Genomic DNA, 246,577 nt, shown 5'->3' with positions numbered 1-246,577 from the left:
AGCATCTATGGGCTAATACTGTCAAATGTTCAAAGATGGCTAATCATCCAACATTATCTGCTGAATGGAGCGTATGAAACATCTCACCGACATCTGACACCAATTTTTCATGGGAAGAAGTGATGGGTGGGTGGGAATCAGTTGTTGTTGTTTTTTTTTAAAAAAACTATTGGGAACAAACTTTCCAGAAGCAAGAATTATTCTGATCCAACACAGGCACATAAGCAGACTTCCGTAACAGTTGCTGACACAGATATGCTACCAAACGTACAACTGGATGGATTTCTCCATCCACACTGTCATGCATATCCAACATCTACGTTGAGACATCATTGGATGTGAATTAGGAATCTGCGCCCAGAATTATCAGGTGTTGAGCATAGCTAAAGCCAGGGCTGTTTTTCAGCTGGAACTTGTCAGAATTCAGTTCTGGCACCTCTCAGGTTGGCGCCATTGCCATTGTAAGAGAACAAGGGAGGCGTTCATGGTGAGTTCCAGCACCTCTTTTTCTAGAAAAGAAGCACTGGCTAAAGCCAATATGTTTAGGGATGGGTATCTCTCTTTGTGGTTGTGTTTGTTTGGCCAAATCCTGTATTTCCATTTTAACACCCATTCAAATTCAGTGTGATTTTTTTTTTTAAACTGGTTCAGTGGGATGTTCATAAATATTCCCTTCTGGTGTTGTAGGACAACAAAGCACAGCTGCCTCTTGTGCACCTTAGAAGAGGGCTTGGGAAACCTTGGGCCCTCCAGATGTTGCCAGACTCTGGCTCCCATCAGCCCCAGACATCCCATCAACCCAACGTCAGGGCTGACTGACTCCTGACAACATCAAGAGGACCACAGGTTCTCCATTTCTGCCTTTGGCTGTGCACACATTACCAGCTTAGAACGCTGCCAGTCATACTTTTCCTCAATGTAGATTGAAGCTGGTTTGGGGGAGAATGCCTCAAAACACAGTATGTTGTTAGAAATGACAAGGTAGATAAGGATCATGTGTACACTGCTTCCCCAACCAGCAGTGGGAGCACACTGAGTGCAGAGTAAAAGCAGGAGTGTGTACACAGCCTTAGAGCAAGCAATTCTGAAGATGGATTGTCAGTCTGCTTTACAGAACAGCTTCAGTGTACTTTATTTCAAATAGGACACCTGGGGGGACAAGCCCAGCTGCCTGAACGCTGTCCTTTGTGTGGACCGTAAGAGCTCAGCCAATAACTAGTCTAGCTTCTTTTACAGTGAAGCAAAAGCTAATTGTGTATTATACAATATGTGTGGCATAACTCTGCAGTAGCTTCTGTGTTTACATTGTTCTGAACTGTTCCCGTTTACCTGCCGACAAAAAAAGAAAGATCAAATGCGCTGTATACTCTGCAAAATGTATTGATTACCAATTTGTTAAGAGTTCAGTGATTCCTTCTTCCCCCAGCTCATAATTTTGAAATTGTGCCAGTGTTCCTGTAAGTTTTCACGTTTGTGTTTGTGTGTATGTATGTGTTCAGGGGTGTGGGGTGTGTACTACGTTGTACAATATATGAGAATTAGCAACTTCAGCCTCAATGGAAAGGGTAGTTGTGTTATCTTCCTTAACGCTACAAATGTTCCAGCTTGTGAAATCTTGAAGTTTCATGTGTGCTTGAGGATTAATGTATTTGGGCTGAGATCCAGAGAGCTCTTTAATAGAAAGACTTCTTTAAAAACCATTGAGTGTATGGACCTCTTGAAGCTCGCTAGATCTCACTCCTAGGCTTCAGTTGCTTTCCTTCTTAGTACGCAAGTTTTAATTGTAAAGATTTAAGAAAAATGAATGTTTGCTTTAAAAAAAAAACAATGTCAAATATACAACCACAAATATTACAATGGAATGAATTTGCAAGGATTGATTTGCAGGTTTCATGATAATTAAATCTGAAATTCAGCATAATCTGTGTTTCGCTGCCAGGTTTCAAACCTGGGAAGGAGAGAGGGAGGGCAGGTTTTGTGACACTGAAACCAAAGTCAGATACCAAAAATTCTAGTTTTATTCCTGAAACTTGGGATATAATATTTTAAAACAAACATAAATACATGCCTACACTATGCTAGGTTTGTTCTGCAATGTTCTGAATATTATAGCTATTATAGATAGGGGGGATTTGCCAAATTTCAAATTGAATGGAAAAAATTACTTCCACTCTAATTTATATGGCCAATTCACACAACCTCTTTAAATAATTCAGATGGTGCATTTGTCACAAACAATGAAGGGAATCACCAAACAAAAAAGGAAGCAGTTTTCATTCTGACACATATCAAACACTGGTGTTCTGTCCTCATCATTGGACCCATGCCCCTCCTTTAGTGGGTGATAACCAACCAAGTCATATACAAAGTAGACCTATTTAAAATCAATAGACAACTTCACTGATTTCAGTGGGTTTACTCTAACACTGGGTATCCCACAGTATGCACTAACTTCTTTTTACCTAATTCAAGTACTCTAGCAACATTTTAGTGCCAACTGCCCCCCACCCAACGTTATCAAGTCTGGAATGGGTGGGAGTGGAAGTCAGTTGGCCAGCCATTTCACTGAAGTTCTGAGCAGAAGTGAAAAATGAGTTTGGTGTTTCTTTCACAGGGAGAAAAATTGATTCAGGCTATAATCCTAAATTCACTTACTCAACACAGTGGGACTTGCTTCTCTATAAACATCTACTTCTAAGTAGACATGACTAGGATAAGATTACAATCCTGTGCATATTCACATGGGAGAAGACTCTGAGATTTACTTCTAAGTGTAGGCTTGTAGTGCACCTTCTATTTTTTGAAAACCCACTTCTCGAATTAGGGGTAAATATAGTCCTGCTACCAAAATTAAACTGAAGATAATGTCATTCTTATTTGCAAATCCTTATCATCATCATCATCTTCATTTATTGCCCACACTTCACCCTAAGGTCCCAGAGTGGGTTACAACAATTAGAATACAACATTAAAAACAAATAAAAACACCTTACAATCACAGAAACAAGATGAGTCCTATTGTGAAAGCGTTCATTGAGGCCAATTCAAATTTCGGTAGGTGGCAGCAGTTGTCACAAGGTAAGTACTTTGTGTGGGGCTGCGCACGAGTGCCAGGTAATCTTCTCCCCAGCTATTAGAAACATATGAAAATAAAGGGATGCCCTGGCATGGAATAAACCACCACCACAATGGCTGACCACAACTGTAAGCTGCAGATTGAAGCCCCATTCCCGCACCTAGTCAGGTACCCTTGCTTTCAGTGACCTTAAGGAAGTCTTAGTTCATGCAGGGTGGTGGCCTGGTCCTTAAATGGGTCTGCTTCATAAGCAGGAAATTATGTGGCGCTGCCATGCTTTTGATGATAGAATCATAGAATTGTAGAGTTGGAAGGGACCACAAGGGTCATCTAGTGCAACCCTCTGCCCAATGTGGGGTTTGAACCCACAACCTTGAGATCAAGAGTCTCACACTCTACTGACTGAGCTACCGTTTCCAAAGCAGGACTTATCTATGGTTGGATTCCAACTCTCACCAGTCTCAGCCAGCATAGCTGATGCTTGAAAATGATGGGACTATTACAGGCAGAAATACCTGCTAAATCACCATGCATTGCCATTAAGAACATTGGTCCTGCCCAAGTTAAAGACATGTTGTAAGTACAAGAACTTTGGGAGTAAGTCCTATTGAGATTTGCTTCCAGCTAAATGTATTAGGCCAAGTGCTGCATTGAAAGTGCCAGTTGCACATCTTGTGACTGGATTATTGCATTCAATGGGATGCAGCTGCAATGAACTGTAGCTGGGTTGGGGTTATAATGATTGGCACCATCATCAGTTTATTGCAGTCAACAGACCAGAAATAAACTATACATTGCACCGCACAGTACTAATTATTGTCAACAAGAAAATCCAAATGGAATTTTTTCCCCTGACAGGACAGCATTAATCCCTTAACCTCTTACTTTCCTTCTTTCTCCAAGAAAACACATGCTCAAAGCATCAGGGTGACTGGATTTTATTTGGATGAGAATTGTGGATGTGTTAAGTTGGCTCAAATTGCAAATGTGTACCAAAGGTTCACACGGCTGCACCTGATTTTCTCATTCTTTCAGAATCTGGGTGCTTTAGTAAACGTTGCATTTCTTAAAAACAAAAACAAAAAAACGCGCCTACAGTTCTGTATAGCAAATGTGGATTTTTATTAAAAGAATGTGTATTTAATGTAAAGACAACGGCGACAACTGAGTTTATTTGTATTCAGTGAAATGTTAATAAAGCCCTGGTACCCATCAGATGGTTTTGGGTGGTTTCTTCAGTTCTTAAACACAGCAAAGTCCATATTAATATATGATACACTTCACTTTACCCTATTTAGACATTATTGCAGGAGAAACAGCCTGTTCCACAGTCGAAAAGCCACTGGGATGTTTCTCTTAATGTTAACTTGATGTTTTTACTTCATCTGCAATTTCCACCTGTTCAATCTAACCCTCCCTTCTGGAGCAATATGTTTGCGCCATATTCTACATGGCAGCCCCTCAGATATTGGAAGGCACCTCTCATGTGTGTCCCTAATCTTCTCTGTGCCAGGCCAAATGTTTTAATGAGTCCTCTTACTGACTGAGATCTTCCAGCTCTGTTTGAACGGTAAGTCTGCACCAGGTGATCTGCTCTGTATTTGTATTGTTTTCTTTCTTTTTTACTACCCAGACGGCTGCTCCAGAATTCCAAGAATCCCTGAAAACTGAGGTTTTTGAAAGGTTCTGTCCACCATTTTGATTCAAAATGGCGTCCAATTGTTCCTGTCAAATTTGGTTATGGGGTGTCCAAATGCCTAGCAAACAGATAAACAAAACAAGTTTCGAAAATGCGGATAAAGATTTTGTATGCTGCATATATCTATCGTGCCTTTCGCTCTGGGTGTTTTAAGGTCCTTTACCTTTGAAAATATGAATGCACCAAAGTCTTTCATATACCTCTAGCAGACTGAACGCCATGGTTTCCTCATTTTTCTGTCCCCATACTTCCCAACTGACCCCCGCAATCATGAGGACTACAATTCGATGCACACACAAAATGTGCAAAAGTGATGCTAATTTGCACACACAGGCTGCATGCTCTGCAGAGAACTCACAGAGCCTGGTCTGTTGTACTTTCCACTTTTTAACCTAGGTTGCCATTTTTGTCCGAGCAAATGGAAAACGTAGCAAGCATTTAGCACGAAGACTATCTGAAAGCAAGAGGAAAACCACTTCAGCAGAACTGGAGCACAAGAACAATTGTATGCTCTCCTTCGCAATGCACATCTACAGAAACACACATACACACACACAGAGAGAGCGCTTTATAGGTCATGGCACAAAATGTAATTGAATTGTTTCCATCGCTTGCTTTTGTCGAAGTGATGGGTCTCACTCCCTGTTTGTGCTCTCAAGTTCATGGTTTCAGGCCGCGCTTTAAGAACGGCTCTGTTATGAATTACGAGATGTGGCAATTTGCTGGTGGCATTGATTCAAGCAATCTCAATGCAAATTAGCTCTGGTGGCAAAAGGTGAAGGCGAACTAATAAAGCGGCCTGGCTGCCCACTTCTTATCAACGGAGGCTGGTGGTGCTGCATACAGATGAGGCTGCCGAACGTCGATAACAATGTTCTGCTGTGACTAAATTAATTAAAACCTGGTTTTATAGCTTTCTCCCGGGATTAGGGAGGAAATTGATCATTGTTCAAATTCATAAATTCCCAAACAGCTCAGCGAAATAATATTTAAGCATTTAATCTTCTGGCCATGGTGCTCTGGCATTTCTTAGCCATGTACAAAATCGGGCGCTGCAAGGTGGTGCAGAAGTGTGGCTTCCTGCGGCCATCTTCAAAACTCTTGAGGGGCTGCCTTGCAGGAGATGGAACTGGCTCCAGGGAGCAACAGTGGGGGGCAGTGTGGTGGGACAGAGCTGTCTTCCTGTCACCGCCATTGCTGCAATTATTATCGCTGTTGTTGGTTTCCTAATCATGCTCTGTCATGAACTGTCAGGACAAAGCGTGTTCTCCCTAATAGAGAGCACGTGTTGCGGTGAGGTCTAGCAGGCCACCCCACTGCTGCTGGGCAGATCTGTTTGGATGGCCACAGGCAGTCATTGGGCAGTTGAGTTTCAGGGGAGATTTTCATGTTGCCAATTTGGGGGTGGGACCCAAAGGTTTTTAATACAGGTCAGCTTTGGACTTTCTCTTTTGCTGCGTGCACTGGATCACCAGCCCACCCTCCCTGAAATGAGGGTTATTTCGCTTGACCTTGCTATGCCTGTCATGGGGTTGCCTGCTTTTGGGGCAGGGGCCTGGTAGGAATTTTGTCCATTTGGCTGATTGGCTTGTGCCATTTGGTTTTTGCCTACCACGTAGCAAATCGTCACAACTTGTACGGTTTGCAGTTAGGCATTGGTTAAAAAATTGGTTTGTGGAGGGGTAAGTGCCTACCCCTCCAATGCTGGTGCTGCAAGGGAATTCCGTTAAAAGAATCCGGGGGCCTACCATGCCTTCGTCCAAATCCCTGGCATCGGGTTTGGGCCACATAAGCCCCTGGGAGCATGCGGGGAGAGGTGAGGGTCTGTTGCCCAGCTTCATTGATCCCCAATATTGTTTTCCCTGACTGGCTTCCGCTGGAACCTGGAAGTCAGTTCTGTCCCTGGGGCATGGACAGATAGTCATAACCTAAGCAACCACTCACGTTTGTGTATTTAAATAAAGCTGTGGCCAAAATTCTGCCAAAAACCTTAAACAAAAATTTCTGTGTGAAGTGTGAGTTAATTTGGAGTGGCTTGGGGACCTTGACACGCAATGGGGATGAAAAAGAGGATCTTGAATGTGTGATATATTTCAGCCTATAGAAGCTACTGAATTGCATCTAAAATGGATTTGGGGTCAAATTTTGCGTCTCTGCTGTTGAAGAGTGGGGAGAATTGCTTTCCACTAAACCCATGATGCAGTGTCAATGCAAGATAATATGAACACATATGAATGTTGTGCTCCTACAGTGATGCCCTGGTGGCAGGGCACAAAAACCGCCCAGCTCTGCTTTGGTGTGTTGTGGCTCACACGTTTGTTTCAAGCAATTTTGATTAAGGAATATAAAACCATTTCCATTGATGAAAGAGTTCTTCAGAATGCACTGGGGATGGTGCCAGTTTGTGTAACTGTTTCTGTGTTTCATACTGGCGGTGGCAGCAGAACCTCCCAGCGTTAAAGAGTTCTCATTTCAAAAGGTGGGAGAGAGATGGCAGTCAGTTGCTTTTTCCTCCTAATATGGCACAGTTCAGCTCAGCATTTGCCCTGCATGATGAGGCACGCTTGGCAACATCTGTGATAGCCTAGCAGAGTTGAAACAAAGGAGGAAAATGTGAAGGATCATGCCAGTCAGAACACCATGGACCAAAAATCTTAGAAATAAATCATGAAACAAGGGAATAGTCTGAACTGGACCCTGAATGAAACAAGTTCACCCAAGTCCTTTCCAGAGCAACTCTGTTTTGTGCAATTTTCATCCAGACATGTCAAAAATGCTTTGCTTGCCAGAAAACAACATGAAGGCAACTATTGAGGTTTGCTTATACTGAAGAGGGAAATGGCAAAGTTATTCTAATCATGCAGTATGTGGGCATTTGTAGCCAAGTGTACACCTGCGCTCTCAGCCTATGATCTGCATAGCATTTTGATAAATTGGTGTGCTCAGCTCATACAGAAACAGAGGCGTATTGGGGTCCACAGTCTACAATTCTCCATGCCCTGCTTTGCTGCCTAACCAGATCATACCTACATCAGCCAATTTTTTGAGCTGAAAGAGAGAGAGAGCATAATATTTTTTTAAATAAAAATTGCAATCAAAATAGAGAGAAATGTCACAGGAGATGACAAGGAAGGCAGGCAACATTGCCAATTCCCACTTCTCACTATGGGGCTCAAGAATGTGAGAAGTTAATAGTCAAGACAGCTTAGGAAGAACTGTCAGCCACAACTGCCTAAGAGCCTTCCATGTGGGGATCCTAACAAGGACGAGGCAACTCCAGCGGTGAAGAGAGAGAGGCAAGAGAGGAAAAGTGAAGGCAAGGCTTGAGGTGTTTTTAATTGAGCACACAAACTGAAGAAGGGTCGGAGAAGAGAGCAGTGCGTGAGTTCAGAAATACAATAGCAGGCCAAATTCATTCCAGCTGGTGTTATTTTTCTGGAAAAAGAGGTGCCAGAACTCATCATGAACACCTCCCTTGTTCTCTTAGAATGGCAATGGCGCCCACCTGAGAGGTGCCGGAACTGAGTTCCAGTGAGTTCCAGCTGAAAAAAAGCCCTTTCATACTAGGATTGCCCCAGCTATTGTAAGCTGTCCTCAATCTATGGCAGGCATAGCCCACAATATGCCCTTGAGATGTTGTTAGACATATAATACCTTGGACCAGGCTGGTTGGTGCTGATAGGAGTTGTAGTTCAGCAATAACTGGAGAACATTACATTGGCTACCCTAATACAGTCATACCTCATGCTATGTCCGCTTCATGTTACGTTCTTTCAGGTTACGTCTCGTGGTGACCCGGAAGTACCAGAAAGGGTTACTTCCGGGTTTCACCACTCGCGCATGCGCAGAAGCGGCGAATCACAACCTGCGCATGCGCAGACACACCGCTGCGGATTTCACTCTTTTCATGTTGCAAATGGGCCTCCGAAACAGATCCCGTTCACAACCAGAGGTACCACTGTATAGGATATAAACAGGTAATTTATTAGTTCCGCTTATACCCTCCACTTCCTTAGGCTGAAGCAGCTTACATGGGACTCCCAGTTATCTACCACACAGGGATTCATCAGACATTTCCACCTCATGATGCAGGAAAATAGGAAACTTCCTTATACCCATTGGGTCCATCCAGCTCAGTATGATCTACACGGATTGGCAGCAGAATTTCAGACAGGGCTTTCCCCCTGAACTACCTGGAGATGCCAGGAATTGAACCTAGGACCTTGGTAGAGCATTCAAAACTGATGCTTCCCCATTGCCCTTCCCCGGGTACTTTGGCATCAACTGCTCCCAGATAATTCTGTGAGCCCAGTAAGTAAGAGTACCACCATGCTGTATTCTGGCTTACATGCTCGTTGAAGTTCTTTCTAAATTAACTCACTACTATTTGATTGTCGCAATCTGTGAAGCAGTGTGTGTGGGTCTCTGGGTGCAATTAAAGGCAATTAACATAATTACATGGGGCTGAGTTACTTGTGATGCTCCAGATGCTCTCAGGGCTTGATGCTTCCTGATGCTATTAGCTGCAGACTGCTTCTTTACAGGGGCAAAAAGGGGCAAAAAGAGGGAGCTCCTACTGCACTCCAACCTCAGCTTGATAAGTCTTCAAGTTCCCTTAAAGAGGCAGTTGCAATCTCTCTCCGTCTTCTTCCAAAGGTCTTGAAGGTCTTTTTGAATAGTTTCTCAGCCAGGCAAAAAAGAGGGAAATGATGAAATTGACTAATAAAAAATAGGCTGGTTGGTGTAAGAAATGAAATTGACTTCTAAAGGATGAAGCTGACTTATCCATCATTAGTCAAAATAATGTAGTTGATAGAGATTTGGCCTTCAGCTGCTGTGCCCATTCAACTTGGCTATAGTAGTCACTGATGAGCTTCGGGCCTTTTCTGCATTAGTGCTCATGAGGGCAGTTATACACTGTCCTGCTTTCAATGCCATTTGTGCTTTCAGATGTTTTGGTTTAGACATACTGCTTTGTTTCCACTCAGTGAATGTCCCAGAACTTCCAACTGAAACCCTGCAACATGACAGATGGTACATTTTATTTTTCAATCCGCTTTTACTGCACCGGAGTACAAAAGCGCCTCTCCAGACCAGCAATAATGCAGTGACATTGGGGAAATCATAGTACAAAAACTAATAAAGCAGAATGACATGTGGACTATTTGGTATAAATCCATCACTAATGCAGCACCCAGGGGACGCGGGTGGCGCTGTGGGTTAAACCACAGAGCCTAGGACTTGCCGATCAGAAGGTCGGTTTGAATCCCCGCGATGGGGTGAGCTCCCGTTGTTCGGTCCCTGCTCCTGCCAACCTAGCAGTTGGAAAGCACGTCAAAGTGCAAGAGAAATAGGTACCGCTCAGGCGGGAAGGTAAACGGCATTTCTGTGTGCTGCTCTGGTTCGCCAGAAGCGGCTTAGTCATGCTGGCCACATGACCCGGAAGCTGTACGCTGGCTCCCTCGGCCAATAAAGCGAGATGAGCACTGCAACCCCAGAGTTGGTCATGACTGGACCTAATGGTCAGGGGTCCCTTTACCTTTAATGCAGCACCCAGCAAAAGATCACTCTCCTCTCCTCCCCTGACTAAGTTTCTCCAGAAGGATAACACGGTTGATGGTATTGAAAGCCACTGAGAGGTTGAGGAGAATTAACCAGGGCACATTTCCCCTGTCTCTGTCCCAACGGAAGCCATCACACAGGATAACCAAAGCAGCTTCTGTGCCAAAATCGCAATTGAAATGCATGTAGAAAATCTTATATTATGGATGTGACCCCAAATTTAAAAATTCTAGGAAGATAGAGCAATGGAAATCGAAGTAATGACTGACTATATTTTATGCATGGACTCTCTAATTTTACTCTTGGAACCCTATATGAAAGTGTAAATTAATACCGTGAGTAGACACACAGCTCCTTTACTTGGGTCTTGTGGCAAAGTGGTGGTGGTGGGTTCTTGTGAAATCCCATGAGATCTCACAGAGCTCTTGTGAGATCTCATGGAGTGCACGAAATCTCCTGAGATCTTGCTGGAAGCCACCACTGCTCCGCCTCTACTCAGCCAGTGGCAGAGGCAACAGGCTGGGCAGGTGTCCTTAGGGGCACCACCTCTTGGCATTCCTCCACCTGAGGGGGCTGCCTCATGGGCGGGCCAGCTCTGCTTGTAGGCCACCCCCTGCCTGATGCAGGAACCACAGGTCTTATTTGGGCTGTAGATGACAGGGACTGAACCTGGGGCCTTCTGCATGAACTTTATGAATGAAGAGTCTACAAAGCCATGTAATAATTCAAAAACCACTGCCAGGTTCTAGGATTGGCAACTTCTCCCACCCCACCTGACCCAGCCTTGCTCTTGTGCCTTTAAAGGTAAAAGGTAAAGGACCCTTGGATGGTTAAGTTCAGTCAAAGGCGATTATGGGGTTGTGGCGCTCATCTTGCTTTCAGGCCAAGGGAGCTGGCATTTGTCCACAGACAGCTTTCCAAGTCATGTGGCCAGCATGACTAAACTGCTTCTGGCGCAATGGAACACTGTGACAGAAACCAGAGCGCACGGAAACGGCGTTTACCTTCCCTCCGCAGCGGTATCTATCTACTTGCACTGGTGTGCTTTCAAATGGCTAAGTTGTGTCTTTACAGTGGTACCTTGGGTTAAGAGCTTAATTCGTTCTGGAGGTCTGTTCTTAACCTGAAACTGTTCTTAACCTGAAGCACCACTTTAGCTAATGGGGCCTCCAGCTGCGGCCGCGCCACCAGAGCACAATTTCTGTTCTCATCCTGAAGCAAATTTCTTAACCCGAGGTAATATTTCTGCGTTAGCGGAGTCTGTAACCTGAAGCGTATATAACCTGAAGGGTATGTAACCTGAGGTACCACTGTATTAGCTATCTGACACACAAAAATGTAGCAGTTGACTTCCTCTTTCACCTTCCTTATCTCTATGCCAGGAAAATCTGTACCTGTTGAAGTTCTGATATGTCGGTCTGCAGCTTTCTTTCTTTCTTTCTTTCTTTCTTTCTTTCTTTCTTTCTTTCTTTCTTTCTTTCTTTCTTTCTTTCTTTCTCTGTGCTTCCTTCTCTTGTCTGCTCAGCAAAAGAAAAAGAAAAAAGCAATCAGTGGGCTTATTTTGAATATTGCAATAATAATATAAAAAATGTACATGCCAAACATCCCTATAAGATGATTACGGCTTTTGCTGTTAAAACCCTTCTAAAGCTTTTCCATGTTTCATTGCACTGCATTAATCTAGGTGCTATGAAGGTGGCGGCTCCCCCGCTAATGAGTTTTCCCCCGTCTTTTCTAAATGGCAAGAGGTAAGCATATACCTTTGCAGATAGTGAAGCCTGAAAGGGCTTGAATTGGTCGTGATGTTCTGGCGTTGTTTTCCTCCACTTCCCCAGCTGCTGCCAAATAATTTGCAGTTCAGGAAAGGCTAATGGAGCCATAAACAAAGCACAGATGCCACCGTGACTTTTTTTATTGCGCCGCATTATGGAAACGGTCCTCTGGATATTTCTGCTGCCGAGCCAGTGGGTGGGAGATGCCTGCCAGAAGTCATAGCAATAAGTTAGTGCATTTCCACCCAGAGACTTCTAAGTTGCTGGGCCCCATATGCACCAACATTCTCTACTAGCAGCTGGTGAGTTCTTTAACAGGCTATCAAATGACCATCTTTGAGTTGGGAGTTCAGATCAGATCAAAGATCAGATCAAAGATGTTGAGTTGTAGCCAAGCCTGCTGTTTCTCTGGTGCAGCAGATGTCCCTTTGCTCAGTAGAACTTCCCCTTCATCTCCCCTACAGCTCCACACCACCCCATGCACTCTCAAAGTCTGCTCCAGAGGTTTGGAGGGGGTGCTTCTGGACCATATTTGGGGGAGAGGAGAGGAAGGGGAAGCCTTGTGGCTTGACTGGAACTCTGCTTGTGTTGCATGAGATATCACCCCACTGTGCCTGTATTGCCTTTTCTACAACTCACCTACGAACAGGTTCATAATTTTCTAGAAGGTCAGTCAGGTGACTTCAAAATTAGATGGCTGCTGGCTGATGCAAACCAGTTTGCTAGAGTTTGGATTTGATATCCCGCTTTATCACTACCCGAAGGAGTCCCAAAGCGGCTAACATTCTCCTTTCCCTTCCTCCCCCACAACAAGCACTCTGTGAGGTGAGTGAGGCTGAGAGACTTCAGAGAAGTGTGACTAGCCCAAGGTCACCCAGCAGCTGCATGTGGAGGAGCGGAGACACGAACCCGATTCCCCAGATTACAAGTCTATCGCTCTTAACCACTACACACACCTTCAAGATAGCATTATATTCCCTTGTGGTGGTCAGAAAGTGACAGGCTTTGACCCCAGATGGTGTCAACTGCCTTTTAAAAAGTAAATGAGCATTTTGTGTTGGTGACCTGCCATTCTGAATATGCCTATGCTTAATTCACTCTTGGATTAGGTTGTTGCTACATGTTTTCTAGCCATTGGCCGCAAACAATAAAAATCTGATGGATAACACCGGCGGTTGGGGTGTTGTCAGCCACTCAGAGCACAATCCCATTTGCAAATTTATTCCTGGCATCTCCAAGCACAGCTGAGAAACATTCCCTGCCTGAAATCTGGGACAGTCACTGCCAATCAATGTTGACAATGCTAAGCTAGACGGACGCATTGTCTCACTCACCATAAGACAACATCTTAGGTCTTAAGCTTTTTTTAAAAAAAATAGTAATAATAATAACAACAATTTTTCAAGAGACAGGAAGAGGCAGGAGATCTGGGGAGCTGTACAAAAGACTTGGGGTTCACCCCATCTCCAATGGCTCTACCTGGTAGAATACTTTTGCCAGTGTTAATTCATTTTATGCTCTCATTCACAACAATAATGTAAGTAGGAGAGAGGTCCTAATCCTAACTCACCCCTCCTACAACCTGGGCAAATTAAGAACAATGGTGGGCCATTAAGGAATATGCTTCTAAAATTCCAAGTTCTTTTTGCTGTTGTGTAGAAGATTTTTTCAGAAAAGCTGCTGGCTGCTTCTGTCCAGTGTCAAATTGCATCTGTTTTTTGAGAAGCATGTGGATCAGTGGTACAGGGTATACAAAAGGTTCCAGGTTTAATTTCTGGCATGCCCAGGTAAGGCTTTCAATGCACCGTGTCTGAAATCCTAAAAGCCCCCCATCTTTACCTCAGAGCAAGACCCATTGAATTCAATATGATTTACCTCTGAGTAGGCAGGATTGGGATTACACTATCAGTTCGTGGCCCCTGGCAGATTGACCATGAGTCAACTGTGGCCCTCAACTGGAAAAGGTGAGTCATCTTGAGATATCTAGATAGTAAATGAGTAAGTAAATAAGGTCAATACCGACAAGGAAACAAGTAATGTGGAAGTATCCTATATTGCATTCATTCATTTCAGGATGTAATCCATGAGTTTCAATGCTTTTTTTTTATTAAACCAGTTGGACGATTCAGGAATATGTGGCATATTGATTATGGTGTCAGTTTCCTTAAAATCAATGGGACAAAGCTCATTGAGCTGCTTGCCTGAGGGAAGCTTGAAGCTACCTGCGTATGTTGACTTAAAACTATTACAATGGGTATTTGTGTTTGTTGCTTTTGATAGAAGAAGGCCTCCTGAATATCTAGTATGCTGGTGCTCCCTAGTGGTGGAGTTTGCTTTGAAGTATAGGATATTAATTTTTCTCAGGGTTATGCAACCAAATATATATTAGTAGGCAATTATGCATTTTTTAAAAATGGCATAAGTTTTGCATATTTGCAGATCTGATGCCTCACTATATAGCAACCAGAAGACCTTAGATTTCAATCCGTAGATAGCATTCTGTCTTCCCCCATGAGAAAAGTGTTGCCAGCCTCTTTTTTTTGCTAGTCCTGAACTTATATCCCTTACAACAGAAATTACCAGTCAAGCAGTTTTTCCTGATATGGAGGTAAACAATGAGGAATCCTTAAATTTCTGTGTGTCAGGGTGCTGTTAAAAATACAGAGCAAGTTTTTAAAACCTGGCAACCTTATAATTGAATGAAGAAAATATTATTTTTGTTTTCTCATTTAGACCTGCATGATACACAGAGATGGTGTTAAATTATTAAAGCCTTAGCTATACATAATGTATACATTGATGATTAAGGATGGGGGAACCTGTGACCCTTTAGATGTTGCTAGACTAGATTTCACATTGTCCCTGGCCATTGCCCATGCTGGGTGGAGCTGATGAGAGCTGGGAGTCTTTAGAGCTCAGTTAGAAGATGTCAGTGAAGAGGATGTATTTCGTAGAATCATAGAACCGTAGAGAGTCATGTAGTCCAGCCCCCTGCAATGCAGGAATCTCAACATGTGGGGAGGCCCTATCCAATCTGAAACCATATTGGACCCCGCTTAGCTTTGTTGCATGCAACACTGTTACTGTTCCGCTGCAGTTCACCTTCTGCAAAAAACCTACTTTGTTTATCTCTGTCTGCTGCGGCAAAATTATGTAATTTAATTATATAATGTATTTTAAAATTTGTTTCATACAATTTATATACGACTTGATTGTAAAAAAAACCAACAATACCAAAGCAGTTTACAAATATAATAAAGCAATAAAATTGGCTGTAAAAATAGTTTAAAACAGCTATTCCAAAAAAAATCAAACAATAGTTTAAATAAGTGATTGCACATGTAAACATTCTGTGTAAAGGTAAAGGGACCCCTGACCATTAGGTCCAGTCGCGGATGACTCTGGGGTTGCGGCACTCATCTCGCTTTACAGGCCGAGGGAGCCGGCATACAGCTGGTCATGTGGCCAGCATGACTAAGCCACTTCCGGCGAACCAGAGCAGCGCACAGAAACGCCGTTTACCTTCCTGCTGGAGTGGTACCTATTTATCTACTTGCACTTTGATGTGCTTTCAAACTGCTAGGTTGGCAAGGGACCGAGCAGGGGAGCTCACCACGTCGTGGAGATTCGATCAGCAAGCCCTAGGCTCTGTGGTTTAACCCACAACGCCACCCGCATCCCTCGTGTATCAGGGTAGGCTGGCCTAAATTAAAATGTTTTTAGCAGGTACTGACATAACTTACATACATTTTTTTTTGTTATATTATTCTGCGCCATAGAGGCAGATGGGGCTCGTCAATTTGGGAAGATGACCCATCTAGGAGAAGGGAAACTCTGGTCCTAAACCTCCGCTCCCTTGCAGGATATCTTTTGGAGAAGAAAAGACTAAGGATAAACACTACACAAATCTGGAGTGGAGTCCCTAAGGCGGTTGGATGGTGTCTTGTATGCCTCCTTCCAGCAACTCCTGCAGCCAAGGGGAGGTTGATTTGATGCCGCAAACGCAGCGGTTAGGCTTCACCCCCTGAGGTGCACTCCATTGTCTCTTGAGACGGATGCCAACAGCAACAATTCAACCCCATTCTTTACAATGCAAAGGAAATGCAATGCAAATGGCAGGGGGGCATAACCTATTATGTACAGTGCTTCCTCAGGTTACGAACTTAATTCGTTCTGGAGGTGTGTTCTTAACCTGAAACTGTTCTTAACCTGAGGTACCACTTTAGCTAATGGGGCCTCCCGCTGCTGCCGCACGATTTATGTTCTCATCCTGAAGCAAAGTTCTTAACCCGAGGTACTATTTCTGGGTTAGCAGAGTCTGTAACCTCAAGCATCTGTAACCCGAGGTACCACTGTACCATTTTCAGACTGAAAGCAACAGTGAATAATGATAATAGTTGCTAGATTGATGTACATTCTGCATGCGGGGCAAATGTGCAAACACTGGCAATTTCTTCTCCTGTTTTCATTTTTTTGTTGGAATTCTCCGACATCTCTAGTCTAAGTCTAGTTCTCAATCTGCTGCACCTCCTTGGCTCACAACCTCAAGCTCACTTTAGAGAGGGTAGTGGTGTGTTAACCTCCTGGATTAGCTGCAAAACGAAACAAAAGTTAGATGTCCTTCCTGATTTCAACAAAGCCAACTGCAGTTTCCATTCCCTTGTGGAATCATCAAAGCCTACAGAAATGGGCAAATCCATGAAGAGAGGAGCGCCATCAGTGCAGCTCTAAAGCTCTCAAACATTGCATTTTAAACACCAGTCAGTTCCAATCATATGTATTATTTCAATGCCTGTGATTTATATTTGGCTGAGCCAATATGGCTCGTAAGATTTTTATCTTGCAAGCCCAGGAAACGTTTGGCTGTAATGAAAGGCTTCGGTTATTCTGAATTGGTTTTTCTTCAGCATTATATTAAACTGACGGACTTAAGCGCAGGAAAATGCTAATATGTCTCTTTCATTTGGCAGCAGTAGATCTTTAAGCAAAGATTGGTTTCCTTTTTTGAGTGCAAAACCTTGGTTTTTGCTTGGTTACTATAGCAAGTTGTCATAGTAACAGTCACTATTAAAATCCTTTAAACTATTTATTAAAGCCAGGGGGAGGGGAGAGAGGAGGAGAACAGACTTCTAAGAAGTGCCATTTTCTCACTAAGTACAATGTACTTTATTTCCTTTTAGACAACCTCCCCAATTTTGGCCCAAATCTAGTGTGGCCATAAAAAAGGATCAAAGAAGATAGAGATGTGTGTGAAATCTGTGTCTGCTAATCTTCTGTATATTTTACTTGGGTGTCTTAAAGAGGTCTTAAAAAGGAAGCATCTGGAGTTAGCAGGAAGCCTTTTAACAGCAGCAAAAATAGTTATAGCTACTAAATAGAGAGTATTAACCCATTGCTTTAAGGTAGGAACACTCAAAGTGTGGTAAATATAGCTTCAGCGATCACCTTTGTGGTTCCCTTCCAACTCTACAATTCCATGATTCTATGATTCTAATTAGACCATGAACTGTCCTATGGAAGAAAAAACATCAGTGGAAAAAACATCAGAAAAACATCACCCCAAATTCTAGCAGGTATTCCATATAGAGGTCATGCTTGCAACAGAAATGGTTCCTTTAGAAACCATTGATTATGAGTAGACACATTATTGTAGCTCCTGATTACATATACAAATTGTGGGAGGCAGAAGCGGCAGCTTCTCAGGGTGATCAAGGAGATGCAATGTTCTGACATCTTGTGCACAACGTCGCCAGGAGCCAGGGGCTGGAGCTGAATGCCCTCTGAACACTGAGGGGGCCTGACCCCCTTGGCGGGGAAAAAAACCATTGCCCCCCAAGTGCTTCAGTCTCTAGGAGCCAGCACCTACAGTGGGAGGCAGCCATAGTTCAATACAGTGGTACCTCGGGTTACAGACACTTCAGGTTACAGACTCCGCTAACCCAGAAATAGTACCTCAGGTTAAGAACTTTGCTTCAGGATGAGAACAGAAATTGCATGGCGGCAGCAGTGGGAGGCCCCATTAGCTAAAGTGGTACCTCAGGTTAAGAACAGTTTCAGGTTAAGAACGGACCTCCAGAACGAATTACGTTCTTAACCCGAGGTACCACTGTATGATGCTAAATACAGTATGTGTAGGGACCCACAGGATGCTGCCTTAATATGCTTGATATGCCAGTACAATTCTGGGCTGCATCAATAGGAGTATAGCATCTAGATCAAGGGAAGTAATAGTGCCACTGTATTCTGCTCTGGTCAGACCTCACCTGGAGTACCGTGTCCAGTTCTGGGCACCACAGTTCAAGAAGGACACTGACAAACTGGAACGTGTCCAGAGGAGGGCAACCAAAATGGTCAAAGGCCTGGAAACGATGCCTTATGAGGAACGGCTAAGGGAGCTGGGCATGTTTAGCCTGGAGAAGAGGAGGTTAAGGGGTGATATGATAGCCATGTTCAAATATATAAAAGGATGTCACATAAGGAGGGAGAAAGGTTGTTTTCTGCTGCTCCAGAGAAGCGGACACGGAGCAATGGATCCAAACTACAAGAAAGAAGGTTCCACCTAAACATTAGGAAGAACTTCCTGACAGTAAGAGCTGTTCAACAGTGGAATTTGCTGCCAAGGAGTGTGGTGGAGTCTCCTTCTTTGGAGGTCTTTAAGCAGAGGCTTGACAACCATATGTCAGGAGTGCTCTGATGGTGTTTCCTGCTTGGCAGGGGGTTGGACTCGATGGCCCTTGTGGTCTCTTCCAACTCTATGATTCTATGATTCTATGATTCTATGACTCTGGACAGCTGTGATCAGTCAGGGCAGTGCAGATAATACAGAGATAATACAATGTTCTGAACTTTTAATGTCCCTCTGTTCACTCATAAGTACAAGAAGCAGCCCTTAGGCTCCAATCCTAAACACAATTTCTGAGTACAGTGTTCTGAGTAAACATCTATAGGACTGCATAGTTGCTTGTTTATTGTTAAGTTGTGGGTGAACATATCAGATGACATAGTAATTCTTCAAACAGCTCTTGTTTATTCACAGGCCAGAAAAGAACTGAACTGAAGGGTTCAGTCAGCCTGCTTATATAGAGCTCCAGTACAACGTAACTGTAACAATTTTCTAAAACTATCCAATCACTGAACGTCACTTTCGATCCCTTATTTGCATAACTATCTACAGTATCCCCCTGCTGGCCCAGGGTGAGAACTTCAGTACATAACATTTATATTCTGAAGATATCTGTAAATGTGACATGAAGGCGGGCAGCATTAACCCTGCCATGGGGGAATCCCTGCCAGACGACCACAGTGCCTGGAAACAATCAGTCAGATTGTGCATCTGCAGCAGTGACCAGAGGAGGAATGACCACTGGGAGGAGCGTGGAAAGAAAAAACGCCATGGTATGCCTGCAGCAGCACAATCAGATGCCTTCATCTGCCCCAGCTGCAAGAAAACATGTCTCTACAGCTGGAGCAAGTGCTGGAACCTTCCAACAGTTTGACTTCACCCCCAAAGGCACATTCCTCCATTGTCTCCCAAGACAGATGGATGTCAACCAGGCTTTGAATGACCAGGACTTATTTCCAAGTCCACCCTTAGGTAGATCCCAGGTGGGGATGGCAATCTTTTACAATTCTGATTAAAAACAAGGTCCTCCAAACTCTGCAGTAAATGAATTAAGGGTTCTAATGACAAAAAAGAGAGAGACTGGAGTCTTAGCAGCCCTGTAGAATTCAGCAAGCCTAAAAAATTCACTCAGTGGCTGTCCAGAATGTTTTTGACTTCCTGTGGTCGAAATGCAATTAAATTCATATTGAGAAAACATATGAACTCCTTTCTTCGGAGTGGCGAGTATGGAAATGTCACTCATACAAGATATTTTCATCTAGGGAAGGTTGATTTTTTTGGTTATCAATGTTTTATTGAGGATCGTTCACCATGGCAGACAGAAACATTGACAATGTAATATGACGTGTTCACCAGATCTTTACATAAGTTGATTCAATTCAAATGGCCTGAAAACATCCATTAACACAATCATGAATATGTCCATAATCTTGAAACCCTATTATTCCCTGGAATTAGCGATTGCAGTAATAAATAAGTAATCTACCTGAGTGTAGGGGACGCGGGTGGCACTGTGGGTAAAACCTCAGCGCCGAGGACTTGCCGATCGCATGGTCGGCGGCTTGAAGCCCCGCGGCAGGGTGCGCTCCCGTCGTTCGGTCCCAGCACCTGCCAACCTAGCAGTTCGAAAGCACCCCGGGTGCAAGTAGATAAATAGGGACCGCTTACTAGCGGGAAGGTAAACGGCGTTTCCGTGTGCAGCTTGTCACGCTGGCCACGTGACTTGGAAGTGTCTGCAGACAGCGCTGGCTCCTGGCCTTTAGAGTGAGATGAGCGCACAACCCTAGAGTCTGTCAAGACTGGCCCGTACCTTTACCTTTACCTGAGTGTACCTTTAAACAGCACATAATAAGCAGTGAGAAAAACAGATGAAAAGGGAAAGCGCAATGAAGCGATTCAAGAAAATATGCTTTATCATCCTCCATTTGGCCATGAGCCTTTCCTGAAGGCATTCTCTACCTAAATGCACCCCTTATTTCAAGAATGGGGTAGTGGCGCCCGCCCTGTGGAACGCCCTCCCACCAGATGTCAAAGAGAACAACAACTACCAAACTTTTAGAAGGCAGCCCTGTTTAGGTAAGCTTTTAATGTTTGATGTATTACAGTGGTACCTCAGGTTAAGTACTTAATTCGTTCTGGAGGTCCTTACTTAACCTGAAACTGTTCTTAACCTGAAGTACCACTTTAGCTAATGGGGCCTCCTGCTGCCACCGCGCCGCCGGAGCATGATTTCTGTTCTCATCCTGAAGCAAAGTTCTTAACCTGAAGCACTATTTCTGGGTTAGCGAAGTCTGTAACCTGAAGCGTATGTAACCTGAAGCGTATGTAACCTGAGGTACCACAGTACTGTATTTTAATATTTGGTTGGAAGCTGCCCAGAGTGGCTGGGGAAGCCCAGCCAGATGGGCAGGGTATAAATAATAATAATAATAATAATAATAATAATAATAATAATAATAATAATAATTATTATTATTATTATTATTATTATTATTATGATGGACCTTTGGCTCTGCAGATGCTGCTTAAAATATACTTGGAGTTGAGAGTGGATTCAACTCAGTACATAACACTGCTGAACTACCACTCCCATCAGCCTTAGCTTTAGGGGGCAGCTAGCACAGAACAGGACCAAGTAAACACTGAAACTATCCTCTGATGGTTAAATAAATGAAACAACATTGTATGATGGAATCTGATATCAGTCCTTACTGGCACATTTGAGAGAACATCACAAGGCGCAAAGGGGAAGTCCCACCCTGAGTCTGGCAGAGCACCAAAGAACATGGACTTCATGAACATTTTGATACTCAAGCAGGAAGTGATTGCCTTACTATGCATTAGAAATGAAAGAGGAAAGGCTGGGTATTTCCCCATCAGGGAGAGATTTTACTGCCTGGACTAATCCTTAAGCAATAGTAAACATTAAAGATACATGGGGAAGATTGAAGTGGCTCCCAGCCGTGCAACTCTACCTCTAAACCATCAGTTGGTTAATCAATAACAAATTTTAAGAGCCTTAGGAAATCGGGGGGAAGGGGAAACTTTTCCCATTCGATGTTTTGTTGAATGATCAATGTAACTTTCCAACCTTTGAGCTTGAACTGATGCTGGAAGTTTAGTTTCGCACAACTGCAGTCACCGGAAGCATGCAAATTTGTTGAATTAGCAGCACATGTCAAGAAAGTTAGAAAAGAAGGTTAGTGGAGAAGGAGGACAATGAACACGTTCTTGTTCTTGTGTTGTGTTGGTCGATTGACACAAGAGGCAGGAGTGATGCCAGTGTCGGCCTGTAGGAACTTCTGTAGCAAAAGCATCCTGCCTCCGTTGCCTGTTGAACCCCTTGACTGCTCCTTCAGAAGCACCTTGAAATATACTCAGAGTCAAGAGTGGATTTCATGCTCTTTATTCAGCTCATAGTGGTGAGGAGGGAATGAAAGTCCCCTCAAAGTATCTGCTTTATATACATTATTTACACAATGGGCTGCACGTGATTGGCTAATTCCGGAATTCTCCTGTAGGCCAATCAGGTTGTGGATTCACTTCTATCTGGAGCTGGATTGGATGGCTCCTGCCGACCAATCATACTGCTGCATTGTTCTAGGACCAATCAGACTGCTGCATTCTGAATCCTATTGTTCTAGGACCAATCAGACTGCTGCATTTTGGATCCTATTGTTCTAGGACCAATCAGACTGCTGCAGTTTGGATCCTATTCAACTCAGTACATAACACACCTATGCAGACCCTGGTAATGTAACAGACGTCAACCAGGCTTTGAATGGTCAGGACTTATTTCCAAGCCCTCCTTAGGTAGATCCCAGGTGGGGATGGCAAGTTCGAAAGCACGTCAAAGTGCAAGTAGATAAATAGGTACTGCTCCGGCAAGAAGGTAAACGGCATTTACATGCACTGCTCTGGTTTGCCAGAAGTGGCTCAGTCATGCTGGCCACATGACCCGGAAACTGTCTGTGGCTCCCTCAGCCTATAGAGTGAGATGAGCGCGCAACCCCAGAGTAGTCTGTGACTGGACTTAACGGTCAGGAGTCCCTTTACCTTTTAAGGAAAAGCAGAGACATCACCTTGTTGACAAAGATCTGTATAGTTAAAGCTATGGTTTTCCCAGTAGTGATGTATGGAAGTGAGAGCTGGACCACAAAGAAGGCTGATCTGCAGCTCTTCCCCTGTGCTCCAGAAGCGTGTGTTTGAAACGAACAATGACCATGCATCACCAGACAGCAAGCCTCCTATTGGTACTCCATGCTGCTTATATGATGACACCGACATGTGCTGATACTGCAACACTAACACAGCTGAATGAATTTGGATGCTACTGAGAGGTCACAGAACAGAGGGCTTATTCAAGTGCATGGCAGTTTGCCATGCTCTGACTGTCTATAACCTAGGGAGTGTGAGATTGACAGGCAGGCAGTGTGTGAAAAAGGAACTTTAATAAACACCAGGTGTCATCATGTCATTATAGAAATCCAAGGTGCGACTTCTCCCCACCTGCTGCCCAGTTACTATAGCAGATGGGCATTTGGCTGTGAGCTTGCCTAAATTGGCAAGCTAATTCTGTCTTCATATTCATGGCTTTTCACAGAAGATACTACATTTAAGCTTAGACTGGCAAGCATGTCTGCATCTGTTGCAAACATTCCTTTCCACCCAATTCATTTTTGTATGTTCTTTTCACTAATATAATTTGCAAGTACGCATTTTATGCACACATGACCTTAGTATATGCATTTTTGTGCATATTACTTGACACTGCAAAATTCAGAAAAGTGCACGTTTTGAAGGATGCCTATAGAATCATAGAATTCTAGAGCTGGAATCTATATTTTTGGTTCACAAATTGTTTGGGAAAGTGCTATTTAGGTAGATTCGCCTTGAATTGTGAACCACTCTAAATTTCTTTATCTATTCAAAATGTTAGACTTCTCGGAACCCACCCTTCAGCTTTGCTGAAAAGCAGCTTTATAAATTTCACCTGACAGCACCTCTTTCAGAACTGAAGAGCAGTGTTACACACAAACTCTGCATCCTATCTCCTAATGAAAGGAAAGAAGGCAGAATGACTTCTGAATCTGCTGAAGTCCTTGCATCTGCTGAAGTCCTTTCAGGCAAAGTTTCTTGAAAGTTTGAAGAAGAAATTGAAGAAAAAATGGAAGAAAAATAATGAGCTCTCAATATACATATATATTTTTAACTTTAGTGAATCTGTGGCTTAATTATTTAATGTGTGAGTCTCTGTGTGTGCCTATATCTATAGCAGCTGTTGTAACATTAAGCTCTCCAGATCTAGCTGAATTACACACAAACACACACACACAAGTGCGCAAGTGCACACACGCACACACACACAAAAACCCCCACACATATTGGCTTCCAGTAATGGATTTAGAAATGTTACAGGAAGTGGTTGTGGTTGCAAGAAACATGTTCCGGGAAAGTGTAGCATTCCAGGTGTTCTTTATTTAATGAACAAACAAACCTGGAACTATGCAAAATCTGCCCTGAGAAATTGCACCGACTCATCAAGGTTTTATTTATATGCAGTTTTGTTTTCCCTCAAAGTGCCGGCAAAGTCTGTTTGCTCCATAGCAAAATAACATTCTACTTACATAGCTTCTTAATGAAATTTTATATCCCACCCTTCTTCCCCCAAGGAGCCCAAGGCAGCAAACACAGTTGTGATAAAACATGTTCATTAGAAATAAAAGAAAAACATATATAGAACAATTTTATTTTATTTTTAAATTGAAAGCACATAAAAACATTTGATAACATTGCAAGGCAAAACTTGGGGTTGTGGGCAGTATCCAGCGAAACAGATCTACACAAAGGAACTTCTCCTCTCTCTCCTGATCCCATGCACCCCACTGTGTCACCCTAAATCTGTTCTGGGGTTTCCCCCAACCTTCTGGAGCAGATCTAGAGATGGCACTGGGGCATTTGGAGAAAGGAAGAGCAAGAGGAACTTTGTATTCTATCAAAAGTTATAGCCAAATAACCAGAAAAGGGGAGCACATCTTGCTTAGGTAGATAGGCAGTAGCTTTCCTTCATTTGAATGTAGCCAATGAGCATGAGCATTTAGAGAGCCAATCAGGTGTTATGAGCCATCAAACCTCGGAAATACACTTTCCCCAAAAGGTTGCCATAATTTTGGCCACTAGTGTATTTAGCATCATGAAATCATAGCAAGAAAGGTAAGGTACACATCTGGCAAGTAAATAAATTCCACTGGTTTACTTATTCATTTTTATTTTTATTTTTGTTATGGAAGCTACAGGCACTTATGCTACTGTTGTAAGTACAAGTTGCAACTCTGTCTACTCATGAGTCATGTTACAGCACGATGTCAATGAGACTTGCTCCCATAGTTAAGCAGGTTTAGGATTGGATCCCTGGGTTACATTTTAATTGAATGCAAACAAAACCTATGAGTTGCACCACCGCTGTATAAAGACTCCTGTTCTGATGGGCTAATGTCCACATTGCATTTAGGTTGACAGATGCCGCCAAAGGAATTCACGTTGCATGCAGAAGCCTTCTGTGAATTATTATTTTCACACAAATTGCACAGGTAAGTTTTTGCTGTATTTGTATGCAAGGTGACTCGTGGTTACTGTCAATAAACCTGCATAGCAGATCTCCAGTTTGGGTGTCTCTTCTTGAAGATCCAATTGCTATCCTCCTAGTAAAATAAGGAATGCACCAAAAATGTTTTATGGGGGTGTGGCAAACCCCTTCCGGTCTCAGAGCTGAAAAAAACTCTAGGGAATAAGATATGTTGTTAATCTGGTTCAGCTGCTAATGAGGTGTGATTTCTGCTTCCTGCAGGGAATGCTTTGTCACAGAGGAGAACTTTGAGAATTATTTTTTGATCCCAAGGACTGCAATTACGAGCTCTGTAGGAACTGATTTATAATGCTATTTGTTGAGTATGTGAAATAGGGGCTTAGTTAAAAGGAGTGAAGCAAGTATCTTGAATGATAGATTTGAAATTCGATGGCAGTCCTTTAGCGACTTTTGGAAGAACAGTGGTGTTATTCATGGCACTGTTAATGTTGTTCTTTGGGTTATGACCTTTTTATTTCCCTGTTCTGCTTCTGCACCTTTAAAAGAGTCCTGATTCATGAAAATTAAGCCAGTAAAACTGTTCTAGCATTGAGGCAGGACTGGAGCTTTGCTGTTTTTTCTGGTCGGTGAAGAAATAGGTAGCAATTCTAGCAGATATGGACAAAATGTTTTGAAATGTTGTAAACGGCGATAAAAATGGTTAGAAAATTCTGTCACATCGTGTGAAAGCTAAATATATAAAGGATCAGGGGGTTGTTTTGAAAATGAGGTGAATATTATCATAAATTGGGAAGTTTAATGATGAGAGGAACTGTTGCAATGTAATTGTTAAAATGTTTATAAGGTTCACAACTGTTTTGATACTTTGTGCGCTGCTTATGGGCTGTATTCAAGAGGAATTAGCATTGCAGAGATATTTCTTGAGGAGGCTAATTATTCTCGGATGTGAAAGAACATTGAAAGCTCTTTTATTATTCCTTTAAGAGTCAGTAAAAGATTCCTGGTTCCCAGAAAGTCATGTGCTTTAGATGTGATGGCTGAATGTTAGTATCAGGGGGAAAATGAAAAATGAGGGGCTGTATGGCTCCTTTATCAGCACGGGAAAGGTGAAGTCTGAGTGGAAATAATGTGTGCATGAGAAGGGTGGGGCAGAGCTTGCATACAGCTGCTGCCCCCATCCACACTTTGCTCATGAATATGCCTTTGCGGAACAATCCTAGGTGCGTCTACTCAGAAGTAAGTCCCATTGAGTTCAGACAAGATGGTCTAGGATTGCAGCCTGAGTTCTCCTCACTGCTTGTTCACAGTGGCAGGGGTGGAGCAAGGTGAGTGCAGTGGATGCAGACAGTCATTTCTGAGGGGGGTGACATTCGGCCCACCGCCTGCCTGCGACTCCCCATCTGTCTGGGGAAAGGGGGGGAGCTGCAGTCTTCCCTCCTTCCTCCTTCGTTTTGACAACCCCACACTCCTGGGCTGCTGGAGGAGGCATACAGGCATGTAGGGAGAGGACGCGAAGGAGGCAGGTGAGTAAACAAGCCGAGGGTGGAGGGAACTCTGGACCCAAACCCTGGAATCCCAAAAAAGTTCAACAACTTTTGCCAACCCCCCCCCCCAAAAGCAATGGGCAGATCACAGGCAGTCTTTTTATACTGTGAGTAGATCGCAGTCTCTTGGGAGTCCAACTAGATTTCATTGTAGGGGCGGGGGGTTGACAAGAAATTATCTGCACCGGGTACCACCTGACCTCGCTACGCCACTGCACAGTGGTACGTATTAAAGGCTTTAGGGTTCCATCCTGCTTTCACTGTACGCTTCCAGTGATTATCACAGTTTGATTCGGCTTTGGTCATTCACTGCAGGGCACCGCACGGTAGATTAGCTATTAAGCTGCCATATTATAGCGACGGATGTTGAGCTGTTCTAATGACAACTTCTTTTTCTGCATTGCAGACTTTGCTGACTTTTGCTAACTCCCTGCCTATAGCTATGGAGAAAAAAATGAATTTCATCCTTCCACTTCTCCTCCTCCTGCATGCCACAATTGACAGCAGCGTAGGATGCTACTGTGACCATTACCCATGGTCTCCCTGGTCTAGCTGCTCAAGGACCTGTAATTATGGCACTCAAAGTAGGCAAAGGTAGGAGAGAAGCAACACCTTTGACTTCACAAACTGATACCTTTTTATCTTTCAAGTTGTCTATTAGGAATACGCCTAGACGAAAATGTTTTCAGCAGGCATTGAGAAAGGATAGAGGGAAGGTGTTTGCCTGATGTCTGTAGACAGGGATGTGGCAATCACACAGGGTCCCCGGACGTTTCACCGTCTATTGATCCCTGTGCCACCACTTTATTTCTCGCTGCCACCACCCAGGCCCTACCTGGTACAATACTGAGTCCAGTCAGGGTTAAATTGGAACATAAACTTCTGTTTATTTATTGCAGTTTAACAAGCGTGTGATTTCATAAACGATATCGGTCAATTACAATCATGGGGTGCCTGTCCAAACCTATAACTTCCGCTACCTGCTCTCACTCACTAAACCACTCTCAGATATTTACTTGTCTTCCTAGCTCCTAACTGTTCCTGACTCAGCTTATTCCGCTACACTAACTCAACCTACCCACAGACTCTTCCCAATTCACTCCCACTCCAATCAACCACCCCACTCCCAACGATCTCCTCCCTTCACCCCTCCCAGAGCTGGTTTTATAGTCCATCTGACTCCGCCCCCTGGGTTCTGATTGGGTAAGCTGTTTAACTATTTCACCTCCAGCACTCTCATATGTTAATGTCACAAGGGAGTTCCAGACTAGACGACACTCGTGGTTGCTTCCAACTCAACGATTCAATGATTCAGTCTAAGAGTGGGTGTTGCCACACTGCAGGATCAATTTCTTGCAAATGCAGAATGAGTACAGGCAATGACCAATTGACGTGCTACTGGACACCTGTGCACCTGGAAGTGTAACTGGGGGGGGGCGTAATGGGGGCAGGGGAGTAACAGGGCATAATGGGGCATAACAGGGGGGAGTTGGCTTATGTGCCACCAATGGGAGCCGGGGTCATTGCCTGTATTATGTGGCACTTGTAACAAATCAAAGTGGTCAAGTGGGTGTATATGGCGGAAGATCTTGCAGGTAAACTGCCCCCAAGCTGTTAAGAGCTTTATCTACTAACAGTAACACATGTTGTTTCCCCTTTATCTGCCAATTCCCGCCGCTGCGAATCACTGCTAATCTTCTTCCCCAAAGTTTTGGAAAACCTGAACTGCTTCAAATAAACTTTTTTCTTTTAATTTTGTCAGACAAGGCAGGCATCTCAATCCTCCACCCCTTGTGGCAGAGCCAGTGCACCTTGCAGCATTCCAGGTCCATTCAGGCGTCCTTGAGACAAAAGGCTTCCTTGCAGCAACTAATTGCCCATTAATTCATCTTCATTTGTCCTCTTTGGCTGGCAGGTTCCAAGGTGGGAATTATTTTGCTTCCCTTGACAGGAACCCTTGACCACAAACATGTCCCCCCCCCCCCGTATTCTAGGCAAATCAGGATGGATGACTATTATATCAAAAACCTCTGTGGCCAACTCTGCACAACTCAGGAATCCAGGGCCTGCAACCAGCAGATGTGCCCTATCAATTGCCAGCTTGGAAACTTTGGTCCCTGGTCAGAATGTGACCCCTGTGTTAGAAAACAAGTAAGTGCAAAAATTGAAGGGAGGTGGGCACGAAAGGAAGTCAATGTCAGCGACCGTGCAGAGGAGGGCTGCACTGAGGAGGAATGGTGGGAACCTCCCCCTCCCCCTGATCAGGATTTTGAATAGATTTGGAACAGTGGTTTGCAGAGGGACATAGTTCAGAAGGCAGAAGCTGGGAAGTACTGGGTGAGGAACAGCTAGGAGGAGAAGAACTGGGAGAGAGACAGTTAACAGACTCACTGTCGTTGGAAAGCACCCAGCCCAGGCATAGGCAAGCTCAGCCCTCCAGATGCTTTGAGACTACAATTCCCATCATCACTGACCACTGGTTCTGTTAGCTAGGGATGATGGGAGTTGTAGTCCCAAAACATCTGGAGGGCTGAGTTTTGCCTGGTCCAGCCGCTCAGCCCAAGGTCAAGGAGAGCAGATAAGGTGGCAGCACAGGAAGCACAGTGGTTGCGAGATCAGGAAGCAAGACACAAAAGTGACCCGGGGGGGGGGGGACTAGGGAGGAAGTGGGTGAAACCCTTACTTGGAAGCACCTTCATTCCTTTGAAATGGATTCTTTGTTCTCTAGCTGTGATCATTAAAGTTCTAACTGGTAAGAGACTCCTTTCTCTTTGTTCTGCTTATCTACGACCAAATTGGGGATGGGGGGAGGAAACTGAGTCCCTGAAGCCTGACAGGCAATGAGAAATGCAAGTGAGCCTTTTGTATTACCCTATTTTTCACTCTATAAGATGCACCAGACCACAAGACGCACCTAGTTTTTGGAGAAGGAAAACAAGAAAAAAGATATTCTGAGTCTCAGAAGCCAGAACAGCAAGAGGGATCGCTGCGCAGTGAAAGCAGTAATCCCTCTTGCTGTTCTGGCTTCTGGGATAGCTGCGCAGCCTGCATTCGCTCCATAAGACGCACACACATTTCCCCTTACTTTTTAGGAGGGAAAAAGTGAGTCTTAAAGAGCAAAAAATACGGTATTTTGATTCATTCAAAGTACAGCTCATTATCCATTCTGAAAGCTCAGCATTTCCAAGGCTGGGAAAGATTCTCCTTCTGAAACCCTGCAGAGCCTCTGCCAGTCACTGTAAACAATAATGAGCTAGACTGACCTTTGATCTGACTCAATCTAAGGCTCCTTCCTATCTTCCCACTAACTATTCAACTCAAGACATGCACTGTTTCTTTAAATTTATCTGGAGAGGGGAGGCAAAATCTCACTGCCCTCTCCTCATACTCTGCTTTCACTAGTGGCACCAGTGTTACGGAATGTTCTCCCTGCTGAACTACAATAGACCCCCATCAGTATTGGCATGCCACTGGCTTATAAAGACACTGCTGTTATACAAGCAGTCCTCTGATCTCCTGGCCTAAAGCTCCTGTTGTAACTGTTAATTGCTGTGTTATTTTAATGGGCTTTTTAATTGCACATTTGTATTGGGGGTGTTTATTTTAATGTTTTGGTGGAATGGCTTTCTGTGTATTTTAATAATGTGTGTTTCTATTTTTTGGTCATGGGTTTTATACTCGTAAATGACTTAGAAGCCATTTTGGCAATTAAGCAGAATATAAATTACTTGACGGTGGTGGTGATGATGGTGATGTTCTTGTTCTGCCTTTCAGTTTCGTGTCAGATCCATTATCACACCTTCTCAGTTTAAGGGGCAACCCTGCAATGAGCCACTGGTAGATTCCAGGAGGTGCTACCCAACCAAACAATGCAACATAGAGGAAGTAAACTGCGAGAATAAATTCCAGTGTGAAAATGGTAACCCATATTTGTATCTTGATTCCTTCAATCTAGATGCACCATAAAAAAAAATTACAACCATTTTAGTAGTGAAGCAAGTTCCATGCGTGCAGTTGACTGTCTCCTTCCCCCATGCACCCCTGCACTCCTTTCCAATCTGCTGGGGGAACACACAGAGTGAATTTGGAGGGTGTGGGGAAAACGGAAGGAACAGAAGGAGGCGAAGTTCCATTGCATGAGCTGAAGCTGTTCCACTTGTGCAATAACTTTGTTGGATACAGCCCTATTTACTTATTTAAGCTCTGACACCATTTATTTAGGCTCTCTAACCAGTTCTCCATTCCAGATTAGCATCTGAATCTGGAGGGCCATGCACAGGTTCCCTATCCTTGACTTAGTGAAATAATACATTCTTGGTGTGGGTGTGGCTGTTCAATAATCTAAAACAATAGCTTCTAACTCTTAAAACTATGGTGTGAAAGGCAGGGCCCATGCCTATCTTGGCAGGCATCTTGATGGGCTGGATGGCCACTAATGTGGATGGCTTTGAAAGTGAACTAGATAAATTGGTGGCCAGTCACTGTGTGAGAACAGAGTACTGGACTAGATAGGTCTTTAGCCCCGATACAGCAGGTCTTTTCTTATGTTCCTGACAACAGGTCGGTGCATTGGCCGAAACTTGGAATGCAATGGCGAAAATGACTGTGGGGACAATTCAGATGAAAGGAACTGTCGCCGTGTGAAGGCTGTGTGCAACAGAAGGCACGAGAGCATTCCTAGCGTGCAGTTAATAGGCCATGGGTAAGGAAGCTATTCTTAGATGTCTTTTGCTTGTTCACATCTAGTAAATAAGTTAAAAAGAACACCTTACAAACAGAATATAAATATACAATCCAAGTATGCTTTCTGCATGCACTATTATCACTGTGGTTTCCTAAAAATTGTTGTAGACAGAAAAATATATTGATTACCATAACATGACTGATAATTTAACTTGTTTTAACTGATTTTAATATTGTATTTTTACATTGCTTTTCCTTGTATTTGTTGGGGGGATTTATTTGACTGGAGGGGGAATTACAAGGAGCAAATGACAGGCAGAGAAGGGATTAATCCCTCCCTCTTCTACAAATTGCATCCTCTTGCAATTGTTCTGCAATGACAGGATTTCCCAAATGTCTAGTTCAACTGCAGCAGACACTCTACCCCGCCCGCCCCCCCCCCCCGTATAATGAAGCCACTTGCCTTCACACTTTCCCCACCACAAGGTGGAGCAGAGCAAACTGAAAAATCTTGCTAATCCCATTTAAATTATTTTTAAAATACCTCAAAATTCCTACAGAAGTTTCACTTGATCAGAATAACCCACAATCTAAAACCCAGAAGACCCCCTGTTCCACTCACAGAGCAACAATTCCTAGAGTTCCCTGGGAAGAGGAGTTGATGTTTAAACAACTCCAAAAGCTGTGGCTAACTTTCATGCCAATGAATTGCGTTAACTCTGAGAAAGATGGAATGAGCTGATAGGAGGTGGTTTTAAAGCTGGTTTCTGACTAGCTGGACGTGGTCTAAACCAACAAGCCTCTTGGGCTTGTCGATCGGAAAGTTGCGGTTCAAATCCCTGCGGCGGGGTGAACTCTTGCTGCTCTGTCCCAGCTCCTAGCAGTTTGAAAGCATGCCTGTGCAAGTATATAAACAGGTACCGCTGCGGCAGGAAGGTAAATGGCGTTTCTGTGCACTCTGGCTTCCGTCATGATGTTCCGTTGTGCCAGAAGTGGTTTAGTCATACTGGCCACTCAGAAAGCTGTCTGTGGACAAACGCCAGCTCCCTGGGCCTGAAAGCGAGATGAGTGCCGCAACCTCATAGTTGCCTTTGACTGGACTTAACCATCCACGGGTCCTTTACCTTTACTTCTGCTTAGCTATGAAGGAGCAGGTTCTGCTTTTATAAACAGGCATTCTTAATACGTGGGAAAGGTGGGACTAGGGGTGGATGAACCTAATCAGTTTCAGTTTCTCTTGGTTTCTCATTTTTCCTTTTTTTTATAAGATATTTATTGAGATTTTTTAAAGTATTACAATAAAATGGAAAAAAAAATAACAAAAATACAAAATAAAAATAATTAAAAACACACAAATTTTCCATTGCTTATTTTCCTTTAGCTTGTTTCCCAGACCTCCTCATACCTCCCTTTTTTGTATTCCACTTCAAATTGTTGGTTCAGCAAATCCTTACCATTATGTTTTTACCTATTTATAACCCTTTTTTCATATTCTCTTAAAGCATTACAGCTGGAAACCACTTAATTTCTATCCAACATCATTCTAACGTTCATTAATTTTACAATATTTCTGTAAATAGTCTTTAAATTTCTTCCAATCTTCTTCCACCGACTCTTCTCCCTGGTCTCGGATTCTGCCAGTCATTTCTGCCAATCCCATATAGTCCATCACCTTCATCTGCCATTCTTCCAAAGTGGGTAGCTCTTGTGTCTTCCAATACTTTGCAATAAGTATTCTTGCTGCTGTTGTAGCGTACATAAAAAAAGTTCTGTCCTTCTTTAGCACCAATTGGCCGACAATGCCCAGAAGCAAGGCCTCTGGTTTCTTCAGGAAGGTATATTTAAATACCTTTTTCATTTCATTATAGATCATTTCCCAGAAAGCCTTAATTCTTGGGCACGTCCATCAAAGGTGAAAGAATGTACCTTCAGTTTCTTTACATTTCCAACATTTATTATCGGGCAAATGATATATTTTTGCAAGCTTGACTGGGGTCATGTACCACCTGTATATCATTTTCATAATATTCTCTCTTAAGGCATTACATGCCGTAAATTTCATACCTGTGGTCCACAACTGTTCCCAGTCAGCAAACATAATGTTATGTCCAACATCTTGTGCCCATTTAATCATAGCAGATTTCACCGTTTCATCCTGAGTATTCCATTTCAACAGCAAGTTATACATCCTTGACAAAATCTTAGTTTTGGGTTCTAACAGTTCTGTTTCTAATTTTGATTTTTCCACCTGGAAGCCAATTTTCTTATCCAAATTATATGCCTCCGTTATCTGATAATAATGAAGCCAATCTCGCACTTTGTTTTTTAGTTTCTCAAAACTCTGCAGTTTTAGTCTATCTCCCTCCTGTTCCAAAATTTCCCAATATTTCGGCCATTTGGCCTCCATATTGAGCTTTTTCTGGGCTTTTGCTTCCATTGGTGACAACCACCTTGGGATTTTATTTTCCAATAAATCCTTATATCTTATCCAAACATTGAACAAAGCTTTCCTGACAATATGGTTCTTAAATGCTTTATGTGCTTTAACCTTGTCGTACCACAAATATGCATGCCACCCGAAGACATTGTTAAAACCTTCTAAATCCAAAATGTCGACTTCCGGAGGCGGCGCAAAACCGTGATGGCGGACCTCTTCGAGCTCTGAAGAGGGGCACCGCAGAAAAGGGTTGCTCGCGACGGCGCAGCGGCAACCCATCAAGATAAACCACGGGCAGAGTGAGTCCGTGGCCGTGGGACCCGGCGGGCACCTGGAGCGACCCCGAAATCACAAAAGGAACCCCGTAAGGGGCTCCGGAGTGAAGGAGGGGGAGCGGTGCTGTGGGTTCATCGCTCTTTCTGCGGAGGCGAAGCCGCGCGGCTGTCACGGATGAGCGCTGACCTTTCTTCCAAGAAACATCGGGCTGAAACATCAAACCCGTGAGTAAGGACCTAAGATTCTACAAATCAAATCGGAAAATTTGGCTAAAAACGGGAGACGAGAAAGAGGAAGTCCGTCTTCCGACACTGCTTTCAAGATCAAAGCAGACGGTCTAAAGAGCGGAAAGCGCTGTGAACAGGGAAGCTTTGAAGCTTTAAATCGGGACTTTCGTGCACATTTGAATTTTACTTTTAAAGAATAAATACAGCATAAAATTGACCTGGAGCGGACACCCCAAGGGCAAGGGAAGACTCTAACCCCAAATTCCCGGGTGGCCGGGTAAAGTTGTTTAAACTGCGGAACTGTTGCAAGCTTCCAGATACTTTTGTAACTGGATAGTGTAATTTTGAGCTCACCTAGCTGAAGTGGATACAATTGCAGGCACCTTGCTGGAACTTTGTTATATGTTTAAAAGGGCTCTGCAGGACCTTTCTTTTAGCGTGCTGGAACTAATTTGCTTTTAAAATTGTTTTTAAAGTTGGAACAAAGAGACTTTAATTGCGGAAAGTTACCTTCTTCTTACTAAAACTTTGGTGGCACTCCCCCTAGAGGACATTGGGAATATAGAGGCCTGGGAAAGTTTCTCTGTTTACCTTCTCTCAATAGACTGTTTTTAATTCTGGACTTGCCTTTCCCATGGGATTACAACACTTGACCTTGAACGTTGACTGATGAGTGGCACAGGAAAGACAAGAGCAGCCAAAGCTAAGGAAGCTAAGGAGAAAGAGAAAGCAAAAAAGCAAGCACAGCTTTTGCAAACAACTTTAACTCAGGGACGTAGATTATCAGTTCCAGCTGTGCTTGCGACACAAAAAGTAGAAACCGAAAAGCCTGAAAAATCTGAAGAGGAAGATATGGCAGCAGGAGGAGCTGAGGCAGTACTGAAACAAGTTTTGGAACAATTGTCAGCAATAAATCAAAAAATTGATAACCAATCAACAAAAATTGACCAAGCAACATCCTCGATCCAGAAATTGACAGATCAGGTTTCCCAACATACCCAAGCAATTGAAAAATTGCAAGGAGCAACAGAAGAGAATCGTAAACTGGCAGGGGAAGCCGTTCAAATTGCAACATCAGCTAAAAAAGAAGTCGAGGAAGTTAAAGCGGAAGTCAAGCCTCTTCATAAACAGATAGGGGACCAACAAACCTATCTCTCGTTGGTGGAATTGAAAAATCGCGAGACCAACCTCAGACTAAGGGCAGTCCCAGAAATTGAACAAGAAGATTTGAAAGGACTTTTGACAACAGAGTTTACAAAGTTCTGGGACTTAAAAGAAGAAATTGATTTCAAAATTGTATCGGCTTTTCGGTTGGGAAGATTAGTAAGAAAAGATAGATCCAGAGACTGCTTAATAGCTTTGAGATCAAGGGAGGAGAGAGACAAAATACTAGGCCTACACTTCAAAAACTCAATTGTGATACAAGAGAAAAGGGTGGAAATTTACCGAGATATTCCTAAACAGTTATTGGACTTGAGAGCCACCTACTCAGATTTGGCTAAGTTGCTGAGACTCAACACAATTCCTTACAGGTGGGAGTTCCCACAAGGGCTATCATTCACTTACAAACAGAAGAAGGTTAAAATAAGATCATCAGAGGACTTACAAAAGTTCCAGCACGATCACGGAGAAGACCTCCAAAAAGAAGCAGCAGCTAATTGGCCTATACCCAACCCAGGTGGAGCAATACCTGCACCTTCGGAACCAGAGGAGAAAGAAGATACACCGCTCTAGGTGTAGCAGAATAGTTCAGGATGTCTCTGCGGCTACTCAGTTGGAATATAAATGGCGTAAATTCCCCGGAGAAAAGAAGGAGGTTATTTCACATATTGAAGAAAGAACAATTGGACATTATTTGCCTACAAGAAACCCATGTGACCAGGCTCCACAGGAAGGTTTTGGTAAATAAAAGATTAGGCCAAGAATTTATTTCGTCTGACAAAGTAAAGAAAAGAGGAGTGGTGATCTACGCTAAGGAGAGCCTGATACCCAAATTTCTATTTAAGGATGAACAAGGAAGAATTTTGGCAATTGAAATTCAAACCCAAGGAGAAAAAATATTGATATTAGGAATTTATGCCCCAAATGACGGGAAATCAGAATTTTTCAAGAAGCTGCATGAGACGTTGCTGGACTATCTGGATTATGCTAACATCATAATGATGGGAGATATGAATGGAGTGGTGTCTACACATATGGATAAGTCTTACAACCAAAACTTAACATCAGACGGCAGACTGCCCAAAACTTTTTTCGAACTGACTGACAATCTGGATTTGATCGACATATGGAGGACAAAGAACCCCCTAGGTAAAGAAGGAACTTTTTTCTCTGAGGCCCACCTGTCTTGGTCAAGGATCGACCAAATCTGGACCTCCAGGGGGCTGGCACCCAAGACTAAAAAGGTGGAAATCTGCCCAAAAACATGCTCCGACCACAACGCCTTGAAAATAGAACTTAGATTAACTCAACCCGGTTCCTTCAGATGGAGAATGAATGACACACTACTAAGAGATCAAGAGATTGTGAAAAAGGCCCAAAAAACATTAAAGGACTATTTTGAGATAAATCTGAATACTACAGTTGAAAAAAGAACGATCTGGGACGCAAGCAAAGCTTTTATGAGAGGGTTTCTGATACAACAGAATTCAATCAAGAAAAAACTCTGGAACGGAAAGAAGGACAAAATATTGGAGAAAATACACCAAGGAGAAAAAAAACTGAGAACCAAACCAAAGTCCAAGGAGGTGCTGAGAGAAATTAAATTCCACCAAGCAGAATACTCAAAATTGATTAATCAGGAGATTGAATGGAAAATAAAACAGATGAAGCAAAGATCTTTTGAATCAGCAAATAAATGTGGAAAGCTGCTAGCTTGGCAGCTGAAAAAAAGACAAAAGCTAAACACGATAACAAATCTAGAGATTGATGGAAGGATCGTACAGAAACCAGAAGAAATTAGGAGGTGCTTCCACAGATACTTCAAAGAACTGTATGCACAGGGGCCCCAGAAAGAATCAGAGATAGATCAATTTCTAAAGATAAATGGACTATCAAAAATAACTCAAGATAAAAGATCAATCTTGAACTCTACAATAACCTCACAGGAAATTGAAGGTGCCATTCAGAATATGCAACTAGGCAAATCTCCAGGCCCGGATGGACTTACCTCCAAATATTACAAGGTTCTGAAGGACTATTTGATACAACCTTTGTTGGAGGTATGTAACCAGATTATGGATGGGAAGAGGGCACCAGAAACGTGGAAAGAAGCCTTCATCACATTGATACCTAAGTCAGAATCTGAAAAGACTCAGCTTAAAAACTACCGTCCCATCTCACTCCTAAATGTGGATTACAAAATATTTGCAGACATTTTGGCAAATAGACTTAAAAAAGTCTTAAATGAAGTAATTCATAAAGACCAAGCTGGCTTTCTCCCTGGTAGACATTTATATGAGAACACTAGAAACATCATTGACATTTTAGAACTTTTGCAGACTAACAGGAACACAAGGGCGGTGTTAATCTTTATTGATGCGGAGAAAGCATTTGACAACATATCTTGGATGTTTATGAAGAAGAACTTGGAAGGGATGGGAGTGGGACGGGGGTTTGAGAATGGATTACATGCAATCTATTCAGAACAAAAAGCTAAATTAATAGTGAACAATGTGGTGACGGAGGAATTTAAAATTGAAAAAGGGACACGACAAGGGTGCCCTCTATCCCCTCTGTTATTTATTTCAGTCCTGGAGGTGCTATTGAATATGATCAGAGAGGACCGGTTGGTACAAGGGATAGAGGTCGGAGTGAAACAATATAAACTGAAAGCTTTTGCAGATGACCTAGTTTTGACACTGCAGGAGCCAGAATCCAGTACAAAAAGAGTTCTCGAACTTATATCTGAATTTGGTCGGGTGGCGGGATTTAGGTTGAATAAACAAAAAACTAAGGTTCTGACCAAAAATTTAACAATTACAGAAACAGAGGGGTTTCAGAGAGAAACAGAACTGAATGTGGTTAAAAAAGTGAAATACCTTGGGATCTATTTGTCCTCCAAGAATTTGAATTTATTTAAGGATAATTATGAGAAATGTTGGTTGGAAGTTAAAAAGGATTTAGAAATTTGGTCAAGATTGAAACTTTCCTTGTTGGGAAGAATTGCAGCTATAAAAATGAATGTGTTGCCGAAAATGTTATTTTTGTTTCAAACCTTACAGATCGTGGACAGAGTGGATTGCTTTGGAAAATGGCAGAAGGATATATCTAGATTTATCTGGCAGGGCAAAAAGCCCCGAATAAAGTTTAAAATATTAACAGATTCGAAAGAAAGAGGGGGGTATGCCCTGCCGGACTTGAGGTTGTATTATGAAGCTGCAGCCTTCTGCTGGCTGAAAGATTGGTTTTTGTTGGAAAACACCGATGTCCTAGATCTGGAAGGTTTTAATAATGCTTTTGGATGGCACGCATACCTATGGTACGACAAGGTTAAAGCACATAAATTGTTTAAAAGCCACATTGTCAGAAAAGCAATTTTTGCAGTCTGGATGAAATATAAAGACTTACTAGAGAGTAAAACTCCGAGGTGGCTATCACCAGTGGAGGCCAAGGCCCGAAAAAGACCCAATATGGAGGCCTATTGGCCGAAATATTGGGAATTGACTGAAAAAATTGGAGACAATTGGAAGTTGCAGAGCCAGGACAAACTAAAAAATAAGGTGCGAGATTGGCTACATTATGCTCAAATTCAAGAGGTTTTCAAAATGGACAAAAAAGTTGGTTTCCAGGTGGAAAAGTCGAAACTAGAGACAGAATTGTTAGAACCAAAGACAAAGCTGTTATCTAGAATGTATAACTTGCTGCTTATGTGGAATTTACAGGATGAGACAGTTAAATCTGCTATGATTAAATGGGCACAGGATGTTGGACACAACATTATGTTTGAAGACTGGGAAAGGTTATGGAACACCGGAATGAAATTCACGGCCAGTACGGCCTTGAAGGAAAACATTATGAAAATGATATACCGGTGGTACATGACCCCAGTCAAGTTAGCTAAGATACATCACCTGTCCGACAATAAATGTTGGAAGTGTAAGGAAGCAGAGGGGACTTTCTTTCACCTCTGGTGGACATGCCCAAAGGTTAAGGCTTTCTGGGAAATGATTTATAATGAGTTGAAAAAGGTATTTAGGTATACCTTTCCCAAGAAACCAGAGGCCTTCCTGTTGGGCATGGTAGACCAGAAAGTGTTAAAGAAGGACAGAACTTTGTTTATGTATGCTAGTACAGCAGCAAGAATACTCATCGCAAAGAACTGGAAGACACAAGATTTACCCACGCTGGAGGAATGGCAGATGCAGTTGATGGACTACATGGAGATAGCTGAACTGACCGGCAGAATCCGAGATTTGGATGTAGAAACAATTGAGGTGGACTGGAAAAAGTTTAAAGACTACTTGCAAAAGTATTACAAACTGTATGAATCTTAAGACGGTGCATGATTTGGAAATGATACGCTTTAGCAATTATGATTAAGTAAATAGTAAACTAAGTGATAAAAGAGAAAAGGAGATAATATGAAATTGAACATGTTACGTTTATTTTAAAGGTATAAAAATTGTGACATAATACATTGAATATAGATACATAACATGTAAAAGTTACAATAAGGTATGACATAAGGTAACAAATTGCTGACATTGTTAATATAAAGAACGCAGAATCGGAAGGGGTGGGGAAGTCCAAGTTGGGATTTTTGTTAAAAAAAAAAAAAATGGTTTCTTGTAAACTCCTTATTTGTTTGTAATGTATAAAATTTGGAAAGAAACGTAATAAAAAATATTATAAAAAAAAAAAAAATAAATCCAAAATGTCTGTGTTCTCAAGAAGCAGCCAGTCTTTCAACCAGCAGAATGCTGCTGATTCATAGTAAAGTTTAAAGTCTGGCAGGGCAAATCCACCCCTTTCCTTTGCATCAGTTAATATCTTGAATTTTATTCTGGGCTTCTTGCCCTGCCAGACAAATCTAGAGATATCTTTCTGCCACTTCTTGAAACAATCCATCTTGTCCACAATTTGCAGTGTTTGAAACAAAAACAACATTCTAGGCAATACATTCATCTTTATAGCTGCAATTCGACCCAACAAGGAAAGCTTCAAATTTGACCAAATTTCTAAGTCTTTTTTCACTTCCGTCCAACATTTTTCATAATTATCTTTAAATAAGTTCCCATTTTTTGCTGTCATGTTAATCCCCAAGTATTTCACTTTCTTGACCACAGTCAAACCTATCTCATTCTGAAACCTCTCTCTTTCAATCGGTGTTAATTTTTTCTCTAAAACCTTGGTTTTTGACTTGTTCAGTTTGAATCCTGCCACTTGACCAAATTCTTGAATTAGTTCTAAAACCCTTTTAGTACTAGATTCTGGCTCCTGTAACATCAATACTAAATCATCTGCAAATGCTCTCAATTTGTACTGTTTGGCTCCGACCTGTATACCTTTAACCAACCGGTCCCTTCTAATCATATTCAGCAGAACCTCCAGGACCGATATAAAAAGCAATGGGGAGATTGGGCACCCCTGTCGTGTCCCTTTTTCTATCTTAAATTCTTCCGTCACCACATTATTTACAATTAATTTAGCCTTTTGTTCAGAATATATTGCACCTATACCGTTTTCAAAACCTTGGCCTACCCCCATCCCCTGTAGGTTCTTTTTCATAAAACTCCAAGAGATATTGTCATAAGCTTTCTCCGTGTCCACAAATATCAGAACTGCTTTAGTGTTTATATTCACTTCTAGTTTTTCCAGGATATCAATTATGTTCCTCAAATTATCAGACAAATGTCTTCCCGGGAGAAAGCCCGCTTGGTCTTTATGAATCTCTTCCATCAATACTTTTTTCAATCTCTTGGCCAAAATGTCAGCAAAAATTTTGTAATCCACATTAAGTAACAATATAGGGCGGTAGTTCTTAAACTGAGTCTTTTCAGTCTCTATTTTCGGTATAAGTGTAATATACGCCTCTTTCCACGACTCTGGTGCCCTCTTCCCTTCCAGAATTTCATTGCAGACTTCCTTCAAAGGTTGTAGTAACCACTCTTTCAAAGATCTATAATATCTAGAAGTCAGCCCATCCGGTCCTGGAGATTTGCCCAATTGCATATTTTGAATGGCACCTTCTACTTCCTGTTCAGATATTTTATAGTTCAACATTAATTTACTTTCTTGGGAGATTTTTTGTAATCCATTTGTTTTCAAAAATCGGTCTATGTCCATTTCTTTCTGTGGCCCTTGTGAGTATAATTGTTTAAAATACCTGTGGAAACAATTTCTAATTTCAATTGGGTTATGTATGTTCTTTCCTTCCACTTCTAAATTTGTAATAGTATTTAATTTTTGTCTTTTTTTCATTTGCCAAGCCAACAATTTCCCACATTTATTAGCTGATTCAAATGTTTTTTGTCTCATTTGTTTAATTTTCCATTCTATTTCCTGATTCATCATTTCCATATATTGTACTTGATATAGTTTTATTTCTCTCAAAATCTCCTGTGACTTTGGTTTTGCCCTCAATTTCTTCTCACTTTCTTTTATTTTCTCCAAAATTTTATCTTTCTTCTCATTTTGACTTCTCTTCTTTATTGCATTCTGTTGTATCAAAAACCCTCTCATAACAGCTTTGCTTGCGTCCCAGATTACTCTTTTTTCTATATTAGTGTTCATATTTATTTCAAAATAATCTCTCAAAGTTTTTTGGGCCTTTTTATACACTTCTTCATCTCCAAATAAGGTGTCATTCATCCTCCATCTGAAGGAGCCAGTTGATATTTGCTTCATCTCCATCCTTACAGCATTATGGTTGGAGCAAGTTTTTGGGCAGATTTCCACTTTCTTTATCTTTGGTGCCATTCCTCTAGTTACCCATATTTGGTCAGTTCTAGTCCATGTCATCTTGGCTTCAGAAAAGAAGGTTCCCTCTCTTCCCAAGGGGTTCTTTGTTCTCCAAATGTCCACTAAGTCCATATTGTCTGTCATCTCAAAAAAAGTTTTTGGTAGTCTACCATCCTTGGTAACTACCTGTCTTTGTGCCTTGTCCATGTTTGTAGATACTACTCCATTCATGTCCCCCATCAAAATCAAATTGTAATCCAAATAGTCCAATAAGGTCTCATGCAACTTTTTAAAAAATTCAGATTTCCCCTCATTCGGTGCATAAATTCCTACAATCAGAAATTTCTCTCCTTGAATCTTCCTTGTTCATCTTTAAAAATTAATTTCAGTAATAGTCTCTCCTTTGCATATATCACAACTCCTCTTTTTTTAACTTTGTCAGATGAGATAAACTCCTGTCCCAATCTCTTATTGATAAGTAGTTTCCTGTGTAACCTTGTTACATGAGTTTCTTGTAGACAAATCAAGTCCAGTTGTTCCATTTTTGGTAAATGAAAAACACTTTTTCTCTTCCGAGGAGAGTTAAGACCGTTGCAATTCCAACTTAAAAGTTGCAGAGCCATGATGGGGTTACTTCGCTTTGCCTCCGACTGCACCAAGTGTCTGTTCTTGTTCTGTCAATAGTGTCTCTTTCTCTGGGCCGTGCAGTCCAAAAGATAGGTTTGCTATATCTAGTATTCCTTTTTCCAGTGCTCTTGGCTCTTCTCTGGATTCCACTTCTTTCTGTAGATCTTCTTCGTGGTCTTTCAGAAACCTGTCTTTGTCGTTTACTGATCTTATTTTTATCTTTCTTCCTTTATATTTAAAGGATAGGCCTTGGGGAAATTCCCACCTAAAGAGAATTCTATTTCTTCTCAACAGGGCAACTAGATCTCCGTAGTTAGGCCTTAAGTCCAAAAGATGTTTTGGAATATCCTTAAATATCTCCACGCTTGAGTCGTCAATTTCCAAGGTCCTTTGATAGTGCAGGTTCAAAATTTTGTCTCTCTCCTCTTTTGTTCGAAGAGTAATCAAGCAGTCCCTCACCTTGTTTCTCCTTTGTCCTCTTCCAAGTCTAAGTGCACTCACTATCTTAAATTCTTACTTCCCCAAGTCCTGTTGCCAAAAATCTGTAAATTCCTGTGTATGAAAGTCAGCCAGATTATCTTTCTCATGTTCTGGTACAGCCCTGATTCTTAAATTTCTTTGTTTCTCTTTCAATTCAATCATGGACAGTGTCAAACCGTGGTCCTCCAATTGCTTATATACTGGTGGTATCTTCTCTTGAGTAGCAGTTGCAATATCTTTTGCTTCTTCAGCTATCTTTCTGGTCGAAGCAGATTCCTGTAATAATTTTTCAATAGACTGTGTATTGGTATTCACCTTCTGTCCCAAATTATTAATGCTTGTAGTATTCAGATCAATTTTAACTGATGCTTCAGCTACTTGTTTATTTGTCTCACCTACCTGCTTAGCTAAGTTTTCCAAGGATTCATTAATTTTTCCAAGTGCATGTGCCAAAACGTCTTCGGACGACATAACTTTTGGTTTGACCTGTGGAGGAGCAGCCCCTGATGTTCCAGATGCTCCAGATGCTGAAGCCCTTTGCTGCTGCACAGTGTCTGTCCGATAGTGTCTGCCAGACCTAGTAGTCTTTTCCTGCGCCAGCTCTAACTTTCCTCTCCCATCTGCCATAACACTCGCATGAGAATCCAAGGCCAATCCCACGGTTGAAAGTTTGTTTCGAAAAGGAATTTTCCTATAACGCAGTTGTTATTGTAGCAGTGTCAAATCTCCTCTAGGGGGACACAGTAACAGCCAGAGCTTGCAACTTTTAAAAACAAATATAGTCCTTATGAGTCCCCCAATTCACTTAAAAACAACAGTTTCAGTCCACTTAAACAGTTACTTTAAAACCAGGAGAAGTTCAGAAACACTGTATCTCTTTTTGCAGAGCTAAGTCAAAAGTCCTCTGCTTACCGATAGGCTTTCCACTGAGCGGCTTTCCTTGTCTAGGGGCAGTCCATTCCCAGGTTTTAGGCAGCGGATTTTAGCTTCCTTTTCCTCTTGTTTTTGCAGGTAAATACACCTCAAACTTTTCCCCCTCCTCTCCTGCAATCTGGAGGGGAGACCGCTTTCCTGATGTTAAGATTTAAGTCTTTTTCCAAAACGTCTTTCCAAGTTTCCGCTTTACAGTCTCTTTGCTTTAATCTGTTTACAAGAAGGGAAGGCAGACTTCCTGTTTATACCTTCCTGCTTCGGTGTCGAATTGACTTATTCTTACTCCTTTTAAATCCAATTTAATCCTACTCACGGGTAGTTGCTTTCAAAGTCCAATTGTCCCAGGAAAAAGTCAGCGCTCTCCGATAACGGCTGTGCGGCTTCACTCCGCGGAAGAAGCAGTCGACTCTCAGCACCGCGCCACTCACCCCGTCCCGCTCTGGAGCCCTTAAAAGGGTCCCTTCACAGATTGGGGGGGGCGCAAATGGTGCCCGCCGAGTCCCCACGTTCACAGGCTTCCCCCACCTGTGATTTTTAAAGGGCCCCCGCTTTGCCGCAGCGGTAAGACCCGATCCCGCGGAGCTGGTCCCTCCGAGACTCAGAGGGAATCCGCCATTAATCGATGGCGCTGACCCGGAAGTCTGATGGCGCTGACTCATTTTTCCAATCTTATGCTTAGTTTGCCTCGTTCCCACTTCAGTCTGCGATTTATTTTTAAGTCTCCATGCAAAATTGTATGGATTTTTATATTCCGTTCTCCTAATACAATCATTTTTGTACGCAAGTTTACCTAATAGACACATTTTTGCAAGCAGTCTTCCTTGATATATTGCATTTTCTACATTATTTTCACTTATCTACACATCTTTGTGCACATTTCTCACATTTCCCCATGCTTCTCCTTCTTTAGTTGAAGAACTGCATTGCAAAATTTGCAAAAGCATGGATTTTGAAAGATAGTTTGTGTTTTTGTTCCTGTATTGGTTTGGGAGGTACACATTATGTAGATTCACATTAAAATGTGAACCAAACAATTCTCTCCCCCATCCTTAGCTAGGATAGACATGAACAGTGGACAATTTGAGAGGGATAAATTTATACTCTAGCCTAGCTACTCAAAGGTAAGTCCCATTGGCTTTCAGGCTATCCCTCCCAGTAAGTATGCATAGGCACACAGTGTTATTTAGTCAGTCAAGTCATTTATCCAACTTATCTGACTGACAAGTTGGCCCTTGCTGCTTTTTGTGACCAACCAAACTTTCTGAAATCTTCCCTTTCTCCAGATTTCATATTATGGCACAGGAGAACAGAGGAGAAGTCCTTGGCAATTCTTTCAATGGAGGCAAATGTACACTTGTGAAAAATAATGATACACGGAAGACATTTCGGGTTCCTGCAAACTTGGAGACTGTCAGCTTTCAGGTACTGATCACAAAATACAAAGCACCAGATCTTGCATACAGAAGCTCTACAATGATTATAAGGCAAATGATATCTTACTTTAGCAACAGAGGACTGGACGTTTTCCAGAAATCTATGTATCTTTAGGCAATATTCATCCTGTTCTATTGGGATTTGAGGCTTGCTAGGTAAGTGGAAGCAGATAGAGCAGGCAAATCAGGACCCTGGACAGTTCCCCACTCTTTGAGCTATGGTAGATGTTGTCGCAGCAAAGGATCTGATCATCTGAAGGCTTTTTGTGGTTCTACCCTCTCTGGGAGTCGTGTAATTTTCCCCCTGCAGTTTCGTGTTCCTGTGTGGCTGTGGAATTGCAGACACTACTGTGGAGTCATCCCCAGAGTCCAAAGATGAAGGGGAAACCATGTTTTTAGGCCAAAATGATGGAGAAAGTGCTGCTGAAGGCTCCCTACCCCCCAAGTGGGGTGACTTTTGGGACATCTGAACCTGAGTCCTCCTTGGTGACATGCTGATCTGGATGTAGGAGACATAATTTTTGAATAGAACTGTGCCTTATATTTATTGTGGGTGCATATCATTAAAAAGGGTGTCTCTGTTTTCCCTCTCCACAGACAGAGAATGAAGAGGACGATGTGGCATCTGATTTTTACAGTGATTTAATTCCTCTAGAGTCTTCTTCCTCTGGAAGCAGCTCTTCCTCTAGCTCAGGCAGACGATCTTCTGGAATCCCATTGCTCTTCTCCAGAAAGACTAAAGTGAAGGTCACATCTTCATCCTCCTTCAGAGAGGCTGTGCAAGCTTCATATAAAAAGGTACTCATGTTTTTGTTCTCTCTTTTTTTCAGTCTCTGTCCACCAGTGCTGACCAGTAGAAGTGGAAAAGGATATGGTTTATTTTCCAGGGAACACAAAACCTTTCCTCTACTGAAGTATCTGTATTGTGGGAAAGCAGAAAATTGTATCATAGGTCTGAAAGTGTTGATCAAAGCAGATTAGTTTAGAGCAGTCCATTCAGATCATTGAAAGGGAATACAGAGACATTATATTTCATATACAGCTTATATGTTTTTTCTTTTTAAATGTCTCCTGATGGGTGAAATTAGACTTTTTCTAAGCCCAATGAAACCACTACAATACAACTGAAATAAGAGTGATCTTTTCTTGTTTAGCAATGTCTGGTGGTGCAGGAAAGACAGATAATATTAGATACATTGCAATCAGGGCTGGGGGAGAAACACTATCATAAAGTTTAAGGCGTGTCTATTGAGAATGTTTCTGTACTGAGATTAAGGTTAGTAGACCTGATTGCATCTGATCAAAAACTTCTATTCATTTGTGTTTGAACAGAGACAATGCTTTTCCTGTTTCAATACAGCTGTTAGTTTCTGCAGCGATGCTGAGATGAATCTATTTTTATCAGGGAAGATCACCACGCTCATTTTGCATACATTTATGCAATTAACCACAGACTGAGCTTTTGCATTCCATTGCTATTTAATACCAACTTTTACACACACACCCTTTCAACAACCATGTGCATTAAATCTGACAACCAAAGATCACTGGAGCAAGTGACGCTTGCAACAAAATGGTGTGATGTATCCTCACTTCCTAGCAGTGGTGTTCCTGTTCAGGGTTCCTGCCACCCAGCCATACCCATCTCCAGGATAATATCAGTGTAAGGAACTCAGGAAGTTGTATTGCATTTCCCTGCCCACCTAATTTTCAGTTTTCTGTTTCCCATCTGACCATCAATGTTCTGTGGCTGCTGAAAATACTCAGCCCTCACTGGGCTGTAATTTTGGGTGTGTGTGTGTGTGTTACTGTTTGTTTTAGGTTTTGTGTACTTCTGCCAAAACTGAAGTCCCCCTGAGAATGCTAATATTCTTGTCTCCGTGACTCCATTTTTGTCAACACTCACCGCCTGAGGTTGCTATCGAAGGCTGTGATGCTGGTTTAGACTTTTGATCTGATCAAGCAAGGCAATTCTTTTCATGCCTTGACAAAAAAACGAAGGGAATTTACTTCCAAACCAATTATATTTATTCTGCACTAGGGAAAGGGGAGAATTTAGATCCGAGTTGCATTTAAAAGCAAACATCCACACTTTTCGAAACAATACAAACAGAGCCGTTTTTTGAAATTTGCACTTGTCTGAATTTTGCAATGCAGTTCCCCAGTCAAGGAATATGTACAAAACTGCATATACTAGGATAAAGTGTGCATATATTGGTGAAAAATAGCAGACTAATATGCATCATAGCAAGGGAGATTGTCCAGTAAAAATATGTATCTTTTTAGAATTTTACACTAAAATGCAGATGAGTTTTCAAGATTATATATATTTTTTAAATGGCAGACTGCTGTGGAAATGTGGAGAACTAGATAAGGATAGGAAAAAATGGCAGAAACCAAAACTGACAGATTCACCCATACCTATTCTGTACAGATATCACTGGTGCTAAATCTAGATGCCTTTTTGCTCTAATATATCTGGCAGCAGTTAAGATGAGACCTAGTGTGGTTCAGGGACTAAAGTGTTGAAGTCGATTTCAGGCAACCTGGTTTTAACTTGCCACTTGACCAGGAAGTTCACTAGATGACCTTGGGCAAATCATGACATCTCAACCTAGCCAACCTCTCAGGGTGGTCATGAGTATAAAATGGGAGGGAGGACCTTTTGCACTGTGGCTTGAATTCTTTAAAGGAAAAATGGCATATAAATGTAATGAGCAAATCTCTCTTTTTTTTCTGGAAAGCATATTCTGCATGGTGAGTTGGTTTTTTTATCATGGTGCAACATTTGTCCTTTCTTTCTAATGTATACTTGTAAATTCTAAATGAATTCATAATAGCCCGTGTTTCAGTAAAAGTGTGGGTGTTATGGGGTATAATATTTATTTTTTTAAATAATTTCTTGGTAAAAGGTAAAGGTAAAGGTAAAGGTACCCCTGCCCGTACGGGCCAGTCTTGACAGACTCTGGGGTTGTGCACCCATCTCACTCAAGAGGCCGGGGGCCAGCGCTGTCCGGAGACACTTCCGGGTCACGTGGCCAGCATGACAAAGCTGCATCTGGCGAGCCAGTGCAGCACACGGAAACGCCGTTTACCTTCACGCCAGAAAGCGGTCCCTATTTATCTACTTGCACCCGGGGGTGCTTTCGAACTGCTAGGTTGGCAGGCGCTGGGACCAAGCAGCGGGAGCGCACCCCGCCGCGGGGATTCGAACCGCCGACCTTTCGATCGGCAAGCCCTAGGTGCTGAGGCTTTTACCCACAGCGCCACCCGCGTCCCTATGTTCTTGGTAGCACTGGTTTAATAAGTAAAAAAATTCTTTTCCTAAGTGAAACAAATATGAACATAATTACTTTAGTGTCTGCAGTGTAGAGATAAGCTTTTCTCTTAAACCAGTTTATTTATTCATTTATATACTGTATAAAATATCACAGTAGAAACAGCGGCCAGGGATTGTAAATGGGAAAAGATTTTAGAAATAAATAAATTGTTGGTGCTGGAGGTAGTGATTTGTCCATTTACTGATAGCATGTAATATATAGAACATTCCAGACAGAATTGTTGCAATTTGCAATAAAAGGAACCAAAAACCAAGAAAGAACTAAAGTTAAGTTTCTTACCAACAAATTCATCACCATAAGATGTGGTGCAGGTGGCTGGTTTTTATTGGTCTTCAAAGGTGAAGAGACATAATCATGGAGGGATAGTACTTTTGGCTGCTATTAGCCATCACTCCCACTTATGGTGAACTCAGATGTTGAGTGCTGACACAAATTCATCCAGAATTGGGCAACTGATAAACTAGAGGTATTAGGGTGTCTGTTTGTGTGTTGGTATGTAGGTATTCACCTGTGATCTGCTCCACTGTATTCACATACCCTCCACCTCTTTGAAGCCCAAATCTGGGACACCATCTTACTGGATACAATCTTCCCCATTTTTTATCATGAGAGCATGGTGGCCATTTTGCTTGCTATGATCTTGCGCAATTTCATACCACAGTTCCCCCCAGGCAAAAAAAACTGCTTTTTTCAAGCATGGAACCCAAAAATGTGTATTTGGGGGCATCACATGAGATCATGGCCCTCCCAAAAGTGCTAAGTAGGGGGGAATTGCACTGTGAGATCGCAGCAAGCAAAATGGCTGCCATTCGCTTGTGATAAAAAATGGGATGTCCAGGTTTTTGGGGGGACACTTATGGGGTATGTATTCAGCCCTGAGAAACACTACAATTCAAGTGACAGCAGCACATGAAATGGTTTTCTCTGTGGTGGCTCCAAGGTGTTCTGGAATGCCCATCTATTTCCAGGTATATCTTGTGGCAATTGATATACTTTTTTTGGCCTTGGATCAAGGTGCTGTCCTAGGCATTTGGACGAGTAGCACTTTCCCCTTCTACTATTTTATGTTGCTGCACTCCTGTTTTGCTGCTCATGTGATCTTGTTGAGCTTTGTGCTTTTAATTCATGGTTTTAATGAATTTTATGTTGTTTTAAAACCATTGTCATTTTATGTAACGTGCCCTGGGAGCATTTGGTGAAGAATAGCCATAAAAATCAAATAAGTGTCTTATTAGCAACTGGAACAGACTCTAACTTTAATTCTTCCGTTTTAGAACTCCAACTTTATTAGAGTCCATAAGGTGATTGCTGTGTCGAACTTCACAGTGAAACAGTCAGACTTGCACCTCTCTGGAGTTTTCCTACAGGCCCTCAACAGCCTGCCTCTGGAGTACAACTATGCCCTTTACAGCCGGATATTTGATGACTTCGGGACTCATTACTATACTTCTGGTTCAATGGGGGGCACGTATGACCTCCTCTATCAATACAGTGCTGAAGAGCTGAGAAATTCAGGTATGTGGCAGTTAGCTAGGGAAGATAAGCCCACATCACCATTTTAACAGCAGTAAATGGCCCTGTTTGGGAGAGAATGGGAGAGGATATGCAACAGTTTCTTTTTAAAAAACCAAACTTTTCCAGAAGTCTCTTTAGTGATATAATGAAATAGGATATGCATGAGGGAATATTGTACCAAATGTTGGGAGCAGGGGACCTGAAAATAATAATAATAATAATAATAATAATAATAATAATAATAATAATAATTTTATTATTTATACCCCATCCATCTGGCTGGGTTTCCCCAGCTACTCTGGGTGGCTTCCAACACAATATTGAAATACAGTAATGTATCAAACATTAAAAGCTTCCCTAAACAGGGCTACCTTCAGATGTTGTCTGAAGGAATGTTTGTTTAGATTTCTCATGAAGAGGGCACAAAGAGGAATGTTTAGATCATGGACAGTGCAGTTCCTCTCTTATGCCTACTCTGACCAATGACGTCTTGAGTAACTGAATAAATTTGGTTATGTGCATGTTTGGTTTGTGTGACATTTCCTTGGTTCCATGCTCTCTTCCCCAACAACATCCCCCTATAACTCCCATTGTTCCTACCACAGACCTGTAAATCTTGCCCTTGCAGGAACACCATGGCAGCTAGGCTTCTGAACTCTGGCATGCTTCATCCTCTCACATCCAGTTCTGGCAATATAGAAATGAAAAATGTATAGACTTTTCCTTTGTTTGAAAAATCATACTTTAAAGTTTGCTGCACAAGACTCCTGTGGATTTGTCTGCCTAGATTAGAATTTGGCAAGCAATCCATTCTGGATGGGCTGCTGTACCTACAAATTTCATCCTCTCTGCCAATTTCATCCTCATCTAGAAAAAGGCAGGTGGGGGCATTTTTACATCATCCATTGTAGTTAATTGGGTGGATCCAATGTGGTTCTAAATGATTTGCTTTGGAAAGGCAGAGAGCACCATTGAAACAGATCCTACTGCTCCCCAAAGCTGCAAATACAGATGCAAGTTGAATCTTGTGGTCAAAGCATATCCCTAGAACTCATTAGGGGCTCAGCTAGATTGGTAAAGAAAAAGCGTTTTATATGCGTTTTATATGCATTATAACAATGTGACACCAACGCAATTTCTCATACAAAGTTTACACTGCATTTTCCTGAAACACTTATTTGATGTGTCTAGAACCAGCCTAGGTTTGTGTTATTTTGTATTATTTTAGATTGCTGGAATTCTGATTCCAAACCAGGCACATATTGTTATTTTTCTATAATAGCAGAATGCTGCCAGACATGAGACTTGGGAGCTGCTCCTTTCTGCTTACTCACTAAGATGCGTTGATCAGTTTCAGCCAGTTCTGATGAACAACATTTGCTCTCCACTTCGGAAAGAGACAGTGAGCTATTCCCACAGTGTTGTTTGCAAGGCAGAACAATAAGTAAAAATAACATGAATGCTGAGTTGCTTTGCGAATTTTAAAGTACTGGGGAAATGATTTATCTTCCCACTATAGGTTTAACAGAGCAAGAAGCAAATGAGTGTGTCCGGACAGAAACAACGAGGCGTGTCTTTTTCAGGAAGAAAAAGAAAGTGCGTACAGATTGCATCAACAACAGAATGAGTGAGAAGCATGAAGGTAGCTATAAAGGATAGTGGATTTCTAGCAATCCTATTGCCTCGAAGTGTGTCGTGGTGAATAATAAGAATAAGCAATAACCTCAATATCCTTTGTTTTTCCAATGGCAAATACTTGCAAGGAGTGCATCATGTTGATATCCAGGGATTCAGTTGTTTTCATTCTTTAAAAAATGACCTCCATTAAATTCTGCACTAGAATAGTCTAAATGTTCACGATTTCAAAGCACTGTGAGAGACTAATTGCTTTTGGGGAGGTTAACTGAAGCAGACATGGTCAAGGAATTTTGCCCTTTCTCTGCTGCTGTCCTTGGAAATCTCATTTTTTTCTGTAGCTGCTATTTTCATTAGGAGGAAATACCTCCCTTAAAGGTAAAGGTAAAGGGACCCCTGACCATTAGGTCCAGTCATGGCCGACTCTGGGGTTGTGGCGCTCATCTCGCTTAACTGGCCGAGGGAGCTGGCGTACTGCTTCCAGGTCATGTGGCCAGCATGACTAAGCTACTTCTGGCGAACCAGAGCAGCGCACGGAAACGCCATTTACCTTCCCACCGGTAAACATGCTTTCAAACTGCTAGGTTGGCAGGAGCAGGGACCAAGCAACGGGAGCTCACCCCATTGCCAGGATTCGAACCGCCGACCTGTGGTTTAACCCACAGCGCCACCCACGTCCCTAATACCTCCCTTAGCAGATGCTATTTGCATATTTATTTATTTATTTATTTAAAAAAGAGTGTCAAATGCATGTCGACTCTAGTTTGATCTTGACAGTTTCAGCTGACAAGTGGCTAATAAAGGAAGAAACATAAGTAAAGAAATGAAATGTATCATGGAAAGCTCCATCCTGCATCTTGCATACACTATGTAAATTAAATGAACTTACATCTGCCCTACCCAGTGACCTTCTTTGGTGTATAAGTCTCTATTCTTCTGGTGCACTGATGTAATACTGCAGTCTGCACTGCTCTTGTTCAGGACAAGCTTATTCCATTTCCCCTCCCACCCGGTTTTACTTCCCCTCCAACAGTCGGTCAGCATTCCACAGCCACTGACCTCACTGGACTATTTAGTAAGTTTTTTCTCTAATTAGATTTTTCTCTAATTCACTAAGGTGACATTCAGTGATGTTAGGTAACCCATTTTTCTCTGCTTGCACAGTTTGGGATTAAACTGTGTGGGCAAAGAAACAGCATTTCTGCAAGCAGCGACAATCAGCTTGCAAGTTGCAGGGCATGGCATTTGCCAACGTTCAGATGATAGTTGGTGCATGCAAAGCCCTGTGTTGTCACAAGTGCCAATAATCATGCCAGCACTTGCTATGTAGCTCAAGCACTGACCATCAGAGTTGCCTTCAAAACAAACTTCATTTTCAGCTAAGCTGACTCACGCTTGACATAATATATGATGACAGAAACAAGCAGGCAGACATGGCTTGGTCAAAATGGCTTCATGGACCAAACAGAGAGACCTAATAGACTTAATTATGCCCATGGGCTGCAGGTTTGTCATGGCCTGTATATCTTCATTCTTTCAGGTGGTTTTCTGCAAACCACCATCTGTCTTGATTTTGAATAGATGCTGTGAATTTGAGCATTGCTCTGGTAACCAAAAACCACTCCTTTCAAATCTGTTCCAGGTTCTTTTCTTCAGTCCTCTGAAAAGTCTATCTCATTAGTAAAAGGAGGGAGGTCTGAATACGCTGCAGCACTTGCCTGGGAAAAGAAAGGATCTTTCCCAGAGCATGCCGTGTACACAAATTGGCTGGAATCGACCAAAGACAATCCAATCGTTGTTGATTTTGAGGTAGGAAAGCAGGAGCAATGAAGCAATGTATCCTTTTAGCCCACAAAGAGATGAACATAGGACCTTGGTTCACATTGGGGAAAGCCTTTATTAATCTGGTTGTGGATATTCTGGTCACAAAATAAAGTTAAAGAGCTAGGTGAAGAGCTGTGTAACTCAGTGGTAGAACATCTGATTTGCGTTCAGAAGATTCCAGGTTCAACCCCTTGCATCTCAAGCTGGGACTGAAACCAGGCAGTGTAGACTAGGTTTCCTCAACCTTTTTGAACCTACTTTTAACCCAAGCGTGTTTTTGGGAGACCTGTTTCTTAATCTTAGGCCAGACATCTGCATGGAGGGTAGAGTTCCTCTTAGCACTTGCCTTGGATCCAGTACATCTGACGGAGCGTCTCCACCTCCATCGTACTACCCGGACACTGAGGTCCAGCGCCGAGAGCTTTCTGGCGGTTCCCTCACTGCAAGAAGCCATGTTACAGGGAACCAGGCAGAGGGCCTTCTCGGTGGTGGCGCCCGCCCTGTGGAATGCCCTCCCATCAGATGTCAAAGAGAAAAATAACTACCAAACTTTTAGAAGACATCTGTTTAGGGAAGCTTTTAATGTTTAATAGGTTATTGTATTTTAGTGTTTTGTTGGAAGCTGCCCAGAGTGGCTGGGGAAACCCAGCCAGATGGACTGGGTATAAATAATAAATTATTATTATTATTATTGGATCAGCCCACAACTCAATAGGAGGCACCTACCCACCAGATGAAGACCAGTGGTATAGACAATTGGTGGGTATCTACTGAAGTGGGTAGGACAATAGTCCAACTTGATTTAAGGCAGCTTCCTGTGTCCTTCTAACTTTGTAAAGCATCTAAGGAGAGATGCGATTCTTCAGGTGTTGTTGAACTCCAACCACATTACTATTCTCTTTGTAAACCACTCTGAGTCGTCCCCGCCTCCTTTTTTAAGAGTTTGGATTTGATATCCCGCTTTATCACTACCCAAAGGAGTCTCAAAGCGGCTAACATTCTCCTTTCCCTTCCTCCCCCACAACAAACACTTTGTGAGGTGAGTGGGGCTGAGAGACTTCAAAGAAGTGTGACTAGCCCAAGGTCACCCAGCAGCTGCATGTGGAGGAGCGGAGATGCAAACCCGGTTCTCCAGATTACGAGTCTATCGCTCTTAACCACTACACCACACTGGCTCTCTAGTGTTAGAATTTAAAGCACAATCAAGCACTGTATAAATTTTATGAACCAAACAAATAGCTCCCATCATCCTGAACACTGCCCATTTGGGCAAGTGGTGATGAGCGTTGGCTTCCAACAGCATCTTGAAGACCACATGTCCCTTGCTCCTGAGATAAAGATGCACTGCACTTGTTAGGACTTGATGTTACCACAAGGCTCTTTTCATTTAGCTGGCTCCCATTTTGGATCTGGTGAAGGACTTCCCGTGTGCGGCGACTAAACGGCGTAACCTCAGGAAGGCTCTTGCGGAATATGCGGAGCGATTTGACCCATGCCAATGCGCTCCTTGCCCCAACAATGGCAGGCCTGTGCTCTCTGGAACCGAATGCCTCTGTGTGTGCCAGGCTGGTACTTATGGCGACAACTGTGAGATGAAAGCACCTGATTACAAATCTGGTATATTCCTTCATAATTTTATTTGCATGCTGCTTTTCTGAAAAAGAATCATGCTCAAAGAAAAGGGATGCACCTCATAGGCAACCACCGCAAGAACAGTTTCATAATAACACAATAAAACAGCAATGTCACAGCAAATATAACAACATGCAACAACTCTCCCCACAACATTTCAGCTTCGCATGGTCCTGATACCATGGCAGAAATGCAGGGAAGTGCAGATACAACTATAACACCTAGAAGAATAATTTTTGTGTGACAGTGCTCGCCAGTACAGGGTACCATCACCTCTTCTTCGTCTTTTGCTGTCTATAGTAGCCATTTTGTGCTGGCACCCACGGCACTTTTAGGAAAACATAAGTACCGGTGTTGCATTTTTTAAAAAACCAGGCAGAGGGCCTTCTCAGTAGTGGCGCCCGCCCTGTGGAACTCCACCCCATCAGATGTCAAGGAAATAAACAACTATCTTACTTTTAGAAGACATCTGAAGGCAGCCCTGTTTAGGGAAGCTTTTAATGTTTGAAGTTTTATCGTGTTTTTAATATTCTGTTGGGAGCCGCCCAGAGTGCCTGGGGGAAACCCAGCCAGATGGGCAGGGTATAAATAATAAATTATTGTTATTGTTATTTATTATTGTTATCATCATTTATTATTATTATTATTAGCACTGGGTATAGGCATGTGCTGCTCTCACCTTGTGTAACATTTCAGTGAAGCTTGTGGTTATTCCAGGCTTGTTAGGGGTTTCTCTTCCCATCTGTTTCAGTCGCCGTGGATGGTCACTGGAACTGCTGGTCTCAATGGAGTCCTTGTAATGCTGCCCATAAGAGATATAGGACCCGCGAGTGTGACAATCCTTCACCGCTAAATGGAGGGAAAGCATGTGAAGGTGAAAGGGCCCAAGAGGAAGAATGCTACCTCTCCATATTTGCTGACAAGTAAGAGTGAACTAGAAGGGCTAATTGTGGGAAGGGCTGAAGCTCCATTGATTTTCATTTGTCAGGATTCTGCAGTTTCCCTATTTGCAGAATTTCTGGGGAAATGGAGCCAGGAGTGGAAATTGCCAATGCTCACTTAATTGTTCCATGTCTCGGATAGAAATAAATCTGGTGTGTATGATCGGGGTTTTTTTGCTACTTTCATTCCACAAACAATACATTATTTATTTCACACTCCTTTGCATTGAAATGAAAAGGTAGAATAATGTAATGACAATGTCAGTTACATAATCTACATAATTAAGTTAGGTAAGTCCACCACAGCAGGCAGCGAGGCAAACAATATAGTCTTTGGCAGAAGATGATGTATAGTGGAACGAAAACAGTGCTGCATGTGACAAATAAAGAGACAATGGAAAATGATGCCTTTTTACATCTCAGATTCGATCCCTGGTATCTCCAGACGGGGCTCCAGAACCCTGAAAAGCAATTGCTCCTCAGTGAAGACAGTATTCTTATGTCCACCCAAATCTCTGAGCAGTGAGAGGATTTTTTTGGCAGGAAGCACCTACCTTGTTTTTGGTTTCCTTAGAATGAAGGTTACTGGAGACTGGTGTGACAATTATTTAAATTAATATTTAAGAACCTGGAAGAGCCCTAGAGTCTTTCTGGTGGTTCTAGTAAGCAGTAAACAAATAAAGGTTGCATGAATTCAGTGGTTCTTTTCTTCTAGGGGGGCCTTGTGTCTCAACGATGGTGACGAGAAAAGGGAGAGGGATATTTTGGTTGAGCAGCCTGACTCTGGATGCCTCAAACCAGACCCTCCAGAACATGGGTTCATCAGGGTGAGTGTTGGAGCTTGTCTCTCTCTAAATGGGTAAACACCTTTATCTCAATGCCTACCTTACTCTTGATCCTGTCTTCAGCAAAGAGATGGCCTGAGAGGCCTCTGAAGGGCCCCTTGTTGCCTTAGTGGACCAGTTTGGGATTTCTCATCCATGTTGTGGGCAGAACCAGCAGTGTTCCATGAGCAGCTAAGAGCTGCCATTTTAATTTCCCACAATTCTTCAGAATTGGATAGAGAAAAAGCTTTTCTCCCTCTCTCATAACTCTAGACATCCAATGAATGTTGGGAGATTGAGGACAGATAAAAGGAAGTCCTTCTTCATGCAGTGCACAGTCAAATGGTGGACCTCGCTCCCACAGGAGGCCGTGGTGTCCACCATCTTGGATGGTGTTAGAAGAGGGTTAGACAAATTCATGGAGGATGAGGCTATCAATGGCTGCTAACCATGCTGTCTACCTCCAAGGTCAAAGGTATTGTGCTTCTGTGAACTAGTTGCTGGAAACCTCAGGAGGAGAGAGTGCTCTTGCGCTCTGGTTCTGCTTGTGAGCTTCCTGAGGGTATCTAGTTGGCCACTGTGAGAACAGGATGCTGGACAAGGTGGGCCCCTGACCTCATTCAGCAGACTCTTCATTACATCATTGCAACTGTCATTCTGCCTTTAAGATAGAATCATAGAACTGTAGAGTTGGAAGGGACGCAGAGGATCATCAGGAGGTGTCAGGAGTCCAAGTTCTCAGCTTGATAACACAGTAAGCATAGCTACCGTAATTTTCGCTCCATAACATGCAGTTTTTCCCTCCTAGAAAGTAAGGGGAAATGTCTGTGCATGTTATGGAGCGAATGCCTACGGATGGCAAGGAAATCTGCTGCAGTTGTGAGCAGTCCGTGGCTCGCTTTGAAACAGCAAAGCGGGTGTGAGCGGCTCCTGTCAGCGAGCTGAGCCAGGGAGGAGGGAGAGAAGCAGAGCGGGGTTGGCTGCTTTAAAACAACCCCATGCTCTTTGTCCCTGCCTGCAGTTTTTTGCTGTCTGATTTTGGATTAGCCACTGTAGGGGCTGTGTGTGTGTGTGTGCTTGAGCTATCGTTCTCCTCCTCCTGCTTCCTGTTCACTCTCCCAGTGCCCCTGCGCTCTCCTGCGACTTTAGGATTGATACTCTGTGGGTGTGTATGTGTGAGGGATCGTTCTCCTTCTCTTGCTTCCCACTCCCAGCGCCCCTGTGCTCTCCTGAGATTTTAGGATTGATACTCTGTGTGTCTGTCTCTGTGTGAGGGATTGTTCTCCTTCTCTTGCTTCCCGTTCACTCCCCCAGCGCCCCTGCGACTTCCAGCGCCCCAGCGACTTTAGGGCGACTTTTGCATGGATCCACATGGATCCTCAGGATTTTTGCATTGGGCTACCCCAAACTCACCGTCAGATCACATGTCTGTGGCCACAGCATGAACCACAAAAATCATACATCCACTGTTTCGTTTAGAATATGTTTTTCTTGTTTTCCTCCTCTAAAAACTACGTGTGTGTTATGGTCTGGTGCGTGTTATAGAGTGAAAAATACGGTAATTAAAAAGGATTTATTGCAAAAACAAACAGATCACTTTGGACGGCTCTAACCAAGCCTCCAGCACCATTACTCAAGATGACCCTTCTGAAGACTGCTTCTGGTGTGACCAGAAGCAACTGAACTTTCGCTTCTTGTGCCTTTTGTTTTGCTTCCTGTCTTGCAGCCCTCCCATTTGCCGAGTCCTTGGACTTAGTGTGTCAGCCTCTTCCCCATTCTCTGAGAGATTGTCTCTTAACTCTTTCCCACCTGTTTGTGCTTCCAGCAAACTTTGACAGCGTTCTAGCCTGATCTCCATTAATGTCTTATCAGCTTGCACGTCAAGGTCAGGAGGAGCTGGAGCATGCAGCTGCCGGCTCTCCTCTGTCTGAGTAACATCAAAGCAGCCTCTCTGTTCCTGGCTGTTTTCTGCAGTTAGCTGCAAACTTTTGCTTGGAGCTGGCTCATTCCTGACACTAGGTCACCCCCCCCCGCCATGCAGGATTATGCAGCTGTCCCATATGGGGATCAACCTTGGTATCAGCACCACACTATAACCAACTGGGCTGTCCAGGAGGAGATAAAACATTAATGTTTTTGAGATTAGATTATCAGACTAGGATTTGGGAGCTCCTCCTGGGAATTCCCACTCAGGCATGGAGCCCACTGGAACCATTGGCTTACTTTCAGCCTCACCTACTTTACAGGGTTGTTGAACAGATAAAGGAACAGTGGAGAACTTTTTGGATACACTAGCTTCCCTGGGAGTACTTGTGTAGAAGGATGGGATGGCATTTGCCCAAATAAATAGAAGAGCTAGTGATATCCTTAAGAAAGGTTCTGTGGAAGAGCTTTCGTGTTACCAATCCAAGTTGTGATTCCAAAACTTTTTAAAACTTGTTCAGCGAGTAAAACCAATTCTCCCTGTTGATTTCAGAATGAAAAGAACTATTATGCTGTTGGCGAACAAGCTGAAGTTGTCTGTTTGAGTGGATACAACCTTGTGGGGTATCAGTTCTTTCTCTGCCTACCAGATCAAACGTGGGCACAGAGGCCTGTCGACTGCCAGCGTAAGAGCCAGAAAAACCCTTGCCAGATAGAACGATTCCCCCCTCCTCCCATTGTGTGACCTTTTGTGGGTTCTCCCAACCCCTGCAAAGCCAATTTATGGGGAGGAGGAGAAGAGGGAAAGCCACATTGTGTTAGTGGGACTTATGGCTCTTGCTTCTGCTAGTGCAACTGTTTAGTTGAATCTGGAGCAAAGGGATAACTAAACATATGAGTGGATCTTTAACTGCACGTTTAACCTGCAGGCTTTTTATCACAAGATGCTTATTTTATTATTTTATTTTGCTACAGCATCCTCTTGTCTCAGACCATCAGCATCTCCTAGTGTATCCATTTCTCCATTTAAAAGTGACTACAGCATTGGAGAAACCATCCAACTTAGCTGCCCTGCAACCTACATCCTAATTGGCCACAGACAATACACTTGTGGGAAAGGCCCATCCTGGAAGCCTCCTGTTTGGAGCCTGCTCACCTGTGAGAAAGGTAAAGGGAAGCAAGTTGATTCTATGTGGTTCAGTGGCTAGCAATCTGCCAGACCGGGACTGGGGAGATGCAGGTTCAAATTCACATGTAGCTATGAAGCTCACTGGTTGATCTTGAGTCAGTCATTGCTTCTCAGTCTTTGCAGGGTTGTTGTAAAGATAAAAGTGCACGACTACATATGTCATGTTGTGCGGATACCTTATTATCGTCTTCCAAAGCAACTACTCTATTCTGAACTTAAAAATGGTAAGTGTAATTCTGGTGGTCAATAAAAGAGGCTCAAAAATTGTCGAAAATCAAGGAAAATAAAGGACTTTTGGACTTACAACTGGAAGGAATACTAAGTAACCAGTACTCCCCTAGAGGGGGCTCTGGGACATTACAGAATGGCTGTAAGTGGAAAAATACAGACGGCACTTGAGAAGATCTTTCGTAGCCTGGGAAAACTTCATGAACAAAGCATTGTTTTGGCTAAAAATGTTACAATATTGAATGAAAAAGCAAACAAACCCGCGGAAATTGGAAGGGACTTGACTCAGGTCTTTGTACCAGAACAAAAAGACTGTGCCCTTGAACTAAAAACTCTTGCAGCTGAACAAGAAAAGGAATTTGAGAAATTTGAAGAAGCTACACATGACAATTTAGAGGGAAAGGAAGGAGGAGCTATAATGCAGCAGAGGATTAAAGAAAGAAGTAAAAAACAAGATTTGGATTACAAGCATAACTATGGAGACCTGGCAGGCCAAAGGCCTGTAAAGATGGATTTAAAGGAAAAGACAAATCTAATTAAAGTGGAAGCAGGAGTTGCTGGGACATTTGGACTTAAAAGAAGTAAAAAACAAGATTTGGATTACAATTTTAAATATGGAGGCCTGGCAGGAAGAAGTATGGACCTTATGGGGACAGAGCTTCTCCGGGATTTGGCGTTTAACATAAAGGACTATCACAAAAACCGGCAGAGAGGAAAGGAGAGAGACTTAAGGGCCTCGGATGTGAGATCACCAGGCTGATACCAGATGGATTGATGGACATTGGTTGGAGATTGAAACCGGGAAAAGTGGGGAGTGGGGTTTTGGGTATCCAAAGGCGGTACAAATATATATATATATATATATATATATATATATATATATATATATATATATATATATATATATATTTCTTGTAAATAATCTGTTTTGCTATTCTAGATTAAAATGGGGAAATCGTGAAATGGAATTGGGGTCGACTTTAGAAAAAGATATTAAGAATAAGATTTGATGTATCAAGATTGAGATTTATGTTAAAATTGGCTAAACAAAAAGGACTTAAATATAATAAGGTAAAATTTGGGGATAGGAACTTGTTGAATTAAAAATTGAACTGGAATACAAGAAGGGGAGATGTGGGGAAGTCAAGGAAAAATGTTATTGAAAGGTATATGTTTGTTTTTTGGTTTTTTTCCTTTTTTGTGTGTGTTTTGTTTTTCTTTTTTTAATTTTTTTGAAAACTTCAATAAATATTTTATAAAAATAAAAGAGGCTCAAAGACTCTTTCAAGGCAAATCTTTTTTTAAAAAAGTAGTATAAATACTGACAACTGGAAAACAATGGCCTGTGAGCGCTCCACTTGGAGAACAGCCTTTACCAAAGGTGTCATGGACTTTGAAGATGCTCAAACTCAGGACGAAAGGGAGAAACACGCTAAGGGAAACCCTCACCATGATCAACTCCCACCAAGAAGCCTATCTCCCCACTTGGAAGGACATGTGGAGCCAGACTTGGCCTCCACAGTCACTTATGGGCTCACTGTTAAAACTATGGAAGACAATCCTACTTGGCTACGAGTGATCGAAGAAGAAGAAGAAGAATGAGCTCTCTAGGAGCAGGGAGGAATAAAAATGCAGCAAATAAATAAATGGACACCCACCAAAACCACTTTTTATGCACCTCTCTGATATAGTATGTCCTCCTTTCCGGTCCTGACTTGTGACTTTAGGCTTCATTGCCGCTGTGCTCTCTTGCTTCTAATATATCAGTTCTCTGTATGCATCTCTTCAAAGCCTTCTTCTCTCATTTCATCCCACATTCAAACTTAATCCTTTCAAGTCTCTACGTCTGTCAATGCTCAGTGCAGGCGAAGGACTGCAGCTCCGTGGCTGAGCATCTGCCTTGCCTGCACAAGGTCCCAGGTTCAATCCTTGGCATGTCCAGGGAGACACCTCTGCCTGAAACCCTGGAGAGCTGTTGCCAGTCAGTGCAGACAGTATTGAGCTAGATAGACCAAAGGTCTGGCTCAGCATAAAATAGCTTCATATGTTATGTTATCTGCAGTAGGATTTGTGTTTCCAAGCCCCATGAAAATCATGATTTGCTGGTTGTTGTTTTCCCCCCAGACGGTCACTCTCAAGCTCAAGGCAGTTGCAGGCCAGGCCAAAAGCAGGCTGGATCTCAGTGTGTGTGCCTGTCGCCAACAGAGGACTGTGGGTAAGGAAAGCTTCATCCCTCCCCCCCATGTAACATGTTGAAATATGCATAGCTCTAAACTTCTTTAGCTGGAGTGGGAAGTTTCAATGAGATTTCAAGGCTTGTGGGATTCCCCATACATATGTAAATAAAGAAACAGACAATAGCTATTAAGCAGCATGACAGAGGTGTTGATGCACACACATATTTCTTTTGTTCCACTGTCATCCTTGGTCAAATAAGTTTTTGAAACACTACCCTGCTGCGTCCCCACCCAAAAAGAAAACCCACTACAAAACCTGTTTGGCGAGAGATTACTGTACTCACAGAGAGCAATGATACTTCTTATGTACCTTTTTCAACACTCTGAAGAACAAACAAAGCATCATCTGCCTCCATGTCAGATTTATGTTAGTCTCATAAAGCTGTCTGATAAGCCTAGGGACATTCCAGACTTTAGATTCATTGTCTCCTTGAATCACTCCAATGTGCTGAGCAGGCTTCTGGTTATTTACAATCAACTGTTCTACAGTCCCCCTTTAAAGATGATGGAACCTAGGCTGCTCCTTCCTTCCATCCATCCATCCATCCATCAGAGACTATTTCATTCGGGCAAACAGGGCACTGCCCCACTAACCTCAACCTGCCCTCTTTTTTGCAACAAATTCAGAAGGTGACACTAGCTGTCAGGTTCCTCCTTTTTGTTGTGCAGTGGGAGGAATATGGGGACAAAACTAGAATTAGCTTCTCCTTTCACTCCTCCTACTGTCCACTAAATTCTTTCTCTTTGTGCTTTCGCAGACACTACTCTGAAGATGTTTGTGTCCTGGATGCAGCTTCTGAGCAAACCCTTACAAAGCCCAGCTGTCAGTATTTGGCAGAAAAATGCCTTGCAGAGGATTCGCTCCATTTCCTGCATGCTGGCCCTTGCCTCAGTGACACTGACTTGTGGTGGGCCAAGGAAAGGGCCAAAATGTCCGCAAACAGCATAAAGAAAGAACCTTGCGGCTACGACACATGCTATGATTGGGAGAGCTGCCTAGGTAAGCATGACTCCTCAGTCCTTCAGTGGCTCTGGGCTAATGCTCAGCACTGTGATTGCACTTGCAGCAATTACAGTTGCATCTTTAGTCAATTAATTTGATTAACTGATTAAAACAGAGGCGAGAACCTTTTTGGCTCCATGGGCCAAACCTGGGTTTTAGCAGGAGTTTCCATGGCATGGAATTCAGCCAAACTGAGCAGCGCTGGCATAGTTCAGATGGTAGATTATGAGACTCTTAATCTCATGTTCATGGGTTCGAGCTGGGCAAAAGATTGGACTCCTTTGGGCAGGGGCTGGACTCAATGACCTTCGTGGTCCCTTCCTGCTCTACAATTCTGTGATTCTATGATTTAACCCCCTGTCCATCAGCTAATGAGTGAGGGGTTAAATTCTGCCCATTTGGCTGCCCAGGAACAGAGGTGTATACAGTCAACCCACCCTCACGGCCGTCAGATGATGTCACCAGTGATGTCAGTTGATGGGTGGGTGGGTGTGGTTTGGAGAAATGGTTCCGTGGGCGAATGTGGACTGGCCCACAGACTTGGAGGTTCCCCACCCCAGATTATAGGTTACTATACCAACTAAGCTGCAGCAAGCACCCAACACGGCCAACTGCCAACGCCAGCAATGGCCAATAGAGGAAAAGAATGTTATCCGTCTTGGAAATCCCAGGGTGGTCCCAGGAGAGCTGTGATCCCCTTCCAGCTCCCAACACACAGTTGAAAGCTCCATCTTGTACAAATAGCAGCAGCTGGGAAGGGAAAGTACTGTTTGTTTTATGAAAACGACCTGGTATATTTCTGAGTGCGTGCCTGTGCTAAGAAGTGAAATCCTCGTGGGATTGTTTGTTCAAGCATTATTGTGCAACGAGGGAGAAACAACCATGGCTTTTCCCGTAAGGTTACGAAATGTTTCTTGGCTGGCCTGTTGCACTGAATGGTTCAGCCAAGAAAGGGAAGGACAATGGCTGTGTGGAGAGAGGTCAGAATGAGGCTGGCCTGTGAAAGAGAATCAACTCTTTTCTTTGAAGTATAATAAGCTAACACAAGTTAGTACATTGTTTCTCAGTGGGTGAGTTGAGCACATCTCCAGAAGACCAGGAAAAGAAGACAACTTTTTAAATTTTTGACCTGGCAGCTCCTAATGTCAGGAGCTGTGAACTTCCTAGGGAACCGTCGTAGCTCAGTGGTAGAGCATCTGTTTTGCATGCAGAAGGTCCCAGGTTCAATCCCAAGCACCTCAAAGTTGGGCTGGAAGAGACTCCAGCCAGAGGCTGTATTTCTGTCTTACTTCTATAATATTTCCAGCCTTTAACATGCCAGTGTGGTGTAGTGGTTAAGAGCGGTGGACTCGTAATCTGGTGAACTGGGTTCGATTCCCTGCTCCTCCACATGCAGCTGCTGGGTGACCTTGGGCTAGTCACACTTCTCTGAAGTCTCTCAGCCTCACTCACCTCACAGAGTGTTTGTTGTGGGGGAGGAAGAAGGGAAAGGAGAATGTTAGCTGCTTTGAGACTCCTTCGGGTAGTGATAAAGCAGGATATCAAATCCAAATTCTTCCTCTTCTTCTTCTCTGGGTACCATTTGAGTGAAACAAAAACCTGTTTCTCTCTTGCAGAGACACACAATACATGCTTCTGCCTGATCCCTAGCCAGTGCCCGCCAAGTGAGGAGCACCTCTTCTGCCTCAGCGTTCGGCACAGAAGGATGACAGCCAACCTCTGCACACTGGGGGCCATGAAATGCTCCAAAATGAACTTTGAAGTAGCGCATGAAGGACGCTGCTTGGACTAACAGCCTTCGGGAGTCACTGCTGGGTTCGCGGCTTGCGTGGCTGCATTTGTTCTGGGCCTCTACATGCAGCTTGGATTTCAAAGACAGAGCTTTCTGATTCAGGGCTATTTCTTCTCACAGCCCAAAATGCTCATGGGGGTTCAAGGCCACGCCAATCCTGCTTTCCATTAGCTGACTTTCTCTGGCCGTGCGTAGAGTGTCCTTCCTTTGAAGGAAGTCAGCTTCTCTACTTACAAGATGCACACAGTCCTAGTGTGGAGTGCCTTTCCTCTCACAAGAAGCCACTTTATGAAAATCCCATGACAGTGCCTCTCGACATGATTAGAATGCTAAAATATAGAAAATAAAGATAAAAATATTGAATAGTAAGAATTCAGTAAAATTAGGGACGGCGGGCAATGTCAACTTGAGGCATTTTGCTGTCAGAAGTGGTTCACAACTGATGCCTCCCTACTACAGTTTTATAAATTGTTACTTCACTCTTCAGACACTAGGTTTTGCCTTCTTGTCTTCTATCCCCTTCTTAGTGCCCCCGGGAAGATGCTGCTTCAACTGCTGCATGTCAGGGCCGGCCCTACCAGTTGACAAAGGTATCCCTCTATGAGTCTAGAAACAGCTGACATGAGCTGGCAATCTATTCAAGGGGACAGGACCCTCAGGCTCAGGGCGAAATGTGACCCTCCGGGCCTTTCTGTCTCTCCTCAGGCCACCCCACTCATTGGCTCTGCCTTGCACCTCCTTTGAGTGTTTTTGCCTCACTGGAAGATCAGTGGTCGGGTTGAGCACATATTCTGCATGCTGAATGTCCAGGTTTGACACTCATCATCTCCAATGGAATGAATCTCAGGACGTAGGCTTGGGAAAGGTCTTGGAGAGTCACCACCTACTGAAGTGAGCAAGACTGGGCTAGACAGCCCAATAGCACGACTTGCTCTAAGGCAGCTCCACAAATTCACAAGGTCGCCGCTGGCTTTCCCTCAGCTGCTTCCTTGTTCCTCAGATGCAGGGCTGGATTTAGGTTGGATGAGGCCCTAAGCTACTGAAGGTAATGGGGCCCTTTATATGTCCAGCTGTCCTTTGTCAACAACAAATTGTCACTGTTTTTTGTGTTGAATATATGCTATATGGTAATTTATGGACATAATAGCCATTTGCACATAACAAAATAGGAGCCTACACAAAATAAAACACTGCTGCTGTATGTAGGTTTTATTTTATTTGTTTTTATCTTATATTTTGAAAATGTACATCCAGTTGTTTTTTCTTTAATTTTTCAGGGGCCCCCAATAGAGTGCGGCCCTAAGCTATAGCTTGTTTAGCTTATACATAAATCCAGCACTGCTCAGATGCGAGGAACGTTGTATTTGTTTTCCTGCTTATAATACTTCTGTCCTATGTTCTAATATTCCTTTCACACAACAGAACCTGTTGCATGCTGTGGCTTTTTGACCGGCATGTCACACTAAATTTCACTCACACCAGTGGGCGTGGTGTGGCCCAACAATGGAAGCCTTTGGACAATGCCTCTACTCCCCTGCCCTTTCCACACGTGCCTGCTTCTCTCTTCACCCACGAAAAGGACAGGAAAGAACAGCCTGCCAGTATATACCATCCTGAATTCCATCATGTTTACTCCATCAATTTTCTAGGCTAATGAGGTTGCAAACAGATTATTTCCAGAACCAGTTAACAAGAAAATAAGCACTAAACTTCCATTAGATTCTCAGAAGTGACTCTTACATTGTGCGAAAGATCAAATGCAATATGGAAATTGACAGGGAATGTGGGGAAAGGGAATGAGCTGCCATGTGAATGCAGCCTTAGATGTAAATTTGACTTCAGAAGCCAACCAAGAATATAGGAGGCCACACTCCAGATATGTCTGGATAATGCAAGCTTTCTCCAGTTTCAGAGAACTTCCCTGGGAAGTCCAGAGCTTCAGAAAGTGGCAGTTTTAGGGCTATTATGTCATTCTGGTTTCAGACAATCCCCACTGGTGCATATTGTGATGGTTAGAATCCTGTCTAATGTAAGTGGCTTGGGGGCTATTTTGTAGTACAAGATGTATTTGCCTGTTGCCTCGCCATTCTGTGTTCAGCATTGATTGACCATAACCTCGAGTCCACTTGACATACATTTGGGGAATAAAGTTTCTGTTCTGTTAAAACTTAACTAATACAAATAAACGTCTCATCAGAAAGGTCAACCCAGTTTCTAGTTTTGATGGCCAGCTAAAAGAAAAGAAAATAATTCAATACTAATTGTGAGTAGACCGGGGGACTGAATCTGCAAATCTGCTCTTTCTCTTTGGCATATTGTGGCTTCCTATACATGGTTTTTGGCCAAGCGGGGTAAGTCTCTTTCTTTGACAGATGCTTGATTCATTGGTATATTGGGCTTTATGTGCATTAATTCAGGGAAATATGCAAATCTACGAATTGCCATGTTGGGTCACATGAAGATTATTGAGATCAGCAACCTCTTTTATAAACAAAAGACATCCAAATGCCTCTAGAACTGCTCCACAGTGTACATTTAAAGCACATTCAATGCTCTTGACTTCCCCCAAAGAATCATGGGAGTTGTAGTTTCGTCCTCACAGAGTTCCCAGCACCCTTGACAAACTACACTTCCCAGGATTCTTTGGGGGAAGTCATGTGCTTTAAACATACGTTGAATGAATATGCTTTAAATGTATATTGTGAATTAAAATGGCTTGAAAATGGCCTTCTGTCTGTTCCTTCTGGACACAGAGATTCCATTTAGTTAAGGTTTTGGTTGGCGTCTGTTTTGAGCAACAATGTGAGTGCCTCTCTAGGGGTGAAGTCACACTGCTGTGTTAGCAGACCAAAGTGACCTCTCCAGGACACAAGCATTGACGGTGTGTAGAGAGGTCCTGGGCTGCCCAGACGACAAGAGCTCCCTCTCAGCCTCAGTGATGTGGTCCAAAGGAAAGCAGAGCAATGCTTTTGGCACCTGCTTGGCTGCAGGAGTTGCTGGAAGGAGGGGTACAAGATACCATCCAACCATTTTAGGAAATCCACTCTGGATTTGCGTAGGGTTTACTTCTTAGGCTTTCCTTCTGAAAATATCCCACAAGGCAGCGGAGGTTTAGGATCAGCATTTTCCTAGATGGGTTACCTTCCCAGGTTGATGAGCCCCATTTGCCCCTCACTTCCCTCAACAGTATGTGCAGAAACCGCCTTCTTGACCATTGGACCCACTATTGGTCTCATCCACTCAATCCGCTAGAGCCTGTCTTTGCATGCAGGGGAAGTCCCTAACTCACTGAGGTTTAGAGGCTCATTGGCGACCCTCACTTGGTTTAGCTGGTCAATCAAAGTCATTCCTGGGATGTGGCCACTGTAACATGTTGACAGATTCTAGGAGCCACAGGGGAGAGCTGAGGGCAGTTTGGGGAGCAAAGGTGGACAAACTACCCCAAGAGGAGAAAAAACATGAACCCAAGAGAGATACTACCCTTCCCCTAACACCCCATACACCACACTCTCTCTATTTGCAAATGCAACTAGTGAGTACAAACAGAAATGGAGACATCAAGAAATATGGTGGAGGTGTCAGCATGCTCAGGGTTTACAACAACACAGCCCAATGAAGACCCTTAAAGGTAAAGGGACTCCTGACCGTTAGGTCCAGTCGCGAATGTCTCCGGGGTTGCGGCACTCATCTCGCTTTATTTGCTGAGGGAGCCTGCGTACAGCTTCCGAGTCATGGGGCCAGCATGTGGCCAGCATGACTAAGCCGCTTCTGGCGAACCAGAGCAGCACACGGAAATGCCGTTTACCTTCCCGCCATTTACCTTCCTTACCTATTTATCTACTTGCACTTTGTTGTGCTTTCAAACTGCTAGGTTGGCAGGAGCAGGGACCGAGCAACAGGAGCTCACCACGTTGCGGGGATTCGAACCGCTGACCTTCTGATTGGAAGCCCTAGGCTCTGTGGTTTAGACCACAGCGCCACCCGTGTCCTTACTGGTGTGTAAAAGATTATCCAGGACATACTACTGGTTCTTGGAAATAGGATAGTGTATTTATTGACTATACCTACAAGTAAAACAGTGAATTAAATTATTCTTACATTACTACTACTACTACTTATTTGCATATTCTTTGTAACTGGACGCTTTCAGGCGATGGAGAGAACCAGCTTGGTATTCCTTATCTTACTGAGCCTTGTAATTAGGAAAAGTTTTGGGTGCTACTGTGACCATTACCCATGGAGCTCCTGGTCCAGCTGTTCACAGACTTGTAATCATGGGACGCAAACCAGATCAAGGTTGGTATTAGCAATCACAAGATCTCCTCCCCACCTTTAGAACATCAGAGGGGGGAAAGATCTCACCTTCATTAATAACAAACTCATACTAAATTTCCAGAATTATGCTATAGAAATAATCATCATCATAGAATTGTAGACTTGGAAGGAATCCATATCTAGTAAAAAGGTAAAGGACCCCTGGATGGTTAAGTCCAGTCTAAGGCGACTTTAAGGTTGCAGCGCTCATCTCACTTTCAGGCCAAGGGAGCTGGCATTTGTCCACTGACAGCTTTCTGGGTCATGTGGCCAGCATGACTAAACTGCTTCAGGTACTATGGAACACCGTGATGGAAACCAGAGTGCATGGAAATGCCGTTTACCTCCCCACCACAGTGGTACCTATTTATCTACTTGCACTGGCGTGCTTTTGAGCTGCTAGGTTAGCAGGAGCTGGGACAGAGCAACGGGAGCTCACCCCGTCATGGGGATTCGAACTGCCGACCTTCTGATCGGCAAGCCCAAGAGGCTCAGTGGTTTAGGCCACAGCGCCACCTGCATCCCTTTACCTTTACCATATCTAGTCCAACCCCCTGCAATGCAGGAATCACAGCTAAAGAATCCCTGACAGATGGCCATCCAACCTCTGTTTAAAAACCTCCAGTGAAGGGGAGTCCACCACCTTCCAAGGTAGTCTGTACCGCTATTGAACAGCTCTTACTGTCATGAAGTTCTTAATAGCAAGAATTTGAATTTATATAGTCATCCATTCATAATTATTATTTGCTTTGTCTGACAAACCAGAAAGGAGAGGGTTAGGGAAGGAAGCAAAAGCTTCCCACATTAGTTTCTTCCATCAGTAATCAATGCTTTGGCAAGGGCCACATTCAAGAGGGTCCTGGACAAGGAATCCTCTGGGACCACCCCTCCCCAACAGAGCTTTCCAGGGGGCAGTGGAGGGATGGGTGTCATGAAGTAAAGAACCGTGGTGCAGCAATAAAACTTCTAGCACATTTGCAAAGCTAAGCAGGGTCTAGTGTGATTTCAAATTGGATGGGAGACCATGTGTTGAGTTTCCTGCATTGCTGGGGGTTGGACGAGATGACCCTCGCAGTTCCTTCCAGCTCTGCAATTCTACGATTCCATGACATATATAGAACTCTCCCATGGGAAGGGCATCCTGACAGGCCCAGGATTCCTGTTTCATGCCAAGGAGTCCTATGCTCATAAGTGGAGAATTGCATAGGGCCCTTTCTCATGCTCCCCATGTGACTGGAGGGGCTGGGTGGTCAAGATACTTGTTGCCAGCAAGAGAGGGCCCTGTCCATGCCTGGAATGAATATGAGAGGGCTGGGCTGTATGTAAACCCTCCCCTACTCCACTCCACCATTTCCCCGACATAAGAACCAGCACTAATTTGCAGCACCTTCATCTTGCAGGGAAAGCAGCTACGATGCCTACTATTATAAGAATTCTTGCGACAGATTGTGCACTTGGAGAGAGACGCGGGCCTGCAACCAGCAAGTCTGCCCCATCAACTGCCAGATCAGTGACTGGGGCTCCTGGTCAGGGTGTGACCCATGCGTTAAAAAGCAAGTAAGCAATTTGATTGCAGGGACACGTGAGGAAACGGGAACTCTGTAATCTACCTTTGTGCCTCAGGCGGCAGACACTGAGGTGCGGGCAGTGGCCAGAGCTGTGAGTACCATGTGGCCTGCCCTATAACCTCTATTCTAGCCCATAGCTGTCAACTTACAAGATTTGAAAATAAGGGACCAGCAGCCTCGAAAATAAGGGATCAGCAGCCAAAATAAGGGATTTTCTGGGCACAGGTATGTTCAACTTCTGAGCCCCTCCGAGCCAAAAGCAGAAAGCCCAGCCATCAGCCAAACGAAGCCTCAAGCGGTAGTTCTCACAGCGCAGCAACCCAGCAAAGGGGATGCAGCAAGGAAAACCACTGTCACCTCTCCGCTGGGAAGCGCTGAGCAAAGGCGGGTGCCCAGGCAACGCGGCTGATTTGATCAGCACAAGGCGTGCAAGCTCCACCCCCCCCCAGTCGTTCTTAGACTCCTTATTGGGTGAGCAATGCAGCCAAGCAACCCAGTTGGACCCTCCCTCCTCCCTGGCTGGCAGGGAGGGAGGGAGAGGAGCTGCTTCCTTTGAAACCCAGGAAATTTAAGAGACATCATCAATAAGGGACAGCAGCGGGACACAGTGCTGGGATAAGGGAGTTTCCCGCCAAATAAGGGATGGTTGACAGCTATGGTTGACAGGGATGGTGCCCTCAAATGCAGTGGAAGACACCAGTACTAAAGTAGGGTTCAAATGTCACTCCACTGGCTTCTGTTTCTGCCTCAGGAAAGACCCCCATCTTGCCCTTCGGCTCCGGCAGCAAAATGTCTTGAGCCGGCATTGGCTACACAGTTGTGACTTCCCCTTCCCGGCTCAGCTGAGATCCAACACGCTGAGCCAAGCCCGGAGGATCTTATACCGTACCACTCAACAATCCTGATTGAAGTGAGACGTCCCAGATTTACAGAAGCCAATCCTGGTTTCTGATTGGATCCCGAGGTGTCCCGTTTTTCCAGCGCTCTGCCACAAGTCAGCCCTGTATATATATGTGGTTGATCGTGAGTCAAATGGGCATAGGTGGGAAGATTCCACCCTTGTATTTCCATCTGTTTCAGTTTCGTGTCAGGTCTCTGGTACAGCCGTCTCAGTTTGGAGGTCAACCCTGTACTGAGCAGATGACAGATTTCCGGAGATGCTTCCCCACAAAGTTATGCAGGATAGAGGAAGTCAATTGTGGGAACAAGTTCCAGTGTGAAAATGGTATTTTCTGCATTTATACATCTCTCTGTGGGATACAATTGATGGTGTCTATCATCTATCTATCTATCTATCTATCTATCTATCTATCTATCTATCATCTATCTATCTATCTATCTCTATCTATCTATCTATCTATCTATCTATCTATCTATCTATCATCTATCTATCTATCTATCTATCTATCATCTATCATCTATCATCTATCTATATCTAGCTATCATCTATCATCTATCTATCTATCATCTATCTATCTATCTATCAATCATCTATCTATCTATCTATCATCTATTATCTATCTATCTATCATCTATCTATCATCTATCTATCTATCCATCTATCTATCATCTATCTATCTATCTATCTATCTATCATCTATCTATCTATCATCTATCTATCTATCTATCTATCTATCTACCATCTAATCTATCTATATCTATTTATCATATCTATATCTATCATCTATCATCTATCTATCTATCTATCTATCTATCTATCATCTATCTATCTATCATCTATCTATCTATCTATCTATCTATCATCTATCTAATCTATCTATATCTATCTATTTATCATCTATCTATCTATCTATCTATCTAATCTATCTATATCTATTTATCATATCTATATCTATCATCTATCTATCTATCTATCTAATCTATCTATATCTATCTATTTATCATATCTATATCTATCATCTATCTATCTATCTATATCTACCTATTTATCATATCTATATCTATCATCTATCATCTATCTATCTATCTATTTATCATATCTATCTCTATCTATTATCTATCTATCTATATCATCTATCTATCTATTTCTACCTCATGGATTCTGAACCTCAAGGCCCGAGGTCACCAACTTTTCTGGGTGAGAGGACGCATCTGGAAATAATAAACTGTTGTGCCCACCACAAAATAACCAACTCACAGAAGAAAAACTGATGGTGCTCAGAACTAACACCACTACCCCAAAAAGTATTATTTGTTTTTTTTTTATTTCATAAAATTTATATACTGCTGGATTGTAGAAAATACATCAAAGCGATTTACAAAAAAAGATTAAAAAATTATCCTAAAAGATTTGCAACCACAATTTAAAACATACAGAAAGCTAAAACTACAACAGGAAAGACTAAAACAAGTTTAAACTCGTACTGACTTTCTAAACATATTTAGTGCCCTCAAAACAAATAAAACAAACAAAAAGAGGAAGTCCCCCCTCCCAACAAGCAACCCTCTTCCAATTAAAAAAAACCCTTATTATATTTTTTAAAAAATATATGGTTGGCACAGGGATGTTATGATACTGTTTTACTTCAGGGCCTGTTAATTTCAAGTGTTCTTTTGCAGGTTCTTAAACCAGCACGTTTCTTCTTGTTGTTAGTATTTTATTATTTGTTAAATCTGTATACCGCCCTTCATTCGTGGATCTCAGGGTGGTTTACAACATAAAAATACAATATTTAAAAGCACAAAATACATAATAAAAATAAGAACGAAAAACAACCTCTCTCCCACATATGGTTATGATCTGTTGAAGTAGTCATTAAATACACTGCTGGGCTGTTCAATTAGTCCTAGCTAGCACAACTTGAGTCGTAACATGAGGGGGGCTTACTCGTACCTGAAAGTCGTCATGCCTGCTGTTCTGCTGTTCTTTCTCCGAAACAGGTCGCTGTGTTGCCAGACAACTGAGATGCAATGGAGACAATGACTGTGGAGACAATTCAGATGAAAGGCACTGTGGGAGGATAAAGAACACCTGCCGCCCATCAGTCAAGACCATACCCAGTGTGCAGCTCATGGGCCTGGGGTACAGTCATACCTCATGTTACGTCCGCTTCATGTTACGTTCTTTCAGGTTACGTCCCGTGGCGACCCGGAAGTACCGGAAAGGGTTACTTCCGGGTTTCGCCACTCGCGCATGTGCAGACGCGCAAAATGACGTCACACGCATGCGCTGAAGCGGCAAATCGCAACCCACATGTGCGCAGATGCGCTGCTGTGGGTTGCGCTCTTTTCATGTTGTGAACGGGCCTCCGGAACGGATCCCGTTCACAACCAGAGGTACCACTGTATATTGCTTTCACTTGGGCTTCATAGGGGCAATTTAGGTGAATGTGATGCCACAGGGGGAGGGGTGTTTGTACTAAATCATAGCACACGACCAGTGGGAGACTCGAACACTTTGAAGAAAAATCTGTGGTGTCTTCTTCCCAGATGTCGTCTTCCCGTTGTTTATTGTGAGGGCATTTTGGATGCCGTGATCTTGCACGATTTTGCACTGTCCCCCCCCCAAAGTATTTTCTCAGACACAGTGCCCCAAAATGTCTGTTTAGGCTTGCCACACAAGATTGCGGCCCTGAAAAGACAGCGCAAAATTGTGCAAGATCCCAGCAACCAAAATGGCTGCCATTCTCTTGCGCTAAAAAACGGAATGTCTCTGTTTTTCTGGGACACTTGTGGGATATGCTGTATATTTACATTAAAAAATTATGAATTAGGGTAATCAAACTTTAAGCAAGGGCCCCACCAGAGCATCCATGAAGGTGAGCGCACCCTGGAGTGCTGAGGTGTTTGTTTTTGTGGGACTTTTTTGGGTGACGTGTAACAAAATTGGTGATTTGGTGCAAATTAGGTGCAAGACAGCAACAAAGGCTTTCTATCATTTAAAGGTAATCTAATCTTTATTTGCTCAATTACAACTTTGCTTAATCTATCTTTCATTCTAGATACCATATTCTGGCAGGAGAGAGCCGAGGAGAAGTCCTGGATTTTTCTTTCTATGGCGGGAGCTGCGTCCTTCTGAAGAGTGAAGACAAAAGGAGCACATTTCGTGTCCCTGCAAACCTTGAGTCTGTCGACTTTCAGGTGGCTTGGCAAGGCCTTCTGTAGGACTAGCAACTAAGGTGGCCAGCGAGCCTTCAATCTCTTCGCCTCTGTGCTATACCAGCACTTGTATATAAAATTGTCCAAAATTCTGTAGACTTCTTGTTGTTGGCATCTGTCTGTCTTGTGAGACAGTACGCCTCCAGGGGTGAAGTCAAATTCTGTATGAACGGTATAAAATTCTGAACAGCACCAATTCATAATATTTTTTTTCTTTGAAATCCATGTTCATTTTCTTTTCTTTTGTAAACAATGGCTTTTTTTAAAGTAACTTATCACATAGTTTATATTTAAAGCAATTTGGCAAAGCAACACATTTCTTTCACTTGGCTGTACGCCAGAGGCTTTTATTTCCATTGTTCTTCTCCAACCCAAACATGAAGCTGTGGATCTCTCTTGACAGGTGAAGAATCGAGAAGATGACCTGAAAACAAATTACTATACAGATTTAACATCCTTGGTATGTTCTTCTAGCAATATGCAGTATTTCAGGGGACACGGGAAAGATAATTGGGGAATCCCGTATTTATGGGGGTCAACGTCAAACACAGAAACTACGGCATCGAGTTCCTTCCACGAAGCCATCAAATCATCCCACAAAATGGTGAGAATGTGTAGCCCTTTGTGTAGGCTGCTTCCTGTTTATTCATTGTCTGTCTGTTTGCTTTTTAAATAAAAGGTATACACTGCTCGATTGTTTTTAAAAAAAACAACTCTCAGCGTGGTTTATGAAAAGAGTAAAACAATAAAATTATTGGTAAAGACAGTTAAAAACAGGTATTTAAAACGGTCAAATAATAATTGAAATCAGTGATAAGATGAACACAGATTTAAACACATGCAAATATTTTACATATCTGCATAGGTTTGCCTAAACAAAAATGCTTTTAGGTGGCACCTAAAAGTGTAAAGTTGCCTGCTTGATGTGGCAGGGAGGGACTGCCACATGTAAAGGCTGATTTCTTGCAAGTGTGGAATGACTATTATGTGGCACCTATAACAGTTCCAGTTCTGCAGATCAAAGCAGTCCAGTGAGCATATATAGTGTATGACGATTTCACAGATAAATAGAAGCTCCATGCTAGACAGCCTTTGCCAACCTGGTGCCCTACAGAGGTTTTGGACTACAATTCTCATCATCCCCAGACAGCATGGCTGTTGGGGTCCAGCAAACATCTAGAGGGCCACCAGTTTCCCACCCTCGACCAAGTTGCTCATTGTATAGGCCAGAGAGGATAAATAGGGTTGTTGTTTTTAAGGCCAGGGCAGAGGGGTGGGGGAGAGACGACATAATAATTCTCATCATGATCAATCTTTTTCCATTTCCAAGAATTCCAACTTCATTAGGGTCCATAAGGTGATTGCTGTGTCGAATTTCACAGTGAAGCAGTCAGGCTTGCACCTCTCTGGAGTGTTTTTACAAGCCCTCAACAGCCTGCCTCTGGAATACAACTATGCACTTTACAGCCGGATATTTGATGACTTTGGGACTCATTACTACAAATCTGGCTCAATGGGAGGCAAATATGACCTTCTTTACCAGTACAGTGAAGAGCAGACAAAAAATTCAGGTATGCCTATCTACATCGTGAGACAATAATTGGTACTTTTTCAAGGAACAAAGAATGGAATGGGGAAACATGAGTCTGGGAACATTTCTCTACCCTGGGTTTGTGGAGTTTGCTTGGAATAAAGGCATTAAAGAATCAGACTTTAAGACTGCTTTAAGCTGGAAGTGAGATAGCAACTCTGCTTCCAGACTAGTGAAATCCAAATAACATTTTGTAGGAAGTGGTGAGGCTGTTTGCCCCAGCCTCAAACATGGGGTGAAATGGGATGGGGTGATTTTCATGGTTTATTGGAAAAGCGTAAAATACTGTTTTTCCTCTAACCACACTCCCATGTGGGAGGGAGAGAGAAAAATGGATATAAAGGAAATGCTTTTTTGGGGCAAGAAATGGGGTAGAGCTGTTTCTTCCAAACCCTCTTAGCTTTAGCAGGGAAGCTAAATTAGAAGAACGGGAAAGCTAAATTTCCTGCACAGCCATGAGATACTGGATCTTCCTCTTGAAAAAGGGAAAGAAAGAAAAACGTGACATTCTCATAGTGGTAGAATATTTCAAACGTGCCTTGTGGTTTGAGTGTGAGCTGCTGGCCGCAGCCTGACAACCACCACTTTCAAGGATCAGATGCCATTGTGCTTGATATCGTGGATGCTCAGTTCTCCTTTGTGAAATGTCATTTGCTATTTTTGCTGTTGAATGGTGTCTAGGCTTAACCCAGCAACAAATGCAACGCTGTGTGCGAACAGAAACAACAAGAACCTATTTTTTCTTCATTAAGGAAACAGATGTTCATTACGATTGCGTCAGAAATAAAATGACCGAGAGCTATGAAGGTAGCTATCCTACCCTAAAGGTAAAGGTAAAGGGACCCCTGACCATTAGGTCTAGTAGTGACCGACTCTGGGGTTGCAGCACCCATCTCGCTTTACTGGCCAAGGGAGCCGGCGTACAGCTTCCAGGTCATGTGGCCAGCATGACTAAGCCACTTCTGGCAAACCAGAGCAGCACACAGAAATGCCGTTTACCTTCCCGCCGGAGCGCTACCTATTTATCTACTTGCACTTTGACGTGCTTTTGAACTGCTAGGTTGGCAGGAGCAGGGACCGAGCAACGGGAGCTCACGGGATTCGAACCGCCGACCTTCTGATCAGCAAGTCCTAGGCTCTGTGGTTTAACCCACAGCGCCACACGCATCTAGGGCTCCCCATATACTGCATTCAAGATTCCCAAGACACTAGTCCAAGGGTAGTCAATGTGGTGCCCTCTAGGAGCTGTTGAAATTCAACCTTGGGCAGCATGACCAAATGGTCACAATTGTTGGGAAGTGTAGTCTGAAAGACACCACAATGGTTACCACTGGCCAAGTCTGACCAGTATCTAAACTTTTGCAGGCTGCCTCCCACACTTGGTTCTATAATATCGCCCCCAGTGCCCCTTTACCCTATGAAAAGCATTATTCAGAATAGTGGTTTGCATGACCCACTAAGGAAGAAAGTAATACAATAAAATTCAAAACACTAACAATTCACATCAAAGTTTTTGGACGAAAAAGTAATCCAAGTTCGAGTTCTGCATCCAGTGGGAGCTAGGACAGTTACTAGCCATTGGAACAAGTTGCTCAGACGAGACAGAAAGGGAGGGAGGGAGGGAGGGAGGGAGGGAGGGAGGGTGGAATAGGCATTGGTCCCCCTCCAATGGTTTGCGGAGTCAGCTGATCACTTTCTGGCTGTGGGGTCAGCTGACATCACTCAAGTCAGTACTGTAGCTGAGAGGCCACTCTTCCATTATGGATCCTCCTCTAACTGACTGGTTGAAAGCCCAGACCAAGAAGGGTATAGAAGTAAGGCACCTCCAGTTGGCACCCCCAGTTGGCAGCTGGAACTTCCAGTTCATGACCATCGCTCATCACCTTACTCTGTGCCTCTCTCTCTGTGTGTGTTGCATTTGCTGATTTCATATCCATCTTAGGTTCCATGCTGAAGTCATCTGAACGGTCTATTTCCTTGGTCAAGGGTGGAAGGGCACAGTATGCTGCAGCGCTAGGCTGGGAGAAAAAAGGGTCTTTCCCGGGACAAACTATCTTTACCAACTGGATGGAATCAACCAAGGAAAACCCAGTGGTGGTTGACTTTGAGGTAAGAGATAGAAAGCAAAATAAAGAGTAGATACAAGGAAAACAGGTCTTACTGTGATGGTAAGATGCTCACTTCTCCTAGACGAAAAAGAAGAAGTGAGGATTATTATTTTTTCCATTTGCATATGTGCTGATTTATGTAAAATTGTTCCTTGTCTGTGCAAGCCCTGATTCCTCCTGTTTCATTTAATCTATGCTGGGGCACCTGGCTGGTCTTCCTCTGAACAGGCAACAGGACTAGACACCTCTTCCAGTGACATGATCCTATAATTCAACTGCCCTTGTACAGAAAAAGCAGAAAACACAAGAGAAACATTTGTTTTTTCTTGGTTGTATAGAGAAGGGCCAAACAAGGCCTAGGGGATTTCACCATGACCACATTTGAGAAACTCTGCGTAATTCCTTCTTAGGTGACCCCCATTTTGGATTTGGTGAAGAACTTCCCATGTGCTGTGACCAAACGCAGGAATCTCAGGAAGGCTTTTTCAGAATATATGGAGAAATACGATCCATGCCGATGTGCCCCATGCCCCAACAATGGTCACCCTGTTTTATCTGGGACCGAATGCCTGTGTATCTGCAAAGCTGGAACTTACGGTGATAACTGTGAGATACGAGCCCCAGACTACCAGTCAGGTATTCAGCATGCATATGGTGACTTGTACCTTTTGAGCCTTGGCTACCCATCTGCTACATTTTGTACTGAGTGAAGTAATCACAGGGTCTCCAAAGGAAGCTCCAGGTACAACTCACTGCAGCAGTCTCACCTGGAATGTTGGTGCTAGTGATAAATGGTTGAGACACAAGCTGGTGAAAGTAAGAGTGAACATATCGGAATGGTTGGCCAGCAACATTTTTTGCTGCCCCATGTAGCTGCAGGACACAGCCTCTGGGGTGTTTCCTGGAGTCCTGTGAAAAGTGCTATTTTGGGGGCAAGGGGACTGTGACATTAACATATGAGAGAGTGCTGGAGGTGAAATAGTTAAACAGGTTACCCAATCAGAACTCAGGGGGGTGGAGTCAGAGGGACTATAAAACCAGCTCTGGGAGGGGCAAAGGGGGGAGTTCATTGGGAGTTGGGTGGTTGGTTGGAGTGGGAGTAAATTGGGATAGAGTTTGTGGGTAGGTTGAGTTAGTGTAGTGAAATAAGCTGAGTTAGGAATAGTTGGGGCTAGGAAGACAAGTAAATATCTGAGAGGTGGTTTAGTGAGTGAGAGCAGGTAGCGGAAGTTCTAGGTCTGGATAGGCACCCCATGATTGTTTTATTTGCAGCTGTATAGCTGAGTCCTTGGTGTGCCTGCATAGCCGGTTATATCTGACCTGCTAATGGGGCCATGGAGTAGAAAAGAAGAGCGACAATGGAAAGGCTGAGAATTATTATTTGTTAGGTTTTCTGATCCTGATTACACTTGGCTCAAGGCAAACATGTCGTCTGTCACTCTATAGATCTCAGCTTTGAAGTGCTCGCTTTGTTTATAGAGTTGCTTTATCAATCATTGTTCTAATGGGACCGTGATCTTTTAAAAAATCTGTTTTCGTACGCCATGTCGCCTTGAGAACACTTGTTGTTGGATGACTAATACACAGATTGGTTGAATGAATGAATCATGGAATTGGCTGTGGAACTGTTTTTGATGGTTTTAGAAAGGGATGAGATAACATTATTACAAAAGGTGTGCTGAGAGAGAGAGAGAGAGAGAGAGAGAGAGAGAGAACTCAGTTGCTGCATTCAGACATAGGAAGCTGCCTTATGCTAAGCCAGACCTAACTCAGCAATGTCTGGCAACAGTACTCCAGAGTTTCAGAATATAGGTCTCGGAGATGCTTGGGACTGAAGTGGAGATAATTTGTGTGCAAATCATTTACTCCACTAATAATAATAATAATAATAATAATAATAATAATAATAATAAAATTTTATTTTTATCCCACCCTCCCCAGCCAAAGCTGGACTCAGAGCAGCTAACAACAGTAAAAATAACACAGTTTACATAAAATCACAGTTAATTAACTGAAATACATTCTAAAATAAATTCATTCTAAAATAAATTCATTCTAAAATAAATTCATTCTAAAATAAATTCAGAGTCAAATTAATGGCAGCCATTGGGCTGAGGATTACAGAAGGAGGGGGTCAGACTGTGCCTTGGCAAAAGGCCTGGTGGAACAGCTCTGTCTTGCAGGCCCCGATGTCAAGTCCGCAACATTTTCTCCAAGGAGCTCAAGGTGATGGTACATGCTTCATCCCTCTCCTCATTTAATCTCCACAACAACCCTGCGTGGTAGGTTAGGTTGAGAGGCAGTGACCTTGGGGGATTTGAACCTGGTCTCTCAGGTCCTCCTAACCACACTGCCACACTTGCTTTCCAGAACAATAAGCCAGACTTTCTGCTTATCATGGCTTACTGGGAATGAGCGCTGTGCTTCTGCAATTTGTCCAGTTTCTAAGGCTTTCCTCCTCCCCTGGTATGAGCAGGGCAAAGCCTTGGTGTCCCATTGCATCTGAACCAGAGATTAGGATTTGTTCCTCCCTAAGAAGTCACAACCAGCAAGTCATCTCTTGAAGTTGGCTAGTGTTAGTGGCCTGTTAGGGTTTGCTTATTCTGCTCACACCAGGGGAGAAGTGAAGCTGGGGTGATCGGGCAATGCGAGAGTACACTTCTGCCTGTTCACACTAAACCATAAAGCAGGAAACTGGGATTATTAAATATGGATGCAGCCACTGAGTTTGGTAACAGGCTTTCTGTTGATACCAGTGGTCTTTAGATGAGCTCACATCTGCACCTTGTTGTGTTGAATGCTAGTTGCAGTAGATGGCTTCTGGAGCTGCTGGTCTGCCTGGAGTTCATGTGATGCATCTTTCAAGAGGAGGAGGACTCGGTTGTGCAACAACCCCCCGCCCACAAGTGGAGGAAAACCTTGTGAAGGTGATGGAGAAGGAGAGGAAGACTGCTATATTTCACTGTTTGAAAACAAGTAAGAATCACATCATCCATGCAGTGCCACCAGTGGACAGAGTCCTTTGCTCAAACTCAAGCTACACGTCATACTGTACCCTAAAGTTTGCCTCATCCCCTGATCCTGCAGTGCTGAGTGATAAAGATAAGTGAGTGCACCAGAGGGAGTGAATGTGCACTGGATAAAAACAAAGAAGTCCCCTTTCAAGGTCACTATGTGGTTGCAACCCAAATAGTGCTGGCACTAGCATTTTGGAGCCCTCCCCGAATCTGGAGGAGATGGGTGGTGCATAGGAATGCAGGAAGTTGTCTTATACCAAGTCAAGCCACTGGTCTATCTAGTCCTCCAGATTTCGGGGCTGCAATGCTTACCAGCTCCAGTATGGTAATGGATGATGGGAGTTGTAGTCCAAAATATCTGGTTGGGGAAGGTGCTGACTAGAGGTGGCTCTCCAAGGTTTCAGACAAGGGTCTTTCCCAGCTGTACCTAGAGATGCGGGGAGCTGGACCTAGGATCTTCTCCATGAACGCCCCCACTCGGTTAACACCACCTGCTGTGTACACAAACAGAAACAAATCTGACACTAATGAAGCCATGCTGATGTGGAGGGGGGTGACAGCTTTACTGTACTCTAAGGCTGTAATGTCTTCTCTGTCACTCTTGTTTGTTTAATAAGCTCCTAACTCATGCATTTTCAGAGGGGCTCCTTGCATAAATGACGATGAAGCTGTAAGAGAAGTAGATATGTATCAACATGAACAAGACTTGGGATGCCTGACTCCAGTACCTCCAGAAAATGGATTCATCAGGGTGAGGAACATTTCACAAACTGCAACAGAAAGGGGTTTTTTTTGGGGGGGAGGGGTGTCTCAAACCATCTGGCAGAAGGCTTTGGCTCAGGGCACTAATCCTGGAACGCCATTTTGTGTTCATGAGAATCGCCTTTTTGAAATGGTTTTGTGAGCATGTACAGACTAAAATAGGGACACGGGGGGTGCTGTGGGTTAAACCACAGAGCCTGGGACTTGCCAATCAGAAGGTCGGCGGTTCGAATCCCCACGACGGGGTGAGCTCCCGTTGCTCGTTCCCTGCTCGTGCCAACCTAGCAGTTCGAAAGCACGCCAGTGCAAGTAGATAAATAGGTACCACTCCAGCGGGAAGGTAAACAGTGTTTCCATGCGCTGCTCTGGTTCATCAGAAGCGGCTTAGTCATGCTGGCCACATGACCCGGAAGCTGTACGCTGGCTCCCTCGGCCAATAAAGCGAGATGAGCGCCACAACCCCAGAGTCGGCCACGACTGAACCTAAAGATCAGGGGTCCCTTTACCTCCTTTACCTTTACAGACTAAAATGTGCCAGAACTAGTTAGACGTTCACCAGAACCAAAGATGGAGAGACCATTCAGTAGCAACATGGCACAATTTAAAAAGACCTGGATTAAGAATGTAAGAACATGCTGGATCAGGCCAATGGCCCACCTAGTTCAGCATCTTGTTCCCACCTTGGTCCCCCCAGATACCTGTTGGAAACCCACTAACAGGACCCAAGCACAAAAGCACTCTTTCCCTGCCCAACCTGTGGTTTACAGCAACCGGTATTCAGAAGACTTGCTGTCTCCAATCAAGGAAGCAGAGCAGAGCAATCACTGATAGCCTTAACCTCCATGAATTTGGCCAATATGCTTTTGAAACCATTCAGGTTTGTGGCCATCACTGCTGCCTGTGGGGGTGTGTTGTCCTTCCCCAGGAGGTGTGTGCGACAACCCAGCTTTGCTCCTAATCTTCTCATTGCTGCTTAGGAAGGAGCTGCATGTTATACTTAATTAAGTGTTATTACCTCTCTCCCCCCCCAACACTAGACCTCAGGGTCATCTAGTTTTTGTCATTTAGCCAGTGAATCACCCACTTCATGACTTGTTCTTACCCTGATTGCAGAATGAGAAAACACACTATTCCATTGGAGAAGAAGCAGAAGTCGTCTGCCTGAGTGGCTATAACCTAGTTGGGTACCAGTTCCTCAGGTGCCTGCCGGACAAAACATGGAATCAACACACGGTCGAGTGCCAATGTAAGAAGCAGCAGAATAGCTTTGGTGGAAAGTGGGGATGGGGAACCCGTGGCTTTCCAGATATTCCTTGGGACTCCACAACTCCCATCTGCCCCAGACAGCATGGCCAATGGGCAGATGTGATGGGAATTACAGGCCACCAGTATCTAGAGGGCCCTCTCTCTGGTGTAAAGAATAGAAGTGAAGCTCTTCATCATCTATGGGCAGAATCCAACATTGTGGAAGCAGACTCAGACAATGGGTTTTCACATTCCTTCTCTCCACCACCTGCAGCCTCTCATGCACATCCAAAATCTGATCCAGAGGCTCACCCCGCCATTGCAGAGCACATTTTTGGGCACAGAGGAATGTGAAATCCCATTGTGTAGGCAGAAGTCTATTCCACACACATACACACAAACACACATTTATCCCAGTTCTCCCATTACATTTTCAGGAAGTGGGATGTTTCCTACCTCCCACCACCCTTCATCCAAAGATCAACTTATTCATTCAGACATCCAAATTTATCTCTTAAACTCCAGTGTCGACTTGCTCCAGACCACCCGTCTCCGATGATATCAGAATCACCCCATTTAAATTTCAGTACCGGATTGGGGACATCATCCACCTGAGTTGCCCAGGTGGTCGTGTTGTTACTGGCCAAAAGAAGTACACCTGTGGGGCTGATCTATCATGGACACCTCCTGTTCTGACATCACTTACTTGCAAGGAAGGTAAGTCCCTACCAATGCCAGTTTCTGCACTCATGACATTAGGCTTCTTACGTATTCACCATTTCCTGTATTTTCCTCACCCTGTGCTGAAGGCTTAGCAGGGGACAACCACTGGCTCTCTATCAAACATGCACAAATTCTGAGATGATAAATCAAACACTGTCTACCAGCCAGGATATGGTGTCCCACTCAGGGCTTATTCAGTCTGGCTTGCTAGCCAGCTGGGACCTGATGGGCTGTCAAACCTTCAATAGGTTGGTGGGCTGTGGGTTGTCCAGGCCTGTTCTAAATGGAGATGAAAAACATCATATAAAAATAGCTGTGGTGGGAGGGGGTTGTATATGGTGATCTTTGTTGACATCCCTAACTTCTGTTCTTCTTCCAGACTAGCTAGGATAATGAAACTTTGCTCACCTACTTGGCAGTCTATCATGAAGCCTGTAGCTGTGAACTACCAATATGTGATGCTTGCTTAATTCTTTTTCTTCAGATGGGCAGATGAATTCAAGAGGGAATTGTCCACTTGGACAAAAAGAGGTGGAGTCTCAGTGCGTTTGTATATCTACTGAGGAGGACTGTGAGTAAGTAAGCCTGATGAAGTTAATTCTGACCATAAACCTGGTCTTGTGGCCTGACGGTTGCTCAGCAATCTTCCTGTAGTTGCAGGACAGCAAAAACAGGAGGGGTGTTGCGTTCCTGGTGGACCACATAATACACATCTGATGTTGTGCATTCTGCCTCACAGATTATGATCTGTGTCAAAGTTTATTTGGTGATATGAATAGGGGTGTCCTGCAGCTTGTCTTCACTCCATCCTTTGTGCACCCATATTTATTTGTTAATACATTCATATCCTACCTTTTGGGTCCAGCAAATTTTGCATAGCCCTAAATAAACAAACACACACACCATAACCAAAGCTTAATAGTATTTAAAAAAATTAATCAACTTGACCTAATCAAATTCAGAAGAGTGACTAGTGGGGTGCCACAGGGTTCTGTCTTGGGCCCGGTCTTATTCAACATCTTTATCAACGACTTGGATGATGGACTCAAGGGCATCCTGATCAAATTTGCAGATGACACCAAACTGGGAGGGGTGGCTAACACCCCAGAGGACAGGATCACACTTCAAAACGACCTTGACAGATTGGAGAACTGGGCCAAAACAAACAAGATGAATTTTAACAGGGAGAAATGTAAAGTATTGCACCTGGGCAAAAAAAATGAGAGGCACAAATACAAGATGGGTGACACCTGGCTTGAGAGTAGTACATGTGAAAAGGATCTAGGAGTCTTGGTTGACCACAAACTTGACATGAGCCAACAGTGTGACATGGCAGCTAAAAAAGCCAATGCACTTCTGGGCTGCATCAATAAGAGTATAGCATCTAGATCAAGGGAAGTAATAGTGCCACTGTATTCTGCTCTGGTCAGACCTCAACTGGAGTACTGTGTCCAGTTCTGGGCACCACAGCTCAAGAAGGACACTGACAAACTGGAACGTGTCCAGAGGAGGGCAACCAAAATGGTCAAAGGCCTGGAAATGATGCCTTATGAGGAACGGCTAAGGGAGCTGGGCCTGTTTAGCCTGGAGAAGAGGAGATTAAGGGGTGATATGATAGCCATGTTCAAATATATAAAAGGATGTCACATAGAGGAGGGAGAAAGGTTGTTTTCTGCTGCTCCAGAGAAGCGGACATGGAGCAATGGTTCCAAACTACAAGAAAGAAGATTCCACCTAAAAATTAGGAAGAATTTCCTGACAGTAAGAGCTGTTCGACAGTGGAATTTGCTGCCAAGGAGTGTGGTGGAGTCTCCTTCTTTGGAGGTCTTTAAGCAGAGGCTTGACAACCATATGTCAGGAGTGCTCTGATGGTGTTTCCTGCTTGGCAGGGGGTTGGACTCGATGGCCCTTGTGGTCTCTTCCAACTCTATGATTCTATGATTCTATGATTCTATGAAATTAGACAGCAGCAGTCAGGTAAAACCAACAGCAAGAGGAAGAAAAGCGACAAAGCAATTTGGCAGAAGATGCTTCACAAAGAAAAACAGCCAGGAGGAAAAACCACCTCAGATTCTGGGAGGTCTCAAAGCTCTCTGAAACAACAACCTGATGTCAAAATGCCGAAAGAAACAGGGTAAATGTGTTGATGCTGTTGTTCGAAAGAAGAGGTTGTCAGCCTTTTACCTTTTGGGGCCTGTGGGCACGTTGCAAACCTGTGAAACTTTCATGGGCTGCAAAACTGCAACCAAGCACACACACTGCTACCTGTTCTCTTGGCTACAATAGACTAATTCTTTCAGATCTAATTTCAATATAGAGAGAGGACCCTGCGGGCATCAGGGAAGGCCACGGTGGGCACTTGTGGGCACGTGATCACCACACTGGCGACCTCTGTTAAAGTGTTGATGCCATTGTTCAAAAGGGTCTGCCCAGGGTAAGCCACCAGCATGCATACACACACACACACACACACACACACACACACACACACACACTGTATTTCAGATGCTGTGAACTGCCCTGAGATCTATGGATGAAGGGCAGTGTACAAATATAATAAATAAAATAAATATATTTTAATGATTCCCTTCAAAGTCCTGACTCCTCCTTATGGTGGCCGTAAGGTGATTTTAAAGATAAGAGCAGAACAAGTGGAACAGGAGGAGGGAGGGAGCCTTGAGCTCAGTGATCTATGCAGGCATAATTGCACATCAACTTTCTGGAGGACTTTGAAATTCCCAATACCTGCAATCTCATGGTTAAATTAGGACTTTATGGAGAACTAGATGGTTGTGAAGGGAGATGCATTTCCATCCAGTGTATAATTATTATTATTATTATTATTATTATTATTATTATTATTATTATTTTATACCCCGCCCATCTGGCTGAGTTTCCCCAGCCACTCTGGGTGGCTTCCAACAAAATATTAAAATACAATAATTATTGTGTAATTGTGAGATGTGTAAAATGAATGCACCTGTCAAGAGTAATGATTACTTAGTTTTGTCCTAATGATAGATTAAGGGCATAAATTGGAGCCCAACACAAGCACAGATACAAAGCAGCAAAGTCCTTGGCATCTCTTGAACTCTGGAATAGCTGTGAAAAGCCTGTGTACTGCTCTTTTCAATGTAATTTTTTTTTAAGCAGCAAAGGAAGATCAGGTGTTCTGGGGATGCATTAGTCTGTTAAAAGGCCACTTCAGAAAAGCAAGCAACAAATGGTGGGATCATATTGTCTCCCAGTCCTCACCCTTATCTCTTGACAGTCTCTACTCTGAAGAGATCTGTGTGCTGGATGGGGCATCTGAACAAGCCCTTACAAAACCGAGCTGCCAGTATCTGGCTGAAAGGTGCAATGGCTCCGAACAGTTCCATTTCCTCCATTCTGGACGCTGCCGCCATGACACGCCTTTGAACTGGGCCATCGAGAGGGCAAGCTTTTCAGCAAACAGCACAAAGAAAGAACCTTGTGGATATGATGTGTGTTATGACTGGGAAACATGCTCAGGTAAGTTTCTTGACCTGGAAGGATGAACTTTTTAAATGTAAAATGAAAGGCATGTTGAAAAGAGACAGTTAAGTGTTAAGAGAAAATATACAATTTCAGCTAATACACAAATTATGAAACTCTATAGATGCATTGAGTTTGACTAAACTGCGGGAGGCAGTGGAGGACAGAGGTGCCTGGCATTCTCTGGTCCATGGGGTCACAAAGAATCGGACACGACTAAATGACTAAACAACAACAACAATAGATGCATGCTTCTATCATCAGAATCAGGGCTGGATTTAGGTTTGATGAGGCCTTAAGCTACTGAAGGTAATGAGGCCCTTTATATGTCCAGCTGTCCTTTGTCAACAACAAATTGTCTCTGTTTTTTGTGTTGAATATATGCTATATGGCAATTTATGGACCTAATAGGTATGTAAAGCCATTTGCACATTACAAATAGGAGCCTGCACAACACAAAACACTGTTGCTGTATGTAGGTTTTATTTCATTTGTTTTTTATCTTATATTTTGGAAATGTACATCCAGGTTTTTTTATTTAAAATTTGGGGGGGGGGGCAAGAGAGTGATGCCCTGAGCTATAGCTTGTTTAGCTTATATGTAAATCCAGCACTGGTCAGAATATAAATCCAAGCAATCACAGTGTGTGTTTGTGTGTGTGTGTAACACAAACACACATATAGTAACCATTAATTTTATTAATTGATTATCACAATGACACTAATTTTCCTGTTGTTGCTTGGTCAAATTAGCTTGCAACTTAAAGTCTGCCTTTGCATCCAATTCTTACAAACTGTGGTTTGTCCACAATCCAGGACTGCAAACCGTGAGTTTGCAACCCTGAACAGTTGTAGAATCTGAGGTTGCCTCTGGTTAGGGAACTACACATGTGAAGCCTACTCCCTGCAGACGTTTGTGCAGTAAACTTGAGAATCTGGGAAGGAGCATGTGATGTCAGAGTGGGACTAATTGCTGCAGGCCCACTCCTTGCCTCTCTGCCATTTGATATGGGATATATGGGATATATTAATCCCCATATGGGGCTATGAGTCCCCCTATGACACTCTTCCTTTAAATTCCTGGAAGTTTACCTTAATGAAAACCTCACTTGGAAAAACAATATAACTCAGGTGGTTAGGAAGGCCCAACAGAGACTCCATTTTCTCAGGGTCTTGCGAAAGAACAATGTTAAACAACAGTTGATGACCTCCTTCTAAAAAGGTAAAGGGACTCCTGACCATTAGGTCCAGTCGTGGCCGACTCTGGGGTTGTGGCGCTCATCTCGCTTTATTGGCCGAGATTAGTCATGTGGCCAGCATGACTAAGCCGCTTCTGGCGAACCAGAGCAATGCAGGGAAATGCCGTTTACCTTCCCGCCGGAGCGGTACCCATTTATCTACTTGCACTTGGACGTGCTTTTGAACTGCTAGGTTGGCAGGAGCTGGGACAGAGCAAAGGGAGCTCACCCCGTCGTGGGGATTCGAACTGTGACCTTCCGATCGGCAATCCCTAGGCTCAGTGGTTTAGACCACAGCACCACCCTTCTACCGGACCACAATAGAAAGTGTCCTCTCATATTGTATCACAGTGTGTTATGTTGGCTTGACAGCCACAGACAGAAAGTCTTTACAGAGGGTGGTGAACACAGCACATGGTATCATGGGCTGTCCCCTGAGCCCGCTAGATGACATTGCAAGGGATCGTTGCCTTAGGAGAGTAAGAAAAATGATCACACCCCGGCCAGCACCTCTTTAATCTTTTACCCTAAGGCAGGAGATATAGAAGAATAATCAGTTGTACCAACAGGCTAAAAAACAGTTTCTATCCGTGGGCTGTTAGGCTGCTGAATGGAAAATAATATAGTGCAACTGACTTTCGCAGTTGGTGTGTTGTGCGACAAGCACACAGAGTACAATGAGACTGAGTGTTTGTTTTGGGGGGGAGGCTTAGTTAATTTCACTGTACACAGGTTGTACATTGACAATAAAGGTATTATTATTATTACTGTCTTCAAGGGATCCCCTTGCAAAGCACATTAATCTAATCTGGAGGTGGTAAGAGATTAACCTCCTCTAGCCACTGCTGTCACTTGGGCATCTAAAAGTGCTCCCACCTTGTCAAGCTTGGTCCAAAAGTCACCTGCCTTTTGATTTGTCCATTTGTTAGTGGGTGATCAACCTACAACTATTGAAATAATTTTGCTAATGCCTCTGCACTCCTCCACATACTTCCTGAGAGGTCAGTGGCACTGAAATCTAGAGGGCTTATTACTGAGTAGGAAAAAAATGTGGAGAGGGTCATGCTGTTTCATTTCCAAGACATTTCAAAATCATATTCTTAAATGAGAGGGAGGGGAGAACATGTGTCAGATCCATGTTTATTTATGGGATTTCAGGGGGAAAGCGGCTGCAAGAAAATGCCTTTTTGGTTAGTAGATCTCTGCAGAAACGAAACCTCATGTCAATGTTTGTTATGCAACTTGTTGTTCACTGTGCAACAGGGTGATAACAATTGTGGGTTTTCTCGTAAATTGCCTTGGCTGAGAGCACATGAATAAGTTTTCTGCCAGGAAAAAGATGGTTTGTCTGGTTAAATTCTCCCTTCTCCCCCCTTCCCCAAGACAATCATCTTCCTTTTAGCCAGAAGCAGAAGCAGAACCCACTCTAGACGCTTTCACACCTGAAGCAAAACCACACTCGCTCATCCTTCCAATTTGGATGAGAACTATTTTTCTTTATGAAAATAACATATAGTGATTGGAAGCAGAGAAATAATATTCCCTCTGCAGCTACAATCTGACTGCTACAGGGCAAGGCAGCCCTATGTAGAAGAGGTTGGTCTCAGTACTGTCATTAGACTGTTTCATTGATGGAAGCAACTTCCAGTTGCATCAGAAGAGATTAGAAAAACAAAACATTATATATTATTTACAAGTGGTGGTTCAAAATATTGACAAGGGAGGTGACACCTAATTTAAAGCAGCTAGTGCTAATGATTTCGCATTAGGAGAGTGAGCAGACACAGTGCTGCCTCCTCCAAACGTAGACACATATTAGAAAGCTCTAGTTATGGGGCTGTAACCAACTGAGCCATAGAGTCAGGGCCGGCCTACCCATAAGGCAAGGTGAGGCAACTGCTTCAGGTGGCAAGATTCAGCGGGGCAGCCAATCCCAATGTCAATCTTTCTTCCCAACCCCCCCCCGCCCCGTTCTTGATGTAGATCTTCTTCCTTCTACCCTTCTTCCCTGGATGGGAGGAGGAGCCATTCTGGGGTCTGCCTGAGGTTCCAAAATGTTGTGGGCTGGCCCTGCTCAGAGTAGACCCACTGAAATTAATTAACAACTTAGTTGAGTCTACTCTGAGTAAGACTAATGCCTGATACAGCCATGTTATATAGCAGATGGGAGTTTGCTATTTTGCCTGTACTCATAGTTTGCAGTCCTGGTTTGTAGCCAAACAAACCATTTCTGCTGGATTTTTCTCTCTCCTTCTCCCAGTTTAGGGTCCTAGCGGAGGCCAGGTGAACATTAGGCACTCACTGATACGACAGAGGTCACATCTCCAAAAGCAAGGCCATAGCAAGGCAAGTCAGGAGGGAGCTACCATGTTCCAACCAGGGCAAAAAGGCAGCTTGTCAGCACCCTGGAGAGCTCACAGGGAAGTATTCACTCAGAGTTATTGCCCCAACACCTTAGTGAGTTCTTATGAAGGCTGGCTGGCCTCAACTTCCTATTTACCCTGCCCCTTCTGAGGAACCATATTTTCTTTTAAAGAGCAGTTGCCCTATTCTGACTTCTATGGCATGGAGGTGCTAAGGAGGTGCTAAGAGACCGCCGGGTATAGGGTGGTATATAAATCCTAACAACAACAACAACAACAACAACAACAACAACAACAACAACAACAACAGAATTGGAGGGCTGTACTCTGGCCTGGAAGGGTCTGTTAAAACCTGATAATCTGACATTGGATGATCTGGGAGCAGGGTAAAGCGATTGCCTCAGCTCCTTCTGAGTCTGCCTCTGAGTCAGATGGAGGATTGTTGTCAGAGTATAACAGGTTTGGATGCAAAAGCAAACTACGGTTTGTCACAAGCTATGCTCAGACTTTGTTATTAGTATTGTTGTTATTTTTGCACCATGTGCAGCGAGAAGAGGGAGGGAGTGTAGGACCCTGAAGCTTGTGCTGGCTTACTCTTGTCATGTCAGATTGCAGTTAGGGCATTGTGTCTGAATGGCCCCAAAGGCAAAATCCCAAGTTCTATTAAAAATATTCTGCTAATGGAGGTGCAACTGATTTATTCCAGAAATAGGTGGTGTGTATTTTAGCTGGTATTCCTAAATTAACCACCACTGCTGGCATTGCAATTGAATGCCCTCAATGTGTCAAAATGAATATGTGATATATGCTTGGAAGGAGGCCTTGTCATGCAAAAGAAGCTTACGGACACCATTTCCATTATTATGTTATGATGAATTCGAAGATCATATTTGACGTGGTGTAATCCCCTATTTTTTACACTTTATATAGTGTGTGGGGTACCACTGAGCCTTGGGCTTGCCAATCAAAAGGTCGGCAATTCAAATCCCCGCGACAGGGTGAGCTCCCGTTGCTTGGTCCCAGCTCCTGCCAACCTAGCAGTTCAAAAACAAGTAGATTAATAGGTACCACTCAAGCGGAAAGGTAAACGGCGTTTCCGTGCGCTGCTCTGGTGTCGGTGTTTCGTTGCGCCAGAAGCGGCTTAGTCAAGACCTGGAAAAACTGTCTGCGGTGCAGACAAACGCCGGCTCCCTTGGCCTGTAAAGCGAGATGAGCACCGCAACCCCAGAGTCGTTCACGACTGGACTTAACTGTCAGGGGTCCCTTTACCTTTACCTCTCATGGAGGACACTGTGCTCCTTGGAGTAATTTGTCCACCTTTGGTCCCCAACCTGCACTCAGCTCTCTCCTGTGGCTCCTAGAAACTGTCAGCATGTGACAGCAGCCACACCCCGGGAACGGTTTTGACTGGCCAGCTAAACCAGGTGAGGATAACCGATGGGTCTCAAACCCTCAGTGAGTTAGGACTTCTCCCTGCATGCAAAGACAGGCTCTGGCAGATGGAGCAGACGAAACCAGCAGTAGGTTCAGCAGTCAAGAAGGCGGTTTCTACACATGCTACAGAAGGAAGTGAGGAGTACCAACTCAACTCTGAGTACCATTTGATGGGAAAGCAGATATAGGTTAAACCAATAACTAAGCAACAGCAAGAAAAGACTGTTGCTTTTTTTAACTCTCCTGTTTGTGGGTTTCCTATAAACATCTTGTAGAAAACAGGATGATGCACTGCATAAACCTTTGATCAGGTCGTGGAGAACCTTTGGCCTGAAAGATGATGCTGAACTACAACTCCCATCATCCCCGGTCATCAGCCATGTTCGTTGGGGATGATGTCATTGTATTTCAGCAGCATCTGGGGGCCGGAAAGTGATCCACCCCTGCTCTGAACAAGCAAACAGAAATCATGCTCAGCTGACCCTAAGCCATTTCCCATTCACAGAAACGGAATCACGGTGTACCTGCTTGCTTCCAAACCAGTGCCCAAAGGATGGGGGTCACCTTTACTGCATCCAGACCAGAAGAGGGCGTCCAAAGAGGACATACACCCTCTGTGCATTGGGGGCCATGAAGTGCACCAAGATGAGGGTGGAATCCTTTCATCCTGGGAACTGCGTGCCTTAAAATAGATGTCAAAACTCATCTCCTTATGGACAGACATATTTCGGTAGCATGGTATATTCAGAATAAATATCAATGGACGTTAGTACTTTGGTATCAATATATGACAATCACTGAAATAAGGAGTGCTTTACATATGTCCAAAGAGTAGAGCATTGCTGAATATTTCAGAACTGTCTTTTTCAACCATTCATTAGGTGGAATGGGTGTGTGTGATGAAATGAATCCCTCACCAAAAATATTGAGGGAGATGTGATGGAGTTGCCATTTACCTTACTTAAACTTAGGATGTAGCTAAAGTTTTTCTCTCTTCCTTTAAGCTCAATGCTCTCTCTCTCTGCTGCTTCCCACTGGCCACATTCCCTTTACAGTCGTACCTTGGAGGTCAAATGGAATTCGTTCTGGAAGTCCGTTCGACTTCCAAAACATTCAGAAACCAAAGCATGGCTTCTGATTGGCTGCAGGAAGCTCCTGCAGCCAATCGGAAGCTGCGCTGGATGTTCGGCTTCCGAAAATCATTTGCAAACTGGAACACTCACTTTTGAGTTTTGATCGTTTGGGAGCCAAGGCGTTTGAGATCCAAGGTACAACTGTACTGTCTTAAGAGTAAGGCTACATCATGTTGCATCACCCCAAGACATTCTGGGAAGTTAATTTATATCCCACCCTTCCTCCCAAAGGAGCCCAGGGGGGCAAACAACAAGTGATAAAACAATTCTGAGGGGATTATGAACAGGAATCACACCACAGCCTTTTTAAAAAAACAAACAAACACAACAACAATTATTTATTGATACAAGAGTATTTGAGTATTTCAGGATAGCTGACAAAGTCTGGCTCTGTACAGTCCATCTGCTTGCTTTAAGACAATATGAAATAAGTGTTGTGGGTTATTGCTGGCTTGAGACAGCTAAAGACCTACCAAGCAAAATGCAGTGCCATACTCTAACACAGTGATCTTCAACTTCTCCAAACCCAGTTTAAGCATCAGCTTGAAGCAGAAGGGTCCTCTAGTTATCTCAATCATGGAACTCCAAATCTTTAACCATATCCTGTATGTCCAACTTTCTCTGTTTTCCTCTTTCACTCTCTTTCTTCTCGGTTTCCCCACCCAACTTCTCCCTCTTTCCTCTCTTAAAAGACAGCAAACCTTCCAATAAATAAGCCAGTTAAATGGTGGAGTTGCCACCTGTGTGATCAGCCATATTGGTCAGTTGACGTCCAAGTGCTCTAGTATCTGGCATAGTCAAGAAGCAGAGCTAACTGTGAGCCTATGGAGATATTCTTAGGCATTTATTAAATTTATATCTGAACCTTCCTCCCAAAGGAGACCAGAGAAGAAGAGGAGGGAGGCCTGGTTTTCCATGTGTGAGTCAGTAAGCGCAGAGAACAATTTAACAGCACATAACTAGTTTCCTCAGATGGCCTCCTTTACTTTCTCCCATACCAATGAACAGTTGCCATTTACCACCACAGGAAAATGTAAAGTGCCATACTTAAGTACACATCTGAAGTATGAATAAAATCTATCCTGTGTTTGACATTGGGCGGGCTGCTCCTCTATGACAGCCATGGGGGGGAATGCACTCCCCCCATATGTCCTTGAAATAAACAAGGCTCTTCTTCCCATATCACCTACAAAGTTATGTCCATTTTGCTAGTTTTAATAATCCTCATCCCACCATTCTCCTGACCCTTTACTTTTTTATTTTATGTAGAAGAACGTATAAACTGCTTAATCAAATGATTCCTAAGCAGGGTAGATAAAACAAAATTTTAAAAAATTCCAATAATATACAAAGGTAATCAACAAAAACCAACAAGTATATATAACTGAGTTATATGCCCAGAGAGACTTGGCCAAAGGTTGCAGCAGTAATGTAATACAGTGTATAACACACTGGAAAACCGAGTGGTTATCCTAGTGCAATAAGCAAACATAGACTAGGGATTTTGTACATCGCACGGTCTTATGCTAACAACAGTGATGTTCTCCCCCTGGCACTTGAGGACGCCAGCCTCGCATTCAGTCATGGTCTGCTGCGCGACCCTTCCTTCCACTTCAACGCAAATGCTTATTCCTGTGTCGCCGCATTGTCCAGCTTCTTTGCACGTGCACTGGTTGGTTGGATCTAAACAACCACCACAAATGAGAAAAAATAAACAATAGTGAATGAGACAGTAATTCACCAAACCATCTGGATTAACAAGCAGCTACAGGAAGACCAAAAGAAGCCAACTTCGCAGGCGTTCCTTTTATCCTCCCCAGCACCAATGCAAGGTTTGGGGCTGGTTTGGGGAAGCGCAGCCGCTCAGGCAGATGGTACACAGCCTCAGCGGGACTCAACCATCTCCCAGAGTCTCTTGGAGACAGCTGCTTCTGCAAGGGGGGGGGCTGATGTTTAAACAATGCACCTCTCCTTATCTCAGCTAGATGCCTCTCTCCCACTTTATTGATACAAGATAGGTCATGACCTTTGAGTATTTCAGGTTGGCTGACCAAGTCTGGCTCTGTACAGTCCATCTGCGTGCTTTAAGACAATATGAAATAAGTGTTGTGGGTTATTGCTGGCTTGAGACAGCTAAAGACCTACCAAGCAAAACACAGTCATCTTCAACTTCTTCAAAACCAGTCCAAGCATCAACTTGCAGCAGAGGCGTCCTCTAGTCATCTCAATCATGGAACTCCAAATCTTTAACCATATACAGTGGTACCTCTGGTTACGTACTTAATTTGTTCCGGAGGTCCGTTCTTAACCTGAAACTGTTCTTAACCTGAAGCACCACTTTAGCTAATGGGGCCTCCTGCTGTCGCCACGCAATTTCTGTTCTCATCCTGAAGCAAAGTTCTTAACCCAAGGTACTATTTCTGGGTTAGCGGAGTCTGTAACCTGAAGCGTATGTAATCCGAGGTACCACTGTACTGTATTGTCCAACTTCCTCTGTTTTCCTCTTTCAGTCTCTCTCTTCTCTCAGCTTTTCTCTCAGTTTACCCACCCAACCTCTCCCTCTTTCCTCTCTTAAAAGACAGCAAACCTTTCAGTAAATAAGCCAGTTAAATGGTGGAGTTGCCACCTATGGGATCAGCCATATTGGTCAGTTGACGTCCAAGTGCTCTAGTATCTGGCATAGTCACACAGCCCACTTTTAAGTTCTGCACTGGGGGGGGGGAGCGTTGGGCACCACAGGGGTCGCTAGGGCGGCATGGGAATGTTCAGTGAGGCACGGCAACTTTGATTTCCTAAAAAAAAAGCTCAATAACTTTGGTCCGCCCCAGGTGCTGATTTAAAGATCACTCTGCAAATATCTGGCAGAGTGCATTATGTCCTGAAATGATCAGCAAACAAAGCTGGCAGGCCACTTCCTGCAGCTTGCCAGGACAGATCTAGCCCTGAGCCACCCCTACTTTGAAGTGCAGGGTTTCAGTTAAGTTTTGGTTTTGCACAAATTGCCAGTGTATGTGTGTAGGAGAGGGAGCAATCTAGACTGAAATTCATGTGGGGTACAAGGAGCCATCAATGAATTACATGGGTGCAGTGGGTGTTTTGTGTCATATTCTATCTTACTACTGTTGTAAAATGAGATAGATATATCATTTATTACGGTCAAAGACCAGCTCACATAACATAACAGAATAAAAACAGAGTTCATAAAGATAAAATATACAATCGGAGCAGCAATAGCTCATGTGTTAAAATTGTTGTAAGCTGTATTTTATCTGCTGCTCAGTAAGTTGTTCAGCCTTGGGTAAGTTTTACTCATCAAAGCGTTTTAAATGAAAAAGGGGTTTAAATGAAAAACACCCCCTTCTATACAGTGAACATAATTTGTAGTTTGGTTCAAAGAATGTTCCCTAGAACCCTGCAGTGCGGGTGTATTGGTATTCCTCATCAAGCAAATCAATGAGAAAAGTAAGTTTGAAGACCACCATTGTAAACTTCCTCCTACTGCTAACCTTTGCTCTCATCTCTGGAAACAAATCCTAATTTTCCTTCTCCTTAGTTCTGAAGCTCTTTGCCAGAAACACAGGAAATGCCCCAGCTAAATCTGGGGAGGGTAACCCTAAGATAGTAATGGTAAAGGGACCCCTGACCGTTAGGTCCAGTCGTGTACGACTCTGGGGTTGTGGCACTCATCTCGCTTTACTGGCCGAGGGAGCCGGCGTACAGCTTCCGGGTCATGTGGCCAGCATGACTAAGCTGCTTCTGGCAAACCAGAGCAGCGCACGGAAATGCCGTTCACCTTCCCGCTGGAGCGATACCTATTTAGCTACTTGCACTTTGATGTGCTTTCGAACTGCTAGGTTGACAGGAGCAGGGACCGAGCAACGGGAGCTCACCCCGTCACGGGGATTCGAACCGCTGACCTTCTGATCGGCAAGCCCTAGGCTCTGTGGTTTAACCCACAGCGCCACCCACGTCCCAACCCTAAGATAACTCTGCACTAAATCTAGAAGGTCAACCACATATTTTTTTCTTTAATCCAAGCTCGTTCCATGCTATTCCCAGTAAATCGCATTAAGAAGTACCGCGGTGGGGTGGGGAGCAAGTGCACCCACAAATTGAACTATGTGGTCGGGAATTTGGATGGGGAAGGATGTTGAGGAAACCTCTTACCATGACATGTCTCCCACAGCTGGCATGAGCCACAAGGTCTTGTGGATGCAGCAGGAGTCCTGCAGATTTCCTTGCTGACCAAAGCATACTGCCTGCCCATGCACTCCAATGCATGTAGCTTGCAGATGGTTAGCCATGTGCTTCTCTTGGTTCTTTGGTCTGTAGCACAGATGTCCAGGGAAGAGCTGGGAGGAAAAGCAGGAAATCACACTATTGACAGGGGGCTGAAATTTACAGCAGGGTTGGGGAATCTGTGGCCTTCCAAGTTGTTGTTTGACACCAGCTCCCATCAGCCCCAACAAGCGTGGCAAATGGTGAGGGATTTATTTTATTTTTTTGAATTTATACCTCGTAAATGGAACACATTCTAAAAACCAACAAAGCAAAAACATTTCAAAACAGTTAAAATATTCTGAAAAAGAATTAAAAACCTACAAGTTAAAACACCCTAAAAGCAGTTGTGGTTAAAAACCATGATCCCAGGGTTGGCAGGAACAGTATTCTTCAGTCACCAAATGCCTGAGTAAACATGGGTGTTTTCAAATCCCTCCTGACCACCACTGGAAAGGCCCTGTCCTAAGTCTGCACCAACCAGCATGATGGGAGTTGTAGCCCAACAAAAACTGAAAGGTGACAGGTTACCTATACCTGCTTTACGGGGGCAGCCTGCACAATTTGTGACCCACAAAGCCAGATGCTTCCCATCAACCAGAATTCTCTACAGTCCACACAGCAAAATAATGATGTGTGGACAGTTCAGTATAAACCCGTCAATGACATGTTGCAGAATATACCCACACAAAAAATACACCCAGCAGTCTGGAGGGGCCCTAAGGAATAAACTTAAACGAAGAATGTCAGGTTGGGCATATATTACTTGACAGAGATTGCCAGTATCACAGGAGGAATTCTCCAAAGCTTCAGCGGAAAAAGGGAATCAAATTACTTATTACTTATCTGACTAGCATTCCCCAAATAAAAACCATCCATTTTTATTTCACATGCTCACTTGCCTTTGTTAGAAAAAGGTCCCTGCAGGATCTAAGGTAACTCGCTGCCACACTTCCAAATCTCCAGAATACATGTTTTTGTCTCCTTTTCTCTCCCCATTTTACACAACCAAAGCCCTCTTTCCCCTTTCTGTTCTTTTAGCCAAGCTATATCTCTACTAATACCAAACGACAGCTCCATCAAGGCAGGTAAAAAGATGAAACGGACTAAAGTGGGACAGGGCTGAGAAAACGGAATTTTATTGCTAGCAAAGCTCGCTTTATTTCTCCAAAGCTTTCTAATCCGTCATGGGCTCATGCCCTTGGAGGGTTTAGCTTTCTAACAGAAATGAGATACCTATGGCTACTCACCCACATTCATACGGCATCTTACACACACATTTTGCCTCTTGGGCTTTCTCCCATGGCTGGCATTCTGGGGCAGCTGGCCCAGTATCTGTGCTGGGAACTGAGGAGAAAGAAGAAACAGACGATCTAGAATGGAATGAGCAGACCGGCCAGAGATTATCTTGATAGCCCTGGCAGAGCCGACAATGTTCCTTCCTGCTTTGTTTTCTCTAGAGTTAGGTGGCGAGGCATTTCCTCTCCCGCGATCTCAGTGCCAGCAGCAGCAAACTTATTATCGAGTCTCCGCAGCCATACACGGTGATAAGGCTTCTTGAAGCGCTCTCCCCTCCTGACAATCCCCAGTCACAAAATGAGCCTGGCGCCTGGCTAATTTCGAACGCTGCCCTTTTAACTCTGTTACCATGTTCGGTAAGACGTCGAGACCATCCAAGTGCTATGTGGGTTTGGCAGGAAGGGCCACATTTCAGCAGCAGGACATCTGCTTTGCATGCAGAAGGACTCAGGTTCAATCTCCAAATTTGGGCTGGGAGTTTGACCCCTGCTTAAAACCCTGGAGAGCTGCTGGCAGTCAGCATAGACAATGATATCTTTTATTTATTTCATAAAATTTATACACTGCTTGATTGTTAAAAAAAAAGCACCTAAAAGCAGTTTAAAGGTAAAGGTAAAGGGACCCCTGACCAAAAACAGCTTACTAATGAGTTAAAACAATAAAATGATCACTGAGGAAACAAAAATTGATGCAAAACTTTTGAAAAGTTAAAACAACAATAGACTAAAAAGCAGACTGAAATGCACATCAACTTCCTACATCTCTTGATAGGCTTGTCAAAACAATAGTATAATAATAATAATAATAATAATAATAATAATAATAATAATAATAATAATATAATAATAATAATAATAATAATAATAATAATACCACCACCCCACCCGTCTGGCTGGGTTTCCCCAGCCACTCTGGGTGGCTCCCAACTGAATATTAAAACACAATACAGCATTAAACAGTATAAACTTCCCTAAACAGGGGTGCCTTCAGATGTCTTCTAAAAGTTAGATAGTTGCTTATTTCCTTGACATCTGATGGGAGGGCGTTCCACAGGGCAGGTGCCACTACTGAGAAGGCCCTCTGCCTGGTTCCCTGTAACCTCACTTCTCACAGGGAGGGAACCGCCAGGAGGCCCTCAGAGCTGGACCTCAGTGTCCAGGCAGAACGACGGGGGTGGAGATGCTCCTTCAAGTTGTGTTATCAGCAGGTGCCAAAAAGAGCACAGTGAAGGTCCCTGCCTGATATCCATAGGCAGGGAGTTTCAAAGGGTAGGTGCAACCACACTAAAAGATTGAATTCTCGCAAATGTGGAAAGGGTGTTATGTGGTACCTGTGTCAATTCCGCTGATCGAAGCGGCTGAGGGGGCGCATATGGGGCAAGGTGATCTCACAGGTAAACTGGCCCCCTGGTTTTTAAGGCCTTTATATACTGATAGTAACACCTTGAGCTTGGCCCAGTTGCAAATCAACACAATGAATGAGATGGAGCCAATGGTCTGACTCGCTATAAGGCAGTGTTCTAGGTTCCTCTCAGTCGGTGGGCTTTGCTGGAAGGAAAGCCATTTGGGAATGGGGCCTCAGTTTCCCTCTCTTTCCCTGGGCTGGGAGCAAGTGGGGAAGAAGAACAACCAGCCAGCTCAAAACAAACAGTGGTCTGATTTGCTTTCTGCAAGAATCCAAAGAAATGGCACTGGCGGCCCTGCTAGAAACCTGATGGGACAGGAAGATTGGCTGCGAATGCTAATGCTGTGCACCTTCTAGCCTACGCTCAGCCTGTAAACAAAACCATCTATCAGAAAGACGCCATAAGACGCCGGTGACCTTTGCTCCAAGAAGAGATGCGTGCTGAGTCCCCACCCCTGAGATTTCTTGGAGATTGGGGGCACACATAGCAATACAGAAGAACAACCACCAAAGGACCAGGAAAAGAAACTGCACAAATTTGATGCTTGACGACTGGCCTGTTTGTGGCCTTTTCTGTTACTGAACCTCCGGTCCTGAGTTATTTCTACTTGAAATGTAATCCCAATCCATCAAAACATAATTAAAAACCTCCCCCTTTGCAGCCTCTGGAGCGACTACACCTGTCTTTTCCCTCTGGTTTTACAATGAGGGGGAAATCTATTGATTTTTTTCCCTTCACAGTACCGTGACTCAAAAAGGCCAATTATGTTTACTTTAGAAGCTCTCACAAACACAGTTAATGCAGCCCATTCATTTTTAATATACCTGTTTTAAGGCAACTCATTTCTTTTGTGAACTTTTTTTTAAAAAGGCATTCTCTTTCTTCATCACTGATGCTTCTCTCTGCCCACACGGTACTGAAAGGGTTAACAACTGACAACCTTGGGCTGAGTTTAACCATCTAGCACAGGAGTAGCCAACGCGGTGCCCTCCAGTTGTTGCTGCACTACAACTCCCATCATCCCTGATCATTAGCTATGCTGGCAGGGGCTGATGGGAGTTGTAGTCCAACAGCATCTGGAGGGCATCACGTTGGCTAATCCTGATATAGCAGCAGTCATGGGGCAAATTCCAAAATGAGGAAGGGAAGGGAAGTTTGGAGCCAAATTATAGGTATCTCCTCCTCCCAATATACTTTTGAATTGAATCCCAAACCTTCTGAACTGGATCCATTACTGGAAACAGAGGGAGCTGTCTCATACAGAGTCAGTCCATTGGCTTCAGTATCGTTGACACTGAATGGCAGAAGCTGTTTTCAAGCTGGAGTCCTTCCTGAGAACTTTTGCATCCAAAGCAGGGGCTTTAGCACTGAGTTAGAAGTTCAGAAGCTTCAGCTGGTGCAGAATTCAGTGGCCAAGATGGTTTAAACATATTGCATCCTGGCCCAACTGCACTGGCTGCCAATTAATTTCTCGGCCCAATTCAAAGTGTTGGTTTTGACCTATAAAACCTTAAACAGCTTAGGACCGCAAAAGAGCCAGTGTGGTGTAGTGGTTAAGAGCGGTAGTCTCGTAATCTGGTGAACTGGGTTTGCGTTTCCGCTCCTCCACATGCAGCTGCTGGGTGACCTTGGGCTAGTCACACTTCTTTAAAGTCTCTCAGACCCTCTCACCTCACAGAGTGCTTGTTGTGGGGGAGGAAGGGAAAGGAGAATGTTAGCCGCTTTGAGACTCCTTCGGGTCTCAAAGCAGAATATCAAATCCAAACTCTTCTTCTACTTCAAGGACTGCTTATCCCCGTATGAATTGACCTGGACCCTGCGATCATCATCTGAGGCCCATCTTCTTGGCGAGAGTTCTAGAGGGTGGCAACATGATAACGGGCCTTTTCTGCAGTGGCTCCCCATTTGTGGAATCTTCTCCCTAAGGAGGTTTGCCTGGTGCCTTTGTTACATATCTTTAGGTGAAAAATGTTTCTCCATAACCAGGCCTTGGGCTGACTGGACTTTTTATGGCCTTTTAAATGTGTTGGGGGGGGTGTCACTGGTTTGTTTTTGTTCTCGTTTTATTCCGCATTTTGTGTTTTCATTTTGTATTTTTATGTTGTGAACTGCCCTGGGATCTTCAGAGGAGGGGTGGTACATAAATTTAATCAATCCATCAATCCATCATATACCTCCCCCATTCTGTGCTGCATCACTCTCTGGCGTTCTCCCCATCCTCCTCCTCTCACACTGTGCAACTTACCAGTGGAAAGAAGCATGGATTGTTGGGGGCAGGGGCGTCCAAGGAGTGCCATAGCTGGGACTGAGGACATGGGTGCTATGGTGCATTGTTGCTGCACAATTTAGTAATGCTGGGAAGCAGAGGAAATGTAGTTCCCCTGGACCCTTGGATGCTGCAGCAAGTGTCCACTATAGTGCTCTGAAACTCAACCTTCTCCCATTGAAAATGAGGGAAAGAGAGGAGTTAAGCCTACCAGCTGACTCCAAATTGGTGGCATTACTATTATTATCATCATCATCCCACCCAGGGCTTTTTTCAGGGGGAACTCAAAGGAACAGTACATTTCTGAGCACAACTCAAAGTGTTGATGCTGATCTTTAAAGCCCTAAACGGTCTTGGTCCAGTATACCTGAAGGAGCGTCTCCACCCCCATCATTCTGCCCGGACACTGAGGTCCAGCGCCGAGGGCCTTCTGGTGGTTCCCTCACTGCAAGAAGCCAAGTTACAGGGAACCAGGCAGAGGGCCTTCTTGGTAGTGGCATCCGCCCTGTGGGACGCCCTCCCACCAGATGTCAAAGAGAAAAACAACTACCAGACTTTTAGAAGACATCTGAAGGCAGCCTTGTTTAGGAAAGCTTTTAATGTTTGATGGATCACTGTATTTTAATATTTTGTTGGAAGTCGCCCAGAGTGGCTGGGGAAGCCCAGCCAGATGGGTGGGGTATAATATTATTATTATTATTATTATTATTATTATTATTATTATTATTATTATTACTCAGTTCCAGCACCTCTCAGGTGAGCACCATTGCCATTCTAAGAGAACAAAGGAGGTGTTCACAGTGAGTTCTGGCACCTCTTTTTCTAGAAAAACAACACTGATCCCACACAGGCAAAAGTGACAAGACTTGCCTTCCTTCAAATGGGAGAAGATTCTCTGAAATCCAGTTAATGTCTCTGCACCCAGTGAATAGCTTTTGCGGTGCAGGGTGTTGTTAAATGGCTAAAACTCATCTGGTCTTAACATGCTCAGTTAAGTTTGGATAGTGGAATGCTTCTCTGGAGGCCCACAGGCGCTGCTCTGAAGTTTCCAAAGAAAGATCAGGCTACAAGTGGACCCCCCAAAAAAAGTCCTAGATCTACATACCTCTCCTCCGGCACTGGATATTGTTGATGTTAGGAGACCACTTCAGGGTGGGCTCGCACAAAAGGACAGCTGCTCCTTCCAACTGCGTGTCTTCTGGGCATGACAGCTTTACCTTCTCTCCGATCTGATACAATGGTTTCACTGGGTCTGCACTCAGTCCTCCTTCCAATGCAGGCAAGACACAAGCCGTTTCTAGGGAATAAAGAGGAGAACCAAGTTGTGGGGGATGGTTCATTAGGGTGAACATTAAGGCCTTGCCCCAAAGATAAACTGGGCAAGGGAGAGCTGTGTCAGGACTATATCCAGAGGGAGGGAAGAATGAAAACACATTTGTATCCCTAGCCCTTGAGGGCTGTGAGGTGCAAACAAATGCTCCCTCTCAGCAGTCACCTAGAAGAAGAAGAAGAGTTTGGATTTGATATCCCACTTTATCACTACCCGAAGGAGTGTCAAAGCGGCTAAGACTCTCCTTTCCCTTCCTCCCACACAGAGGTGAGTGGGGCTGAGAGACTTCAGAGAAGTGTGACTAGCCCAAGGTCACCCAGCAGCTGCATGTGGAGGAGCAGGGAATCAAACCCAGTTCAGCAGATTACAAATCTACTGCTCTTAACCACTACACCACACTATTGTTACTCCCTTTCCTCATCTGCTTCGGCAATGGTCATGAACAGGTGCATGACAGAAATTTAAGAACGGTGTCTTTTTCTGGCATAGAATGACCGCTCCCCAAATGGAGGGCGCCCTTTTCGTGCCCACGCACAGCACCCCGGTCCTACATGACTCCCGGCGGAGCGCTCCTGGACCACGACCCCAAGTCACAAACCCTGAGGTTCCCGCCAAACCTCCATTCAAAGAGCCAATCGCGACTGGGGAGGCAGAGCCATGTGAGCGGAACAATAAGGATTGGGTCCGCTCTTTAAACATAAAGGGGGGGCGGAGCCTACATGGGAGCTCTTAGTCAGCTCCAGAGCTTCACCCAGCCTTCCTGTCTTTCGTTTAGGCCTTTTATTGCAGGTTAACTTCTTCTTTAGGGACGCGGGTGGCGCTGTGGGTTAAACAACAGAGCCTAGGACTTGCCGATCAGAAGGTCGGCGGTTCAAATCCCCGCGACGGGGTGAGCTCCCGTTGCTCGGTCCCTGCTCCTGCCAACCTAGCAGTTTGAAAGCACGTCAAAGTGCAAGTAGATAAATAGGTACCGCTCCGGCGGGAAGGTAAACGGCGTTTCCGTGCACTGCTTTGGTTCACCAGAAGCGGCTTAGCCATGCTGGCCACATGACCCGGAAGCTGTATGCCGGCTCCCTCGGCCAATAAAGCGAGATGAGCGCCGCAGCCCCAGAGTCGGCCATGACTGGACCTAATGGTCGGGGGTCCCTTTACCTTTAACTACTTCTTTACAGGTATGCAGGCACTGCTACAGTCTTTTTTACTTTTTATATTAATGTTTATTTCTTTTTTAAAAAATATTTTTATTAACAATTTCAACATGCACACTGTCAAAACATGTCATATTCATTATTTCCCCCTTTCCCCCCTTCAAACCCTCCCTCCCCCCTCAAGACTTCCCTCAGCTCCTCTCTCTCATTTCTCAGCATATATTGTTCTCTGCATGTTATAAAATTATACGTATCCTTAAGTTATCCGTCTATCATGTTATCAACCAATAAATTTGTGCATGTTTATTCAAAACCTGCCAAGGAGTCCAGTTCATTTTGCTATCTTTTTAGATAATTTGTAAAAAGCTCCCATTCTTCCTTAAAGTCACAGTTGTCCTTGTCCCGCAGTTTGTATGTCAATTTAGCCAGTTCTGCATAGCTCATCAAGGCACTGCTACAGTCTTACAATGGTTGCTGTTGAAGGACCGGGAAGGTATTTCCCTGCATTGGCAGCTTTTGCCTTCCCTGTAGCAAAACGTCACAACTTTGGCAGTTAAAGGTCTTGGGTGGAATCCTTTAGTCTATCTTACCTAAATTGGGGGGGGGGCATAAAGCGGTGACACACGCCCCCCGCAGCAGCGATCCCAGCATTCCCCGTTAAAGGGGTTGTGTTGAGGGGGGGACTGGGCCGGGGACTGGGAGGGATAAACGACCAATGCCTAAGCCAAGGTCTTCCTACATCTGAAAGTTTAATAAAGTTGTGGCAAATTTTAATCCCATAACACGTTGTCACGAGTCATTATTCCACCCGAGTGTCGCCTGGGGTCAGGGGGTCTCTGCCTGGGCACGCAAATGTAAATAGTGAATTGTACTTTGCAGCCAGGCTTACAGATACATACTCTGGCAGCTCATCTCTCCAACGGTCCACCTCAAGCCTTCGCCACAGGTCACCACCGGCTCCCCCACAACAGCATATCCGTTATTGCAGGTGTAAATGATGCTCTTCCCCACAGGATAGGATGAATCGGCATCCTAAAAAGTAGAAAAATTGAGGATCACTGAGTGGAAGGATGCCGCTCTATTCTTACATGCTTGAATAATTCTGACATAATTATTCAAAATATACAGCGTTATAGAATTATTTGTTTGCATTTTTGAATCATCAGCATCGTGGCCCAGGACATGGATATTTCTGCCTAGGTAAACTTGCTTACTGCCTAAATAAACCAGTGAACCAGCAATGAAATCCATATATGAAATCCATATACAGTGGTACCTCGGGTTAAGAACTTAATTCGTTCTGGAGGTCCGTACTTAACCTGAAACTGTTCTTAACCTGAAGCACCACTTTAGCTAATGGGGCCTCCTGCTGCCACCGCGCCGCCGGAGCCCAATTTCTGTTCTTATCATGAAGCAAAGTTCTTAACCTGAAGCACTATTTCTGGGTTAGCGGAGTCTGTAACCTGAAGCGTATGTAACCAGAGATACCATTGTACAGTAGTACCTCGGGTTAAGAACTTAATTCATTCTGGAGGTCCATTCTTAACCTGAAACTGTTCTTAACCTGAGGTACCACTTTAGCTAATGGGGCCTCCTGCTGCTGCCGCACCACCGGAGCACAATTTCTGTTCTCATCCTGAAGCAAAGTTCTTAACCCGAGGTACTATTTCTGGGTTAGCGGAGTCTGTAACCTGAAGCATCTGTAACCTGAAGTGTCTGTAACCCGAGGTACCACTGTAGTACAATCAAAGTACAAACATATGGACTCAGAAGTTAAGTTCCACTGAGCTCAATGGGGCATACTCCTGGGCAAGTGGGAATTCCAGGTGGCCTTCAGGTCCTGTTTGGATTATTACAACTCCTATCAGCCCTGACTGCTGCCCATGCTGGCTGATGGAAATTATAGTTCCACAACATCTGGAGGTTACCGCATGGGCTACCTTAGAGGTGCACAGAACTGCAACCTAAATTTTACTACTCTTATCTATGCAGAGAACCTGCATAAGGACGGCATTCCATTCTGCTTCACTTACTTGCACATATCCATTTTCCAAGGGAGGAGGTGGCGGGCAGGATTCTGTGCCCAGCGTAGACACATCAAAGCAGTGTGGTTCTATTGAACTATAAAGCAAAACATTTTGAAAAAAAAATGATTATAATTTATTTCAGAGTTCAAGAGATTTGTCACCTTTCATTTCAAAACACTTTACTTCTCAGAGGTGTCTGTTTCTGCAAGGCCACTAAGCTTTTATCAAATTTAAATTATCAGCATCTGGAGAGGGCCACAAACACACTCATGGAGAAAAAGCAGCTTATGGATGCTCAGTGACTTTTATCTCTTTCTTGTCCCAGCCTAAATGAAATGCTCCAAATCCTTGCATGAAAAAAAGTTAGTTTGAGCTAACTTTTTCCAGGTCACAAATAATAAATACTTTTTCCAGGTCACGAATAATTCTCTAATGAGATTGAAAAATTGCAATTTTAAAAAAGTGTTTATATCCTGATCGTACAACTGGATTTTCCATCCAGAACTGTGCTTGCCCAATTTCTGCAATGTTGCCATTTCAGGTCCTCCCAAACCATTTGTTGAAGGCACTGAAAAGTTTCATCTTAAGCACTTGGTAGACATTTGTGGTGGTTTCAGAACTCCAAGCCATTCACCCATCTTGCACCCAGCACCAAAAGTGGGTCTCCCTGCCTCCATGTTGTTTTATAATTATTCATACTACTTTATGAGCACAAAGTAAAAATGGTAGGATGTGTGGCAAAATCAACACAGAATGCCTGTAATACAACATAAGAAATAAAAGAAGCAATTGAAATACCATTAAAAGCCAATAGGCATATTCAGTGTGATGGATGTGCTGTCTTCTGTCTTCAACCACAAATCCACAGATGTACTGTAGACCACTTGAATGAACCTTGTGGATCACTGGTGGTCCAAAGATCACTGTTTGAGAACCACTTCACTACACCATTTATATGGGCTGACCTTCAGATGTTGTAGGACTACAACTCCCATCAGCCTCATCTAGCATGACCAGTGGTCAGGCATAATGGGAAATATAGCTCAGCAACTTCTGGAGAGCAATACATTGACTCTCTCTTCAATGTATAATTTGCAACAAGTCTCAGGTGACTCCAAGACTTGCCAAACCATATTTCCTCTTAGCAAGTATCATTTCCACCTACCGAAAATGTTGCAAATCCTCATCCTCACACTGGCGGCTTTCGGTTGCTTCTCCAATGCAGGACCTTCCACCGCCACTGGGACTGGGATTATTACAGCTTCGACTTCTTGATTTCCTTCCTCCTGAACAAGAACTCCATGAGGACCAGCAGCTCCAGCTCCCATCAATGACTCCTTCATAATGGCAGGAAAGGTCATGCATCATTTTTCAGTGGATCAGACACAGGATACTATGCAACTCACCGTCACAAGATATTCACCTGCACCCTCCTCCCTCCGGAGGGAAGAACTTCAAACCTGGACAATATTAGGAAATTTGACAGGTGGTGCTGTGGGTTAAACCACAGAGCCTAGTGCTTGCCGATCAGAAGGTCGGCGGTTCGAATCCCCGTGACAGGGTGAGCTCCTGTTACTCGGTCCCTGCTCCTGCCAACCTAGCAGTTCGAAAGCACGTCAAAGTGCAAGTAGATAAATAAGTACTGCTCCAGCGGGAAGGTAAATGGTGTTTCTGTGCGCTGCTCTGGTTCGCCAGAAGCGGTTTAGTCATGCTGGCCCCATGACTCGGAAGCTGTACGCCGGCTCCCTCGGCTAATAAAGTGAGAGGAGTGCTGCAACCCCAGAGCCGGCCACAACTGGACCTAATGGTCAGGGGCCCCTTTACCTTTTAAGGAGTGAGGGCCAACTGTACCCCTGTCTATGCACCAGCCTTCAGTTTCAGCTGTTCCCCTTCTTAGAGGTGAAAATAGCTAAGCTGTTAACGATTACGGTGGCCCTACAGTTCACACATTGTTGCTACTGCACAGAAGACCAACTGATATCATTTGGCAGAGCCCTGGGTGATTTACAGTAAATCAGCAAGAGATCGTGACTCCCAGCTGTTTGACAATCGCAGATAGGGAGGAGGCAGAAATCCTGATGTGCTGATTCCTTATCTCTCAGCACCAGTGTTCCTCACATGTAAATTATGGGTACATAATTGCTTGCTGTTGACTAAGGGCTCATCTGGACTTCCTTTTGCACCATGCTTTCTAAGCACAGATCAGCACTTAAAAGCACTTTTTTTGTCCTAGTACTTTCCCTGGGAAAACCTGCATTTTACCGCTGAATCAGAGCAAATGGCAATTCACAGAAAAGCTGACTGTTGTCCCCCCCTGCCTTGGTGAATCGTAATCCCGATTCCCAGCTTTATTTTTTTCCCCAAAGAGCAAGCTTCCAGGACTTGTATAACCTGAGAAATGAGAGGAAATGCACAGGCACGATTCTCGTTGTTGTTGCTGTTGTGAGAAACTGGCCTGCTCCCCTATTTGGTGTTTTGCTTTAAAAAATCCTGTGGATGCCTATGGAAAGCAGATGTGTACCTTCCAGCATGTGACTTACAGAATGTGGTGGGTTATTATCTCCAGCTCCTCAGCTATCATTTTTGCATCAGACTCTCCTCCCCCTGAACCACTCTTTTGCTTCCAGGTTCAGTTGAAACCAGGTTTACTAGAACCAGGTTTGGTTGAAACCAGGTTTACCTTGAGGTTCTAGTAAAAGAAATGCAAGTTACAGTAGATCCTGCAAGCCTGCCTCTGGCGTTGAAGAGGCCAGAGACAAGAGTTGGTCCTTTTGCACTTTAAGGACCTATCCACACTTTCGCTTAACCCATGCCTAGAAAGCATGAGTCTGGGTAGTTTTCCACTTGACCCATGCTTTGTAGGGAGAGGTCCAAGTGGTATTGCCTTTGCCCCACTGCCCCCCAAACCCCACTTTTTAGCACTAAATCAGAACAAAAAGGTAACTGGCAGAAAACCCCATTGCTGTTTGCTCCAAGTCAGCACTAAATATCACAGGCTTCCTCAACCTCGGCCCCCCAGATGTTCTGAGACTACAATTCCCATCATCCCTGACCACTGGTACTGCTAGCTAGGGATCATGGGACTTGTAGGCCAAAAACATCTGGAGGGCCGAGGTTGAGGAAGCCTGAAATATTAGGTTTCCCTGGGGGTGGGAAAGCTGCGGGAGAAATGTAGTGTGGATAAGCCCTAAGTAACTTCAAATCACAGTAACATCATGTGTGCATGTGTGTGTGTGCATTAGGGGAGGGCCTGTAGTGTCCACACATTGCACTACCTGCTTTAAACACTTCCACTCTAAAACAGCAGAGAAATGACTTGCCTGGCTGGTCTTGCACAAGAGTTCCCAGTTCGCAAGCTGCTCCAAAAGTATACGGTTTGCAGAAGCATAGGCACTGAGTTTCCACAACAGCTGGCTCACCGCCATTTCGACACGGGCGGCATTTGCAGGGATCGTTTTCGCTCAGGTACTCTTCGATGGCTCGTTTCAGGTGATGCCTTTTGACGGATGCACAAGGTACCTCCTTCACCAACTCATACAGTGGTGTGAGCTATATATATATATAATTAACATGTCCGACTGTTTGTTTGTTTTCAAAGAACATTACTTTTTTCTTACATTCTACTTGGCTCCCCATTTTTTCTCCACAAGGGGAAAATTGCACTCAAAAATTATTCAAAGGGAAAGAAGATGAAATTCACGTGTGGGGTTTTTGTTGAATTTCCTTTACTTTTGAGTAAGGTGCACATGTTTCAATTAAAACCCAGGAGAAGACACCTGGAGGCAATTCCTCCCATGGTGGTTGTTTTTTTAATCAGTAAGTGTGGACAGCTGGGGAGGCTGCACAATGCTGGTCCAATCTTTACTGGAAAGCAGAACCACCACCCCCATGCCTAGCCACCTTGCGATGATGAGGAGTACGCTCCAAACCCCTGAAATTTTAAAGGAATTCTCAACTGCCCTGAGAATTAGGCAGGGGGAAAAATGAAACCTATTTTGTTTTTGCAGGGGAAGAAAACTTCTGTGAAATTGGAGGCCAGATTTTGGCACAGTATTAATGCTACTCTTGCCTCAAGAAACGAAGAGCAATGTTCAACGCAACCAACATTAATACATGTCAGTCCTGTGTGATTAACATGCCTGTTAAAATCAGTGGGACATAAACGAACTTAATTTGTTACGATTGTGATAATAGGGCTTCCAGGTGGTATTTCGCTCAAGAGGTGAGTAGGTTCAGACCTGCTTAAGAGTGACAAAGAATCTGAGCATCCTCCGACCATTCCTTGGACATCAGAGTGGAAAACTTCTATTGTTTATTTTTATTTATTTTTTTAACTTTGCCTTTTGCCATATTTCTAGAGCGACTTCCAAAAGGACAGCAGCAAAATTAACAGATGAAAGACAACAATAATGACTAAACAGCCCAAAATAATCAGTAGTTAAAACTATTTTAATTGCCAGTGGAATCCCTTTAAGAATTAAAATTGCATGTGGCGTGTACATCTCAACCTGGTTTACATTCTTTTTTTCTTTGCATAGTCTAAAGCAAGTCCATCTTTTGGCAGATAAAATAAAAAAATTCCTTCCAGTAGCACCTTAGAGGCCAACTAAGTTAGTTATTGGTATGAGCTTTCGTGTGCATGCACACTTCTTCAGATACACTTTTCGTGTGCGTGCACATCAAAGCTCATACCAATAACTAACTTAGTTGGTCTCTAAGGTGCTACAGGAAGGATTATTTTTATTTTGTTTTGACTACAGCAGACCAACATGGCTACCTACCTGTAACTAGAATTTTGGCGGATACCTCATGAAAAAAGTGGGGCGTGTTTTCAGGCGAACAAGTACTGACCTGTGCATCTGTTGAGGTTTTGTCTTTTGGGGAGGGGCGTGTTTCATTCATTAGATGAAGTTAGCCAGTCACCCAGGATAATGTCTGCTGCGTGTTGCCTATACCTAACCAAACTTGTTCATGTGGGCTACACAGCTGGCAAGCATTGTGCATATGAATCTTAATTATGCCAAATGCAATAACGCTGAATTGCTTTGCTTAAATCTGACATCTTGAAATTTCTGCTTACTCACTGGATCCGAGCAAACTAGATGCTCAGACCTTAATTAACTCGCAAACAAGGTACAATGCTCACAGGGATTTCTGCTTTTATTTATTTGACTTAGCAAGCTCAGCAGCAACTTCCTTTCACCTGAATAGCGTTTTTTGGGGGAACTACAATGAAGGAGAAAAAGAAAGGAGATTTTTTAAAAAGTGGGCATGAGCAACTTACACTAAATGGAAGTCTTGTCTAGCTCTGGGTGGCAGTAGCCCTGTCAGGGACAGTGATGGTAGAGCTGCTTCAGTGATATTGAACTGAAGGCATTATTATTATTATTATTATTATTATTATTTGAATTTATATACTGCCCTATACCCAGAGGTCTCAGGGCAGTTCACAGAAAGCTTCATGAAAGGAAGAAACTATATGCCCAAAATACCTGCACTTCAGCTTCTACAGTACTTTTGATTACTGCCTACTATCATCTAACAAAATAATTTTAGCAATATCTAATAAAACTACACCTGAATCAAACAATTATTTCTTAAAGGCCTATATGGGGAGAAGTTACACGGTGAGGTTTCAATAGCACATTACATGAATATGACAAATGTGTCTGCATTACATCTGAGCATATTTTAAAAGTATCAGTTAAAAATAGCATTCGCTGTGGACACAACATGTTTTGCGGTAAGGCAAATCAACTGTAAGGCCTGCTCCATTGTCTCTAGAACTAGCCAAAATGGGTATGAAAAGGAGGCTAAAGTGGGAAAACTTGCCATAGCAGCAGCAGCAGCTCCTATTACCCCATAATAAGCCTCTCTCAGGAAGCCTTGCAGTAGGAGTTCTCCTTTTGCACTTTTAAGAAGCCAGTAGACATTCTCAGATGGTCACGACTCAAGGATGCTCAACATCATGCCCACTGCCTTGCTCCTGATACCCAAGCATTGATTGTTCCTTTGTAAAAACAGAGCCTCTGCATGCACACATGATATCCACATAAGCTCTCTGTGTGTGATGGGTGAAGCCTGCATTTTGCAGTGCACCAGATCACACCTTAAGGATGAGGGAGAAATTTGGTTCAGTTCGCATTAACTGCGAACCGATCTAATTCGCAACCCCTAAACCAAGATGCAAATCGAAACAAAAACTATCCTTTGAAATCTGCACGTCTCTGAACTTTGCGATGCCATTCTCCAACCAAATAATACATAGAAAAATGCACATGTCTGGGGGGAAGTGTGCATAAAATTGTGAGCATTTTTTAAAAAATAATAATACAAAAATGCTTTATATTAGGAGAAATTGCTTGCAGAAATGTGTCTATTAGGCAAAATTGCATACAAAAATGTTTACATTGGGATAAATGTGCACTAAAACACTGATTAATTTTTGGGAGAACATATAAAGAGGCATTTTGTGGAGAACTGAACGTTAGACTGGAAAAATGAAAGTAGCCGAAATAAACAGTTGCATCTATCTCTAGGGTTCATGCAGCATGCAGCTGTATAAGCTCTGTGCAGAAGATGAGATCAACATTTGAAGGTTGGAAACAATGACAAAAAGCATGATAAGAACATAAGAATAGCCCTGCTGGGTCAGTGCAATGGCCCGTCTAGTCCAGCATCCTGTTCTCACAGGGGCTGAACAGCTAAAAGCAGGATTCTAGCACAAGAGCTCTCTCTCCTCCTCTGTCTTCCAGCAATTGGTATTCAGAAGCATATTCCCACTTCATGTGCTGAAAATCCCTGGCGTTTAACTGTATGAGAATGATTCATCTAATAAAAATATATATCACGCAAATCAGAGTTTTACCTTTTGCTTAATGACTCTAGGAGAATAGGACACCGATCTAGCCCAGAAGGAGTACCGTTGAGTATTTGCCACAGGATCATTTATGTCCATGTAGCTTAGCCCAGCTACAGCTCCGGGACTTCCTCCCTCAACTAACGGGTCAGCTCGAATCTGATTGCTTCTGGTACCTGGAAGCATGAAAAGAGCACAGCGTTTTAAAAACAAGCATTTTATATTGTCAAACAGTTGTGTGGTGGCACGTACAACTGACATCTAAATGGACTTGAGAACATATAAATTAAGTACAGTTGGATCCTGAACGCCAAGCTGCAAACCCAGAAGTGAGTGTTCCAGTTTGCGAATGTTCTTTGGAACCCAAACATCCAACAGGGCTTCCGATTGGCTGCAGGAACTTCCTGCAGCCAATCAGAAGCCGAGCTTTGGTTTCCGAATGTTTTGGAAGTCAAACAGACTTCTGGAACGGATTCCGTTCGACTTCCAAGGTACAACTATATAGTATAAGAACATAAAAGAAGAGCCTTTTGGATCAGGCCAGTGGCTGACCTAGTCAAGCAACCTATTCTCACAGTGGCCAATGAGAGGTTTATAGAAAACCTTTAAGCAGGACTCAAGCGCAAGAGCCCTCTTCCCTAATGTGGCACCTGATATTCAGAAGCATGGCTGCCTCTGACCTTGGAGACAGAGCACAGCCATCTCCATGAATGTTTCTAACTCTCTTTGTAAAGCCATCCAAGTGTTATAATTCCTGCTCCATGATTGCAGTCATGGGATTTTTGTCTATCACATGACGGTATATGTTTTGACTCCACAGAGTGGAAAGTGACGGAGACAGGATGCTTGTGTTATTGTGTTCCGTGAAGTGGGACTATTGTTCTTTGTTGTTTTTTTCACTTTGCTGTCTGATGCTAGAGAGAGAGGGAGCCATGTTGCAGTGCTTTCTGTGTGTTTATACATAAATAAAGTAGATTAGCCAAAATGCTGAATTGCTGGGGTTCTTTTACGTAACTGCGAAAACTCTGCGGATCCCTAAGTGTGCCGGTGTCTGTTGGCATCGGTCGCTGTGATGTTCGGGCTGAAGAAAGCTTATGAAGCTCCCGAACGATCGACCAGGAGGGAGGGAACATGCCAGTCAGGCATGTGTCTCTACCAGGGTCGTACTCAAGTGTAGGCTGAACTCCTGACACCAGGTTGGGGGCCATCATTGGGTCAGGGCTGGTTCAGCTGCAGGTCAGCACAGAGACAAGCAGTCAAGTTGATTCTTTGCTCAAGGAAACAGAATACAAACAGAGAAACCTACGGCAAGACGGGCCTCGGTTAAGCAGTTGCCAGAGCCTCGCACTTCCCCCTGCATCTCCTCCTCGTCCACCTGTTTCCCCAGCAGTCTTAAATTCCTTCAGAGAAGGGCCCCCATGTGCTCTTTGCTCTGCCTCTTTGTGCCCTTGGAGACAAGGGAGCTGCGAAGCTGAATACAGTAGGACCGGCAGGCTCCTGTTTGCTTTAGTGAAACATTCCAATCGGTTAAGCCGGACGACTGCTATTGATCAGGAAGCCTCTCCAAGAACACACACACAACTATTTACCTGAAGATTGTTTCAGCAGTTGATCTAGTTTGTTGCATTCTGTTTTCTTCTTCTTTACGAACAGAAAATTCCAGCCTGATGAAGTGCATTTGTGCATGTCCAGGATGCTCAAACCTAGGCCAAGAAATGGGCATTAACCTTGATGATCAATGAACGATCGATGCAATCATTTCCAATGTGCAGGAAAATGTCCCACAGAACTGGGTCCCAAGGTAGCTTGGAACTTCTTAAGCAAGATGGATTTATTTACTGATTTGCTTGTTTATTAAGAGCTGCACCCCACCTTTCTGCCTAAGCGAAAGGCTTCAAGGCAGCCTACACATTTTTTTAAGGTCTCAAACAGAACTGTAAAGGAACCATCAACAGGTGATTCCAGTCTCTGGTTCCATCAAGGCCAAGCACAACTTGCCAGAAATCAGCTGGCAAGCAGAGATGAAGATGCTGACATCACCTATATTAGTAGATGAAGATGCAGATGAATAGCCATTTAGATGGGTAGTGTCACAACCTACATAGGCTAGCTGCATGAATCTTTTACCATCTTGGGGGAGGAAGGCTAACAAAAGAGGTACGTAAGTATCCCAGACTCTGCAAGAGGGAGAGGAAATCAGGTAAAAATGGTGAGTGACAGCAGCATCCAAAGGAAGGTGGGAGGAGAAAAACAGGTTTGGATATACCAGTGGCAGCCTGTAACAGGAGATCTGTGGATCATACAGCTAATAGGGGTAAGAAACAGGATCAACGCCAAGGACTCCAGTCATTTAAAGGGGGTCTGAGCTCTTGCAGCAACAACTCCAACCAGTATATTCTGAAGTAAGAGTATAGTCACATTCTGAGGGTCCTCTGGGGGTGGGAGGGAGTGGGAAAACAGAGAGTGAATTTAATGGCTGATACACCGCTGTGGGTTAAACCACAGAGCCTAGGACTTGCTGATCAGAACGTCGGCGGTTCGAATCCCCGTGACGGGGATTCGACGGGGGTGAGCTCCCGTTGCTCGGTCCCTGCTCCTGCCAACCTAGCAGTTCGAAAGCATGTCAAAGTGCAAGTAGATAAATAGGTACCGCTCCGGTGGGAAGGTAAACGGCATTTCCGTGCGCTGCTCTGGTTCGCCAGAAGCGGCTTAGTCATGCTGGCCACATGACCCGGAAGCTGTACGCCGGCTCCCTCGGCCAGTAAAGCGAGATGAGCGCCGCAACCCCAGAGTGGGTCACGACTGGATCTAATGGTCAGGGGTCCCCTTTACCTTACACCATTGTATCCCACCGGCAAAACAGCGACAGTCTGGAAGTGTACTAGAACTAGATTCTACTCTTGCTTACTAGGTTAAGGGCTCCTCCGCATTTCATATAAACAGAGAATAATGTTTTGGGGTTTCTCTGCTGCTTGCATGCAAGAATAGAATGCATTTTATTCCCAAACTCACTCCTTTATACTGCGGTTGGCACTGTGGTCTAAACCACAGAGCCTAGGGCTTGCCGATCAGAAGGTTGGCGGTTCGAATCTCCGTGACGGGGTGAGCTCCTGTTGCTCAGTCCCTGCTCCTGCCAACCTAGCAGTTCGAAAGCACATCAAAGTGCAAGTAGATAAATAGGTACCACTCCAGCGGGAAGGTAAACGGCATTTCCGTGCGCTGCTCTGGCTTCACCAGAAGCAGTTTAGTCATGCTGGCCACATGACCCAGAAACTGTATGCTGGCTCCCTCGGCCAGTTAAGCGAGATGAGCGCTGCAACCCCAGAGTTGTCTGCGACTGGACCTAATGGTCAGGGGTCCCTTTACCTTTACCTCACTCCTTTACTATTTGGGAATGAGTGTACCGGTACACTACCTTGTGCTTTTGCACTGTCTGAAGCAACATGAAACAGAACTTTGTAATGTCCTCCCAAAGATCCAGAGTGCAGGAAATGTGTTCCGAACTGTTCAATCAGCCTTCGGTATGCATTATATTCATAGAAGGTGGGAAGGTTAGCAAGCTCTTTCCAAAAGGGCTCAGCAAGATTTAGAAATTCCGGCTGTTTATTGATGAACTGAGCAACTTCCACGCTGTTTTCGATAACCATGAGCAGATTACTCTAGGAAAGCAAAAAATATATAGAACTCAGGCAGTTGTTTTCACAATAGTAGGAAAGCGTTTATAAAAAGAGCAATTTACAGCTGATATCTCCTGGATAAAGAATTCTTTGTTAACTGCTGACTTCCACATGCTGGTTAGCTATTTGGTGTCAGAGTTCAGCAAACAGGGAAATACTGAAATTTCAAACTACCTGATCCAGTAATGCAGAGGTTTTCAAACTTTTTGGGTCCACGGATCCCTTGACCAACTACATTCTTTCTGTGGCACCCCTGTGGGGCTCAGCAGCTCTGTTATATCACCCCTTGCCTGCAGAGCTGGCAGCCTCTCACTCTTTTCGAACACCCTCCCTTGTGGAGTGTTTCCTCAGCCTCCTCTCCTCTCTGCTCTGCTTGGGTCTCTGAGTCTCTGAGCTGCTCCACCTGCCCCGAGGCTGCCTCAGCTCCTGGCAACCAACACCCCCTGGCCAGCCCCAGAGGCACCATTTACTGTGGAGTTTGTAGCCAGGGCTGCTGCAACAAACCGCTGTGCAAGCCTCTGAGAGGCAGAGATGCAAGAGGGCATCAGAGAAGGGATAGGAGGAAAGAGGGCCAGTGTTATACACAGCACCCCTGACCATCATTCAAGGCACCCCAGGGTGCCATGGCACACTGGTTGAAAACCACTGCTGTAATGGATGATGAGGGATGGGGAAGAAATTCAGTTCTATTCACATTTTGATGTGAATTTGATGTGTAAAACAGAACGCAAATCAAAGCACAGTGATCCTTTAAATTTTGCACGTTTCCAACTTACAATATGCACGCATAACTGTGTATATTAATAGACACTGTGTATGAAAGCACACAAATAGTGAAAATAACATTAAAAATGCATTAAATTTGGGGAAATTGCTTGCAAGAAATTATGCAGAACACTGGGTACCTTTGAATGGCTATTTTCAATTGTATTTTTTTCTTCCCGGTGGTAATTTTTTCCAGTTGCAAGCCTCTCTGTGTGTTTTCTATAAGCCCAGGAACTGTTGTAAAATTCAGCGCTGAAGTCATTCTGAATGGTCACCTATTAAAAAGAAGCAAAAGGTATCTATATATAAAATTCTCTAGAAAGAAATAAAATATTGGCAATTATATTGTTTCTCAGCCCAGATACTAGGTACCTCCATGCTAGCTATTTTCTTGAGGAAATGTACAAATTTAACTCATGCCACCCAAAATTGTGTGTGAAACATTAAACCTAAAAATCCACAAACTACACCAAATTTAGTGTATTATAAAGCACCTGTCCCCCTCCCCAGCAATTCTGTCATGACTGCCAGATACATGCTTTCTCTTTAAAGTTATTGTGATGTACCGCAGGTTCTTCAGAGTTGCCTTTCCTCTGTTCCTTCCAGGCAAGGCCCACAATTTAAAGCTGTGTCTCCAAGCCCCTGTCTTTGCTCTGGAGCTATCCCCTCAAAAACCGCTCTTTAAAGCTCAATTGGAGTAAACATCCATCCACAGAAAACCCAAATTGACTGCTCTGATTTAGCTTTAAAGAGTGGGTTTTAGTGGGGAAAGCTAAGGTCAAAAAAACCACTCGGAGACGGAGCATTTGTGGACCTCTGCCTGGAAAATGTGGACAAACGCTGTGCCCATGCAGTATAGCTCAACCTGAACCCTAAAGATAATGTGCATTCTTGCGTCCCCCAACACACCTTTGCATTAAAAAAAATGTTGTTCAGCTTGTATTTTTAAGCAAACCAACCTAATTCACATCACCTGGACTAATCACTGGATCTTAAAATAATTATGCTATAGGTTTCACACATTCTACATTGCAATACAGTTCTTAGCTTTAAAAACATACCCCAAATGCATACTGCAGAATAAAGTGCTTTTAGAAATGTGTGCATTGAGATAAAACATTTATATTTGTATACCTATTATTATTATGATTATTATTTGTATACCACCCAATACCCGTAGATCTTAGGGCAATTCACAACAACAACAACAAAAACACAAAATCCATAATAAAAAAAAACATGTGAAGAGTATATTTAAAGTTTTTCGGTCCATTTTAAATTGAGAAAATGAGCTGGCATAGACTTGTGAATGAACACATGAAAAATGGACTCCGACTGGAAGTAGACTGAGAAAGACCGTATACCAGTGGTAGGGAATTTGCTTGCCTGCAGAAGGCCCCAGATTCAGACGTCAGCATCTTCATGTAGGGCTGAGAGAGAGCCCTGCTTGAAATCATGGAGAGCAGCTGCTAGTCAGTGTAGAACAAACTGAACTAGATGAGCCAACGGGCTGGCTCAGTATAGGGCAGCTTCTTATGTTCCTGTCTAGAAGCAGTTTGCCGGGTGGGACAGAAGCACTACACTAGCTTCCATACAGAAGAAGAAGAAGAAGAGGAGTTTGGATTTGATATCCCGCTTTATCACTACCCTAAGGAGTCTCAAAGCGGCTAACATTCTCCTTTCCCTTCCTCCCCCACAACAAACACTCTGTGAGGTGAGTGGGGCTGAGAGACTTCAAAGAAGTGTGACTAGCCCAAGGTCACCCAGCAGCTGTATGTGGAGGAGTGGAGACGCGAACCCGGTTCCCCAGATTACGAGTCTACGGCTCTTAACCACTACACCACACTGGCTCTCAGGTGCGTTGCTATTGGTTGTCAGGAGGAGCATAGCGGAAGTAGTTCAACAAGGTACAAAGGCACCAGCTGAGCCAATCCAGCTCTCTTGCCAGTGTGTTTGCACTGCACCAAACTCTTCGCCTTGCCTGATAGGCAACAGAGACCCAGCAGCCAGGATGCTAAAGTTCTGCCCCCGCTCAGCCAGTGGGCTGCTTCTGTTCCTATCCTCAGATGATACTGTGACTGAAAACAAGCAATTGAACACACCTGGAATGTGTAAGCAAGGACACTGTCACTCAGCCGATAATATTCTCTCTGGTCTCCACTGAACACTTTTCTGCATTGGCCACCAAAGCTCTTAGTATGGATGACTCCACCTCTGCTCTCACCCGTAAGGGCGTCAAAGCTGCAACCAATCAGAGTCAGGACACAGATTGCAAAGTTCACAGGATTTAGAAACATCAGTTGTTAACTAAATGTTAGCATACATCAGCAGACTACTTCCAAAACTAAATTATGCAAAGAACAGGGCACTCTGTAATGAGATTTTGTACTGGCAGAGCTACGATGCAAATCCCTGCCATTGCAAGTTACATCAGGGAAAATAAAACAAAATGTTTCCCCTGGAGTGTGTCAACAGAAAAGAGCAAGCACCTGATAATTCTAATGCATTTTATCTCTATGGCAACTGCCCCTGCTATGTTACATTTCCAGGTAAAATTAATGCAACTTGACAAACAACAATGGTCAATCTCCTCGCATCTTTTTTCTCCTCCTGTGTTCAGCCTGAATTGAGGTCACCAACAAGGCCACGGGGACACATAAAGCCTGTAATTTATTTGCTTTGAAATAATCACCTGCCATTTATGCTGAAGTTCTGGTAAATCCACCGAGAGCTAAGGAATAGCAGCAGTAGTTCATTGTGACCGTTCCTATGAGCCATTGCAGGGAGGTGCTAGAGTATCACCCACCTACCCCACAAGTGTTTTGTAAGAACAGCTGTGGTAATTATTGTATGTTGTTCAACTCTGCCTCCTCCCATGACATCACATGTGTGATGTCAGGATGTCTCGGTGGGCCCCCACAATCAACTTGAGAAGATGGCACTTCTGGTCAGAAGTCTACATTGTCACGCAAGGCCCATGCCTCTGGAGCTCTGGGGCCTCCTGACCGTGCTGTAGCTGCTCAAGCAAGCAGTGACAAGAGCAGCAGTAGCAACCTCTTCGTGCCTTGCAGGGCCAACTTTACCCAGGGGTGCAAGGGGTGTGGGACACCCAGGCACTGAATTCTGGGGGGGTGCCAAATGTATACCTACTGTACAGTGGTACCTCGGGTTACAGACGCTTCAGGTTACAGACTCCGCTAACCCAAAAATAGTACCTCGGGTTAAGAACTTTGCTTCAGGATGAGAACAGAAATCACGCAGCAGCGGTGCGGCGGCCCCATTAGCTAAAGTGGTGCTTCAGGCTAAGGGCAGTTTCAGGTTAGACCTCCAGAACGAATTAAGTTCTTAACCCAAGGTACCACTGTATAGCGGTCCCTTTCGATCAGCGGCAGTGAAAAGCAATGGAGCGAAAGTCTCCATCGCTCTGTTATTCTGTAGCATCAAATATTCCCCACAAGTCAGGAAACAAAAGCAGTCCCCCCCCCACTGCATTGTTGTTACAGGTGAGCAATTCCCCCCCCCCTAAAAAAAGGTCAACTTTGGCTTCCCCCCTCCCCCCAAAAAGGTCAACAATTTTGGCTTCCCACCTCCCAAAAAACCTCAATAAAAGTTAATTTAATTTGGGGGCGCTGGGAGAATCTTTGCACCCCAGTGGCGCATATGCTAAAGACGGCCCAGGTGCCTTGTTCTCTCTTTGAGGAAGGCAAGGAAGGTTAGGCTCAGAGGGAGAGACAGGCAAATGGGCAGTAGCAACAACAATGGCGAGAAAGAAATGGTCCTCGTGCTCTGGGAGGAGCGCCCCTTAAGAGCAACTCCCTCCCTGAGGACCTCCCAAAACAAATTCCAAATGACCTGTCCGAGCTACAATGCTCATGAAAAGATAATCTTCTCACTTCATATGGCCACGAGACAATGGATGCGAAATACTTTGAAGACCTGAAACTACATAAACGCTTCGCCCTATATAGTAGCTAAACGTTGTTGTTCCTCATAAATAACCAATAATCATTGCATCAAAATGAATAAGAACGACAAAGAACTCACCCTGCTCCTGTGAGCTCTACGTTAGGAGGCGGCTTCAAAGGTGGCTTGGTGTTTTCACACACCATCTTGATCTCATCGCATCGGTCCTCATCAGCGCCATCTTCCTCACAGTCGTGATCTCCATTGCACACCAAGGATTTGCTAATGCACTGCCCTATGGCCATAAAGACAGGTAACACAGGAATGATGAAGAAACTCTTGCAGCCACCTAGAGAACAGAACTGATTCCTCTGAGACTCCACTTCCATCATGGAAAGGTGGGGCCCCTACATGGCTCTCACATGGATCACCTACCACAATGCCCCAAAACAACTCACTTGGTACTTATGGAGGCCCCTGTACTCTCCTGGTGTTCTCTCTTTCCTTTATTTTACATTTTGTTGGGTTTTTCTTTTCTTTGACCTTGAACAATGCTGGGCTGAGCGGAAAGCAAAGCTTCAGCCTTCAAATGTCCTCTTTCTTTCCTTTTTGTTTTATGTTTGGGAATGGATCAGCAGATTTTTGCCAATTTTTTGTGGCTTTGTGGATGGACATGTTTCTCCAAGTGTCTTGGAATTTTCTTTCTGTGAAATGGGTTGCTTTGGTTTGGTATTTGGGACTGAAACCCAGCCTCCGCCTCCCACTAAGTTTCTGGATTAGTTATTTGTCCTTTGTGACAAGGCAAATCTCCTTGGCAGGCACTTTAGAGGCTTCTCTGGAAACCTCATGGGCAAGCAAGGTCCGTTGGAGTGTAGTGAGCCCTTCTATCCTATCCTCAAGTTGTATATATGTGTAAATAAAACCATATATCCTAAAGACATCAAGTGTCCATTAACCTTCATTCCAAGGAAACTGTACCCTGGGTAAGCACTGGAACTCCTGGGGTCTCTCAAAGCTCAGAGATTGGGGTGCAGGCAACCCATATTTATGTGCTGTTATCTGATGCCTGAGAGTTCTGTTATTTACCAATGTATAAGTCATTTACTGTGAGTCCCTCTAGAGACCCTGCATAAAGAACTCTCTCTTTGTCTCTGTGTGTATATATATGAATAGTAAAAATCATAATGAAGAGTTACACTTGCATTCCCATATCTCCCCCTTTTTGGTCCCATCAGCTCCTGCTGTGGAACAGTCATAGAATAATAGAATCATAGAGCTGGAAAGGACAATGAACAGGTCAGTTGGATTCTTGAAGCAACGTACCTGACGAACATCTAAAACGATTGCCACATCCGTCTTCTGTTGGGCACCCTCTCGCAGGAACACAAGGACGGGATTCAAAGGAACTTCCTGGACATGGCTGTCCTCCAAACTGCCCATAAACTGCTACGGTCCGTCTGCGAATCTAAATCCAAAAAGCAATCCTTTAGGCTAGAGGTAGGTTTCGGTGGTGCTCTTAGGGGTAAGGGGGATGATATGTTAGCTCTGAATTTGTGCCCTTCGAAGAAAGGGGAATGTCACAAATTTCCTGTGGAGGCAGGTAGGTCAATGCTGGGCCTTTTTGCCTCTATCTCCATCATCTGCCGCTCTCAGTGGTCAGATGTAGGGCCATGAACTTCATACCCAAAGTGCATGTGGCATTCCCGGGGGGTCCGGCACGCTTCCTCTGGGCGGCTCTGATTTTCCCCCAGGGACCTCAGACTCCAGCAGCACGTAAATACAGCGGAACAGAAGCAGGGTCGCCGTGTGTGTGTAATAACTCAGGCTGAACGCAGGCTGTCTCCTTATCTTAGTTTTAAGTCTTTTATTCCCTTAGCAAAAACACAACAGTTATAAATCTCCTCCTGGTGACAATGCACTCATGTTCGCTGCTCTCTCGCAACGGAGCAAAAAAAACACACTGACTGAGACACAGAAAACACTCCCCTCAGTATTCTAAACCACGCCTCAGAATGTGAGACGTCACTCAGAACTTCTTAACCCTGTGAGTTCTGAGCCTCTCTCCACACCCCCTCTCGAATCACGTTCTGAGAGGAGTTGTGAACACACATTTGTAGGCCTCTGAGTGTTCAACACTTTCCCCATTGCCTTCCGCCCCTTCCTGGCATCGTTGTTAGGCACCTGTTGAACTTCCTCACAAATCTCAGGTTCGCACTGTGCAAAACCAACCCACGCATTTGTGACCTGAAACCTCTCAGGTGGAATTCCCTTTGTAGCCCGAGATGACCGCCTGGGCACAAACTGGGGTGCTCCTTCTGACCCACTGGGGCCAGCAAGTGCGTCTTCCTCATCAGAAGATTCCCCCTCTGACTTGACACGTCTGTGAGCTTTCTCCATTATGCGGACAGGAGATGAGGGCTCACTCTTGGACACTCTTTTAACAACCTGTGGAGATGCCCTACTCTGTTCAGGGACCTGGTCTCCACCAGCAGGTTCAGGCTCTGGCTCTCCCTCCTCCTCAGAGTCAGACAGACAATCTGAGTGAACGTCAGGGCTCGCTTTGCGCCTTGCCCAACCATCCTGCTCATAGAACTCAGCATGTTTACTGACCAGAAGCTTGGTCTGATCACCTTCTGGATATGCAAACCTCCATCCCTTTGTCGTAGGTTCATACCCACAGAAGATCATTTCCTGGTACCTTGGGCCACCCTCCTGCTGCTGAAACTTTGGTACAGGCACCATGGCTCTGCTACCGAAAGCACGAAAGAAATGCACAAGCGGCCTCTTTCGATGAAGCAGGAAATACGGGGTGTCACCAACCACTGAATTGTAGCACCTGTTCATCGTGAAATTGGCTGTCTTTACCGCCTCCCCCCAAAAACTTTGAGGCAAACCAGAGTCATACAGTAGAATCTCTGATGCTTGAACCAGAGCTTTACTCCTAAGCTCTGCCACGCCACTCTCCTGAGGAGAAGTCACCTTGTGACGTATCCCTCTCTGGCGAAAGAAACCCTGGCAACATCACATGTTCACCTGTCTGCAGAACAAGCTGCTGTTATAAGGCGTAGGAGTAGGACCTGGTTTAAAAGTTGGCAACCGTACCCATGTGTGCTTTATACTGCCGCATATTCAGAAGTGTTGTATTTGGATACGAGAGACCCAGTTTCAAATTGTCACTCAAGCAGAAAACCTTATTAAGTTTCCCTGCATTGGTTACTGTAGGCCAAAAACTCTGTATTGCTAGACCACATGTTCACCATTTATGGTGTGGGAGTTTGCTTAAAGAGAAAATTAACTAATAATCTGGTAAGAAAACTTGGATTGTTCACTGGCGCTGCCTTAATCGAGGAACATTTCAGCCTCTCAGGCAATGAATCTTGTAAAAGTAACCAGCGAAGAATATAAACATGGAAATAATTTGCATTTTAATTTGAGAGTTATTGTTGTGGGGGAAACAGGCGGTTCTATTTGGCCACAACAGCAGCAAATGAAAAACAGCGGCTTGGTTTATAGGCTGTCTGTTCCTGGATTTATATATCCTCTGCTAGAGAACTCAGATGCGAGGAAATTAATCAATATAGGAAAGCTAAAGTAGTGTAGTTTAGCTAGCTGAGGTTGCAGTCCTATACCTTGGGAGTAAGCTCCATTGAGCACAATGGGACTTGTGCCTACATAGGCACACATAAGATTGCCCTGTGAGGCAGCAATCCTATGCACATGTAGTCCCACTTAACTCAGTAGGATATACTTATGAGTAAACATAAATAAGATTGAGGTGTGAAATATAGGGTGTTTCAGGTGGGATTCAATCACATACAGAGGTACCTCATTTTTTGAACGTAATCCGTTCCGGAAGTCCCTTTGAGTTCTGAAACATTTGAAAACCGAAAACTGAAAGCGGAAGCCTCAAAATGGAAGCCTCAATATTGAGAACTCAAAATGGAAGCTGCATTTCCTGTTCGACTTCCGAGGCGAGTTCGAAAACTGAGGCATTTACTTCTGGGTTTTTGGTGTTTGAGTTCCGAAACGTTTGACTACGGAGGTGTTTGAAAACCGAGGTACCACTGTACTGGTAAATTAACTTTGAACAGTTAGAGAGGCCTTGTAGGGGAAGATGCACTGGAAAGTGTGGGATAACACTTGCTCTGCCACAACCACAGCATCATAGATCTGGAAGAGGCCACAAGTGCCCAACATGGGGCTCGGACCCCATGACCCTGAGATTAAAGAGTCTCATGCTCTGACAACTGAGCTATCCTTCACACAATGTTGTCTAATCTTCCCGCACACAAATCAGAATGAATGTTCAAATAGTAGCATCATTTAACCTTCCCAAGTTAAAATAAATGAATGAATGCTCATAAACAGGACTTCTGGATGCACCTGTAGTGATTGGCGAAAATGACTTTAAGCAATGGCTGCAGATGAAGATCTAGGGCAGCATTTCCCAAACGTTCTCTTCACAGACCACTTGCAAATGGCAGAGTGTCTTCTTGCTGGACCCTGTAATGGTTTTTCTGCCCAATGTAGCAATTTTAATGTATTGTGGTAGTACGATACTAAGTGTATTTTTATTCCCCCCCCCAATTATATATTGTATTTCATTGTATTGCAACTTAACGTGTAATTGTGGATTCATATTGCCACGAAATACAATATAAGAAATAAAAGAAACAACAAAAATACAATCAAACACCAATTTAATATGATGGATATACCATCTCACATCTTAAACCACAAATCCACAGATACATTTTAGGTCACCTGCTGGCCTGAAGACCACAGTTTGGGAACCCCTTATCTAGGGCATGATCCTCTGGGAAGTTCTCCTGTGCAAACCCTTTTGAAATAATAGGCTGTGCTGAAGCTCAGCAGTGTTGCTGTGCAGTTCCCATTCCAAGGCACTTGAGCAGGAGAACTTCCCAAACGACTGTGCCCTAGACCAAGAGTGGGCAATCTACTGGTAGATCTGTGGGAGATCTGCAGTAGATTGGCCAGGGTTTCCAATTTTTTAGTCGTTTAACAGTAATAACAAAATGATTTTCCCAACTCATGGGAAACTGCTGAAATGAAGGAAAGCTAAAAGGATTTCCCATGAAAGGGTTAAGTTGAGTTCTATTCTGGTGCTGAAAGTAAATCCCCTAGGGTTCAGAATGTACTTCAAAGCACCATGTGTGTGTATATGTGTCATTAAAATTTTAAGTATATGCTATTTGCACCTGGTTCTGGTTGGTAGATACTGGAGAATTAATAAAAGAACTAAGTGCATCACGCAAGTCTGCCCATTCCTGTCCTAGATCTTCATCCGTAACCATCACTTAAAATCAACAAATTACCTCTATAATCCAATTAATTCATGATTATTAATAAACATATGATCCTCAAAATAATGGGTAACAAAATAATGGCAATAAGATTGTTGCTGTTATTACTACCCGAGTAGCATACAAATGGCACACATTTATAATACTATACCTGAGTCTTAGTACAGCCATCACATTCTGACCAAGGACCAAATGGATTCCAGCTGCAATCGACTGGAGATGCCCTGTTGGGGAGAGAGAAAAATACTGTCAAGGTTTCAACGTTGGGAGAAGGACCATAGGCCAATGGTAAAGAACATGAAGAAGATCCCAGGTTCAATCACAAGCATCTGCAGGAAGGTCTCGGAAAGATTCCCATTTGATCTTGTAGCTGTCTGTTTTGAAAAGTTGTTGACTTCCTCCATAACAAAGTAATCTTGAGGAATCCCAGAGTTAGTGGATGGCCTGCATCTCAATCATCCTGTTCAGCACTGCTCCTTCCAACCTAGTCCCTATATAAACTATGAGTTATAGTCAGTCCTGCTCAGAGCAGATCCAGGTAACAAACCTAAGTTAATCATGTCCATTAACATCAGTGGGACTACTCTGAGCAGGAGTAGCATTGGCTGCAACCCTGTGCTGCTACTGCCCTATGAATATTTCCTTGGGAGAAAGTTGCTCCCCTGAAGGAGCAGGTGCGCAGCCTGGGAGTCATTCTGGACTCACAGCTGTCCATGGAGGCGCAGGTCAATTCTGTGTCCAGGGCAGCTGTTTATCAGCTCCATCTGGTACGCAGACTGAGACCCTACCTGCCCGCAGACTGTCTTGCCAGAGTGCTGTATGCTCTAGTTATCTCTTGCTTGGACTACTGCAATGCGCTCTATATGGGGCTACCTTTGAAGGTGACCCGGAAACTACAACTAATTCAGAATGCGGCAGCTAGACTGGTGACTGGGAGCGGCTGCCGAGACCATGTAACACCGGTTTTGAAAGGCCTACACTGGCTCCCAGTACGTTTCCGAGCACAATTCAAAGTGTTGGTGCTGACCTTTAAAGCCCTAAATGGCCTCGGTCCAGTAAACCTGAAGGAGCGTCTCCACCCCCATCGTTCAGCCCAGACACTGAGGTCCAGCGCTGAGGGCCTTCTGGTGGTTCCCTCACTCTGAGAAGCCAAGTTACAGGGAACCAGGTAGAGAGCCTTCTTGGTAGTGGCACCCGCCCTGTGGAACGCCCTCCCACCAGATGTCAAAGAGAAAAACAACTACTAGACTTTTAGAAGACATCTGAAGGCAGCCCTGTTTAGGGAAGCTTTTAATAGACTATTGTATTTTAATAGTTTGTTGGAAGCTACCCAGAATGGCTGGGGGAACCCAGCCAGATGGGCAGGTTAGAAATAATAAATTCTTCTTCTTCTTCTTCTTCTTCTTCTTCTTCTTCTTCTTCTTCTTCTTCTTCTTATTATTATTATTAGGCTGCACATCTTGCTGATGAGGGGCTCATGCATATGGTCATATGCTGCCAATAGTAAGCTTCCTGTGCGTCCATCAATTCTTCCTTGTCCGTAACACGTTCTCCTCCAAATCACTGCCTTCCCACACTTTCTCCTTCCTCAATTCTCATTCCCTCTCCTTTTGGAGTATCCCTGGTAAGAGAAAATCCAGACTCATATAGGAGAAAGTGTGGGAAGGCAGTGATTTGGAGAAGAACGTCCTACGGACAACAGAGAATTGATGGAGGTGCAGGAAGATTGCTATCCTCACTATAAGACTGTATTGAGAAAAGCCATTTGCTCTTCTTGCCTTGCTGCTAGGCTGCTCCAGTTCTCTGCTTGCCTGGCCACAGCTCTTCCCCTTTCTGTTACTGCACAAGGCCATGCTTTTTATGTAGCAGATCATACAGAAGTGTGGAGCAGCCAGTGGTTGTGGATCGAGGGCCCGACCCCCGCTATGTGAAATAAACTCACAAGGACACGTGATATAAGGTTAATGGGCAAGAAAAGGCCACAACTTTATTGATTACAGCAGTGAAAAGGTATTGGCTTAGGCATTGGATGACTATAGGAGGTGGGTTTATTCAACAGTAGGTGGAGCCTGTTGATGCTCATCCAACTATAGGCTCACCCCTGATGTCACCGAGGGTCGTGCCATGGCCTCCCGCCAAGCAGGCATCGGACGGAATACACGACCGCCAGATTCCTTTAACGGAATAACCCACGGTAGATAGCATAGGCGATGGCCACACCTAGCCCTTGACACACATGAATCCAATGCCTAACCTACCCACCAATACCACAAAAGTTGTGACGATTGCTACGAGGTAGGCGAAAAAACCAAAAAGCCTAATGCCAAATGGAAAAATTCCTACCAGGCCCCCCAGACAACCGGGGCGACCAACCTAAGGTCCATAGCAAGGCCAAAAAACCTAGACCCTGAGCTAAATGGGAGTGGAGGGTGGGTGACTTGCTGCGGGACGACGACGACTGAGGAGGAGGCGGAGCTGGAGCCGCAGCATTAAGCTGCTAAACACGCCCCCCGGAGACACCTGGTTGGCTGCCTCCGGTGGGCGTGGGCGCCAGCCAGGTGAGGAGGGGCGGGGGCTAAGGCCCCCGGCCAGGGGCGGAGCTCGGGCTCCCGCCCACAACCACTCCCCTCTCTTCCAGGGAGGAGAGTCTTTGCTGCAGCTTCACCAGCAATTGATTTTACAAAAGTACAGCAGTGCTTCCTGGCACTGGGAAATGTGCACCAAGTACCAAAGCATGTTTACTCTGAAGAAACTGAAGTGGTACCACTTGTGCTGCTTTTACAGCCACGGCTTCTGCCAAATAGTCTTGGGAAGGGTGGTTTGTTTGCAGGGAATTGTAGGTCTCCTAACAACTCTGAGCACCCTTAAAAGCTATTGTTCCCAGGATTATTTGGAGGGGGCCATGACTGCTAAAGTGGTATAGGTGTGGATGTGATCTGTTAGGGATGCTGGAGTGAGAAGATATGGTCTCCAAGGTCTCGTCCAACTCTATAGTTCAATAATTTTATCGTAATATGAAAAATCTCATATGGAGATTGCACATGCAATAACTATGGGGTTCTTTTTTCCCATAGAGCTCCTGCAGGGTGGTGGAAATCACAGGTTTGAATTTCTGATTTTTGTGCAGTCGTCAATGTCCAGGACTTCCACAATTAACAATTGCATAAAAAGCAGGAATTCAGTTTGTGATTCCACCCCCTCCCTTGCAATAGCATTTGTCTGCCTGTTTACCAGCTGAATTCCTGCCTATCGTGCAGCTGTTAAATGCACAGGAGCCCTACCAGAGAGCCCAACCTAGATAATAAGAAGGAAAGATCACCCTCAATCCTAAACTTATACTAGCTACTCAAGCCCTACCGCTGAACAGGGGGAAATACATGCTGAATATATATGCTCATCCCTTTTCAAAGTACCAAATAACCTCTCACCTTGAAAAAGCAGGAAAGGAGCCCACAATTGCCATCAGAACGAATGTTCCAAGGGCCTAAAAAGAAGGAAGGGAAGGCTTGGATTATTGTTTGGCTCACATTTGGACTGATTTTCCAAGTATAACAGCATAAGCCTAACCGTGCCTACTCAGAAGCAACTTGTATTGACTGCAAGGGAGCTAAATCCCAGGTAAATGGGGTTAGGATCGCATCCAAATCAGGCAGAACTCAAAGGCAAGAAGCTGTGAAAGTCGTAGGGCTGAATTTAAAGGTTCCAATTATTGCAACTCACCATGTCCCCATCGACACTCCCCCCCCCCCACATCCTGGTAGTTCTGCATCCATATGCCTTGTGTAAATGAATTTTGCATTAGACTTGGTTTCATCTACAGAAATTGGCTCAATGATTGCCTTACCTTCATGTTGGGAGAAACGCTCAAGCTACACGGCAACTAGCAGCAAAGAAAACATTCCTCCTCTGGGAGAAGAAGGCAATTTAGAACCAGGAGGAGCCGTCGTCAGTCTGTCTGTCTCAAAACTTCTGGAGACTAAGCTTGCCTGGCGGTTCTGCTTTTTCTTTCACAAGAGAGGCCTTAAGCAATACGGAGGAATGTTAACAATAACCCATCTCCTCTCCTCTAGGGACGCTAACAGCCTGTTCCTGTAACTGCCCAAGTATCTTAAAATAGTAAGAACTAGATTATAAAACAAAGTTTGGCTTGGAGTGGAATATAGCCCTGGTGAATTTTTTTTTAAGAGTCTAGGAAGCTGCCTTGCAACATGTCAGACTGTTTATCCACTTAGACCAGCGTTGTCTACAACTTTGACTGGCATCTGCTTTCTGGGCCCTTTAGGGGAGTAGCACAGTGGCAGAGCATCTTCTTGGTATGCAGATCTCAGGTTCAATCCCCAGCACCCCTGGGTAGGGCTGGGAATGTCCCCTGCCTGGATTCTGGAGAGTCACTGCCAGAAAGTGTAAAGGTAAAGGGACCCCTGACCATTAGGTCCAGTCGTGGCCGACTCTGGGGTTGCGGCGCTCATTTCGCTTTATTGGCCGAGGGAACCGGTGTACAGCTTCCGGGACATGTGGCCAGCATGACTAAGCCACTTCTGGCGAACCAAAGCAGGGCACGGAAATGCCGTTTACCTTCCCGCCAGAGTGGTACCTATTTATCTACTTGCACTCTGATGTGCTTTTGAACTGCTAGGTTGGCAGGATCAGGGACCGAGCAACCGGAGCTCACCCCATCACAGGGATTCAAACCGCCGACCTTCTGATCGGCAAGTCCTAGGCTCTGTGGTTTAACCCACAGCGCCACACGCGTCCGCCAGAAAGTGTAGGCAACGCTAAACTAGTGGGACCAATAGTCTGATTCAGTATCAGAACATCCCCTCCAAGTGCCCTGATTTTCCAGGCATAGTGCCGGAATTATGAAAGCTTCTGATTTGATCCGCCAGTGCTGCTGCCACTGAGCTCGGGGTGGAGGATGAGCCAGAGTTTGCCCATAGTGGCAGCAGCAGTGAGAGAGGATCCCATTGCCTCTCCATGGCCTGGTGCTAATTTAGACATACAGATGCAAAGTTAGATATAACCCTGAAGCTTCCTGCTAGGAATTATGGGTAATGGAATCCCCAAAAAAGTTCAGGAGAGTCTTTATGTATGTTGCAGTTGCTGCCAGAATCCTAATCGCAAAAGGCTGGAAGGGAGAAGATATCCCATCTAAATCAGACTGGTAAAACAAAATAAGAGAGTACACTGAACTGGTGAGATTATCAGCAAGGCTAAGAGACGTTACGGATGAAAAAATTATCAGAGAGTGGGATACATACAGAGTCTATGTAAAAGAACATTGTCAAAAGATCAGTCCGTTGGCAGGTCTTGATGGAGCTTCAATGTGCAATTAGGATAATTTTATAAAATAAAACTGATAGTAAGTTAAATAACATGGAGAAAGTAAAGTCTAAGTGTGTATTTAAGGAATTTAATTTGGGAACACAAGGGGAAGATCGGAATCCTTGTATAACAAATGTATACACAAAGCAAGTATGAATAATTGTTTATTTTTTATTTCTCATTTTGCCTATAACATCTATTGTACATTTTTGTTACAAAGTTTTCAACCAATAAAAGCATATATACATATAAAAAACAAAAAACAAAGTTAGATATAATCACTAGGATTTTCAGTTGAAACACAACACATCGTGGGGAGGATTTGTGAGAAGGTCTTCAATCAAGGTGACTAAGGCTGTTTTGGTACTGAAACTCTGATTGGTTTAGATAACCTGCTTCCTCTAGGGAGGACCACTTCAAGAGGGGCTGCATCATCACCTTTTTCAAAGTGGCAGGAATAACTTCCTCCCATAGTGTGGCATTAACCACTCCCTCGATCCATCCTGTCAAGCACCTCTTACTAGATTTAACCAGCCATGATGGGCAGGCAGTCAGCTTCACCACTACAAGCCTCTTGCTCACATCGCCAGGCTGCAACAACATCCATAGTCTGTAACTTGGCAGTGCTCCATTGCTGTCCAACAAGCCTGAACTAATTTTGGCATCGTTCAGCATTGTTGTTGTTTAGTCGTTTAGTCATGTCTGACTCTTCGTGACCCCATGGACTAGAGCACACCAGGCACTCCTGTCTTCCACTGCCTCCCGCAGTTTGGTCAAACTTATGCTGGTAGCTTCGAGAACACTGTCCAACCATCTCGTCCTCTGTCGTCCCCTTCTCCTTGTGTCCTCCATCTTTCCCAACATCAGGGTCTTTTCCAGGGAGTCTTCTCTTCTCATGAGGTGGCCAGAGTACTGGAGCCTCAGCTTCAGGATCTGTCCTTCCAGTGAGCATTCAGGGCTGATTTCCTTGAGTATGGATAGGTTTGATCTTCTTGCAGTCCATGGGACTCTCAAGAGTCTCCTCCAGCACCATAATTCAAAAGCATCAATTCTTCGGCGATCAGCCTTCTTTATGGTCCAGCTCTCACCTCCATACATCACTACTGGGAAAACCATAGCTTTAACTATATGGACCTTTGTTGGCAAGGTGATGTCTCTGCTTTTTAAGATGCTGTCTAGGTTTGTCATTGCTTTTCTCACCAGAAGCGTTCAGCATAGTTCCAAGCAATTTTGACTTCAAAGTGCTTCGCAAATCTTGTAGAAAAGGTATAATCTTTTCAGGACTAAGTATTCCTTTGGACAATGATAGGACTAAACAGCTTTCCCCAACCCAGTGCCCTCCAGACATTTTGAACTACAACTTCCATCAGTTCTGGCCTGCACAATGGTTGGAGAAAGCTGTGCTAGAATTTCTGTTTAGACAACGGAACAGCTGGAGAACGGACAACGGAACGAAGAACCAAGGAAAAGAAAAAGTGAGGAAGATGAGGCAATATGGTGCCACGAGCTTCAGCCTTCCCCAAACTTTTTTGTTCAGTGCAGTAAGTAATTTAAAACTTGCTGCACAAATAGACAGTACTGGAACTGAATGTCTAGGGACTAATGGGATGTTTCTACTTGGGTCCCTTCAGGCTACTTCCATCTGTCGTCTAGAACAAAACAAGATACTGCCTAAGAAAGCTTTAATTCTTCTTCCTAAAGCGTTGTAGCATTCCAAAGAGTCTATTATATTTCCTTATGAGTTTTGGCTTTCTATGCAACAGATATTCAGGTTCCTCCTTAAATTTCAAATGCCTTTGGAGCATAACAACATCACACACATTAAAATTGAATTTAAGTCATGGATCTTAAGAGGTCCTCTGATCTCGATCTGAAGATTGCAGCTGACAGACAACCAAACGCATCCCTTGATGCACCATCCCTGTTAATGTCCAAATATTCTTTCTCCCTCTCCATTCATTATCTGTTATGTTCCCAGATGCCAACCCTTTCTCTCTATTACTTCTGCAGATGGTGATGGTCAAATTACGGCTGGAAAGAGAGAGAGAGAACATCAGGCTGATATGTTCTTAGCTTGGGAAATTGGCTGTCAGCGAGAGCTTCTGGACTTTCTTCTGTTAGCAAATGTCATTTGCTTTTTCTAATTAGCTGTAATTAGCTGGCTCCAAAGTTCTTAAAGTATTTATCACATTTCAGGGACTAATAGAATGAGCCTAGGGACGTGCCTCTTGGAAATGTGTCAAACGACAGTGTTTGGCTATTTTCTGCAGCACAAATGGTTCTTTCCCAGGGGGCTTAATGGAAGCAAACTTTCATAGGAGCCTAATCAACCTTCTGTTGCCTCCAAGGAAAACAAAGGATTTCTTTGCACATTCATGCAGCAGGTTCTATACAACATCATCCACTGTGGACACAGGGTCGCAGAAATTAAGATACGAGTTGCAGAACCATTCCTTAAGCTCTCAACCTTAAAAGTGCAATTTCAGCAACTAACAGTATCAGTTCTGGATTTCAGATGGTAAAGAATACCCAGAATTGGCAATGAAGCAATCGTCCACCTGCAGCATTTGGTGTCATCTGTCTTTGTGAGCAGGGTTCTCAACGATAGTGATCCTCAAAACTAACCCGCCACAAAAACCCTTATGTTTAGTAGTAAGAAATGAGTCACAAGGTAGCCTTTCTAATATGACCCCTCCATGGAATGAAATCTGGAAGAACAAACATGCCCAGATGCCTCACTAAAACCCTTCAGAATATTTTCATCTTGTAGGATTCAACTTTAAAGAAATAGTGGGGCGTCTGACTTCACCATTCTCTTTAATTTGACTTCACTTTAATTTCAATTTCCCTGCTGACCTTTTGAAAATCACAGTAGTTACAGTCACTTATTCCCTCCCACCCTCTCAAACCCAAAAATAATTGGGCAGATGCAAGCGGTTAACTGGAAGCATACTGACCTCTAGTGGCAATCTGTGTTTGTGTTGTCCACATTAAGCCTGCACAATGTAACTAGCAGAGCACCAGTTGCTTGACAACAGTCGTATTTTGGCAATCTAAGACAAGCATCGAAACCAAGAATTTTATCAATCCCTGATGAGTGCCATACATGACTCGTGGGCTGTGCTTGATTTGGTGGGGCTCAGCCCTGCTGGCCTCTGCCTGCCTCCAGCAATGCAGGATTCCTAACACGGATGTGGAGTTCCCCATTTCACCCACTGAACATGCAGGCAGGCCTAAGAGAGACATGCCTGAAACCCCAAATTAGCTGCTGGAAGTCAGTGTAGACAATACTATGTAGACAATACTGAACTAGATCAGGGATCAGCAAACATTTTCAGCAGGGGGGGCGGTCTACTGACTCTCAGACCTTGTGGGGGGCTGGACTATATTTTTTTTTGGGGGGGAGAATGAATTCCTATGCCCCACAAATAACCCAGAGATGCATTTTAAATAAAAGCACACATTCTACTCATGTAAAAACACCATGCAGGCCCCAAAATAACCCAGAGATGGATTTTAAATAAAAGGACACATTCTACTCATGTAAAAACACGTTAATTCCCGGACTGTCCACACGCTGGATTTAGAAGGCGATTGGGCCAGATCCTGCCCCCGGGCCTTAGTTTGCCTATCCATAAACTAGATCATGGGTAGGTCCGGCAATCTACATGAGTAGAATGTGTCCTTTTATTTAAAATGCATCTCTGGGTTATTTGTGGGGCATAGGAATTTGTTCATTATTTCCCCCCAAAAAAATATAGTCCAGCCCCCCACAAGGTCTGAGTAACAGTGGACCGGCCCCCTTCTGAAAAAGTTTGCTGACCCCTGAACTAGATAGATCACTGGTCTGAATCTGCTCCTATAAGTGGGGCAGTGATTTGCCTTCACCTTCCTGTCCATGTATGTTCTGCCCCAGGAAGCACACTAGGCCTCTGATAATGATACTGCCTTCTAAATGCTTTTTATATACCATATATATATATGCAGACTAAAACTTTAGGCAATGTAATAAGAGAAGAGGTTGTAGCAATGCATTAGAATTAGGAGGTTGGGAAAGCAAGCTCCTATTTTCATCTATGAAATTAGATACTGCACAACTGAAGTTGAGCCAACAAAAAAGAATTCATTTTTCAACTCTCAGGATTATGTTCCAAATGGAGGTTTACAGTGCAGCCCTATGTATGTTCACAGAAGTCCCACTGTATTAAATGGGCCTATTCCCGAGTACTGTCGCGAGCTTTTGTTTAAATTGTTCTGTAATGTAACAGCAAAACCGGCATTTGCTAGAATCGGGATCTGTGGGTAAGCCTTACTGAAAACAGCACAGAGTAAACACGCACAGGGTTGTGCTGCAAGGCGTTCCGTGCAAGAGTTTTGCAGGTGGTCCATTTATTTCGTAAAATTTATACACTGCTGGGCGGGGTGAGAGAGAAAAACCACACATCTCAAAACAGGTAAGACCAAACAATAAAATCTAGAAAAAAATTACAATTGTTTAAAAACGTACAAGCAAGTTATCGAATACTGTGACCCATTAAAATTCATGGCAGAATTTCTCAGTATCTGGGCCGTTTGCTTTTAGATCCCCTCCAAAAAAAGAAAAAGGAATTTGCAACTCTATGTCCGCTGCCGCCTCCAGGGGTTGTAGCGTCGTTATACTATTATTTGTAAGTTACTATTTGCAAGGGATGCTGAGTAGCGCAAAGAGAACTCTGAGACTCAGTCCCGCCCCCACTGGCGTCACTTCCCCCCGCCGGTCCCGAGCCCTTTCCTCGTGTCACCCTTTTCCCCTTCCGCTCCCCCTCCGCATGCCTATTCAAGGGAGCCTATTAAGCGGTTGCGCTTCCCTTCGCCGGAAGCCGCGGCGAGGATATTGCGGAAGTCGGAGGCGGAGCCAGCCCTCTTTCGTTGTGGCGGCTGAAGGAAGATGGTGAGTGCGGGATTGGGGGAGGCGGGGAATCCTTTGCCATCTGTCGCCGTTTAGGGCCCTGCGGCCGGGGCCGCGTAGGGAAGCGTTTCACCGGAGACTGCTAAAGACGGGGAGCCGTGTATTTTTGGCCGCGTCCCTCAGGCGTTGCGGCCGCGCTCAGCCGCGGGAGCCTCGAGTCCCATAGCGCGAAGAGAGCGCGGGGAGCTGCTACGAGGAGGCCCGGTTGGGCCTACCAGCGGGCTCCTCTGTCTCGGCAGCGCCACGGGTTGGTTGGGCGGAGGTTAGAGGGGGAAGCCGTGCAGAGGCCCAAGCCTGGCTCGGGTCACCTCACAGCTCGAGCCACGACCCGTTGTCTTGTTTCTAGCGTTGTTTTAAGGGCGAGGAATGAGAGTGACCAAACGTGTGGCTGCAAAGTTGATGAGTTGCAATACTGGCATGTTAGGCGTGTGTGTTTGCTCTGATTTCTGGAGTGAAAGATGCTACTGGGCTGAGAAGGATGCAGAACGCTCGTGTTTCTTAATAAAAGAAATCACCTTAAAGCACTGTAGAAAAATGAAAGCTCTTGGGTTTTTTTAATATATATCGCATACAATGTGTTGGATAGCTTATGTTTGCGTGTGTACACATGGGTCCCCAATTACTGATGCTTTGGCCAGTATACCAGTTGGTATTAAAATGCCTAAGGGTGTCTCAGTGAACTTTGTGAATGTTCGAAAATGCTTTACAGCTGGATCCTACCCATGCAGACTCAGATTAAAACCTCAGTTTCAATAGGACAGTGCCTCGGGGATCGCATCACTATAATATTTTATTGGGTTTTGTTAGTATAGCAGCTGAATCGAGCACAACCACAGCAATGGAAAGGTGAACTAAAAAACAAAAAGGTTGGCAAAAGGGTAAGGGGCTTTGGGCACCTTCTGAGGGAGGCTGGCACCCCTCGTTCTTAGAGGGATTTGAAATTCATTTAAAATCTGAAATGCATTGCCGTTTTGAGTGAAAAGCATGCCTTTCATTTAATAATAAGGTGGTCTGGGAAAGAGCACAGAAAATTGACAGTGCCTGTAAACCCACCATAAATTTTCTGTAGTTTTGTCATTCAGTGGAAATGAGAGACCCTTGGTTTCGCTTTAGAAATGTTTCACGTCCTTTGTATGGTTAAGCCTTCACCAATCTGGTGTCCTCCTAATTTGTTGGGACTGCAACTCCTATTTCCTCCAGTCATCACAGCTGTGCTGGTATGGGATGATGAGCATGTATATAGTACATTTCAAGGAAACATTCAAAAAGATCCTAGTATTCCCAACAGTGGGCCAGCATTGTTTCTGTCTTGCTGGGGCAAAGACTGTGGGAGAATTGCTTTTCTGAAACCACAAAGTGAATGGCATAGCAGAGATAGGAGCTGAATATCTTGTAGTTCACACTCTTCATATGCTGTACCAACCCAATAACTTTTGTCCTTATACTATGTATGCAAAATACACTTCGTTTTTTTCTATAAAACGCTTGTTGCTCGTTAGTGCTTTATCAAAGTGTAGGATTAAGAATGTTTTACATCTCTTTATTCTAATAATGTAACACTGCATATTATTATAATCGTAGTAGTTGCATAAACATTTTCATTTATGTTTTAGACGAAAGGAACATCCTCCTTTGGAAAGCGTCGCAATAAGACGCACACTTTGTGCCGTCGATGTGGGTCCAAGGCCTATCATCTCCAGAAGTCCACCTGTGGAAAATGTGGATATCCTGCTAAGCGCAAGAGAAAGTGTAAGTGCAGAACTTCCCAAATGCAGGAACATATCTGACTTTCACATGACTGGTTCTGTGATACCTTGCTGTTTTGAGATCCATTGTGTTGCACCGTATAAACGCAAATACATAGTTTATTGTGAAAATATTTTGCCTGAGAAAAACAGTGTAGCAAGTTTAATATAACTTTGGATTTAACGACTCGTAGCTATAGGCAATCAGAGGTTTCATGCAGGCAAGTGACTGGGCTGAGGAAGGAGTAACAGGTTGTGCTATCCTTTTTCTGCTTTGATAGAGGCAATTTCACTCCATCGCCAGTGTAGAAATTCAGGCTACTAGCTTGAGCACACTAGTAAAAATGGCGGGCTAATTACTTGTGTGTGTGTTTCAGTTTTAACATGTGGAGAACAAAACGTTTTCACATTTTCTGAGATTGCTATTCATATTTTCTGCCCTTGGCCTTTTCAAAGAGAGCCAGCATGGGTAGAATGGTTAAAGTGCAGGGACTAGTATTGAAGTCAACAAGGTTTGAATCCTTACTCAAGCCATGTGTTTCACTGGCTGACATTGGGCCAGTCACTCTCTATGCCTTATCTGTGAGCATAAAAATGGGCAGTAGAACCCGTGGAGGAAAGCTGATATGCAGATCAAATAAACTTGCTTCTTGATTGTAATGTATCACATAATCTGCTTTTTTTTTATTCTAGATAACTGGAGTGCTAAGGCCAAGAGGCGCAATACTACCGGAACTGGCCGTATGAGGCATCTGAAAAAGGTCTACCGCAGATTCAGGTACAGTAGTATATCCTTGCTATTACAGATAATGTGTTCTGGAATGCAATGTAGGTTATTTAATGCAAGATCCATATGAATATATGCTGTAAGCTACCATGGTGGGTTTTTTTTAATGGGCAGGGTATAAATATTAATAAATTAGAAGTAATGAGTTCTAGCTAACTAGATTAATGTGCCTGGTAGTCATGTCCATTACAACATTAATAGGTAATAAAGCAATTATATCTCTTAAATGAGATTAAGCGTCACTGAACTCAGTGAGACTTTCTCCTTAGTAAACTTGTGTAGGATTGCACTGTAAATAGTCTTAACCTGGCAGTGTATTCTAAACAAAGAGCAGCCTCAATGGCTGATATTTCCAGCAGTGCATCTTGAAGTCCATTATACTGTTGAAAACACTACCAGGGTATTTAAATCTTACTGCTTTAACCCCCAACACACATACACACATGCAATGTATATACTTGAAACTGAGTATTAAAGTTGACTCATCTGACAAAGCTGATGCTAGTCCATGAAGATTTATGACATAATAAATTGGTTAGTCTTTAAGACAGGTTTGTGTCGCAACAAACACAGCTAACCCTGGGGGGGGCATTAAAGGGCACTTTAAAATGTTCAGCATGTTGAGAAGTGTTTATTCATTTTAGCAGCTTATCTATGATGCCTACAAAAAACAAAAGTCTGAACATCTGAGTTCATAAGTGATTTCATTTTTAAACTGAGATAAGCTGATTAAAAAGAACACTAAAATCAGTTAAATGGAAATGTTCGCTCTAGAACACTTGTAGTAATCACTAACTCCACTTCGTCTTGTATACACAGGAATGGATTCCGTGAAGGAACAGCGCCAAAGCCCAAGAGAGCTGCTGTTGCAGCATCCAGCTCATCTTAAGGACTCAAATGTGTTTTTAAAATAAATGGCTTGAACAAGAACAAGAACACTTGTCATCTTTACATGTTCCTCAGTATCTCCTCTTCCACATTGAGACCTTTGTTCAAGCTTGGTTGTTCAGATAGTTCCTGATGGAAAGTAATCTGAAATTAGAGATAAATATATAAAATCTCATGTTCAAATATACAAAACTCCCACCCCAAAAAAAACCCCAACAACACCCAAAACCTTAGTACTGGTTGTGTGAAGCTTCATTTTGGTGGTATGGTACAGCTGGATATGTTGAAGATGTGTCATGAGAAAACTTGCTCCAGAAATTTATAACATAAAGAATACGTTTTATTGGAGTGTCCACAACTAGCTTTGTATATTCACATAGAGAAGATGGTAATTTAGGCTGTAATCCTTAAAGTACTTGGTATAATTCTCCACCTGCTCCAAAGCAGTCCCAGTGCTGCACCAAAATGAAATTGTTCCAGGAATGTTCTGAAGTGCAATACTGCATAAAGAAGATCGCAACTGTACTTTAATGTGGTTAGCAATGGTAAACAAAAACTCAAACTGCATAGAAAAAAATGCACCTTTTCCTGATGCCAAATATTTACTAAGGTTCTTGTTTCCTTGAGCACTTGTTTTATCACTTTGCTTTGTTGGTCTTTACAACAAGCATTGCTTTATTGCTGCAAAGGGGAAGGACTTGATTTGACAAACATCTCAGCATTTTGGGCTTACCTTCAAAATAGTCATGTCTGGTTTCATTTTACTTATGACTTCCAAATAATGGGATTATAACCACCGAGGTCTTGCCTGAGGTTTGAAATTGGCACATCAAGTGGGGGCTTTCACATCTGAAATTTATTGAAACATTCCTCTGCAGGTTCACTAGTAAAACGATACTAGGAACAGCTTCATTTTGGTTTAATAGAGGTGGAGCTGCCTTTGTAGTCTTGACCTAAACCATCATACATTTTAGCCTGTACAAGTATTTATTACAATTCAAATGTTGAATTTGTCAGAGGGCATGTGCCCTTTATTATACTGCTGAGTTGCCAGTATATAGCGAATTAAAAAAAGGCATCATATGAGATATTCAGTGTTGGGTATCTTTGACGTAGCGGCATAGACCCTTTGAAATCGAAATAACTTGAGCGTCAGATTCTACTACAAGTATGACTAACATTGGATATCACCTACTGTATTTGCATTTAATACACTGCTAAAGGTGTCCATTGTAAGGGGAAGGGTCCAGTAAAGTAAGGAATGTGCTAAATATGATAGTATTTACATGGCCAAAGTTTTGGGGCACATGGGCAAATTTGGAATTTTGAGAGCGCCACAAGCATTGACTTCTTTGCTGTCTCCACATTGGTCTCCAACACATAAACCCAAGATAGCAGAACATAGCATTGGGCAAAAAAACAAATTAGGTTTACAAGGCAGGTTGCTCTGAGTATTAACTGCTGTAGTTAATACTAAGCACTATGTAAACATGAAATGCTATATTCTCTTAATGTACAGAACCAGATTTTTGATAGCTTCAAGAAAAAGCAACTTTAAAAATTTCAGCATAACGGACTTTGCACATTCAACAACTCTGGACTACAGAGCTTAAAAGCAACACTTCAGAAAAGTAGCAAAATGCATATTTCTCAGTAATTATGGATTATCTTCTAGATCATTTGTTGGCATAAGATCTGACCGTGTGGTCATTGGCGGACACAGTGGAGTAGGGCCTTGGTGAGATCTGCTCTGTAAAGTATGCCATCTGGGATCAAATTCTGCCATAGCTCAGAGGGGGTCCGTCTCTGGTTCTAGTCCAAAAGCCTGCAAAGCTGCTGGGAGTCAGTGCAGGCAGTACTGATCTCTATCAACCAATGGTCTGATTGATGCTCCAGTTAATGCTTAGGCATGTAAAAGATGGGTTTGAGCATAATTGGGAGGAGAGACCACAGTTCAGCAGCAAATGCATTCTTTTCAGTGGAGTTGTAAATCAGATTCAGTTGTAAATCCAGCAGCCATTTTTGCAGACAGTCTCCCACCACCTGCATGCAGGTCAATGGAGGTGTGTGCACTTGTTCTTGGTATACACCCAGTATTTTATGATTCATTATGTGCCTTCCCCACCACGTACCACTGCAGCAGTTATTTTGACAGTAGGCATGTTCCACACCGCAGAAACTTTGTGGTCATGTCCACATTTTAAGAAATTCTAGCTGTATCCACAAACCAAAAGGCTGTAGTTCCAAAGGCTCCCTTCCACCTTTACGAAGGAGCACTGCTGCCAGAATTGGAGAAAATACTTCATTTGTGTTGCTGATTTCATGAGTTGAATTGGATGAGGTGGCTGCTATTTTGTTATAGGCATCGGTGAATCGTAGCCAGTGATTTGCAATAATGCGAACAAAGCCAGACCCAATAGCAGGTACTCATTTGATTGTTCTTTCCAGAGAATGTTATCTCTTTGTTTTGTTGCAGTGATGACTACTCACCTGCGCTAATGCAGGTTTGGCATATTAATGCTGCAATTCTGTGCATGCACACTTGAAACATCTACCTTTTAATACAGGGCAACATAGTTTTGAGTAACCTTGGAGGGAATCCAGCCTCTCTCTGTGAAATAGTGGGTGTGTTTTTATAACGGAAGAGAAGGAGAACTGTGAGTCAGCCTTTCTTCCGCCTATTGCACCTCCCTTGATCTGGCCCTTGGCCAGGTTCATTTCTGAAGAGAGAATCTCTTCTCTGTGTGTCTTGTGTTTGAGCTATTCTGGAATACATTTAGTAACTCTTAAAAACTGATTACTGCCATGTATTTTAATCTTAGCGTGGCCTGCAAAAATTAGACAGGTAAATATATTCCTATCTGCCAGGAAATGTTTGAATATGTTTGAACCAGTGGTCAGCATCACCAGTCTAAAAAGGATAACAAGGAGGGATCCAGTCTAACATCTCGGGAGGGAATTCCACAATATTGGAGCAGACACTACCAACCATGCCTCCGGCTCACCTCACTCGATGACTGGGGGCAGAGCACATCCAGAATGGTTAGGAGTCAGTGGGCAGCCTTATTCACCATGAATCTGCCTAATCCACTTTGAAAGCCATTCAAGGTGGTGGCGTTCAACCCACCCATGAGGGAAGGTAAGGGAACTGCCTCGGGCAGCAGGATTCACTGGGGCAGCAGATTCAGCCTCCAAGGAATGCAGATCTTAGTCCTGATGTAGATCTTCACTCCCCACTTCTTCCCTGGCACAGGGTGGGAGAGGGACACTTTTGTGGTTTGACTCAGGTGCCAAGATGTCTTGGGCAAGCCCTGCCATCTCTATATTCTGTGGGAGTGAGTCCCATAGGGCAACGTGCTGCACGAAGGAGTGGATTTATTGCGGTCTTTTAGTTGTGCATGTGCTGAAGCAGACTATATATATGCACACATATGTATCATAGAATTGGAAAGGATCTCAAGGGTCATCTAGTTCAGGGATCTCAACTAGATCATAAACGACAGAAGGCAATTATATGCCTTTCCCCACCGCCATGGACTCAAGTCGGTTCATAGTCCAGGAACCGAATTGTTGAGCTTAATTAAAAGGCTTGCGATTCAAACAGCATATGCAGTCATACCTTGGGATAAATATGCTTCAGGATAAGTATTTTCAGGTTGCGCTCTGCGGCAACCCGGAAGTAATGGAGCACATCACTTCTGGGTATTGCCGCTTGTGCATGCGCAGACAGTGAAAATGACATCACGTGCATGTGCGGAAGCGGTGAAACACAACACGCGCAGTCTGTTCTGTTCAGGATGCGAACGGGGCTCTGGAACAGATCCCGTTCGCATCCCGAGGTACCACTGTACCTCCGAAACAAGTCCCCTTGAACTCAACCAGGCTCACTCTAGGGTCTAGAAGCAAGGCTTTCTGTCGTTTCCTAATTTCCCAAGCAGGAAATTACATACCCTCCAACATTTCACCGATGATAATAGGGACTTCCCATTCCATAATGATAATTATACTATTTATCCCCACCACCACATCTGACTGGGTTGCCCCAGCCACTCTGGGCAGCTTCCAACATACATAAAAACATAATAAAACATTACAAAAAAACACAAACACTGATTGCCATCAGTCGTCTGGGGGTCGGATAACTCCATACCCTCCAACATTTCTGCAATGAAAATAGGGACATAAAGCGGGACGTTCCGGGATCCAATCAGAAACCGGGGCGCCTTCTCTAAATCGGGGACGTCCCTGGAAAACGGGGACACTTGGAGGGTCTTCTGGGATTATTTGGAATAATGATCTTCCCCCCGAGGCCTGCCTGCCTGCCTATGTCTCCCCACCCGCCTCCCGCCCCTAGGTAAAAGCGGGGTAAAGGCAAGAAGCCGCGGAATCTCGCTTCTGGGCTTTCGAGGCGGGCGGGCGCTTGTGTTGTTGAGGCTCCTCGCACCCCGCACAGCCTCGCCTGAGCTCCTCTCTCCTATTGGCGAGGAGGGAGGGCACCGGGCCGCCTCGCTCCCCCGCTCCCTTGTGCGCAGGCTCGGCTCTCGGCGCAAGATGGCGGCGGCGGATAAACAGAAACATGAGCACGGGCGGGTGAAGATAGGGCACTACATCTTGGGGGACACGCTGGGCGTGGGCACCTTCGGCAAAGTCAAGGGTGAGCGCGGGGCAGGGAGGGCGGAGGCGGCAGCGGAGTGGACCCCCTTCCCGGATCATTTGGGATCAGGGTGGCGGGGGAAAGGGGCTGTGTCCTTTCCACCCCAAAGGCTGCTGGCGCCTTTTCCTAACGGGGAGAATTTTTTGCGGGGTGGGAGAGGCGATGGTGGGACGGGGCGTTGCTTAGTAACCTGGGGAGGGGTTGCATCAGTGGTAGCTTTGGCCCCCCCTCAGTTTTGCAAAACGGGGCTCTCGTTTTGGGGGGGCGGGAGGTAGGGAAGAAGGTAGGTGGATTGCACCTTTCGGTCTTCCAGCTAAATATCAGGATTGGGTGTGAAAAGACCCACCCCCCAAAAAAATCTGCCTGCAAAACCTCCCAGCAACCCATATCTTATGGCTCTGCTAATGCAAGATGGTCTGTCTATGTTGCCTATCCGGATGCAAGTTCACTTCTATAGAAGGGAGGGTGTAGGATTGCAAGGCTTAACCGCGCAGGGCAGCCCCAAACCTGTGCATGTTTACTCAGAGGTAAGAGCTCAGTCAGTTCAGTGAGGCTCTGCTCCCAGAGTTTGGGATTTGTGTCCTGACAACCTGATCCTTAACAAACTTACTGGCTCAGGACACAAGGTCCCATTGAATTCAGTTGGGTTTCTGGGTTGCAGGCAGCCTTGCAGTTGCAATCTACTGCACTTTATAGACGGAAGTAAGCCCAACTGACTCTGATATGACTTACTTCCAAGAAGTGGTATGTGCATTTATGGCTTGGATGACTCACAGGAGTGACAGCTTGTGTTTTTTCCTAATTAGTTGATGTGGAGCAAAAGTGTGTAGTTTTGTGAACTCACCTTCAGACTTCTTTTCTGTTACTGTCACCTTGCAATCCCTCCTGCTGCTTGCAGCCAGGGCTAAGTTCCTTGTTCTTGCCCTAACCAGTTTCAACCAGTCCAGGGCTGCATGTTTTTTTTTCCTCCTCCCATTCCCCATAAGCAGCTTTTGCTGAGATCTGTCCTGAAAGTGATATGTTAAAATAAGAGTGTTGGTAAATATGGGCAGGTAGAGAATTGTGCTCTGTCTGGAAAACTTTGCAGCAGTAATCAACAGTCTAAATTCTTTCTAAAAAGAACAGGCTAGTTATGAGTGCCAAAGCTGAGGTGATTGATGTGTATACATGGAATCTCAAGTTCATGGTGTTCTTACTAAAAGCTGGCAAGGGTGGAATTTGTTTCTCTGTTACTTCTTGCCTAAAAAAATAATAATTATCCCTCTAAAATCACCATTGGATATATTCCTAATGGGGTCTTGGATCTTACAAGCCAATCTTAATCATGTGTACTTAGATGCAAGTCTCAGGGGCTTCACAAAAGAAATGACTTGGAGGAATAAACAGATACAGATACCACAGTAATTAACTCAGCATCATAAAATAATTATGCACATTAAAGTAATAAAGACAGGGTAGGTAGTTGTACATTTAAAACTAGCTGAAATAAATAAGGATTTGGTTCGTCTTCAGAATCCTAATAGTTTTGTAGTCTGGCAGACTCACTTTGGGAACATATTCTAAAATTATGGTGTTGCCAGAAAGTGTCCGGCCTCATCACCCACTTGTAACAATTAGACAATGATTTGGCCCGTGGGATTGTACTTCAGACTCCTTTGCTCCTTCTTGGCATGCTTCAGTTCCCTCCCTTGCTTCCCGGTTCCTGCTTTTGCATTTCAGCCAAGTGAGCTAGAAGTCATAGTGAGGGTGGGGATCCAGAACATAGGAGTGAGAGTGTGATCCCAAGGAATGGTCCCAACAGCCAGACCATGGTTAGCTCTGCATCAAGCTGATGGATTAACCCAGGCATCACTTTATTTTGATAAAAATTAACTTTGTTGCATCACTTTCCTCTTTCTTCATATTGTGGGTGGAGTGATTTGCTTTCCTCAAGGGTGTTTTCAAGTGGAAACATGGAGAGATTCTCTTCCTATAAGGCTAATCAGAGGATGTTTTGTTGTCCCTTGATAGCTTTTCATAACGTTACCTCTTGAATTTTGACTCTCAAGGTAGCTTTCTGCACTGATTGTTGGCTTGGGCTGGCCCTTATTTAACCTCCCGTTAGGATGATACCTGGAGCAGTGCTCTTCCTGAAGCTCATATGTGGGGGGGGACGACATTTCCTCAAATATAATGGCTCTGCTAATTTCATGCTCTGAAGGTAATCGGAGCTAGTATCTTGAATTAGTCAGTCAAAGTGTAGGTGATCCAAAGTGGTAAACACCCAGTTCATACATCGCTTTAAACCACGGTCAAGCTTAACTACGGCTTAATGCATGCTGGTGTACATAGGAAAAAAATTGCTGCCTTTTCATTCCTCCATTGCTCCTGTGCTATCAAGAACTAAGCCATGTCTTGGGTTAATGTATCCAAACCCAGGGTCATGGTTTGTTTGACAGAGACTAACCATGTGCATCGGTTCAGACTTCTAAGCCAAACAGTGGCTTAGCTCTCAGTTGCATGGCAACCATAAGGTTAGCTATATTTAAAAGTGATGTGCTAACGAGAGCAGTGTGTCTTCTTTGCATGATTCCAGCAAGCAATTGGAGGGTAGTATTTTGTATCTGTTTGCACCTTGGCTAGAGAGCACTACCTCTACAGGAATAGATCTAGGAGGTTGCAAGAGCATAAGTGACTGTGGCAAACCATTTTCTTCAGGGACTGATGGCAGGCTGCTTACCAGATGCAACTGAATAAATCTTGCACAATTGCACATTAAAGTTTTGTTTGCATTAGTAAGTAGCTGTGATCTGTTGGCACCTACTATCTGACAAGAAGAGCTTTCCGTACAGCAGATGATCACTCTTCATTTGTGGGGACAATGTAGAGGAAGATACTCTCCGCTGTTTGTCCAAATGTTCTGTCTTGAAAAAGATAAGGTGCAGATACCTTTTCCAACTGCTTGCTAAAATGACTTATTGACCTACTCTGCAGAAGGTTCTGCATGTATTTGCAAGTGGCGTTAAAAAGCTGTTAATGGATCTTCTTACTGTTGCTAAATTTCACAGAAATATTCCAAACAGTAGTTTGCTCTTTATTATGTTTGATTTTTGGACTTGACAATAAACTTTGAACTGGTACTGTTTTGTCGCTGAGCACTGACTGGCTTTCTAGGCTGTCTGACAAAGTTCTGTGTCACTTGTTCAGAATGCATTGTTCAAATAAATGGCATTGCCTAATTTGGACCCATGTACTAGAGTGGAATACTTTGTAATCAGTGCTGTGCTAACAGAATAGTAGACATTAAGACTGTATAATGTGTATCAACCAAGTTTAGGAGCTAATGAATTGTGATTTTCTAGAGGATCTTGTAAGGGAATTGCTAAAAGTAATAATTGTGATGGATTAGGTGATTATCGAAGATGAACATAATAAAATCAATGTACTAACCCAGCTTTCTAATTCAGTACTTGCTGTGTAACTGCAATGTGCTCTAGCTACTCTAGTCAACAAGGCCTTGCAGCTTGAACCTCCCATGCACATTTATGTAGAAATTTGGAGAAGTTTGATGACACTTATTTCCAAGAAGGTGTGCATAGGGTTGCAGACTTAGAATAGTGTTTTGCAACCTATTTGCAGTCTTTTCATGAAGTTACTAAAAGCAGGTATCCATTTGTATTCCGGATATATGCAGGTGGGGTTAGTTTGATGCCATTAATAAGTCAAATTGGCAGACCTGTTTTAAAACAAACAGAACTGGAACAATGTCTGTAACATGCCCACCTTGTAGCTTTTAAAATTTATTTTAAAGGTGATATAAGCTGTTAATGCAAACCTCAGTGGAGAAATTATCTCTCTTGCAGCAATTGCTCTGTGGGCAATTCGAAGAAATATATTAAGCATCTGCTGTTTTGCTTACTGCTGTCTGAGACAGGATTTTCAGTCGGATGAATCACTAAATGTACGAATCAAAATGCCAATTTCAAATGCTGTTCCAGCATCTCTGACTAATAGTAGCAGAGCTGAATTGACATAAGAGGGGAGAATGTTGGTGTGGTAATAACTGGGCAAGTTGTTAGTTCTCTTGTGTAAAGGATCACTGAAGGGGCCTTTCTGAAATGTAAGTGTGTGTTGAGGTCATGCATACATGTATGTGTTTGTGGAACTTTTTAGCCTGTCTTTTCCAGCAGGCTTTCAAGCATTTTTATTTTGGGGCTTGAACAGCTGATGGAATCAGAATCATCACGTGAATATTTGGATAGCATGCAGCAGATGCTTTGTTCTTTTCCTGTGTATCTTCACAGGAAATTGCAGCCCAATTACGTCTGGGTGAGGTCTTGTTCCGTCTTGCAAAGAAGAAAGCAGTTATCGGCAAGGAAATAATTTTCTTCCACATTGCACAACCGTTTTAATTCAGGTCTTTCCTAAAATGAGAATTTCACTGTCAACCCAGCCCATGTTAATTAGAGCTTGGCAATTACCTAAGTTCTTTGGCCCCAAACTAAATCTTTAGGAGCACTGAGCACCTTCAGGGAGGTGTTCAGGGAGTTTTTAGTCCTGTTGGCCCTTGCATGACAGTTGTATAGCACTACATTCGCTTACAGTCTTAGAAACTTGGATAGAAAATTATTCGCCACATGGCTCCTAGAACCTAGGTTACGGGCGCAAAAACACAAAGTCTAGTCGCCATTTTGTTCTTTTTACAAGAGTGACTTGCGCTGTGGCAGGGGGAGTGGTACTTCACTGCGCTGCAGTGTTCCTACTTTGGAGTTGGACAGGAAGGCTTTTCTCCTCCCATGCCCTCAGTGGCAGCTGTGGCAATTTTATTATCGAGTCTCAGTCGCCATACATGGCAGCAAGACTTCTGGAAGTGCTCGCATTCTGACAATCCTCCATTGCAAAACGCGCTAGCTAATTTTGAGTGCTGATCATGTTTAGTAGGAGCTGGAGACCTTCAAGAGCTATGTGGTTCAGCAGGAAGGGCCACATTTCAGTGGCAGAACATCTGCTTTGCATGCAGAAGGACCCAGCATCTCCAAGTAGGGCTGGGAGAGACCTCCAGTCTGAAACCCTGGAGAATCTGTGCTGATCGCTATAGACAATATTGAGCTAGCTCAAGCATAGGTAAACTCAGCCCTCCAGATGTTTTGGGACTACAACTCCCATCACCCCTGACCACTGGTCCTGTTAGGTAGGGATGATGGGAGTTGTAGTCCCAAAACATCTGGAGGGCCGAGTTTGCCTATGCTGGAGCTAGAATCAGGCATGTCCAAAGTCTGTTTCGGGGGCCTAATCCGGCCTGTCGGTCGGTTTAATCTGGCCCCTGTGCCAGTTTATTTCCAACTTTGGGGTAAAATAATAAAAAAAGCTCAACAACTTCAATCCTTAAAAAAGGTTAACAACTTTGGTTGGCCCTTGGGTCGGCCCTTCACGGCCCTCTTTGAAAAAAGTTTGGACACCACTGAGATAGATGGACAGATGATCTGACTTGCTATGGCAACTTCCTGTGTTCCTAGCAGCCTCAGAACATGACTGGTAATACAGTCTTTCTGTTTTAAAACTAGATCATCTTCCTCCTGAGTCTATTATTTTCTGTTCTGTACTCCATATCGGAGGTGGCCAGCTTAAAGTCTGCAGGCCATAAAGTGCCTGAAATAACTTTATGAGGCTCCCAGCAGTCCTGCCAAATTTGATTCAAGGTGTGGTTTAAGGTCCCCCCCCCCTCTCTCTCGCAGAAAAAGGAGCAATGCTCAGTTAAGACAAGGGACAGCAGCAGATCTACTTAGTGAGCAGAGCTTTGGGGAGGGACTTTTGTTCCTTTGCAATCCTGTTGATGATCTCTCAGTAGGGTGTCTGCATTATGTTCATATGAAGTTACTTCTGGTTGTACCAGTTTTGCTCAAGACCCTTATCATATACATGTGGGTTGGATTGTTTGACTCCTGAGAGTTTGGATGGAAGCTGCCTATCTTCGCTCCGTCCCCTCTGTACTAAAACTGATTTCAGTTCTCGGAATAATGGTCCTCATGTGATACCATCCACATCCAAGAGGGAAGTGTCATCAGGTTTGGGGAGCCCTGAGATTTGCAGAAGTACACGTCTGGGTTGGGGAAAGGGGCCCTGTATGGTTTGAATGTGTTCAGTGGACATGGAATACTGACTAATTATACGGGGCAGGGTGAAGAAAAAAATGGGAGGGGAATAGAGTGGAATATCCCAGACCGGCATGTTGTATACGGCAACATTTTGTTGCACATCCCATTTGTCTTCTGTAAAGTATTTTCCTGGTGGGTAGATGCTATCTCCTGCTGGTGCTTTCACACATAGCCTGAACCTGTGCATATTTACCTGGAGGTGAATCCCACATGTGTACATGTGAGTGCAACTTTATGTAGAAACGTGGAGTCCGTCCCAAAGGTTTCACATTGTGAAATAAGCTTAGAACCCACTGGGGCAGAAAAGAAAATAATCTGATTATTTTATTGCCCTGCTAATCCCTCAGCATGTCAGCTTTCTCAGCGGATGAATTGTAGATCTTAAGGAAATAAATGTTTATAGACCTGAAGGTGATGGTCTCTGTTCCATTTGGTGGGAGGCTTGTTCCAGGAGGGTGCATGATACTTACCTTTCCTGTTGTATCTCAGTTTCATTGCAACATCCTCACTAGAGGACTCTACCTTGCCCTTAGGGAAATGACAGAAGCCAATGCGTTTTGCCCGACCTTTGAAATTATTGACATTTTAGCTGCTAGTTTTAGAGTGAGCTGATAGCTTGATAATAATGATCGTTGTTACTGGTTTTATTGTATGTGTTTATAGTCTGTACACTGCCCTGGGCGGTTGCATAACTGGTAAGGTGATCTATAAAATGTAAAAATAATAATAACCTGCTTGAGTTGCTGAAGAACCGTAGCTCACATAGAAATCCTGACTGGCTAATCCATTTTTTCCCCTCCCAAAGGCCTCTTGCTATCATCGTTTATAGCATGCTGTGCTGTATGTTTTATGTTTCATAACAGTGCAAGACCTAGTCTTCTCAAGGCTACTATTTTGACCCGGGACAACGGTACTGCTATGTTTTGTGGTTCTTGAATCATATTCTGCCCACGCTTTGTTATGAGAAATAATACTCATGTTCTAGGATTTCTGTTTTCGCATCTAGTTGTTACGCACAGCTTTTAAACTTTTGTTGAAATTGGGCTTCGTTGTGCAGGCCATGTGCCAGGCTAAACATATTCTCCAGAGCATCATAGAATCGTGGAATTGCAGAGTTGGAAGGGACCACGAGGGTCATCTAGTCCAACCCCCTGCAATGCACAAATCTTTTGCCCAATGTGGGTCTAGAAACCCACAACCGTAAGATTAAGAGTCTTATGCTGTACCAGCTGAGCCATCCCAGTATCAAATCAGACTTTGTTATTGTGCTTTATGTATGGTATGATGAACTGGGAGTAATGTGAATACAGTTCAATGCTGACTTTCCTCCTCTGCTTAAACTTGGACACAGTACCTCTGAAAACTGGCTGTCATAATTCAGTCCTCAGAATCTGCAACTCTCTGGTTCAACCCACCTTAATCCAGGTTTAGGCCATTTTAAACCACTTGATTAATGTTTTTAAATAGGTGGTGCCCACGGTGAGCTGTTAAAAACACACAAAACACCTTGGTGGGCAGGCTTCAAAATCTTCCCTGCTTGTCCAAATCTGTTAGACAGCAATCTGAATCCCATTTACCTGGGAGTAAGCCACGGTGAATTCAGTGAGACTGACATCTGAGTGGACATAGTTAGGATTGCAGCCCGTCAGTATACACCAAATGACCAGTACAGGCATTTGAGACCAGGCAGGCTAGTAAAAATAAAAACGAGGGGTAGTAACCTTTTGTGAACGCTATTAGGCACGCTAACTGAACTTGCTTCCCTTTGGTAGTTAGAATTTTGCATCTGAGTATCTTGTGTTCTGATTTTAGAGAAAAGCTGTGTTTTGTGTCCTTGCTTTGTGTGGGAAATAACTTGATGGGATAAGGAAGGAAAGTCTGCTTTGCCTTTTCTTCCTTTCCCACAGAAACCAAGGCAATGCTATGAACTCTTCAAGCTTGCTTTGAACTCTGCAATTCAGTCCCAGAGGTGGAAGCGGCCAACTGTCTGTCGCCAATGAATTTTTCGTCGGGTCCTTTGAACACTTTCTGCTTACCAGAGATTCTTGTTCTCTCTCTTTGTATTAAAAGCATGCAATTTAGCAAATTTAGTTTGGCTGCCTGGCTTGTCTCGAGGTCTTCCAGAAACTAAACAATAAAGCTAAATTGCTTTCTGTTTGAGAAACTGTAAGAAGAAATTGTGAAGGTGAAGAGGGAGGAGATACCAATGATCAAAGAGTGACTAGGCACCAAGAGATGTGTTTTTTCCCTTCCTTATTAGCAGTTCTTTCCCCCTCCCAATAATATTTTATTAAGGTTTTTTCATAATACAGTACAAGAAAAGGTAACCTAAATAAAAACAAAAAGAGAAAGAGAAAATAAAATGCAGAGTCCTCTCTTAAAGGTCGATCTTAACCCTTGTCTCACATAGACAGGGGTGAGATTTCCTTTCTTCCCCCAATCGCCCACCCTGAGAGATCTTCCCTTCTCTGCCCCGTCATAAAGGGTCCTTCACCAACCATCCATCACCTTCCTGTGTATATAATCCCAATAAAACTCCCAGAGTAGAGGACACTAAGAAAAACAAAGGGGGGGGGGAGAGAAGAAGGAATATAAAAAGAATAGAAGCAAAAGGGAAAACAGAAAGAGAGATGAAAAGGACTTCTGATTTTCCATCTGTCAAAGTGTATTAGCAGTTCTGTATAGAAAAAGATATTCCCTTGCAAATGTTTCACAGTCACCCTTGGGAAAAAAGCTGCTTATTGATTTTAAGGCATTCTCTATTTATCTAAATATTTGGCCATTCTCTGGCAGTTGCAGCTTCATTTACCAGTGCCGATAATCCATGTAGCATATTTTTCATGCATCACGTCATAACTTCCTCATACATTTTCTCTCTTGGGATAGGGAGGCCAAGTGCAAATGATTTTTTTTTTTAATCAGGGGCGTTTGCAGAGGAAATGAGTGACTTATCTCAGGACTTGATAGTAGGTCCTCTAGAGAGTGATCTTGTCTGTAAATTAGGCTGTGCCATACAGCTCCTACCAATAAACTAGAGAGCCCAGCAAGAGATCAAAGTTCGTGGTTGGTTTGCTGCTGTTCATGCTTAAGGGAGAAGCAAAAGGGGAAAATCGGCATTCACAGTAAATGATTGTCTACTGCAAACCAGAGTTTACTGTCCATAGTTTACAGTGATGTGCAAATTGGGCATATGAGCTTTGTAGCTCTAAATTTCAGTTAGACAAATGTTTTTAAATCTTTATTGTGATATGCGTTGAATTCTAATTGTGGTATACATTTTATGTGAGCCTCTATTATAAGGTGTTGATTAACCTACAAGGCTTTGGGGGTTTTTTGTATTGCAAAAAGGCACACAAAATATACAGTGGTACCTCGGGTTAAGTACTTACCGTATTTTTCGCTCTATAAGACGCATCAGACCATAAGACACACCTAGTTTTTGGAGGAGGAAAACAAGAAAAAAAGTATTCTGAATCCCAGAAGCCAGAACAGCAAGAGGGATCGCTGCACAGTGAAAGCAGCAATCCCTCTTGCTGTTCTGGCTTCTGGGATAGCTGCACAGCCTGCATTCGCTCCATAAGACGCACACACATTTCCCCTTACTTTTTAGGAGGGAAAAAGTGAGTCTTATAGAGCAAAAAATACGGTAATTTGTTCCGGAGGTCCGTACTTAACCTGAAACTGTTCTTAACCTGAAGCACCACTTTAGCTAATGGGGCTGCCTGCTGCTGCCACGCCGCCGTAGCACGATTTCTGTTCTCATCCTGAAGCAAAGTTCTTAACCTGAAGCACTATTTCTGGGTTAGCAGAGTCTGTAACCCGAGGTACCACCGTATACCCCTCCATTCCAAACACTTGGATACGTGCATGTGTTCTCAAACGGGAAAACTGATTCGGTTTTATGTTTGACTTGCTAGCATTTGTACACTTTATTAGGGAGGGGCAATAGCACAAGCGTGGAGCATATGTTGTGCATGCAGAATGTCTCTTCTTCAGGTCCTAGCATCTTCGGTTAAAAAGGGATCAGGCAGCTCAGCTTCCCAATGTTTTGGATGATAGCCTCCACCAGCCCCAGCCAGCATGGTCAAAGGTCAGGGATAATGGGAGTTTTTATCCAAAACATTTGGAACATACCATGCTAAGGGTGGCGGAGGCAAGTGTTGATATAAAAAAATCTCTGACTGAGATCTTGGAGGGTTGCTGTCAGACAGAGAAGGCACATAGCAATCTTAAATCAGGTTGTTCAGAATTAATTGTAGCCTTTCTTTTCCTATTCTTTTCTAGTAGAATATTTATCAAATAGGTTTTGGGGTTGAATAGAATCCAGCAATATCTTGGGGTTGGGGGGGAATGACGCACAGTGGATGTTTTGGGGAGACTTCCAATGTGTAGAATAGGTACCGAAAGTTAGGTGAACCTTATCTTCCGTTGAAATCAGCAGGAACCGTATCCCCGTTTGAAACATTGAATTCAATGGAAAACAAGCCCATCTAAGTACCATGTTCTGTGTGTCCTTGAAAACCACAGTACTTCAGGTAGAACCTGTTTGTTCTTTGAGTGTTTGCCAAATGTGGGTAAGCTTTGGAGCATTTGCTTTCATACATGATACAGGGTTTTATGTAGAGGAAAAATTAATCTGAAAGGCATCAATGCGTCTCTCTCTCTCTCTCTCTCTCTCTCTCTCTCTCATGCTTGCACACTTATGTTCCTGCTACAGTTGCTCCCCAGAACTCCCAGGGCGTGTGTGTGTGTGTGTGTGTGTGTGTGTATGTGTATGCATGCAGTAAAACACAACATTGAGTGTCAATCATTACAGGCAAAATGCTAAAACCCTAAAAACTATATTAACCATGGGTAATAAGATTTCTAGGGACGCGGGTGGCACTGTGGGTAAAAGCCTCAGCGCCTAGGGCTTGCCGATCGAAAGGTCGGCGGTTCGAATCCCCGCGGCGGGGTGCGCTCCCGTTGTTCGGTCCCAGCGCCTGCCAACCTAGCAGTTCGAAAGCACTCCTGGGTGCAAGTAGATAAATAGGTACCGCTTACTAGCGGGAAGGTAAACAGCGTTTCCGTGTGCGGCTCTGGCTCACCAGAGCAGCGATGTCACGCTGGCCACGTGACCCGGAAGTGTCTCCGGACAGCGCTGGCCCCCGGCCTCTTAAGTGAGATGGGCGCACAACCCTAGAGTCTGTCAAGACTGGCCCGTACGGGCAGGGGTACCTTTACCTTTACCTAATAAGATTTCTCAAAAGTTTCTGGGAATAAAAAGGTTTTTCAAAGGGAAAGCAGAGCTAACACGATGAATTTACTTAAGAACTTAACACAGCAATGGCGCCACTTGCTGAAAAGACACTGCTTCCTCACCTTAACTCTCCACACTGAAAGCATATTTTATACAGTGGTACCTCGGGTTACATATGCTTCAGATTACATATGCTTCAGGTTACATACGCTTCGGGTTACAGACTCCGCTGACCCAGAAATATTACCTCGGGTTAAGAACTTTGCTTCAGGATGAGAACAGAAATCGTGCTCTGGCGGCACGGCAGCAGCAGGAGGCCCCATTAGCTAAAGTGGTGCTTCAGGTTAAGTACAGTTTCAGGTTAAGAACGGACCTCTGGAATGAATTAAGTACTTAACCCGAGGTACCACTGTATAGACGCTGAATATATCAGCCTGCCTCAGACCATTTTTGCATGTCATGGTAAGCCATAAACCTTACTTTGCTGTGCAGAAACAAATCTTCCTTCCTTCCTTCCTTCCTTCCTTCCTTCCTTCCTTCCTTCCTTCCTTCCTTCCTATTCACTCCAGTAAGAAACAAACCACAATCCCTGGCTTTGCATTTTGCATCTAAATCTTTTGCCACTAGTGACTTTACCAATTGTGGTTCGTTGGAGCAAAACAAACCGTAATCCCTGGTCTGCACATAACACAGTTAGCACAGAGGAGAGAAAAAGTTCCAGTAAGATGGTTCATTACCTCTGCAACATATAATTATGGCTTATTGTGACATGTGAATGAATCTCTCCTTGTAACTCAGCATTGTGGTCTCCTGAGATCTCAGTTGTGGTATCACAGCTCCTTCAGACACCCTCTTGGTCACCTGTCCCTTCAAAAATAAATAAACTGAAGATTGGGTTTTTGGTGCATTTTTGAGTTGTTTGTTGGTGGGTTGCCTTCTGTTGGTTTTGGAGTGTGTAGGTTTTGCCATTGTTTGGGGTGTGGGGTGGTGGTTTCACAGCATCACCAGTATTGCTTTTGGGAAATGGGTATTTTGTGATGCCCACAACAGTTTCTTAGATTTCCAAATGTGCCTGAGGCCCCAAAAATCTGGGGACCCCTGGTGTACTCTGATGGGGAGTGGCTCTCCAGAGGTCTTTCCCAGCACCTACTAACTAAGGTATTTTTCATAGTAAATGCCAGAGATTGAACACAGAGCCCTTTTGCATAGGAATCATGTGCTCTTTTTACTGGGCCACAACCCACCAGTGTTGTTGTGATGTGAACGCTTCACAGTTTCTTTCTCATGCTCCATTGAACTTCTTTGCCACACGAGGCTGTGTCTTGGAGACCCCCTGCGCACACCTGCTGACTCTGTAGCAAAACATATACTGAAGGTAAGCTGAAACCAGGCACAGGCATTAGAACCTCACTGGGAAGCCTTGCCTACATATTCCGGGACATAACATAGTTAAACATCTAGATTGTTTGGCTTACCTCCCTGTGTGAAGATGTGTTAATTGATGGTAAATTATTAACAGAACCACCATCCTAAAAGAGGGGCAGTGTCATCTCTTAATGAACTAAGTGTTTCAAAATGTGCTGGAAGCTTTTTTGTTTCGCAGAACTCCTGTCTAAGCAAAATAAGTGGTCAAACATTAAAAGGAAAAAAGCAATAATAGATTTCAGTACCTTTGAATTGTGCACTGTTTTCTCTGAGTCATTAAGACCACAGTATCTTTCTCCTTGGTACACTGTGTTTTTCATTTGGCACAGACTTTGGCTTAGCATTATGTGCAAACCAAACTATGCCTTAGCACAAGCAAGCAAACAATAGATTTCCAGAGCAAAGATCATGATTGCTGTGTCTTTCCTTGGTCCTGCTGTACTACCCGGGGCTAAACCATGGCTTGGGGTTGTGGTACATCTGAACCGGGGCCTGTGGTTTGCTTTGCTGCAGAGAAACCATACAGTTTAACCAAGGTTTGTTACTGGTTTGCCACTCATGGTTTGTCTGCAGCAAGACAAACATCAAACCCTGGTTTGGGCATTAGGTTATGTCAAGCCATAGTTTAGGACTGGGTAGCGCAGCAGGATCAGGTCTGAGGGAAGAGCTCAAGTGCTCTGATCTTTGCTCTGAGAACCTGCACGTTAGCACAAGCAAGGAAAGCCATGGTTTGGCTTAGAGTTACATGAGAACTGGCCAGTGTTCAGCTAGTAATCTGCTTCATTTAACTATTGAGGATTAAATAACTCCCAGGTTTCTTGAATGGATTTGATCTTTTTAGCATCTACTCCGTTGCTTCCCTTTAACTAAGCTTCACGTTTTACAATTCTTTTAAATGGTTCTGTGTTGGGTTTTTCTGGACAGTTTTCCATTTCCTGCCTCCAAACATCTTAACTGTTGTGCTAGTCAGACAATGCTTTTGATTGGAGCTGGTGGCTCTGGTATACAGTGGTTCCGCTCCTTTCTCTTCGGCCGTGCCCAGAAAGTGGTGGTGGGGAATGAGTGTTCAGACCCCTGGGCTCTCACTTGTGGGGTGCCTCAGGGTTCTGTCCTCTCCCCCATGCTTTTCAACATCTACATGCAGCCACTGGGAGAGATTATCAGGGGGTTTGGGTTGGGTGTTCAGCAATATGCGGATGATACCCTGCTCTACCTCTCTATCAAATCAGAACCAGTGAAGGTGGTGAATGTCCTGTGTGAGTTCCTGGAGGCGGTTGGAGGATGGATGGCGGCTAATGGATTGTGGTTGAATCCTGACAAGACAGAAGTACTCTTTTTGGGGGACAGGGGTCGGGCAGGTGTGGGGGACTCCCGTGTCCTGAATGGGGCAACTGTGCCCCTGAAGGAGCAGGTGCGCAGCCTGGGAGTCATTTTGGACTCACAGCTGTCCATGGAGGCGCAGGTCAAGTCTGTGTCCAGGGCAGCTGTCTACCAGCTCCATCTGGTACGCAGGCTGAGACTCTACCTTCCTGCAGACTGTCTCGCCAGAGTGGTGCATGCTCTAGTTATCTCCCGCTTGGACTACTGCAACACGCTCTACGTGGGGCTACCTTTGAAGGTGACCTGGAAACTACAACTAATCCAGAATGCAGCAGCTAGACAGGTGACTGGGAGTGGTCGCCGAGACCACATAACACCGGTCTTGAAAGACCTACATTGGCTCCCAGTACGTTTCCGAGCACAATTCAAAGTGTTGGTGCCCATCAGATGTCAAAGAGATGATGATGATGATGATGATGGTAGGTCTATTGTAAAATGTATTTTATTTGACTTCTGACACTCCTAATACTAAGGGTTGAGTTGAGGCAGGTAACATCTTTCTTATTCTGCTCTGTTGCTGGTTCTCAACATCTGGTTACAATAAAAATGTGCTGCTTCCAGAATGTGCAGAGACTGAGACTTTGGTGAGTCACTAGAGAATTGACTTCTAAAGTTGAGGTTACCTGAAGCACCAGTTTCATGTCCTTACAGTCCTGTTGTGTTTTTATTTGTATCTAGATTTAGTTTTGCCCAGGCATTTTGAAATTGCCATGTATGTCTTTTGCTGTCTTCCTAATTTCTCCTTGTGTTTGAGGCTCATCCTATGAGCTTTCTGTTTGGAAAACAAGATGATGATATTGTTCACGAATTCATAAATGCAAATTTCCCCAAAAGATTGTGTGAAAACTGGTTTTTCTTCTTGGTGTCTTTTCATGACTGTTTCTATTCAACGGTAATGCCCCCCTTTATAAGACAGGCTGTTCTTTCAGAAACTGAGGCTTTCTGGTTGGTTTGTATAATGAACGTTGGAAGGTTTGGGAGTTGAGTTCTGTATCATCTTCGTGCAGCTAATAGCGGCAAGTAACTGTATATAATTTATGTGGATTTGCACTTCCCCATTCTATAAAGACGGTTAAGTAAAGCATATATTGACAATGAAGGTTTCCTGATAGCATTGCAATTATATATCTAAAAAACAGCATGGAAAATAAAATATTGTGATATTGTGAAATATCGCTGATCAGGATCTCCCAGTTTTTATTGATTTGCTGTCCCACATGGCTGCTTTGAATACCAGGGGTCATTCTAACTTACCCTCTCCCATTGACAAAACTACTAGTAGCTCTGCAGAGAAAAATGAATAGGTGCCATATGAGTTTAAGTTTCACTCCATAGAGCTAATAGCTTTCTTTTTTTGGGGGGGGGGGAGTCCTCTGTGCTTGTTTGTAGGTATGTGATTTAGATTAGAAAATGACACCACCTTCTCCACTTCCCAGATCTTTGAAGTAGTCCTACGGGACTGCTAATTATTAGATGGAAAACCACCAACAAACCCCTCCCCTCAATGGAAAGACCATACTCATTGATTTCCCCCTGTAATTCTGCTTTGGCCCTTTGCACGAAGCAACTTGCATTTGTTAGCCTGTGAGATCTGGCATGTGGGGCAGAATGGCTGCAGTGCTGGTTGATAATCATGACATTTACTGAAAAAATATGGCATGGTTAAGTGGGGTAGCCACTTGTTTTTGACCAAAGAGTACCAGAGATAGCAAATACGTTGCTGTGCTGCTGTTATATATTTATTTAGATTTTGTACCCACCCTTCGCCACAAGGTGCCAGAGTGGGTCACAGCAATGCAACCTGCCTCCCTCAATTCAGTATTACAATTAAAATTTGCAGTCAGCATCATAGGGTAGGTCCTACAGATACATCTCTTGGGCATCAATGGCAAATATTAAGTACACGATAGAAGCTTTACAGTGTTTCACCTCTGTGGAGAGAGGATTTTACAACATAGGGGTTGCCATAGAAAATGCCCTCTCCCAGGTTGCTCAAGAAAACTTCTGCCAGTGGTGAAGCTACCAAGAGGGCCCCTGCTGCCCATTTTAACACCCGAGAAATTCTGTAGGGCATTTCAGATATTTGAGGCCCGAGCTGTTTGGGGCTTTAAATCCATCACTGAATTTGGCTCAGAACTGACCTGGCAGCCATCGCAACTGATCTAATATAATAATAATAATAATAATAATAATAATAATAATAATAATAATAATAATAACAACAACAACAACAACAACAACAACAACAATAATGTATTATTTATATCCGCCCATCTGGCTGGGTTTCCCCAGCCACTCTGGGCGGCTTCCAACTGAATATTAAAAACAATACTGCATTAGACATTAAAAACTTCCCTAAAGAGGGCTGCCTTCAGTTGTCTTTTAAAAGTAAAATAGTTGTTTATTTCCTTGACATCTGATGGGAGGGCGTTCCACAGGACAGGTGCCACCACCGAGAAGGCCCTCTGCCTGGTTCCCTGTAACCTTACTTCTCGCAGTGAGGGAACCGCCAGAAGGCCCTCGGCGCTGGATCTCAGTGTCCGGGCTGAACGATGGGGGTGGAGATGCTCCTTCAGGTATACAGGACCGAGGCCGTTTAGGGCTTTAAAGGTCAGCACCAACACTTTGAATTGTGCTCGGAAACATACTGGGAGCCAATGTAGGTCTCTCAGAACCGGTGTTATGTGGTTCTGGCGGCCACTCCCAGTCACCAGTCTAGCTGCTGCATTCTGCCGCAATATGTCATCCCACTCTTCCTTTAAATGTTTGTGGAGGGGCATGGTCTTAAATAACCATTTCCTATGTTTAACCATAGGACTATACCGCCTCCAATCACCTCCTTTCACAGCAATAAAATTTACGACCCTCCACACCTCTCCCATAACAACACACAACTGTTGCTAGTTTCAACCATAGACTGTCTTGTGACCCTGTTTGCAAGGTACATTCTCTTGCCCTTTTAAAAATTGCTCCTCCGAAACAGTCTTGCAACAACCAAGTCTGTGCAAGTTACTGTTGTTTTATGACCCCATCTTTTCCCACAAGTGCCTTCTATTTGGTTTTTGGGTTTGTTTTGTTTTTGCATATCACTCGACCCTCTTGATGTTTACAAAAGCTTCTCTGCTTGATTGATTGATTGGCAGCAATTCTCACTTGCCTGGTCATTTTTCTTCTTCTTTTGTCTGGAAGGCAGTATATAGTAAATAAGCAGAACTCTGTGTGAGTGATCAGGAAGTAAGGTGTGTCCTGCTGAATAATTCCTGCAGAAGAAACCAGTGTGGCTTGCTTTTGTTCAAGTGAAGTCATCTGAAAGAAGCCCCCTCCCCCAAGCTCTTTTAGGGTAAAGGCACCTGATACAGCATCAATGAAATACAGTGGTACCTCGGGTTACATACTCTTCAGGTTACAGACTCTGCTAACCCAGAAAAAGTACCTCGGGTTAAGAACTTTGCTTCAGGATGAGAACAGAAATCGTGCTCCGGTGGCGCGGCAGCAGCAGGAGGCCCCATTAGCTAAAGTGGTGCTTCAGGTTAAGAACAGTTTCAGGTTAAGAACGGACCTCTGGAACGAATTAAGTACTTAACCCGAGGTACCACTGTAGTCTATGAGAGCCCCTTGATCCCTGGAGTTTTTTGAAGCAATATTTGCCAACCCTGGCTAAATTTTCTTTCTTTCTTTTTTTCTTTCTTTCTTTCTTTCAGTTGGCAAACACGAGCTGACTGGGCACAAAGTGGCCGTGAAGATCTTGAACAGGCAGAAGATTCGCAGCCTTGATGTGGTGGGGAAAATCCGCAGAGAGATTCAGAACCTGAAGCTTTTCCGGCATCCGCACATAATCAAGCTGTAAGTTCACGGATGTTTCCGTTCAAGAATAATCTCCCTGGCGCTGGGTGTTCCTTGAGAAATGGAGCTCTCCCGTTCAATGGGCAAAATGAATGTTGGCAGGTTTTCTGGTGTGATTCTTGTTTCTCCTTTGTGCTATAAACCAGTCATGGCAAGCAACCATTTATAACTCACAGGGAGCCGGAAGGCTCTTGGCTAAAATGTCGAGTGAAGGCTTTTTCAGCCGCACAATAACAAGGATAGAAAATAACTCCCTTGGGGAAGTCAGTGGAAGCAAGGCTTGAATATGTGTGTGGGGTGTGTGTGTGTGTTTTAGTACTAGGTAATGCAGTTGCCCCATGGCAAGCAGTTAAACGTCTACCTATTATGGTGTGTATCCTCTTCTGACTACCTGCTTGTGTTGCAACTGCAGTAGGTCTTAGGAGCCAATATCACGATTTTTAATTAAATGTATACCCTACCTTTCTACAAATGTATACAAGGTGGCTTACGCAAAAACGACACAGTTCCAAATAAGACAAAAGCGCAACCTATAAACAAGACAAAGTGCAATCTAAAAAGCAAAACCAGCAAGCAGCAGATCATACCGTAGAAGATCAGGGGCCATAAGACTCTCCTCTCTTCCCTTCCTCTGATTCCAATTTCTTCCGCAAGCCTTATCCAGGGTTCTCTCTTTACCAGGGTTTGCAACCAAGATCTGAAACAGCTTCCAATGTTAAGAAGGGGTTTCTTTAGCAGTAGCACTCAATGCTGATGTAATGCACCATCACGGTTAAGGCAGAGGGAGTGCTGTGAGGTATGGCAAGGGTCAGGGAGAATAATAATAATAATAATAATAATAATAATAATAATAATAATAATAATAATTTATTTATACCCCGCCCATCTGGCTGGGCTTCCCTAAACAGGGCTGCCTTCAGATGTCTTCTAAAAGTCTGGTAGTTGTTGTTCTCTTTGACATCTGGTGGGAAGGGCGTTCCACAGGGAAGGCGCCACTACCGAGAAGGCCCTCTGCCTGGTTCCCTGTAACTTGGCTTCTCGCAGTGAGGGAACCGCCAGAAGGCCCTCGGCGCTGGATCTCAGTGTCCGGGCTGAACGATGGGGGTGGAGACGCTCCTTCAGAAATACTGGATTGCATGATCCTGAGTTCCCCTAAAAATCTTGTAACCCTGGTTCAAAACACCGGGAGTGGTATATTTGCATTGCTTCTATGTGCCTCATCCTTTTACAACACACAGTCCATCCAACGTATAACCTAGTTGATCAAGAACCTGCTTTCTCAGAATCTCCTCTCCTTGTTTTGATGCTGTCCCTAGCTGTGGAAGCTTTTGCCATAGTCAAGTCATACTGCCTCTTGGGTGATGTGTGGTAAAATAGACTTGGTGGTTGAAATGTTTCCCCCAGCTCCAGACAGTAGTACTTCATATTTTCTTTGGTCCAGGATAGTCCAAAGCAGTCCCTGAAGACTTTCAGGAGTCTGGGGCATCAATAAAAGCTACCATGGATTCCCTCCAGGTGCCACAGGTCTGCTCTGCATTTTTTACTGACTCAGAAAATCCTGTGATAGCTGCATGTGTAAAGGAAAGGCCTGAAGCAAATCCTTCGCACTCTGAATGTGAAAGTAAGCTCCATTGAACCTGATGAAACTTCACTTCTAGATAAGCACATGTATTATTTTGTTGCTCATCCGTACACACCCTTTAATTGGAAGAGCTTTGTATGGCTCAAGTAAGTGTACACAGTGAGCAAAATAATATATTTTCTTTCTCAGGTACCAAGTTATCAGCACCCCATCCGATATATTCATGGTAATGGAATATGTTTCAGGAGGTGAACTGTTTGATTACATCTGTAAAAATGGAAGGGTAAGTCTACCCAGTTTTTTCAAAATCCTCCCTATATTTTTCATGAGTGGGCTGCTGACCAGAATTGTGAGTTCATTGGTTCAGACTAGATGTTGAAAGCGAAGTATGCGGAAAGTATACTTCACATTCGAGTAGTCTGCTTATATGAACGTTCTCTGTTTTAGAAAATTGCAATTTCACAGTTCATGGAACAGAGCAAGTGACTGGACTGTTCTCTAACCCCATGTTACATCGTTCCCACAATCACTTTTATGAGCCATGTCTTTGTGCAGAGCAGCCCATCTTGAGTTCTAGGACCCAGTCTCTGACTTATTTAGAAATGGCATCAACTCTGGTACTGTGTAGATCAGCAGTAGTGGGTGATAGGATGCATAAAATGTTCACATACATGTAAACAAATACCAGTGGTGTTTTCCTCCCCATTTCTGCAGTTAACTTTCGAAGAAAGTATCCACAATAAGTACTTCTGATCAGTAACACCACTCTTCTAATAGTAGTAGCATTGTATGCCAGTTCTTTTTCATAGAATTGTACAGTTGGAAGGGACCCCATGAGAAAGGCATTTGACTCCCTGCATTGCAGAAATCACAGCTAATCACAGACCGATGACCATCCAACCTCTGTTTAAAATCATGCAGTGAAGGAGAGACCCATCACCTTCCAAAGTATTTTTCCCCTCAATGTATTTATTTTCCTGGAAGCAGATGCAGAATAACGGACAATGAACTGGAAAGGAGAATGACAGGCACTCTTTTTCCTACCAGTGAAGTCATGTATCTGTGGCTGCAACTTTTTCCTTCCCTTCCTTATTGATATATTTGTATGACGGATGAATGGTTGCACACTGGTAAGAAGCGGCACGGAAAGGCATTTGGCAAGGCTGCAGTCTAACTTGTAGCTTCAAGGATCAAGGCTGATCTTTGGTCTTGTAACTCACTGGTAAGAGTACATGTTTTGCATGCAGAAGGTCCCAGGTTCAAATCCTGAAATCTCCAGTTAGAAGTGTGAGGCCGCCTTTGCCATGAAACCCTGCTAGCCATATTCAGGGAGATAAAGTCTGGGCAAGATGGGCAGTAGTCTGACCGTATATATGACAGCTTCCATTGTGTTTTCCTTGTGCTTATTTGAGCTCTGTGAAAGCAAGAGCTTTTCCATTGGTCTCATGGTGGGGGGGGGGTCTTTAAGTATCCGTTTCCATTGCCAACATGGAGCTACAATCAGTCGAGATGCCCTAGTTCATATGAGAACTGCAGTAGGGTCTGATGAAGCTTTGTGTGATATCTTTGATCTTGGTCTAGTCAGTGTCAAAAGGTGTCAGTACAGTGGTACCTCGGGTTACAGACGCTTCAGGTTACAGACTCCTCTAACCCAGAAGTAGTACCTCGGGTTAAGAACTTTGCTTCAGGATGAGAACAGAAATAGTGTGGCAGCAGCGGGAGGCCCCATTAGCTAAAGTGGTGCTTTAGGTTAAGAACAGTTTCAGGTTGAGAACGGACTTCTAGAACGAATTAAGTTCTTAACCCGAGGTACCACTGTATTTATACTGAACCAGAGTTTTTACCCAAAGGGATCCTTCGTATTGTTTTCAAAACCAAACAATGTTTGGCATTGTTTAGAATGCCACCTTAAGCGGGAACTGATGGACGTCTGGTTTTGCTATCAGAATGATTGATAGCTTTTCATATGTGAAGTTGCATTATCACGTATTAGCAAAATCACGTATTAGCATTGCTAAAAGTGTGTCGCAGTTTCAAAAGAGTTTGGTTTAGTTGCGGGTTGGAGAGGTTGAGGATTTATGTGTGTGTGTTGACATTTTAAACCATGTTAGATACCCTTATTAAGTAAAGTCAATGTGACAAAGCATCTAAGAAGCTGTTTTCTGAATCATGAAACATCGGTTTTGACACAGCTACGCTTTTCAAGGACCAAATCGTTTTTTTCTCTTTTTTTGGAGACAGCAAAGTTCTTAATCTAGCTCTTGCCACTACCACTAAGTAAGCAAGACTTGTTTAACTTTTCCAACTTCTTTTGTACCCCAGCATTTTTCTCCCCACCCTGTTTTTGAACAAAACAAAACAGGGAATATATTTGGCATCCTAATGCCACAAAGCTGACATGCTCTGCCATTAAAAAATTGGAAATGCTCAAATGTCTTGCAGTATGTTTGTGTGTTTGTTTGTTTGATTGATTGATTGATTGTATGTGTGTGTGTTTGTTTAAAAATGTATCCCTTTCCTTGTTTTTCTCTCTCCCTTCCTCTCTTGTTAGCTTGATGAAAAGGAGAGTAGACGTCTGTTCCAGCAAATCCTTTCTGGTGTGGATTATTGCCATAGGCATATGGTAGTGCATAGAGACTTGAAACCTGAAAATGTACTGCTTGATGCACACATGAATGCCAAGATTGCCGATTTTGGTAGGTTTCCTTTGATGAATGTCTCTTATTTTTTGGTATACAATGAACATTTATGTAGTACTGAGTTCCTGGTGCTTGCATTGAACTCTGATACTAAACAGAGATCTGTGTCTTGTGGTACTAAGGTGTTCCTTTGCCTATTTAGGAAGCAAAAGAAAGAAGGGTTCTTAAGGTCTGTCCCCCAAGTTTTTTTGTAGCTGTTAACTTCTAGAATGCATTGATTATTTTCTTTCTTTGGGGGCAATTCTTTTTGTTGGAACACTGCAGAAAAATGCTATCGAGGCATCCTTCTCCTTTGAGGCTCTGCTCATTTAGGAAACATTTAACTCAATACTGCTCCTGTTTGCATTATTATTTTTTAATTAACAAAATACATTGTTTAGAAATTTCAGAAAAAATGGTAACTAAAACAAATAAGAACAAACAAACAAAAAAATGCCAAACAGTGATTCAACAGCTCAATAATTAGTCTCCCTCACCAGGTAAAATTGGTCTGCGGGATGTTTAATTCTATATAGACTAACAGATGTGGAAGATTAGCTCCTACATCCAGATGATGCTCCCATTTTGTATTTAAAAACCTCAGTATAATATACTTTAGTGAAAGCCAGTGGCATTAAAAAATAACACTGCAGTGCATTCTGTATACTTGCCTATTGCTGTTTGAAATCAAATGCAAACTGTTTACTTTGGATTTAAATTCGAACGCTCAACATGCATCTTGGTGATTAAACCACCCAAGAGGAAAAGCAAATGTCTTACTAAATCCTATTTACTCTGCCTTCTTTTCTGTTTATATGGGATTAAAGCCGGTGCCAAAACTCGCTTTGACCAAGCTTATGTAATGTGAATTTGCAGCCCGATCCTGTGCTTGTTAACCTGGTAGTAAGTCGCACGAGTTCCATGGGGACATTCCAAGAAACCCTTCATAAGCATTGCATCCTTAACAGTGCAGTCCTATGCATGTTTACTCAGAAGTAACCTCCCACAGTGGGGCTTACTACCAGGTAAGTGTGTAGGATGGCACCCTTCATCTTCCCTGCTTCACTATGTGAGTTGGCACCTTACCACCAGCCGCCCACTGTATCAGCCTGCAGTCCCTTCTTCCTAGTCCATCCTTTTAGTGAAGAACCTGTTTTCTAGACAGAAGAGCCCGCCCCGCCCACCAATCCTTAAATATATCATATATCCATGCTATTTGTATGCTGCCTTGGCTTTTAAAAAAACTGAGTCTAGAGAAAGCAAATCCACAAACACCTGCACTGTGGATTGTCCTTACAAATAATTCATGGCATATAAATTTGAATATATGGCTGCGTAATCCTGGCCTTGGTTTTGTTCCCATGGTGTTTTAGCCCCTGCCCTTGTTAACAGCTCTGAGGTCTCTGATGAAAGATGCTGTGCAAATGCTAAGTACCGTATTTTTCACTCTATAACACGCACCCGACCATAACACGCACGTAGTTTTTAGAGGAGGAAAATCCGTAGGCATGCCACCCGTAGGCATTCCCTCCATAACACGCACAGACATTTCCCCTTACTTTTTGGGAGGAAAAAAGTGAGTGTTATGGTGCAAAAAATACGGTATTTAGGTATTTCAAAGGTACGGTATAATTGGAGGTTCACCACCTTGCCGCATCTTTCCTCTCTGGTGGACTGCTACATCTCAATGCCCAAACACTTTGGGACAGCAAGCAGCTTTGCTTATCTTTAAAGTAGAATGTCATTTTAACTTTCCAATATTAAATATGGTTTAGAACAGCATTAACACAAGGAGCTGCCTTCTCCCAAGCTGGATTGCTGCCCAAGTGGCCCACTGTATCTGCTCTCACTGGCAATGGCATTCCCAGGCAGATATCCTACCCCTTTTTTGCTGGAGAGGCTGGAAACTGAACTTGTAGACTTCTGCATGCAAAGCATATTCTCTGTTGCTTGATGTATGGCCCTTCCCCTTCTGCCAGCCCTTTGCAAATACAGTGGTACCTCAGGTTACATACGCTTCAGGTTACAGACTCCGCTAACCCAGAAATAGTGCTTCAGGTTAAGAACTTTGCTTCAGGATGAGAACAGAAATTGTGCTCCGGCAGTGCGGCGGCAGCAGGAGGCCCCATTAGCTAAAGTGGTGCTTCAGGTTAAGAACAGTTTCAGGTTAAGAACGGACCTCCAGAACGAATTAAGTACTTAACCCAAGGTACCACTGTAGAGTAAGTAATTTGCCTGTGCTTGGCTTTAAGGGGAGATGAGCTGTCCTTCTCTGGCTGAGGTGGGGAAACTTTTTGGCTCAGCAGGCCAGAACCTTATCTGGCCACAGCCCTGCAGGCCAACTTTGACCGGTGGGCAGGACAACCCACCCGCCAATCACAGAACAGCATTATTCTGTTGGATGATTGACAGGTAGGTTGTCCTGCTAAGCTGCCAAAACCCCTTGCATAGTGGTTCCCAAGGGCCCAACAGCCAGCTGGCTGTGGAGGGCTTGGAGTCCCCAGCACAAAGCAGTTTGCATACCCTTTGCAGCTGATCTGGCAGGGTTCAGCTTTACCACCCGTCAGCTGCTGCTGGGGAGTAGAGCCAAAGCCTGTCATCCCATGCCAATGTACAACTGGGAACTACACACCTGTGAACTGGCGACTGCATCTCTACCTGCCCTATACCTAGCGTCACATATGACGTCAGGTGTGGAATGGGTGAGTGCGGTTTGGGGAAATGGCTACATTGGTACCTCGGGTCTGGGTTACAGACTCCGCTAACCCAGAAATATTATCTCGGGTTAAGAACTTTGCTTCAGGATGAGAACAGAAATCGTGCAGCAGTGGTGCAACGGCAGCAGGAGGCCCCATTAGCTAAAGTGGTGCTTCAGGTTAAGAACAGTTTCAGGTTAAGAACAGACCTCCAGAACATAGCTGTCAACCTCCCCCTTTTTTGCGGGAAATTCCCTTATTCCAGCGCTGTTTCCCACTGCTTCCCGCTGCTATCCCGGATTGTTAGATATCCCGTAGACTGTCCCCAGGACAGGTGAGGCTGCTGATCCCTTATTTTCGAGGCTGCTGATCCCTTATTTTCAAATCTGAAAGTTGACAGCTATGCTCCAGAATGAATTAAGTTCTTAACCCGAAGTACCATTGTACTTTGAAACCCTGGTGAGCTGGGTTTGGCCCATGGGCCAGAGATTCCCCACTTTGCTGTGCTACAGAGATGATCCTGCACATTTGTGCTGTGCCACCACTGCATGTCACCTTAGCAGAGCTGTGCCTTTTGATCTAATTACGTACACTTGAGAAGCATGATGTTGTCTGGGTTGTGGCTACCGTTGCCGCTCGCTTCCCACTCTTGTCCCCTTCCTTCCTGCAGAAGCAAAAACAAAAATAAGCTACAACTTGCAAGTGGTTGAGGGGTCATGCTGAAGTGGTGATGCGTCAACTGAAGGAGACTTAGCAATGAATGATAGCAGCATGATATCTCTGTTCTTCTTTATGTGAAGGGTACATGACATAGCATTTCCTCTTTACGGGTCCAATGTTAAGTCATTCTCAGAGTAGGCTCATTGAAATCAGTGGACTTTAGTGGTCTACTCAGGGTTTGCCTTATCAGTGGTCCTCCAGCTGTTTTGGGACTACAATTCCCATCATCCCTGGCCACTGATCCTGTTAGCTAGGGATGATGGGAGTTGTAGTCCAAAAACAGCTGGAGGGCCAAGTTTGGCCTCCACTTAGCTGGACATCATCCTGTGATTTGACGTTTGGATGTGACATCTATAAAATATGCTTGTCATTAGTTGCTGATTGAGTTTCTTATTAATTATATTAGCAAGTTCTTAAAACTGATGCAGAGGAACATTTCTTCCCTAACTTCTGGGACACAGCTGCTGTTTTGTTTTCTTAAACTCCCTTCAGAATTCTTGGTCTTGCCACATTCTGGTACAAGCCTCAAAATAGCCAATTCAGTTTTTCCTAAAAATTCAGCTTGGGGGGCAGGGTGGGACTCATTTACCCTGTTGTGTATAATTTCTGTTCAGATTACAACCATAAATCTTATTTCTTTACATTACTGTATGTTTGGTATCATCATTTTACTTTTTCTGCCTGTAACAGTGTGCAGGTAGGCCAATAATTTTTTTTAGCACTGTGAGAGGCTTTAATATATGTTCTGGGGCTCGTCCTCTTCATTTGAACTTTTGTGCATTTTCAGGCCTCTCAAATATGATGTCAGATGGAGAATTTTTAAGAACAAGCTGTGGTTCTCCTAACTATGCTGCTCCAGAAGTAATTTCAGGAAGGTAGTTTCTCTTCTTGGATAAATGTATAATATGTATTGTCAAAAACAAAGCCCTGCTCTTCAGTGTTAAAGCCGCAAAGTAGATTGCTGAACTTCCAGGTTTGGAAACTTGAAATGTCTGACTTTAGTGACTTTTTTTGGTTCCTTTCAATGCTTGTTATGTATAAGACCTTCTCGGGGGGGTTGGCATTTGGACTGTCAATAATAATAAGTCAAGATCTGAATATGAGCCTTTGGCTGCACATGCAGCCATTCCATTTCTCCCTTTTACACAAACCATTTTGTCCAAATTGGGAAAATACAGTTAAAAGCAAGACTTCTGGCTTGTTTATGTGAAAGGAAAATGGAGGGGCTGCATGCATGCTGACTTGTATCCTCCATGGAGTCGTCCTGCAAACAGTGGCATCACCACAACTTATTAGAATGAAGTAGGAGCAGGATAGCAGTGATGTTGGGGATGCACAGGTGCATCATGGGAGCCATTCATTGCTCACACTGGTGTACCCAACCATGCCACTGTGCTAACCATCCCTTTCATCATGCCATTATCAGGAGGGCAGTCCAACTGGTGCAGTCCAACAAGATACAATCATCCTAACACTGCCTATAACTTGTCCAAGTGGTTAACAAAAACCCCGCAGTTTGCCAATTTTAGACATTCAGCTTTGCTGGAAATATGCAAGCTCTTGGCTTTAATGAAGATGATAAACTCATATCTTTGGGGCATGCTTGGGAAAATACCGTATTTTTCACTCTATATGACGCACCAGACCACAAGATGCACCTAGTTTTTGGAGGAGGAAAACAAGAAAAAATATATTCTGAATCTCAGAAGCCAGAACACCAAGAGGGATTGCTGCGCAGTGAAAGCATCAATCCCTCTTGCTGTTCTGACTTCTGTGATAACTGCGCAGCCTGCATTCGCTCCATAAGACGCACACACATTTCCCCTTACTTTTTAGGAGGGAAAAAGTGAGTCTTATAGAGCAAAAAATACGGTAATTTCAGTATCTTAAGAACCAAGGTGACCATGATCCTAGGAGGGTTTTCAGGCTTTGCCATCTGAATTTAAATTATCGTAATGTGGTTTTGGTTTTATCAATTCCTCCTTAGTGGGAAATGTATTGGGTGATATTCCTAGCGCTGTGATGCCAGCAGAGGCATCCATTTATAGAAAAAGCAGGGAGAAAAATAGTAGCCATGGTTATGAATAACCAGGGCTTGCCTCTAAACAGGTACTTGACATAGACATGGTGGCTAACTAAAAGTTCACCACACTTTTTTTTTTGGTCCATTTTATAGCAACAGTTAAAAGCACATTGAATTTTAGTGCTGTGTGCAGTCTTTTCCATTAATTGCTGAATGACTGACAAACCAGATGAAGAAGTGCTTTGTGTATGTGTTACCTGAACAAAATTTAATGATGAGCTTCATTTTTCAGGTTATACGCAGGTCCTGAAGTGGATATATGGAGCAGTGGCGTTATTCTCTATGCTTTGTTATGTGGAACACTTCCATTCGATGATGATCATGTGCCAACTCTTTTTAAGAAGATATGTGATGGTATCTTTTATACGCCTCAGTACCTGAATCCAGCAGTAATTAGCCTTTTGAAACACATGTTGCAGGTGGATCCCATGAAGAGAGCTACAATCAGAGACATAAGGTATTTTTCATTTGTAGTAAAAAATAAAATATAGACCAGGATGCGCCCCTTTTTCTAAATTTTTATGCTAGTGTATTAAAAATTAGATTTAATACAACCTTCATTTTAATTTCCTAGAGGTTTGAATAACTTCCTACGCTCATGCTTCAAAAACAGTATTTGCAGGATTCATTTCTTTGCTTTCGCATTGTTTTTCTTAGTTATGGTAATGTATTAAGTCCCTACCATATATTTAGCTTTATCATATGTTGATTTTTATGTTAGATTTCATTGTAATTCAAATGTTTTGCAACCACCATTCAAGTACACGAGAATAAGCTTTAAATAACAGGAAAATAGACTCATATTGACACGGGTGGCGCTGTGGGTTAAACCACAGAGCCTAGGCCTTTCCAATCAGAAGGTCAGCAGTTTGAATCCCTGCAACGGGGTGAGCTCCCGTTGCTCAGTCCCTGCTCCTGCCAACCTAGCAGTTCGAAAGCATGTCAAAGTGCAAGTAGATAAATAGGTACCGCTCCGGCGGGAAGGTAAACGGCGTTTCCGTGCGCTGCTCTGGTTCACCAGAAGCGGCTTAGTCATGCTGGCCACGTAACCCGGAAGCTGTCTGCCGGCTCCCTCGGCCAATAAAGTGAGATGAGCGCCGCAACCCCAGAGTCGGCCACAACTGGACCTAATGGTCAGGGGTCCCTTTACCTTTAGACTCATATTATAAAATATGTAGAAAAGATTAAGTCAGTTTTAAATCAAGTTGTGAACAGAGTGTTGTATCTTATTCTAGCTTCACTTTTAGATATCTGTCAGAGATTATAAGTTGTATTCTACATCAGTCATACTCAAGAGTAGACCCACTGAGATTGCTAGACATGACTAACTTAGGCCCATTAAGTTCAATGGGGCTACTCTGAATTGAATCCAATCAGACACAATTCAATATGAGATGAAGGCAACAATGCTGCCCCACTTAGAATGGGGAATAAGCCCCGTTTGAATAGACTTGGTTAGGATTGCAGTGTAAGAGAAGTACTCATGTTTAGACTCTGTAAGAAGCATTAACTAGAAGGCATATATTGGGTCGAGAGAATACTAAAAGGCTTATATCGTAGCCTGATGACTACTTTGGCCACAGTTGCAGCAATTATCACAGCATTCTGCTGTGAGCCACATCAAATTCCATTCTCAAAGTGAGAACTCAAAGTTCTTAAGCTGCTGAGTCAAAGTAAAATCCGTATTTGCCATGTTTTGTTGATAAAAGGCTTTCTAGCTAATACACCAATTAGCTTTTGAAATGACTGGATCGTTTGGCATCTAGGGAACACGAATGGTTCAAGCAAGACCTCCCCAAGTACCTCTTTCCCGAGGACCCGTCTTACAGTTCAACGATGATTGACGACGAAGCCTTAAAAGAGGTCTGCGATAAATTTGAATGCACAGAGGAGGAGGTGCTGGGCTGCCTGTATAACCGGAACCACCAGGATCCTTTAGCGGTCGCCTACCACCTGATTATAGATAACAGGAGAATAATGAATGAAGCAAAAGACTTCTATTTGGCTACGAGCCCACCAGATTCCTTTCTCGATGATCACTTCTCCCGCCCCCACCCCGAAAGAGTGCCATTTTTAGTGGCTGAAACGCCAAGGCAACGCCATACGCTTGACGAGCTAAACCCACAGAAGTCCAAACATCAAGGGGTCAGGAGAGCTAAGTGGCATTTGGGGATCCGGAGCCAGAGTCGACCCAACGACATCATGGCAGAAGTTTGTCGAGCAATCAAACAGCTGGATTACGAGTGGAAGGTGAGATGATTCCTTTCTGCTAACAGATGATGGTTTGAAAAGGAAGTTACAAAAATAGGCTTAGGGTTGAATCCCAACTCAGTGGACTTGTCGTGTCTGTCTTCATTGGCATCAACCTATCCATTACTGTTTTGGGGGTCCCTTAGTTTATTTATTTTTTAAAAGGTGGGATTTTAACTTTCAACTATGTTTCCTATGGGACGTGGGTGGCGCTGTGGGTTAAACCACAGAGCCTAGGACTTGCCGATCAGAAGGTCGGCGGTTCAAATCCCCGCGACGGGGTGAGCTCCCATTGCTCGGTCCCTGCTCTTGCCAACCTAGCAGCTCAAAAGCACGTCAAAGTGCAAGTAGATAAATAGGTACCACTCTGGTGGGAAGCTAAACAGCGTTTCTGTGCGCTGCTCTGGTTTGCCAGAAGCGGCTTAGTCATGCTGGCCACATGACCCGGAAGCTGTACGCCGGCTCCCTCGGCCAATAAAGCAAGATGAGCGCCGCAACCCCAGTCGGCCACGACTGGACCTAATGGTCAGGGGTCCCTTTACCTTTACCTTTATGTTTCCTAGGTGGTAAATCCATACTACTTGCGTGTTCGAAGGAAGAATCCAGTGACCGGCACGTATTCCAAAATGAGCCTCCAGTTATACCAGGTCGACAGTAGGACTTACCTACTGGATTTTCGTAGCATTGATGGTATGTCATGTCGATCATTTGCCACCAACCTCTTACTTATCCAAAGTGCTGCAAAACATTTATTGTGCTTTTCTGGCCCTCAAACCTGTGAGGCAAACCACTATTATTCCACACGTGGGATCTGAGGATGGCTTAAAAACACAATGAGATTTACTGCAGCGGGTTTAATCTATTAATTCATTATTATTACAGTGGTACCTTGGTTGTCGAACGGCTTGGCTCCCGAACAAATTGGCTCCCGAACGCTGCAAACCCGGAAGTTAGTGTTCTGGTTTGTGAACATTTTTCTGAAGACGAACGCCTAATGGGGCTTCCACGGCTTCCAATTGAGTGCAGGAAGCTCCTGCAGCCAATCGGAAGCCGTGCCTTGGTTTTTGAACTCTTCCGGGAATTGAATGGATTAAGTTCAACATCCAAGGTACCACTGTATTATTAATTCAGACTTAATAGTTACTTGTTACCTGGAGGTCTCCAAGCAATTTACAACACATCTAAAACATAAATATAAATACACTTTTCCATCAGAAACGGGGGGTGGGAACCATAGGAAGCTTTTAGTAACAAAACAACATAATTTTAGTTCTTATTAAAAACCTGGGGAAAGAGATAAATTTTTACCTGCTGCTGAAAAGATATCAACAAAGGTAACCATGCCTGGGGAGAGCATTCCACAGAATGGGAGCCACCACCGAAAAGGCTGTCTCAGTGTCCCTACCCTCTGAGCTACCCTCGGTTTAAGCATCTGGGAGTGGCATTCCAGAAGAAATTGGGGTCCTGAGCTGTAAAGAGCTTTGAGCTTTCGTTTCTTCCTTTTAGTTTTATTGCACATAGCCAAAGGCTGCCCCAATGTACACAGAATCATTCAACAATTAAAAGAAAATATACTGAATTGATACAAAAAACTTAAAACATTTATATTATCAAGACATTACCTACTCTAAGCAGAGCTATAAAAGTACCTTAATATACAAGTTAAGACATTAAACAATAAAATTTATAAGCTAAAATTATCACATGGCCACTAATATATTAAAAATAATGTTAATTAATGCAGAATTAAAGCAATCTGTTCACCTCAAGCCTGTCAGCAGTTGTGCCGCCACATTCTCTACTGTTACCACATGTGGAGGTGAATGCTGGCCATGACTTTTCATGGAGGAAAGGTACCAGGGTATCATAGTGATGATAGTTGTATGAGAGACTCGGGTTTAGAGATGGTATACGTCTAAGGACCATATGCTGGGGGGCAAATGGAATGGCCAGCACGATTGCTTGTGAGCTTCCTGGCTGGCCACTAGTGGAAACAGAATGGTAGGGGGAGATTGAACAGCAAGGCAGTTCTTACGGTCCCAATTGAGTTCATAGGATTACTTCCAGAACCAGATGTCAGCGCTTCTTCCACTGAACCACAATGGCTTTGCCTGGTGAGCTGTGACCATAATAATCCACACTGAGAGCCAGTGTGGTGTAGTAGTTAGGAGCGGTTAGACTCGTGATCTGGTGAATCAGGTTCGCTTCCCCGCTCCTCCACATGCAGCTGCTGGGTGACCTTGGGCCAGTCACACTTCTTTGAAGTCTCTCAGCCCCACTCACCTCACAGAGTGTTTGTTGTGGGGGAGGAAGGGAAAGGAGAATGTTAGCTGCTTTGAGACTCCTTAGGGCAGTGATAAAGCGGGATATCAAATCCAAACTCCTACTCTTCCTCCTCCTCCTCCTCCTCCTCCTCCTCCTCCTCCTCTTCTTCTTCTTCTTCTTCTTCTTCTTCTTCTTCTTCTTCTTCTTCTTGGTGTTGTAACAGCTTCAGCTACCTCATTTGCCATTGTACAGCCTTGTCACTGCGGCTCTTAAATTGTTTTCTTTTCTTGCACCAGATGAAATTACCGAAGGAAAATCGGGGACTACCACTCCCCAGAGGTCAGGCTCTGTGACGAACTACAGATCTTGTCAGAAGGATTTGGACACTGAAGCTCAAGGAAAATCCTCTGATATGTCTCTTACCTCATCAGTGACCTCTTCCCTTGATTCCTCTGCAACCGAGTTAACCCCAAGATCAGGGAGCCACACGATAGAATTTTTTGAGATGTGTGCAAATCTTATTAAAATACTTGCACAATGATTTGTAAGATTGGCTTTTTTTTTTACAGCAATAAGCATGCCTAAAAAAAGAGGAAAAAAATCATAGTCTGATGCTTCCAGTTATAATCAAGTTGTAGTTAACTTCGGCGCTGAGAAGACTAGCCACATTGCAATTTGCACAGGAATTGAACATACATTTAAAAGCAGTCTAGACCTCTTAACGTAATGAAGCAAATTATGATTAGACAGTCACTGTTGTGATAACAGGTACAAAAAAAAAAACTATGACAGCCTTTTCCAGCAAGAGTTTATCTTTCATTGTACGCACATTGGGGCTTCATGGAGTATTAACCGTGTGGATCATTTTTGTAGTATGTATTTCGATTGCTGATATTATATACCTGTTACAGTATAAGTGGTCACTTTCTAGATGAGGGGTGACTCTTTGGATCCCGGCCTTCAGCTGCACCCTCCTCTGTCAGTATAAGCGTTCTCTTTGTCAAACAGCTCTTGAAACTTGTGGCACTGGTCTCAGGTTTTTGACAGCCAGTGATGCGCTGGGATGAAAAAGGCTAAAGCAACTTCTACTTTTGCTAGTCAATGTGTTGGCAGATGCAACTAGGTTGTACGCAGAGTAGACCCATTAAAATGAAAGGACTGAAGTTAGTCGCATCCATTGATTTAAAAGCGTCTACTCTGAGTAAACCTTAGTTAGAGGCAACCCAATGTCAGAAACCTTATGCATTTGAATTCTGCATAAAGCATAAGAGTGAAAATTGTAACGCCAAAAAGAGTCAATCAGAGCAGTGTTGGGTTAGATATTGTGATCAGAGTGGAAGAAATGGGCCGGGATCGAAAGAATCCCGGAACCTGTTTTTGAGTCTGAGGGTGGTTTTAGGCGTGACTTTTCTTGAGCAGCTACTGCATATGCCACACACATGTTTCAGAAGCATTTCAGGGACCTCTGTTTAGTTGGGGGAGCAATTCAGAATTCTCACCACACTTAGTGCAGGCTCTTTCTCTGAGCCTAATCGGATGTTTGGATCTTGCTTGTGGGATTTAATCAAGAACTGCAGAGAGCAGGGATGGAAAATCTTAGCACCACAGACTGGATGCAGCTCATAACCAGAGTTCATCCAGCCCGTCGGTCCCCTCTTGACCACCAGCTGCTCTGTAGGGTGGGAAAAGGCCTTTGGTGTTGTGCAAAGTCTGCAATTCCAGCTCCTTCCTCTGCAAATAGATCTGCTGGAATGTGGCCCCCAACAGCTAATGCGACCCTCAGCCCCCCAAAATATTATCCACCCCTGACTTAGGGAAAGGGGCTCTCCAGCCTCTGGTGCTACCGATCTTTAAAGTCAAGAATATACTTGGTAGGTTAACAACTGTGTAGATTCAGTGACCCATGTGTCATACCGGTAGCTAGTGAACAGCTTCCTGCATGCTATTTACAGCATGTGGCTCATCAGACAGTCCCAAGTGGATTGGTGCATGCAGTTCTGGAATCTTGCACTGAGAATTCCTTGGCGCCCTGTTTTCATATGGCTTTCATATACAGATTTTTGGCAGATTACTCTTCTGGTAATGGCCTGTGTTGCATAAATCACTTTTTTTACACAACTTTTTAAATACTGAATTCAGATTTCTAAAAAATAAGTAGCTTTGGTTCAGTTTTGAAATGTACAGGAACCTCTTGATTAAAAAAATGAGCGAGCAGGTTTGGCCGCTAGAAACTTAAGTGTGCTTTTCAGTAATGAACTGCAAGTGTTGACAGAATGGCCAGCAACAGCAAAAAGCAGCTGGGTGTGCTGTGGGTTTTTTAAATGTTTATTTGATGAATTTACTCCAAAGAACACATTGATTTAAATGTTTTTTTGTGTGCGTTTTTGTTTTTTTAAAGAATTGCAGAAGGATATGCCAGTGGAAATGCTACATTTTTCCAATCATTGCCCAGTGCAGACATACCAATCATGATCAACACATAGTTTGGTCTGTTGCCTTAATCCTGGTTAGGATTTCAAGCAAACCAAACACACAGTGAAGCTACATCTTAGCTTGCCAAGCTAAGTCCCGCCCCAAATAATAAGGTACATAAGACTTGCCTTTCACCTTGCAAGCAGGTGGTGGAAACTGCCTTGCCTATGGTGCTTTGCAGATGTAGCACTTTCACCATGGTTAACGCAAACTGTTTTTGCATCTTAGTTTGTAGCCAATCCTTAACCATGATTTAGGTCAGCCTTCCCCAAACTGGTGTCCTTTCAGATGTTATTGTACTATGACTTTATTATCTCTGACCATTGTCTCCTGGCTGGGGGTGATGGGATTTGGAGTCGATAACAACACACCCAAAGGGCATCAGGTTGGTTAAGTATGATTTAAGTGTTCAGACAGTTAAGGAAAACACAACCATGTTAAGTGTTATGTTTGCTGCACAGTACCTGCAGATCACAGAAAACGGATCTCTTATTCATCCATTTTGGTGGTAATCTTCCAAATGTATTGCGCCAGCAATAAGTAGAGAACCACCAAAAGGGAACAATCCTGTTTGAACTGATATAATATTAATCTGGATCTGCTGAGTGAGCTAATGGGAGGATTTATAACAATAGTTTCTCAGCGTAATGAGCTGAGATATGAACAAGCCTTTTATGCTGCCTCTTCGTTCCTTGCTTTGTGATAGGAACAAACCAAACGAGAAGCCTTCAATTAATTATAGTTTCCTGTTTTGTATGAACAGAGAAACCATGGTTAACAGCTTCAGAACAAGGCACCATTTTCAACCAAATTTAAGCAGTGGTTTAATACCTGGCCTGTTGGGTTATCCGTAGTTTTCCAATTAGGACAAAATGGAAAACTATACTTAATGGAAAGCTTCCTGATTTCCTTGCTAGCTAATGCGAAGGGGCTTTGTAACACTTGTTCACAGCTTGCCTTTAAACCAAGGTAATGATTGTCCCATCATAGTCAATATCTGCGCTTGAATATGCACTGAGTTAGAATAAACATGCAGCTGCTTAAGCCCACATCTGCTGCATGAATTCACGCACTGTCGACTGTCGGTAGTTTAACTAGAAGGAAGTTGGACCATTGCATGGCTTATTATGGTGTCAAAAGCCCATAAACTCCAGCTACTTGGGAATCTTGCCATGCCCTAGTCTTTCAGAGCCAGATACATTGAGTGGTCTCACATCACATTTTCCGCCTATTTTCAAACAGTGACATAACTTTCCAGAATGCAGCAATGTCTTTAGAGTGGAACTTGAGCAGCAATCTGTAATTTGTCCTCCCAAAGGAGAGAATGTGTGTGTGTGTGTGTGTGTGTGTGTGTGTGTGTGTTGTCGGGAGGGAGGGGGCTTTAAAGGAACAAGGGGTATGTACTGCTGCTGCGATGCCGTAAGAGAGAGAGGTTGTCTTGGGGGACCAATCAACAGTCCTACCTTTTATATAAATACCTTTTATGTCTAGTTCTGCTGCACCTATTCAGTAATTGTGATTTTATTTTTGTTGTTGTTAATAGTGCACTTGGCAAAATGATATGAACACACTCTTCCCCGCCCCTGCCCCTTTATTTGCTTGGTAGCTTTCCTAGGATGTGTTCAGAAACCAACCCGAAAGCTCTCTTTGGCAAACGTCAGACAATAGTGGGCACAAGCCATAAGCATCGCTGCTGCACATCGTCTGTCTTATCTCTGTGGGATATGCAGCCCAATTGTATGCATGTTTCTATGGAAGTCCCACTCAGTTCAATGGGGCTTATTCCTAATTCTGCTTGCGTTAGGACTACAGCTTTGGTGAGACTCCTATACAAGCTCCATTGAGAGGGATGGGACTGGGAAGATATATGCCAGCAACATCTGTGGATTGCACCCCGTGTCTTTGTACTGGGAACAATATATGTCATTTTTTGTTTTGTGCTACCAGGTTGTCTGGGTTGTATCCAGTGTTAATTCTTACATAAAGCAGAACCATTGAAGTTAATGGGCATTAATTTGGGTCCTTTAATTCTAATGGGTCTGTTCCCAAATTTAACTTGGTTGGATACATCCTTTATATTATCATGGTCTCTAGGACTAAATACATAGCAGAAGGGTACCGTTATTTAATCTTAAATGGCCAGTTTTAATTTTTTTTTTAAAAAAAATAGTTTTTGGCCATGAAACATTCTCTTTCTATTCAGTTCTTTAAAAAATAACTTTTCCCTGCCTCCCCAAAGTGCAGGCTATCCAATGTGTATTATTCAAGCAAAAAACAACCCTTTTTCATAGTGTGTTTTGTTTTTTTACACTTACAGTAAAATATTGATGTTGTACTTACTTCTTTTTTGTGTGACCCTGTGAGGTCACCTTAGCGTTGACTTTTCTTAGTGGTATGTTAGGATAGGGCAATAGATGGTCATGCAACAAGAGGAACTGCTTTGTAAAAGAGACAGCCATGGAACTGTGAAGAAAAAAAAGGGCTTTCTCAACAGCAACTTCAAAAATAAAGTCAATAGGGAGCATCATGTTAATTGGCCAAGTACCGTCAAATGATTTGTTTTTACTGAAATCCATAATCAGTTGCGAGGTGTGTGTGTGTATAAAACTGTCCACGTGCAATGTAATTTAACACTGGTGAGAGGGTAGAAGTCCATCTTTGTGGTGCAATATTTTCAAAAGACCAACTTTCGTATGTGTTCTGACATTTTATGTGTTTCAGTACAAGTTTTTGAGAGACTTTCTTTTGTCAATTGATTTTACCATTGTATAGCTTATGACATGGATGACCACCTTCTCTTACAAACAAGATGTGCCTACTTCTATTGCGGATTTCTTTTTTCTTTTTCGGCAATACTGAATGAAAAAAAATATGCTTGTGATAGCTGTATATGACTTGTTACTTTTAATAAACATTAAATTGTATGCAAGTAAATCTGTGAAATGTATTTGTGTGCACGGTGTCCTGGAATTCTTTCTTTTATATATATAATGCATTATTATGCTTACACATCAACAAAACACAAAAAAGAAAATCATACATTTACATCATTTACCACACAAGTACAAAGTATATAGGTTCATATACTTGACAGTAATTTTTTTAAAAATACTTCTAACGTCCTGTTTTCTTTATACTTCATTTCTTGTTCTTTAACTTTTTGCATAAACCTATCCACTCATTCTATAATAAAGTATTATTTCTCCTATATCATTATTTTTTACTTAGTACAGCTACAAAGGTTATTCAAAGCCAGCAACTGAATTCAGACTACCACAGTTGTTCTTAAGAAATGTTTTGCAATAAAGACTTGTTTTGAGTTGTCTTTCAATTTTTTGGTTAATTTGGCTAACACTGCATGTTCAGCTAATTTCAATAACCATTCTGACTTTCTTCATCTCTATAGTCTACATTGACATCTTAACCCTTTGGGAAGCTGTTAAACTTGATTTCAGTCTTACAAAATTGGTAAAAGTATAAAAACTACACCAATGGAGTTCCACTTCACTTCTGCTTAATATCCGCCATGTGCTTTTCTTTCCCAAAAGCCCAAAGCAGCGAATCAGAAATTATCAGTACAGCAATATCTGAACAGCCCTTACGATAATATAGTTAACAATAAGTAGAATGTGGTAGTTATACTGAATTCATATCAAAACTGTATAAATATCAAAAACATCACAAATGGCTACTAAATAAATGCAACAGTAGCCATTTATTTCAATTGTTCCTGAGCGTTTGCTGGGTTTCTAGACATTTGTCAGATTCTTTAATAAGGACATTCATAACGCCAGACAAGCTACCCTGAAGAATATCCATTATTGCTGTTGCGATCAGTATATTCTAGGGGATGGGTTTATGAAACCAAGTGAGGTGGTGTGAAACATTGTGCAACCAGAAGATGTGCTGCCGTTTCAGTCAGGGGTCAGCAAACCTTTTCAGCAGGGGGCCGGTTCACTGTCCCTCAGACCTTGTGGGGGGCTGGACTATATTTTGAAAAAAAGAAAAAAAGGAATTCCTATGCTCCACAAATAACCCAGAGATGCATTTTAAATAAAAGCACACATTCTACTCATGTAAAAACACCAACCAGGCCCCACAAATAACCCAGAGATGCATTTTAAATAAAAGGACACATTCTACTCATGTTAAAGCACAGTGATTCCCAAACTGTCCACGGGCTGGATTTAGAAGGCAATTGGGCCAGATCCGGCCCCCGGGCCTTAGTTTGCCTGCCCATGGTTTAGGTGCATCCTTTATATTGCCCGTCTTGAATCGTGCAGAATATAAATATATAAATATTCTGCTGAATCGTGCAGAATATAAATGTATAAATGAATTATTTATTAGTAACATTTTTACAAAGTCAATGTAACTCAAACCTGTTAGAGCTAGCATTGCAGTTTAAAATCAGTTGTAAAAAACCTTCCCTTTCACAATGAGTGAAGGTTTTCAGAGAGCACATGATTTCAGAAGGTTAAGATCAGCGTGGTTGCATATATGGGTGTGTTTCCACTGTCCCCAGGCCAGATATCTGGTGTGCGCATAACCCCTTTTTTGTGGCGTCCCCCCATCAAGCCTGTTGTTTTTGTTCATGGAGTTTTCTTGGCAGGGATACTGGAGTGGCTTGCCTGCTCCGGGTGGATCACATTTACTCAAAAGTCTCCACTATGACCTGTCCGTCTTGGGTGGCCCTGCATGGCAAAGCTCACAGCTTCTCTGAGTTATTCAAGCCCCTTCGCCACGACAACGCAGTGAGACTCTTGAGAGTCCCATGGACTGCAAGAAGATCAAACTATCCATTCTTTTTTAAAAAAATGTATTTTCATTAAGGATTTTCTTGGTCTACAAAAGTACGTGCAATCTCTTTTTTACAGATTACTTTTACATTTTTTACAGATCAGTTTTGTTTGTTGAGACATTAGGAAGAAAGGGGGGAGAGAGGTGGAGTGGGGAGAGGTGAGTGGGGCTGGGGTCGAGTGGCGATGTTTCTATTTTACTTGTGGGGTTTTGCATCAGCCTCGCTTGTACAGGTTCTTTGCTATTCACTTGTGTCATAGCTGTCAACCTTCCTTTTTTTGCGGGAAATTCCCTTATTCCAGCGCCGTTTCCGGCTGCTTCCCGCTGATATCCTGGATTGTTAGATATCCCATAGACTGTCCCCGGGACAGGTTTGGCTGCTGATCCCTTATTTTTGAGGCTACTGATCCCTTATTTTCAAATCTGAAAGTTGACAGCTATGACTTGTGTTCCTTTGGTGGTCAGAGAGGTTGGGGTTGGAAACCTCTCCCATTCTGAAGGAAATCAGCCCTGAGTGTTCACTGGAAGGACAGATCGTGAAGCTGAGGCTCCAATACTTTGGCCACCTCATGAGAAGAGAAGACTCCCTGGAAAAGACCCTGATGTTGGGAAAGATGGAGGGCACAAGGAGAAGGGGACGACAGAGGACGAGATGGTTGGATAGTGTTCTCAAAGCTGCCAGCATGAGTTTGACCAAACTGCGGGAGGCAGTGGAAGACAGAAGTGCCTGGTGTGCCCATGGGGTCACGAAGAGTCGGACACGACTAAACAACAACAACCCCATCAAACAGCCACGGGCGCATCAGGGCGCTGCTGCCTTCCTTGAACTACAACACCCAGCATGCTCTTGGGCGGAAGGGTGGAATTCTCAGTTCCGCCGGCTCCTGTAGAAGGTAGATAGATAAAACATGCAATGGCGAAGGTCGAGCGGCGCCGCTCTACCATGGAAATCTTTATGGTCTCTCCCTGCCCTGAGAGGGAGGGAGAGAGTCGCGTTAGAAGCCCCTGCGGCAAAAGACCGTCAGGGGAGAGCGAAGACCTTCCTGAGTTCTAGACCGGAAGTGGCCTCATGGACTGCCATAGACGCTGCTTTCCCAAACCGGCCGAGCGCGGCTGCTTCCGGTTCTCCCCTACCCCCGCTTCCGGGGAGCTGAAAAATCAGATGTGACCCGGCTCGGACTGTGACAGAGCTGGAGAGGGGAGGGGGCTTCAGGTAAATATCCCCCCCCCGTCTTCATTTGGGGATTGTGCCTCCGCTCCTCCCCCTGTATTATTATTATATTATTATTATTATTTATACCCGCCTTTTCCCTTGACAGGGACTCAAGGCGGCTTACAGATAAGAACCGCTAAAAGCATAGTGGGGGCGCGCGCTTTGGGGGCGAGGCGGGGTGTCATTAAAAAGGCAATTAAACATGGATATAATATTCTCAAGGGAGAGAAATGGCTGCCTGAGCACCTTGTTCTCGTCCTCCTGAAGGAGGGAAGTGCCTTCCTTTAAAGCCTTCCACTTTTCGTCTCTGGTTTAGTTTCTGTGAGGGAGGTTGAGGAGGCAGTGGAAGTTTGGAGGTGCAGGCTTCTTTTCCCTCACCCCATCCCATAATAGCCATTGCCATTTACTGATACTTCACGGCCACTGTATTGCACGCCTCTCTGATAAATGTAGGGACAGGGCTGGCCCACCCATGAGGCAAGGTGAGGCAACTGCCTTGGGTGGCAGGACCCCCAGCCAATCCCAATGTTGGTCTTCCTTTCCCTACCCCCTTGTTCCTGATGTAGACTTTCCCTCGCCCTTTCAGCCTTTGCTTGAAAGGTGGCCCAAATATCCTTGTAATAGTCACAATTATTATTACATTTGATAGACTGCCCTTTGGAATACCCTCCCATTAATTAGTAGATGGGGCAATACCTCTGCTGCCATTATTATTATTATTACACTGGTACCTCTGGTTACATACTTAATTCGTTCCAGAGGTCCGTTCTTAACCTGAAACTGTTCTTAACCTGAAGCACCACTATAGCTAATGAGGACTCCCGCTGCTGCCACGCCACCACCGAGTGATTTCTTTTCTCATCCTGAAGCCAAGTTTTTAACCCAAGGTACTATTTCTGGGTTAGCAGAGTGTGTAACCTGAAGCATATGTAACCTGAAGCGTATGTAACCCGAGGTACCACTGTATTCCTAATGTTATTATTGATGCTTATTGAAGACCTTCCTCTTTCGACAAGTCTTTAAAGTTTGCAAGGCTGATGTGGAAGTCACACCATGGCCAGAATTCATTTGCACAAATCAGTCTCTTTTGAGCAAGTTAACCTCTGTCGCAACTAATTTCAGTTGTCATTTGTTATGGTTTGTGTTAAAACAAAATGGTGCCAATGGTTGAAATTACCTTCTTTTCCAAAAGCTTTCCGAGATGGCTTCCTTTGGGTGGAAGAGGAAGATTGGTGAGAAGGTGTCGAAGGTAACATCTCAGCAATTTGAAGCTCAGGCTGCTGATGAGCAGGATCTTGCTGACAGTGATGAAGCTGAATGGTTCCATGACACTAAAAGAAAAAAGGGGCTTCTCCTGGAAGATTGTGTGGCCAAAAGTAAACATCTGAAGGATGAAGGTGCAATTTTGGCTGAGAATGAAAGGTAAAGATGATGGTTTTTGAAAAATTTAAATCTTATGATGGATTTTTTCAGGTGTATAGGTTGTGTTGGCTGGACAGCAAAACTTCCTCTCTGCTGTGTGCCACCTAAATCTGTTCTGAGGGTCCCCCCAACCCTCTGGAGCAGATTTGAGGAGGGTGTGGGGCCAGATCGGGGAGAGGAGGGGGAAGTTCCATTGTCTGGTCAAAAAAAGTATGGATCTAAAAAATATTTTTTTTGGCATGATCTAGTAGTAGTAGTGTTGACTAGCCACTAGATGGTGGTAAAGACCTCTTTAATACAGTGTTGTTTGAGGATTAGAAATAGGGTCAATTTTAAATCTATTTCTTGATTAATGAGATCTTTGAAAAGAATAGAAAGTCATCTAGATAGGTGGCCTAGAAATAAACTGAGAGATTTATTTTAGCCGCTGTGGATACATTACTGACCTATGTTCTAACCTCACTTAATGGAGTCCACACATGTAACCTGAGACTTCTACACAGAAAGCCTTCCTGGATCTAGGAGACAGTGGGGTGGGAGATGGTGGGGATTCAACCAACCCACCCCTTGGAAGATCACCCTCTTCCTCCACTTCTAACATGTCCTGTGCCCTCACTTATGTCTCTGACTGCTCAGACCCTTCCCGTTCCCCCCATCTTGCTTCCTGCTTTGCGGGCGGCACCAAACTCCATAAATTGCTGGCCTCTCTCCTGGGTCAGTCTTCTGCCCCCTCTGCTTCCATCACACACCCATCAGAGCCGTGCCAGGACTTCTCTCTAACACCCATGGGCAGGGAGTTCCAGTGTGTATGTGTGGCCACGCTGAAAGATTGATGGCTTGCAAATGTGGAATTAATATTATTCAGCGTTTGTAAAAGTGCCAGATCCTTAAATTTATGCGGTCAAGTGGGCACAGACGGGGTGAGGCAGCCCTAAGCCATTGAGGGCTTTATATACCTATAGTAACACTTTAAATTTGTCCCAATAGCATATAGTGTACATCTCTGAGCAAGACCATCTTGTCAGTGACCATGCTGCAGCATGGTGTACTAACCATGGCTTTCAGACTAAGCTCAATGGAAGCCCCACATATAGTGTGTTGCAGTAATTGTTGGCCTATTGATAGACATAAACGCTGTTAACAGCTTTGCTTCCTGTGTACTTTATTGCTGCTCAGGTTATTAAAAAATTATCATGGAGGTCAGAGCTGTTTAACATTATGCAATCAGTTTGTGTTTGATATAGGAACAGCGTAAAGAACTTCATTTTTCTTGAGATCTGAAGCCATTATGGTTGCTAATTCCAAGCACGTGTTTCCTTCCGTAGAACGTTATGATACCAATAAAACATTATCTCTTGGCTTAAAGGTACATTAGATGCCGGATCATTTGAGAGTAACGAAATTATGTTCTTTCCTGGATACCAATTACTTTTAAATGTGGGGAACATTGACAGAGTACAAAGTTGTTAGAGTTGCTTAATCAGTTGAGGAAGCTGACACTTCTTGCACAAGTGTAATATGAAAATGTGATATGAACCAAATAATCTCGGGAGAAACGTACTTTATGTTTAATAGCACATAATAATGTTATGCAGTTACGAATATGCAGTTGCATGCAGGCTTAAGCGTAGCTTAAGTTGCGATTTCAATAGGATACACTGGTACCTCTAGATACGAACGGCATCCGTTCCGGAGCCCTGTTCGTATCTAGAAGTAAACATAACTAGCGACGGCGCGTCTGCGCACAAACGCGTCGCTTTTTGTCGCTTCTGCGCATGCGTGTGACGTCATTTTGAGCGTCTGCGCATGCACAAGCGGCGAAACCCGGAAGTAACGCACTCCGTTACTTCCGGGTTGCCGAAGAGCACAACTCGAACGCACTCAACTTGAAGCATCTTCAACCCGAGGTATGACTGTACTGTGACTTGGATCCCAAGGGGTTAAAGCAATCTGGGTAAGCCACTCATTAGAAGAAATGTTACTCTGCTTCGGAAAGCAGAGCAAGTTTTGCTCCTATCTACTCCGCTATATGTTGGAGAACTTTCTCTCCTGTCCAACCCCACTTCATTGGCTGCTGTTTGAAGGAAAAGGTTGATGATATCTGGAGAAGAGAATGCCATACTACTTTCTACAGTAGATGGGAGTAGATTTAAGATGGAGTGCCATTTTGAGTGATTATTCAGACCTTGTGATCTGCAGAAGCAGGGAGAACAGGCCTGCTTCTTGTTGTATGCAAAGAATACCAAACTGGGCTAGTTCACAACGATAAGATTGGAGCAATAGTGTAGTCATACATTTGCCTAGAAGGAAACCCATTGAACATATTGGGGCTTGCTTTTGAATACACATAATTCTGGAGATTCTACAGGCCATACAATAAATCTCATTTCACTGTAATTTGTAGAGCATACAAAGGTTTTCATCAGAATAATTTATAGATTTATCTTTCCTGATTTTAATAGCTTTCATTATCAGAATGAAACTTGAGTTCAAAATATCAGGCTTTGGACATTAAGAAAAGTTTTTATTTAGTGTGCTTACAGGAAAACATGGAGCACTTTTAGAAACAACTTGAACATCCTCCACACATCAGCATTTAGGTTTGCACAGATTGTTACAATGGTAACATATATTTATATACATTTTTTTTATTTTGCTTAGTTACCAAAATATTTTATTTTATCCCCCAGTGTGTATGTAAATCTCTCACACACAAAAAGTGCCTTGTGTCTTGTAGAGATTTCTGTGCTTGGAGACTGAAGAGGTACAGCCCAGGAAAAACTTTACTATGTGAATTTTACCAATTGTGTAGACTCTTTCTTCCTTCCTTCCTTCCTTCCTTCCTTCCTTCCTTCCTTCCTTCCTTTCTTGTTCATTTACATTTCATTCCATAGAAACATAGCATTAGCAATACCAACAAAGAGCAGTGATGTACAGATCAGCTGTACAGTATCCATATCAGCTGTACAGTATCCATATTAATCAGCTGTACAGTATCCATATTAATCATAATGCTTTTTGGACCCTTGTTTCTTTTGAATAGCAGCCCACCTTATATCTCATGGCAAACATGGGGAATTGCTGTTGTTGTTGTGGTAAGTGATATGGCATAAGGATGGTAGTTTCAGGCGTTAAAAATCTGTAAGCCTGTAAACTGTAAAACCTGCAAACTCTTTCTATGGAATAAAATGGGGAGACTGCACAACCTTAGGAGCTAACATCACTGGAGCCCACTAAGCTAGTACATTATTTCTGAAGGCAAACTTGGATATTATACGTGGCCTGTTACATGTCCAGAGAATGCTTGTAAGTGTTTGGGAATTGTTTCCTATACTAGATGATGAGAGATCCCGTCACCTAAGATGTTTCAGAGCAGCACTTGATTAATGAACAGTAATTGTTCATTAGGAGACTCAACCCCCTGATTATTATGGTGATAACAAGTCTCGGTTGTTTCCAGTTTCCGTGATTCCAAGGAAGAGTAAGAATGAGCTCATGCGGTGGGTCCCCAAAGAGCATTTGTCCAGGGTAATAAAGCACAAATGCAACAATTGCTTCTAAGGAGAAATGAAATGCACTTGCAGTGCTACTGGTTACCATGGCAGTAGTAGAATATAGTCGGGGGGAAATACCTTCTGGGAACTAAACTATTAAATGTATACAAAAGAGATGAAGGGTGGGACATTTATTTGCGGCTCATCTTTGCAAAGCAGCTTTCCCTGCCCCCAGCTATTAAAAGTTCTTGAAATCAAGAATGAGCCATCTCTCTTTTCAGGAGAAATTAAATGGCCAAATCCTCTGTACAGAAGTAGAAGTCATTGAATCACACACAGCTTTAAATTGCATGATGATACCCAAGAGAACCATCGTTACCGAACAGGAAATGAGCTAAGTGGGAGTGGGGGCATATGTATCTTTCAGAAAGAAGTGAGTGTCATTGTCCAGTGAAAGTCAGGTCCCCCCCCCCGCATACTACGCTTTAGTCTAAACCCATATAAGTTTCACAGCTTTTCTGCAGGGCCCTGGGGATAGAATTCAGGGTCTAGGGCAGAGGCTCTCAAATTATAGCCCACAGACCCCTGGTGGTCTGCCAGCTTCATTCAAGTGATCTATGGAAAGATTGTGGAGCAATCATGTGTGTCTGTCCCCTTAGGTGGAAGGGGAGGGGCTCTATCTTAGTGGAAGAGCATCTGCTTTGCATGCAGAAGGTCTCAGGTTCAGTCCCTGGCACCTCAAGCTGAGTGGGGAGAAACACCTTTCTGAAATATTGGAGACCCTCTACTAATCAGTGCGAATCATCCTGCGCCAGATGGACCCAGTAATCTGACTCCGGATAAGAAAGCATCCTATCTGTCTTGGGCCTTGCATTTGAATCTTCTTCCTTTTTCAGACAATAGAGGCCATTGTTGTGACTGTGGCCAGAGTTACGCCAACAACATTGGGTTCAAAGATATGGATTATTTGGGATATAAATTCATCTTTTCAGGATTTTCTGATTTTTCTTTGTTTCTGTTTTGATCCAGTCCATTTCAGCAGTTACGATGATATCTCTGGACTTGTTCTTACAATGCAGAAGGGTGGTTTTCATGTGGCAAGTGCCTCCTCTCATAATATGTTTGATAGTGTTGTTTTCTGTACAGACTCCATTTGTGAGTTGCAGCTCTTGTCTCCTGATAGATGGGTTCATTGTCATTGTGATACAGTAATAAATAGGAGAAATTAGGTTTTGAACCCTCCCTTTGTCCATGGGTCTATATCCTTGATTGCCCTACTCCTCTCTTACATCTGCCAGTGACATGAAAACTTCTTTAAGACACCAAATATTATAGATTCCCAATGTGTTAATGCATGTGTAGACAGCAGCCTTTTAAAATATGGAGCAGTTTCCATTCAGATTAAAATACTGTTCAGGATAGACTAATGACATTCAGTGCAAGACAGTTGTTATTTATTTAGAATGCTTACATTCTCCTGTATAGCTCCATGAGGCTCAATATAGTCGAGCATCATTGATTTAGTTGTAACTTGCTTTCCAAACGAGTGCGTTTAGTATGCCTGTTGCCGTATTGTAGCATCATTCCATCATTAGATTCCTTGTAACCTATTGCCCATTGTGTATTATAACAAACCTCCAAAAGTGGTGACATCATTTGTGATATAATCTAGCTATGTTGTATCACAATCTGTTTCTGAAATACATGTTTATATATTTCTAATTTTTGCACTACTTTTGTATATGCTTTATGGGTTTTTTTTCTTGTTCCTTAAACAAACAAACAAACAAACAAACATTGCCAGGCCATTTTTAATCAACTGCCACCAACAGCTTAGAAATGGAAGGTGCAGGAAGGATATCAAATCAAAGCAATAAAACTGCCTTTCCTTAGTCCACACAATGTGGGTTGAAACCCCATTTCCACCCATAAACATATACTGAAAAGATTAGTTTCCATCCCTTTATTTCTTATTTTTGACCCTCCTCATAAGTGATCTTGAGTTCACACCTTTTAAGAGAGACCTTTTTCCTGCCCACAATTGAATATGACCAAAGTACCAAGACTTAAAGGTAAAGGGACCCCTGACTGTTAAGTCCAGTCGCTGATGACTGGGGTTGCGACGTTCATCTCGCTTTACTGGCTGAGGGAGCCGGCGTTTGTCCATGGGCAGCTTCCGGGTCATGTGGCCAGCATGACAAAGCCGCTTCTGGCAAACCAGAGCAGTGCATGGAAACGCAGTTTACCTTCCCGTCAGAGCAGTACCTATTTATCTACTTACACTTTGATGTGCTTTCGAACTGCTAGGTTGGCAGGAGCTGGGACCGAACAATGGGAGCTCACCCCGTTGCGGGGATTCGAACCGCCGACCTTCTGATCAGCAAGCCCTAGGCTCTGTGGTTTAGACCACAGCGCCACCCGCGTCCTAAGACTTAGTTGTCTATTATTTCAGCGAAGAGATGCCTCCAACAGCACTGTGTTTTCAGAATCACAGTTCATCCCCGCTGTAATAAGTAATTGTGATTCAGATGGAAGAATGCTGCCAGCTAAATCAGCAGCACCACGTCCTGTCACTTTTGGAACCATTTTTTTTGCTGGTGTTTGGTTTTATGGCCACAGGCCATTCATTCACTGATGTATATAATCAATGGCCAAATAAAAAGATAAGCCCCTTCAGTGAGAAAAATCTTTTCTCCAACTCCTGCAGTGTCTCTGTGTTTTATAGAAGGAAATCTGGCTAGATCATTCTCAGAGGTCCTTTTAAAAAAAGAAATGAGTAACAAAAAGGCGAACCTCTCATTTGTGAGAGATAAAAGGAAGAAAACAGCTTCCTTTTCAGGGGGGTCTTTTATCCTGTTCTCAACCTTTGATATGCTAACTATGAATGTCTTGGTCTGGTTTTGCCAGGAAACCTCATTCCCCCCCCTGCCCCCGCCCCGACGCCCACAGACATTGTCAGGTCGGACATCTGCAATTTGATATCTCCTGAGATCTCCTTGTTTATAAATGTTCTGCGAGTAGATTTGACTTGTATGGAAATAATATTGCTCTTCTTATCGACCTGGGAAGGTTGTACCAGGATATTCTTATCGGATAGCAGATACTATGACGAGTTTAAGAGTGATAAACTTCACACAATGTTCTTTGACCCGGCTTTTCATTAATTTATTGTGTGCCTATACATGAGAGTATTGGACATGGAGATTATACTGCAGTTTCTTTGTCAGATAGAAATATAGCAGCACTAGTCTGAAACAGAAAAACAATAGTTCCCTTTAACAAGCGGCACAGGGCAAGCTGCTTCCTTTGGTTGCTGTTGACATAAGCCTTCAGTGCTGTCAGGATTGGCTTTGGATTTGCAGACTTGAAAGAGGAGGAGGGGCAAAAACCAGAAGGCGGGGCCTGAATAGTTGGAACCTTACTGGCTCCTCCCCCCAACTTTCCTATGGGTGTAGCAGAGAGCCCAGTGGAAACTGGTAAAGGTTTGAAGCAGCTATGGGGGGCAGGGAGGAACCGGAGGTGTCAATAATTGAACAGGAGCCCAAACAAGGGGGTGCAGTCTTGTCACCTAGAATCAGGTGCCACCTTTGCAGATGGGGCAGACTACGTGAAGGAACATGGATTTGTTATTCCAACATTCCCACAAGGCGAGCGAGTGCGCCACACCTTGGTGGGTGGGGCATGGGAAACTTATTGGGACAGCTTCGTTGTCTCTGTCCAGTTCTGAACTTCTTGCCCTGCTCCTGAACTCCTGAAGCATGGCTCCTGAGCCTTGTGCCTGTTGCTGAGCCTATACCGTTATTTGCCTGCATAAAGATCTCTTTTTTACTTACAAGAGCTTTTATGTGTGTATTTGGGGGCGGGAGACAGGGCGCTATGACTGGCCAACTTCTTAACAATGTGGTACCGAGCCAAGTTCGCCATCTACAGTTGTTTGAGTTCTCTCAGAGGGGGCTGTTGTGCCTATGGAGTTTCCTCCCATCTGAGGTGCATCAGACCAGGTGTTCAAAGCAGGTATACTAAATGTCTGAAACGGGGAGTGTATCTCTTTTTTCTGCTGGATTTTTGCTGTTTTGTTGCTCTACTACTGTTATTTTACTTTTATTGTTTTGTAACTTGGCAGTTTCAATTTGGAAAACAAAAGCAGATTACAAATTTTCTAAGTAAATAAAGCAAACTTTGTGCCTACAGTGGCTCCCAACATCTTAAGGCTCACCAAAGCCTGAACTTTGGAAGAGTGAAAGAAATGCTTTCAGTTCTTAGTGATACAGTGGTACCTCTGGTTACATACTTAATTCGTTCCGGAGGTCCGTTCTTAACCTGAAACTGTTCTTAACCTGAAGCACCACTTTAGCTAATAGGGCCTCCTGCTGCCGCTGCGCCGCCGCTGCACGATTTCTGCTCTCATCCTGGAGCAAAGTTCTTAACCTGAGGTACTATTTCTGGGTTAGCGGAGTCTGTAACCTGAAGCGTATGTAACCTGAAGCATATGAAACCCGAGGTACCACTGTCATAGCATAATATTTTAGATATTTGGTCTACTTTATTTTAGTTTACTTTAGAAGTTCTTTGTAATAAAAAAGTGGCATAAAAACAAAACATTCAAAGTGGTTTGAAAGAAATCTTTAAAATTCCAGCAGTACCAAAGACTACCAGGCAACTATGATTTTTAAAGTCTACTTGGAGTGTGTTTCACCCCCCCTCCCACCAAGTGAATGTATCAGAGATCATTGTTATGTTTATCAAAGTTGTTGCTATAAACATAAAGTGTTATGTAGATGAATCATAATTATATAAGGTAATATATCAGCTACATCAATATAACTGACTAAAACATAATATGTAGTCCAGTGTGCGCTCATGGAATTCTTACTGCAATATTAGGTCCATGGAATTATGTGTAAATGGTTTGAAATGTTTGACGCCGCTGGAGTTAAGTAGATTGCCTGTATATTTATAAGCACGAGAACTTCAGGCATTCCAGATATAGTCTCCAGAGATGTCTGTTTATCTGCTACCTTACTTTAAAGAAAGAAGATTAATATTGTGTATCTTAAAATTTAGCAAAAATGCTGTCTGATCTGTGTTTTTTAGTCTGCTTGCTGTTGGCAGTGTTCCACCATGAATGCTGATGTGTGCACTGAAGGCTCCAAATTCCCTCAAACATTTTCCAACAATAGGTCTGAGTATGTTTCAGAACTGCAGTCTGCCTTGGTTTTTCAAGATTTGGGTTATCTGGTGAGCTGAGAAGAAGTGGGAGTTGCTTTTGCTATGTTCTTTGTCATCCATCCATGACTATCAGTTGTGATGGCACCACACTGTACCAGACCAGCATTTGAAATTCACCAGGTGCAAGGCTTGTGACAAAGTGAAGATACCCGGGCGCCAGGATGACACTTGACATCTCTACCATCCAGAGGTCCATGCCTGAAGGTGCAACACATCCTGTATAATTCTATCTGTTATATTTTATCTGCACAGTCAGAATGAATTTCAGGAACCAAAAAAAATATTGAAAAATACAGCTTTCGAGCCGTCTAGTCCAAAAATGGCAACTAGACATTCTGTTTAGTTGACTACAACCCTGGTTAAAGGAGCCATTTGATGCCTATATATCTGAGTTTATAACACTATGTCAAACACAGTATGCCTCTAAATACCAGTAGCTGGGGATCATGAGTGGAGAGTGTTGTTCTTGTGTCCTGCTTGTGGCCTTCCGACAAGCATATGGTTGGCTACTGTGAGAACAAACTGCTAGACTAGCCGGGCCTGTGACTGGATCCAGCAAAGCTATGTTTTCATGCATCCACAAATCTTAATGGACAAGTTGCTGGGGTTTTTTGTGCGTGTGTGAAATTGGCCTTTAGAGAGAGTTTTTCAGGCTTCTAATTTTCCAGCTTGCTGATAGAGGTGGTAATTGATTCTTATTCACAAGGAAATGTTATTTAATGTTTCCTTTTATGTAAGAGCAAAGCCAATTAATGCCCTTTTCATAACCTTCTCATACTACTTCCTTGCAAAGGAGTCTGAATTCATCAGTGCACATCACAGAGGTAACATTAAAAAACTCAGTTCAGATGGAAGGACCTGTGGTTTCTTTCTCCTGTTTCTGGATGAGATGAGGCTGGCATGGAGAGGAGCTTCATGCGTCCTTTGGCTTCTGATATTATCTTTGTGGCCTGGGATGCAGCAGTACTCCAAAGATGACTTGAGTTGATTCCATAGATAGCAGGAGATAACTGGCACAGTTCCCCCCTTGCTGCCTTCTCTTTTCATGTGGGGCTAGAAACAGTGTTGGCCTGAGGTTCGCTTTGGTCGCACAATTTCTCCTTGTGTATGTGTGAGGTCCCTCAGCCTGTTTCCTTGATCTTAAGCAACAAAATGGAGACATAACCCACTTGCATTTCTCTGCTGCCATGTGGTGATTTCTGGATCTGGTAGTGAGCAGATGGTAATGCTACAAAGGCATGGAGATGGTACAGTGGTACCTCTGGTTGCGAACGGGATCCATTCCGGAGGCCCATTCGCAACACGAAAAGAGCGCAACCCGCCGTGGCACATCTGCGCATGTGCGGGTTGCGATTCGCTGCTTCTGCGCACCCGTGTGACGTCATTTTGTGTTTCTGCGCATATGCGAGCAGCAAAACCCAGAAGTAACCCTTTCCGGTACTTCCGGGTTGCCGCGGGACGTAACCTGAAAGAACGTAACATGAAGCGGACGTAACATGAGGTACGACTGCATTGTGGAACCTAAAGGGTCTTTTCAATGAACTTTTCCACCATTGTGATCAGGAGATATTCCATTAGAAAGCAGAAATAAAGCGAACCCGCCAACTTTTCTTGGTAAAGTGTGCCTTAACACCCCGGGAACAAGCATAAGGGAAAATGCTATTGTGTTATAGATTTAAAGCCCATTGTAGTCTCATCAGCAAATAAACCAGTCCTCTCCCATCACCCTCTTCCTCTAAGTAACAATTTGGGGAATGATGTAGATCTCACAAACCCCTCTGCCAGTTCTACATAATGGCTGAGATGTGACGAGTCAGTGTGTGCATATGCAGCAAAATAGTTGTATGCACCATTAGGCATATTTGTCCCATTATGGGTGAACCATGCTTGAAATTTAGGGTTAGAAAATAGCTTAAACCTTTCCTTACTTTTCCATGCCAGTCTTTCTCATACACATCTCTCAATGGTGGCATGCGAATTTTTTATTTTTATTTTTCGCATTGTTTGATATGCTTTGGAATTGGAAAATATGTGGGGACAGGGCTGAGCCGCCGCCGCCGCCCCAATCTTCAGGGCCTCCTTGCAGTGGCAGCAAGCCTCCTCCCAATTCTCATGATATCACATGTGAGAGGCACAAATACAAGATGGGTGACACCTGGCTTGAGAGCAGTACATGTGAAAAGGATCTAGGAGTCTTGGTTGACCACAAACTTGACATGAGTCAACAGTGTGACGCGGCAGCTAAAAAAGCCAATGCAATTCTGGGCTGCATCAATAGGAGTATAGCATCTAGATCAAGGGAAGTAATAGTGCCACTGTATTCTGCTCTGGTCAGACCTCACCTGGAGTACTGTGTCCAGTTCTGGGCACCACAGTTCAAGAAGGACACTGACAAACTGGAACGTGTCCAGAGGAGGGCAACCAAAGTGGTCAAAGGCCTGGAAACGATGCCTTATGAGGAACGGCTAAGGGAGCTGGGCATGTTTAGCCTGGAGAAGAGGAGGTTAAGGGGTGATATGATAGCCATGTTCAAATATATAAAAGGATGTCACATAGAGGAGGGAGAAAGGTTGTTTTCTGCTGCTCCAGAGAAGCGGACACGGAGCAATGGATCCAAACTACAAGAAAGAAGATTCCACCTAAACATTAGGAAGAACTTCCTGACAGTAAGAGCTGTTCGACAGTGGAATTTGCTGCCAAGGAGTGTGGTGGAGTCTCCTTCTTTGGAGGTCTTTAAGCAGAGGCTTGACAACCATATGTCAGGAGTGCTCTGATGGTGTTTCCTGCTTGGCAGGGGGTTGGACTCGATGGCCCTTGTGGTCTCTTCCAACTCTATGATTCTATGATTCTATGTGATGTCATGCACACGCGATGAGCCCCTCCAATGTTGGGCAGAACTCGGTGCCTCGCTGAGGCGCCAAGGGTTTTCAAAACCCTATTTTTATCATATGATTGGGAGGCAGCAGGGAAAGGAGGAGATGCTATGTCAAATTCCTTTCACAGCCCTAGGTTCCACATCATTTGTCTTGGCAAAATGTTTGAGGCCTCTGTAGTAGCCTCTAGATCCAAAAGTTTCAGATTCTGACCTGGAAGAGCAGCACTTCATTCATTGTGCTGAATTTGTCCTTGTTAAAAAGTGTATGCAAATATTTTTTTCCCCTATTCATGGAAAAATATGTTGTCTTCTTGCTTGGCATGGATTATGGCCTGCATTTTTTCATTCATTTTGCTGACTATATAAGCCCCCAAAGAGTTTAACTTTTATTACAGCTCAAAAGTCATGGTTTTAATCAGCCATTGCCCTGACAATTTTGCAGCCTTGTGGTGTTTGTTTGTTCTCCAGATATTTTCAGTAGCACGTCCAACATTCAGTTCTCTACGTGTTCTGCCCTTAAAAAAAAAAAAGAATATCTGTTTTTCCTGTGGTTTTTTCTTTCTTTAAAAATAATAATTGCATGTTTTACATTTGAATGTGAGATATGATTGTGAGGCAGCTGTTAATAAAAAATGTAAAAGTTGTACAATTCTGTAAAAAAAAAACCCACTTTCAAAATAGAAAACTCACTTTATAATGCATTGTATACTTCTCATGAAACTGTATAATTATTCATTTTGTAAGGTTTTCCCTTCCATTTAAAGTAAACAGCACTTGTGGAATGTTAAGATGGGCTATAAATTAGTTTTTATTTATATAGTTGCTACAGCAAAAATTTGTATAGGATGCCTTCATAATTTTAGAGGTGGTGCAGTACCACACTAGCACACTTTCGTTGCCAAGTTTCGGAAAGAACTACCTCATCAAAATCTTGTTTCAACATTCTGACTAAACATCAGGAAGAACTTTCTGACAGTAAGAGCTGCTTGACAGTGGGACAGACTCCCTCGGAAGGTGGTAGACTCTCCTGCCTTGGACATTTTAAAGCAGAGCTTTGATGGTGAATTGTCACGGATGCTTTAGTTGAGATTCCTGTGTTGCAGGGGGTTGGACTAGATGACTTTCAGAGTTCTCTCTGTGATTCTATGATGACAGTTTGAAGCTAACAAAATGCAGTTAAATGATCGCTCACTTTTTTTCTCTAGTGCATATTTCCCTCAGACATAGTCATCCAGATTCTGCTGCCCCTTCTGAGGATGGGGTTTCCAAGGTCCAAAAGAAAGTTTTATTCATCCATCAGGGCTTCTCTGTGCACTTTATCATATGTATATCTCCACAGGTTCAGATTTTCACACATGAACTAGTTGCTTCAGTTGAAAGGAAGACACGAGCATAGTTGCACGGGGGTTCTGTGCATACACACGAGCAGGGGAACAGTCTGTTATTTTCTGCAACGGACATAGGAGAACTTGCTATTGCATTGACCCCAGGAATGGCTAAAACATGTAGAGTAGGCTCCAGATTTGGCTGAGAGGTCACATGCGGAGGCCTACTTTATTCCCACCAATTACGTGCATCTGTTCAAATGCATACTAAACCATGTTTGGCAAAATACACAATAAGAAATTGCAATTGCGCTGTCTTTTTTTTTTTTTACCCCCTGTGTTTCATGGGGTGGTGGGATGGAACATTAATTTATATTTGTGAGATGTTTGGAATGAATATCTAGTCAAAGCAATGTTGGTCCCTTAATGAAAAGGTAAGAATACCGGCCTTTGAAACACCCATAAATCTAGTAAGAATGAACTATTGTTTTAACAACTTGCAGGTACCGGGAGGCTATTCAGAAGTGGGATGAAGCACTTCAGTTAACTCCAGAAGATGCTACTCTCTATGAGATGAAATCACAGGTAATGCATGACAGAGCCTCAGCGGAGTAAGAATTTGTGAATTTATTTTTTCTGACCATAGGCCGTGATGCAAGTAAAACACAGAGCAGATAGACTTTTAAAAGTAGTCCGAATAAGTCTGTATGCGTTTTTCTGGGTTAATTGCACATGCAGCACCCTCTCTACCCATAGTGTGTGTAGGGCAGGAGGGTGACAGGGACTGGTATGCTGCCAATGTTTCCCTTAGGAGCTAGCTGGATGCATGGCACATGGTAGTGGCAGGCAGTTGGTTTCTGTGCTTAGAGGGGATGGTGAGGCGAGGGGACAGTGGTTCATCAGAATATGATGGCCCTGAGCTGCCTCTTCCTACCTTATTTGCATGGCTGTTTTATCTACAAATGACTCCTCTCACTACTCACAAACTTGGAATAGATCCCTGAGTACACAGGCAGCTTCTTCAATTAATAGCTGGTACCAGTATTGAAAAATCATAGAGTCCAAGATCTTTAAATCTATGTATGAGCGCTTTCACAGCCACCTCAACGGAAGCCATGAGACCCTTTTTAACTCCCTGACCACATCTCTTGATGTCTGACCACATCTCGATTGCTCAGGCGATGCTGTATCAACTTTCTGAATCAAGCCAGTGCTCAGCCATAAACATTCTGGCTGCCTCTGTGTCTGCAGTGCTTTGGCTCCTGCTCTGTTTTAGTAAACCTGCCAGATGGTGTCATCCTAACCTACTTGTTTGCCCTGCCTGCAGTCTTAATTTATGAAGCATTTGTAATGCAGCAAGTGCTTTTATTGTGCTGTCTTTCACCATAACCATGTAGGCATGTAGCTGTAAGTGCGCACATATCCAAGTGCAACTCCACACCCACTGAAGCACATTTTCAGTGCCTGCATCCACACATTATTGTATTCACTGCCTTCTCACTTACCAATCTCATCTTGGGGGGAAATAGGTTCCTCGCTCCTGACTTAACAAGACTGTTGGCAACTGCATTAGCATCAATAGAATTTTGAATCAACAGGATAAATATGAATGAGTTGTTTCTCCCAAGCAATATGCCACAATAGCATTATTTGTCACTGACAACATTAAGGTGACTGCTTGGTGTGCAGAAGATCAAATGTAGAATTCTTGTGTCCAAGGCTGCTTCTGTCTCATGGGAGATATAATCGGAAGGCAAAGGTGAAGAATCAGCAAAAAAAATTATTGTTGCAGACGGCGAAAGTTTTATTGTAGCTGCTGGTTTCCAATTTTGGCTTTAATGTAGAAGGACTCTGATTCTGAGCTCATTGTTCTGACCTAGATGATGAACAAACAAGTCCTGGGAAGAGCTTCCCACATTCCAGTTTTTACAACCGGCAGTATCCTGCAATTGTTCCCATTTGTTCCCATTTCCCAATGTTTTGTGGGAAGAATTAATACTTGGCAGAGACTTGTTTCTACCATACGCTCTGCAAACATCCAAATGAAATAGAAGCTTCTGTTAAGTCTTTTCTACTTGACAGCTGGTACAACGTTCCTGCGCAAGTCCTCTTTGGACCAGATGAGCAAACAAAATGAGCCTGAGTGAAAGTGACAGTGAATCTGACAGGGTTCGCTTCTTTCCTCATTGCTGAATGAGACCAGAACTTTCCAGAAACAAATGGTTGAGCCCAATTAGGACATTGTGGTCCCTCGTTGAATTTCCTTTTCTTCTTCTCCCCCTGTATACCTATCTTTGCTCCAGAGGGTATGGGGAATGACTTAATTGGATAGAACTCAAGGTCTAGTAGTTACTGGGGAGATATAGTGTTTTTGTGTGAGATGGAAATTATATGTCCATGTTGATAACAATCCTGTGGGTTAAACCACAGAGCCTAGGGCTTGCCGATCAGAAGGTCGATGGTTCGAATCCCCACGATGGGGTGAGCTCCCGTTGCTCGGTCCCTGCTCCCGCCAACCTAGCAGTTCGAAAGCACATCAAAGTGCAAGTAGATAAATAGGTACTGCTCCGGCGGGAAGGTAAACGACATTACCGTGCGCTGCTCTGGTTCGCCAGAAGCGGCTTAGTCATACGCCGGCTCCCGTGGCCAATAAAGTGAGATGAGTGCTGCAACCCCAGAGTCGGCCATGACTGGACCTAATGGTCAGGGGTCCCTTTACCTTTTACCTAGCTCATAACTGACTCCAGAACCATCTACATTGCAAGTCCTCTGCATACTCGTCTTTTGAACTCTTTTTGCAATATAATTGGTTAGTTTATGGTTTGTTCTGTTGTGTATCCCCTTACTAGGTGCTGATGTCTCTGCATGAAATGTTCCCTGCAGTGCATGCTGCAGAAATGGCTGTCCAAAGAGATCCCCATTCTTGGGAGGCGTGGCAAACTTTGGGACGTGCCCAGCTTGGATTAGGAGAAATCACACTGGTAAGTATAAAAAAGGAGAAAGGCTCATCTTCCATTCCAAATTGTTTACAGACATACAGCTATATCTTGCTGCGACCTTCACAGTGCATGAAATCATCTTTAAACTTCCTTAGATCAGAATACCAGATATCCCAAAGAGAACAATTAAAAACTTTAAAAGCAAGCAAGTTTCAAACACACGGGCTTGAGAACTATAGATAGATGATTCCACTAATCAGTCTTGGGCGACAATGGAGAGAGCTTGTGATGTTTTTGATGAAATGTAGCAATTTTTCTCATTTTTATAAATAGCCAAAAGCTTTTGGGACTATGGCTGCTTTTATGGGAGAATTCAAAAAACAATCCCAGCGTTCTCTGCTGATCATCTGTTTGAAAAGTAATAAGAAAATATCCCTTGTGTTTCAAAGAAGCACTTTGCTTCAGCGTAATTTATGCATTATTCGAAGAAATGGATGCTCTTTGTTCTGCCATTTGTCAGGCAAGCAGAACAAAGGAAATTTTATTCGTTTCAGCAGCTTGGAAATTATCCGAAATAAAGATGCTTTCTCAAAATACGTCAGACCTGTTCTTGGAATAGATAGAGATCAGCTTCAGCATCTTGTGATTTTTTTACTAATATCGTTGACGAACCCTTTTGGATGTTTTTGTTTGGGGGGAAAGCTACTCAGGTTAGAAAGAAACCGATGTAAAGGCAGTCCTTTTATTTGCATTGGCTCTGCTGTAGAAGTGTGAAAATGTAGGCCAAAAGAAAAAGTCAGCATAAACGAGGAAGTTGAATAGCATTTTCACATCAGTTTGAGTGCAGTTCCCTAGCTGCAAATTTGGAACATGATAACTTGAGGGAGGCCTAGTCAAGTTATATATTGGATGTTAAGTATCGTTTTCTGGTCCCACACTGGATCTCACAGAGAAGGAGGAGGCAAGGCAAAGCAAGGATGGTCAGAAGTTGCAGTACCATGGATAGCTCCAAGTGAGCCACTCCCTCAGGTTGAGACTAAACTGAGACCCTTTAAACCACTTTCTCTGCACTGCCTCATTTGAGCTCCACCCTTTAAAGGGCCAACCCTCAGGTCTGGAGACTGACCATCCTCCTTCTTTCCATAGCCTCCCTCCCAGTGTGTTCCCTGCCCTGCAAGGACTAGTGAAGTGTGATGAAGAGGCATGTGGTGGCGTGGGAAAGTTCCTGTTTGGGTCTAAACCCTAGCCCTACAGCCCCTTTTGGTCCAGGAGTTTCCTCTGGGGGCTCCTGCCTGATAGTCTTAGGTGCAGTGCTCTCCTGATCTCCAGCAGCTGGTTCAGAGTCTTGAACTTGATCCATTTGCCTAGCTGGTGTCTCTGGATTCAGAAACCTTTAATTTCCCATGCCATCCAATATTTCACAGGTGAAAATAGGCACACAGGCATAACAGTCAAATTCGATGTCCTGGCTTGATGCCCAAACCACACATGCACATTACAGTGGTGCCTCGCAAGACGAAATTAATCCGTTCCGCGAGTCTCTTCGTCTTGCGGTTTTTTCGTCTTGCGAAGCACGGCTATTAGTGGCTTAGCGGCTATTAGCGGCTTAGCGGTTTTAAGAAAAAGGAAACAAACTCGCAAGAACTCGCAAGACGTTTCGTCTTGCGAAGCAAGCCCATAGGGAAATTCGTCTTGAGGAACGACTCAAAAAACGGAAAACTCTTTTGTCTTGCGCGTTTTTCGTCTTGCGAGGCATTCGTCTTGCGAGGTACCACTGTACACGTTGCAAAGATACCGCAGGAAAACATAATTGTCGTAAAATCTGTTGTCTGTGCACAAAAGGGACTGTCTTACTATCTATAAGCAAGCTGGATAGCTCAGTTGGTTGGAGTGTGGTGCTGATAATGCCAAGGTTGCGAGTTTGATCGCTGTATGGCACAACTTGCATATTCCTGCATTGCGGGGGGTTGAACTAAGATGGTCCTCAGGGTTCCTTCCACCTCTACAGTTCTGTGGATCTGTATTTGTAAATGTAAATGAAAACTCTGAAAGGTGTGTGTGTGCGCGCGTGTGTGTGTGCGCATAAAAGTAATAATGATTCAGATCAAATATGCATGTTGTCAGGTTTTGCTAATCTGACAGCATGATAAAACCAATCATACTGATTGGGGAATGAGAGATGACTCCAACGAAGTAACATAGAGAACAGAAAAATTGCTTGGCCGTATTACCATTGTATTGCAGGGAGCCATTTACCAATATATCTATAGCCACTGTACAGGTTATTTAGGGTCCTGCAGAAGAATCATAGAGTTGGAAGAGACCACAAGGGCCATCGAGTCCAACCCCCTGCCAAGCAGGAAACACCATCAGAGCACTCCTGACATATGGTTGTCAAGCCTCTGCTTAAAGAAAGTTTACTAAGGTGGGATATAAACATAATAAACGAATAATAATAAACAGTACATTAAATAATCTGAGTTGCAGATGCAAGTATACATATTGTTGTAAGTGATGCGTACAAAGCCACTTAGTAATCAGTTTCCTAGCTCTGTTTACACTGTGCAAAAGACACTCCCTATTGAATACATTCTATGAGGTATCTCTCATGAGGTATTCTGTGAGGTATCTCTCATGCAGACAGGTGCGGTCCTTTGTGTGGAGCCCATCCTCTGGCCCAGCCATGCGGGTCACGCACATTTGGAACTGTTGGGGAAATGGTGAGTTGATAGCATTTCAGGCAGAAAGTGGGGGGAGATAGAGCTGCAAGGAGATCGTCTTTCTCCCTATGAAATAGGTGACTAGTGTGACTTCTGATGGATTAGTAGTGCGAAGTGGAGTCCTGGGTGCTCAAACACAGATGTTGCATCAGGCCAGGCCATGTTATATAGCTTTTCCCTTCCTATATTATTCCTGAAACTGAAAGCGGGTGGTGTGTGTGTGAGAGAGAATTGGCCATTTATTTTTAAGGATTCTAAATTCCATTAAATTATGGCAGGAATGAATTCTGGAACAGATAGCAATTTTACCATTCACGTAGCCAACTGTACTTTGTCTCCCCACCAAATTTGTCTCTCCATTTTCAACCTTTGGCAAGGATTGCTTTTGCTGATAAATTTGCAATAAAGCATCTGGCTCTTCTAATTCATTCTTGTAGATACCCTATCAATATAATTTCAGGATTTCTCTCAAAATGATGCCCAGTTTTGATTTTGTAATCAGCCCTTCTCTGTGATGTATCTTAGCTTTCAGGCATTGCCCTGAAACAAAGTTTCTTCATTCTGAAAATTCAGATTTTTACAGAATGTTTTTGGCAGGGGCTAGAGTTAATTGACTCGTGGGAGTCAGGTTGTTTAATGCTATGCTAATCCTGTTACATTTTAGCATCCTTGGCAGACTTACTTCTGACTATGGAAATGTCCATTTATCCAATAGCAGGCATTAGTCTAGAATGTGCTGTTAGAACAAAGGTGCTTAGTAATACAATTTATAGCCTCATAAAAGCAAATGGTACTTTACTGACCAAGTTATACAGTGACAAACCTATGCCCTGAGGAACTTTAAAAGAGAAAGAAATCAAAGCGTTCTTGAGTTGTTTTGTAATACTTCGGATATTTTCATATTTACTCACAGTTCTGCAGCCTCTTGATGCTAACAGCTGTTGACTGGTGCTACATTGAAATAATTAAGCTACACTGTTTCAAACATTTGGCGTGTCAAGCATGTTCAGAAACTTGAGTGCTGGCAAGTAGCCTTCAAATGCAAATCCCTGCCGCCCACTTTTCTTCCTTTCTTCCTTGGAAACCAAAGGCAGTTGATCAAGACGAAAAACAAACATGCCATAGTTATTATCCGGGATTCAGCATTTCTTTCACAGAAGTCACAAGGTTCACAGCTCTTTTCTGCTGGGACCAATCCATCTCCATATGGAATGCATATGTTGCAATGACAACTGGGGCAGGAATTAGTTGGGTCTGTTTTTTTGCCTTTGGAGTGGCAGAAGGAAAGCTCTGTTATAAGCAGTTCCAATAGCTTTAACAGAGGCCTATACAATGAAATACCTTCTGTCAATGTCTATGTGTGGAAGCTTCTGAGTCACCAAACAGTATAAATCTGCTGAATGCCAATGTACCAACACGCAAAACAATGCCTTCTTTATTTTGCATTGTAAGGAAGTATCTAAAACAGCTGGTGCTTATACCCTAAAACTGGAAGAAGCGGATACGTGTGCAAGATGTGTTTATTTTTGTTACGCATTTTTAATTTTCCATTCACCCTTGCTGCTTTATTCAGCTTTTACAGGTAAGAAGTGCAGGTCATGGTTTCCCTTCTATGATCTGGGAAGATAGCAGATTTCAGAATCACAGTCTCACACGAATTCACAGCTCTCCCGTTATTTGCAGCTGACCTTGGGCATCAGCCCTAAGACTGGAATTGCACTTTATAAATGTGAAGAATTATTATTATTACACTTATCCAAAGCCACCAGTGAGTTTGTGGCAAGGATTTGGCCACATCCCATAAGTTCATTAGTCAGTTCTGTGGACCCTTACTATTTGAAAATAATCAGGTTCTGTAACGACTGCTATTGGCATTTATGAAACATCACCTGTGTTTTACTCAATGATGTGACTTAATCTCTTGAGCCCAGTATGTCTATTTCATGTGGGCAAATTCTCACTGTGCTGTGTCCCTGCTCATCATTACAGGCCATCCGAAGTTTCCAGGTTGCCTTGCATATCTGTCCACTAAGCCCTGAACTGTGGGATGAAGATCTGTCTTGGGCGAGGAAATTACAGCAGCAGAAGAAAGCAACCAAAGCTGAGACAGGGACGCAAAGCACGGCATCTCAGGGAGAGACTTCAGAGGAAGCAATCCCGGATTACGATTTTGAAAGTGACGAGATATTAGCGGTGTGTGCAGCCATTGCCGAGAAAGAGAAAGCCACATTGGCCTCTAAAACTGTTGTCATCGTCTCTGCTTCCGGGGAGGTTGAGACAGTAACTGAAAAGAAGGAATGTGCAACCACAGCCCCTGACGGTACCGTTTTTATCAAAGCACGGTAAAGGGCACCGACTCTGCTGATTGACAGCCGTGCCTTTGAAATCCTGTTTTCCAACTTTCCCCTATGCTGTAGCCTGTTTTTGGATCATCTTGCACTGGAGTTCATCTGCCCCCAACAAGTTAAGCTACAGTAGCTGCAGTTGCTTCACTTTACTTCCTGAACCCCTCGCTACCAATATCTCAAGGTAGGGGAGAAAGGGCTTAAGGGCCATAGCAGTGCCCTGGAATTACGACAGAGCACCTTGGAGGCAGAGGTGGCTTCTCCTGGACATGTTGGGTTTCCTGAGATGGAGATGATGGTTTTGAGCTGGAAGTTGGGAAAATGTGCATTCCTGGTCCCATAAACAGCCCTTGGTTAGGTTTTCCTCCTCTGCCTTACTTTGTCGTTATTCTTGTCATGAGGAGGAGGGAAAAGGAGGCAGCACCAAAGGGACAGGAACACAAAACAAAGAAAGGTGAAAAGGTGGAGGCCGAGCCTCAAAATGATGCTTAGAAAAGAACTTATCGCAGTACGTGGTATGCCAAACATGTTTCAACTTAAAGCCTCTGGCGACAAGATCTGATTTAATCAGATTCCACTGTTACTGCAGCAGTTTATGGTATCAGATGTTGCTTCTGATACAAGATGCTTCAATTCTTTTCTTTTAAAAAAAATCCAGTTACAAAAGAATTCCCTATTTGCAGTTGAATGGATACACGTGAGGAGTACAGGGTGCAAATTGTTCCCTTCCTTTCCTGCCAAGAAACAGGTCTTGTTTCTTCACAAAAAGTAGTGCACTGTAAAGTAACGGTCAGCAGAAGTTTGGAGTACATATATTGTAGTTATGACTACCCAAATATGTTCATTAACTGGATTGCCCTGCTCATCTTCTTGTTTCTGGGGTGTGGAACAAGTTGGGCACTAGGTTGTGGAAACAACTAGTTTTTACTACTGCAATTTAAAAATGAAATGAAATAGAATCTGCAAAGAAACAAGATAAAATGCAATGCCCTCCATAATATTTGCCCTCGCGTTCATGCCATTTGTCCAAGTTGTTGGGTCAGGTTTGATGAAATTCTAGTATATTGAATAAGGTGTATGTGTAAGTGTGCTCTTTTCTGTAAATTCCCTTGTAATCTCAAACCAAATTTCTTTGTAAAGAGCTCTGCACCACAGTAGCACTTCTCAGGTCATCCCATGAAATCTTGGTAGCCACGCTTAATTTAAAATTCTTTTAAAAAGCCAGTATTGAGAAATTGTTTGACAGTAAAATTTGGAATAAACTCAGTTATACAAACCTGAATTAATAATCTTTTGAATAAGTGCATAACAGGTTGAAAAAAATTGCTTTTGTAAGGTCCATTGATTGTCATAAGATTCATATGAAAGGTTTTTCATATAGTTTCCCACAGATCAATGAAGTCTTTGACTCAAATCACCTTGTTCCCATAATAGTTCCACATTTCTAATTGACCTAGTCATCACTTTAATCCACCTATTTCTGTGCATGATCACTCAGAGTAAGTCACATTGAGTTTAAAGGGACTTATTTTCAAATAAAGATGCATAGGATTGTACCCTATGAGAGACTGGGAATCTGGGAGCTACAGTGACATTTTTCATCAACAACCTCAGGAGAATCTAAGCTGCTGCTGGTGTCCTTGTTCCTGCCAGCTTGAACATGGAAAGTGTCATCCTGAATTCATTTAAGCTTACCAGAACTTTTTTGTTTCAGTGTTGTGACTTTCATATATGCACCACAGTATGATAGCAATTGAATTAAAGAGGACAGAAGATCAAGACTTCCCTCTCAGATATGTAACTTCAACAGATAGTCTCATGAAGAAGTAGCCGTCGGTCACTGTTCTTTAGCTACTGATATTTTATCCATTCTACTGGCTTTATTTGTTTTATCCTAATTTCATATCCCTGATTGTTTTGCATGCCTAGGTTTGTCACTGAATATTCCTGTGTTGTAATTAAAGTTGGCTTACTATGAGAACGAAGTCTTTGCTTAGAATCTGAGTTGTCATTCAGTAGTCACTGAGTGCTGTGCCCCAGGGTGTGTGTGCTCCACACTAAATAAATTATGTATCCAGGCAGTTCTGAACCATGAAGAGCTGAGTTCTATGATGTAAATATGCAAAACTACTTACATTTTGCCTGCTTAGTTTGTCAGTGTTTAGCATTTTGCATAACTCATTTTGGTTTTCTAGACTGGGAGCAGGGAAGGGACAGTGAAGAGTACTGGGGTTCTTGTTTACCCGACTGTTGTGCCTTGAGAGATGGCCAAGCATGCAGATGTTTGATGCACCAAGGAGGATGACTCTGTTCCCAGCACTACCAGGTCCTGGGCAGACAGGCTGTACCTTCCCCTTCTGGTTCCTTCATTCCTCTCAGTGGGTTGCTGCTGTTTCCTTATTGCTTTGCTGTGCAACTTCCCCAAGCGGGAAGAAGGGAGCTATAAGTCCTGTTTCACCAGCCAGATCTGAAGAGGTATAAATACATGCCTTCTCCAACCTCTGTTCCCTGGTCTCAGCCATATGTCATCCTCCTGTCCCCCGTCCTTGTTTGGCTTAGCCTGCCCCTCCACACCTGAGCCTAGACTTATGACAATTCTTTGGGGCAATAAATTTACATGAAAACTTAGGAGTATCAAGAAAAGGACTGCTTAGCTATGTCTTGCATTGGCTGTCTGGACATAGCTAAAGCAGGGATGGGGAACCTTGTGTGCCTTCAGTAGTTTCAAAGACTCCAACTCCCATCAGCCTCCTCTAACCCCACCAGCCGGCCAAGTGTGGCCAATGATCAGGGGTGATGGGAGTTGTAGTCTGGAGGGTCACAAGTCACCCACCTGACTTAGATGTTGAATGTGGTGTTTGTGTTATAAAAGGCGAGATAATAAAAGACTTGAGTAGACAGACACAGACTTCTGTACTCCAGTGGCATGCCTGCATTTAATGGTGATTGCCAGAAGAGATTTTGTGCCAGTACAAACAGTTTTGTAAAACATATCGCTGACATTCAGGCTCAGAATTCTAATTCCAACAGAAAGCAATGCACATGAAAACATGTTGAGCAACATAACATGCTTAATATTTTCCTTGACGAAAACCAGGCCTCCCAAATAGCTGTACAGGATAACACCAGGAGGCAAAGTGTAACCCTTTGAACATGGCACACAGACATAAAATCCCCTCTAGCTTTACCTGTTATTTCTAGTGAAGTGAAATCTTAAGGCTAATAGTCCCCCCTAGTATTTTACTGGTCATTACTTTGTGTCTCCTCTTTTTTTGTTGAGGTTCAAAAATCAGTGTATTGGTTTTTAAATGTGAGGCACTCTTCTTTTCCCCATGTATTAGTGCAAACTTACTTTCTCCCATGTAACAAGTGGAGTGTATAAGGCCAAACTGAGCAGTCTAACTTCAGATGAGCTGAAACTTCTTTTCTTGCATTCTTCTTCAATCATGGAACCCAAGGCTGTAGACTGTGGTTCCCAGGCACTCACCCATCCAGACACCAACCAAATGGAGACCTAGACCTGCTTAGCTTCTGCAAGGTAGTGGCCTCATGTACCTTTAGACCAGTGTTTCCCAAACCTGGGTCTCCAGCTGTTTGGGGGCTATAATTCACATCATCCCTGACCACTGGTCCTTTTGCCTAGGGATGGTGGGATTTGTAGTCCAAAAACAGCTGGAGACCCAAGTTTGGGGGAGACTGCTTTAGACCCACACCAGAGCAGGGGGAGGGTGGTGTTGAGCAGGGATGGAGAACCACAGGCCTGCAAGCCTCCCTTGTCTGGTCCTCGGGACTCCTCAGGCCACACTTCTCACTAGTCCTGCTTCACATCCTCCTCAAGTCCCTTCGCTTGTCAGGAACACACCCTTGAATTAGGACGATGCCTCTCGCTTGCCTGCCTGCCTGCCTGCCTGCCTGCCTGCCTGCCTGCCAGATGGATAAATGTGTGGGTATTAGAAGCCTCTCACTTTCCCATGGGTGGAATATAAAACTACTGTACAACAAAGGTAAGACTTGCATCTGTTGCTCCGTCTATTTTTGCCCCCAACCCCACCCACCTCTAGCATGCAGCCCCCACATCAGGCTGCCCATGGTGGAATACTGATCATCTCTAGGTTCAATGCTAAAGCATGCACATGGACACAATACAGCACCGGGTCCTGTGTTTCCTTGCTTCTCCACATCTCGTACAGTGGTCCAACCCTTAATACAGAAAGCAATGGTAACTAGAACAGTAGAATTAGAAGGGGCCGTCTATTGACAATCGAAAAGGTATTCTGTGCAGGCAACTGGCAATAGTACACTCCTGTAAGCCAAGGGCACTGTACAATGAGAAAACATTTAACAAGTCAAAATATTTTAGCAGCTTTTTTCAAGGCTATGCATTTCTTCATGCACTTGGTCACCTCTAACTGATGATGTGTTCATGGCACGGCTGTATGAACTTCCATGGTAGGATCTACTGCCCCCAAATACCTGCAGCCCAAAAATATATGCAATGGCAGTGGCCTTTTTTTTTTTTAGCTGCCACAAGCACACACACAGCAGCAGCTGCATATACATATCCCATGTGGAAGCAGCACTTGCCACAATACTTGCCACTGTACAATGCGTGTTAGACCACTGACAGCCCTGCAACCTCCAGCAAAGGAGCAACTCGCTGCATGAGCTGGTCCTCGGATTACAACCCTAAACATATTTGCTTGGGCTCCACTCAGAAGCTGCTTCCGAGGAAAGAAGTTTGAAGTTGAGCAAAACGGGCAGGGGCCAGAGATGGATGTTTTGAGCCATGATCCGGGAAACGTTTTCCAGATTGCAAGAATTCCCACTATCATAATTAAGGCTGCAAAAGCTTCTTCCTGTTTGCCTGAGACTAAGCTCCGCTGAATACAGCGGGACTTACTTCTGAGTAAACCTGAGTAGGATTGTGCCGAAAGTTCGGATAAAATTTTTAGGGGACTGGATTGTTGGCCTACATTGAAGCTGCTGCATTTTGAGAAGACATTCACAACACATAAACTGCTTTCTTGCTCGCTTTCTTTCTTAGTACACACACGCACACATACAATACAAGCAACATTTTAAAAAACATAAAAGCCTTTTCCTTTATTTCCCCCAGTGGTTTCATAACATTTTCCTTGTTTGATTCCAAATCCCTCCACTCCTGCCTTAGGAATTCGCTCTGCTATGGCCTGCTGAGTTTGCATATCTGAAAAATAAATTTAACGTAAAACTATCTATCAGCAGGCGTAAGGAGGAAGAGAGGGCTGGCAATATTTCTTTATATATACTTTGTATTAATAACGAACCTTCTCACAGAGAAGAATACAGCATTTTTTAAATACATTCAGTCACGCTATACACAGCCAGAGAAATTCACATTTTTTTTTCACGCCACAGGAGAGATTCTCAATTCCACTATTGACTGGAGCAGTTTACACTGCTTGAACTGCAGTTCTCTCGAAACCTTATTAAGTAATAAGGGAGGGGAGAGGAATAGGGGGTAAGTATGCTTCGGTCATGTCTGGATGGGGAAAATCAGCAACTCTTTCCAAACCCTGGATTTTCTGCAAAACAGTCCTGTGTCACAGGGCAAGGAAAGACAACAAGCAGCAGCCTGCACACCTGCCACCGCCATACATTCACCTGTTACATCGGCAGAGTCTGATGCATTTGTGGGGTGATCCTTAGTCACCTGCAAGAACTGTGCTTATCACACTCAAATGCACATCCGGTCAAAGTTACAGCTCCACCGCCCAGCTTTTCAGGAAAGATGGCGTACCATCTTTTGCAGCCAGGATGTTTAATTCCACCCAATTGCCATTTCGTACCCAAAGGAGCTCTCTTACTAGATGCCCATTTACAGCTCACCTTGCCCTAAACGGCTACACGGTCGCATTAGATCAGCAAGGCGGCCTTGTTCGGCCTCTGATGTGCCTTAACCACAATGGGCAGAGCAGACCGGATGGCAAAGGCCGGACATTTGATATGTCCGCTGTACGAGTTCCTCTCTGGTCCTCTTCCAAAGGACCTTCTGCACCTCACAAACGTCCTCCATTCCTTTATATACACTTCTCCGACAAGTTCAGCGTCTCGCTGGGGAAGGTGACCTGAAGAGAGCTGCCCTTTTGAGCATTGCCAGGCCTGAGTTCATTCACCAAAAAGACCGTCTCCGACTCGTGGCCCTGGGACGACTCCGAGGTGTTTGAGCTCCTCAGTGTCCTTATGGACGTAGTGTCTGACTGGGCTGGGCGGCTGCTGGCCCCTGGCAACAGCATCCGGTCCCCAGCAGCCCCCTCGCTCGGCTCCAGTGGGTACAGAAGCGTCTGCGAGGTGCTGCTGACCTCCCTCAGCTCCCGGGAAATGAAGGAGGGCGAATGGGTGGCTGTGGCAGAGGAAGCCCGGCGGCCGTCCGCACAGTTGAAGTTGCTTCCCGAGTGCTGGCGGTGGCCTCCGCCGATACGACAGAAAAGGCACTTGACCTTCTCGATGGCTTTGCTCAGCACCGTCTTGCGAAGCAGGATGTACACCCAGGGGTCCAGAATGGGGTTGACCGATGCGATGCGGATGGCTTGCAAGTCGGGGTTTTGCTGAATGTCCTTCACCAAAGGCGGTTGGTACAACTGGTTCACAAAGACACGCACCTGAAGAGAGATTGCAGGGAGGGAGGGAGAGGAATATAAAGTTGATGAGCGAGGGCCAGCTGACATTTCAAATTTAACAGCTGGCTTAGCAACCGCATATTAAGCAGGCAGGGTGATGGGCAGAGTGAAGGTTTGTGTCATGTCAAAAGAGAGCTGTTTTCAGAACCAGGGTTGGGGGGAGAGATTTCCAGTGCAGAGATAAAAAGACCTTTGTGCCCCGCCTTCCGTGCCATCTAAAATACTGGCATATAAGCAGGCCAATGAAACATGTTACAGTGGTACCTCAGGTTACATATGTTTCAGGTTACATATGCTTCAGGTTACAGACTCCGCTAACCCAGAAATATTACCTCAGATTAAGTACTTTGCTTCAGGATGAGAACAGAAATCATGCTCCGGCGGTGCGGCAGCAGCAGGAGGCCCCATTAGCTAAAGTGGTACCTCAGGTTAAGAACAGTTTCAGGTTAAGTACAGACCTCCGGAACGAATCAAGTACTTAACCTGAGGTACCACTGTATAAGAAAAACTGCTCCCTTTCCCTTATGGGGTATTCCAGAGCCTGTACAGTGGTACCTCAGGTTACAGACGCTTCAGGTTACAGACGCTTCAGGTTACAGATTCCGCTAACCCAGAAATAGTACCTTGGGTTAAGAACTTTGCTTCAGGATGAGAACAGAAATCGTGTGGCGGCGGCAGCGGGAGGCCCCATTAGCTAAAGTGGTACCTCAGGTTAAGAACAGTTTCAGGTTAAGAACGGACCTCCAGAATAAATTGAGTTCTTAACCCGAAGTACCACTGTACAGAGTCTTTAAGTGGGTTCTCTATCGGTAGGAGAAAGTAAGAGGCCAACCAGAGTATACTGAGAAGCAAAGCAGCTAGTAAGCCTGATCTTTACTCAAGGAACTGTTGCAACAGGGTCCCCACTTATCACACGCAGGAGGGAGGAGAACCCTGGACAATGGTGTGCAAGCCCTTATATAGACTTTGGAAATTGCCCACCCTGTAGCCCAAGACCACCCCCCTAAAACATCATACATGCATGACAGAAGGAGGCGGTCTACAGCAGAAATCCTGCCTGCCAGGATACCTGATAATGGTCACTGGTTGCATTACCTGGGCAGCCTGGCCATTCTTTTGTGATGGTTAATACTTTAGTTCCTGAATCCAGGTCACAGGCTCACCCCATTCACACACAAATGCAACCTTAAGACAGGATTTGAAAGCAAAAAGACAATGGGAAGGCTTTCCCTCATTTGCCTCCCTTACTGCAGAGGAATATTTGAGGTCATTTGGAGAGTCAAAATGGCTTCAGGATTGCTCTCCATTACTATTTCAGACACATGGTTCATATATTTTGATATGTGTGCATTTATGAATATTTATTCTATATTTGAGACCTTAAAATTCTTATAACAAATATTTTGTGAATTATTTCTGATGCTCTCTGCACTCCCTGGCGTTTCGTCTCTCTTCCCTAATTTAGAGCTCAAAATTAAGCCTCTTCCCAATTTTGTTTTTGTTATTTCAGCTGCCTCCTTCTTCTCTCCCTTCTACAACCAACTCTGCTATTAACTGTTCTGGGTGCGTAAGAGCTGCAGAATGTGGCCTTGAGTCATTTCGGGAGATCCAGCCAATCACTCTAATCCAGCCAGCCTCCTCATAAATATATGTTTCCAAAAACAAAAAAAAATTGGACCCAAACTTCCACCTCACAGGCAAATTCTCTTTCAGGGACAAGCCTGGAACTGTATGCTCTTTGAGGTTAGAAGTAACTTTTGCAGGTATCTTCCAAGACTTGAGTATTCTAGGATTTTTATAGATATATACCCTCCAAATTTTGCCTGTAGAAGCTTGTCGGAGGATATTCTGCTTTAACAACAGCTTGCCTGGAATGAACCTTTTCTTTTAATAAAAAAGAAAGAAATGTACATCACTTAAAATGATGAACTACATCAAATTATGCAGCTGACATCGTCCCATGTGCATCTGGTGATGTCCTATTTATAATGTTTTACACAAATCCTGGCAGCAGTCGGACAGATAGTTTAAAGTTGAACAACAATGGCATAGGATGATGGCCAGATACTTAAAAGGTGTTCATAGGTCTTAAAGACTATGGGCTGTACTTCAAACAGAGCTAAGCAAAATGTTCTGTCAGTGCAAGGATTTCTCCTTGTGCAATGTGATGTTCTCCCTCTGGGTGCCCCCTCCCAAATCTGTTCTGGGGTTTCCCCAACCCTTTGGAGCAGATCTGGGGGATACCCTGAAGGTGGGGAGGAAAGGGGGAATATCCCATTGTGCCTGTGCTAATCCTTATGCAAGCATAACCTTTTTGTTGAATATCTCCCTAAGGGCATGAACCAGCCAAAGTTACCGTATTTTTCGCTCTATAAGACACACCAGACCACAAGACGCACCTGGTTTTTGGAGGAGGAAAACAAGAAAAAAAAAATCTGAATCTCAGAAGCCTGAACAGCAAGAGGGATCGCAGCGCAGCGAAAGCAGCGATCCCTCTTGCTGTTCTGGCTTCTGGGATAGCTGCACAGCCTGCATTCGCTCCATAAGACACACACACATTTCCCCTTACTTTTTAGGAGGGAAAAGTGAGTCTTATAGAGCAAAAAAAACAAAAAAAACAAACGGTAATCACTTTGTAAAGTCCTGCTTGGCTTTAACTGTGAGATAATTATGCTTTTATTCAAGTCAACAAGACCTGAAAGCGCTGAACTTTGGGCTTGAGCTGCACCCTAAGCAAGGCATGTCCAAAGTCCGTTTCGGGGGCCAAATCCGGCCCGCAGGTCGATTTAATCCGGCCCCCGTGGCAGTATATGTCCTGGGGGGAAACCCTTTAAAAAGCTCAACAACTTCAATCGACTTTGGTCGGCCCTCATGCATGTTCACTTCATCAAATCTGGCCCTCTTTGAAAAAGGTTTGGGCACCCCTGTGACCTACGCGATTGCACTTTTCATTTAGGAATGAACTGCTAGAGCATAGCAGCTAAGAAACTGAGCTGCAAAATCACGAAGTCTGCAGTTCAAATCTCACCTCTTGTTACAGAGAGGAAGTCACTCTCAGCTCCTCACTTGCCCCAACCTGCAATGTGGGGGTTATAATACTGCCCTACTGTACAGGCTTGTATGGGATTTGCAGAAAAGTTGAAGCTTTCAACACTCAAGAAATGCTATATAAATGCTAGCTAGTATTAGGCAGAGCTGCAAACTTCCATTTTTCAGATTAATAAACTAAAGTTTCGGTTGAATAAAAGGGACAGAGAGTTAAGGACATTTTGGTGGTGGTGATTGAGAGCAGATTCTAGTATCTGACTGCAATAAGTAATGAAAGAAAATAGTTAGCGCTTTCTTCTAATAATGAGTAATAGCTGATTAATAATAGTACTTAATAACAGCCTTTGTTTGTTGCACTGTAAATTATCTTACACTTCCTGCAATGCCACAAAGGCTATTATATCGAACTTTTGGCGATATGGAGATCACATATTGTACATAACCTTGTAGATAAAAGCAGCCATTCCCCGCTATCATAAACTTTTCTTAAACATCCACCTGAAGGGATATGGCTCCACAGCTGGGCATCTGCTTTGCCTGCAAAAGGTCCCAGGCTCAGTCCCTGGTATTTCCCTGTTTTAAACTCTGTAGAGTTGCTGCCTTCAGTGTAGACAGCACTGAGCTAGCTGGTCTAAGGCAGCTTCCTAAGAAAGTAACAGACTCACATCTTATGCACCAGCGGGCCCTGGGATTTCACTTGCTCTGCTTCTCATTCTATGGAAACAAGGATGCTTCCAGACAAATGTTTCATTGTGGGATTGGTACTCTTTGCATATGCAAGGTGGGTTTTTTTTTCTTTTTCCTCAGCGTCCACACAGCATTGTTGGCATCAAAATACTAGCCCAAATTTCACCCCATTTAACTGGCAAATCTGTGCCAGTATTGCATTTGCAAATTCTCAACAACCTGTTTACAGAATAAGCCCCCACCCAGAAGCACCTCAGCTCTGCTGGAGCATAGTTTCTTTGACCGGAAGGTGTTACTGGTTGAATTCAACTGGACGCATTCAGTTCAAACCACTAGGTGGCAGAGAAACTATGCTTCCGATGCTGCCTTTAGAATTTGCTTTCGGCTTTGGAGGGCTGTAGCCCAAAGTGAAAGCTGGTTTAATATAAAGCAAGAAAGTGCGGCAAAAGCCAAACAAAATTAGATTGTGAAAATTAAAGTCACAGGCATCGGATTTGCACCCAATGAGGAGCACCTATGAGGAGCTCACCATTTACCTGCCCAAAAAGTCTTGTGGAAACTTAACCTTTAACACTTGGCATAAGCTTTTGCAGACTAGCCTTCTATTTCATCAGATGCTCTAGTTTACAAAAGTTTATGCTGTACTAAAATGTATTCGTTTTTAGGATGCCCCAAGACGTTTTGTTGGTTTTGTTGCCAGAGACAACAAACAAGCTGCCCCTTATTATTTAGAAGCTGTTCAGGGACCTCTCTATTTATCAGAAACTGTTCAGGGACCTCTCTATTTATTACAGTGAGAAGTTCGGCCATTGTAGAAGATCAGGGGCTGCCCACAACTGCTGATCTTTGCAGTAAATTCAAGGGCATCTCAGGTGAGATCTGGGTGTGCACTTTCAAACCAACAGGGCTGGCCAACGCAGTGCAGAATGTGAGCTTTCAAATATTTGCAAGTACCTATTGCAATATATTGCAGATGCAAAAGAAATCCTTAGCAGACAAATGGATGTGGAAAGTGTTTCCTGAAAGAAGAAAGTCTGAAAGCTGATGGCTTAAGGCAGCCTTGTAAATAAGCCCACAAAAGTTACTAGCCTGCAAGATGAAGAAGCAGCAGCAACCTAGCAGAAGGAATAAGGAGCTCTGTCCTGCTTACTGAAGGACCATGGCTCAGTGGCAGAGCATCTTCCTTGCATGCAGGTTCAATTGCTGGCGTCTCCAGGTAGGGCTGGGATAGACCCCTGCCTGACACCCTGGAGAGCTGCTGCCAATCCGTGCAGACAATACTGAGCTATATAGACCCAATGGTCTGAATCAGCATAAGGCAGTTTCCTATGTTCTTCTGAGGGGCAGGAGGGGCTTCCCAGCCCCCTCACTCGCCTGCATTCAATTCCTTGTTGCTTGCAGCCACCAGGCAAGTGTTTCAGAATAAGGAAGGCTGAGGGGAGCCATATTTCCTCATCTGTGCTACCTTGCATTTACCGTTTTACAGAGTGAGAAACGGAGGCAAGCAACAAGGGGTTCATCCATAGCTATACCAGGAGTCCTCAAGAGAATGCAGATTCGAAACTCAGGTGCCAAATCCAACTGCAGTGTGTTGGCTGTCCAGTTTCATACTGCTAAGGGAGAAGAAGAAAATCACCATCCTATAGGAAATGGTAATCAACCAGGCTTATTCCCTTACCTCCAAATACCTTTAAGGTACTCTGGATCTCTCTTTCCTTGGTGACTCACCAAAGGATGTATCTTGGCATCTTTTGGGAGCCTGCAACAATTTTCTGTTAAGGCTGAATTCCGAATATTCCGGTTATAGGTTGTATAGGGGTGAAGTCACTGCATATTCGCTGCTCTCTCTTTTGCATATGCTTTAATGTTCTGCAGTCTTGCAAATAAAGCCCACAAAAATATTGACTGAGCCTGCCTGCACATGCCTATGTTATTCATTTGTGGTGTGAAAGGAAAACAAACAGCACTATTCCCTTGCCCGGTTCCCCTAGAGCAAATCTCGCTCACCACAGGTGACAAGCCAAAGACCACAGCTTTTGCACGCCCAAAGTCTCAGGTCCAAACCCAAACATCTCCAGTTTAATTTTTGAAAAATTAGCAGAAGAAGGCAGGACCCTAGAGAACCTGGACCCTAGAGGGCCGTCACCAGTCACAGTAGGGTAATACTGGGCTAGAGGGACCCTGTATACAGCTTTGCACACTCACCTCTAAATAAAGAAGAAGTATATTTTATTATTTGGTAACAAATATCTAAAGCAAGGGTCGCCAAACTGTTGTCGTTCACGTGCTGATGGATTCCATCAGCCCCAGCCAGCACGGGATAGAATTAGAGAATTGTAGAGTTGGAAGGGACCCCAAGGGTCATCAAGTCCAACCCTCTGCAATGCAGGAATCTTCTGCCCAACATGGGACTCGAACCCATGACCCCGGGATTAAGAGTCTCATGTTCTACCAAGTAAGCTACCCCTGCTGTTGGATGCTGTAGTGCAGCAAGAAGCAGAGGGGTACAGGGTAGCCACCCCTGAGCTCAAGAAACTTCAAGATAAAATTAAGAACCATTTGGAAAACCCCCAGCCAGACCAACAGCCACCCCTGCCCCCGAGGGAACCTAGAAGCTTCACTGTGTGTTATATGGTACCAAATGCATGGCTACATTCTAGGACAGTCATGGATATATGTATCCCACATACTCTAGTGAATCTACCTGTTGCACACATAGTTGAAAGCATCCATTTCACCCACATAAAATATGTTACCTGTAGGGCTGGGGGATATGTCAATATATCATCTAAAACCTAAGTTTGAAGTCCATATTGTGATATCGATTTCATTATTTTTGACCTGGCAATATATCGTGAATCATGATGGTTGGGGGGGCTGGCAAAAATCACGAAGCAGGGAAAACCGTGAAGCCCGCCGATGCCTCTACATAGCTGCATCAGACATTGTGATATATCAGTACATTGCGATGTTCAGCTGGTTATATATCACAATGTTGAAAACCAGGTATCGCTCAGCCCTAGTTACATCTTACAAATGGGCAGTTCTGAGATGTGGTCCCGCTTCTACAGAGTAGGCGTGAGTTGGCAGCAAGCTAGATGTTCACTAGATGTGGCTGGTCCACAAATCCCAGAGGTCATGGATAATTGCCAGAGACAGCCAGAATTGTAGTCCAGCTACATCAGAAGGGCAGCAGGTTGGAAACAGCTGTCCGACGAGGTTCTGGACAACCCTCTCAAAAAATGGCCATCTGGCAGCCCTGCTGGTAGATGCCAAAACCTTCATTTCCGAGCAGTTCCTAGGCAAGTCTAAGTGCCAGACACAACCAGATAAGCTTATCTGAATTCACAAATGTCTTCCCACCCACCGCCCTCCCTGTAATTGCACAAATGAAGTTGCTTCTTGCTTTAACACTGCTACTCCAGGGAAATGTAGTCATGGTCTAAATTCCACTCTCAGACGAACAGCTTGTTCGGATAAAAGCGTTCTGATGCAGAGACCGCTGCGGGGAAATATTAGTGTGTATCCAGCTGTTCCTAAAACTTGTACGAAGTTGACACAGCACGCCTGACTAATGCCGATTTTTAAAAATAAAAAACAACCCAATCAGTCACTAAGCAAACTAGGACACTTAACTCGATAACCTTCATTTTTATCGCAAAGCTGCATTAATTGCTGGATATTTGTAGTGGCTGCATGCTAGTGATACCTGCCAATCGTAACTCTTTGCACACAGTGAAAGGTGCTCATATTTTGGAACCTTGTTGCAGGAGACAACAAATGACTTCATTCCCAAAGGAAGCTCCACCCAGACCTCTTTACTAGCAGGGCTGCTGGTGGAAATCAAACTCAAAACAGTGCAATCCAACCCATGTTTGACTCAGAAGCAAGTTCAGCTGAGCTCAATGGGAATTGCTTCCATTGAAATCCTTTCCAGCAGAGGTGGGGAAACTTTTCCAGCTCGGGGGCCAGAATGCCTTCTAGACAACCTTTTGGAGGGCACATTCCAGTGGTGGTTTAGCCTGGAAAAGAGGAGACTGAGAGGGAGATATGAAGGCCATCTTCAAATATCTCAAGGGCTTGTTTTCTCCCACTAGGAAGGGTAGGACTCAAACCAATGGCTTCAAGTTGCAGGAAAGGCACTTCCGACTAAACACTAGGATGAACTTTCTGACAGTAAGAACTGTTTGACAGTGGAACCATCTCCCTCCGGAGCTCAAAACAGGAAGGCTTCTATGCCTCAAACATGCTTTTAGAGTTCAACTATGAAGACTCCCATGCGGTACAGCCCTCCATGTGGCTGTGTCACCTCAGAATGCACATGAGAATGGGTGACAGAGTACGTCTCCATGTCAAAATCTCCCTCCACGTGGAAAGCTTCCATATCCAGATAAGATATTTAGCTCCTGGTGTGATTCTGAGGTTTTGCAACGCTAAGAAAAGACAGTATTGTGAGCCAGCCTGGAACACTGAGCTCTCCAAAGAATCCTGGGAATTTTAGTTTGTTAAGGATTCTGGGAATAATAGTTCTGTGAGGGGTAAACTACATCTCCCAGTATTCTGTTACGGGGTGGGAGGGATGTGCTTTAAATGTGTCGTGTGCAAGCATGGGCTTTAGTTTTTATCCAATACTTTAGGGGTGGTTCTTCTTTTTTCCTGTCCTGACTCAAGGCAAACATATACGCCTTACCCAGCAAAGCTTACCATAAAGTGCCCTTTTATAGCAGTTACCTCCCACAACAAACAAAGGAGTCTCCTTCCACCAAGTCTTCACCTGTGCTCATAAAAGTCCCTCTATCACATTCTGATACACGGCTATATATAGCCAGCCAGTTAATATTAAGTGGGAGGCTGGATTTACGAAGTAACCTTTGCCCAGAAGAACTTGGTACTTGTCTTACGCAGCCCCCGTGCACTTCCAAAATCTGGGCTGCTATCTCATCAGTGCCAGCTGAAACCAATCTAAAGGGAACATGGGGAGCTTTGTTCAGAAACCCCAGGTGATCATAGATGAACAGAGCAGGGATGTTGGTAGATTCCCAGCTCCCATCAGCCCCGAGTACACAGGGATGATAGAAATCATTCGAGTCAGTCCCATGTTGCAGGATGTGAAAAAGGGAAATACTGCTTGCTCTAAAATCAGTGCAAGAGTCCAATTGACAGTCAGGGCTTATTTTGAGCCAAACTTCAATAAACAGTCACTTTGGTGGAGGGAAATCACTTGTCACCACTGTGTAAATCACTAAGCTGCTTTTGGTCAAACCAAGAATGTCTCGACAGAGGATCAGATCTGCTCCTTCAAATGCAAGATACTGTTATTCTTAATACCTCAGCCTAGTGGAAGAAAATGCCTGCTCTCACCGGGCAGATCTGGGTTCAAATTCCTGAGTTGGTCTTAAGCCAGCCATTCTCTCTTATGGAGATCCTGTGGTCCTCCAAATGTTGTTAGACTTCATCTCCCATCAGTGAGCTCTGCTGGCTGGGGCTGATGGGAGTTGGAGTCCAAAATGTTTGGAAGGCAGCAGGTCGAAGATATAAATCACGAGAAACTCCTTGTCATAACTTACTGGAGTGAGGACATGATACAAATACATTGTTGCTGCTGTTTCCAAAAAACACATGTAATAAACCCTATTATGACATGATCTCATTCAGCAGGGAATGTGCTGTTTGCTAAATATACACCTCTTTGGGTTTATTACTTGCCTCTTCACTTTAAAGGTACACTAGAGGCCTTCATTCAATGTTTGACCATGAATATACAACCATTTCAAATGTGTGGAAGCAACATGCTTTTATTTGTCTGTGTGCTTTTTTTAAGTGCCTGGTGAAACCCAGCCAGATAGGCAGGGTATAAATAAGAAAATAAGAATAATGATAATTTTATTCTGCTCTTAATTTCTTCCACTTTTCTGTCAGATTTTAGCCAAGTAACTTGACTCTTCCAATGCTTCAATAAATATAGGGCTCTAGTTTCTGAAATAAACTCAGGAGGGGGATTCTCCCACTAATTACATGCATTTACCATTAAACTACTTTCATCTTCATTAGCCAGTTTAAATTGCAAGGCATAACTTAGTTTGGTGGTTTTTCGTTTAGTTATCTATTCCCCATACTTTTTTTATTCTTTTGCTACAAGCATTGTGCGCTATACTGCCTGTGTCAGCCCTGTGAGGGCAGAGTTGTCCTCCGCTGTGGGACCGCTCCTCACACAGTAAATAATTTCACCAAACTTCACAGCTATGTGGTAACCATTGCGTCACCAATGCCACAATCAGCCTCAACTTTCCCCAAACACAACATACATTCAACATGCATGAGTGTTGGGCTTGGACCAGAAATACTTAATTTCAAATCCATATTCATTCATTAAGCACACGGGGGGGGGGGCTTAGGTAAGTCACTTTCTCTTAGCCCAATAGCATAGACAGATGATAGAGATAGATAGATGGATGGATGGATAGATGTTAGATAGATCGATGATAGATAGATAGATAGATAGATAGACAGATAGATAGATGATAGATAGATAGATAGAGAGACAGACGGATGGATGGATGATAGATAGATGATAGATGATAGATAGATAGATAGATGATAGATAGATAGATGATAGATGATAGATAGATAGATAGATAGATAGATAGATAGATAGATAGATAGATGATAGATAGATAGATAGATGATAGATGATAGATAGATGATAGATAGATAGATGATAGATGATAGATAGATAGATAGATAGATAGATAGATAGATAGATAGATAGATGATAGACAGACAGACAGACAGACAGACTGACAGACAGATAGATGATAGAGCTAGCACTGGAGTAAACTCAGGTCCCCTCTAAATCAGATGCAAACATTTTCAATCAGTGCATCTTTTCCTTAAAAAAGAAAGAAAAGAAAGTATGCACCTCCAAACAGTTACTGGGAAGCAAAGCCTGCAGAATTTATGCACCCATGTTTAGAACTCACTGACTCTTACACAATTATCCCATCGTTGTATCCAACTGCTGTTTCCAATTGACATTCTGGACAACCATTTCACATGTCCTGTTTCATTTTGGAATCTCAGATGGATTTAATAAGAATATAAATAGCCTTGCTGAATCAGAACAAAGATCCATCTAGCCAAACAGCCTGTTCCCACAGTGGCAAACCATCTTAACCTTCAGTGCTGCCCAAAGTGCCTCTCTTCCCTGCCCCTGCCCCCCATACTCTGCATCCTGGTAGACCCACCACTGGGCTGCCAGGGTTTTGCTATCCACTAACTTGTGGAACTCACCCACTCCCTCCCTTGCATCCTACGGCATGCACAGAGGGCTTGTTCTCTTGATTTGTGTGGGATATGGAGAGAGGTAAGAAACAGTGGGACTCTCTGCTGCTGTCTCTTACCTGCTTGAAAAATGCAGTAGAAATGAGACCTGAGAGGTAGGCATCAGTGTGGTACCAGTTGTCTGCAAGAGGATACTTGCCCTGGAGAACTGGCAAGCTGCCAGATGCCTGTTAAAGTACAAGCCTATACGTCTTAAGAGCTGGTACAGTTCTGAACTGTTGCACATCAGGCTGCAGGTCAGATTATTGAATTTTTGATACAATAGGTATCAACAACATCTTCTAAGAGATAGATAGATAGATGATAGAGATAGATAGATGATAGATAGATAGATAGATAGATAGATAGATAGATGATAGATAGATAGATAGATAGATAGATGATAGATAGATAGATAGATATAGATAGATAGATGATAGATAGACAGGTATTTCTTAATATCTTCAAAACAAGAACACTAGTTTTACTAGTTGCAACAGAGCTTTTGTAGAACGATTGTATCCAAAACTATAGCGGTCCCCAGCATGCAGTCTGAAATGGTACGGTCCGGAATTCTCTCATCTCAAAATGTGTAGGAGGCACCAGCACGGCCCACTCACTATAGCTGAACTTCTAGGACCAGCCACTGGCATTTAGAATATGTTTAGGTGGAGAAACAGGCATTCCAATTAGGGCCTATTAATACACGTTGCAACAATGTCAAAATGCTTGGGTTATTCTATTGCCCAAGGAGTCCATCTGCTGCTGAAACGAAAACAGGCTAGTGCCTGGGCAGTAAACAAAGTCTATTTTCACTGTTCAGAGTTTGCTTTTTGTCCAAAAGCACACAAGTTGGTAGGCTCAGATTCCCTCTGTTTGTGAACGTATTCTACTTGAAATACCCTGTGACCCAAGATGTTTTTGACTCAATCCATTCCATGTTTTAAAAGGATGCTTCTTCCTAAACAGAGACCATCTCCACCCACGAAGGTAGAACGCACATGTGTCTCTTCTGCTGAGGCAACCTTTGCAGAGCACCGACTGCATGCCTCTCCTATGTGTCGATTGCACTTCCCCCCCTTAAATGGAGATGGTTTTGGTGTAAGAAAAAGACTGTGCAACACAGCCTCTGGTACAGTCCCTGTAAACAGCACCGCATGCAAAGGTGTCCAGTTACACACCGGAAAACACCAGCCGGACAGCTTGTCAAGTGCTAGTAACCCAGACCACAGCTGGATTATGCTAGTTATGTAGCAAAACTGGCCTGACTTGTAAAAGTATACCATTTACCTGAACAGTTCAGGATTGTGCTCAGCCCAGTCCTCTTTCCCTCTTAATTATGAGCCTCCCTGGTTTTGCTACACCCTCGAGAGGGAGTTATTTCAGAACGATTATCGCCTACAATAAACTCCCTTGCGCCAAGCTGGATTCGCCATACTTCTCCCCTAACAACAACGGCTTAGCTCCCGGGGTGAAAGGGCGGGGCGATAAGCAAGTATGTGCTGTCAGTTGTTTGTTTAATGTACCCTTGCCAAGAAAGAAGTACTTTGCCATGTTTCATTGGTTTCTGTTTTATTGGTACAAGTCTCAGCTAAGCTCACAACTGGTTTTCCCCACCCCCCCGGCACACACCTTCACCCTCCCCACCCCAGTCAATGGGGAAGGGAAGACAGGCACTGATCTTTCTTTAAGGGTGTGCTTTTTTTCTAGAAGTTGAAGGTTTACCTCCTGACATCAAGAACACAACTGTTACTGAAGCAATCTGTGCAACAATAACACCTCTGCATTTCTCAAAGGGAGATCTTCTTTTTGGAACCAGCTAAAACCAGCAGACTGTAAGGCGCAGACTGTGAATGTTTCAGCCTGAAATCCCCATCCAGAAATATTTATGCAACACATGTATCACTAACAGCTGGGGATTTTAAAAAACACCTCAGCAGTCATTTTATTCTCTGGCATGTGAGTGTCTCTGCAAATTTCATGCTAGCCCTATAAACATGTAGAAATTCATCCAACTTCCTGTGCTGGCCACAAACTTTGTAGTTTCAGTAAGTCTGAGGTTAGGAAGTATCTGTGTGTGCATGTATGTTTCTATGAGCTTTAGTTCAGGCAACGCATTGGTATAGAATTCAAGTATTATATAACTACTCCATGTGCAGGGCTGCTTTTATATTTGGGGAGCTATTGACAATTCATGGGGCACAAAGGGACTTTTCAGAAACTGGGCTTCAATCAGTTTCTACCATACACCCACAGACACACCCACCACTTAACTTCGAGTGCAATGTGTATTTCACATTTGGACTGGCCCACAATGTGCATTTAATGTCTCTTCTGCATCCTGTCCCACGTGAGCAGGTGACAAAACATTAACATGTGACACAAAGAGCAAGTTCAAAGGTGCCTCTTAGTTTCTTTATGAAAATGGCCACAGCCTTCTCCTACCCCGCCTAGGAATAAACAGTGTCAAAGAAGAAGGCTGGGACAGAGTCGCTTCCTTCTTTTCCCTTGTGGATGGCAGTGGGGGGGGGCGTTGAGAGAACATTTTAGATCACCTGCATGGAAATATCGCCGTTAGGAACCTCCCTTTCCAACCACAGAAGCAGCCTTTGGCTTTTTCTGCTGTGGGGAAATCTGTAGCTGCAATGATGAAACTGACAAAGAAAAGGCTAAGCCAACGTTACTCACCACGAGAGGAATGGAGCAGATCAGCACAACCAAGGAGGTGGCAATGAGCAAGATGACCATTTGGATCTCTGCGCCGGCCATGCGCCGGAAGCTCCTGCGCCGGCGGAAGTCCGACAATCGGCTGGCGGTATTGTCCGTCCCCAGGGAGGTGCGCCGCATGAACTGTCGGTGCATGCGGATCAGGGCCATGCACACCAAGACATTGGAAACCACGGTGACCATGATCAAGAAGGAACTGAAGCCGGCATACATGTAAGAATAGGCTGCGTGTGTGGAGACGTTGGTCCGCCAGTCTATGAAGCACCAAGTCTGGGGGTACTGCAGCTTTGTGCTGCCCAAGCCCATGCTCGGCAAGGCACAGAAGAGGACGTTGGAAACATAGATGGCAAAGAGCGTGAGCGCTGCCAGCTTCTTATCCACATAATGGCTGTAGAAGTACGCGTGGTTGATGGCTAGGTACCTCTCAATGGACATTGCGCATATGATGCTGAGTCCAGACAGTCCAAAGAAGAGGAGGATGAAGGTGCTGTATTCGCAAAGCGGTTGGCCGCCCGGCCACTCGTTCTTCAGGTATGTGGCGATCGTGACCGGGCTCACCAGGCAGGTGCCCAGGAGGTCCGTGACGGCCAAGCCGCACACCAACGTGTAGAAGGTGGTCTCTTTCTGCTCCTTCCTGGACTTGCAGAGCACCACAATGGCAATGAGGTTCCCCACCACCCCAAAGATGAACATGACAGCGGGGATGGTCAAGGGTTTGCTGCCCTCAGGTGCCCCTCCGGTCCCATTGGAGGAGCCGTTGGCAGAAGGCAGCATGGTGGGGCTGAAAGACATGGCGAGGCTGGGACAATCGCAAGGAGCCAACTGGGTCAAAGAAGAACAAAACGGCAGCAAAAGTCAAGAGTCCCAGATTTCAGCCGGAAGAGGATGGAAATCCAAATCGGAGAGAACTGAAGAATCCTGCATTTCAAAGGCAGAGCTAGGAGAGCAGATGGTGGAAAGGTGGCCGGCTTTTTCGGAGAAATTCATAAAGCAGGGAGATTAGAAAAAAGGTGGCCAGTAATAGCAAAAAGAGCTCTTAGAAGCCGAGTGCAATTTGGCTAGCCAGCAAAAGATGCCTTTTCTTGCATAAAAGCGTTCTCAGTTGTCTGTTAGGCTGGCTTTCTTTTCTTGCCAGGTCTCGCGCTTTTCAAAGTTCAGCTTGCAAACTGGTCTTTGCCTTCTGCCTCAGTGGGACTTTCCATCCCTCTCTTCTAGTTCGGCCAGTCCCCGCCCACCTCACTTGTCACTCCGATGCAAGTCTTCACCTACGTATATGCAATATGTCAACATGAAATGAATCCCCTCCTCTCCAATATATATATACAAAAATAATAATAATCCGAACTGTATCTCCTCCAAACGCTTTGCCAAGTTCAAAGCCGATTCGAAAAGCTTCGACGCCACCTAGAGCCCTTCGGTGGCTTCGGAAAGTCCGTCTGCCGTTAGCAGCGGTGGCGACTCAAGTGTCCGCTGCGCGTCTTTTTCTTTTCAGCGGCGCGCCGGGAGGAGAGAGGCGCAGCCGGGGCGCCGGGCGTCTCTCTCTCGGGAGAATTCATCAGCCGCCTTCCGAGGGCAGCTGGGAGCCCGGCGTCCCAGGCAGCCAAGCCGGACCGAGGAGCAGGAGGAGCGCGGGGACAAGAGAGACGGACAGACTCGCTACCCGGACCCGGCGCCCGCGCGTCCTTGCGCCGCTGCTGCCACCATGTGCTCCCGCCGCCTGGCTCGCGGATTACTCACTCGCTCGCAGCGCCGTTTGCAAGTTCGCTCCTTCGAGCTCCTCCAGTCGGGGAGGCAGCTCGGCCCGGCTCCGCCCAGCCCGGCGCCCCATTGGCCACGGGGCAAGTGGGTGCAGCCCAGCCGCCTCGGGAAGCGCCCGGAGGGCCTTTCCCCGCGGCTGCGAAGGAGCGAAGGCGGCGCGCTCGGGCTTGCCAAAAGCGCACGGAGAAGGCGCGGGGCGCGGGAGCTGGTGGACGCCGGAGAGCGAAAGGGCGCCTTCCCTCGACAGTAGAAGCTGGGAGGAGGGCGGGTGGGGTCCTTCCTCTCCCTCCAGCTAAGTCCCCCCCACCCCGATCGCCATCATCCATCCTGGCAAAGGATGGGTGCAGCCCTGCCGTCCCGCGAGTTCAGCTGAGCGAAATCGGTGGTGTAGGGCGAGCAAGGGCCGTGGCGCGCCTGAGCCTCTGCGCGTTTACTCTCAAGTAAAGGCCTCGTCGATGATGCAAATAAATCGGGTGCGTTCCTGCTTTTTCCCTGTGGCCTCCACTCAAACGAAGTTTTTTCGGCGCCCTCCCCCCTCCGCAGGTCTGCAGTTGGGAGTTCGGCACGTGCGCGAGAACGTTTCGTCCCCATCCAACGATACTTTGCGCGTAGAAAGCTAGCATGTCAGCAAGAAAGGTTTAGGAGCTTATTTAAAGGTTTGGTTCTTTTCTAATCATGCAAAGGGACTATAGCCTACCCGCAGCAAAGAACCTTGTTTGCCATCCACCAGCATCTGTAACGTATAGTTCAGCCACACAGACTTAGCTGTGCCCGCAAACGCAAACTAATACACAAAGAGAGAGACAGAACGGGGAATGGAGATTTCATGCCACGTTGAAATGCACAGACTCTCGCCTAAACCTGAGGCGGTGCAGTCCAGGGAACATACTGGATACCCCTTTCCCTGTGCCCTGGTGATCGATTGAACAGTCCAGCAAAGGCAATGCAGCCAGCTTAATCTTCTGCGTGCTGACTCGGAAAGGCAGCTTGCAAGAGAATCAAGTGGCAATACTGTCTCATACTGCAGACACAAGTTTGTTTTTATTTCAGTACTGTTCTGTGAAAAAGTTTCCGCATACAAACACTAAGCTGAACCTTTCCCGCTGGCAGGCTAGTTTCGCACATAATCGGAGGTTTTTAATGCCATTGCAATGCCTCCCTCCCCGATCCTGTGAAATACTCAAACATGCCATCCTCCCCCTGCAGGGTGAAGTGGTATAGTCCAAGGAAAGTGTTGCTGCTTGATTCTCCTCCTGCATATATAAGCAGGACTTAGAATTACAGAATTGGGGAGTTGGAAGGGACCATGAGGATCATCTAATCCAGCACTCTGCAATGCAGGAATCTTTTGCCCAACGTGGGGCTCGAACCCAAAGCCTTGAGATTAAGAGTCTCATGCTGTACCGACGGAGCTGTCACAGAATTAGCTTGTCTTAACTTGATTCCGCTGGACTTCTAAGGAAGTACAGATACTGTAGGACTGCAGCCTTATAGTCACCATATAGAATTGGGGGCATTTAGCAATGGCCTCCGGTTTTTTAAGTACTGAATATGGAAATAGGGGTGGTTATATTCAGCGCAAGTCCTACTCTGAGTAGACCTATTGAAGTTAACAGACATTGCTGATGGAGGTTCTTTAATTTCAGTGTGTCTGACTCCAGGTAGGACTTAGCTGACTACTCTGGGTGCTTCATTATTATTATTACTGTCATATCTCATTGCAATATCTGCTTCGGACGAGAAGAACAAAGTAACACCCCAACACATCTCTGCAAACATAAGAGGAGCCTGATGGATAAGGCTCATCTAGTTCAGCATCCTATTTTCACAGTGCAGAAAGTCTTATGAGCGCGACTCAAACACAAAAGCACACTCCCCTTCTGCAATTTCCAGAAACGGGACTCTTTATTTTTACAAGGAATACTGTGTTACGTTATGGGTCTTTGCTGCTTGCAGCACCCTCTCTTAATAGGGCATGATCCAGCCACAGATAAGCACTTTTGATTGATTGATTGTCCTGTTGATTTCAATAGAAGAGTTAGGCATGCGCTTAAAATCTTACCCGCTGAAATAAATGGGGCTTAAAGTTGCTGAGCTTTGGGTGTGCGCAGACTCCACTCACCCCAAGCTTCGCACTGCAAGAGCTGAACCTGAGACTTTGAGGGCAAAGGCCGCAGCATATACCCTGCATGCGAAAGGTCAGTTCTCAGCATCTCCTGTTGAAAAGACTGAGGTGCACAGGATGTGAATGCCCTCGGGGCCAAACTAGAAGCTCTTGCTCTGGGGCCAGCACAGGTTCGAATCCAGGAAAAGGGATTTGGACTAAGGCTGCATACACACAATATGTTCAAAACATATTTTCTCACACACAGAAGGAATCCTGGGAATTGTAGTTTGTTAAGGGTGCTGGGAGTGGTAGCTCTGTGGGCAGTAAACTACAGCCCCCAAGGATTCTTTGGGAGGGTAGATGTGCTTTAAATGTATGGTCTCTATGCAGCCTAAATTAGGTGTGGCTAGCCCTTCCCTGTTCTTGAAGCTACCAGCATGAGTTTGACCAAACTGCAGGAGGCAGTGGAAGACAGGAGTGCCTGGTGTGCTCTGGTCCATGGGGTCACGAAGAGTCGGACACGACTAAACAACAACAACATTCATTCATTCCTAACCCACCCCCTGACACACACTGATCACTGATCAAACCTCTCCATTCTTAAGGAAATCAGCCCTGAGTGCTCACTGGAGGACTGATCCTGCAGCTGAGGCTCCAGTACTTTGGCCACCTCATGAGAAGAGAAGACTCCCTGGAAAAGACCCTGATGTTGGGAAAGATGGAGGGCACAAGGAGAAGGGGACGACAGAGGGCAAGATGGTTGGACAGTGTTCTCGAAGCTACCAGCATGAGTTTGACCAAACTGCGGGAGGCAGTGGAAGACAGGAGTGCCTGGCATGCTTTGGTCCATGGGGTCACGAAGAGTCAGACACGACTAAATGACTAAACAACAACAAGCCCTTTCTTGACCCAAGGATCATGTTCATCTTCGACCAACCCTCTGGGGCCTACATGTCAGTGGGTGTGGACAACACACACACACAAACAAACATACAGGACCTACAATTCTCCCTTGTGCAGACCTTTTTGTTTTATTTCTTTATTAATATTTTAGTAAGAAAATCCCAGTTATAGAAAATAAAGTGCAAATACAAATGAAGTAAAACACGAGAGAGAAAAGATACAGCATGGTGCAATAAATAGAATCATACTACCATATGTTATTATATAAATCTAGAAGTACCATTGTCCAACTCTGGTGAGTGAGAAGGGGGACATTTGCATCCCCATTCCTGCAGAGAGAGTGCAAGAGAGAGACTTTAAACCTAACACAGATCTGATGGCGATGGAAAACTATGAATGAAGAATTCTGATCAGGTGCAAAGTAGTTTTGTTTTTTTAAATGCAGCCGGTGATGGAGTGCCACACAGCTATTAAAAGGACAGGTATCTTGACAGATACCAACAGATGGCAATTTTGGCTGTAGTTACATTTTACAGCCGTGTAATTTGCATAGCTGATGAAGGGAGCGTCCCTTAGAAAGGACACTCCTGATTATTATTTATTTCAAATGTCCCATTGCATTTGAAGCAAGCTCCGGGGCTGAGGCATAGTTCAAATTACGTAAGCCTGATCCACGTGCAGTTTCGAGGGCTAGGCTTGAGCGGATTACCTTTGAAAACAAAGCGGATATTTAGGGAAAGGGTGGGAGGGGGTGGGAATGGCAGTCATGTAATTCCTCCAGGGCAGGTATATTTCTGGCCAGCTTACTGGTTTGGCAAAGTTTATACATCAAGAGTGAAGCTACCTGATGCAGCCACATGCTCCCTATCTGTGTACAGTGGTACCACGGGTTAAGAACTTAATTCGTTCTGGAGGTCCGTTCTTAACCTGAAATTGTTCTTATCCTGAGGTACCACTTTAGCTAATGGGGCCTCCCGCTGCTGCCGCACCACCGCCATGCAATTTCTGTTCTCATCCTGAACCAAAGTTCTTAACCTGAGGTACTATTTCTGGGTTAGCGGGGTCTGTAACCTGAAGCATCTATAACCCGAGGTACCACTGTATGTGGTCTGAACCTCCCACCCCGACTTGAGTTTTCTGGAATTCGGTTTCCCAGCAATTTTTCCTTTTCTTTAATGAGTTTCACTTCACCAATAAGTTTTATTTAAATAGGACGCCATCCCAGATGCGATGTAAAATGCTGCTGAATCCATAAAAATAAACAATGGCCCCAAAGTGGAAACAGTATATGAAAAAGATCTCAGTACTGTTGCGCTGCAACCCATTAAATTATTAAACATGTAATAATGTGAGCACATAAATATATTATCGTTCTTATATTGTTCCCAGCAATGCATAAGGTTGCACTGTGTCCCATAGCTTTGCTGAGAAGTTTTGGCTTGGCCATAGCCTGCCCTGTACCCAACAAGTCTCAATAGCCCTGCTCACACATTAGGTTGCTGACATGCTGATAGCTGCCTGCCTTGTTCATAGCTTCGCCTGTTAGCCTGCAATTCTATGCACTCTTATTTGAGCCAGAGCTGGGAAGAGCCATAACTCAGTGGCAGAGCATCTTTGCACCCAGGCTGCATCCCTTGCATTTCCAGGAAAGCTGCTAAGTGAAGATGAGTCATTGGTTTGTCTCACTATAAGACATCTCCCTGTGTTCCTACGGTTGAATTCAGTGGCATTTACTTCTGAGTGAGGGACGCGGGTGGCGCTGTGGGTTAAACCACAGAGCCTAGGACTTGCCGATCAGAAGGTCGGCGGTTCGAATCCCCGCGACGGGGTGAGCTCCTGTTGCTCGGTCCCTGCTCCTGCCAATCTAGCAGTTTGAAAGCACGTCAAAGTGCAAGTAGATAAATAGGTACCACTCCAGCAGGAAGGTAAACGGTGTTTCCGTGCGCTGCTCTGGTTCGCCAGAAGTGGCTTAGCCATGCTGGCCACATGACCCGGAAGCTGTATGCCAGCTCCCTTGGCCAATAAAGCGAGATGAGCGCCACAACCCCAGAGTCGGCCACGACTGGACCTAATGGTCAGGGGTCCCTTTACCTTTACCTTACTTCTGAGTGAACATGCATATGAGGATCAGGCTACAAGGCCCAACATTGCACCAGTTCCCTTTCTATTGGGGTCCAGGTAGTGCGCTTTTGCAGCGTTGAATAAAACAAATGTCATAGGGCGATGCTGGAATAAGTCCCATTTCCCTTAGGGGGAATGTGTGCTGCTAAAGGTGTGTACAGGTAGCAATGACATGCCTTGAAATTAGCTAACGAGGAGGTGGGGAGGATGCCACTTCTGCGGGTGCCATAAAAGGGAAAGACGGGCATGTGGAAACCGAGGTTGCTCAACGTTTCCCAAGAGCCAAAAAAGTGATCTCAGCTTTCTAAGATTGCCAAGAAGAGAAGTGGCAGAACTCCTGGCAAAAATAGTCAAAGCCCCAAGCAGTCGACTTTGGTGGTTTCTGTTGCTGAGATGAGATCAGCTTCCCACTGCAGAGTGAGCATCTGCACTCAATGATCCCCTTCATTTGGCAGAGTCTCAAGAATATTTTAATTATTGTAAAGTGTTGCTAAACATGAGGAGGGTGGATGTGCATGGCAGAAGAGAATCGAGACTTTTGTTCGAGTAGGAACATCACTTACTGCACTCCTGATAAAGGTAAAGGACCCCTGGATGGTTAAATCGAGTCAAAGGTGACTATGGGATATGGCCCTCATCTCACTTTTCAGGCTGAGGGAGCTGGTGCTTGTCCACAGATGGCTTTCTGGGTCATGGGGCCAGTATGACTAAACCGCTTCTGGTGCAACGGGACACCGTGACGGAAGCCAGAGCGCATGGAAACCCCGTTTACCTTCCCGCTGCAGCGGTACCTATTTATCTACTTGCACTGGTGTGCTTTCGTTTTTTTTTATAATATTTTTATTAAAGAATTTTTTTATAACCACCAAAAACATAACAATATAGTACAATAAACACAACAAATACACAAACAAACAAAAACAAAAACAAGTACAATTTCAGATCTTAATTTCTTATACCTTTCTTCTCCGACTTCCTCATGCCTCCCTTTTCTGTATTCCAATTTCTAATCAATTATTCAGCAAATCTTCCCTTATTTTAATTTAATTTAATCTTCCTTATTCTCCTTGTCTTAACCATTACTAATAGTAACCATTTATTTTCTAGTCCAACATCATTCTAACTTTCATTAATTTTGTAATATTTCTTTAAATAGTCCTTAAATTTTTTCCATTCTTCTTCCGCTGCTTCTCTTCCCTGGTTTCGGATTCTGCTCGTCATTTCTGCCAGGCCCATATAGTCAATCACCTTCATCTGCCATTCTTCCAGAGTGGGTAGCTCTTGTGTCTTCCAGTACTTCGCAATGAGTATTCTTGCTGCTGTTGTAGCATACATAAAAAAAGTTATATCCGTCTTTAACACCCCTTGGCCGACAATACCCAAGAGAAAGGCCTCTGGTTTCTTAGGGAAGGTATATTTAAATACCTTTTTCAGTTCATTATAGATCATTTCCCAGAATGCCTTAATCTTCGGGCACGTCCACCAGAGGTGAAAAAATGTGCCTTCCTTTTCCTTACATTTCCAACATTTATTGTCAGGCAAATGGTAAATCTTTGCAAGCTTGACTGGGGTTATGTACCACCTATAGATCATTTTCATAATATTTTCTCTTAAGGCATTACATGCCGTAAATTTCATCCCGGTGGTCCACAACTTCTCCCAGTCAGCAAACAAAATGTTATGACCAATGTCCTGAGCCCATTTAATCATACTTGATTTAACTGTTTCATCTTGTGTATTCCATTTCAGCAGCAAATTATACATTTTTGACAAATTTCTAGTGCTGGATTCTAACAATTCAGTCTCCAATTTTGATTTTTCCACCTGGAAGCCAATTTTACTGTCCATTTTAAACACTTCATTTATTTGATGATAGTGCAACCAATCTCTCACTTTCCCTTTTAATTTCTCAAAACTCTGCAATCTTAGTCTGTCCCCTTCCTTTTCCAGAATTTCCCAATATCTTGGCCATTTAGACTCCATATTTAACTTTTTAACTGCCTTAGCTTCCATTGGCGACAGCCACCTTGGGGTTTTGTTTTCCAACAAATCTTTATATCTAGTCCAGACATTTAGTAGTGCTTTTCTGACAATATGGTTTTTAAAACCTTTATGTGCTTTAACCTTGTCATACCACAAATATGCATGCCACCCAAAAATATTATTAAAACCTTCTAAATCCAAAATATCTGTATTTTCAAGAAGTAGCCAATCTCTTAGCCAGCAGAAAGCTGCCGCTTCATAGTACAGTTTAAAGTCTGGCAGGGCAAATCCCCCTCTTTCCTTTGAATCCGTTAGTATCTTAAATTTAATTCTGGGCTTCTTGCCCTGCCAGACAAATTTAGATATATCTTTTTGCCACTTCTTGAAACAATCCGTCTTATCCATTATTTGTAATGCTTGGAACAAAAACAACATTCTTGGCAATACATTCATTTTTATAACTGCAATTCGACCTAACAAGGAAAGCTTCAAATTTGACCAAATCTCCAAATCTTTTTTCACTTCTGTCCAAGTTTTTTCATAATTATCTTTAAATAAATTCACATTCTTAGCTGTCATATTTATTCCCAAATATTTCACTTTTTTAACCACAGTCAACCCTGTCTCATTCTGAAACCTTTCTTTTTCAAACTGTGTTAGATTTTTTCCCAATACCTTAGTCTTTAACTTATTCAATTTAAATCCTGCCACTTGACCAAACTCTTGAATTATTTCCAAAACTCTTTTTGTGCTAGCTTCTGGCTCTTGTAATGTAAGTACCAGGTCATCTGCAAATGCTCTCAATTTATATTGTTTAGCTCCAACCTGGACCCCTTTAACCAACTGGTCCTTCCTAATCATATTTAGCAAAACCTCCAGGACCGATATAAAGAGTAGTGGGGAGATAGGGCACCCCTGACGTGTCCCTTTTTCAATCTTGAACTCTTCTGTAACCACATTATTTACAATTAATTTTGCTTTCTGTTCAGAATATATTGCACCTATACCATTTTCAAACCCTTGGCCTACCCCCATCCCCCGGAGGTTCTTCAGCATAAAACTCCAAGATATATTGTCAAAGGCTTTCTCGGCGTCCACAAATATCAAAACTGCCTTAGTATTTATATTCACTTCCAACTTTTCCAAAATGTCAATTATATTCCTTACGTTATCCGACAAGTGCCTTTTCGGGAGAAAGCCCGCTTGGTCTCCGTGAATCTCCTCCATCAAAACTCTTTTCAGTCTCTTTGCTAAAATATCAGCAAAGATTTTATAATCCACATTTAGTAGCGAGATGGGTCGGTAGTGCACTGGTGTGCTTTCGAACTGCTAGGTTGGCAGGAGCTGGGACAGAGCAACGGGAGCTCACCTTGTCACACGGATTCGAACCGCCAACCTTCCGCTGAGCTCAAGAGGCTCAGTTGTTTAGACCACAGGGCTACCCATGTCCCCACACTCATTGCAGCTTTACAACACCAGACCCTTGGGATGAAAAGATCGCATTGAGTGTAGAACGCTGGTGGTGGCTCAAACTTACACACATTTCTAAGGTGATTTGCAGCCCAGTCCTGTGCATATTTGCTTGGATGGAACAAAGCCCCACTGTGGTAATTCCCATGTATGTTTGCATAGCAGGGCTTCAACCTTATGCACACATAGCTGGGTGTAAGCCCTATTGACCGTAATTGGGTGTTTACCTTAAGGCCAGAAATGGGGAACCAGAAGTCCTCCAGATGTCATTGGACTCCAGATCCATTAGCCACATCCAGCATGGCCAATAGTAAGGGATGATGGGAGCTGTAGTACAACAGTGTCAAAAAGGCCACAGACTCCATCCCTGCTATAGTTAATGGAATTCCTGCATGTAACCTGCAGAACAGTTAACACAGAATCATAGAATTGTTGTTATTATTGGTCTTTATTGGCATAAGGAATCATAGAATTGTAGAGTTGGAAGTCAATGCAGAAATCATTGCTAAGGCCTTGCTGTAGCCCAGAAAGCAGGGGTCTGTTCCTGAAAGATAGCCGGGGTTCTGCCCCACCTAGACCTGGAACTTGAGGTCTACCAGGAGGAGCCCAGCTCCCTCTCAAACACTCAAACATCTCCCACAGGGACGGATGAGACAGCAAGGCAGGCAGGAGCTAGCTGCACATGAGGCTACTCTAGAGGAGGGGGAAGCGCATGGAAGCACCTGCCTATATCAGGGCCTGTCTGACAACCGAGAAGAGGTGGAACCGGCACCTCCTATATAAAATTCCAGTCTGAGCTTTTTGTTTATTGAAATGTCAGCTTTCTTTCCAAACTCCAGCATTCCTGAGCTGGGGAAGTGGACAAAGCTGTGGATCAAAGGATTGATTTTAATTGTCTGGGCTCCTTTGTAGCAGCGATGGCTGTCCATTATTACGAGAACATACAGGCGTTGGGGAGGAAACTTACTGTTAATTGTTGTGGAATCTTACTGGGGGGAAATATATATCGTTTTGACTGTGGTTCCAATTTTCATGAAGAAAAATAGTTGTTCCTTAGTTGTCCATTTACCTGTGTTCTTTTGGTGCTCACAAGGAACATCATGAATCATAGCCAGAAGGCACATCACAGGTTATTGAGTCCAATCCCTGCCTCAAGGCATGCTACCTAACCATCATTTCCTGACCAGGCGACTGTCCAGCCGCTATTTGAATGCATTCATGGAAAGAAGAAATAGCTTCTGACAAATAGACTAGTACTATTATTTGCTTTGTCTACACCCCAGAAGACAGGCATTCCTGAAAGATGGTTCATCCAGGCTCCATGCTTCTCAGCAAATGTGCTTCGCTGAGTCCACTTCTGTGTTTGCAGAGAATGGGAGCATAACAGAGGGAGGGGGTCTAGACCTCCTTATTGCTCAATCTCTTCCAGTTTCGCAAGGAAAGCATTTGAAGAACTTGCAGAATGTCAGGCTGGTAGATGACTGTCCCTGAAATCTCCACTGAATCTTCATGTTGCATTAATTAAGCTGTTTAGTGTTAGGTTTGCTTAAACATTTTCAAATTGTACCACTTGATATTATGAGCATCGACGGGACAATCTCTTGCAAGCCATCTTGAGGGCCCCTTGTTATTAAGCACAGGTTGGGAGAGACAAAAACGGAAAGGGTAGTTTATGCTATCTGTGAGGAACCTGTGGGCCTCCAAATTTTGCAGATTTGTCTCTGTATCCCTGGTCATTGGCCATGCTTGCTAGGGCTACTTGTCATGGGCCAGGAGTCAGCTTCACCTGCTGAACAGCAGCCTGAAGAGGAAGAAGGTGGATTGACTCCACCTGCAGCTGATCTGTCTTCAAGGACACAGAGGAGAAGGTGCTGATGGGGACTAGCTGGCTCCAGCCTTCTTAAACAGAGCTCTCAGCAGCAGTCAAATGCTGGAAACAGCACCTGTAGTTCCCGGCACTACTTTGCTGCTTTCTGCACTCCATCAGGACCCTTGGCTCTGTGTTCATATGGATTCCCTGACCTCTAGACTGCCTGACTTTGTCTGCTCTCAGGTTAGTGTTCCTTGGAAGACTCCTAGCCCCTGCTTGCTTGGAAACGGGACTCGGACGGGGCTATGGCACTAATGGGAATTGTGGTTTAGCAACAACTGGAGGACCAAAGCTGGTGCAAAAAAATATTATTATTGTTGTTGTTGTTTGTTGTTTTATTTATTACCCTTCATCCATAGATCTCACGGCAGTTCACAGCATAAAAATGCAAGATAAAAACACAAAATGCATAACAAAAACAAGAAAACAAAGCAAACCAAACAAATTAAGATGGTAAATTAAGCCACGAAATCCAAACTCCATTCAGGAGCAGGGCTCCTGCTGGCTCAAGCCTGGCAGAGGGAAAATAAGTTTATGCTGAACAGGCTTGAGACCCACCCAGATCCCAGCCCTACTCTGAATTCCCCTTTTCAGGCCATGCCAAAGAAACACTCAATTCAGATATCAAGCTGAATAGACCTTCTGATAGGATCACACCTATGATTTTATGGAGGTTTGGAAGCAGAGATTGGCTGGCCATCTGTCATGCATGTTGTAGCTGAGATGCCCAGATTGCAGGGGGCTGGACTAGATGACTCCTGGGGTCGCTTCCAACTCTACAATTCTATGATTCGACACAATTTCAGAAATACTGAAAAGAAATATCTGCTAAACATTTTGGCCCAGCACTAATTGGAATTTTTGACTTTCAAGCCATAACGCTCCTTTAAAAATAAATACTTTTTTTAATATAAAAAAAAATCACAATGGATGTAAATGTAAAATGATTTATCTTAAGGGCAATGGTTACAGACTGAATAGTTTGATGGATACAGCAAAACAAATTCTTATGAATCATAGTCTTAAACGAATCAAGAGAATTCTAATGAAGTTAAAAGAAACTAGGTAACAAAAAAAGATTCATAGTGTAAATAAACATGCACGGACAGTCATAAGATTAAAAGTAGCACTTTAGAGATTATGCTGGCTGTTAGCAAATACGAATTAAAATGAGGAAAGTAGACTGAGCTTAACATAGAGGAAAATGAAGATTCATAAAGATTCTGCCTTCCCTTTGCTCATACTGTATCGTTTCCTATACAGTTGTGTTGATTACTCTTAGAGAGCGTTACTCTTAGAAACCAGGCAGTGTGAAGAGGGCAGCTATTTCCATTATTATAGCACAACTGGTAATGCAGAATGCTAAAATGACAGCAACACCGCCAGAGAACTCAAATTCATCCGCCTTCCTGGAAATGAACCAACAGCTGCCTATGGAACATTTGATAGCTATGTGCCCACAGATGTTGTTGCCAGCTTAGCAGTAACAAGAATATTTTTCAGTCTAGGGAGAACTCCTAGTCACCGAGCCACATGCCATCTGCAATGCATAATAAAGCATGCAACAATTACATTATGTTCCCTGCATTTAGTTAAAAAGTATATATGTTTGCCCAGGCATTGCATAACCATTAATACTGATTTGGCAGAAACCATGGTTTACAGCAGATGATGCACTGAAATCCTGTACTTTAGTTTTGCATTGGTTTTTCTAGTGCTTTACAATATATATATATATATACTTTATATATTTTCGTGTTTTGAATGAATGAATAATGCACATTGAGAGTAATGTTCCCCATGTTGAAGCACTTCTAAGAGCCATCTCTTCCGCCTTGAAAGTTCTCTGCACCCTGCAGCCACTCTGCACATGGTCAGTGGTACTCTGCACACAGCAGTCGTACTATTCTCATCCTTACTGGTTCTAGGGGTGAGCCCATGGACAAATTAAGTCATGCTCATGTCACTGAGCTTCTTGCTTCAATAGCTGGTTTGGGGTGTTTTCTATTTACACATGTCTTAAATCACCCTTCGGTTGCTTTTGAATGGATTATTGCAACTCCTGATTTTTCCAGTGAAAGCAGAAGCCAAAAGTAGGACAGAGGCATTTGTAATGTTGATGTGCGTTCTGGCCAACATATAGGATAGGAATGCACATTACAGGCCCCAGTGCAGCAAAGGCTGTTCTCGGCTTCTTGCCTGTAATTGGCCTCTTACTCTAGGGCTCACTTTTCACCCACAAAATCTCTGGGCTGGGCACTACAGTTTATCCTTTTGTGGAAAAGTCTAATCCAATGGGAGCCGTCAGTTGCAGAAGAATTGCGCCACACACCGTGGGCCTCAGAACTGTTGTGGTTTTCAGCGGAGTGAGGGATGATTCATGCCTGTTGGCTCTGGAAGACGTTGGCGGGTGAATGCCATGCTGAAACTGACAGGAAATTCAAAATGTGTCTCCCTTGCTGTTTGCGGTACAAGGCTTCCATTCAGAGGGGAGGAGCACAATATCAGATCAAAGCCAGCATCTTGCTTTCAATATAAGCCAGCTGTTAAGTGCCTCTGGGAAGCCTACGAGAAGGAGGCGAAGTCAACAGCTCGTGTGTGTGTGTGTGTGTGTGTGTGTGTGTGTGTGTATTTCTTTGTGTGTGTTTGTATGTCCTTGGCCCTGGTATCTTATATTCAGAAGTCCACAGCTTTTGAACACAGTGATTTCATTTGGCTTTTGTAGCCAAGGATTGTTGACAGATGGCTTCTCCACACGTTTTCCTAATCCAGGGTTGCCATCTCACCCTCAGGATTGTGGGTGTCCGTCACTGCAATGCGGGAGTGAGATGTCACATGAACACAGCTGCATGTAGTCCGTGTGACATTGCATGTCCGCATTGCGGCAGCCGCCGGTGGCAACTCCTCTTCCTCTTCTTCCTCCTTTTCCGCAGGGAGGGTCTCAGAGGCAAAGAGACGGGAAGGAGCGCAATGCTCAGCCTGGTTGTATTTGCTGCATTTCGTCAAAAGTGAGGCAGAAATTTTTGGAACAAATAAAATTTCAGATTTTCTTTTGTTTTTTTAAAAAGGCTTGATAGTTAAACAATGTCCAGTACTG

The 246,577-nt window shown here is 43.8% G+C and overlaps 7 protein-coding genes and 1 non-coding gene across 9 annotated transcripts; 6 read left to right on the top strand and 2 right to left on the bottom strand.

Moving 5' to 3' along the window:
* Positions 1 to 25,220: 25,220 nt before the first annotated feature.
* LOC128423085 (complement component C6-like) lies at positions 25,221 to 68,139 on the top strand. Of its 2 annotated transcripts, none has more exons than XM_053407824.1 (18): positions 25,221 to 25,321; positions 27,268 to 27,455; positions 28,856 to 29,012; positions 30,636 to 30,780; positions 31,422 to 31,563; positions 45,710 to 45,848; positions 46,457 to 46,657; positions 50,475 to 50,715; positions 52,235 to 52,357; positions 53,993 to 54,159; positions 55,566 to 55,791; positions 56,558 to 56,729; positions 57,463 to 57,574; positions 60,048 to 60,180; positions 60,470 to 60,661; positions 63,036 to 63,126; positions 63,907 to 64,148; positions 65,768 to 68,139. In XM_053407824.1, exons 2-18 carry the CDS (start codon positions 27,304 to 27,306, stop codon positions 65,941 to 65,943), a joined length of 2,811 nt encoding a protein of 936 aa, XP_053263799.1. In that variant the 5' UTR covers positions 25,221 to 25,321; positions 27,268 to 27,303; the 3' UTR covers positions 65,944 to 68,139. The 2 variants fall into 2 exon arrangements, with proteins under 2 accessions (XP_053263799.1, XP_053263800.1); XM_053407825.1 differs by lacking the exon at positions 25,221 to 25,321 and adding an exon at positions 25,567 to 25,648.
* A 116-nt stretch (positions 68,140 to 68,255) lies between these two features.
* LOC128423086 (complement component C6-like) lies at positions 68,256 to 94,709 on the top strand. The gene is made up of 18 exons (XM_053407826.1): positions 68,256 to 68,294; positions 70,094 to 70,239; positions 71,658 to 71,814; positions 72,906 to 73,050; positions 74,727 to 74,868; positions 75,788 to 75,926; positions 76,348 to 76,548; positions 77,275 to 77,515; positions 78,217 to 78,342; positions 79,478 to 79,644; positions 80,054 to 80,279; positions 82,448 to 82,619; positions 83,300 to 83,411; positions 84,536 to 84,668; positions 85,193 to 85,384; positions 85,875 to 85,965; positions 88,662 to 88,903; positions 94,446 to 94,709. The coding sequence occupies exons 2-18, from the start codon at positions 70,097 to 70,099 to the stop codon at positions 94,625 to 94,627; spliced, it is 2,811 nt and encodes a 936-aa protein (XP_053263801.1). The 5' UTR covers positions 68,256 to 68,294; positions 70,094 to 70,096; the 3' UTR covers positions 94,628 to 94,709.
* A 725-nt stretch (positions 94,710 to 95,434) lies between these two features.
* On the bottom strand, positions 95,435 to 139,372 carry C7 (complement C7). The gene is made up of 19 exons (XM_053407823.1): positions 139,184 to 139,372; positions 133,199 to 133,374; positions 132,783 to 132,838; positions 129,506 to 129,578; positions 125,354 to 125,495; positions 124,172 to 124,325; positions 122,230 to 122,368; positions 120,268 to 120,402; positions 119,101 to 119,344; positions 117,275 to 117,388; positions 115,695 to 115,861; positions 112,147 to 112,375; positions 109,992 to 110,163; positions 108,833 to 108,920; positions 107,699 to 107,831; positions 105,427 to 105,618; positions 100,602 to 100,698; positions 99,241 to 99,425; positions 95,435 to 96,756 (listed from the first exon to the last, which is right to left on the bottom strand). The coding sequence occupies exons 2-19, from the start codon at positions 133,202 to 133,204 to the stop codon at positions 96,569 to 96,571; spliced, it is 2,514 nt and encodes an 837-aa protein (XP_053263798.1). The 5' UTR covers positions 133,205 to 133,374; positions 139,184 to 139,372; the 3' UTR covers positions 95,435 to 96,568.
* A 112-nt stretch (positions 139,373 to 139,484) lies between these two features.
* RPL37 (ribosomal protein L37) lies at positions 139,485 to 144,132 on the top strand. The gene is made up of 4 exons (XM_053407821.1): positions 139,485 to 139,606; positions 141,238 to 141,373; positions 142,063 to 142,147; positions 142,976 to 144,132. Exons 1-4 carry the CDS (start codon positions 139,604 to 139,606, stop codon positions 143,043 to 143,045), a joined length of 294 nt encoding a protein of 97 aa, XP_053263796.1. The 5' UTR covers positions 139,485 to 139,603; the 3' UTR covers positions 143,046 to 144,132.
* On the top strand, positions 142,802 to 142,883 carry LOC128423811 (small nucleolar RNA SNORD72). The gene has a single exon (XR_008332872.1). It is a non-coding gene; the product is annotated as a small nucleolar RNA SNORD72 (small nucleolar RNA).
* A 1,307-nt stretch (positions 144,133 to 145,439) lies between the features above and the next one.
* PRKAA1 (protein kinase AMP-activated catalytic subunit alpha 1) lies at positions 145,440 to 181,786 on the top strand. The gene is made up of 10 exons (XM_053409120.1): positions 145,440 to 145,467; positions 147,354 to 147,698; positions 165,578 to 165,719; positions 167,491 to 167,584; positions 169,853 to 169,997; positions 174,183 to 174,270; positions 175,711 to 175,935; positions 177,245 to 177,728; positions 178,292 to 178,418; positions 180,290 to 181,786. Exons 1-10 carry the CDS (start codon positions 145,440 to 145,442, stop codon positions 180,532 to 180,534), a joined length of 1,923 nt encoding a protein of 640 aa, XP_053265095.1. The 3' UTR covers positions 180,535 to 181,786.
* A 6,594-nt stretch (positions 181,787 to 188,380) lies between these two features.
* Positions 188,381 to 212,808, top strand: TTC33 (tetratricopeptide repeat domain 33). Its single transcript, XM_053409193.1, has 5 exons — positions 188,381 to 188,478; positions 189,671 to 189,900; positions 203,327 to 203,408; positions 205,673 to 205,804; positions 210,472 to 212,808. Exons 2-5 carry the CDS (start codon positions 189,680 to 189,682, stop codon positions 210,826 to 210,828), a joined length of 792 nt encoding a protein of 263 aa, XP_053265168.1. The 5' UTR covers positions 188,381 to 188,478; positions 189,671 to 189,679; the 3' UTR covers positions 210,829 to 212,808.
* Positions 212,809 to 216,283: 3,475 nt separating this feature from the next.
* Positions 216,284 to 233,068, bottom strand: PTGER4 (prostaglandin E receptor 4). The gene is made up of 2 exons (XM_053409192.1): positions 231,230 to 233,068; positions 216,284 to 217,468 (listed from the first exon to the last, which is right to left on the bottom strand). The coding sequence occupies exons 1-2, from the start codon at positions 232,058 to 232,060 to the stop codon at positions 216,887 to 216,889; spliced, it is 1,413 nt and encodes a 470-aa protein (XP_053265167.1). The 5' UTR covers positions 232,061 to 233,068; the 3' UTR covers positions 216,284 to 216,886.
* Positions 233,069 to 246,577: the final 13,509 nt, after the last annotated feature.

This window comes from Podarcis raffonei, chromosome 11, assembly GCF_027172205.1.
Source record: "Podarcis raffonei isolate rPodRaf1 chromosome 11, rPodRaf1.pri, whole genome shotgun sequence".
Taxonomy (NCBI): domain Eukaryota; kingdom Metazoa; phylum Chordata; class Lepidosauria; order Squamata; family Lacertidae; genus Podarcis; species Podarcis raffonei.
The sequence above is the reverse complement of the archived record's forward strand: the minus strand, read 5'-3'. Positions and strand labels throughout refer to the sequence as shown.

What these genes read in the sequence shown, in the direction of transcription:
- LOC128423085 (XM_053407824.1), top strand. Translation starts at nt 27,304, where the DNA reads ATGGAGAAAAAAATGAATTTCATCCTTCCACTTCTCCTCCTCCTGCAT. An exon ending in GGCACTCAAAGTAGGCAAAG is followed by an intron (nt 27,456 to 28,855) that starts GTAGGAGAGAAG and finishes CCCGTATTCTAG; the next exon opens with GCAAATCAGGATGGATGACT. An exon ending in CAATCGTTGTTGATTTTGAG is followed by an intron (nt 54,160 to 55,565) that starts GTAGGAAAGCAG and finishes CTTTTCATTTAG; the next exon opens with CTGGCTCCCATTTTGGATCT.
- LOC128423086 (XM_053407826.1), top strand. Translation starts at nt 70,097, where the DNA reads ATGGAGAGAACCAGCTTGGTATTCCTTATCTTACTGAGCCTTGTAATT. An exon ending in TCAAATCATCCCACAAAATG is followed by an intron (nt 76,549 to 77,274) that starts GTGAGAATGTGT and finishes TCCATTTCCAAG; the next exon opens with AATTCCAACTTCATTAGGGT. An exon ending in ACACACGGTCGAGTGCCAAT is followed by an intron (nt 84,669 to 85,192) that starts GTAAGAAGCAGC and finishes CTTAAACTCCAG; the next exon opens with TGTCGACTTGCTCCAGACCA.
- C7 (XM_053407823.1), bottom strand. An exon ending in TCCTTTCCTGCTTTTTCAAG is followed by an intron (nt 129,579 to 132,782) that starts GTGAGAGGTTAT and finishes TCTCCCCAACAG; the next exon opens with GGCATCTCCAGTCGATTGCA. An exon ending in TCGTTTTAGATGTTCGTCAG is followed by an intron (nt 124,326 to 125,353) that starts GTACGTTGCTTC and finishes TTATGGCCATAG; the next exon opens with GGCAGTGCATTAGCAAATCC.
- RPL37 (XM_053407821.1), top strand. An exon ending in TGCTAAGCGCAAGAGAAAGT is followed by an intron (nt 141,374 to 142,062) that starts GTAAGTGCAGAA and finishes TTTTTATTCTAG; the next exon opens with ATAACTGGAGTGCTAAGGCC. An exon ending in AAGGTCTACCGCAGATTCAG is followed by an intron (nt 142,148 to 142,975) that starts GTACAGTAGTAT and finishes TTGTATACACAG; the next exon opens with GAATGGATTCCGTGAAGGAA.
- PRKAA1 (XM_053409120.1), top strand. Translation starts at nt 145,440, where the DNA reads ATGCGAACAAAGCCAGACCCAATAGCAG. An exon ending in CCAGAAGTAATTTCAGGAAG is followed by an intron (nt 174,271 to 175,710) that starts GTAGTTTCTCTT and finishes TTCATTTTTCAG; the next exon opens with GTTATACGCAGGTCCTGAAG. An exon ending in GGATTTTCGTAGCATTGATG is followed by an intron (nt 178,419 to 180,289) that starts GTATGTCATGTC and finishes TTCTTGCACCAG; the next exon opens with ATGAAATTACCGAAGGAAAA.
- TTC33 (XM_053409193.1), top strand. Translation starts at nt 189,680, where the DNA reads ATGGCTTCCTTTGGGTGGAAGAGGAAGATTGGTGAGAAGGTGTCGAAG. An exon ending in ATTTTGGCTGAGAATGAAAG is followed by an intron (nt 189,901 to 203,326) that starts GTAAAGATGATG and finishes AACAACTTGCAG; the next exon opens with GTACCGGGAGGCTATTCAGA. An exon ending in GATTAGGAGAAATCACACTG is followed by an intron (nt 205,805 to 210,471) that starts GTAAGTATAAAA and finishes TCATCATTACAG; the next exon opens with GCCATCCGAAGTTTCCAGGT.
- PTGER4 (XM_053409192.1), bottom strand. Translation starts at nt 232,060, where the DNA reads ATGTCTTTCAGCCCCACCATGCTGCCTTCTGCCAACGGCTCCTCCAAT. An exon ending in TCTGCTCCATTCCTCTCGTG is followed by an intron (nt 217,469 to 231,229) that starts GTGAGTAACGTT and finishes ATCTCTCTTCAG; the next exon opens with GTGCGTGTCTTTGTGAACCA.